This window comes from Coenobita brevimanus, chromosome 112 (genome assembly GCF_032717465.1).
Source record: "Coenobita brevimanus isolate Jiangsu-jjx chromosome 112, ASM3271746v2, whole genome shotgun sequence".
NCBI lineage: Eukaryota > Metazoa > Arthropoda > Malacostraca > Decapoda > Coenobitidae > Coenobita > Coenobita brevimanus.
In genome coordinates this window covers 32,254,164-32,501,663 of record NC_137065.1, presented here as the reverse complement: position 1 = coordinate 32,501,663, position 247,500 = coordinate 32,254,164, and the positions used below count along the sequence as shown (strand labels likewise).

At 43.0% G+C, this 247,500-nt stretch overlaps 3 protein-coding genes, 1 non-coding gene and 1 pseudogene across 4 annotated transcripts; 3 read left to right on the top strand and 2 right to left on the bottom strand.

Annotated features, from left to right (window-relative positions):
* Window positions 1-37,123: 37,123 nt before the first annotated feature.
* Window positions 37,124-39,921, bottom strand: LOC145417986 (uncharacterized). Its single transcript, XM_080286527.1, has one exon. It carries the CDS (start codon window positions 39,919-39,921, stop codon window positions 38,053-38,055), a length of 1,869 nt encoding a protein of 622 aa, XP_080142653.1. The 3' UTR covers window positions 37,124-38,052.
* Window positions 39,922-41,507: 1,586 nt separating this feature from the next.
* On the bottom strand, window positions 41,508-64,318 carry LOC145418021 (uncharacterized). The gene is made up of 6 exons (XM_080286555.1): window positions 63,918-64,318; window positions 57,416-57,493; window positions 50,322-50,476; window positions 48,511-48,690; window positions 46,940-47,169; window positions 41,508-41,555 (listed from the first exon to the last, which is right to left on the bottom strand). Exons 1-5 carry the CDS (start codon window positions 64,119-64,121, stop codon window positions 47,139-47,141), a joined length of 648 nt encoding a protein of 215 aa, XP_080142681.1. The 5' UTR covers window positions 64,122-64,318; the 3' UTR covers window positions 41,508-41,555; window positions 46,940-47,138.
* A 21,218-nt stretch (window positions 64,319-85,536) lies between these two features.
* Window positions 85,537-209,224, top strand: LOC145418152 (glycerol kinase 5). Its single transcript, XM_080286674.1, has 13 exons — window positions 85,537-85,587; window positions 135,520-135,785; window positions 150,821-150,914; window positions 156,934-157,103; window positions 164,407-164,496; window positions 172,260-172,382; window positions 183,848-184,039; window positions 186,281-186,407; window positions 189,384-189,488; window positions 189,823-189,917; window positions 191,467-191,630; window positions 205,496-205,629; window positions 208,794-209,224. The coding sequence occupies exons 2-13, from the start codon at window positions 135,573-135,575 to the stop codon at window positions 209,222-209,224; spliced, it is 1,938 nt and encodes a 645-aa protein (XP_080142800.1). The 5' UTR covers window positions 85,537-85,587; window positions 135,520-135,572.
* On the top strand, window positions 142,964-143,082 carry LOC145418178 (5S ribosomal RNA). Its single transcript, XR_013900642.1, has one exon. It is a non-coding gene; the product is annotated as a 5S ribosomal RNA (ribosomal RNA).
* An 18,689-nt stretch (window positions 209,225-227,913) lies between the features above and the next one.
* Window positions 227,914-228,066, top strand: LOC145418192 (5.8S ribosomal RNA; annotated as a pseudogene).
* The last annotated feature ends 19,434 nt before the right edge of the window (window positions 228,067-247,500 follow it).

The window sequence follows — 247,500 nt, the reverse complement described above, 5'->3', positions numbered from 1 at the left end:
ATAACCTGTATCGGGGAAGCTAATAATCATGCTATATTCAGGAGTTAATGCGAGTTATCTGTGACCGACTAGGCTGATTGGATGCCCGTGAGAGAGAGAGAGAGGGGGGGGGGAGACATGGGATGGAGGAATAATGTAACTTTTTCTTATGTAAAGCAAAAGAGAGAGAGAGAGATTTGTAGATAGTTCAATAAATACGTAGATATGTACATTTGTAGGAGCTAGGTATGCATAGCTAAGTAGCCTACAAGAAGATACATAGGGAGATAGAAATATTTTACTTAGCTGGATAGTTAAGATATATATATATCTCCTGTTAAATGGATAGAGAGATAGATAAGAGTGATAAATCTGTAGAGGCACAGAAAGATAAATGTGCAAAAATGTGGATAGACAAGCAATGATATAGACAGACTGAGAAGGATGAACTGACAAAAAGATAAAGTAAGATAGGGATAGATAAGCAGATAAAGATACAAATAAATAGACGAAGAGGGATAGACTGGCAGAGAGAGATAGGTAATGAAGAGAGATAGTTAAAGCCAATAGATAAACAGACAGAAGACTAATAGGCTGAACTAATGCCATGATATGAGCAAGGCATCAGCCATCTCCATTAGAACACATTAGCTTAATATTAACCACACCTGCCTGGCACCTCCACCCTGCCTAACCTTGCCTCACATCCTGCCTCACCCTAGATAATCCTCTCTCCTTGCCCTATCTTGCCCTGTGTTCACCTGTTTTATCCCCCCTTTGCTTCTCTCTGCTTCATTCTATCTTTTCTTCTCTCTGTCATTCTCCCGCACCCTGCCTCACTCTGCCTCACATTCCATCCTGTCTCACCTCTCCCCCATGCCGTACCCTACCTTACCTTTCATCGTGCCTCATCCTGCCCTATTTTTCGTCCTGTCTTGCCATTTATCCTGTTCATCGTAGGAAAGTTTTCGAGTTGGATGGATTAGATATAGCATTTTTTCCCCAGTAGCAACAAGAGGTCCCCCTAGTCTGAATAAAATCATCTTCAGGTAACTAGGATGAACTAAGAGTATAACAGCATATACTCAGTCTCTGTACTTGGTTTTCTATCCTATATCAAGGCTTTATGAGCAGCAGTAAAAAAAAATAATAATAAAAATAAAAGCTTCGTCAACGTACTAAAATGATAAAAAAAGATGTTAATGAAAAATTGTAAAAAAAAAAACAAAAAAAAAACACGTCCATTAAAACAAAGAAAAAGTAGTAGAAGTAGTACAAGTAATTCTCTCTCTCTCTCTCTCTCTCTCTCTCTTTTCCTAACTACCTGCCGACCTTCTTCCTTATCTCCCAGCCCCCTCATTCCGTCCCCTTTTCCCTGCCCCTTACTAATGCGACAACCTTAGTGTCCATTAGGCTGGCTATCTCACTATATCAGCCGGCCAGTTTGTCACATATATCAAGAGTGGGACCATAAACGCTTCAAGAATTTATGTAGAAATGTTGGGAATCTCGCTCGACGGCTGATAACAATTACCCCCTATGTTTATATTCCAGGCCTAGTCGGGATGTAAGGCGCTTCCTGATTGGTTCTTTGGTTTCCAGCCTTTTCTGTTTATATTTTTACCACCCAGGCGAGAAGTACGGTGCGTTGTGATTGGTTTTCAACTTTCTACCTTCCCCTCTGTTTACATCCGAGACCCAGACTAGATGTAATAAGCTGTGTGTTTGTTTCTCTGCTTTCTGCCTCCCGTTTATATGTATCCACGACCTAAATGGGATGTAAGACACGCTTTAATTGATACTTTGCTTCCCGCGTTCTCCCAGGGCCCAGGCGGGATGTAAGGCGCTCGTCTGACAGATATTTTAATTCCCTGTTCCTCTTTAATATATCTGGGGCCTGGACGGTATATGTAAAGGTAGATTTGATTGGTCCTCTTTTACCTACCTGCGTTTGTGGCCCAGGTGGGATGTAAGATGCTCTATAATTGGTCCTTTGTTTCCCGCCATTTAAATACAGTACTCGGGGCCCAGGCAGGATGCAAGACGCGCTGTGATTGGCTTTCTGATTCCAGCCGAGATGTAAATGGCCCACTGACTGGTCCCTCTGTTTTCCGCAATTAGCTTATAGTTGTCTAAGCTTTCCCAGTCCACTTCAAAACTTCATGTTTATATCTGGAAAAAAATCTGTAAAATCACCAACATAAATAATCTTGGCTTTGTGACTATCCACCTTCGAGTCTTCTCCTCTAAGTTCCCATAATCCACTCTATACTCTCATGTTGCTATCCAGAAATGAGTGTATATAATTTGTTTGGTACCGTCTTGAAATTTCTGCCAACATAAGATGTAATGCTGCGTAACTAGCCCATTTGGTATCTAAGCTCCTTGAAAGCACCCCATAATTTCATTTGTATAAACAGAAACGAGTTTGTATGCAAAGTGGCCAACAGTACACGCTGTTCAAATATTTCTCTGCGTCTGTAAGGCTCTGTGGCCCGCATGAATTATACTCCTGAGTCTCATAGTTAGTTTCCTTAATTTTATGTTTATTTCCAGAGACTATCATGTATGTAAAATGTTCCATACCTTCTTGATACTTAACGTTGCGTATATAGCTACTTTCAAGATGAGATAGAAAGTTCTGTTACTAGAGGTCCGAACCACTCCATAATCTTGTGTCCATATCGAAAAACGAGTCTGTAAAGTGTTCCATATCCTCTTTAAATTATTTGTTTGGGAAGGGCTATAAGGCTCTGCGGCTAGCCTGGTTGAATTCTAAACCACCCCATAAGATCAATTTTATATCCACAAACGAGTCTGTAGGCTGTAAAGTGGCCCACATTAACCTTCTTTCACTTTTTGTCTTCGTCTATAAGGGTCTGGGACTAGCCCTCAAAATCAGCTTCATAATCTAACTTTTATATCGAGAAACAAGTCTGTGTAAAGTGAGTTCTGATTGGCCGAGCTGGCTGCCGTCTCGTCCATAAAACCCCCATACGCCATTCCATCCTCAAATCTGATTTCCCCCAAGTATTGTTTCGTGGCCCATAAAGTAAAGACTGTAGGTGTGTAGGTGTGTGTGTGTGTGTGTGTGTGTGTGTGTGTGTGTGTGTGTGTGTGTGTGTGTGTGTGTGTGTGTGTGTGTGTGTGTGTGTGTGTGTGTGTGTGTTTTCTTTAGTTGGCACTTTTATTGAGCTTTAAGATAGACTTTCCGAAATGGAGAGATCAGACACAAATTTCCTTCTTCCCTCAAATGCGGTGACATCTTTGAGTATATTTTGGTCCTGTCAAGGGATATCACACAGGTTCCTTGTGCTACAGTGGCTGGCTAACACCTTCATTTACCTCTTCACTGCTACGGGTCTGAGTGGAATTAATTGGTCAAGATATAGCAGTAACAGAGGGCATAAGAGGTCATCGGGTTGAAGATACTAAAAAGATATGCGGTGAAGAACATACAGGGGCATAATAAGAATGAAATGTTTAAAATAAGTCGCTAAGGAGGAGGTGCTAATAACACTCCCATGCTAACGACAGTATGGCGCAAAAGTATATATAAGGTTCACGATTATATTAACACTCAGCAGAATAAAATCGTCGGGAGGAGGCTTGGGGAAAAAAAGAACGAAAATTTCTCGAACATTAAAGCGTGTAGAGAGTACCATGCAAAATAAATCGCTCAGGAAAAGGTGCTCCGACGTATCCTACGCTAACGACAATGCGGTAAAAAAAAAAAAACATACAGGTGAATGTTTACCTGTAATATGCAAAATAAATCGCAAAGAAGGAGGTGCTAGGTAGTCCGGCATGGCAAGGAAGAATACGGTTCCTTATCTCTAGGCAGGACGTCACTGGGCCATTGTTTGGGTGGTGCACAGGCCGAGATAACAGGCGCAGGGAATTGATTTATACTGATCAGATTACTGGCCCAAGTTTATGTGGGGTGGAGGTCGTAGCAAGGGGGAGAAGAAGGTACCAGAGATGTAGGGGGAGGGGCCTTTCTCCCTTCCTTCCTCCCTCCTTTCCCTACCCTACCTTTCTCGTCTCCACTCACCCACCCACCCTTCCTCCTCTTCCATCTCTTCCTTATTCTTTCGACTTTCTTCTCTCTCTCTCTCTCTCTCTCTCTCTCTCTCTCTCTCTCTCCATTCTTGACTATTCATCTTCTCCTTCCGTTCCACACTTCTTCTTTTCTGTCTCTTCTTCCTCTCATCTCCAACGTCTCTTTCTCCCTCTCTCCGTTCATACTCCCAACCCCTCATTCTCCCTCCTTCACAACCTCACACTCTACCTCTCATTTCCCATCTCCGTCTTCCACCCACCAATCTTTCCTCTTTTCCTCCTTCCCTTGCTCGACCGTCAGCCCTAGTGAATCCCTGTTGTTGTTTTTGTTGTTGTTGTTGTTCCTGCTCTTGTTGTTGTTGTTGTTGTTGTTGTTTCAGGGTCATTGGAACGTGAGCCAGGTAGACTGCAAGCCGAATTTTTCCCTTTTCTTTCAGTCTACGGGCCTTCTTTCAGGGGACAGGGAGGGAGGTGAGGGGCGTTTGTATAACCAGGCAGTGGGGCCGCCTGGCTATATCGATGCAGCCACTTGAAGGCGTCCCTCTCCAAAGCTAGTGAATCAGTACATGTCCAGTCAAGTCCATATAGGCAAATTTAGTCCATTTAGGCATCGTCATTGCCATGCACGTTCATTCAGCTCACTGTACATCTGTCAAATAAAAAGAGGGAAAAAATAGATCGGTGTATTCCTATTTCAGTCAGTTTAGGTCCCCTCGGTGTTGAAGAGGAAGACTTTTATGGGTGGCTTCACTGCCTGCTTATACAAATATCCCTTAACTCCCTCCTTATCCACCAAAAGGAGGATGGTGGACCGCGTGAGGAGGGCATTTTTAGCCTGCAGTCCACTTGGTTCAAGTTTCAAATGAATGTGGGAATTATTACGGCTGCAGCATTCATCTCATATCGGTGGCAGTTACTTAACCCTTTGGCTGTGGATTACTTGCTTTGAATTTTTCCGGGTGGCGTCAGGTGATTTTACAAGGTGAAAGAAAAACACAGGACATCAAAAATGCTAAAACTCTCTCGATCATCGTTATAGCCAAGAATAGGGACTTCGTATTTTTTTCGGATGATGTATTCTAAATTCTGTTTTCTGTATTTCCAGAAGAACTAAGTCAGTTTTGAAAGAGACGTAGAGAAGCCATATATGATTTTCGTTAACCCTTACACAACAAGAGATCCTTCATGAATTAAATAGTCATCTGATGGTAGGCTGATCATAACGAAAATTACGGCCTTGTGTTGAAAGGGTTAAAGCGTCGCTTCTATTGACCGGTTACCAAAGAATTCGAGTGCACGATGGGATTATTAAAAACGTGTGAGTAGGCAGATAAGAGCGGGGGAGATTGGCTGGTTTGGTGGTCATTTGTGAGCCAGAGTGAGGTGAGTATGGGCGCTGTGCAAGGGGCGCAGTCTTGGTGGATGTATGCCACTGTGCAAATTCTCTCTATCTTGGACAAAAAAAAAAAAAAGTGCATACATTGGACTGCTGGTGTTGACCGGGACTGTTGGCGGGGGAGATCGCAGCTTGCCTGAAACCTGGTCCTTGTGAAGGTGTACCACTACGCAAAGTTTCGTTAACCTAGACGCACCTGGAAGCTCCCGGTTACCGGAAAACGCGTCCTGTTAGTCCCTTCCCCTCCTGCACCTCCACACTGGTGAAATACCATGCCTCCCTTACATTGTGGAGTGAGTAGAAGAGGTGAACGAGATGTGGAAAAAAATGCTGGGTTGATGGTGGGTGGTGAGGCAGACTGAGAGTAGTAAACCCTGTGAAGACTGGCAGTATTCTGTGGGTAGGAGAAGAAGAAAACTTACATTAGTACATAGAGAAGGGATGGGCATGATGATTTAACTCAAGGTTACATTTTTCTCCTAACTTCAGCACCATCATCATCACCATCACCACCACCACCACCACCACCACCACCACAACCATCGCCACCTCCACCACCACGACCACCACCATCATCACCACCACCACCACCACCACCACCACCACCAACAACAACAACAACAACAAGCACGCGTCGCTCTTGGACACCTGGCGTTTTACGGCTCGGGGGGAAAAAAAGTGATTGAAGTGAAGGGATGAACAGCTCAGCCTCATCACGGCAAAAACAACTCCATGGCAACTCAATACATTCTTCTACGGCAACTCAATCCCCTGACTCCTTCCATCCTTCCTCTTCCCCTCTCTTCATCTTTCTCTTCCCTCTCTCTTCCCCCCTCCTTCCTCTCATCCTCTCTCCATCTTCCTTCATCCCCCTTACTTCGCCTTTTCCTTGTATCTTTCTTCCTCTCCCTCTCGCCTTTTCCGCATTTCCCCTCGCTTTTCATCTCCTGCTTCCCCTTCCCTTTCCTCTTCATTCCTTATTTCCTCTCCCCCTTTAACTCCCTACCTCTTCTCCTGCTGTCTCCCTTCTCTCTCGTTCCCCTGCCTCTCTCTCTTTCTGCTTTACTTCCCTCCATCTCCCTTCCCTCTTTCCTTCCCCTCCTCTACTCTCTTTCTTTCCTTTTTCCTCTCTCAATCTCTCTTCCCTCCTTCCTTCTTTTCCCCCTCCTCTCTCTCTCTTCTTTCCTTCCATCCAATCCCCGGGCCCCTCTCTCCCCACCACAGCAACTCAATCCCCAGCCTGGTCTGCGGTCCACGTCAAGTTGATGTATAACAGGTCTGGCCTTTTATGGAGCCCCGTACCATTTACATACATGACCACTCCATCAGACCCGTTCACTGATAATTCAAGGCTGGATAAATAATGCAAAACGGGGGGAGACTCGCTGGGCATAACTTATATCTGTGCCGGAGTAATAAACAATATCTATGGAAATGTGTGTGTTTAAATAAGCAACGCATCTTGTTGTATGCCTGGACGAGAATAGTAAGTAGTAGGTATGTAAATGGGTGGAATGAGCAGGTATATTTTTTCGTACTTGTATGTAGGTATGTGTATGTATAAGCAATCACGTGTCTTTTTTGTGTATGTGTAAGAAAATAATCAAGAAAACTATGTGTGTGCATATGTAAAAAAATATATATATATAGAATTAGGAATCTTCTCTACGTGCGTGAAGATATTATGTATATATAGATAAGCCGTGTGTTTTTAGATTTACGTGAATAACACTGTCTAAAGATGTAAATATAAATAAGAAGGTATCTACGTTTATGCAAGTAGTTGAATATATGTTAATAACTAAGCATATTTTTCCTACCTGCAAGTAATCATGTATCTACGGTATATAAGCAGGTATAGTCTTCCTACGTGCAAGTTACTGTTTTTACGAGTATATAATAACCAAGTAACTTTCTCGTACGTGAAAGTAACTGTGTATCTGTAAACAGGTAGGCATCTTTTTCCTACATGCAAATAATAATCTATAAATAAGCATATATCTTTTATCTACGTGAGTGTAGATTTGTATGAATAAGCAGATGCCATTCCCATTTTTTCCTTTCTTATGGAAACTTGTATTTACGATCGTTTAAAAATGAATGTATCTTACTCGTTCCTTAATAAAACTCACCCGTCACCAGCAAGGACAAAGTACAAAACACGCCCTTGTATGGAAAAGTTGACCCGTTCACTGTAATGCGTCTTTTTCAGTTTGCCACTCTTACCACCAGACGATTTTATTCAGATGAGATTGGAATTTTGGAATTGGAGAGGTGAAAAACACTCTTCATTAACCCCTCCACTCCCAGACATCTCACCTGAGCTCATACAAATGGTCCGTAGGCAGCAGGAATTAAAAGCAAAAAAGGACGTCAGCGTATGCAAGAGGTTAAACTCAGTATATCTTTTCGCTCCTCCCTCTCCTCCTCCCCTCCCTTTTTCTCCTCTCTCATTCTCTGCCTGCCTGTTCCAATCCCTTTCCATCTTACTCTTCACACCCTCTTCGTTTTCCTATCCATCTGTTCTCCCTCTCCTCCTTAGAAAGTGGTATAAGAATAATTCCTTGCCCGACAAGAATACGTGGCTCTAGCACTCATAGCTGTGTGTTTACATCTCAGAACGGAAAGTGGAATACAAGCTCCCAAATTTTTACCTTGGTTTCTGAATCACGTGGCAAAAATAGAACATGTCTGACTTCCAATCAGGATCATTTATTCACTTACTATGCTCACTGCCACAAAACCACCCCCACACTAGCCATCTCAGCCGTCCCTGTAACACAAAAGATACGGCCACGCGTGAGTCTAGTGGGGAGCTATTTATGGGCTACCCTTAATAAATATACTGTAGAACATTATGGTATACTCCGCAAAATAAGTCACTATGGAAGAGATGTTACTAGATCTCCAACGCTGCCTAGATACGAATGATCATTGCTCAGATGACTAAGATCGTATGGTTGGAGAAAATACACAATGTTATCGTACTGAAGTGCTTAAGCCCCCATTCTCTCTCTCTCTCTCTCTCTCTCTCTCTCCAAAATCAGGGCTAAAGAGTAAAATGGATGAAAGGCAGATGGGGAGGTCCTAAAAAAGCCTGTTATTGATATCTACGTCATCGTTTCGCCCTCCTCTATAGCCTAGTTAACCCCGCCTCTCCCCCATTGGCCGCACGAACGTAAACACAGGCTGCTATTGGCCGACGAGGACTGTCAATGCCCTCTGATAGGCGGATGGTCGCTCTAGCCCCGCCTATGGACAACGTGTGTGGTCTTTGCGTGTGTGTCTACGGAAAGCATTTATAAAACTCTCCCTGGCCTCTGTTCTCCTTTACTTGGGTTTTCTTAGCACCTTTTCCTTAGCGATTTACTTTGCGTAACGTAACTTACCATACTTTCCTTTACTTTTTTTTTTTTTTAGTGTTTTTTCCTCACCGATTCATATAGTGTCATAATTTACCGTATTTTCGTTTACTTGGTTTTCTTAGCACCTTTTCCTTAGCGACTTATTTTACATATTATAACTTACCGTATATTCATTTGCTTAGATTTTCTTAGCCAGGTTAGAGTAAAACGAGTATAGCTTCGTATTTTCCGTGGTCAAGAAAGCTTCCTAACACCTTTTCCTTTTTTATTTATTTCTGTATCTGGATTAGTAATATATTCTTGTAAGTCATTCACTCAGTCTATGAAAAACAATGCAGGCAAGAAAATTATCAACTGCAATGTATAGCCTAAGGTAAATAGTTCTGAATTACCTGTCAAAAAGTTTTATTAAGCTGACGAACATACTGAGGCCAAGGTTAAGCTGTGTATTTGTTTGTGTGTATATACGTTTGTCTTATACAGGTACCAGTCGCGTTACAATAAATTGAGAGAGTTATTGAGACAAGATACAAGATACAAGATACAAGACACAAAATACAAGATACAAGACACAAAATACAAGATACAAAATACAAGATACAAGATATAAGATACAAGATGCAAAATACAAGATACAAAATACAAGATACAAGAATCAAAATACAAGATACAAAATACAAGATACAAAATACAAGATACAAGATACAAAATACAAGATACAAAATACAAGATACAAGAATCAAAATACAAGATACAAAATTCAAGATACAAAATACAAGATACAAAATACAAGATACAAGATACAAAATACAAAATACAAGATACAAAATACAAGATACAAAATACAAGATACAAAATACAAGATATAAAATACAGAATACAAAATATAAAATACAGAATACAAAACCACCTGTGATAATAGCTAACTGTTATGGATATTTGCTTATGGCGGGAACTGGTTAGGATCCTTTATAAATATGACCCCAGGGGATGTATTCATAAAACATCTTAACTTTAAACCCCTGAGGACGTAATTGATAGGGTTCAGTACAGGGTTCAGCTTTATCGAACTCCCTTTATATACCATGCGATACTTTTTATACCTGACTGTAGAATACCAGCAGGGAGCGTGTATGTAAAGATGGTTTGCGAGGGAAAAGATAATCCAGTTTCATCACACCGATCTACGAAACGATACTTTTTGGTCTGACTGTAGAGGCAAACAGGGACCGTGTGTATAACAGGAACTTAAATATGAAGAAAAGGAAAAAGAAAAAAGATAAATCATACAAAATCAGAACAAGACGCGATACTTTTGGCCCGACTGTAAGAGGAGAAGGGGCCGTGTATATGACAAGGGCTTAAAAAGAAAACAAAAAAAACATCATCGAATCTATATGACAAACGGTACTTTTTTTGACCCGACTGTACTAGCCAGCGGGGACCATCTGTGTAACGATGGCATGGAGGAAAAAAACGAAAAGAGAGAGAGAGAGAGAGAGAGAGAGAGAGAGAGAGAGAGAGAGAGAGAGAGAGCTGCTTAGTTATATATACACCTTTGCATACCTTGTGTTTAGTGTTGTGGATGCAGTGGGCAAAAAATGCATTGAGAGGCTTCCCGCTGTGACTCATCATTTCAAAACACTGACAAGACTGACCTGAGTCCTCGCTGGGTAAGGAGACTCCCTAACACCTTTTCCTCAGCGATTTATTTCTATTATTACACCTTACTATCCTCTTCTGTGTTGCATAGATCCTTCCAATATCGCCATACTCGTCGTAAATAACGTGCAAAGGGATATTAGCCATCCATACCCAAAAATAAATCGCTGAGGAAGAGGTGTTAGGGAGCTTCATATTCTCGTCGGGTAAGGAGGCTCCCTAATACCTCTTCCTTAGCGATTCAATTTCCAAACTACCCATTAATATCCACTTCTTTCATTCTTATACCTTTCTAATGTCGACGTAGATTGCATGAATAGCACAGAAGAATTTCGTAGGAGGACAGAATCAAAGATAAATCGGTCAGGAAGGGGTGTTAGTAAGCTTCCCAACTGCATCGTGTTATACTTATATCGCTTTCATACCGACTTATTTTGGGGGTCCTTCACTTGGCAACATAATCTCACATACAGTATATTCAGTGAAAGAAAGGAAAGAGAGAGAGAGAGAGAGAGAGAGAGAGAGAGGGGGGGGGGCAACTGACATAAACACATCAAGGAGGGAATGTTCCGGTATAGGTAGCGTGAGGCAGGGTAAGAGGGGGTCGCTGTATTAGCATCACAATTATATTCCCCGCGATGGAGCAATTAAGATAGTCCCTGCAAGGCCAGACGGGGAGGAGAGAGGGGGAGAGAGGGAGGGAAGGGGAGAGGAGGGGGAAGGGAAAGGAGAAGGAGAGAAGGGCAGGGACTGAAGGGAGATAAAAGTGGGAGGGTTGGGAGGCAAAAGATCCTTGGAAAAGAAGAGAGGCTGGGGGAAGGGGGTGAGAGTGGAGGGGAGGGAACGGCAAGGAGAGAGACGCAGAAGAGGGAAGGAGGGTTCGCAAAGAGGGAGGAGGGAGGTGGAAATGGCTGGAGGGAGAGAAAAAAGTGAGGGGGGAGGGGGTTAGGAGGAGAGGGTCTTGAAATGGGAGGAGGAAGGGGAGTGGGAGAGGAGGGGAGACCTGGAAGAGAGAAACAGGAGGAGAGAGGAAAGGAGATGGGAAAGAGAAGAGAGACGGACTCGAGGGAGAGAAGGAGGAGGAGAAGGAGAAGAGGGGAAAGAAGGGAGAGTTACAGGGAGAGAAAACATGTGGAGGAACAAAAGGAGGGAATGGAGAAACAGGGAAAGGAAAAGAGGGCGAGAGGGTTTGAAAGGAAGAAAGAGGAGGAGGAGCGAAAAGAGGAAGGAGGGAAAGAAGAGGAGAGAGCTAGTAGATGAAAGAAAGAGGGAAGAGAAGAGAGAGGTACTGAAGGAAGAAAGAGACGGGCAAAATTGAAAGAGAGGCTGGAGGAAGACGAAAAGGGGGAGGAAGGAGGCAGAGAAGGAAAAGGAATTGGAGGAAACAGGAGAGGGGGAGAAAACAGAGAGGCAAAAGGGAGAAGAGGAGAAGGAGAAGGGAGAGAAGAAGGGGAGGCGGGAGGAAGAAGAAAAGGGGGAAGGATTGGAGGAGGAAAAAGGAGGAGAGGAAACAGAGAGGTTAGAAGCGACAAGAGAAGAGAGGAAAAGGAGGGAAGTGGGGAGCGGAGAGAGGAAGGAGGGGAGGAAGGTGGAAGAGGGAGAGAAAAGAAGAGGAAAAATGGGAGGAGGAGAAAGAACAGGAGGGTAAAAGGTGGCAAAGGAAGAGGGATGACGATGAAAAGGGTGAGAGATGGAAAGTGAAAATGGAAGATGTAGAAGGAGGAAGACTAGAAGGGGGGAGACGGGGAGGGACGAGAAGGAAAAAAGTGTGGGACGGAGAGGGTGGAGGAAGAAAACAGTGAGAAAGTGAGGAGGAAGAGAAAGGTGGAAGAGGGAGAGGGAAGAGGAGGAAATTAGTGGACGAGGGACTATAAGGGGGAGAGAGCAGAGGGGAAAAGTGTTAAAAAATGAGGTAGTAACTCTGTCAGCCAGAAGACATTTTTTTTTTCTAATCTTACTTTCGCCAGTAGATTAATTTTTCGAACTGTAGGGGTTACACACAGCCTTCACTGACCTCTTTATCACCAGAGGATTTTCACTGCTGAAGAAAATCGTCTGGTAATAACAGGATCAAACTAGAAAGCTATGTTAGTCTTCCCAAAGTGTTCGAATTGGGAGGGAGAAAGGAGGCGAAGGTTTAAGAGAGAGAGAGAGAGAGAGAGAGAGAGAGAGAGAGAGAGAGAGAGAGAGAGAGAGAGAGAGAGAACTGTGAACAGACTGGATAATCAGGACGGGATACGTAAAAGGAAAACTATGAGGAGGAGGGAAAAGGAAAGGAGATGGAAAGAAGAGAAGTACGGTGAAGAAGAAGAATTACCGTAGACGGAAAAAGAAGAGGAGGAGTAGCATTAAGAGGATGAGGTGAAGAATAATGGGAAGAAGAAGATGACGAAGAAGAAGGGGCAGGTGTGGGAATAAACGATAGATATTGATGAGGAAGAAGATACAGGAGACAGGTATGTAAATGAGAGAGAGAGAGAGAGAGAGAGAGAGAGAGAGAGAGAGAGAGAGAGAGAGAGAGAGAGAGAAGGGAGGGAAAGGGAAAGAGAGAGGGAGATGAATATGAAGGTAAATAATGTTGGTTATGGAGGAAGGAAGAAAGAAACAGTGAAGCACACAGTTGATGTTGATAACAAGAAAAGGAAGAGGAAGAGGGTATTGGAATAATGATGAATGTAGATAGATAGATAGATAGATACATAAATTAATAAATAGATAGAGAGTAAGAATGAGAGATAGATTGACAGTAACAAAATGGGCCCACGTTGTTTACAGAAAAAAATCTATGCACACACATCCTCTAAAGGGTTCAGTTTGAGAGGAGTCTGCGAATGTTTATGTATGATGAGAATATTAGCATATACCTTGAAGAGATGACTGGAGAGAAGGAGAGATGGAGGAAAGGAGGAAAGGAAGGAAAGAAGGAAGGGAGAGGAGGGAAGATGAAGAGGAGAAGGGAGAGAAGGAAGGAGGACGAAAAGAAAACGAGGAGGAGAAGGCGGAAGAGGAAAGGAGAGGAAAAAGGATTGGAATGGGAGGAGGAAAAGTACTGGAATTATGGAAGGTGAAGATAAGATGCATTTAAGAGAGAGAAGGAAGGGAAAGAAAGGGGAAAATTGAAGAGGAGAGAAAGAAGGGAAAGAGAAGAGTGACAAGAAGAGGGGGGGGGGAAGGAAAACAGGAAGAGCAGGAGAGAAGGAAAACTGAGATACAAAAGGGAGAGGTGGAAAGTATAACGCGAGATGTTTGAAGGCGAGGGAGAGAGAAGGAAGAAAGGCAGAAGGAAGGAAAGAAAATTGCTAAGGGAAAGAAACAGAGGGAGGAAATGGAAGTAAAGAGAAGGAGAAGAATGAAAGAGAAGAAAAGATGGAGGAAAGAGACGAAGAAAGACAAAAATGAGGAAGAGGATTATAGATAATGAACAAAAGAGAGAGAGAGAGAGAGAGAGAGAGAGAGAGAGAGAGAGAGAGACTGTGATTATGTCTTACAAATGACTGTTTTGAAAGAAAGTGATGAATATGTATTGTGGGTTGTGATGAGTCCATTGGGCAAGAGGTGAGCGAGAGCAATGAATTTGGATGAGAGAGAGAGAGAGAGAGAGAGAGAGGGAGACTAATTTTTAATGGATGTTGAAGGAAATTGTGTGTGTGTGTGTGTGTGTGTGTGTGTGTGTGTGTGTGTGTGTGTGTGTGTGTGTGTGTGTATATGTGTGTGTGTGAGAGAGAGAGAGAGAGAGAGAGAGGAAGGGGGGACGACACATAAACTCACTTTATATATGAACCAGGACAAGACACCGACCTACCCACCTTTCTCTCTCTCTCTCTCTCTCTCTCTCTCTCTCCCATTTAATTTCTTCTTATTATCATTCCTCTGATCTTAATCTCTCTCTATCCTTTCCTCTCCTCCTACACACACACACATCCTCATCTCCCATTGTCTCTATCATTTCCTCACCTTTCCTTTCCTCTCTTTCTCCTCTTCCCTCCTCTTTACTCTTCCTCCTCCTTTTCCCTTTTTTCACCCTTCCTCTTCGCTTCCACCCATCCATCCTTCTTCCTCTCTTCAATCTCTTTTCCCTCTTCTCAATACTCATTTCCTTTACCTCTCGCTCCTCCTCTCCCATCTTTTCTCTCTTCCTTTCTACCCTTCCTCTCCTCTTTTTTCCTATTCCCTCCTCTTTTACCTTTCTGTTCTCACCTTTCTCTCTCCTTCTTTCTCAGTTTTCTCTTCCCCTTCCCTCCCCTCCTTTCTTTTCCTCCTTTCTCCTGTCTTCCTTTTCACCTTATTCTCCTTCCTTCCCATTCATCCTCTCTCACTTTTCCTTCCCTTCCCCTCCCTTCTCTCTCAGTCCTGCCTCACGCCTAATCTATATATGAAGCCGTTTTTAGATAGGATCCGAACCTCTCCATAATTCATAAACGCCAGAAATACGAGCCTGGAGTGTAAGGGATCAGAATGCCCAACACGCCCGCTTTCATCCCTTATACAGTATCCACGCAGCTTATTGTTGGAAATATGGGACAGAAACCCATTTGTCTCTTCATAGATATGGAAGAATCGTGTTGTTGTAGTGGTGGTGTTGGTGATGGTGGTTGGTGATAGTGGTTTTCGTGGTTAGTGATGATGGTAATGGTTAGTTGTCGGGATGGTGATTGTGGTGGTAGTGGTGATAGGAAATTATAGTTGCGGTGATAGTAATGGTTGTGGTGATATTCGTGGTTAGTGGTGATGGTAATGGTTAGTTGTAGGGATGGTGATAAGGGTGGTAATAGTGATAGGAAGTTATAATTGCGGTGATAGTGATGGTGGTGGTGATATTCTTGGTTAGTGATGATGGTAATGGTTGGTTGTAGGGATGGTGATAGGGGTGGTAGTCATGACAAGAAGAGTTATAATTGTGGTGATGGTAGCAGTGGTGGTGGTCTTGATATTATACTCATTCTGTACTAACTTGACCTAAAATTTCTATCACCATCTTGTACGCTGAGTTGTAAGAGTAGATTGACACTAGAACATACCGTAATGCTAATCACAAAGAAGTGTTGTGGGAACAACATAGAGCTGTAATGGTCTTTTTCCCTTATTGGGCTACGTGGAATATGCTGCAAAAGGAAGAAAATGTAGCCAAGTTAAGGTGAAGGAATTACAGTGTTGGTGGGGGTGGAAATTCAAGTAGTTTTGGTGCCAGCTATTTTGTGCATCGATATTTAACTAGGAATATCTGAAAGTTGATATCGTCATGTCTATTGAAAACATATTTATATTACACTGCTGAGTGTAAGAGAGCATATAACTTAGATTATTTCACATGATGCAAACTCTGGCAGAAGTTCGTAGGCTAGATGTGTTCCATATACCTGTACACACACACACACACACACACACACACACACACACATATATATATATATATATATATATATATATATATATATATGAACTATATCTTAAGACAAAGAGCAGTCAGATAAAGAAGCCTGCAGTGATTTACTATACTCATACTATCGCTCAAAAAAATATCGTTATTCATTTGAACGCAGGACTCCACAATGAGCAGGTTATTCAGACAGAGTTGACATTCCATTTTTCGTCGCCCGTTATGTCAGAATGATTCACATCACTTTAGTAAGGACACTTTTTTGAGCGATAGTACATATCTTCACAGACCTACGCTCAACCCCGTGCACACATGCCTACACATATAATAATGACAGTGTCCACAGATGCTGGGCATATATGGAAATTTTGTCAGCTACAGTATCTGAAATAAGTTATCGTGGATTTTAAAAAGAAAAAAGAAAAAGAAAAAAAATCATTTAATGCTTCAAACTATGCCGTTTGCACTATGCCGGCAAATGTTGCAGTAAGTGTAATAACCATCTCTCTGAGCCTCCACTCTGTACTCCCCTAACTACACACTCTGGTGTATATAATGTGATTAACTGTCTCGCAGGAAAGGTCCATACATTACACTGAGTTGCTTCGGTTGAGCAGTGTGCTGTATATATCCATATATCTTTATATATTGAATGATAGATAGATAGATAGATAGGTTAACTGACTGACTGATTAACTGAGAGATTGATAGATACTGTCATTATCAAAATCAGACAATGAACGACATACAAGAGATTAGTAAGACACAAGAACACAAACCTTGTAGCTAAGAAAGACGTGATAGAAACCTCATAAAACAAGAAGCTTCCTGACACCTCTTCTTTAGCGATTTATTTTGCGTATGACGTCTTATCATGCTTTCGTATGTACTATATATTGCGTTCTTATCGACACAACTTGCCTCAGTAACAAACAAAAGGACATCGAAGTGTAATAAGCAAGATGAATAGCTAATGGGGAGGAGTTAAGAAATTCCCAGAGAGAGAGAGAGAGAGAGAGAGAGAGAGAGAGAGTTGTGTTTGTTTATTGGCTTATATGTGTGGTTGTTTATTGTGTGTTTTGCTGTAACTTATTGTGGGGCGAGCCTGCAAGAGTTAATGTAGTGCCCCATTGCAGAAGACTTGCTGTTGGGGGTTTATGGAGTGGTGCAGAGGATGTGGGCATGTGAGACGGTGTATGCGTGGGTAAGAGAGGGGGGTGATAGGTAGATACATAGATAGATGGATAGACAGATGGATAGACGGATAAGCAGACAGGAATTGTATATGGTGTCGGTGTGTGTTGGGAGGGGAGTGGTGTTGGGTAGCTGGGCGTGAGCGGATGTACAGTATGGCTCTGAGAATATGTGAAATAAATGAGTGCAAGTTGGTGTGTGTGTGTGTGTGTGTGTGTGTGTGTGTGAGAGAGAGAGAGAGAGAGAGAGAGAGAGAGAGAGAGAGAGAGAGTTTATATATTAAATAACATGCAGTACAGTCTGGTATTTCTTATTAATGCATGGACGTAATTAACTCCACTAAAATGAGGTAATTAAGTTTGCTTGTGCAAACTTAAGAGATACTGTTGCAGGTGGAAGGGATAGATGCAGTTTTCATTAATTTCACCACCGAGGTCCTGTCCAAACCTGAGTAGAGTTAGGCGGTAAAAATGAGAGCAAAATTAGTGTGATGTTCCCTGGCTGAAGAAGATATATACGAGTCAGTGGAGTTTAGAGCAACTTTACTCTTTTCACACAAACCTGGCCTAAATTTGCCATCTCTCCGTTTTGAATGATGAGTTGGAACGGTAGGCTGACACTAGATTAGATGCTAGACACGAAGAGGTGCTGTGGATAAGTTGTAGAGCCATAGCATTTTCTTTTCCTACCACTAAGCTACGTGAAAGAAGCTGCAAAAGGACGAAAATCTGGGCCAAGTTAAGGTGAAAAGGGTGTAGACTAACACGTTGCCAGTGACATAACCCCAGAGATGAAACGTTGCAGGAAATAAATCTGGGTCCGGGTTCATAAATAAACTTATGATGAATCCCCTTCCTAAGTAACTTTTTTTTTTTTTAATAGGAAAGACAAAAAAGTTTAGAATTTTCTTATTCCTTCTGTCCTAAATAATGTTAATTTCGAGAGGAAAAGTGTTGTTAGATTTATTTATTTATTGCAGGAAGGACAAAAAAAAAGTGAGAGTGCAGAAACCTCCCCCGCCTTGTTCGTCTTGCTGAAATAAATAGATACGACAGAGATTCGATCGGAAGTATAAGATTTCCATTCCTGTTCTCTTTGTCAAAGCGTCGGAGGAAAGGGATATTACTTGACTGCTTTCACCTCATCACTCCAGTGGCGTGTTTTATTTTTTCCTACTTAGACTTTATTCGGGTTAGGAGATTGGGCCTGTAGTTAGAGAAATAGTGGAGGTAATATCTAACATCCACACCTCCATATAAAAATCCCTCTCCAACTTAATAAAATCACCTCGTCGGTAAATACGTAACTGCAATAAAAATTTAATATCCTCAGTAATTTTGAAAATACAGATTCTTTTTTATTACAATTTGCCTCGGACCTTTGCAAAACACAGGTCACAAAGCTGAACTAGATGTTACAGATTTCTTCACCAAGGATGTTACCGATGAATGGAAGAGATGGCCGACAAAATAATAACAGTGAGTTCCACCATACACATTCTAAAACTAGGTTAGAAGTTACTTTATAGCACACGGGATATCTTAACACTCTAGGTGGTTCTAGGAACTTAGGTAGTTTATTCAGGCCAATGCTTTCTCTCTTTATTCAGCTAACATAAATCCTTGGTGCTTCGAGGATTATAAAGGCTAAAAGCTGACTCGATTAACCATTAAGTGCTTTGATGAGCTTTAGTAAATGTATGCTGGCTAACGTCGGATCGTTTTATTCAGTTAAGGGAAATCACTATCCTTAGAAGTTTTAAATTATCTTCCTTAACTGTCGAAGTGGCGTTTAGAATTTTAGTAATTTTGTTTTGGTAAAATTCATATGATTATATTCATTAGAGTGATATGCAACCCTGTGGTGGGTGGGGAGACCTCGCTGTCTTGCTACCCTGTTCTTTAGCTTCTGCAGTTGGAGTAAATCATTATAATAGAATAAGAGTTGAAACGTCTAGAAGGACCGTAAAGTCAATCTTTGTTTGTTGTTTTTTCCTCTCTACTTCTACCATTTTTCTCGTTTCATGTTTCTACCCTCCACCATTGCTACACCCCCCCCCTTCTTCCAACACTCACCCCTAGTTCATCCTCGCCCTTCCTCCCCTTTACCTCCTGCCCCCCTCCCCCTTCCCTCTCCAGAATACAAGACCGCCCCCCCATAAAGTAAGTGGCTTATCTGTTCATCTGTGCTGGGTTAAGCTACGGTCCAGACCTCCTTGTCCCTGCCTAGCCCCCTACCCCTGCCTAACCCCCTACCCCTGCCTACCCCTGCCATACCCCACCACATTACCTATCCCTGCCTCCCCCCACCACACTACCTACCCCTGCCTCAACCCACCACATTACCTACCCCTGCCTCACCCCACCACATTACCTACCCCTGCCTCACCCCACCACACTACCTACCCCTGCCTCTCCCCACCACAGTACCTATCCCTGCCTCACCTCACCACACTACCTATCCCTGCCTCACCCCACCACACTACCTACTCCTGCCTCACCCCACCACACTACCAATCCTTGCCTCACCCCACCCCACACAACCCATCTCTGCCCTTCCCCTTTTCTTAAATCCTTCACCTTGTCTCCCCTGCCACCTGTCCTTTACGCCATCCCTTTCCTTGATTGCTTCTGCCTTCTTTACCAAACCTTCCCCTGAGTTGAATAAAATCGTCTGCCACAAGGATAGAAGCAAAATTACCATGCTGTACAGAATGGGTAACCCCTGCTAAGGTACCATTCTGTCTGTTGCCCCTTACTTCTGTTTGTGTGTGTGTGTGTGTGTGTGTGTGTGTGTGTGTGTGTGTGTGTGTGTGTGTGGGTGGGTGGGTGTTTCAGTATTTATGGCCGTGTGTAGGCGTGTATGTATGCATGTATGTAATCTAGAAAACCATCTATGTATCTTTGCATCTGTGATTATAATTCTCTTAGACTCTTACAGACCCCTTCTCCTTCTTCCTCCTACCTCCCTTTCCTCTCTTCTTCCCTCCTTCTCCTTCAAACCTCTTCCGCCCCCCCCCACCGCCTCTTCTCTTTCTCTTCCTTCCTCTGTCTCCTAACCCTTCCCTTCCTTCATTCCTCCCTCATCTCCTTCCTTCTTTCCTCTTCCCGTTCCCTCTTCTTCTTTAACCTATCATCTCATTTTCCCACATCCTTCCTTCCTTCTTTCCTTCGTTTCGTTCTGTTTCATTTCTTTCGTAAGTTTTTCATTCTTTTTTAATTCTTTTCTTACATTCTTTCTCTCATCCATTTTCTCTCTTCTCTCCTTCAACCATTTTTTTCTTCCATCTTTACTCTCTTCCTTTCCTAATTTCCTCCCCCCTTCTCCCTTTCAACTCTTGTCTCTCACTTCTTCACCCTAACGTAATCAGTTGGCAGGCAGGATGGCAAGGCAGCAGTTAACGTGGCAGGGAGCGTGACAGTGTAGGGAGCAGGGTAGGTGGAAGGGTGACAATTAGGGTGGAAGGCAGAGAGATAGGGTGGGTGGCAGGCAGAGTGACAGGCAGGACAGAAGGTTGGCAAGCAAAGTAGCAGACAGGCAGGAAGGTTGGCAGCCAGGGTGACAGGGTGTCCGGCACGCAAAGTGACAGACAGGGAGAGTGGCAAGGTGGCAGGAAGAGTGGCATACGTGGAGGATGGCGGGCAGGGAAGGTGACAGCAGGGTAGTTGTCAGACATGGGCAGCAGGGAGCGAAGCAGTGGGGCACAAGCAGGTGACAGAAGGCAGGGAGTGAGGCGGAAGGGTGGCGGTAGGAGAAGAGGCAGTGGGGGCTAGCAGGAGAAGGGAGGGGGGGAAGAGAGAGACAGGGAGAGGCAGGCAGGCAGGTTGGGGGGAGCGGTAGGATATGTGGGTAGGCAGATGTAGACAGAGGATAGACAGGCTGGAAGGGCAAGGCATTGAGGATTTGACAGGGGAAGTGAAAGGTGGGGAGTGGAAGTGGGAGCCGGGGTGGCAGGTAAAGGTGAACGGCGGGGAGCTGGCAGGGTAGGTTGGCATTCAGGTAGGTGGAGTGAGAGGACAAGGAAGTAAGGTAGGAAGGGGCAGAAGGGTGACGCAGTACGGCAGGTAAGGTAAGCAGAGAAGATCAATATGGTGGCAGGAATGTTGGGAGACAGGGTGAAGCAGTAAGGGTGGCAGGGAGGAGGCAGAGTGAGAGCAGCGAAGGGTGGCAGGATCGATTAGTGACAGGGTGATGGGTAGGCAGGGTAAGCAGGGAGCGTAGGGGAACAAGGCAGGAAGAAGAGTATGAGGCTGAATGTCTGACTGGAGAGGTGGGGTGTAAGGCAAGGAAGGGTGGTAGAGGGAATATAGGGAAGGTATGGGCCAGTGAGGGTAGGGAGACATGGTAGGAGTAGGTTTTAGGTTACAGGGTGATAGGCAGGGAGGGTATTCAAAGACAGTAGGGGTCGGCAGGCAGAGTAGAGGAGACAAGGATTGCAGGGCAGAGGGACAGAGGGTGGAGGATAGACAGGGAAGGTATGGGCAGGCAGGACAGGGAAGGCCAGGAGGGCAGGACAGGGGGTTGGGAGTAGGCGGCAGGGAGGGTATGGGCAGGCTGAGTAAATGTCAAGGTAAAGGCAACAGAAGAAGCAGGAGACAGGGCATGACATGGCAAGGTATAAGCAGGCAGGGCATAGGAGATAGGAAGTCAGAAAATAGAGTAACACAAGTGCTCGTGGGCCCTTCGGGCCCTCGCACTTGCTCCTGCGGAGGGCTCTCGCGCTGCTATAATATATTTTAGTTGTACTTGTGGGCAAAAAATTCTCCGGAGATCCTATGCCGAGCTTCGGGAGAGGAGTTTTTTTTTTTTTTTTTTTTTTTTTTGATCAAAATGTGATCGCTCATTAAATATAGCATAAGTTTTTCAATCGTGATGGGACCAAGTTTTTTCACATTAGCTAATTTTTTGCGATTTTTGTGCCAATTTTGGTGCGATTTGAAAGTGTAGTTTCGACTGCCCAAAACTCTCTCACACACACACACACACACACACACACACACACACACACACACACACACGCCTACTGCTATAGTATATTAGATGTAGGGAAAGCAGATAGAAGGTAGGGACAGTAGGCATAGTAGGAAATAGTAAAGGGTGGCAGGGAAGGCATAGGCTGGCGGGAGGGAGAGAACAAGCAGGGATGGTTGGAAGCACGGAAGCCAAATGCAGGGGGTAGAAGGATATATTGGGGGCAGGAATGGGATTGGTGGCTGTGGTGGTGTGGTCATGTCACTGTTTGATTAGCTGTCCCAGCACCGTGGCAGGGTTGGTAGGGGAAACAGGAAGGCCAGGAGACAGGACAGAGCAAGGCAGGGAGGTTAGACAAGGCAGGGTAGGGGGCAGGGAGTAAGGCAGGGGGGGTAGTGGTGGTGGTGGTGGTGGTGGCTGTGGTGGTCATGTCCCTCTTTCATTATCTGTCCTAGCACCGCAGGAGTCACCACAGCCGCCCAAATTACCCTCCACAACCGGGCCGATATTTCACCAGGGCTGCTTCAAGTCGACAAGTTGTGTAGCCGCAGCCAATCCCCTCTCCCCGCCCAGCCCGCCGACCAATCCGCGCACCCCCAGCTGGATCTGCCCGCCATTTACACCCTGGGAAGCGGGTGGCTCTCTGGTGCCGGAGTTATCAAAAATCTTAGTCCATTCCCAGGATAAGCAAGTCAAAAATGCCGTTCCTGTGCTGAATACAAGCCCTTGCAAGTAGCTAACAAAAATCGTGTTGTTGTTTTTTTCAGTGTTTTGGTAATCATTCAAGACTGGTTGTAAAATATCTGGCAGCTGTAGGAGTGGAAGCAGAAGTAAAAACAAGTAGTCTATATACGCAGCATAAGGCCAAGAAAGTTTGTAAATACGGAGGTTGGGATTCATGGGGTTGACTGAGGGTGGTTGGCTGCTTGGTTAGGTTTTCACAAAATTCTTCTCTGTGGGTCTTTTCTTTGTCACGTCGGGCCAGTTCGCTCCGTCTCGCCTCAATGAAACGTTAATGAGTTGGTTTCAATCAGGGGCCCTCATCCCTCCCCCTCCACACACACTCTCCCTCTCTCTCTCTCTCTCCCTCCCCTATTCCTCTCCCTGTTCCCTGTCTTTCCTTACTTTTCTCTCCCGTCCTTCTAACTTCCCTCTTTGCCCTTGTCGCTCCTACCCATCCCTCCCTTGCTCTTCCCCCTCCCTCCATCTCCTTCCTTCCCTCCCCTGCCTTCACTACATTCTCTTCCTTTTCCTTTTCTCTTGTTGTTCCCTCATCGCTCTCCTTCTCTTGCCTCCTTCATCTCTCTCTCTCTCCTCCGCATGACCGTCCCCTCTCTTCTTCACTCTTCCCCCTGTCCCTCCTCATTTCTTTCTCCATCGTATCTTATCCTCTTATCTCCCCACTTCCTTCCTCCCTCCATCTTCTTTTTTATCCCTCCTGTCCCCCCCCTCTCTCTCTCTCTCTCTCTCTCTCCTATTTCTCCCTCCCGTTCCTCCTCTTCCTGCTTTACTTTTCTTCCTGCTTCCTCCCACTTCTCTCTTCTTTATCTCCTTATCCTTCCTCTTTTTCTTCCTTCTTTCTCCCCTTTCCCTTTCCTTCCTCTTTGTCTTTCCTCTTCCTCCCTTCCTCCTCTTTCTCGCTTCGCCTCATGCCTCTCCCAGCCTTTCTTCCCTCATCTTCCCTCAACATTTCTCACTTTCGTCCTCATCCAACCCAATCGCTCCCCTTTTCTCCCTCCCCTTCCTCTGTCCCTCCCTTATGCCTTTCCATTTCTCCATCCCCTTCCTCTTATATCACCCCTCCCTCTCCCTCCCCCTCCCGCTATCCTCATCCTCACTCCCTCCTTCCCACCCGCCTCGCCCCATCTGGAGAAAAAGACAAGTTTGCCCCTCACCCCACCCCTAGCGAGTCGGTTTCTCCTAGTGGGAAGGGAGACTTATTGTTATGTGCCACAAGTCCAACCACACGGAGAGAGAGAGAGAGAGAGAGAGAGAGAGAGAGAGAGAGAGAGAGAGAGAGAAAATCTTCACCCTGTCACACCATCACCCCCTACCCACACCGTCCTTCCACATTCCTCTCGCACCCTCCCCCCCCCCAGAAAAAAGACACCATAACGCCACCCTATTTCTCCCTCTACCCAACACTTTCTCAGTAATAATAGTAATAACAGTAACAACAACAACAACAACAACAATAATAATAATAATAATAATAATAATAATAATAATAATAATAATAACATTCAGCCTCAGCTACCATCATTCCTCCCCCTTCCCTCTACCCATCGACCCATTCTCCCTCCCTATCCACCCCATTATTCTACAGAAAATATATGAATAAAAGAATTAATAACAGAAATCTCGATAGCCAGCACCACCCCTCTCCCCCCAACCCCAACACATTTTATATATTTTAGGAAGAGAGAGAGAGAGAGAGAGAGAGAGAGAGAGAGAGAGAGAGACCCTGCCACCAGAATGTTACAACCAATAACCAACAGATCTCAAGGCAAACATTCTCTCTCTCAGCGTTCTGCTCTCTCTCACTTTATTGGCTTGGCAAGGGCTGCCCTGAAATATTGGCGGCGGCAGTATGTTTCCTGAGAGAGAGAGAGAGAGAGAGAGAGAGAGAGAGAGAGAGAGAGAATGTGTAAGCATTTATTAGTGTGTGTGTGTGTGTGTGTGTGTGTGTGTGTGTGTGTGTGTGTGGCCTGTATGAGGACTTTTGGACCTCAGGGAACTGACTGCAAAGTCTATGTCCAGAGCCCAGAATCGGGCACAAAAACTCTCTCTCTCTCTCTCTCTCTTGTTTACAGTGATGACGGCCAGAAACAAAGGAGGATCGGGAAGCGTAATTGGCCTGTTGGAATCCGACGCCCCTTATTGATTATCACTTGTTTTTGACTCTGTTTACCGAGAGCACTTACCCCTCGAGAGTTAATAATAGGGTGGAGAGAGAGAGAGAGAGAAAGAGAGAGAGAGAGAGAGAGAGAGAGAGAGAGAGAGAGAGAGAGAGAGAGAGAGAGAGAGAGATGGAATGGGGTATGAGGGGTAGTATGCAGGGAGTGAGAGGTGTTTGAGAGGGATGTGTTCATATGGTGGCATCAATATAGCTTTGCCTGCCCAGTTATACAAGCGTCCCTCTACACCCTCCCAATCCCCAAACACTCTCCCATGTCTGCAGCATTACTATACACAGACAGACTGACAGACTGACAGAAGACGGGGTATGATGTGGAACACTGAACTGTATATGAATTGATGAGAGGGGGAAGGATCCCAGTTTCTCCCTTCCCCCGACTCCATGAAATAATCACAGTGGTAGGGGGGAACGAGAGAGAGCGTTCATCATTGACTTCCCAGGGGTGACTTAACAAGACCCGGGGGACTACAGGAAATTGCCAATGAATAGGCCTTAATTTGAGGCCCCCTTTTACCTTCCTCTTCCCCAACCCCACCGTCCCCCCCAAGGCCCCCGTCTTTCTCACTTCCGTCTTCATCTTCTTGTCGTGCTTCTTGCTTGTCTCTAATATTCGCGTCATGGGGCAATAAGTTACCAGCAGCAGCAGGCAGTGCAAAAGAATACATTTAAAACACGGCTAGATAAATACAGATATTTCTAATCTATGGGGCACAAGTGATTGATTTTTTTTTTTTTTTTCATTTTTCGCCTGACCCGAATGCTTATGACAGTGAGACGATTGTTTAATTATAGAAACATTCTCAGTTGTGTGTTCACTTTATTCAGACTTGCAGATTGAAATTGCGCAGTGAATGGTATTTCCACCTGTACGGTTCCTATAAAAGTTTGATTGTTTTTTTTTTCTTTTTCTAATTAGCACGGTGCTTTTCAACCAGTTTCCTGCTTTTCATTCTTACCTGTGGTGTGGTGGGTAGGCGAGAGCCTTCCTCATTCCTGTTTTGATCTCACACACTTTGGTTAGATCTCAGTCAAATTGCGTTTTCCCAATCAGATAAGATCATTATGAGCCAATAGGCCTTTTGTTATCTGTAGATCCTATGTACTCCTATGTATTCTAGATCTGATAACATAAGTATGATAATAATGATTGTAATAAATCCTGTTATTCTGTACATACGAATAATACACAACTTGGCAATGAAATATAGTCTCATATTAAGTTTCATTGTGAACCACCTAAACGTGGAACACTAAAAATGGAGTACAAGAGAGGCACTGGGTTGTTAGAGTGAGGGAGGAGGAGGGGGATGATGAGCGAACTGTGTATGGTGGAAGAGGAGGAGGAGGATGCAGTGGCGTGTAGAGGCAACAAGGCTTAGATATGATTCTACACCTGATACCAAACAAATTACTCACTAATATTACCTTTCCATCAACCTGACATTGAAATATCCTATTATTTGTGATGCAATGACATTACTTCACTATAGCATATCTGTAGGTGGAACACTGAAGTAATAGCAACTTAATAGTCATTCAACAAGACATGGTGCATAACAGAATCATCCCAATCCTTTGTCAGAGGAGTGCTCTTCTATTAAAAAAAAAAAAAGTTTACCTCAGTTATTAGTCATTTTTCTCGACACTTATTCATGGAGAGAGAGAGAGAGAGAGAGAGAGAGAGAGAGAGAGAGAGAGAGAGAGAGAGAGAGAGAGAGAAGTTGTATTGTGAAATTAATAGTACGCATTATAAGGGCAGGTGTTTGTGCGTGTGTGTGTGTGTGTGTGTGTGTGTGTGTGTGTGTGTGTGTGTGTGTGTGTGTGTGTGTGTGTGTGTGTGTGTGTGTGTGTGTGTGTGTGAAAGTAATCGCTATTGGTCTAATCCGACTGTATTGTGTAACGAGTAATAAGGCATGACCGATAGTGAGTGGTTCATATGAAGCCCCCCCCCTCTCTCTCTCTAGCTATGGGAGAGAGAGGGAGGGAGGGGGGATTACAGCTTGTGAAAAGAGGCTAATAAGTGGCTGTGATTTCCTAACGTCGATGAGGGTAGAAACGGAAGGGGGCCCGGGAGAGGAGAGAAAGGATGTTAGTGAGGGAGGGAGAGAGGGTGGGAGAGAAGAAGGAAGAGGGAGAGAGGATAAAAGAGAGGGAGAGGGCAGGAGGGTGGGAGGAGAGAGCGGGATGGGAGAAGAGAGTGATTTCAGACGGCATATCGTAAAGGGAGAGGCGGAAGGGAAGAGAGGAGGAAGAGAGGAGGAGGAAGCTGAGGCAGGGAGATGCAAGAGCAGAGAGAAAAGATGAAAGATCAGAGAGAGAGAGAGAGAGAGAGAGAGAGAGAGAGAGAGAGAGAGAGAGAGAGGGAGAGAGAGAGAGATGAGGAGCGACGAAAGAATGCAGGAGTGAAGAGAAACATGAGTTGTGGGGAGTCACGTCATGTCAGGAAGAATGAGGATAAAGGAGAACAGGGAGGACGTGGGATGTGTGAAGGACGAAGGGAATAAGAGTAGAAGAGGGAGAGGGAAAGATACAGAGATAATTAAAAAGCTCGTTTTAACCTTCTAAACAACCATTATTTCCTCTTCATCTATAATATCTTCTTTCTCTGTCGTCCTTCCCGCTAAACTCACGTACAATAACAAGAGGAAGAGGAGAGAACAGGAAGGACGGAGGCTGGGAGAAGGGAAGAGGGTGGGATGCAGGGAGAGAGAATGGAGGAAATGGGGATAGGGATAGAAGATCATTTGGATGGAGCAAAGACGAAACAAATGGAGGAGGAAAAAGCGATGGAACACTGCAACAGCTTTCGGAATGTAGGGAAGAGTAACGAGAGGGAGACTGAGAGAAGAGAGCAAAAATTAAGGAAGTGATATTGAGGGGCGTATGGGAAGCGAAGGAAGGGGAAGAGGAAAGAAATGAGGAGAAGGAAAAGAAGATAGAAGAGACGGGACCAGAGAGAAGGAGGAAGTGAGGGAGAGAGGAATGCAAAGACAAGAAGGAAGAACAGAGGAAAAAGGAGGGAGAAGAGAGGACAAAAGGAATCAGAGGAAAGAGAGGTAGAGAGGAAAGCATGGTGAGGAAAAAGGAAAAAAGAAGGAGGCAAGAGAGGAGGAAGGAGAGGATAAGCGCAAACCATAAGAAAGGGAAGGAGGGCGAGAGAGAGAGAGAGAGAGAGAGAGAGAGAGAGAGAGAGAGAGAGAGGGAGGGAGGATGAGATTTAGGGAAGCGGGAGAGAAAAAAAGGGAAGGGTCGGGATAAAAAGAAGTGCTGAAAACAGTAGAAGAGAGAAAATGACTGAGGAAAGGAGAACAGGCAAGAGGGATTGAATGGAAAGGGAGAAGGTGAAACTGAGGAAAAGAAGGGAGGGAGGGAGGAAGAGAGGATTGGAAGAAGAGGACGAGAGATAAGGGAAGAGGGGAAAGGAGAACAGAAGAAAGACGGGATCACAGGAAAGAGATGGAGAAAGGGAGGGATGCAAAAGGAAGGGAGAACAAGGAGGAGAGAGGGAGGGATGCAAAAGGAGAAAGGGAGAACAGGGAGGAGAGAGTGACGGGTGCAAAAGGAGGAAGGGAGAACACGGAGGAGAGAGGGAGGAATGCAAAAGGACGAATAGAGAACAGGGAGGAGAGAGGGAGGGATACAAAAGGAGGAAAGGAGAGCAGGGAGAAGAGAGGGAGGGATGCAGTAGGAGGAAGGGAGAACAGGAAGGAGAGAGGGAGGGATGCAAAAGGAGGAAGGGAGAACAGGGAGGAGAGAGGGAAGAAGAAAACAGGGAAAGAAATAAAGAGAAAGGGGGGGATTAAGGAAAGGAACCCAAGGGATAAAAGGAAAGAAATGAGGAGGGAGAGGAGAAGGGAGGGAAAGCAACACGGCAAGGGAAGCGAAAAGGAGAGGGAAGCAATGGGGAGAGGAGAGAAGAGGGGAGAGATGAGATTAGAGGAAAGGGAGGAAGTGAGGGAAGAACGGGGGGGGGGGGGCAGAGGAAGAGGGAGGTGAGGGTCGAACAAACAAGCAAAATTAGGGTATTTATATGTCCGGTGTCAGACGCCCATGGAGGGGGTCGTGAGGGGAAGGGTGGCGGGAGAGAAAGGGGGCAGAAAGAGAGAGATGAAAGCGTAGGGGGGGGGGTAGGAGTGGATGATGGTGGTGGAGTTGGAGGGATAAAGGAAGGAAGGGAAAAGGGGAGTAGAAAGGGAGGAGTAATTTAAAGGGGGAGGTAAGGGGGAGAAAAGAGGAAGGTACAGATGGCAGTGGAGAGGTAGGAGGGAGGGGGAAGGGAAAAATGGGGAATAGCGAGAGGTAGATGAAATGGGGGTGAGGGGTGGGAGAGAAAAGGGGGTGGAGAGGTTGATAATGGTCGTGGAGTAGAGAGGATGGAGTTAGGAAGAGAAAAGAGGGGTAGAGACGGTGAGATGATAGAGGAGGTTAGAGGGAGAGGGGTTGGAAGGAGGAAGGGAGGGAAGAAGTTGAACAGGAGACAGAGAAGGGGAGATGGAATAAGAGGAAGGGAGATCGGAGGAAGGAGAGGGCGAGTGGAAGGAATAGAGAATAAGGAAGTGAAAAGTAATATATTTTGTCTCTTTAAGGCCGAGAACGTCTGCTTTTATTTTATTTTTGCTTCCCAGTAACGATTTTAGTTAAACCCTTGAAGCGTAAGACGTTCTTATGTTTATACACTTACTACTACCTGCAATTAATTTTTTTTTAGGAGAGGGTTTTCGAACTGGAGGCGTTATCTATAAATTTCATTAACCTCGTCATTCTGAAGATCCATCCTAAGCTAAATGAAATCGTCTAGAGTCAGCAGGAATAAACCAGAAAACACAGCACTGGTCTGGAAAAGTTAAATGGGATAATACTAAAGCGATGAATAACTTGCTTCTACCCCACTCAGCCCAAGGAACCATTTATTTTTTTTTAATTGAATGTATTGCTTTTGCGTGTCTCCTTGCTAACTCCAGACGATTTTGATAACACTGGAGGCGCCATTTGTAGTGACGGGCTTAGAAACAGCCTCCACTAACCCCTTCACAAGCCTGACTTCTTTCCCTAAGCTAAACCAAATCGTCTAAAGGCACCAAGAAGAAATTAGAAACCACACCAGTGGATTTGCGGGATATGAGGTTCAGAAAAAAGTATCCAGCCCCATCTTTTCTTATTTTTTTTTTCTCCTGTGCTGGGGAAAAGCAACCAAAGGCTAGACGATTGCAAAGCTGTTCCCTCCAAGAAAATATAAAAAAAATGAAATGGCTGCCCAAGACTAAAAAATTACCTTCTCACTCCCAGGATGTATCTTTGTGTTTTATTTTTATTACCTTACGATGGTTATACTCTGACTGAAATAGAGATAGATAGTTTGATAGAGAGAGAGAGAGAGAGAGAGAGAGAGAGAGAGAGAGAGAGAGAGAGAGAGAGAGAGAGAGAGAGAGAGAGAGAGAGATTGAAGAATGGATAAAGACGATACAGATTAATATGCTTTCAACCTTCTCTCCCTCCCTCTCTCTCTCTCTCTCTCTCTCTCTCTCTCTCTCTCTCTCTCTCTCTCCCTCTCTCTCTCTCTCTCTCTCTCATAACACTTCATAACATCAAGTACCATCCTGTTCGCCCCTCATTTCCCCTCTGGTTCCGCCACCCCTCTCCCCCCCCCCAGGCCCAGCTTCCCTCCTCTTAGGACTTGTTAGGATTAATATTGTCTACGCATTGACCCTCTCCCCTCCCCTTCTTTCTCCCTCGTCTCTCTCCCTCTCCCTTCCTTCCTTTTCCTCCTCTCCCTTTCCCTCATTCCCCCACCCTGTCCTTCTCTCCCTTCTCCTTGCTCACAGTTCTCTCATCTCTTCATTTCCCTTCCTTCCCTTTCTTCTTGTCTCGTATTCTCTTCTTTCTTCCTCTGTCATCCCTTCCTCTCTCCCCATCCCTCTTCCATTCTTTTCCTTTTCTATCTTTCTTCTTTTCTCACTCTTTACCTATTTTCCCTACTTCCCCTTTCTTCTTTTTCCCCTTTCCACCTCCTGCACTATTCCTGTCCTTTCTTTCCATTTCCATTTCGATGGAACCAATGGGTTTGTTGCAGCTGGGCATTCATTGTACTCCTTTGTATTCCCTTGTCTTCGCTTCTTCTTCCTTCCTTTTCCTCTCTCGTTCTTCTCTCTTCCTCTTCTTTCCTTTTCTCTCTCTATGGTTCTTTTCTCTTCCTTTCTCTTCTCCCCCTTTCCTCTTTCTTTCCATCATATTTCTTCCTTTCTCCTCCTGTCCGTTCTCTTTACTCCTGCTTCTCTCTCTCTCTCTCTCTCTCTCTCTCTCTCTCTCTCTTTTTCTTCCCTCTCCTCTCTTCCTCTCCCATGCTTTCTTTTGCCTGTGTCTTTTCTTTTCTCTCTCCTTCATATCTTTCCATTCCCTTCTGTCCTTCCTTCTTCTCTTCTCTCTCCCCCTCCCCTCATTTTCCTCCATTTTCTTCCTTTCTCCCTCCTTCCATCTCCCCCGCCTCCTTCTCCCATTTTCTTCTATTCCTTCATTTTTTTTTTTTGTTTCTGTTCTTGCCAGCTGTACCCTTCATTCTAAGTTTCCCTCCTACTTTCGTCTCCTCTCTTCTCTTTCCCTCTTTTAACTTCCCTTTTCCTTTTCTCTCCTTCTGTATCTCTTCTTACCTTTATCCCCTCTCACTCCCTTTCCCATTCTTCATTTTTCCTTTCCCTTTTATATCCCAATATTCTTCTCTCCCTCTATCTATCTATCTGTGGCATCTATCTATCTATCTGTCTATCTACACTTCGCCATATTTCCTTCATTTCCTTCTCTTTCTTTTCTTTTTTTCTCCCCTCCCCATCATCTCTTTTCCTTCTCTTTCCTTCCCTCCCTTCCTCCCATCTCCCTCCCCCCCCCCACAACACCACCAATGGAGCCAAGATTCGATTATGAGATTTATTGCGTGTGGGGCAGCTGGTGCTCTCTCTCTCTCTCTCTCTCTCTCTCTCCCCCTGTCTACCTATTTTTCAATCTTCTCCTGTCATCTCTAATCATCTACCTGTATTGATAGCTCCTAATTCGCTTTAATCCTCTCTCTGTTAATCCCTCTTCTTCTCCCTCCCTTAATCCTACCTCGCTTATAATTCTTTCTCCTCTCTCTCTCTCTCTCTCTCTCTCTCTCTCTCTCTCTCTCTCTCTTTCCAAGTCTATTACAATATAACTGTCTGAGGGTAGCATAAACAAAATAAAATGCGGATCATAGGTCATCGGGGTGAATGGTTTAGATACGAGTTGATGTTGCAGATGCAGTGCTGGTGCCACCCGCCATTGCACAGCTCCGTTCGCTGTTTATGCCCATCCAGTGATTGACTCAGGCTTATGGCAGGTGGTTTGCATCAACTGATATACAATATAGCCAGACACCGAAAGCTCAGAGTCGCAGTTGTAACATATGTTTCTCCTCTCTCTCTCTCTCTCTCTCTCTCTCCAAGGAAAAAGAACAGGTTAAATAAGTTACAACAACAATGTACAAGCTATTTTAACAATATGAATTAATTTCTCTCAAGTGTCTGCATGAAACTGCAGTGCTCCTCAGGAATGCATATTATACCCAATGTTAAATGCGTAAGCCTCGGCCCACCTTTCACGGACGACTGGTTAGTGCGCCAAACCTATCACCACCACATTGACAGGAGCAACACCGGAACATTTTCAGTTACACAGCGAGTAATAAAGATGAGTTGAGATGGATATTTACATAAGTACTGGCCAGTCTTACTGCTGAATATAGATTAAAACGTCTAACTACTTCTTTGCGGGGGAGGGGGAGTATATTTGCTTTATGCAAGGAAGAAGGAACTAAAAGCTAAAAGTCTGCGGAGTTGGTCTTTCCAACAACAAAACTAAGACTGCCATATTCAATATCCATTCACTTCGAGTGGTCAGGACACAAGGGGTTTTTCCCAGCACAGTTTCTCTTCACATATTGGAGCAGTGATTCAGGGGACATTTATTTATTTATTTATGTATGTATTTATTTGTCTACCTATCTATCTGTCTATCTACCTATCTATATATTCGTTTGTGGTAGGTGGGAGCGGCCACTGTCCACTCAGTGGAAGTAACCTGGTGTTGTCTTTTAGATGATCCTACACTGAATGACAAGTGAAGCACAAGAAACCATTTACTACGTTGGGTGGCAAGCATATCATCACATGACTTCTGGTGGTCTAGTGACGTTTCAACTGATGGCCATCAGCGGACCCTCAAAGGTTTACATCCGAGGAATAGTTGGAATTAACTTGTTCAGGGCGAATGAGTATGGTCACCCTCGTCAAAAATATCGGGACTGGGTGACCTAGCCTGGGATCCGTACGCTGCTAATGAGGCAGAAGAGGACTGGATGATAGGTGGATGAACGGATGGATTTCTGTTAGCTGGTTATTAGCTGTACTGTACTTAGTGGAACGTTTTCGCGGAAGACTGGTGTTAGGTTTTGCTATAGATACTGCTTCAGTGCGCAACGTTTTCTACATTAGTGGGCTAGAGAAAGTGAGCATGTTTGGTGTAACTTTTATAACTTTGTGTATAAAGGTTGACTATAGAGAGTTTGCACATGACGTCATCACACCTAAGTTCCGACATGACAAGAAGTAAACAGTCCGCGATGCTAGATAGCTAACAGTAGTTTCTCCTCTGTGTGAAAAATTGTGTGTGTACTTACAGGCTCCACGGCTGTCAATATAGGAGGGATAGACAAAAACGCTATTGTACTGCAGGTTACCGAACATAGTCCAAAATCAAGAAAACACTTTAAAACTGAGTGAGGAGAGACGCTTATGGCTTGCTTGGTTGAATCAAAATATCACATTTTTTTTTTTTTTTTGGGGGGGGTAATGAATGGAGGAAGGAAGAACAAAAGAAATAAAAAAAATAAGTCCATGTGCCTAAAGGTATCCTCAGTTCATAAAATATTTATAACAACTGCATTTAAATAAAAGTGGATTAAATGTTTGTAGGAAGCAACTCCCAGGAAGTGAATTCCAGAGAGTAGTAGTTCTGGGGATAAGTGAATTTTGATAAGCAGAGGTTCTGCATTGTAGGGGAGAGAGTGTGAGTTCATGGGCGCTCCCAGTAAAAATGTTTTTCTTCTACCCTCTGGTGTTACTCGATCATTTTTGTGACAGACAACATGGTAGCACACTTGAAATAGCAGTAGCTTAGCCAGGTCTTCACAAATCGAGGGCCCAAGGGTAGCCATGGAGGGACCAGAGGAACCCCAGACCCCCCAGTCAGACCCTTGGCTTCCCCACTCCCACCTACCTCTACGAGGGGTGATTAGAAAGAAATGACAGTGAGTCCATAAACTTTTATTAGCATGAAGAACTATCAAACTATGACTCACATTCCTTCAAAGTACTCCCTTCCAACCTCTATGCTGCGTTCCATTCTCTTTCTCCACTTCATGAAGCAAGCGTGGTACTCTGAAGACGGTATACTTCGGAGTTCTGAATTGACGGTCCGTGCCAAGTCTTGGATGCGATGAAATTGCTTCCCAGCGATGGCAGATTTAATTTTTGGAAACAACCAAAAGTCACGGGGAGCCAGGTCAGGGGAGTAGGGTGGGTGGGGGAGCAGAGTTATACCTTGTTGTTCCAGGTACTGCATAGTGAGGCGAGCTTTGTGGGGTGCAGCATTGTCGTGGTGCAGCAAAAGGCGAGACCGACGGCGGGTTGGTGCGGTGTTGGCCTTGTGTTCCAAGACTTGTGGAAGGACCTGGTCTGTGTAGTATTGGGCTGTGATAGTGGACTTTTCAGGCATCACATCCACGCATATTGGTCCTTGAGAATTGAAAAAGATGGTGAAAAGGCGCTTCCGGCTGCGAAATCCTTCCTTCAAAATCTGAGGTCGAGGGTCTTCATCGCCCAACCACACCATGTTTGACTGCTTGTCACGGGTTGTGAAGAATGAAATCCAACACTCATCTCCAGTAGCAACATCTGAGAACCATTTTGGACCATTTGGTTCAAATTCAGCAAGCCAGACACGACAAATCCTCACCCGTTCAGCCTTTTGCTCATCAGTCAACAAATGGGGTATCCATCGACAACACTTCTTCCTCAGGTGTAATTGTTCATGCACGATGTCATATGCACTCCCATAACTGATATCAAGCTCCAAGGCTAAGAACCTAAGAGTTACAGTCGGATCCTCGTCAATGATGGACCGTGCACGGACAGTTGTTGCTTCGGTCACGGATGTCCGGGGGCGTCCAGAGCGTTGTTCATCTTTCAATTCAGTTTTTCCTGCTGTGAAAGCACGAATCCAGCGGGAAACAGTTTCCAGGGAAGGAGTAGTGTCTGGAAAAACTTGTAATAATTCCCCTCGAATCTCTGTTGCTTTCTTTCCCAGTTTCCACCTGGTAAAAATGTAGAACCTGCAGCCTTCTTTCGAGTAATCCATGTTTCTGGCCAGAGAGCAAAAACAAGAGTGAAGCATTCACTCACAACAATAAAACAAGAAAAGACAGGCATACGGCGACAAGTTCAAACTCGTAAGGACAGGCAACTCTGCACTCTCCTTGCTCCCCTACCTCCCATCATTCAAGGTTTTCATGTTATAGCACGAACTGTCATTACTTTCTGATCACCCTTCGTACATACTGACCTTCTGACTAAACTTCAGTACTTTCATATCTTTTCATTTCATCGGCTGTGAATGGGCATGGTGAGAATATAATATAATTAGCAATGTCTGGGCAACATATCCCAGGAAACACACCCCAGCCACTAGATAAGTTGCTCATTAAGTACAGATCTTCACCAGTTACTCTAAGTTTTCGAGGATAATGCTCCTCCTCTTCTTCACAGATATCCATGTACACACTAGGAACTCCGGATAGATTTTTCCATGAGTGGGTAATTCCACACATGATAAAAAATGAAATTCTCTTTGTGTACTTTCACTTCAGTGTTCACGTTGCTCTCCTGTCGTTGTGGTGATGCATTCAAGTTAAAGACGTCAGTACAAACCCTGTATTAATGTAACCAAGAATTACTCTACAGCTGTTTTGTCTCACAGGCTTCACCATAAACAGCGCTTCTAAACAAGGTGGTGTCAAGGGCTTGTCATCTAATTCATTCACCTCCTGTCACTGACACTCTAACTTTTCTCTGCCACAGTTTTGCATCTTTCACCTTTTGCCATTGTGTTTCAGTGGTCACTGTTCTGATATCTGTTTGCATCCCGCCCGCACTGCGACGGATATGCGGCACCACTCTCACTCCTTTTTTATTCAGATCTCTAATGCAAGAGTTAACCAGCAGTCTCAGTTCCTCATGTACACAGCTAGCCAATGCTGGAGCGGTCTTAATCAATCTTTCCCTCTGCCTTTGACTTACAGTTTTTTAAAGGCAATATGTCCTGTATTCTTCAAAATAAACCTGTATTGAATTAAACTTTCTGCTGTTGACTTTTCTTCAGAAGGGACAACTTCTGAAGTTTCTCAGCCTTTGGTCCTTTATCTGTTCATTTATTTATTTAATTTTATTGTGAAGAGAGAAATCTGTACTTTACGCAGGAAAAATATTCCAATATATTATCACTATGCTGGGAATCGAACCCGGGACTCTCAGGTGAGAGCCAGGCAGCATATCACTACACCACGACCAGGTAAAAGTTTTCTCACATTGTCACAATCATGTAACCAACGTCCCTCCGCCCCCACTGTGGGGCTGAAGAGGATGAGATAACCCCCTGGCACTCGGGCAAGTAGATGCTTTTAATCTATCCCAAGCACTTACGGCATCTCAGAATGAAGAGAGAAACCTGTACTTTACACAGTGAAATCCTCCAATATATTACCACTATGGTGGGAATCCAACCCCGGACTCTCAGGTGAGGGCCAGGCAGCATACCACTAGACCACGACCAGGCAAAGGTTATCCCACAGTTTTACTTTTTACCTGGTCGTGGTGTAGTGGTATGCTGCCTGGCTCTCACCTGAGAGTCCCGGGTTCGATTCCCGGCCTACTGGTAATATATTGGGGGATTTTATTGTATAAACATTAAAAAAGAAAGCTAAAACTGCTGAATCGTAGGTTGTATTGCTGATCTCAGGAGAGGGTATCCTTTGTCCAAGAGCGGGATGCTTACACACACACACACACAGAGAGACACACACACACACACACACACACACTGTATTAGGTATAACATTAAAATTACATCCTATGAAACCAGTGCTTACTTTATTCGTCAACATAACCGGAGTACAGAGTGCGTCAAATACACAACACAGTGCAACACATAATAGTACCGTATCTCAGTATGCATTATAAAGTACATGGAACTGTCTTGCTGCAGAGAGAATATCTTAATCCCCGCAGGCCGAGCTCGTATTTATTCCTCTTTCTTCTTGCTTTTCTCTTGTCTTGCCTATTTCATTTAGCCTTCGATAAATTTTTCGAGTCACAGCGGCCATATATATCCTTCACTGAGCCGTACACCATCGATGGTCCCTCTCAGCGTGAATACAATCGCCTGGTGGCAGTGTATATACAATGAAAAATATGTCATCTACCTAAAAAGGTTAAGAATCTTTCACAGTCGTTCTAACCCTATTTCCACCACTGAATGTGTAGTGGGTAGGGTCCCCCCCCCCCACAAACAAGTAGCAAAATTATCCTCAGAGTACCTACCATAATGGACCACATCTCCAGCCACTCGTCACTCATGTTTTATAAATGAAAAAGTATTTGATGACTCTTGATTTAGTCACCTTGGAAACCAAAATGTAGACTGACTGAATTCTACTGAGGGTTCTCTGACCAAGTGACGTCACTATTAAGTTATTCCTTCTGTCTTGACTTTAATGGCTAATAAATATGATCTTGAAGTGGAAATAAATGTGCGGTGTTAGGCGTTAGCTATCGTTGTGGTGGTGTTAGCTATCGTTGTGGTGGTGTTAGCTATCGTTGTGGAGGTGTTAGCCATCGTTGTGGTGGTGTTAGCTATCGTTGTGGTGGTGTTAGCCATCGTTGTACTGTTAGTTATCATTGTGGTTGTATTAAATATAGTTGTGGTCTTCTTTGTGGTGACGTTAACTATCGTTGTGGTAGTGTTAGCTGTCGCTGTGTTGCTGTTAGCAGTCGTATTGGTTGTATCAGCTATCGTCGCGGTGGTGGTGGTGGTGGTGGTGCCTGCTATCGTCCCGAACCATGTAAATAAGCTTTCTCTTTCTCTCTAGCTGAGGAGCTAAACGTATCAAGCAGGGGAAAAGCTCGAGGATTTCTTGGCGAAATTTGCCTATCCTGAAAGCGTAGATGACGGGGAAGAGGACAGGCTGTAAGTACGCCCACCAGAGTAGCCATGGAAAGGCCCGGTACGTGGGGGGTAGTGACGAGACGGATTGGGCGAATAGGGCGAAGGATAGGGGCGTGCGACAAATGAGTAAGACGAGTGAGAGCAGCATTATGGTCGTCACTTTGCGCTTCTTGTACCTGAGGTGGATGCTGAAGGGAAGGCGACAAGGAGAGGAAGTAGTTCGTGTGACTAGTTTAATGTTTGTTTCTGCGTCTGTTCTACCCCCGGTCGGCCCTACGTCAGTCGGTGCTATATTTTCAAAGCGGCAAGGAGAGGATATCGTTCGTATGGCTCTGTTTATGTTTGTTTCCGTTTCTGTATTCCTTGTGGTCGTCTCTTCGTCATTTACTGCCATTCCTTCGTCATATGCCGTCTTATTTTCGAGGCAGCTAGGAGAAGAGGTTGGTTGTATGGCTCTCTTCATATTTATTTCTTTGTTCTTGCTTTTCGTTGCTTCGTCACTTGCCCCCATTTCTGAGTTCCTACCACTCGTCGGTTTGTCACTTGTCATATTTTTGAGGCAGCAGGGAGAAGAAGTTGTTCTAATGGCTCTCTTAATATTTGTTTCAATTCCTGTGTTTCTCATTTTTGTCGTCTCGTCACTTGGTGCCATATTTTCGAGGTGGCAAGCAGAGGATGTATTTCGTGAGGCTCTACTAATATTTATTTCTTGTGTTCCTTCTTTCCTTGCGTTCGATGTAATGTCACATTCTTCCCTCCTTTTTGTTTCTCCATCTCTCCCTTTCTCTTCATTGTCCCTTTCCACATCCGTCTCATCCACAGAACACATAACCACATCCATCGTTCCACCACCTTTTGTCATTCCAGTCACCCTCATCCCTATCGCATGCTCCCCTGTTCTCCCTCTAACATGGACTACATTTACCACCTTTTTCTCCTCGTGAGCATTTTTCATGTCGGTCGCCATTTTTTGACCTCGTGGCTGTCCTCTCACGCCAAAGCAGCCTCCTGTCATCTCGTCCGTGCTTCCATTTACATGCACCTTGGCAGATTTGGTTCGTATCCTCGCAAAACAGAACACCATCACAAGAGCTGGCAGAAAATACGAAATGCCAAACCTTACGCATGCATAAACAGTCTCCCCTGGTGATATAGGCTTCTCGGCACGCCACAGGCAATGAGTGAGCGCGGGAGGAAGCGGGAGGGGTGTGAAAGTCCCCAATTCCAGAAGGGGCAGGAGTGTTAGGGAGACACTGAGTATCCAGGTCCCTGCGATGACCCAACATGCTAAAGGTTGAGTCAGCAGGTCATGACGGTGGATCAGCAGGAGATATCGGTCCACACAGATAATAGTCAGAGCCGCCACGCCCTCCACACGGACCACACTACTCAGGAGGGCGTGGGCAGGACACAGGAGGGCGGGGAGAAGCCACCCACGCCCTAGCAGCGACATGATATCCAAAGGCAGTAGAAGAGACGTGGCCAGACCGTCGCAGAAAGCCCCCGTGGCAAGAAGTAGGTTTATGGAGCTTCGCATGGCAGGAGTTCGACACACCATCACCACCACCATACCGTTGCCAACCCCACCCACCACAACCATCACCACTCCCACACCACCCAGTACCACCTGCTCACCTACGCCCACCACTTCCGTCCACCCAACACCACCCGTGGTGTTCAAGGTGGGCGGGTACGAGAGTGAGGACATGGTGAATGCAAACAAAATTGCACTCTCACAACTTTATCTCTTCGTAGCTCTTTTTTCGATTTCACAAGTAGAATCTTCATGAACACGAGGGACTAAACATCAGGGGCAGACGAACACTAATATTGTCTCACTCCAACAACTCACATAACTTCCACTATTTGTCACACTCTTATTTCTGGTCTGCTGACACTGATTTATGATTCGCCGTATCGTATAAGGCTCCAACATGCTTGCCTGTGTCGCCCTTGAGTTTGGGAACAAAATAAATACTAACACAGCCTCATTCCAATACGTCATATAATTCTCAGGATTTATTACCCTTTTAATTTGACCTCTGAGCCTCATTATTTTTCCGAATAAAATCAAGTTTTTGTCATTGCGATAAGCTTACCTAAGATTAAAGCACGAGAATTATGAAAAATATCCTTGGGTTACAGCAACAACAACAGCAACAGCAGCAATATCCCTGTCGTTTTTCACCTTTCATATTCTCTTGAACAGAGCCAACATTTTATTACTGCGATAAGTTTGTCATACGACGAACACACTGAAACTATAAAAAGTATTCCTTGTTCATATCCTTGGGTCACAACAGCAATATTAGCTTCTGTTTTTACTTTCTCGGGTTTTGTATTTTGCGACAGTGAGCTGAAATTTTGCTACTACGATAATTTTATCTATTATGAAAACACGGTAATCATATATAAAGTGTTTTCAGCCTAAGTTCACGGCAACAGCAGTAACAACATTCTTGCTTCCTCTGGTTCCCGATTTCCCGAATAGAATAATAGCTTTACAGGTGTGCTGATGTTATCTGAGATGAACGCACGGCAGCCGTCGAAAGCGTATTTTAAAGTAAACAATAACGACAGTACCTATTCTTGCATCATCCTTTTTTTTTTCTTTTCTGATTTAGGTCAGGTGTATGCTACTTCTTCAACGTGGGACGTGAATTTAACGGAACGATCAAACGTATTCACTATTTACATCATAGGATCACAACAACAGCATCCATGCTTGGTTCCTCTGCGTCCGTATTTTCCCGAGTGAGATCAACCATTCTTCTTTCTTTTTTTCTGAATGAATATCAGATGTTATTTTCTTCTGCATGAGATCAGTTTTTGCTGTGTTTGAGAATCAGATCGGATATTTACCGTTATTCTGAATGAAGCCAATATATACTTTTTTTCTGAATGGTGAAGTATTAGTTTTTTTTTTTTTTCTGAAAATGAGGACAGGTATTTCCTGTTTTATCCAAGGAAAATCATATATTAAGTATCATTCTGAAATGGCAGATATTTGATTTTTTTCTGAGCGAAGTCAAATATTTACTGTTTTTCTGAAAGAAGCCAAATATTTGATTTTTTTTTTTTCTGAATAAAGTAGAATATCTGATGTTTCTCTGAATGTCAAATGTTTGCTGCTTCGATTATATCACTTTTTGAGGAGCATATGGACATAAACAAAAGGAGTTCATTTTCTACATCAGCAACACACATATTCTTGCTAGCTTTGCTCAAATATTTGTTCTGAACATGGGATCATTATTCTGAAGAGTGATGATTCGTAGTATTTTGTCGTGACGTCAAAACCTTATCTTGCCCAGTTCCCAGCCAGTCGTCTTCTCTGCTCACCTGAAAGATAAGCGAGAGATAGAGAGAACACATGATACCCTCGTGCTGTGCTGACAGTAATCTGATAAGGGTATGTGTACCCCATATGATGAGATTTACGATAATGACAGTGGTCTAGCATTTACTCTTCTGTTTTCCTCCTCCTCCTTCTCCTCCTTCTCTTCCTACTACTAGTACTATTACTACTTCTACTACTACTACTACTTACACTACACTACTACTACTACTACTACTATAGGATTGGATCTGGAGCTTCGATACTGGGTTGATAAGTACTGTAGGTGATCTTATAATCATTTAAGTAAGGCTGATTTTATTAATGATGGAGTGAGAGAGAGAGAGAGAGAGAGGGGGGGGGTCAAGTAATACCTCGCAGACACTAGACAGTAAAAAACAACCCCAAATGCAGGAACACAGGAAAACTAAGAGTGGGTCTTCATATAGATCGAGTCTGTTCAGTGTTTTTTTTTTTTATTGACGTTTTTTATCTTAATGCTGCCATCAGACGATTTGGTTCAGCTCTTGATGATAGGTTGATTTTGTTGATTTTGTGAATTTTGTTTAGCTTTTGAGAATCGGTCTGCCTGTCACAAACTGTCAGGCCTGTCTCATGGTCGCGATAACTCTAGTATTCTGTTCTGTTTATTGCCAGATGTTTTATTCAGGTAAGAGCAAGCCACAGAAGCCTAGAATATAGTGCTAGTCACGATGATGTGCTGTGGGGAGTGGTATAAGGCCGTAGTATTTTTTCTGCACTTGAGCTTCGTGAAATACGTTACGGAAGGACCACTGTCCAGGCCAAGTTAAGGCGAAGGAGCAGAACGGGGGTATAACCTGTCTCATGGTGGGGACGGCTCTTGAAGTCCACCCCAGCTGACGCCAGACGATTTTATTCAGCTAAGAGTCACAGGAGCCTGGGTTTGAATCTGGCGCCAATCACTCTCATGGGTAAGAAGGCTCCCTAGCATCTCATCCTTAGCGATTTGTTTTCCAAACTACCCATTAATATCCTTTTATCGCTTCATATATTTTTTTTTGTATCGACATAGATGGCATGAGTAACACACAAGAATATAGTAACGAAGCAGACTCAGAAACAAACCGGTAAGGAAGAGGTGTTAGTAATTTTCCTAACCGCACCAGAATACCGCCCTTGGTCGATGCAACTCTGGTATTGTTTTCCTGTTGACTCCTGACGCTTTTATCTTTCATGTTTTATTCTTGCCACGGCTACAGATTTATGTTTTATGCTTGCCACGGCTATGGGTTTATGTCTGATGCTTGCTCCGGCTACAGGTTTATGTTTTATGTTTGTTACGGCTACATAAATATATTAATTAAGGCCGTACTCCCGTCTGGTCTACTCCCTAACACCTCTTCTTGAGCGATATATTGCTGGATATGGCTGGCTAATGAACTTTTGTACGCTGTCTATGCAGAGTATGGCGACGTTGGAGGGATTTATGTAACTTATAATAGGACAGTAAGGTGTAATTACAAAATAAATCACTTAGGAAAAGGTATTAGGGAGCTTTCTTAACTGACGAGAATACGAGCCTTGGCGAGACCTCATGCTCCTGTGGCTCGCAGTCTCTGAGGAAGCTCCCCTAACGCCTCTTCCTAAGCGACTTATTTTGCTTAATACGCCTTGCTGTCCTCTTGTGTGTGGTGTAAATCCTTTTAATATCGCCATACTCTGCATAAACAACGTACAAATATATTTTAACTAACCATATCGAAAAATAAATCGCTAAGGAAGAGGTGACAGGGAGCCTCCTCAAGCCACGAGAATACCTGTCTTGGCTCAGAGCTAAAATCGTCTGATGTTGGCTGGAATATAAACGACCATGACAGGCTTAGTAATGGCGATGTGGTGACTCTCAGCAGAATAAAACCACTTGGCTTTAAATGAGGTAGAATTTGAGAGCTGTCCCGACCGTGAGAGAGTTATGATCTTTTGTGTATACGAACACAGGGTCCATGAGGTACAGGGTCATATTCAAGTGCATTTGTAGATTACCTAACACCTTTCCTATAGTGATTTATTCCGCACATGACACCTTAATATCCTGGTGTACCTTATGGAGATTGACAATGCCAGTACTAAAGCGATATAGATAGCATACAAAATAGTCATGGAGTGTTAAGGACAATACGTCGCTCAGGAAGACGAGCTAACAAGTCTCTAACGTCAGTCAGTGCTAAATCTGATAGACTTTCTTCACTTTTATTTGCCCAACATTTTCCTCCTTTTCCAGCATATTTCACGAGGCTCCGGTGCAGAAAAGGGCAATATTACGGCTCTACATCACTTTCCACAACACATCTTCGTGACTAGCACTAAATTCTAATCTCCTGATCCAACACAGCATTGCAGGTGGAGAGATGGACGTTTTAGGCCAAGTTAGAGTAAAAACACCACACTCCCTTTAGGCTACCCCCAGGACGCCTTAGTTTTGCTTAATATTCCTTCTTCAGTACAGTTTTATTCATCTTATGAGAGATGGTCCAATGGGTTGTATTTCAAGTACTTTCCAAATCTCGTAACAAATATACCTTTGCAACTTATTCTGCCAGTGCACATCATTCTCCTTTTGTATGTTGTTGATGCAAGCTATGTCGGTGTTAAATCATTATGAAGATATAAGAATGATATAAATAACACACAGCTCAGCGGGATAGTAAAGTGTAATATGTAAAATTAATCAGTAAGGAAGAGGTGGTGCCTTATGCCATGCCACCTAGCTTTCACTTACAAAATTCTGGTATGGGAGGTGGATGTGAAGAGAGTATCTAGGAGCTGCTGAAGCTGAGGAGGAGGGAGAGAGAGAGTGAGAGAAGGAGAGAGAGGAAAAAAAATAGTTGCCACGGTGACGAGACTAAACTAATTTTATACGCAAGCGTAAGTCTCTCTCTCTCTCTCTCTCTCTCTCTCTCTCTCTCTCTCGTCTTTTTTCCTATTTTCTTTACCAAATTATGTCTTTTTAACTTTCTTATTTATTACAATCAATAAACGCTATAATTCAGGTAAGGACAGACCACTCGATTATCTACGTCCCCAGTGAGTCTCGGATTATACACAATGGTACAACAGACTCATCTCCTTTACCACTGGCATGTCTTTTTTTTTTTCTTTTTTTTAATTCATGATGTCCATTCATGATTTTATTCAGGGCAGGAAGAACTGATGTCCTTCCAGTTTGATGCCTCTCCTGGCATTGAGAGGGCTCTCCCTCCGTGCTAAGGGATGTGTTAGGAGTGTAATCCTGTATGGTAGTGAGACCGGGCCAATAAAGGAAGAGGATATTCGCAGGCTCAAACGTACAGAAATGACAGTGATTAGGTGGATGTGCAGTGCGTCCTTGAATGCAAGGCTCTGGGGAGTTTGGTTTACGATGGACGAGTTAAGAGGTAGGATGGGAGTGGAGTGTATTGGTGCTGTGATGAGGAGAGGTAGACTGAGATGGTTTGTGCATGTGAAGATGACGGGGGATGACATTTGGGAGCAGAAAGTGAGAAGTGTTAACGTTAGGGGTGGGGTTGGGATAGGTAGACAGAAAAAGACCTGGGAAGAGGTCATTGACTGTGACTTCACGGATAAGCGACTGAATGTGGAGGCTGCCAGAGATCGAGCTTTTACCAGAGGATTTTATTCAGCTTTGGGAAACACAGTAGTGCTGAAGATGTAAATGACAGGTACATCTGACCCCTTCACCTCGAAAATTCTCCCGTTTGCTGAATGTAAGTCAAAAAATAAATAAAAAAATAAGAAAATAAATGAGGCAGACTCTGGAAGGGTTATAGATTTAAGAAGTTTCCATTAACCCCTTCACTTCGATGACGTATTAGTTTAGTTTATTGTTGAGATTTCCTGTGTGTGTGTGTGTGTGTGTGTGTGTGTGTGTGTGTGTGTGTGTGTGTGTGTGTGTGTGTGTGTGTGTCTGTGTGTGTGTGTACCTAAGGTCATCTAGTAATATAAGGGGTTAATGAAGACCGTTTCTAACCCTTCTATTTTCAGTCTCTCCCAGTGTAAATAATATCGTGTGTTTATAGCGAGAATAAATTAAAAACTAAGTCACTTGGTTTAAGGAGTTAAGTACATGTCTACTATGGCGATTTCTCTATTCTATTTTCTCTGTGGCCAGACGATTTTACTGAGATCACTAAAAAAACTTTCGTAGTGAAGGAACTGAAAAAGAATTGTTTGGGTGGGAAGAAAGCTTGGCCTACAGCTACAGATTACTGCAAGACGCTAATTTCATGAATCTCTACACTGTATTTCTTACCGTGCCGACCCTACCCATGCAACATGTATTCCTTGTCTCATCTCTAGTGTTCTCAGCCTTTTATTCCGTGTCGTATCAAGACCTCAACAGCATCGGCCATTCTCTTCCTTGGACCACGGTACTATTCACCAATACCTTCGGATTAGACATTTTCTGTCACTGTACCGTACACAAGTATTAAAATTATGGGCAGTGCCAATAAATGTACTCTTACATAAAAGCGCTTTCTAAGTACAGGTATAGAAAAATTTAGAAATGGAATGCATGTACACACACAAAAGGTGGGTGGCTTTAAGGAAATATATCCAAGTGTTATTGAATATCTATCTATCTATCTATCTATCTATCTATCTATCTATCTCTCTATCTATCTATCTATCTATCTATCTATCTATATATATATATATATATATATATATATATATATATATATATATATTTATCTATCTATATATATATCTATATTCTTATTAATATTAATCATAATGAAGAGATTAAGAGTAACAGAGGTAAATCTCTCACAGTGAGCCCCATCGGTAAAAGGCTTAAGCACATTAAGGACAAGGTCATGAGTAGTGTTTTCTGGATTTCCCTGTAATGACATTGTTTATCCACGATACTTTTATGAATCTCGTGGCTTTAGGTTTTAGATCAGAGATTAGATATCGCAGAGTAACTGCTGAGTCAAGGACAAAAGTTCGCCTAATATTTCATCACTTCCTAGTTTTCTGTACTAGCTGATATTTCTAAGATGATAGCCATTTGGTGTGCTTCTCTGGCCAGTGATGCTCTCTGATATGATGAGGCAGCTAAGTGGCGGACATGCCCTAAGTGTGAAGGAGACTCATTGCAACAGTAAGTCAGCTTTTGTTCGCGACTGTATCACAAAATTACGTATTGCCAGGTATTACGGTTCCTGGGTTTCAGGAATCCATTAGGCTTGTCACTCAGTGTAGAGTTGCCTAAGGAAGAAATAGACAGCACTACATCAAATGAGTGGATGATGGTTGGCATCATCTGCCACCAGTACGAGGCTGAGGAAAGGTGGCACAAATTCTCCAAACCCATTTAGAATACACGCCATAGAAGAATACTTACACGGATCAGTGAGGACGCATACAAGGCTATAACAGTATACTCTTGCTACAGTATACTATTGCTGTGGTATTGGTTAAGTGGTGAGATATGTGAGCCCTCAGTGCCTGGTGAATGTGGGGGTTATTAGGTGGATGTGGAAGTATGGAGGTTATCGTCATTCACTAATCTTACTCTAACATCAGCCATCCTTCGCCCGGCTTCACCTTCTCTTCCCGCCCTTTTCTGGTTTCCTGTAAAGTAATAGAATGTCAGTTTTTTAGTAACAGTGGCTACCTTTCTACAGAATATACTTACATTTCCATGGGACAACTAGTTAAATTTTATGAAAAAATAAAATAATTCGTAACATAAACATTAAATTGCTAAAGACAGTTAATTTTTCTACAGAAAGAAAGTTGAAATTTTAAAGACTAGGTTAAAATGTCAAAAAAAAAAAAAAATCAAGATGAAACTTTTTAAAGAGTAAATGTCGACTTTAAAAAATACTTAGGTAGTACTTGACAAAAAATAGGTTCACAGAAACGATTCCATTCGCTCTTGTGTTACTGTGAGTGGTATGGAACTGGCACTGGAGTTGCTATAGCACAGTCTGCATCCACATCTTACAAAAGGATAGCAGGGTGTCATGTGCAATACGGTATAAATTTGTTAGAAAATGTTACGAACTCTTTTAATCCAATTAGAAGACGGCCCAACATTTGGCACCAATTCAGTGCATGGGGGGATATCCAGCGCGACCACACGGATTCGACACAGTATCAGGAAGCATTCGTACTTATGGAGATGGAAGGCTAATATTTTAAAGGACGCGATTCTAGCGCAGGTTTTATCCCTGTACTTCAGGGAATCTTTTTTTTTTTTTTTTAACAGACGATTTCATCATTGTGCTCAGTTTGGGAGAGACCTCTTAGAATGAAGAGATTAATGAACGTGATATCTCCAGTTGAGAAAATCCTAAGCTGGGTGAAAAGTCTGGTGGCAACACGGATGAAACACTGAAGACATCATCCACGTGAAGAGGCTGAAGCAAAATAATGGCGCCACTGGACTGAAAAGCTTAAATGTCAAAAGACGGTGTGGTAGTGAATGCTTTTAATCCCTTCAATATGATGACGTGATAATTATTCAGTTCTTGCCATCTCCAGAGGGTCTATTCAGCGTAGATATTTGTCGAGCTGGAGGGATTAAATACAATTTTCCTTATCTCGGCTCACCAAAATTGAATAAAATAGTCTCGGAGCAACAAAGAATACAAAAAATTACGGTCTCTGTAAAAAAGGTTACCTAACTCAACATAATCGACCTGAATTTAACCTAACGGAACTAAACCAACCTAACCAACCTAACCTAATGTAATCCAACTTCACCAAACCTAACTTAACTTAACCTAGCCAAACCAAATTAACCCAACCTTAACTAACCTAACCCAACCTAACCTACTCCTAGTTATCCAAACCTAACTGAACCAATCCAAACCAACCTTCGCTAACCTAATCTAATTTAACCTAACCTAACCTAACCAAAAACTACGTCCTCTGGATGAAGGAGTTAAGGACATGGGTTATACATACTTGCAGGCTAGTTTCTGCTGAGCCGTATTGTACTGCTGGAAGGACAGCGCCATGGTCCCCGAGAAGAGGAGTTTGGCTGCTCCGCGACAGTTTTGCTGCACCGTCTTGCCCAGCGTCTTGTCGTCACACACCGCGAACAGACACGACTTGAGCTTACCGTCGCAGTCTTTCTTGTTGACCCTGCAGGTAAGGTCGTATTTTCACAAGCGTGGCCACGGGAAAGGATTGGTAGCCTTACAAACGTAGCCACTACTGAGTCGTTTTCCTATAAGCAGCCACAGATAAGGGGTCGTATTCTTACAATCAGCCACAGGTAAGGGGTCGTATGCTCACAAACAGCCACAGGTAAGGGGTCGTATGCTCACAAACAGCCACAGGTAAGGGGTCGTATGCTTACAAACAGCCACAGGTAAGGGGTCTCATTCTCACAGGTAAGGGGTCTCATTCTCACAAACAGCCACAGGTAAGGGACCGTATGCTCACAAACAGCCACAGGTACGAGGTCGAATGTTTACAAACAGCCACGGGGAAGAAAAGAGGTCGTATTCACACAAACAGCCACCCATCTTCGGCTGTGACCTATAACAATCGAATTTACAGTCCGGGAAAGCATTTATCTATCTATCTATACGTATCTGTCTATTGCCAGGCGCCTTAATCCCGTATGGGGTGGCCTTAAGCAGATAACTTCTACGTCACTTTGTCTCTGCCATTTGGCTGCCCTTCCTTCAACTCACACACTCCTCCCTCATAAATCTCTAAACTTCATCTCTTCATTTCATCCTGGGTATTTGTGAAGTATCGAGTCAGTTTGTGCGACATGCATGCCTCCTCATTATTAAACTATTACCGTATCTTAAATAATCTTACTGAATCGTCACAGTCGTTTATTCCAGCTTGGTTGTGAAGTATTTAGTAGTTGTATTAGTGGAAACAGAGCTATAGATAAACAATTCTATACGCAGTCAATGCTTAAGATTGATTGTAAATACGGCCCTAGGTCTCTATTTCAGTTTTAAGTGTGAACATGCTGGGGTAAAGAGACTCTGCCCCAAGATCTTCCCGTTATTTGTTAGTTAATCTGTATTGTGGCTGGACCTGTTGTGTTTATTTCCTTTTAAGAATCATTTTTATAGGAGTCTTTCCAGACTTTAGTAATACCTTATTTTTTTATTTTTTTTTTAGTTCTTTGCGATATTCTGCTTTAGTTTAATATAGTACTTTAATCTAAGATGCTCATTTCCTATAACACTGTGTTTAAGGATTTTTAATATTCGTGCGTTTTTAGTTGATTTCTTGGCGATTTTTCAGGGGATTCTTGCGTACAGGACCTAACACGTTTTGAGAGCAAATGTACCAGTAGCTACCATCCTTGACGGGAAGCGAATATAGCCATGCAGGGTTTCACATCAGACGGAGACTTACTGGTAATTTAAAGTCTTGTTATACTGCACAAGTAACGGTTCTATCGCACATTGTTTTTCGTTCAGTCTAACAAAGGTTCAACTCTGTACTACCTCAGCGCTGGATAACATGCCTATGTTTGATGTGATACCTTGGCCACGACTTTGCTAAGGCTAAAGGCAGCATAGAGGGTGAATGTGTCAAGATGTAAACCACTATCTGGTGGTCATGTGTACAACACTTATATCTGTTAGATATGATCACCCTGCATCCCCCATTACACAATGTAGTCGATAAAGATACAAAAATAACTTATCTGGTTATCATCTCATGTCAGATTTTGAGGGTCTATCCACCTTGCCGTTTCAGCTAATTTGAAATAATACGGTGCCATGGTGATAGTGTACCTGCATGAGGCGCTGTAGCAGGCGTCGTGTGTGGAACAGCAATCTGTCATACGGGTCATCGGTAGCATGTCGTCCCGAATGTGCAGACCCAATGCGCCACACCCGGAGAAGTTGGGAACGGGGGCGTGTGTGGTTGGAGGAGATGTTGCTGGCTCCTGTGGGTAGAACAACGAGTATTAAAAGAACTCATCACCATTATCACCATTATGTGTCTGCTGAAACAAATGCTATACGGAGGTGACTAGGAAGAGGTGGAAAAGGTTTAGGTGCAGACTTTATGTGCCACACCGGGAGAGGTTGCAGAATACTGAGACATGTGCGGTACGAGAAGATGCTGCTGGCTCCTGCAGGTACAACAGTGGGTAGGCCTAGTGAAAGAAATCATCATCATTATCATTAGACTGTGTTTCCTGAAATAAATTCTGAAGATATATATTTTAAAAAGAGTTCATTGATAGCATGTAGTCCTGGGATACTACTGGCTCCTGCTGACAGAGCAATAAACATGCAGACCAGAAAAAGCATTCAGAAAGAGCAACGGCCGGTCCTAACAACTGGTTTATGGGCTTTACTTTGTGACGTAGACCTTCGACTGACTGCTCTGTCTTGCCTAACTCTTAACCCTTCTCCCAGCTTTGATACAATTTAGATAAAAACTGACTAGTTGATGAAAGAAACCTGTACTAACACGAAAAATCAGCTAACAGATTGCCGATACTGTGTCGAGATTTGAACCTGGGACTTTCAATGAGAGCCAGGCAACTTTCAAGTGCACCACGACCAGGTTAAAGTTGTCTCACCATGTCATATATTTATAATCAAGGAACACCCGCCCCAACTGTGTGCTTGAAAAAGGAAAGATTACCCCCTGGCACTCGGGCAAGTAGAAACTCTTAATCATACCCAAAGCACATCCGGCAAGTCAGTATGATGAAAGAAACCTGCACTAACGCAGCTAGGGGCTGTGTCATTCAGGGCTGATGAGATGGTACTATCTGTGGTCGATTTTATTAAAGATCCATTAAGACTGTTTCATCGCAATTCAGGTCCCCAAACTGCTCCTTCTCGCAGTCTAGGATCGATCTTGTGTCCTTTCGAACGGCGGTCCGACACTATCACCAGACCACCACCTTCCCCCTTATATCGGCCAGGGCCCCCTATATATACTCCGCATCACATACGTTGCATAAGCTCCACGATTTATTCTGACCTTCTCTGACAGTAATGGTCTTCTTGGAACAGCTGATGTGACTCTCGGTCGCCATGACAACGCCACCACAACACTGCCTCTGTTTACATTCGTCAGTTGATTATCGTCTCCCTTCCCGTGGGAAATGAATGAGTTGTTCGATGTGTTAGGACTCCATATTATAATTACAAATCATAATAGATAGATAGATAAATAGATAGATAGAGAGACAGATAGAAGCAGGGAGTCAGATGATGAAAAGGTACTGTGTCTGCAAGAATCGAGCAATGCTAAACATGCTTACACACTCTTAACTCAAGGAATGCTTATTAGGCACACGACAGCACCTAGTGACCATACACACACATACACACATACTCACACACAGGCTTCTAGAACTTTCCACTCACAAGGAACACACGTGATACAACCCCTGCTACACCAGAATTTAGGAAAGAGCTCAGAAGGAGAGAGGCCTTAGAAGAGACAGGTCGCAGGGAGAAGGGCTTGGCAACTTGAGAGAGAGACAGAGAGAGCGAGACAGAGAGATAGCTAGTGGGACGGGACTCTATACTTCGCTCTGTGTGAGAGACTTGTTAATATTTCCAAGACAAATAAAGATAGTCCCATACTATTCTTTACCTCTCCTGTCACTACATGACAAATGGGAAAGAAGATTATCTACTACAAGCTACTCCAGTATAATAACCGCTCGTCCACAAGTCTAATATATATATAACTCAACCACAAAGGAACCACAAAGTCTTTTTATGACATTTGGTGGCAGCGAATCTACAGACATCGTCTCCGAATCAAAAGCAAATTTCTACAAAAGCAGGCGAGAGACTACAAGATTACCTTCAGTTCTACAGTGAATTTCTACAAAATACAGCCTACAATGCAAATAGCCTACAAGTCTACAAAACAACTCTATAATCTTCACGTAACTTCAAGCAGCAACAAGAAGAATATAAAACAAAGCAAGTAAAGAAGAGGAAAGACCAAAGCAACAAGCACACAAACCCCCACCACTCTCTCCCGCCTACGAGTATCTCCATCGCTGACGCAGAGGTCAAGACGACGAAGCAAACACCAAGTCCATATTCACAACTCATCTTACTCACTCGTCTTCACTCAAGTTACTCATCGCTACTCATTCACTCACCACAGCTGCCAGTGTGGAAAGTCGAGGTCATCATGCGTGCCTGCTGAAAAGACGCCACGTCAGTCAACTCACCACTTGCACCACCACTCACACCATTCCCACCACGGTAAAAATTAGTGAGTTACATAGTTACTTCATTTATACAATACACAGTGATAGACAATAAGCTTCTGCACAAACATATAAAACGTGCTGTATAGTTACAGCTTAAATACACATACTTACTTCAGTTATCTGCATAACTCAAACACTAAATAATCACCAACAATAAATATTCTACACTGTATATATTCATTCATTTATTATAACATTTATTTACTACCAACGAGTGTTACCATTTATACCTACATAAAATACGTGTTTCATACATACAACTATACATTATTACATCTACAAAGTAATAAAGAAAATATACCATCACAGTTACTCAGTGAGCGATTAAAAGAACTGTATTAAACATTTATTAATTAAAGCTACCTAGTGGAAACATATAAATTAAGTTACAAGGTAAACTAGAGAAAAAAAAATGGCCAACACAAATGACTTTAGCAAGAATGAACATCTTCAACACAATCGTGAAGACAATGATTTCCACACAGTGCTGACACATATTACCCACGATAGGTACAGGTGAACAACAAGTCAGTGTATATAGTTAATACTGTATATAGTGTATATATTTTTTATATAAAATAACAAAATATGGGACTATATAATATCATTTTCAGTAATATCTGTGCAATATAAACTAAACTTTAAAAAAGTATCCCAAGGACATTAGCCAGCAATTATGCAACCATGAACAACATAGAAAAAGCGTACACAAGCGAAGTAAAACAAACTATGGAAAATCAATACATACAAAAAAAAAAAAAGAAAGAAAGAAAGAAAAGTAAGAAAGAAAAAAGAGAAATAGAGTAAGATCACATAACAAACAAATGAAAATAAGTGTAAGTGTTACTACAGATGCCAAAATACCACATAAACTACAAACAAAAAAAGCAAAAGGTTGTCTCCACAAGCAAGTGGCATGACACATCATCACTATCATCGACCGCAGCATATGTTAGGACTGCAATTATTACAATTATGTAACTCCATATTATAATTATGTAACGACAAACGATTGCATTATGTTACACTTATTACAATTGTGTAACTACAAACAATATGTAACAATTATGTAACGACAAACGATTGCATTATGTTACACTTGCTACAATTATGTAACTACAAACGATATGTAACAATTATGTAACGACAAACGATTGCATTATGTTACACTTGCTACAATTATGTAACTACAAACAATATGTACCAATTTATGTGACAGTTGCATTAACAAGATGTAACTTTTATGTAACTTTAACTACAATTATGTAACTACAAACGATATGTAACAATAATGTAACGACAAACGATTGCATTATGTTACACTTTGCCAATTAACAGTTGCATTAACAAAATGTAACTACAACTATAAGGCCAACACAATTATGCATTAACACAATATTTTGTAACAATTCATAAAATGTTACAATTATGTAGTACCACAGTGTTAGTACAATATTATAAGTCATACAATTATAGCACAATTCTGTATTACCAGTATCATCATACAAGTTAGGTGAAATATTAGACATTACTAAAGTGATAACTCTATGTAATGTATAACCTAGCAGTATTACCATTGCACAATTATATGCGTACGTCTGTTGTACATGCACGTCTTACAAAGTGTTATACAACAACCATTGCATTTATTCAAATATGTATACAACTTGTTTAAAATGTAATATTACTGAATAATCACTATTTACTATGAATATTATATGTATACAATATTCATACAATTATGTTACTTTTACAATATTATGTATTTCACTTAATTAGCTTATAGGTTCATTATAATGTGTATATAATATGTATTAATATGTTAGGACTATTAACTGTCAATAATAGTTGCTGTCGGAGGTCCTTCAGCTGCGTGTACCGAGCAATATGTTAGGACTCCATATTGTAATTACAAATCATAATAGATAGATAGATAAATAGATAGATAGAGAGACAGATAGAAGCAGGGAGTCAGATGATGAGAAGGTACTGTGTCTGCAAGAATCGAGCAATGCTAAACATGCTTACACACTCTTAACTCAAGGAATGCTTATTAGGCACACGACAGCGCCTAGTGACCATACACACACATACACACATACTCACACACAGGCTTCTAGAACTTTCCACTCACAAGGAACACACGTGATACAACCCCTGCTACACCAGAATTTAGGAAAGAGAGCTCAGAAGGAGAGAGGCCTTAGAAGAGACAGGTCGCAGGGAGAAGGGCTTGGCAACTTGAGAGAGAGACAGAGAGAGCGAGACAGAGAGATAGCTAGCGGGACGGGACTCTATACTTCGCTCTGTGTGAGAGACTTGTTAATATTTCCAAGACAAATAAAGATAGTCCCATACTATTCTTTACCTCTCCTGTCACTACATGACAAATGGGAAAGAAGATTATCTACTACAAGCTACTCCAGTATAATAACCGCTCGTCCACAAGTCTAATATATATATAACTCAACCACAAAGGAACCACAAAGTCTTTTATGACAGATGTTGTGTGTGATTACTGTGTCTGGTGGATTCCTTGATTTGATTTTACACAATCGTGGTTAATACCTGGTTTAATGCACACTGATTTTAAACCGTGCCAGAAAATTATATCCTTCCAACTTAATAGTATTCTGATTAGTTGAAATTTTGATTCATTACTTCGGACTGCGAGAACTGCAAAGGAATTTCGAGCAGGACCTTTTCAAATAAAATTAAATACGTCAGTTGACTGCGTGCACGTATAATTCTCAGTCTGCATAACCACCACCCAGCACAGCCATCAGTAGGCATAACTGTCAAAATAACCACAATGGATACATCCTTTTACTTTCGTGCATGACGTGATGAGGAACAAGGCACAATAGTCCGTCTAGGTCATTCCAAGTCAATTACGTTCCTTGCATGTCACTTCAGATCGCCTTCTGTCAAGACCATCACACATTTTCAAGTAAAGTCTTATCCTTTTACAGTACATCTGTCCACACCACTTCAGGTCCAGTTAGGTCGCTTTGGACTCATTCAAGCCACTTCAGGTCCAGTTAGGTCACTTTGGACTCATTCAGGCCACTTCAGGTCCAGTTAGGTCAGCTTGGGTTGATTCGTTCAGCATCATTCACAGCCACTGAAAACCATCCAGTCCTTTCAGAAGCCATTCCAATCATGTCCAGGTACAGATAAAAAATTTCATACTAATGTCTGTCACATAAGGTCAGATCAGGTCAGAGGTCCAACAGACTATCAGATCAAGTTGAATGTCATCAAGTTACATCATTTTTACGGCTTTCAACGCAGTCAGATCAACTTTGTTAACTTTACCTATCATCCGGTCCTTTCAGATGAGCTGTGATTAGGTCAGAGCTGCGAATTCACATCTGAGCAATGGTTTATGAGATATAGATTACTGATTTTTGTGTGGGTGGATGGGTGGAAAAGGGACGAGTGGGTGGAGCAGACTGGGGTCGTGGCGGGTGTGAGGGCTGAGGAATAGATGATGTGAAGTTGGATGTTGTAGGTCGCTCGGTAAGGTGTAAGTTACGTCTCGAAAACTCTCAGGGTGTGTGTGTGTGTGTGTGTGTGTGTGTGTGTGTGTGTGTGTGTGTGTGTGTGTGTGTGTGTGTGTGTGTGTGTGTGTGTGTGTGTGTGTGTGTGTGTGTGTGTGTGTGTGTGAGAGAGAGAGAGAGAGAGAGAGAGAGAGACTGTACAGAATGGACTGGGATGTTGATGAGTCTTGGTGATTAGGCTTGCAAGGAGAGGTATGTTCTGGAAAGATGGGAACTGTAAGTGCGTTGATAAGTTGTAAGGTAAGGGCGGGGAAGTAATGACATGCTGCGGATTGTTGGAAAGGATTAGGTATGTTAAGCTGACTGGTGGTGGGTGGTGGGGAAGGGCGGGTCCAGTACAATATATGAAGATGATTACTGAATGAAGGGAGACACTGGAAAGGTGTAAGTCACAGATTCCTCTTAGAAGTGGGAGGGTAGTGGTAGGAAAAAGGTGAAATAAATATAGAAGAGGTTGGAAGAATGGCGCAGATGGTGGTGAGTGACTGGGCAAGGCGAGGGTAATACACCAAGTGCTGATGGATCTGTATGGGCTTGGCGATGGTGTAATCCACTGTCTCTCCAAGAACAAGAAGGATAACATCAAGAATAACAGCAAGGAAGTAAACATGCGATGATGTCTTTCACCTGGCATCTCTCGCTGCAGGTAACACTCCGTGTTAAGTTGTCAGTTTATCAAACGTTCAATTCTTCTTTGTAAGACTATCAGTCGTATTACTAAAAGTGAGAGGGTGAACACGCAAGAAACTGAATATCTGACGGTCATTTAAAAGGGGTAACTGTGAGCATTAGATGTTGGTAGCCTACATGCCGCTTTACATAGCGCATCCACCGGCGAGAGAGAAAAGTCAAATACTCATTATTCATCTTGGGTTAAACAAGTAACTATCATAAATTAGGACATCCCCTTCGTCCTCTCAGTTTTAATAATACAACCATCTGATCGAGGAACAAATCACGCCAACTTATTTTAAACCTCACAGAACCCCGGCCAAATCCTTTCCCACTGCTAATGTATTTTTAAGGGTGAATCAGAGTATTTTGTAAATTTTAATTGTCCTACCTCATCTGCTGGTTTCTTCTCTTCTGTAGCAGCTTCTTTCTCCCCCTCCTTCTCGTCCTTCGCTAACGCTTCGGTCACCTAAGGAAGGCATGGGAAATTCCAGTAAATCTGATAGTTGCAAAATAACAGGACAGTACGGGAGAAGTGGGAGAGATAGAGGGTGGAGGGGTTGTAAAGGAGGGGTAGGGAAGATGGTAAGGAAAGTAGGGGTGGGAGAGATGGTGAGATGGAAGAGGTGGGTGGTGTGCGAGAGTGGAGGTGAAAGGAGTGACAGAGTAATGAATCCTGAAATGCCAAAACTACAGTCATCTAACCTGTGATTTACAAATAACTATAGTGCCCTGTATATAGTACTCCATGGAGTACGCATGCAACAATAAAAATTTCTTTTGCAACTATTGTCCAACGTACAACGGCCATTTTCACCCCACCCACACTTGCACCAGCATATCTCAGGAACTGATAGGACTGATATTTGGTATACACTTTCTTAAGCACAACCTGAAATTATATGTATTAAGCTGAGTTGATCTGCAGGACCTGGAAGGACCTGAGTAGTATTGAGAAATTTGGATCATCATATCTTGAAAACCACTACGACAGAATTTATTCTTGAAGCATGCCTTCATTGATCCGAAGTGACCTGGGTGGACGTTAAATGAGTGTAAGATGCATGAACTGTTCTGCTACCTGAAGTCTATACAAGACTCAAAAGAACTAGAATTAATATAAACTGACAAGAATGAGTGAGACATGACTAGAGAGGAACTGGAATACCGTGAAGGAAACTGATATTGCCTACGCGGACGTACATGGACATAACTGGCATAAATTGCTGTAAGTGAGGTTTAACTGACTTGGATTTGAACTGATCTCTTTGCGTCCAACTGTATGAGGCAACCTTGAATGGACCTCACTGATGCTGAATGGATGTAACTAGAATTGCATGGCCCTGAACTGACATGACTGAGTCTGAATAAATAAGAATGACTTAGACGCAAATACCTTAAATACACCCACTTGAACCTTATCTTAAATTGTGCCAAGTTGGCCTGTTTGAAGGGAAATGGACTGAGGAACCTATGCCTGAATGTATCGGTTTAGCCATGTTGCCTTAAGCTGACCTGAACTGACATAACCTGTTCGAAATGGATATAAATAGTCATGTTGGATATGAAGTGACCTGAAAGGTCATGAATAGACATACAGTACTTGGTCTTAAGAGAAAAAAGTAACTGACCTGATTTGACCTGCAATGCTCTGAATAGACCAGACTGGATCTAAAGGGCGTGAGTGGACCATAGATGTCATGTGAATAATAGCCTAGATCTGACTGAACTTAATTGAACATGAATGGCCCTGAACTGATCTTAATAGACCAAACTGATCGGATATGAAATTACAGAGATGGTTTTGAACTGCATTCACTGTATTTGAACGTAGCTGAAAGTACCTAAAACAATTAATGTAACAATATCTAACGTGAGAGGACTGAACCTGACTGGGTCTGAATGGATATTAACATCCTACATGGACCCAAAATGGCATTAATTTGCCACTGAAATTATTTACTGCAAGACGTCTGTGCTGGGACATAATAAACCATCTCGACTGGTTGACGATAAGGCCACCCCACACCTGTGTGCTGGCATCCACGGGGAAAAACAAAATACGAAATACCAAAAGAGCTGTCGTGCATTCACGTCTTCAGGGAAGAACACTTTTGTTCTCCCCTGAAGATGTGAGTAAAGAAAGCGCTTGGATTATTTCGTGTTTGTTTTTTCCCTATGGATACCAGCATATCTATGATTCAGAAGGTATTAAGTGATTTATTTGCAATATATATCACTTAATACCTTGTGATTCATAGATATGCTGGTATCTATCTATCTATCTATCTATCTATCTATATTTATATCAATCAATCAATCATTTCCTGTGGCACCCTCGGGGATGCATAGGGCCTCGATGAACTCACACCACCACATCCTATCTTGTGCTAACTCCTCAAGATCTCCCCAACACTCATCTCCAGCTTCCCGTCTCATTGTCCTCACCCACGTCTCTTTTGGCCTTCCTCTACCTCTCCTACCAAGTGCCACCCACCCTGGTGTACCTCGTACTATTCCCTGTCTCCTGTACACATGTCCTAGCCACTTCCATCGTGAGAATCTAACATATTCATCGATCGGCTGCACTCCCGTTATTTCTCTAATTCTACTATTTGGTATCCTTTCCCACCACTTAACTCCTAATATTCTTCTAAGTGCTTTATTTTCAAACACCAAGAATTTATTTTCCATAGTCACTGTGCTGTACCAAGACTCGTGTCCATAAATTAAGATACTCCTAACCATTACCTTATAAAGTTTGATTTTTGTATGCACAGAGAAATTGTTATTATTCCAAATATTTTTAAGCATTCCCATTGCCTGATTAGCCTTCTTTAACCTTTCCTCGAATTCAAAGTTCAAAGAACCATCCTTGGCTAAATAAGTACCTAAATATTTAAACCTATCAACTTGCTTTACAACCATACCTCCAATTACACATTCCTGTGCATTTTCCATATTCATATTGATTATTTCAGTTTTTCCACAATTAATAACCAAACCCACCTTGCGACCTTCACTCACCAAACAGTCCAACACTCTCTGCATCTCTTCTGGCCCATCACAAATCAAAACTATATCATCTGCATAATCTAAATTCAAAAGTTTCCTGTTCTCTCCCCAAAGTATACCTGCACCGGTTTCTGTTCCAACGCGTTTCATAATGTAATCAATGACCATTATAAATAGTAAAGGCGATAGAACACCACCTTGAATTACTCCGGACTTGACTTCAAACGAATCACTCAGACAACCATCAACCATCACTTTACAAAATGTGTCCTCATGCATGTTCATAATGACCCTCACAAACTCCTCTGGTATTCCATAATGTCTCATGATCTTCCCCATAGTCTCTCTCGAAACACTATCAAAAGCCTTTTCAAAATCAACAAAACAAAGACTTAACGGTACTCTCATTTCATTAACTTGCTGCATCAAATGCCTAACTATGAAGATCTGATCATTGCAACCACGTCCCTTTCTAAAACCAGCCTGTTCATCCCTCAGAATACCCTCAACCACCGGCTCCAACCTATTTAACAACACTCTACTGAAAACTTTCAAAGCTATCGGTGACAAAGAGATTCCCCTCCAATTACCACATTCACTCAGGTCTCCCTTCTTCGGAACTTTAACAATTACACCATTCTTCCAAACTGATGGTAGTAACCCCGTCACCCATATCTTACTGAATAGCTTGGTCAAGATCATTATTAATCTATCCCCCTCCACTTTAAACATTTCCGGAAATAAACCATCCTCCCCTGGTGCCTTATTATTCTTTAACTGTTTTACTGCTTTCTCCACTTCTGCAAGCCTCAACTCTCCTGTTTCTATATTTAAATCTTCCTGAGCAGACGGTATATCCTCTTCTGGTGGTATTGGTCTATTAAGGACTGTCTCAAAATGCTCTTTCCATCTATTTTTAATATCTCCATCTTTGGTCAATAAATTTCCTTCCCTGTCTCTAACTGGTATTTCCTTGCGTTTACCTGCATTACCACTCAGTTCTCTAATCGATTCATATGCTATTCTTTGACTCTGTCCATCATTTTTGTTTATTAAGATTTCAGTCTCTGCAACCTTTTCATCCACACATCTTCTTTTATCTCTCCTAGCTAACCTTCTTACTTCTGAATTCAAACTCCAGTACGCAGCTCTTGCTAATTCAATCTCTCGTTCATCAACGCATTGCATCTCACTCCTCAATTTAGCCTCACCTCTCTTTTTTATCATATCCCACGTTTCCTCTGATATCCATTTCTTTCTCCTGAATCTAAGTCTCCTTCCAATCGTACATTCAGCAGTCTCATGCAAAACATTGTTCACATCCTCCCACATCTCATCTACACTTCTCTCCCCCTCTTCTAATGTTTCCAACACCAAAAACCTATTTCTGCATTCTAATCTGAATTCCTCCTTTTCTTCTCCTTCCCTTCTAAGCTTAACAATATCGTATCTACCAACACCAGATTTTTCCTTCTTCTGATTTTTAAGTTTAAACCTTATTTTTGCAATGCTGAGTTGATGGTCACTACCAATATCCGCTCCCCGTTTAACATGAACATCCAGCAGAGAACTTCTATGCCTCCTACTGATAGCAATGTGATCAATCTGATTTTTATATTTTCCACATGGCGACACCCAAGTTGTCTTGTGTATATTGCAATGCTGAAAGAGTGTGCCCCCGATGACTAAGTCATTTGCTAGACAGAAGCTTCCAAACCTCACTCCGTTTTCACTCATCCTACTACCAACTCCCATCTTACCCATACATGCCTCAAATCCCTCATTTGAACAGCCCATTTCTGCATTAAAGTCTCCAACGCAGATCAAAACATCATGTCTAGGTACCCTTCCTACTCCTTCTTGCAACTTTTCATAAAATGTGTCTTTCCTTTCATCGAGTGCATCATTAGTAGGTGCATAACACACAAACAGACTGATGTTGCCATGATTTGATTTAAACCGTGCGTATAACAATCGCTCATCTATAGGATCCCACTCACATAAAGCCTTATTTGCCTTACAACCCAGCAACAATCCTACTTCCTGATAATGCATTCCGTCCTGTCGACCAGATATCAATAAACGTATACCATCCTCCAAATCCAACTTATCGACTCCAGTCAATCTAGTTTCTGTCAGAGCACAAATATCAAGTCCATAATTTTGAAAAACCTTCACTAACTCATCGATTTTACCGTCATGATTTAGCGTTCTCACATTCCAGTTACCAGTTATATATAGATAGATAGATAGATAGATAGATAGATATGTATGTAAATACAGTATATATATGACCTTGTTATTGTTGTTGTTATGGCTGCAGGCTTATTTAGATGTAAACCAGCTGAACTTAAACCCCTGAAGGTACCCTCCTGTAAAACAATCATCCTTCTTTTGAGGGGCAGGGAGGGAAATGATGGACGTTTGTCAAGCCACACATCGGTGTCACCGAGTGAAGGTACCCGTCTCCATTACCTGGTGCAGAGTAAGTAGCAGTTCTATAGTGTTAGCTGCGTGTTATCCCGAAGACGAAGTCTAGTGCAATCCTTGCCGTTTGGAGCGAATTATATGTTACGCTGTTCAGGCTTTGCATCTACTCTGTTTGACAGTTATACTTTAAACGGGAGATTTTAAGTTGAAAAATATTCCTTTACTCAGTCATATTACGAAGTTACTCTTCTGGTCGCGTTTTCTTAATTACCTACCTTCCCATCTATCTACCTGCCTACTTCGCTACCTATCTTTGTGGCTTCTCCCCTGCCTACCTTCTTGTCTATCTCCCTGCTTATATACCTACTTACCTGCCTATCCAACCGACTCCTTAGTTGTCACCCGGCCTATCTATAACTACCTCCCTGCCTACCTACATTCCTACCTCCTGCCTACCCACCTCTTTATTAACCTCCCTAGCTATTTCTCTATATGTTTCTCTGCCTTTCTCCGGGCCTTCCCTCCTTCCTCCTTGCCCGCCAGCCTACCCACCTACCTACCTACCTAACTACCTACTTACCTACCTGCATGCCTACCTACCTGTCTTCCTGCGCACCCGACTGCCTACCTGCCTCCCTAACTTCCCACTTTTCTGTCTACCTACTTTTCCCTGCCAGCTTCCTTACCTACCTCCCTGCTTATCTTCCTCCCCTGCCTGCCTACTTCCCTATCTACTTACCTGCTTACTTACCTACCTCCCTTCCTACATAACTACCCACCTTCCCACCCACCCCACTGTCTGCTCTCACCAGCTAGTGCGCTGCGACACAGGCGCCGTCTTTTTCCAGTTTGTCAATGTCTGATGAGCTGCATCAAAGTTGTGGTGAGTGCATCCATTATTGCATTACAGACGCGTGGTTAGGCCTACACTTTTGTAAATAAAAACATTTTTGGCCATTTTAAACTAAGGGTTGCCCTGAGCATGCTGACCACTCCAACGAGGGCATACCATCAGGTGGAGAGGATTCAGCTGACACCTCAATAAGTCAAAATCGGTCAATAATTGCGACCACTCGAGTACAAACTGACAGATGGACGGACGAAAAACTTTCATCCCGGCCTCCCGCGTGCCAAGGACCTTGACTTCGTCTTCGTGAATAGGTTTATCTCTTACTCTTCGTCTGATTTCAAGTGTGATCGTAATTTCCAGTGAGAGAAAAATTGTAAATTCGCGAGCTTCGAATGGCCACATGTGTGTTCATTCTACGTGGACTGGATTGTACTAATAATGGTGTAGAGTGATTAAAAGTATGGTAGAAGTATCTTACTGCCTTAATTAAGTTAATAGTGGAAAACACATATATGTAACTAGACCAGTAGTTTAAGAGATAAGAAAGTACAACATAAAATATAACACCACCACTCCCCCTGGGGACCAAAACACTGACCTGAGTTTGCGCCGAGGAATCCAAGAAGTTGTCAATAGCTCTGATGGCCTTGGAGACCGCACCCACGCCCTCCGCCACGTCATGTAGGATACGACCACCTGATATTACAGCGTCGTAGAGGTTCCAGAATAGCGCCACGTTGTCCACCGCCCCTACATCTCCTAGCAGAGGCAGCAGGACGAGAACACACCATCCCACCCGCATCGTGGCGTCGGCCTGCTGTGATATGAATTTTCGAACTCGCTAGCGGTTGATTCTTCAGAGTGTTGACAGTTACATTGGTTGCTTTTGCTGATTGGATTGGATTGAGTTTCTTTCCCGGCTCTATGTTAGTTCGCTGATTATATTGTAGGGTTGTAACTGTTGATGCGTGCTTGTATTGAGTGGATGGTTCGTTTTGACTGGCCAGATTTTTCACCTTGTTTGCTGGAGAAGCTGGGTTTGTCTTTCCATAAGCTGGATTCTTTTCTTCTTCTTTTTGTGGTCACTTTTGTTGTTTGTGGCAGGCTACTAGTCAGTTGGTTCCTTTTTTCTTTAATTGTATGATCTACACTTTATTCCGTTCTTAGCTTGAGTCCTTAATGAATGGATCATGTCAAGTGTCTTTAACTCGTTGCTTAGACCTGCATTGGTCAGACCACTAATACTGTTGCCCTGTTGGTGTCATCTAGTTTAAATACTTGTTTCTGTAAACGCTTTCACTGTCATGGACGCATTTGTGCATTCTATTGAGGCTAAATCATCCAGGTGAAGAAAAATGCAACTGTCAACCAAAAAAATTTCATCACCTTTGTCAATCATCCCTCATCTTAAAAAAAATCGCCTTTAAAGCCAATGGCATCACATAGTGGAGGCAAGTTTTTTTTTTCTTACCTTTTTTTTAGACTTTTTGTTGGTTGGAGGATTTGTTTATATTGGTTGAATGGTTGTTTTTGTTGACCGATATATTTTTGTTGGCAAAGTAGTTGTTTTGGCTGGATGAAAATTTGTATTTCTTGACTGAATGTCAGTGGTTGTTAAGTGACTGATTGTCTACGTTACCTAGAACGTTTTTATTGTTAGTTTAGTGATTTTATTCTTTGGATGATGGCTGTGGAACTAGATTTTGTTGTCACTTGATTGTGTTGCTTACATAGTTGTTAGTTTTTTTTTTTTTTTTTTTTTGGCTGGCTGCTTAGCTACATCGTGTTTTGAATTGAATGATAGTTTACATTACTTACCTAGTTGTTGTTAGCAACGTCGTTGCCTAAGTAAATGTTGTTGATAGCTGCAGTATTGTTGTCATTACTTGACTTTTCGTTACAATAAGTTGCATTATTATTTATATGGCTTTTTTAAGTGTGTCTGACCCTGGGCATAGGCTTCACAGCCTGCTTCCAAGACCTACCAGTCCTCCTACATACTATACATCTCCACATGTCACCACTTCGGCACTAAAACCCACCGTCCATATTGAATACATGCTAGGGCTGACTCATACAGGACTGGTATATTGGTATTAGCGGTGGTATTTTTACGACATGTCGGCGGGTCTTCTGGTAGATCAATAAAGTCTGTTTTATGAAATTCAAATTCTTAAACTGTTCCCTGCCACAGCAGAGATTTGAACCTGGGTCCATCAGGACTGCAGGCCACCTCTGTACCGATTCAGTTATTAGGTGAATAATTAATATGTTATTTAACTTTTTATTTGATTACGGTAATTAGTTGTATTCTTTTTATGTTGCTTAGGTAGCTGATGTTAGATTAATGCTTGTTTGTCACTAATCCAGCTATTATTTGTACTATTAGTGGTAGGTGGGGGCGCTCACCATCCACTCACTCGATATATTGCTGCTCTCGGGTGTCTGCCCTTTCCTCTCTTCCATCCTTCTTTCCTTCCATCCTCTTCTGTCTTTCTATCCTTCATTCTTTCCTTGTCCTTCTGCCTACGGGTGACTTTACACTTCCTCTTCTGTCTTTCTTTCCTTCATTCTTTCCTTTTCCTTCTGCCTGTGGGTGACTCTACTGTACACTGAGTGACAAGCCAAATGGTTTCCTGTACACCAGGAAATCATTTACTACGCAGGGTGGTAACCATATAACCAAATTTTGGCACCTGGTGGTTTAGTGGGTAATTATTGCGCTCCAGTCGGATTGAGCCAGTGAAGGTTTATATCTAAGGGATGGCTGGGGTTAATTGCTCATGTAATGCCACTCAGGGATGAGTGAGGCTGGTCACTCTCATCTTAAATGTCGAGACCAACTGCCTAGCCCCGGTCTCCTACGCTCCTCTTGGGTCAATGTAGGATTGGATGATGGATGGATGGATGGATTACTCTGTATATAGATGTTAAGTGTATTATTGCGTGTTGCTTCTCTAGCCAGTGTTGCTATCTATCTGGCCTTGTGAAATGTGTTATAGTTTATGTTGTTTATATCACTGGTGGTGTTGATTGTCTTAGTGTTTATGTTGTTTGTCTAGATGTTAATAATTTTGGTGATTGGGCTGTTGTTTCTATTTATATATGTATTTTTAGAATTGGTAACTGTCCTTGTTCTTGCATATATATCTGGCTGCGTGATAGGCTGACTGTTCTGTGGCTGGATAATGTGTCTGCTCTGTGATTCTATGATAGTTTGGATAATTAGGTGTTGTTTTGTTTTTATTTGCATTCGGTGATTAGGTGACTGTCACTGAATGGACACTTTGGCGATTGAGGTATTGTTTGGTGACTCGTTGATTGATTTTCTTTTTTAATTAACTTGATTTGAATTCCTTGTTATGAAAGTGATGTTTATATTGATATTGTTTTTGTTTCACTTTGCCTGTACTTCTTGTTAATCCATTCAAACCGATGACGTATTTATTAGTTTCCACAGGATAGACTTGACTGGAGGGGTTAGATCTTGCTTTCATTCATCCATTTCATTCATCCCTTTCATCTCTTTCATTCATCCATTTCATCCCTTTCATTCAACCATTTCTTCTCTTCCATTCATTCATTTTATCCCTTTCATTCATCACTTTCATCCCTTTCATTTATCCATTTTATTCCATCCATTCATCCATGTCATCCCTCCCATTCATTCATTTTATTCATCCCTTCCATCCTTTTCATTCAGCCCTTCTCTGCTCGCCGTAGTAAAATCATATATGGCCGCAAGAACAATTTACAAGTGATGGACAATGGTTGAAGTTGTTAGAATGATTAGCTCGGTGAGAATTCGGGTTGGATATAATTCGGGTAATACGGAATAACTTATGTTAAAGCTGATGATGATGTAGGCAAGAGCGCGGGTGCCCCCCTCCCCCCTCTCTCTCTCTTTCTCTCTGAATGTTGCACTGTGATAGACGTATCATTATTACACTATATTAACTATTCATTTTCCGTTGATATAATTTCCTCATGTAATTTCTCCTTCACTTCAGTTACACTACATACAATACACTCTCTTTTCCATACACTATATGCACTCTGTTTTCCATGCACTACATAAACTCTTTTTCCATACACTACACACACACACACTCTTTTCCACACACTACATAAACTCTTTTCCATACACTACATACACTCTCATTTCCATACACTACATGCACACTCTTTTCCATACACTACATACACACTCCTTTCCATACACACTCTCTTTTCCACACACTACATGCACACTGTTTTCCATACACTACATACACACTCTTTTCCATACACTACATACACTCTCTTTTCCACACACTACATACTCTTTTCCATACACTACATACACTCTCTTTCTATACACTACATACACTGTCTTTTCCATACACTATAATTATACACTCTCTTTTCCATACACTATATACACACTCTTTTCCATACACTACATACATTCTCTTTTCCCACATATGCAACACTGATGAACCTATGACTCCATTTCAGTTGAATGAAATCATTTTACGTTAAATGGAATAAAATACTAGAGTTTTTTCGACCGTGAGGGGGTCGGTGGTATTCGTCAGTTGATGGCTGGAATTAAAAAAGAAAAGGTTGTCTCGACCATGAAAGAGCTAGGTACTAAATGAATAATAATTTGTACTGTTATCTTCGATTACATCAAACCGTTTATAGAGATCACATGACATCCTCTTTTAGTTTTTCCTTTTTTTTTTTTCCTTGCTCTCTCCGGGGGATTTTATCAGGTTAGGGTAAATTTTTGAACCTAGAAGAATAGGTATATCTTTCGTTAACCCTTCCAGTAGAAAGGGAGTGTCGTAAATTAAATACAATCGTGTGGAGGCAGCAAGGATACACTACCATAGCACGTCGTTACAGTGTACAACGGCTTTTCACTGTATTGTTTTTACTTTGACTTGGCACAGATTTTGTTCTTTTGCAGCTTATTTCAAGTAGGCCAGTGGCAGGAAAAGACAATGTGCTGGTTCTATATCCTTCCCATAGCACTTCTTTATGAGCATCATCATAATCTAGTGTTAATCTATTCCTACAACTCAGCAGTCAAGATGGAGATTTGGCAATTTTTGTTCAGGTTAGAGTAAAAAGAGTATAGTAATAGTTTATTCCACTTTTCCTAATGCTTCTATTATAATTTTCTGGTACAATATTTGCTTAAGTTATACACTAATGAGGAATTTCTTATAATTATCAAGCAAATGGAATGGGACGCCTTCACGTGACCGCACCGATATAACTGAGAAACTCCTCCGTCCCGCCATACAAACGCCCCTCAACTCCCTTCTTATACCCCGAAAGGAGGATGGTGGACTGCAGGAAGAGGATTCGCCTTAACCATCATCATCATCACCATCTTCCATGTTTACGGTGGATCTAAAACATCAAAATAACGCGAAAAGCAATAAGATAACAGTTCAGTAAATCTGAGAGCAGTATTTTTAGTTCCATGCTAGTCACAGCACCTCATCTTTAGCGATGTACTTTGAATAGAGCACTTTAACACTCTCTTGGATCTTGCTGTAGGTATATTGATGTAGGTAGACTTTAATTACTTCAGTCACATACAAGAGGATGCGGAGATGTCAGAATGAATCGCTAAGGGAGGGGTGTTACGAAATAACCAAAGCCACATAGAATACTGCTGTAGGTTACGAGAGAATCGATCGTGAAAATGTTCGAGAATCCCAGCCCTGATGTGACAAATAATTGATAAATATCAGCACGCAGTCTCTCTCTCTCTCTCTCTCTCTCTCAAACACACACACACACACACACACACACACACACACACACACACACACACACACACACACACACACACACACATTCATACATATATAGATAGATAGGTAGATAGATAGATAGATAGATAGATAGATATACACACACACACACACACACACACACACACACACTCAGAATCAGCCCTAGAAATACCTCCTAGCAATACCTCCTGAAGTTAGCACGGCTAGTCCCGGGATGCTGATTTCCATTCTGTGTACCATTTTTGCACTTTTTCTTATCCAGGTAAGTCCAGGTTGTTAGGTTAGTTGGTCAGTCAGTCAAGCTAAACACCTAGTTTAGGTTAGGTTAGGTTAGGATAGGTAAACTAAGGCCAGAGTATATATATAAGCTAATGAAGTGAGTTTAATTAGAATGGGTTAATTAAGGTTAGATTGAATTAGGCTCCAGTTGCGTTGGGGTGGTTAAGTTCAGGTTACGTTAGGCTAGGTAAGTTAGCTTAGGTTAAGTTAGGTTAATTTAATTTAGTTGAACGCTTAACATAACTCAGCATGCAGCTAAATTACCCTAACCTAACCTAACCTAACTAACCTAGCCTAACCCATTCTACACTTACCCTAGATTTTCCCGGCGAAATCTAACCGCAGCCTAAAATAATATATGCCAGCAGGGGTACCCGACTTTGCCGGGCCAAAAAGGCGAACACTCTAATCCTATTTGTTCTAGTTCAGCCTTTCTTTCTATTCAAGAAAGACTATGTACACTTCCTCTTATGCTTTTGAAGAGGGATTATAAAAGGTCCAGGAACTTTCTGTTTCAGCTTTCTCAAACTTTCGCACAGTATTTGTGCGTACTTGTTTATTATTACCAGTGACCTTAAATGACCCCCGACCGGTGACCTCAAGTGACCTCGGATGTCAATTTCATGTAGCCTGTGTCGTAACTGGAGGACATTTGAATCTCCATGCCAAAAATTGGGCTCCTGGGTCCAGTCATTTGAGCGTACAGTTTATTACCGGTGAACTCAAATAACCTCCGATCACTGACCTCAAATGACCTCGAGGTCAACCTCACATAGACTATGTCCGAACTGGAGGTCATGTGAGTTTCCATGCCAAAATTTGGCTGCAGGGGTACCCAGCGTTGCCCGGGCCAAAAAAGGCGAACGCTCTACCAGTGACCTCAAAAAACCCAAATCTGAATTTTGACCTCCTATACAACCATCCTTGGTTCACCCTGATTCAGAATATATATATATATATATATATATATATATATATATATATATATATATATATATATATATATATATATATATATATATATATATATATATATATATATATATATATGTAAGTACCATAATGGTACAGAGAAGGGAAATCTACTCCCGGGACACCCAACTGACATTACTTAGGAGGGTGCAGGCCAGCACAGGAGATAACCTTTAAGTTACCTTGGAGGCAACGGATACTAGCATATATAGGCGGTTTGATGTGAAGATTTGTCTGAAAAATCAGTGACTGAAATGAGAAACCGACATAGGATTGAGCAAAATTATCAGGGACAGCTTATTGTGTAAAAATGGAGTTGCAGAACAGTTATGTGGCAGGAATAGTCAGACGACACAAATAATTTGGAACTGGAAGAAATGAGAGAGAGAGAGAGAGAGAGAGAGAGAGAGAGAGAGAGAGAGAGAGAGAGAGAGAGAGAGACTATATATCCTTTGTTTCTTGAGCTGACTACTAACCAATTAATAAATTCCATTTTATATACTCTCTGGGTTACGTGGATAGTATCGAGTCGCCGTTGGCTTAAAGATGCACTGCACTCACTTAAGTCTCCCATGGCAACACTTACGTCAGCGGAGGCTCCTGCTCCTTCTCCTCCTCCTCCTCCTCCTCATCATCATCATCATCATCATCATCACCACCATTAGGAACATCATCCTAACTCCATTTCCCACCAGAGCGCGCAAAAATTATGCAAGGAAATAAATAGCTGTTCGACCATTAACATTCTCAGGCTCCTATGACTTACTCGGCTGAATAAAATCGTCTGGCGTTACCTGGAGTAGAATATTAGAGTTGCCCCTACCAAGAGAGCGTTGCAGGTTGTTGTAACGGTGACACAAACGGGAATAATTATGTGAAATCAGTAATAACAGACGCTTTACGGTGAGGCCCTTGATCCAACAGGCAACAGGTAAAAGATCAGGTGTAAGAATAACAGTGTAGATGTGATGTAGCCGTTCCTGGTATCCGCTGTTATAATGGGAAACAGTAGTGGTTCTAAATGTACAGTAATTGTTTCGTTCTCTGTCGAGGTAGCAGTAGATGAGCACGTAGTATCATGAGCACCCAGCAGCACCCAGTATCAGACTCCTCAGTAGCAGTTAGTTTCAAAGCATCCACGTATCAAGCCCAGTAGATAACACTGTATCAAAACTGTAGCACCCAATAACAGGTCACTAATTATCAGGCACGGCAACAGGGAATCCAATATCAGGGAACGTGTCAGGAACAGTATCAGAGTATCCTAGTACCACACCCAGTATCAAACACAGTGTGAGACAGTATCAAGGCACCTCGTAACAGTCACAGTATCAGACAGTTTCATCACTCAGTATCGGACACCATATCCAGCACAGTATCAGAGCACCCCAATACCACATTCACTGTTAGACACAGTATCAAAGAAGTAGCAGGCACAATTTCGGAGAACTCAATATATCAAACACAGAGAACGGTCTCAAAGCACTCATTATCAGCCATAGTTTATGAACACCAATATGAGACACAGTATCAGTGCACAAGTATGAGACGCAGTGTGAGTGCAGGTCAGTTAGAGAACCTGTCAGTATGAGGAAGTGTGAATGAGTGTGCTTTGCCTGTGCTGTGGCTGGTAACGTTTGGTGTGAGTGTTAAAAGCGGACCTGCAGGCCTGAGTGTTGGGCTGCCAGGTGCTCTTTAAATAATACCCCCTCTGCTCCCCCGCCCCGCCCCGCCCTTCCCCTACTCTCCTCCACGCTTGCACATTACCCACCTCTTTCTCTTTGTCCTTATGTCTTTCTTTCGTTTATTAGCCTTCAATAATTTCTATTCATCCTTTGCGAGCTCTACTCCAATTATTTTCCGTTAACACGAGAAATACTTGAACATTATTATGAATACTTGTAGCGTTATAGTGGCAGACTCATTCATCTCTTCATGTGTTGATTGTGGCACGAGCCAGGCGTGTAGATTACCAACTTGAAATTTTATTTTCATAAACATACAGACATTATAATGGTAAAATAAATGTGGGGCAGACACCATGAGGCGTTTAGCTGCGGTGCTCATATCCGTAACAGGCCTTTGAGCCTGTAGCGGTTATTCACCCAATATCCTGGGATACAAGATCATTGCATCATCCAGGTTACCACAGTTGCCTCCTCCAGGGGTTACCAAAGGTACTCATTTTACCTACCAACCCACAAAGGGTGGATGAACACCTGAGTGGAGTGACACTAGCTGCCCTCCCCAGGATCTATCCAAATAATATAATGGGTCACCGTAGTCACTGCGTCACATTTTTATATGTAGACCAGCGTCATCACAAATTTTGTTCAGATTTACCAGCATACAGTATGTCATGTACTGACATAACATATATATCGACATTAGCTCTCTCTCTCTCTCTCTCTCTGTCTCTCTCCACCCAACGCTAAATTTCATTTCTCATAATTTGGAGATTTTTTTTTTCCTTTTTCCAGTTCATTTTACTTAGACCAGTGACCGAATATGACAATACAGTGGCTCTGCATCCCTTCTACAGCAGTTCTTAGTGACTCAACTGCTTTTAATCTCACTTAACCTAAAAATCCTATCTCTCCATCTTAAATGATGAGTTACTGGCAGGCTAACGCTACAAAATGGGACTAGTCACGAAGTAGTGCCATGGATAAAATGTTGAGCTGCAGTATTCTTTATTCTGCCACTGAGCTACACCAAATAAGCTGCAAAGGAGCGAAAACCTGGGCCATGTTAAAATGACAAGAATGTAGCACCATAGTTTACTGTTAAACTCTTAGTACTGCACGGAGAGATGACAAATATAGTCCAGGTAAAATGAACAGAGTGTAATTTCAAGTCTTACATCAAGACGTGGCCCCTTAAGTGCGAGGCCAATGCCAGAGTGCCACGTTATGTCAGGGAGTGCCAAGGTAAGGTGCCAAAATACCCTCTGACTCTGCTTCTCGCTCTCTATTTCGGGATCTCTCTCTCTCTCTCTCTCTCTCTCTCTCTCTCTCTCTCTCTCTCTCTCTCTCTCTCTCTCCCTCCACTGCTTTAACTCGCCTAATTTACACTTTTGACAGAAAGCTATTATCATCTGCTACATAAAATCGCTTGACATTATCCATAGTATGATTCTCAAGTTTTCATCACCCACCCATAAGGCACCACTTTTCCTGTTCACTTTTCTAATGCAAGGGTTAGCCGATGCTCTCAGTATTTACAGTAGGCAAGTGGTCACCTCAAACATTCTTCCTCACTCAGTATCTCTGTCTGCTTATGATTCCTTGCTTTCCAAACCCAGTGTGTTCAGGCATCTTGAAATGAACTGATATTCTCAATAAAACAAGGAAAAAGGCTGTTCTACTTACTGTAATCTTGATCTTTCGTGCATCTTATTAGACTGAATTTACTGATGCGACTGACTTGGTGCTGTGAAGGAGAAAGGGATATTGGGTAAGAGATGAGGGTAACAAAAAAATGATGATCAAGAGAGAGAGAGAGGAGGGGGGGACAGACATACAGAGAGACAGACAGTGACAACGAGAGGGACAGACAGAATTAGAGTTACATGAACAGCAGACCCCTAAGGTCGTCCCTTCCAGGTGATCCGAATGAAATATAAAGATTTATTCTCCACTTATGGAAGTTTAAAAGGTTTATTTATCTGTATAAATGGATTTATAGATAGACAGATAGATGGAGAGATAGATAGATAGATAGATAGATAGATAGATATAGATATATGTATGTACAGTATGTATGTGTAAACTGTCTCATAGTCTGAACATCAACTTAGAAACCCTTTCTCTTGGGCACAAAAGCCCTTCTACGTGTTACACACCTTTACATGGCACCATTTCGACATTAATGCCCACAGTATATACTGACTACGTGATAGAGTTGTCTCCTTCAGGACTGCTGCATTACTTAGCGGGTGTGTTTTTATAATATGCTAGGTCTTCCTTTCACCAGCCTAAGATCGAACTCGCGTCATTTCAGGAATGAATACACTAGGAGATGATTCCTGATGTCACTGTAGCACATGAATGTCCAGTGAGCTTATGCTGGATTCACAACCCTTATAGGATACGTGGTATTTGAAACTGAACGGTGATAATGGGAGGAATTGCTCTTTTCCACCCAACTGCCAACCTCTAAATCCTTCATCGCTTTACTTTTACAGCAAAAAACCTAAACAATGATCATTTAAGACACTAGTAAATACCAAATTATATAAAAAGTGGAAATAATAGTAGTTAGCAGCTGGAATCATAATGAACAATTTCTCCCATTTCCACCATCCAATAAACACTGAATGCCATAACCATAGGGAATCCGACATATGATCACTGAACATTTTACCGGTATATCTTAGAATGACCTCAAGAATTTTCTCCTGAAACTGGAATTGATTTTTTTTAAGTAGTACAATAAGTCCTCGCACATATATATATATATATATATATATATATATATATATATATATATATATATATATATATATATATATGGTGTGCGAGGACTTATATATATATATATATATATATATATATATATATATATATATATATATATATATATATATATATATATATATATATATGAACACCAGTATGAGACACTCTATATATAAGAGTAGCACTGACCAGCACACACAGCCTCACAGCCTCCTGACTCACTGGCTCAATACGTGAGGCAGACAGAAAAACAGTTGTTAGGGAACACTTGTGTATTGTACTGTCCTCAAAGCGTTCCTGTCACACCTGTTCTATCACACCTACCCTGCCACACGTGTCCTGCCACACTACACATGTCCCACTATATCACACCTGTTCCACCACACCCATCTCACCACACCACACCAGGCTGTCCTGTCACATCTTCCCTGCTGCACCAAACCTGTCCTGCAACATCATTGTTTTGCTTAAATATGGAGACCCTCGTAAACAAGACTACAGGGTGCTTGATCTCAGTTTTGTTAATCAAATGTAACCACATGTATATAACACATTGCGTGCACGAGTCACTCATGCCACCTGCAATAATTATTATAAAACTGAAAAGGAAACACAAATAACTTATGGAATGGACTGTGTGGGAGCAGAGCAAAACTTCCAACAAAATGCATTTTTTTTTTTCTACTCAATCGGCCAAGTGCTTACAAATAAAGCATGCCACATGCTTGCTGACGAGACATTCAGTTGCTGTTGTTTTTTAATCTTCACCTACATTACAGTAGGATGTAGCTGGAAATTTACAAGTAAAAAACACAAGTCGCTATAGATGCTGATGAGAGTTGACTTCAACATTTGGCTTGGGAACCAAAGGGGCTGATTATGTCAAAAGCCAAACAACGATTAATCATATTAAGCTTGCTTTGTGGCTAACTTTTTCGTCCACTGTACTGTATATGTTGCCTGGCTACAAATGAAATTAGGTCTTCTGGTTACTGACCACTATGTGTGGCTGGGCCGCCTTGACTGTGGCTCTGTGGGTTCCCTGCCTCTTGTGTCTGTTATCACATAGCTGTCGCGCCACAGACAACTGATCGTGTCACACACCCTTCTTCCTTTGTCTCACCTGCCACCTGTTGGTCGGTCACTCGTCACAACGAACTCACGCTGCCCTCTATTCTCACACTTTACACACCTACTCATCACCTACTTCCACTACCTACTCTGGTATACACCACGCCCACTCCTCCCCTCCCAACACACAAGAGGAAGGTCAAGTGGTATAACATTAAGGCAGGCTAATGTTTTATCGCCGACGATGAGGCAGGGAAGAATAAATTTGTGCACAAAACAGACTTCACCACCTCACCACGACGGCTGAAAAGAAGCTGAGGAATTGAGATCCCAGTCACGTATAAAACGTCGTAGATGGACATGACCACATAACGAAACAGCAAGCATACAATTACAACTGCGAATGTCCAAAGAGTGTAGGATGCAGCAAGAGGGCCTACTTACCGTCCACACTGCCGACATCGATGGCCACACCACGAGGAACCTCAAAACCATCATTAACGTGTACATGGAAACAGCTTGGGCCCTGGCAGGGGGTAACAGAACAGCAATGGCCGTCATGTTGCCGGAACTGTTCGCGACAAGTGGCCAGCCTTCCATAAACATCCCTCTAGAGCTTCTAACACTGAGGAAGAGGGAGAAGGCCAAGAAGATGAAGCCTAAGGACCAGCCATGATCCAGTTAAAGACCCTCCTAGGCGAAGACTACAGTTTCAAAAGCCACTGAACTGTGGCAACTGTAACCCCCAAGCCACCCACAACACAGAGGGCGCGAAAATTCAGGATGACAGTGGCTCTAACACTGACGCAGACAGGGTAGACGCCTTTATACTTCCCTGGAATCATCAAAAGGAAACCCCACGAATTTCGGGTAGTCATTTACAACGCCACAGACAGCATCAACCACGTCCTCCGTAATTATCCATTTGATGACGTAACGACCTGCACGGCAAAGAAATGAGCAGCGAGGAACACCTTGGATGTCAACTCCAGTCGGGTGCAGACGTGCTTCTGTGCACAACGGATAACGACGAAGAGTCCCCCACCCCCCACCCCCATGGAGGGTGATTTTCCTTCCACCAGCGTCAATAGTGAATCAGGATCAGTTGAGGATTTCACGAAAACAATTTCACTCACTAGAAAAATAAAAATCAAGAAACAAGAGCTAAAGAGAAGCTAATTTGTAACCCTGGACAGGATCAGCTGTTAAACTTGCAACTGCTCCCATCCACCAGTGCCAGCACTACCAGCCCTGTTCACCAGCTTACCACTTTAGACTAAAACAAATCTCGACATCTTTATTTTCCCGCTTTGAGTAAACTTCGTGATGAACAAAAAATAGTGCTTCTTTTAAATCAATAGTACTCAAACAAAATCTTCGGAGGAAAATGCAGACTCTGCATCAACTCATCCTACAGGAATGATCGATTTTACCTCAGAATAAGTGGTCACAACAATATCAAGAATAGGGAAACCGGTTCACCAAAGGAAAAAACTACCGCACAAAGGATACCATGTGGATTGCCCCTTAGACCTAATTACCTAAGGCACCGGCAAATTACCAGCGTTACCTGACATACTAACAGCGGAGGTGAACTAATAAACAATTTTATCGTCATTTGGGAAGGTCAAGAAGTCTCAGATTATCTCACCATATTGCGAGTGGGGGATCGCCCATTCTCTGTAACTGAATATCTAGAAGCCCCTTTCTGTATGTATTAAATGTAGTAGATGGCACCAAGCAGTGGCGCAGTACAGATGTGAAGTGTGATACAGATTCTGCGCTGTCTCATGATGCTCACAAATGCCCCATTATATCAAGGATGGATTCACCCCACGCTGAGCACTAGTGATCATGTGGCATCCCATTCATTCTACAACTTCAGGCCTCGGGACCTATTCTCTGCCCCGACATCAAGGATCACAGTGCCTTATAACAAGTGCTGCCTCCTCAAATACTTAACCGGGATCCTTAAGCTCTTCCCACTCTATATCTGCGCCTATCATTACAACCCAGCACTCCAATGAAAATTTAATTTCATCCATAACAGCCAAATTTCCAGGATTACCACAACGCTTTTTTGATCGCTTAGGCGTTAAAGAAATCGTGCAGACTTTACAGAAAGCTACTGGTCAACTCAAGAAGAACTGATTCGGTAAGGTGCTTCTACTGATTAAAGTAAAGCGTTTACCTTATTATTGTTATTATTATTATTATTATTATTATTATTATTATTATTATTATTCCATCCATCCATCCATCCATCATCCAATCCTACATTGCCCCATTAGGAGCGTAGGAGCCCGGGGCTTGGCAGTTTGTCCCGACAATTAAGATGAGAGTGACCAGCCTCACTCATCCCTGAGTGGCAATACATGAGCAATCAACCCCAACCATCCCTTGGATATAAACCTTCACCGGCTCAATCCGATTGGAGCTCAATAATTACTCACTAAAACACCAGGCGCCAAATTCGGTTATATGGTTACCACCCAGCGTAGTAAATGGTTTCCTGGTGCACAGGAGACCATTTGGCTTGTCACTCAGTGTAGAGTCACCCACAGGCTGAAGGAAGTGGAAAGAATGAAGGAAAGAAAGACAGAAGAGGGAATGTAAAGTCACCCGTAGGCAGAAGGACAAGGAAAGAATGAAGGAAAGAAAGATAGAAGAGACTTGAAGAAAAGAAGGATGGAGAGGAAAGGGCAGACATCCGAGAGCAGCACTACATCGAGTGAGTGGATGGTGAGCGTCCCCACCTACCACAAATTATTATTATTATTATTATTATTATTATTACTAATATTGTAGGTGGGGGCGCTCACCATCCACTCACTCATTGTAGCGCTGCTCTCGGGTGTCTGCCCTGTCCTCTCCTCCATCCTTCTTTCCTTCCATCCTCTATCTTTCTTTCCTTCATTCTTTCCTCGTCCTTCTGCCTACGGGTGACTTTACACTCCCTCTTCTGTCTTTCATTCCTTCATTCTTTCCTTTTCCTTCTGCCTGTAGGTGACTCTACACTGAGTGACAAGCCAAATGGTATCCTGTACACCAGGAAACTATTTACTACGCTGGGTGGCTTTTCGTCTCATTAACTCTCCTCCTCTTCCTGACTCCCTTCAACCTCTGACTCTTCGCCGCACTGTTGCATCTTTATCTCTTTTCTGTCGCTAGTTTAATGGTCACTGCTCCTCTGAACTGTCTGCTTGCATTCCTCCACCTCTACGACGGGCGCGTAGCACCCGTCTGGCAGCAAACTCTCATCCCTTTTCTGTCCAACTCTCTAATGCAAGAGTTAACCGTTACTCCCAGTCTTTCATTTATGCAACAGGTCAGCTCTGGAACTGTCTCCCTCTGTCTGTATTTCCTGCTGCCTATGATCTCCAGTCTTTCAAACGCAGTGTGTCCAGGCATCTCAAAATGATCGGATCTTGAATTTGGCTCTCTATTGTATTTTGTTCTTCTCTTGGAGGGAACTGTTACTGCGGGCTCATGGCCTTTGGCTCCTTCTTCCTCGCATAAAAAAAAAAAAAAAAAATATAACCAAATTTTGGCGCCTGGTGGTTTAGTGGGTAATTATTGTGCTCCAATAGGATTGAGCAGGTGAAGGTTTATATCCAAGGGATGGTTGGGGTTGATTGCTCATGTAATGCCACTCAGGGATGAGTGAGGTTGGTCATTCTCATCTTAAATGTCAGGACCAACTGCCTAGCCCCGGGCTCCTACGCTTCTCATGGGGCAACATTGGATTGGATGATGGATGAATGGATTATTATTATTATTATTATCATTATTATTATTATTATTATTATTATTATTAGAAGAAGAAGAAGAAGCATGTAGGCCTATTAGTAGAAGCATGTATGGAAGGAGGTAAAGAAAGTAAGGCAGTGTGAAAGGGGAAATAATAGGGGAGTGAAAGATAGGAATAATAGATTGTTGGTGGAGAAGAGAGAGAAATTGAGGAGATGGAAGGAGCACTTTGAGGATTTGTTGAATGTAGAGAGTGAGAGCAGTGTGAGTATAAGTGGTTGGGGAATGGCTGGGAGAAGAAGAGATGAGTGGAGGGAGGAAGAGGTCAGTAGGGCGGAAGTAGTGGAAGCGATGAAGAAGATTAAGCTGGGAAAGGCCCCAGGAATTGATGGAGTGTGTGGTGAAATGCTTAGGTATGGGGGTGAGATTGTTGTGGAGTGGATATGGAAGTTGTGTAGATTGGCTTGGGAAGAGGGAAGGGTTCCAGAGGACTGGAAATCAGGTATAATTGTTCCTCTGTACAAAGGAAAAGGGGAGAGAGAAGTATGTGGTAACCATAGGGGTATTTGCCTTCTTAGTGTGACTGGTAAAATATATGGTAGAATACTCATTGATAGGGTTAGGCATATGACAGAGGAGCTAGTTGGAGAAGAACAAGGGATTTAGGAAGGGAAAAGGGTGTGTAGATCAGATATTTGTTCTAAGATGTTTAGTGGAGAAGTATCTAGAGAAGGGAAGGAAAGTGTATGCTGCCTTCATGGACTTGGAGAAAGCTTATGACAGAATAGATAGGCAAGGTATGTGGAAGGTATTAAGAATATATAGAGTGGAGGGGAAATTGTTGAGTGCTGTGAAGAGTATGTACGAGGGAGCTAGGCCTACGGTGCGAGTGGATGGTGAGCTGAGTGAGTTCTTTGATCTCAATGTGGGACTGAAACAGGGGTGTGTGATGTCTCCATGGCTGTTTAATATATATATGGATGGGGTTGTAAAGGAGGTGCAAGGTAGGGCAGTGGATGTGGGGCTGGCCCTAATGAATTAGGGTGAGATTTGGAAGCTTCCGGTGTTGCTGTTTGCTGATGATACAGTATTGTTGAGTGAAGATGAATGGGAGTTGCAAGGTTTGGTGAATGAATTTGGGACAGTGTGTAGGAGGAGGAAGCTGAAAGTTAATGTAAACAAAAGTAAAGTTATGGTGTTTGAGAGGAATGAAGTCACAGAGTGTGCAGTGAGGTTGGATGGTGAGGATATGGAGAATGTGAGTGCATTCAAGTACTTGGGTAGTGTGATGAGTAAGGATGGAACTTTGGGGGATGAAGTACGTGAAAGGGTACAGCAGGGAAGGAAGGTTGTTGGTACACTGAAAGCAGTGATGAGAAATAGGGAGGTGAGTATGGAAGTTAAGAAGTCACTGCATGATGGTATTGTGATCCCTACCCTGACGTATGGAAGCGAGGTGTGGACCTTGCAAGAGGGGAACAAGTCAAGAGTGAGAGCAGTGGAAATGAGTTACTTGAGAGGAGCATGTCGAGTGACGTGGAGGGACAGGTTGACGAATGAAGAAGTGAAGGAACGTTGTGGGGTGGATGTGGATGTTGTTGAGAAGATTAGGAGAAATACACTGAGGTGGTTTGGACATGTGGAGAGAATGGAGAATGAAAGACTGACTAAGAGGGTGTATGTAGGTGAGGTGGAGGGAGGGAGAGGGAGGGGTAGACCGAGGATGAGGTGGAGGGATGGAGTTGAGAGGTATATGAGGGAGGGGGGGGTGAGTTGGGGGAAGGGTAGTCAAATGGTGGGTGACAGAGTGACTTGGAGGCGTTTTGTCTGCGGCCACCCTTTGCGGGATTAGGGCGTCGGGCTATAGATAGAGATAGATAGATAGATGTATGGAAAAATCTGAGAGGAGCGAGAGAGTGTTTTTCATTGGAGACATGAATGGCAAAGTTGGGAATGTACAGTCAGGGAAAGTTCCACATTACCCACCTTTCGAAGCACAGGTGTGACAGGTGAATGTGAAGCGACAGCCAGACCTCATATGTCTGGTAACTGTGAGTGTTAAGGAGGGGGAGGCGGGGGATTGGGGGCACAGGAGGGTTTGGTGGTAGGTTGGGAATCATGTGTAAGCCTGCAATGTATGAGTTGGATAGTGTGTTTGAGTAATTTATTAAGGATAGATGAATGTACGATGCTAGAATTTTATTAACAAAATTACGTATATGACTGTAGAGTTAGTGTTGTCATGAAAGTTGTGGAAATTTCCTGGGTTTGGGCAGAGGTTTGAAAGCTTTAATTCCCTCTCGACCTTTACGAGAGACGTTTCCCCAGGAGATATTCGTAACGATATAACATACATTTGTATTTTGTGTTGACTCTAAAACAATGCCTCTCTCTCTCTCTCTCTCTCTCTCTCTGTCTGTCTGTCTGTCTGTCTGTCTGTCTGTCTCTCTCTCTCTCTCTCTCTCTCTCTCTCTCTCTCCGTGTGTGTGTGTGTTTGTGTGTGTGTGTTTGTGTGTGTGTGTGTGTGTGTGTGTGTGTGTGTGTGTGTGTGTGTGTGTGTGTGTGAATTCTTATAAATTTGTTTAATTATTTATCCTCTGTCATCCCACTATTAACATCCACCTTCAAACATTTCCAGTGTTATTCTAGTAATCATTCATCTTGAACTTAGAGTCTAGTGTAATGTGTAATAATTGGTATTAAAAAAGAACAGCATAAATGAGCGATTAACAGACTCTTCGCTTTCCTTTAGACAGAATGACGTGAGGAGTCCTAATTATAAGGTCAGTCTCTGTAACAATCATTGTTAACGAACATTACACAACGAAGGCAAAGAAGCGTACTTTTGACAGTAAACATGCATTATATAATGCAGTAATCTGGCTGCTGCTTCGTGACTATTCGTCGATCACCAATGCTCCGAACAGCGGGTAATGTGGAACTTTCCCTGACTGTACGAGTGGATGCCGCTGAAGTAGATGGGAATGGTAGTGCTTTGGACATCTGTGCTGGTAAGGGGTTGGCAATAGCCAACACCTACTTTCGGCATAAGGTGATCCACAGGTATACATGAAGAATTATGAGGAGGATGGATGGTGAACTTGTTGAACGAAAGGCAATGATAGACTACGTGTGTCTGGATGAGCGAATGAGAAGGCAAGTGTTGGATGCAAGAGTGTGGAGAGGGTGAGGGAATGGAATCTCGGACCATCACTTAGTGATGGCCAAGGTAAGGCTGCAAAGAAAATGGTTGAAGAAACGGAGGGGAAAACAGGAGGAAAGAGCTCTTGTGAGAAGGGTGGAAAAGTTGCAAGATAGTGAGAAAATGGCAGAGTATAAGAGCATTGTAGAAGAAAGATTGAGAAGGTATAAGCTAGAGCAGATGGAAGGGATGGACGAAGTATGTAAGATATTCACGGAGGAGTGTGAGGTGGTTTGTGGAGTGACGAGGAGATGCAGGGGTGTGCAAGGGACAGCATGGTGGAATGATGAGCTGAAACGAGCTGTGGAAAAAAAGAAGAAGGCATATAGTGAATGGCTAGCTGGTAGAGGTAGGGGAGAAGATGAGAAAGAGAAGAAAGAGGTATATGTGAGCAGGAGAAGGGAGGTGAAGAGATTGGTGAAGGAGAGTAAGAAGAAAGTGGATGAATAGTTTGGGAGGAATCTGAGTGTGCAACGGAGGGAGAATAAGAAATTGTTTTGGAAGGAGGTAAAGAAAGTAAGGCAGTATGAAAGGGGAAATAGTTGGGGAGTGGAACATGGGAATAACAGATTGTTGGTGGAGAAGAGAGAGAAATTGAGGAGATGGAAGAAGCACTTTGAGGATTTGTTGAATGTTCAGTACAGAGTGAGAGCAGTGCGATTATAAGTGATTGGGGAATGGCTGGGAGAAGAGATGAGAAGAGGGAGGAAGAGATCATTAGGGCGGAAGTAGTGGAAGCAATGAAGAAGATCAAGATGGGATAGGCCCCAGGAATTGATGGAGTGCGCGGTGAAATGCTGAGGTATGGGAGTGAGATTGTAGTGGAGTGGATATGGAGGTTATGTAGATTGGCTTGGGAAGAGGGAAGGGTTCCGGAGGACTGGAAATCAGGTATAATTGTTCCTTTATACAAAGGAAAAGGGTAGAGAGAAGTATGTGGTAACCATAGGGGTATTTGCCTTCTTAGTGTGATCAGCTAGTCAGGTCAGGTGCGGGTAAGGGGATGGGTCTGTTATGATGTGGCAGGGGTAAACCAGTTCTGCTGTCGGGCCCTGCTGCGGATGTCACTGATTGCATTGCCCAGTTGACCCTTGTGCGGTGTGGTGCGGTGAGGATCTGTCCGTTCTCCCCTTTGGGGCTAAGATGCGAATGAATGTGTTTGAATGGATGAGTAAATGGAGAGTGAGTCGTCCTGTCTCGGCTACCTCCCTTTCCTTGGGGGAAGCAGCCTAGGTATATAGATAGATAGATAGTGTGACTGGAAAAATATATGGTAGAATACTCATTGATAGGGTTAGGTATAAAACAGAGGAGCTAGTTGGAGAAGAACAAGGGGGATTTAGGAAGGGAAAAAAGTGTGTAGATCAGATGTTTTTGTTCTAAGATGTTTAGTGGAGAAGTATCTAGAGAAGGGAAAGAAAGTGTATGCTGCCTTCATGGAGTTGGAGAAAGCTTATGACAGAATAGATAGGCAAGGTATGTGGAAGGTATTAAGAATATAATTATGGAGTGAAAGGGAAATTGTTGAGTGCTGTGAAGAGTGTGTACGAAGGAGCTAGGGCTACGGTGCTAGTGGATAGTGAGATGAGTTCTTTGATCTCAATGAGGGACTGAAATAGGGTTGTGTGATGTCTCCATGGCTGTTTAATACATATATGGATGGGGTTGTAATGGAGGTGCAAGGTAGGGCAGTGGATGTGGGGGTGGCTCTAATGAATGAGGGTGAGATTTGGAAGATTCCGGTGTTGCCGTTTGCTGATGATACAGTATTGTTGAGCGAAAATGAATGGGAGTTGCAAGGTTTGGTGAATGAATTTGGGACAGTGTGTAGGAAGAGGAATCTGAAAATTAATGGAAACAAGAGTAAAGTTATGGTGTTTGAGAGGATTGAAGTCGCAGAATGCACAGTGGGGTTGGATGGTGAGGATATGGAGAATGTGAGTGCATTTCAAGTACTTGGGTAGTGTGATGAGTAAGGATGGAACTTGTGGAGATGAAGTGCTTGAAAGGGTACAGCAGGGAAAGAAGGTTGTTGGTTCACTGAAAGCAGTGATGAGAAAGAAGGAGGTGAGTATGGAAGTTAGGAAATCATTGCATGATAGTATTGTGATCCCAACCCTGACGTATGGAATCGAGGCATGGACCTTGCAAGAGGGGAACAAGTCAAGAGTGAGAACAGTGGAAATGAGTTACTTGAGAGGAGCATGTGGAGTGACATGGAGGGACAGGTTGACGAATGAAGAAGTGAAGGAACGTTGTGGGGTGGATGTGGATGTGGTTGAGAAGATAAAGAGAAATACACTGAGGTGGTTTGGACATGTGGAGAGAATGGAGAATGAAAGACTGACTAAAAGGGTGTATATAGGTGAGGTGGAGGGAGGAGAAGACCGAGGATGAGGTGAAGGGATGGAGTTGAGAGGTATATGAGGGAGGGGGGAGTGAGCTGGGGGGAGGGTAGTCAAATAGAGTGACGGAGCGACTTGGAGGCGTTTTGTCTGCGGCCAACCTTGGTGGGATTAGGGCGTCGGGCTATAGATAGATAGATGGATTATTATTATTATTATTATTATTATTATTATTATTGTTATTATGTACCTTCACAACAATAAATCTTATCAATCAATCATTATGGTATGGCGAGTTCTGCCAGCAGCCGATTTCACCAACTGGCTTCAAAACAAACCTGAAGGACTGCGGTAAAGTTTCTACTTTCTCTGATGGTTCCCTTCTCTGTTCATGGTAAGAGGCCATCACAGATTTTGATTGATCAAAATATTCATTGCTGTAATAGGTATATAGAGTACTTGTACAGCAAAAGAAGGTGGTGGCTCTTGTCACACACCTTATTCAGCAAATGCAATTATACAGCTAGTGATTATACATTCGTGGGTGTAGCCACACCTTGGTTATACATTCGTGGGTGTAGTCATACCTCGGTTATACATTCGTGGGTGTAGCCACACACCCTTTTATAAATATTAGCAATAGTACATGTTATAAACTATAATCTTTTAGGTCATTTAAAACATTTGCTTGTAACTCACATCTTCAGGCCATTCATTTACAGCAGTACCGGTATATAAAAATTCGATGTATTGTACATTTAAAAAAAGGGATTATTTGCAGTGGTAAGTTGGGTGTTGTGTGTTGCCTGATCAGAGAACTCTAGGCAGGTTTTGGCAGATTTTGTCCAAATTAAATTGGACCAATTTTAATTCACTGAATATGAAAAGTGTCACCGAAACTGGAAATTAGCAAATTGTATGGTCACATGTTTCACTTCATTAGGCTATGTGGTATGCAAGCACAGCCATCCACATGACATACATTAAGTTCATATCCACTGAACTGTTTACTTCACCACAGGAGTCTATTCTTCAACTGGGAAGCCAACTTCTGTGTGTATCTATCATGGAGAAGTCAATATATCATTAGTATCAGTACCGTCCAGTGTTGCCAGGTCAGTAGGTGCTGTTGGCGCCCAATCCATCCCGAAAACGCGCCCAAAAAGCGCAGACAGCAAAATGACACACACACACACACACACACACACACACACACACACACACACACACACACACTTCTCCATCAGTCTTGGAAGTGGTGAGAGCCAATTATAGTAATTCTTCTCTATTCTTAACCTGTAGAGGTGTGTGTGTGTGTGTGGTAGTAATAGTAGTAGTAGTAGTAGGTGGCGGTCAGAAAGTCAGACCAAGGAAGAGTGGGGTCAGGTGAGAGAGGGTCAGACGACCTCACCTGTGTAACATTTACAAGGAGGTGGCAATTGCTCTTTGGGGAAGGGTAGGGGGATAATGGGATGAGTGGAGATGATTTAATCTGGATGAGAGAGAGAGAGAGAGAGAAGGATGGTACAGAAAGCATGGAGTGGTAGATGGGGTAGAGGGAGAGAGCTTTGCGTTGTCAGTAATTATGGGATCAGGGTTGGGTTGGGCAGGCTTGGTAAAGGGTGTAGGGGAGGAACAGGGTGGTCATTATGACTCTGGTACTAACTGTACTGCACATCAGTGATGAACATTAGCACTGTAGTAGCAGCATACAGGAATGGATATAAATTCGTTCGAAAATGCTGACAAGAATGACAAAAATGAGACATGATATTCGGAACCTTCCATATGAAGACAGACTAACAAGACCAACTTTGCACTCACTAGAAAGGTGTAGCCTTGTGCCTTGAGGACTTAGGATTAAAACAAAAGGCACACACACACACACACACACACACACACACACACACACACACACACACACACACACACACACACACACACACACACTTGGGGTCATGGAAACGCAGGTCAGGTAGAGATGCTAATTATAGTAGCTGGGGCTTCACAATGCGTTTGGGGAGTGGCAGGGAAATGATTACTGAGTCATACGAGTATTAGTACATCATGCATACGCCATGTCTTCTTACTTCTTTTTTTTTAACATTGCATCCATATAACAAAATCGCCTAATATGCTCCTAGTCATTTCAAAAATCGCCCAAAAAAGCGCAACGCGCAGCCGTTCAAATTTAAGCGCAAATCATCTTCCAAAGTCGCCCAATCTGACGCAAAGGCGCGCACCTGGCAACCCTGGTACTGTCCTCCACTCACTTGATGTAGTGCTGCCTGCTTCATTCACCTTTATCATTCCTTTTCTGTGTCTGCCCTTCCCTCTTCTTGTTTTTCCCGTCTTTCTTGTCACTTTTTATTACTCTTCTTTCCTCTTCAGGTGGCTTTACATTGAGTGACAAGCCTAATGGTCTCTGTAAGCCAGGAAACCATCTACAGTGCTGTGTGGTAACCATATAACCAACCCATACTGCTCTCTGTGTGTCAACTAGCGGGTTGGCGGAGGATAAGTGTCTCTCCTCATAAAATAGCTACTGGTACCCCAGAAGACAAGTACCCATCCTTCATGGGATTATGGCATCTAGCAATAGGTACCGGTAGCTAGATAGACAGTAATGGTCAGAATACCTTGGGAGCAACATTAACTGATACTGACCAAGATTCATTTTCATATTGACTTTTGGTAGTTGCAAAAGTGGGTGCCAGCATGATAATCAATATGTAATACCAAGATTAGTCAAAATGGTGTGATTTAGCTAATTTAACTTGATTTTATATTCTATCTATCTATCTATTGCCAGACGCCTCAGTCACGTTCGGGGTGGCCACAAACAAATCGCCTCCACATCGCCCTGTCCCCCGCCATTTCACTGCCCTGCTCCCAACTCACACCCCCCTCTCTCATATACCTTTCCACCCCATCCCTCCATCTCATCCTCGGCCTCCCCCTCCCTCTCTCCCCCTCCACCTCACTCACATACACTCTCTTCGTCAGTCTTTCACCCTCCATCCTCCCCGCATGGCCAAACCACCTCAGTGTATTCCTCCTAACGCTTCCTATCACATCCACATCCACACCACAACGCTCCTTTATATCCTCATTTGTCAGCCTGTCTCTCCATGTGACTCCACAGGCTCCTCTTAAATAATTCATTTCCACTGCTCTCACTCTTGACTTGTGTCCTTCCAACAACGTCCAAGCTTCACTTCCATACGTTAGAGTTGGTATCACAATACTGTCATGTAGTAACTTTTTCACTTCCATGCTCACTTCCCTGTTTCTTATCACTGCTTTCAAGGAATCAGCAACCTTTCTTCCTAGTTGTACTCTTTCAAGCACTTCACCCTCCAAATCTCCATCCTTACTCATCACACTACCCAAGTACTTAAACATACTCACATTTTCCAATTCCCCACCATCCAGTCTCTCTGTACATTCACTGACATCACCTCTTTCAAAGACCATCACTTTACTCTTCCCAACATTCACCTTTAGATTCCGTTTCTTACACACTCTCCCAAACTCATCCACCAAGCCTTAGATTCCGTTTCTTACACACACTCCCAAACTCATCCACCAAGCCTTGCAGCTCCCCTTCATCTTCACTCAACAACGCGGTATCATCTGCAAACAACAGTACAGGGAGTTTCCAAACACTACCCTCTCTCACCAGGGCCACTCCAACATCCACTACCCTACCTTGTACCTCTTTTATTACCCCATCCATGTACAGATTGAACAACCATGGAGACATGACACATCCCTATTTCAACCCAACTTTCAAAGAGAAAAAATCACTTAGTTCACCATCCACATGTACTGCAGCCTTAGCACCATCATACATACTCTTCACAGCATTCAACAACTTCCCATCTACTCCATATATTCTTAATACTTTCCATAATCCTTGTCTATGCTCCCTGTCATATGCTTTCTCCAAATCCATGAAAGCCACATACAACTTCTTTCCCTTCTCTAGAAACTTTTCCACTAAAGATCTAAGAATGAATATCTGATCTACACAACCTCTTCCCTTCCTAAAGCTTCCCTGTTCTTCACCAACTAATTCCTCTGTTTTTTCTCTAACTCTGTCAATAAGTATCCTACCATACACTTTTCCCATTATACTAAGAAGACAAATGCCCCTATGATTACCACACACTTCTTTTTCCCCTTTTCATTTGTACAAGGGAATAATTATACCTGACTTCTAATCCTTCAGGACTCTACCTTCCTCCCAGGCCAATCAGCACATCTTCCACATCCATTCTACTACTATCTCTTCTCCATGCTTCAGCATTTCACCACACACTCCATCAATTCCTGGGGCTTTTCCCAAGTTAACTTTCGTCATTGCTTCCACAACTTCTATCCTACTGATTTCTTCCTGTCTTCTCACCTGCCTCCTTTTCCCAGCCATTCCCCAGCCACTTATACTCGCATTACTTCCATCCTCTATGTTCAACAATTCCTTAAAGTGTTCTCTCCGTCTGCTCACTTTTTTTCTCTTCTCCACTAGTAATCTACCATTTTTATTTTTCACTCCCCTGCTAACTTCACTTCCACCCTGTCTTACTCTCTTCACCTCTTTCCAAAACATTTTCTTACAGTCCCTCCACTTTACACTCAGATTCCTTCCAAATTCCTCATCCACTCTCTTCTTACTCTCTCTTACTATTCTTTTCACCTCTCTCTCTTTCTATCTACTTATAACTCTCTCTTCCGTCTCTCAACTTCGTCCACGCCTCTATTTCTCATCCATTCATTGTATGCTTTCTTCTTTTGTGCCACAGCCTGTCTCACCTCTTCATTCCACCACGCTGTTCCTGGCACCCCCCCCTTCGTCTTCTCTTCATCCCACACACCACATCACATGATGCACATATTTCTTCAGTGAATATCCTGCACACACCTTCCACGTCCCCCATCTGCTCCAATTTATATTTGCCCAATCGTTCCTCCACTTCTCTCTTATATTCTGCCTTTTTCTCATCCTCCTGTAACCTTTCCACTCTCCTTGCAAATACCAGTACTCCTTCTTCCCATCCTTCCCTTCTTCTATTTCTCCATCTTATTTGGATCTTGATTCTGGCCACCACAAAGTAGTGGTCAGAAAGTCCACTCCTCCAACCTCTATAAGCTCTTGCATCCATTACACGTCTTTGCATCCCTTCATCCATGCACACATAATCAATCATTGCTTTCCTTTCATTCAGTTCACCACCCACCCTTCTCATCACTCGCCATGTATACCTGTGGATCATTTTATGCCTGAAGAGGGTATTGGCTATCACCAACCCCCTCCCGGCACAAATGTCCACTAACGCACTGCCATTCTCATCTATCTCAGCAGGCACACCCCACTCACCAACTATTCCATCCACCTTCACATTCCCTACTTTACCATTCATATCACCGATCAAAAACACTCTCTCGTTGCTTCCAAACTTTTCCATGCACACTTCCACATTTGTCCAGAACTCTTCTCTCACTCTGCTTGCACAATCTTGCATTGGCGCATACACGCTCACAATCGCCCACATTTGTATTCCAACTTTCAGTCTTACCCACACAATCCTTGACCCAACTGATCCATACTCTCTCATGTTCTTCTTCCATCTTGTACTCACAACTATACACACTCCTTTTGCCCTCTCATTCTCACCTACTGCTGCACATATACCCCATCCATACTCCCATTCTCTCACACTCTCACCTCTCCATTTAGTTTCAGTTACTCCACATACATCAACTTTCGCACCCTCAAGCACCTGGACAATCTCTCTCTCTTTCACCTCATCATTCACACCTCTTACATTCCATGTTGCGAATACCATGTCCTTTGTCCGGTCCTTGGTCGTCATCTTTTGATTAGTCCTTGTCCGAGGCTTCTAGTTTGTCTTTTTAGTTAGTTGTTTTCTGGGGAGGGGCACTAACCCTCCGCCAACCCTTTTAGTCGCCTTGTATGACAAGCAGGGGTACTGGGGGAGTATTCTTGAAAACCCCCCCTACCCCCTGGGGGTTTTATATTCACAAAATAAAATTCTGGGATACACTCAATCCTCGTAAACTGTGGCAATTTGGATCTGGACCACTGCCACGGATTACAAATTCCGCGGTTTATAAATAATAACTCTTATGTGAAAAATTAATTAGGGTCTGGACTTTGGCCAACCACCCCCCAAAGCACCCTACCTACACCTATTTAGGCACAAACATACAAATTTAGGAATATTCAGTGCATGTATTTAATAGAAATAAGCAAGGTTAAGGGATCTCACCTTAATCCTGTGACGATATTGCTTAAGTTAATGAAGTGGGGTGGTGTTGGGAAGAACTTAGAACCTCTCAGCATGAGATGGGGGTGCTCCCTCATGCTGTTCTCCCTTCTCCAGCTCCTCAGCCTCCCTCAGGAAGCCCTCAAAGTCTGCCTGGTTTTGTTTTGGTTTCTTCCTGGTTTTGTAGATCGTCCTTATGGTTGACTCGTTCCTCCCATATTCTTTCGCCAGGCTTACAAACTTCTCTCCCTTCTCAACACGACAAATGAGCTCCAAGCGATGACTGTACGACAACGGCGGCTGCTTCTTGATGCCACAGGACTTAGAGCGCTTCTTTGGGGGTTCGGGAGGGTCCATGGAAGGTAGGAGGTGGGGGGAAAGTGCAGAAAAAAAAGGCAGGTAGCTCTCGTACCGCATGGTGATGCTCTGTACTGTGCGGGTTGGCGGGCAGAACAACAACAACATGGCGGCATTAGTATGCACACTTGCCACCAGGGACGGGTGGTGATTGGTTGTTGGGTCGCGGTTATCAAATTGAATGCCGCGGTTTACGATTCCCCTCGGAAAAGGCCCACTTCGGTGCCTAGATCCGTGATTTTCGTGACTTAACAGTGGTTTAAGGGTGCTGGCAGTCTGACAGCCACTTTGCCGTGGATTACGAATCCATGGTTTATAAACACGCGGTTTACGAGGATTGAGTGTATTACTTAACTAGAAGCTGCTTGAAGGTTATTAAGAAATATAGTTTTCCATATAGATGCATAGGCCTGTGGAATATCCTGGACAAAGAGATCGTCCAGTCTAAAAACTTAAATGAGTTCAAAGCAAAATACAGTATGACTTATTGAGAAACAGAGACGGGACCCCACAAGCATAGCTCATTTCCTATATATCACAACTAGGTAAATACACACACACACACACACACACACACACACACACGGGACAGTAAGACACAAGACAGTACGAGCTTGACTCATTCCTGTAAAGATACAATTAGGTAAGAACAATTAGGTAAGAACACACTCCACAATGATGCTGGGCTCCAGATATAACTTTGCTACATCATTTCATCCTCAGTTGCTCATATACTTGATGCATCAGCAGTGTTTATACAAAATTATTTTGCAATGTCTGGAAGTGAGCAGGTAGCATTACACCAGAAATATTGCAACAAATTTTCTGTGGGCATCTCCTCATGTGCCAGCAGTAGAAATATCATTTCTTTTGTGAATTTCAGATTCGTGAATGCCACAGAGTTGAGTCAGTTAGTAGGCTAGGTCAGGTGATGCCATGCTTTCTTGCCCTTTAAAGAATCCCCATATTTGTACTGTGTGGTAGCTAAATGACATCCCAAAACTAGGGTATTACTTTCCAGCAGTTGGTGGAAACTGTTGGGTAAAAAGAAATGTCAGATGAGTAATAAGATTTATAACAGAGAGTGAGTTTCAGTATAGATTTTTTATTTTCTTAACTTGTCACTGAGTGTTTCTTTCCTGTGCCTGAGAATGATAGTTATTTGCCTAGTTTCCAAGCTTGTAGCCACATTTCACTCCCATGCCAATATGATTCCCTGAGGGTCGATGATAGTCACTCATCTGAGATTTTCAGAATAGGCCTATATTCCTAGAACTTAGCAAAAGTTTATTTACTTAAAAAACTGAATGTTCTCATTCTAAGTGTTTGTTTCTGTTTTGCTTACTCTTCCAGTTTCGTTTCGTTCATTTCGTTTTTGAAGGCTCCAACATGCTTTCATGTGTCGGCCTTGGTCACCTAATGGCGGCTCTTCATGCTGCACGATCTGGTGCAGCCTCCCTGTTCAGTCCCTTAACCCCGAGGTCACACTTAATGACCTCATCCCTCGTCTATCCCTGTCCACCTCTCACAACCCCACCCCCAATATAAACACTTCTGACCTTCTACACCCAATTATCATCCCCCATCCTCTCCACATGCCCAAACCATCTCACTCTACGTCTCCTCATCACAACACCAATACACTCCAGTCCCATCCTACCTCTCAACTTTTCCATTGTAAACCCAGCTCCCCCAGGCCTTGCACACAGAGACACACTGCACATCCACCTAATCATTGTCATTTCTTACGTCTGAGCCTGCGAATATCCTCCTTCTTTACTGCCCAGGTTTCACTACCATACAGCATTACACATGCTGCATACAAAGACCCCTAGGCACGTAGGGAGAGTCCTCTCAATGTCAGGAAAGGCATCAGCTCCCTGAACTTCTTCCAACCACTTCTCACCCTAGGAACAGAGCTAGCTGCAGCACCACCTCCAGCACACGACATGTCTCCCAAATAACAAAACTCTTCCACACACTCAATAAACTCACCAGCAAGTTCAATCCTTTCACACTTGACAATCTCCACCTGCTCTTCCCAACACGCCGCACACATAAAATCAGCATTATCTCGCAGTCTACCTCTGATATCACTACATCTCTTGTGCACCCATTTATCATGAACACTACACAAGATGGAATAACAGTACTTCCCACGCCCTTGTGGCAAACTGCACATGGCCACTCTCCCTCGTTTTTGACAGTACTGCCACCAGCCCTAGATATCATCACTTTTGTTTTATCTGCATTTACCCTTAAGCCCTTATGCCCTATATCATCTCTCCACTTCCTAAATCTTTCCTGCACCTCCCTTTTGTTCTCTGCAATCAACACCAAATCATCAGCATACAACATCTCCCACAGGAGTCTGTTTCTGAAAATCCCGTGAGAGGGCTTCAAGTACCATGATAAACAACAAGGGGCTCAAAACTGACCCCTGATGCACACCAACATTCACGGAAAACTCATCACTCAAATCTCCATTCACTCTTACCTGGGTGCGAGCACCCACATACGTGGCCATAACCACCCTAACCAGTCACTCCTTGAAGCCAAGCTTTCTCATTGCCCACTTCACCACCTCTCTAGGGACTCTGTCAAAGGCCTTTCTCAAATCAGCAAAAACAAAATAGAGATCCCTTTTCTTCTCAATATATTTTTCCTGAAGCTGTTGAACAATGAATATGGCATCAGTGGTCCCCCTACCTGGCATAAACCCAAACTGCATCTCATCAATATTCACTCTTTCTCTAATCATACCTTCTAGAACTCTCCCCATTACCTTCATTATCTGGTCTAAGAACTTTATGCCTCTATAATTCCCTCTTTCCAGGGCATCACCCTTCCCTTTATACACATTTACAAATACACTCTTCAACCAATCATCTGGGACAACACACTCATATGTAATCATATGTATCATGTCATTGACTAACCTCACCCCTATATCTCCTGAGGCCTTCAACATTTCGGCAGTCAACCCCGATACACCTGCTGCCTTCCCCACCTGCATCCTGCCTATTGCCTCACTCTCAGTAGCAGCATCAATCAGTGGCCAAGGACCAAATACTGGATCCGTCAAACTCCTCATTCAACAACCGGCTATAATGCTTTCTCCATGCATCTTTAATATCCCCACTGTTCACCACTACCCTTCCTTCATCATTGTTCACACACTGCTCACCTATAATATCCCAATTATCCCTCTTCATCTGATTTGCCACCTTAAATATCATATTTTTCCTCTCCCCATTATTTAGGTTATCAAGTAAAAGTCTGTGTGACTCAGTCTTCGCCCTCTATACCTCTCTTCTAGCCCTACACTTGGCAGCCAAGTGTTCCTCCCTTTTAGTACCCTTCTTCCATTCCCGGAAAAGCCTTCTTTTCTCCTTAACTACAGCTTCTACACTCTTATCCCACCACCAAGTTACTTTATGTCTTGGTGGGCCTCTAGTCCTACTGCATATTACATCAGTAACTCTCAAGAGGTTGTTCTTGAGGGTTCTGTTCTGTTCATTAATGTCTCTGTCTACGGCTCCCTGTTCAGCCACCACTCTCCTCATCTCACTATAGAAGGCATCAAGGCATCCCATACTACTTGGTTTTCCAGCTTCCATATTTTCCTCCTAGGTAGATAAGTCCTCTTTTTCATCACTCGTTCCTCATATTTTATTATTTATACTGCCGTAAATTGTATTTATCTTAATGAGATCTTTCTGGATGAAAAACTTAAGATTTGTCAGACTTCATGTCTGGACACTTGTTAATTTAGTAGCTGTTTCAAGCTAAGGTCACTGCACAGTGTATGTATTTGAATGTATTTGATGATTTAACATCAAAATGCTAACCTTTAGATCATGATGTTTCCTTCAGGCAAATAACATTAATAAACAATAGTAAATAAAAATTTGTAGTAGGTGGTGGCGACTATCATCCACTCACTTGATGTGGTGCTGCCCACTTCTTCCTTAGCCTTTATCATTCTTTTTCTGTGCCTACCCTCCTCTCTTCCTATTTCTCCCATCTTTTCTGTCACTTCTTATTGCTTTTCTTTCCTTTACAGGTGGCTTTACATTGAGTGACAAGCCAAATGGTTTCCTGTAAGCCAAGAAACCATTTACAATGCTGGGTGGTAACCATATAACCAAACCATACGTGCTCCCTACGTGTCAGCAAGTGGGTTGGTGGAGGGTTAGTGCCTCTCCCCGTAAAACAAATAACTCAAAGTCAAATGGCCACCCCTTTTCGGGATTATGGCGTCTGGCAATAGATAGATAGAAATAAAAATTAAAAGTCTTATCCATACTCTGGGGAGATCAAATGGCAGTAGCAAAAACTTATACCTTAATCTGTCCTCAGGGGGTTAGGGCACCATATGATAAGAATGTCACTGTGTTTATCAGATTCAGTATTTATCTCATCATGTAAATGTCCCATGCTACCATGTACATTGTACAGTAGTGTGTTATTATGTGGAAAGGTAATTTAGTTCATTCATGGCCGATTATAGCTTTCATGATGTATAGAATTCATATGAATTAGGATTATTTAGTAATGAATATTGATGTCAGCATATTTTCTTTCAGTACCATATCTTGTAGCTACAGATTTATATCTGATTCTGTCTGATAAAAGTGATCATCCCAGTCTCAAGGCCCACACTGTCAACCCTTATCTCTCATCATCACAATCAGCTGGTGTCAGTAGCTGGAGGGGAAGATTACAAAATATTCCTGTACAAGGGATCAGTTTAGTACTTGCCACTGTGTAGATCAGCTGTCTGTCACCAAGATGTATTGTAAGGTACTTTAACCAGATTAGATTTAATGGATTTGCATTTTGGTTAGCTACCGTACTCTGCCATATTGTTTCATAGGAAGGCATCTTAAAATATCACTGGAATAGGAGTGTTTCTGCCAAATGGAAATAGACCATTCTCATAGCTGAATACTTGAATAGTGGGTAAATGAAATTTGAAGAACCTTTATTGTGAGGTATCCTTGGTTACTAAAACAAATTACCCATGTTTGGAATACTTATTGCATGGAATAGGCTCAGTTAACTTTAACACACACACACACACACACACACACACACACACACACACACACACACACACACACACACACACACACACACACACACACACACACACACACACACACACACACACACACACACACACACACACACACACACACACACACAGAGTAGATTCTCAAATTACCCATAATTATGTTTGGACAATTTGAATTTTGACAGTAGGTTACATTAGCTGTCTACCAGGTTGCAATTTTCTTCTACAAACTCGCTATATTTCTATGAGTCAAGGCCGGAGTTTGGGATTCGAAGCATGTCTAGGACCACTTGGCTGCTGTCCACAAATACAGTCTGGCCACTTAGATGCAAAAAATTAAAACCTCCAGTTGAAACATAAACACAGGTCATAGTAAAAGATCATCTGATGAAAAGATTGTGACACTATTTGTGCTGAACTGGTTATATGGTCATGCGCCTCGTAGTGTCCTGCCACATGACGTAATTTCACTTTAACGTCCAGGGACCCATTTAAAAGGAAAATGTCTGAAGAATGGGATGTAGTGAGTATATGCGAGTGCAAAGCAGTGTTCCTGCCTGACGGCCAGCCAGCATCCCAAAACAAATCGTTTATGCTGCTGGCTGTACGATACTCATGTATAACCCATACAAATACACTGTAATACTGTACTGTACTGTTCATGTCTTAATATTTTTCTTTTTTTTCCCTGTTTACATAAAAGCAGTAAAAGATATCCCAAAATCAGTAAAAAGTTTACTAACAAGCAGTAAAAACTTTACTGTATAACTGTCACCAACACCAGCCACAGGCAGGTGTCTCTAGTTGCATTTTTACTGTCATTTTCAAATGTTCTTGTGTATCTTTGCATCAGGTTTACATAATTTTAATGCTGCAATATTGTCATAATCTGGGCTTTTTATACTGTACTCGTTTTCGTTTTCGTTTTTAAAGGCTCCAGCATGCTTACATGTGTCGGCCTTGGTTTTCTAATGGCGGCTTTCCACGCTGCACGATCCATTGCAGCCTCTCTGTTCAGTCCCTTAACCCTGAGGTCACACGTAATGACCTCGTCCCATGTCTTTCTTAGTCTACCCCTCATAACCCCACCCCCAATATTAACACTTCTCACCTTCCTCACCCAATTATCATCCCCCATCCTCTCCACATGTCCAAACCATCTCAATCTACCTCTCCTCATCACAACACCAATACACTCCAGTCCCATCCTACCTCTCAACTCCTCCATCGCAAACCCAGCCCCGCCAGGTCTTGGACGCATGGACGCACTGCACGTCCACCTAATCATTGTCATTTCTGTACGTCTGAGCCGGCGAATATCTTCCTCCTTCACTGCCCAGGTCTCACTACCATACAGCATTACACTCCTAACACATGCTGCATACAAAGACCCCTTAGCACTTAGGGAGTGTCCTCTCAATGTCAGGAGAGGCAAGAGCTCTCTGAACTTCTTCCAACCACTTCTCACCCTAACCACAGAGCTAGCTCCAGCCCCACCTCCAGCACTCAACATGTCTCCTAAATAACAAAACTCTTCCACACACTCAAGAGATTCACCAGCAAGTTCAATCCTTTCACGTCTGACAATCTCCACCTGCTCACCCCGACACGCCATTCACATAAAATCAGCATTATCTCGCAGTCTACCTCTGATACCACTACATCTCTTATGCACCCATTTATCACACACACCGCACAAGATGGAATTACTTCCCATGCCCTTGTGGCAAACTGCACATGGCCACTTTCCCTCGTTTTTGACAGTACCGCCACCAACCCTAGAGATCATCACTTTTGTTTTATCTGCATTTACCCTTAAACCCTTGTGCCCCATACCATCTCTCCACTTCCTAAACCTTTCCTGTGCCTCCCTTTTGTTCTCTGCAATCAAAACCAAATCATCAGCATACAACAACTCCCACGGGAGTCCGTTTAGTCACGTGAGAGGGCTTCAAGTACCATGATAAACAACATGGGACTCAAGACTGACCCCTGATGCACACCAACATTCACGGAAAACTCATCACTCAAATCTCCATTCACTCTTACCTGGGTGTGAGCACCCACATACATGGCCATAACCACCCTAACCAGCCACTCCTCCAAGCCAAGCTTTCTCATTGCCCACTTCGCCACCTCTCTTGGGACTGTCAAAGGCCTTTTCCAAATCAACAAAAACAAAATAAAGATCTCTTCTCCTACCAATATATTTTTCCTGAAGCTGTCGAACAATGAATATAGCATCAGTGGTCCCCCTACCTGGCATAAACCCAAACTGCATCTTATCAATATTCACTCTTTCTTTAATCATACCTTCTAAAACTCTCTCCATTACCTTCATTATCTGATCTAAAAGCTTTATACCTCTATAATTTCCTCCTTCCAGGGCATCACCCCTCCCTTTATACACATTTACAATTACACTTTTCAGCCAATCATCTGGGACAACACACTCATAAATAATCCTATTTATCAGGTCAGTGACTAAACTCACCCCTATATCGCCTGAGGCCTTCAACATTTCGGCAGTCAACCCAGACACACCTGCTGCCTTCCCCTCCCTCATCCTGCCTATTGCCTCACTCACAGTAGCAGTATCAATCAAAGGCCAAGGGCCAGACACTGGATCTGCTGGCTCCAAACCTTCCCTGTCCCAGTCAAACTCCTCATTCAACAACGGTTATAGTGCTCTCTCCATGCATCTATAATATCCTCACTGTTCACCACTACCGTTCCTTCATCATTGTTCACACACTGCTCACCTATAATATCCCGATTATCCCCCTTCACTTGACCTGCCACCCTAAATATCATATTTTTCCTTTCCCCATGATTTAGGTTATCAAGTAATAGTCTCTGTGACTCAGACTTTGCCCTGTATACCTCTCTTCTAGCCCTACGCTTGGCAGCCAAATATTCGTCTTTGCTACCACCCTTCTTCCATTTCAGGAAAAGCCTTCTTTTCTCCTTAACTGCAGCTTCTACACCCTCATCCCACCACCAAGTTACTTTATGTCTTGGTGGTCCTCTTGTCCAACCGCATGTTACATCAGTTACTCTCAAGAAATTGTTCTTGAGGGCTCTGTACTGTTCATTAACGCCTCTGTCTACAGCTCCCTGTTAAGCCACCACTCTCCTCAACTCGCTATAGAAGGCATCCCTTACTACTTGGTTTTTCAGCTTCCATATTTTCCTCCTAGGTACATAAGTCCTCTTTTTCATCACTTGTTCTTTAAGCACCATATTACAAATCAATAGTTTGTGCTGCTGCACACACTCCTCACTTCCTATACCTTTAACATCCCTCACTAACCTCCTATCGGGCCTCTTAACCAGAAAATAATCTATCTGACTGCTATTTCCCCCAGACTCGTGCGTAATTAACCTACTGTCTCTTTTCCTAAAATATGTGTTGCTCACAATCATGTCCGTTGCCTCCCCAAACTCGAGTATCCTTTCCCCTTCTGCATTCCTTAGACCATAAGCACATCCCCCATGCACTACTTCATAACCTTGTGCTGCTTCACCTACATGACCATTTAAGTCCCCTCCCAAAATCACTATCTCATCATCCTCCATACCACCCACTACACGTATTAAATCATCCCAAAATCTATCTTTCTCGGCTTCATCCAATCCTGCCTGTGGAGCATATGCCGATATAATTGCAGCTATCTTTCTACCCAACAGAATTTTCACTACCAATATCCTGTCGCCTACCGGTACTCTCAAAACATTCAAAACATATTCCACCCATTTCTCCGCAACCATCACACCAACACCTCCATATCCGTCTGTCCCCCCCTGCCAAAACAACTTATAGCAACAGTCCTTCCCAACAATCTTTCTGGCTGATCCACCCCTGTACCGGATTTCCTGCAAACACACCACATCCACCCACCTCCTACTGAATGCCTCAACGACCTTCCCTGCTCTTCCCCTCAAACTTCCCACATTCCATGAACCCACCCTCATCCCCATGGGTGATTTACTGTCCTCAGGCTTGCTTTGAAACTTATTTTGTTTTGTCATCTTCAGTATTAATAAAGGGGGACAGACATAGCACAGGTCACACTCACTGCACAGTCCCAGGTCCAGGCAATGGATCTGGGACCCTAACCCACCAACTTACCAGTGGCTGTAGTAGTGGCCTCGGGGCACCCTGCCAGGACAGCTGCAGGGACACCCTGCAAGCGCGCCTTGGCACTGCAACTATCCCGCCATTATACACCCACTGATAGGGCAGCCTCCTGGGGCGCTACTCCCAGGTTCGGTCCCCTCTCTATTGGGCGGAAGCGGCAGCCTGGGAACCGCAATGTCCTGTACCCTCTAGCACAAGCCCGAGCCCCATCTTGCCCTGGACCCACGATCTGTGCCGGCGGAACCCCCGCCACGCCTACCCCCAGAAGTTCGCCACCATGTACTCGTAGCGGGGGCAAAGTTTTCTGGCCACATGCCCTTGCTGGCGCCGGCGCCAACCCCTGTAACATAGTGGGATACGTTGTGTGAAATGTAAAGTGCATATGATGTAGTGCATAGATAGTTAGAGGAAATGTTTAGTAGAGTATGCTGGTCTACTCTCCATGTTACTGTCACACTGAAAAGGTCAGCAAAGGGGGATGGTTAGATAGCTAGCGAAACAGGAGCTCCAGCTCTCCCTGTCACCAGCATTCCCATTCCCCTCGGGAGTATTACCCTGTTCGGCCCATGCTACGGCCTCCTCCTACTGTACTTTAAAAGTAATATATGGTACAGTATATACCATGTACCTGTTTACATAGGCCATTTTTATTCAGCTGGTGGGTTAGGTCCATTTACCAGCACGAGCCACGAGAGGCTGGCCAGGCGACTTTAACCATTCAGTAGGGAGGCGGACAGCCATTTTTAATCAACCGGTGGGTTAGGTCCTTTTACCAGCGCAAACCTTGAGAGGCAGGTGGGACAACTTTGACCATTTGGTAGGGAGATAGACAGCCATATTTGCTCAGCTGGTGGGGTAGGTTCTTTTACCTGTGCAAGCCTCAAGATGCAGGCCGGTCGACCTTGACTATCTGGTAGGGAGGCAGATGGCCATTTTTGCTCAGCTGGTGGGTTAGGATCTATTACCAGGCGGGGCCAGAGAGGCTGGCTGGTCACCCAACAGTATACAGTGCATAAGTTACAATGGTTGCATAACGTCCAGATCACTTAAACGTCCTATTTTTCGGAACATATCGTGGACGCTAAGCGGAGCATGGCTGTATATAGGACTCAGAATAGACCCAAGATGTGTGACAGCTCTTTTGATGTCAGTTCAGATTTACATGATAAAAGTTAGGATTCAGGTTACACTCTCATGGTAAATGTATTTATGTTGAAATTTTGCCTTTCAAAATTAAGTAAGTAAAGATAAGAATATAACATTAGCTGCATCATTACTGGCATGTATTGCATCAATTGTTAACATGGTCAAGGAAGCAGTCTCGTGTGGGTCAAGGATGCAGGCGGTGATGCTCTAGCCTCGCAAAAACAACACGTGAATAGTAATGCTGTAGATTGCTCAGTACACAGTAACATTAGAAATGAGTGAAATACAGACAGTGAGTGACTGGTTGTGCAGGTACCAGCTGTGTCCATTATGTATATCCTTTCAGTTAGAAATTAAGGCACCTCTGTCCCAATTTATTCCATGCTAAAACAACACTTGAATAGTAGCATCATATATAGCACATTGCATTATTTACAGGCAATATAATATTGAAAGTGAGTAAAATAAAGACATCAAGTAAATAGATGTCTAGGTACCTGTTTTGTACATTCTGTGCATTATTCTTTTACAAAAAAATGTATTTATGTACCATCAAACACGAACCAGGACAAATGATCCTAACCTAGTGGATAATGACTGCTTTCAAGAGGACATGAAAAAAAAAAAAAAAAAAAAAAAAGAATTACCTAGCCCATGTTTTGCTGAAAATAACCATGCTATTGACAAGAGCCATAATACAAGAAGCTACCGTAATGCACAATACAGTATCTAAAAATTATGAGAGGCAAAGATATGACCATGCGAAGTAGTGATTGCACACGACGAAAGCTGCAGCTGGGAGGTGCCTGTGTGCTTCAGCTGGTGGACTCATTTCAGCTTTAATATTTTACATTTGTATAACATTGCTACAACATGACTTCTTGAATGTGTTGTTAAGAATGCAACAGCAGATAATTATTAATTTGATAATACCAGTAGCTCTGATGAAAGAGAGTGGAAATGGTAAGTCATAATTTTGTTTGGATTGTTTTCATGTTCAGAGGAAGGAGTAAGAAAACAAAATTAAACAGAAAAAAATAAACTTATTTGTCTATGTTGTCACTCATCACCCTTAGCACCAGCCTTTTTTTTTTTTTTTTTCTCTATAAGAAGTTTGTTTAAATTTGGATGACTTAAATTTCGCAAGGTTTTTACACTACCAAGTAGTGTCTAAATTTGAGAATCTAGTGTTAGTGTGTGTGTATATATATTTACATATATTCATATATATATATATATATATATATATATATATATATATATATATATATATATACAGTGGACTTGCACATTGTGCGTCACCGCAGTGCGCGATTCGCCTTGTGCACGAGTGACCAAAAATCATAACCAAAAACCCTTTAATGCGCGAGTTTACCGCACAGAACGCGAGGCAAAGGCAAGGAGTGGCTCAAAAATGCCATTTTCTACTAGTGCACGACCACCCCTCACACAGCGCGTCACGTGTCGTCATGTTGATGCGCAGAAATTCCTGAGCATTCTACTGTGCAGCTTGGGGTACAAGGGAGCGGGCGCGCCATGACAGTCTTGGCTCGTGCACTGTGCGGATCCGCTCTCTACAGCTAACCTGTCGTGTACAATGTGTGGTATTTTTTGTGCTGCCTGTACTTTGCTGCACCATGGCTCCAACCCCAAGAGTTAAGAAACTTCTGATGCACGCCACCAAGTTAAAGATTATTAAGATGAAGGAGGAGGGTCAAGGAAACACAGCTATTGGGAGAACCCTGGGACTGGCTGAATCTACAGTGAGAACTGTGTGGAAGAACCGTGAAGCCATAAAGGCTGTAGTGAAGATGTACAGTGCCTCTGACCTAGACGGCCGTTCGCGGGTGGGAAATCGTGCTATGATACTAATGGAGCGCTATCTTGCCACCTTCATAATGCGGAAAGAAAAGGAAGGTGTTCCACTCAGTGGAAGATTTATTTGGAACCAAGCCCAGCTCTTTTACAAGGCTGCATCTCGAAGGTTAAAAAGTGGAAAAACCGTTCAGGGCATCAGTTGGATGGCTGGACCGTTTTCTCAAGCGCAAGGAACTCCGTTACGTGAAATTGTCTGGTGAACGTGCCTCTGCCGATGAGCTGGCCGTGAGAGACTATCCTGCAATATTTAAAGCGATTATTGAAGAGGGACAGTACACCAAGGACCAGATCTACAACATCGATGAAACTTCCTTATATTACAAGTCAGTGCCAAAATCAACTTACATTGCTAAAAGACAGAAACAAGCCCCTGGTCGCAAGCTCCAGAAGTGTAAGATGACGGTAATGTTCACTGTAAACCTGTGTGGGAGCCACAAGATGAGGCCAGTTGCTGTACACACAGCTTCACATCCAAGGTGCTACAAAAACCTCACGAACATGGATGCAAGTGGCGTGTATTGGTACAAGTCCATAAATGGTTGGATGACCGGGAACATTATGGCTGACTGGTTAACGAGGCGGTGTGTCCCTGATGCGAGAGCCAAGTGTCGGGAACTGGGCATTCCATCTAAGATGCTCCTTGTGCTTGATAAAGCACCAAGTCATCCTCCATACCTGGAAGATCTTCACAAGGATTGTCGTGTTGTGTTTCTGCCGCCCCGCACGTCACTAGTGCAGCCACTGTATCAAGAACTAATCGCCACAGTGAAGCATTTCTACCATAAGCAAGTGTACGACTTCCTACGCAGGAAGACTGACACACAAGAGGAGCTTCATGCCCTACAAGAAGATCATGACGAAGACCTTGATGAGGCATCTGCTCCCGTTCCATCTCCACCAGCACCTGTATCTCGACCTACCACAGATGCCATGACTGTTGAGGCATTTTGGTGTAACTTTATGGTGAAGGACGCAGTTGAATTTCTCCTTCAAGCCTGGCACCAGATTACACCTGTAACGGTGAACCATGCGTGGCGAATGCTCGTGCCTCACCTATGCATCACCCAGGAGACGGCCATTCAACCACTGGCCGATGCTGAGGCAGCAACATTGACAGCAGCACAAGCTGTACCAGGTTTCGAGGATGTTACATTGGTGGACATATAAGAAGCGCACACTGCTACTGAGGAACAGCCTCCCGAGGAAGTGTTGCAACGGATGGACGAGGCTGACGCAGAGCCCGACGCCAGACAGAGTCAAGTTGAGCAGCCTAGCGTGATGGAAGGCAGGACTGAGCTGTGTATGTCAAACATTAGCAACATCCTTGCTGCCGTGGATAAGCTCAAGGAAGAGGTGAAGGAACAGGAAGTGAGCAACCTAAGAACGGAGGAACTTCTGGTTGGTATCGACAAACTTTTCTGTTTCTACACTGACAGGCACAGGGAAGAAATAAACAGGAGAAGACAGACGCTCATGACAAGCTACACACAGCGGGCTCAAGTTGGTGAAATTGCGGAACCATCGAGATCGTCTGCTCCTGTTCCTGTTGAGGATGAAGAGGATTCAATGTCAGACGTGTCAGTATTGGACTTTGAAGGGTTTATGGCCGAAGTGAGTGACTTTGATGCTCCTGGGGAAGGTGATCAAGAGGAGTCTGCGGAGGGAAGTGTTGGTGCGGTGGGAGGTGCGGTGGGGAGTGTGGCGCTGTAAGTGTTGCCGCGCCTCAGAACCCCTGTTATTTAAGGTCATCAGGCCTGTTGTCTACTGTTGTTAAGGTGACTACCTATATTTTTGTTATTGTAGCTATAGCTTTAGTACAATGTCTGAAACATATGACCTTTATTATGTCTCTAAGGGCCAAAAAATGTCCATGTAAGACGGGGTACTGCCCATATGTAATTATTCCCATAAGATTATGTATTCCTGGTACGCGAATTCCCAGTTCGTGAGCTTGTGCACCGTCCAGTCTCTCGCGCACTGTGCGAGCCCACTGTATATATACTGTATATATACAGTATATATATATATGTATATATATATATATATATATACTGTATATAGATGTATGTATCTATCTATCTATTGCCAGACGCCTCAATCCCGTTTGGGGTGGCCACAAACAAATCGCCTCCAAGTCGCCCTGTCCCCCGCCATTTCACTGCCCTGCTCCCAACTCACACCCCTCTCTCTCATACACCTCTCCACCCCATCCCTCCATCTCATCCTCGGCCTCCCCCTCCCTCTTCCCCCCTCCACCTCACTCACATACACTCTCTTCGTCAGTCTTTCACCCTCCATCCTCTCCACATGGCCAAACCACCTCAGTGTGTTCCTCATAACGCTTCCTATCACATCCACATCCACACCACAACGCTCCTTTATATCCTCATTCGTCAACCTGTCTCTCCATGTGACTCCACAGGCTCCTCTTAAATAACTCATTTCCAATGCTCTCACTCTTGACTTGTGTCCTTCCAACAACGTCCAAGCTTCACTTCCGTACGTTAGAGTTGGTATCACAATACTGTCATGTAGTAACTTTTTCACTTCCATGCTCGCTTCCTTGTTTCTTATCACTGCTTTCAAAGAACCAGCAAACTTTCTTCCCTGCTGTACCATTTCAAGCACTTCACCCTCCGAACCTCCATCCTTACAATCATCGCACTACCCAAGTACTTAAACGTACTCACATTTTCCAATTCCTCACCATCCAACCTCGCTGTACATTCACTGACTTCACCTTTCTCGAAGACCATCACTTTACTCTTCCCTGTATTCACCTTTAGATTCCGTTTTTTACACATTCTCCCAAACTCATCCACCAAGCCTTGCAGCTCCCCTTCGTCTTCACTCAACAACACAGTATCATCTGCAAACAACAGTACAGGGAGTTTCCAAACACTATCCTCTCTCACCAGGGCCACTCCAACATCCACTACCCTACCTTGTACCTCTTTTATTACCTCATCCATGTACAGATTGAACAACCATGGAGACATGACACATCCCTGTTTCAACCCAACTTTCAAAGAGAAAAATTCACTTAGTTCACCATCCACACGCACTGCAGCCTTTGCACCATCGTACATACTCTTCACAGCATTCAACAACTTCCCATCTACTCCATATATTCTTAACACTTTCCACAATCCTTGTCTATCCACCCTGTCATATGCTTTCTCCAAATCCATGAAAGCTGCATACAACTTCTTTCCCTTCTCTAGAAACTTTTCCATTAAAGATCTAAGAATGAATATCTGATCTACACAACCTCTTCCCTTCCTAAAGCCTCCCTGTTCTTCTCCAACTAATTTCTCTGTTCTTTCTCTAACTCTGTCAATAAGTATCCTACCATACACTTTTCCTATTATTCTAAGAAGACAAATGCCCCTATGATTACCACACACTTCTTTTCCCCCTTTTCCTTTGTACAAGGGAATAATATCAATCAATCAATCAATCAATCAATCAATCAATCATTTCCTGTGGCACACCACGGGATGCATAGGGCCTCAATGAACTCTCTCCACCAATATTTGTCTCTTGCCATCTCTTCAGGTCCCACCAACACTCCTCTCCTGCTTCTCTTTATATATATATATATATATATATATATATATATATATATATATACGCAGTATATATACGCAGTAATCCCCATACTATCTGGACGCCTACTTTCCGGACATCCCCACTTACCGAACATTTTGGTCCCAGGATCCAATATTCCTAAAATGGGCCGAAAACCGCAAAAAATTTGAAAAAAATCCGACCTTTTCCCGCCCGTAATTTGAACTTAACGCGCGCAGCACGGGCCAGCTGTGTTTTGGTGTGTCGTTCTGCCGCCATCCGCTAGAGCGCCCCTGCATCCTCCCCACTTACCGCCCATCTCTCATTGTGTGTGCACGCTTGTCGTCATGGCTGCCCATGTGCTCACTTTTGTGGTGGTGCCTTACCTGCTGCAGGCTCTCCTGCTGCTCTCGTGCCTCTTATTAGTGTGTGTGATGATGGCACCGCCACCTGAGAAGAGGAAGAGAGTCGTTTTGACTCTGGAGAAGAAGAGGGAGATATTGGACAAGGTGGATGCGGGATGGTCTTCCTCACGCATCCTTCGTGAATTCAGCCTGGCCTGATCTACTTTGTTTGATATCAAGAAATCCCGAGGCAAACTCATGCAGTACATGGCTGACTTCTCGTCGAAAAGCAGACGCAACATGGAGAGGAAGGTGATGTTTACTCCCAAGTTTGCTGGTCGACCGCTCCATGTTGATTTGGTATCGACAGCAACGTGTTGCTGGTGTGCTGGTGCGTGGCACGGAGCTAAAGGCTGCTGCTGAGAAGTTTGCAAGGCTTCATGACACCCTAGACGTCAAGGCATCCGAGGGTTGGCTCTTCGCGTTCAAGTTATGACATGGCTTTACCAACCATAAGTCTCATGGCGAAACTTTGGACGCCAACGAGGATGGAGTAGAGAAGTTTCGGCACAAGGTGAAGCGCTTGATCGACAGGGAGGGCCTCACTCTTGGTCAAGTCTACAACGCTGACGAAACCGGTTTATTCTATCGCTCTTTGCCTACGAACACTCTAGCGGAGGAGACGGAGAAACGTGTACCTGGCCGCAAGCTCTGCAAGCAACGGATATCTGTTTTGTGTTGTGCCAATGCTAACGGCATGCACCGGCTTAAGCCCGTTATTGTTGCCCGTGCGAAGCGGCCTCGGTATCTTTGTGGGGTGATAGATGTCCTTCCTGTCGTCTGGTACAATTTTTTGCAGGCATGGTTCACTGCCCACATCTTTAAAGACTGGTTCCACCGTCATTTCATCGAGGAGGTCATCCATTACCAGACGGAGAAACTGGGAATCCCACGCGACTATGTAATGGCCATCCTCCTCCTCGACAATGCACCTGCTCACCCGTGCGACAAGGACTTGGTGGCTGAGAATGGCCGCATTAGGTGCATGTTTCTGCCACCTAATACTACTGCTCTCATCCAACCAATGGACCAATGAGTGATTGTGGCAATGAAGAGGCTGTACCGAAGGAAGTTCCTGAACTAGGTGATGGTTGTTCTCGAGGACGAGGACGAGCGCAGGGAGGGACGGGACACGCGAGGCCAGCGGACTTTGGAAAACCTTCGCCGCTACAACATCAAGTCCGCCATCTACAATTGGGCCAGTGCATGGAAGAAAGTCCCTGTCAAGACTCTAGAAAATGGTTGGTCTCGTCTGCTTCTTGGAACGGATTTGGAGCACGATTTCCTAGGTTTTGACGTGGATGACTTCCATGTGAGGAGTAGACTGTAGCACCAGTCAAGCAGGGCAGTACTCCCGAGGTGGATGGAAAGCTGATGACAGGGAGTGCTGGAGCTCCTGTTTCATCAGCCCTCAGGACTAGTTCCTGACCATCCCCCTTTGCTGAACTTTTTCAGTGTCTCAGTTACACAGAGAGTAGGCCAGCATGCTCTCCAGTACAAATTTCTCTAACTATCTTCACCAAACTACATGCACAGTACACACTACACTTCCTATTCAAAATTCAACAAAAATGGCGTCGATTAATCAAGCCTCGGAGTCCCCAGGGGGGGGGACCATAAATGCCCCCGCCATCTGCCCCTCTCCCGGTGGCCTTTCATCTAACTTTCGCTCTGCTGAGCACCACCTCTCCTCCTCTAAACCTCACCTTCTTTTTCTGACGGAGACTCAGCTGTCTGAGGCAACCGACAGCAAACCCTTTTCTGTATCCTCCTACTTTCTCTATACTCATTTCAAAGCCAAAGGTGGCTGTTGTGTATACATACGCAACGACTTATCTTGCTCTCGTGTTCCTGAACTTGATTCTTCTGAATTCTCCACACTCTGGCTTTGGCTTTCCTGTCATTCTCTGACTAAATATATCTGTGCTGTTTACTTATCCCCTAATTCTACTGACTATCAAAAATTCTTCGACTATCTTACTTCTACGATGGAACACATTCTGTCCATTTCTCCTTTCTCTGAAATCTCCATTCTTGGAGATTTCAATGTTCACCACCACCTTTGGCTCTCCTCTCCTTTCACGGATCCACCTGGTGAACAAGCCTACATCTTTTCTATCCTTAATGACCTAGAGCAGCTTGTACAGCACCCTACCCTTATCCCTGACCGCCTTGGAGAGAGCTCCAACATACTTGACCTCTTCCTCACAACTAATCCTTCTGCTTACTCTGTTAATCTTTTCTCTCCTTTGGGCTCCTCCGATCACAACCTTATTACCTTAACCTGTCCTATCACTCCGGTACGGCCTGTGGACCCTCCAGGGAAACGTCGTCTGTGGCATTTTGGAGCTGCGAACTGGGAGCCCCTCAGGCAGTACTTCTTTGATTTTCCCTGGAATGATTATTGCTTCCATGGCCGTGAGCCATCTGAGTGTGCCTTGAGCATTACGGAGGTTATTCTCTCGGGCATGGAAGCATACATTCCTTTCTCATATCCTTTGACTAACGCAAGAAAGCCTTGGTTTAATCACGCTTGTTCTAATGCTGTCCGCAACAAGGAGAAGGCCTACAAAAGGTACCGGAGCCAACCCACCCCTTAATCACATCATCTTTACGTTTCTGCCCGGAATCGTGCTAAGTCTGTTCTTCGCTCTACTAAAAATAATTTCATCCATACTAAATGCTCTCAACTCTCCAACTCGAATTCTTCCCGCTCCTTTTGGCACCTTGCCAAAATCTTTCTAACAACTTTACCTCATCATCCTTCCCTCCTCTTTTCTACTCTGATGGTTCTGTAGCTATTTCTTTTACTGATAAAGCAGATCTCTTCGCACAGACTTTCTCCTCCAATTCCACCTTAGACGATTCCGGTGCTGTTCCTCCATCTCTTCCCCCCTCTGACTTCCTCATGGCTGACATTAAAATTTCTTCAGTTGATGTATTTTCTGCCATCACTGGCCTCAGTACTAACAAGGCATATGGGCCTGATGGGGTCCCTCCTGTTGTTCTCAAGAACTGTGCTTCTGTGCTTACACCCTGCCTAGGCAAACTCTTTCGCCTTTGTCTGTGAACTTGTACCTTTCCTTCTTGCTGGAAGTTTGCTCTCATTCAGCCAGTCCCAAAGAAGGGTGACCACTCCCAACCCTCCAACTATCGTCCAATTGCTTTAATGTCCTGTATTTCAAAAGTTTTCGAGTCAGTTCTTAATAGAAAAATTTTAAGGCATCTTTCCTATCACAACCTTCTTTCCGATCGTCAGTATGGGTTCCGTCAGGGACGCTCCACTGGCGATCTTCTCACCTACCTTTCAGACTCCTGGTCATCCTCCTTTCGGGACTTTGGCGAAAGCTTTGCCATTGCACTTGACATCTCAAAGGCTTTCGATCGAGTCTGGCATAAATCTTTAATTTCCAAACTTCCCTCCTACGGTTTCTATCCTTCTGTCTGTGCCTTCATCGCTAGCTTCCTTTCTGGTCGTTCTATAGCCGCTGTTGTAGACGGCCATCGTTCTTCTCCTAGATCTATCAACAGTGGTGTTCCTCAGGGCTCTGTCCTATCACCAACTCTCTTCCTTTTATTCATCAATGATCTTCTATGCTGTACATCTAACCCTATCCACTCATACGCTGATGACTCCACCCTTCACCTTTCCATTCGGTTCCCACAACGCCCATCTCAACAATTACTTCAAGAAACAAGGGATGAGGCTATGGCACACCTAATGTCTGACTTGGCTCGTATCTGTGACTGGGGTAAAAATAATATGGTTGTCTTTAATGCATCTAAGACTCAGTTCTTACACCTATCAACCCGACAAAATCTTCCACAGGTATACCCATTAATGTTTAATAATATTCAGCTTAATCCAGCATCATCCTTGAACATGCTTAGGGTTTCATTTACTCGGGACTTATCTTCGAAAGATCATATTACATCTCTTGTAAAATCTGCTTCCAAGAGATTGGGTGTGCTAAGCCGACTCCGCTCTTTCTTTACCCCTGCACAATTGTTGACTCTATACAGGGGTTTTATCCGCCCCTGTGTGGAGTACAACTCTCATGTGTGGGGAGGCTCCCCACATACAGCTCTTCTCAATAGGGTGGAGTCAAAGGCTTTTCGTCTCATTAACTCTCCTCCTCTTACTGACTCCCTTCAACCTCTGTCTCTTCGCCGCACTGTTGCATCTTTATCTCTTTTCTATCGCTACTTTAATGGTCACTGCTCCTCTGAACTGTCTGCTTGCATTCCTCCACCTTTACGACGGGCGCATAGCACCCGTCTGGCAGCAAACTCTCATCCCTTTTCTGTCCAACTCTCTAATGCAAGAGTTAACCGTTACTCCCAGTCTTTCATTTATGCAACAGGTCAGCTCTGGAACTGTCTCCTTCTATCTGTATTTCCTGCTGCCTATGATCTCCAGTCTTTCAAACGCAGTGTGTCCAGGCATCTCAAAATGATCGGATCTTGAATTTGGCTCTCTGTTGTATTTTGTTTTTCTCTTGGAGGGAACTGTTACTGCGGGCTCATGGCCTTTGGTTCCTTCTTCCTCGCATTAAAAAAAAAAAAAAAAAAAATGCACGTCTACGTGTGCATGGGGACGATGTTGATGTGGATGAAGTGCGTGAGTGGTTGGATGACGACGAGGGCGATCATGGGTATCAGACCATGTCTGATATCGAGATCGCATCTTCAGTTGCAGGTGTCAGTACCCAGCTTGAAGATTCCAACGAGGACAGCGACGATGATGCTGACCCCTCTGAACGTGACACTACTCTAGCCATCCCCAAGCTGAGCGCACTCTGGGAAGACGTAGAGTTCATTCTGGACTATCTGGAACACTCGGACTGCGAAAGGGAGATGGGGCCCTTGGGACTTGTGGAGGAAGTGCGCACTTTCAGGTAGCGCATCATTAATCGTCAAAATCGTCGTTCCTTGCGTCAATCAACCATTGACTGCTTTTTCAGACCCGTGACCCCCGCTGTGCCCAGCCCTGGCTCCACTCCATTGCCTCCCCAATACAGGTCCTCAACCTCCGAGCCACAGCCCAGCACATCAGGCACGGTGGAATCACCATTCGACGTGAGTTTGCGCCTCTCTTCAGAGTCGTTTGCAGTGGATACACCATCACCATGACCCAGCGACGCACCCCTAGGTCACCTGCAACAGCTACTGTCAGACTCTGACAGTGATTAAATGCCTAGAACTTCTCCACTAGACCACATGGGAATTTACAGTGTTGTGCAGTGAAAAAAAACAGTGCATATTGTTAAGAAATTAGAATTCTGAGTGAAATGACAAAGATTTAATAGACTTTCAATGTAACATAAATTAAGTAGATTCTGATATATTTAGAAAATGGATTTATGAGTGCAAAGACTTTAAGTGCAGAGTGCAACACTTATTTCATTGAGGTGCAATGGAGCGTAAGTAAGACTAGAGTGCGCAGTGTTAAGAGAATGGAATTCTGAGTGCAAATGACTAAGTTCAGTGCAAGACTTCATGAACAGTGTACTGCAAGTGCATCAAGAACTCCTTCTTACTGTCAGAGTTTGAGAGGAGGCGGGTTATTCATCGAGATGGCCAGGGACTTGCTGTAAGTACCCAGAATGTTTCATATTGTACTGTACTGTATTTTCCATACTGTACCTACCTCTAACACCTTATTTCACTCTTTTATGTCCCTTATTGTTGTGAATAGGGTCTTTGGTGCTATGCATGTGCAGTAGGGAGGTGTTTTTCTGAGTTAGGCTAGATTAGGGTCCATAAGTACATGTAGAGGTGTATGGTATGTAGGACTGCTGGGCCTTGATAGCAGGATGTGAAGCCTATGCCCAGAGTCGGACACATAAAAAAAAAAAAAAAAAAAAAAAAAGTACCAGTCCAGGAGCCAGGGACTTGTTGTAAGTACCCAGAATGTTTATTATTGTATAAACTCGCCTCTAAAACCTCATTTTATGGTTCTTTTGCATTTATTTCAGTCTCTTATGTCCCTTATTGGTGTGATTTGGGTTTTAAATAGGTGCTATGCATGTCCAGAGGGAGTTGTATAGGTGTTTTTCTAAGTTAGGGTCTATAAGTACAAGTCCAGCCTCCTGGACTAGTACTTATGGACCCTAACTCAGAAAAACTCCTATACAACTCCCTCTGGACATTCATAACACCTATTTAATACCGAAATCACACCAATAAGGGACATAAAAGACTGAAATAAATGCAAAAGAACCAAAAAATGAGGTTTTAGAGGTGAGTTTATACAATATTAAACATTCTGGGTACTTATAACAAGTCCCTGGCTCCTGGACTGGTTTGAACCGCCAGTTTGCAGTCCACAGTTAATCCTTTGCACTCTAAATTTTAATTTCTTAACACTGCACAACACTGTAAATTCCCATGTATTCTAGTGGCGAGGTATTGCAGCTTATTCACTGTTTATTCACAAAAAACGAGCACCTGTGGCTTGCATTGCTATAAGCATCTGCTCTCGATCTGAGTTAGGCTGTGACTGTTGATGATGGCAGGGTAACAGAGTTGCCAGATCGCAACGGCCACAGTACCAAACTCCTCAATTTTCATTGCCATTTTTAACTTTCATTTCCAAATTGGTAAAGCTAGCATCTATTCTTCACTAATTATATACACAAGTGGGAATACATGTAATTTTTCATTCATTCATTCATTGCCAGACGCCATGTATCCCAGACGGGGTGGCCAATGGCTTAGAGTTAATTGTTTTACAGGGAGGGGCACTAATCCTCCACCAACCCCACTTGACATGTAGGGATGCCAACAGCATCTGGTGTTCATGTAATCACTCTTCTTATAATTAACAGCATGTTGATTATTATCATGCTATATATGCTCCCAAATTAGTCAGAGAGAGCAAACAATCCACCATCTCCATCCTGTGTATCCTCATACATGTGAAAAATCCGTTTGGTATTGTATTATTCTAATTCATCACCAAACGAATTTTTCATAACCAAATTGGCCCACATTTGATAATGAAAAATACCAAATGGCAACCCTGACGGGGGAGGGGGGAGGGGGGAGGAAGGAAGGGGTGAAGGGACCATGGTGTAACAGCTGTTCGGCGCCATGCGGCAATTTCAAATTACAGGTGGGAAAAAAGTCAGATTTTTTTTAATTTTTTGCGGTGTTTGGCCCATTTTGGGAATATTGGATTCCGGGACGAAAATATCCGGTAATTGGGGATATCCAGAAATTGGGCGTCCGGATATTACAGGGATTACTATATATATATATATATATATATATATATATATATAGATATATATATATACATACATACAGTATATATATATATATATATATATATATATATATATATATATATATATATATATATATATATATATATATATATATATACATACATACATACATACATACATATATATGTACACACATACATACATACATACATACACATATACATATACATATAAGTAATCCCTTTATTATCCGGATGCCCACTACCCGGACATTTTGGGCCTGGGCTTTTGGAACCCCAAAATGGCCAAAAAACGTAAAAAAAAAAAAAAAAAAAAAATCAGACATTTTTTTCAACCGTACTTTGAAGTTGGCACACAGCACCGAACAGCTATGTTAATGCTCGCCCCTTGCTTCCCCCTCCCCAGTTACCATCTAACTACCATCCTGAGTAGACGCTCATCACAATGGCTGCTGCACGTGCTTGTTTATGAATTAACAGTGAATAAACTGCAATATATCACCACTAGACCACATGGGAATTAACAGTGTTTTGCAGAGTTATGACATTAGAATTCAGAGTGCAAAGATTAAGCACAGAGTGCTAAATGGCGGTTTAAACTGGTGTTGTGCAATTAAGAACAGAATGTGATGTGTTAAACAATTATAACTCGTAGTCCAAAGGATTAAGTGCAGCACAACACTTGATTACTGTACGTGCTTCAAGAGCATTTTCACCACTGCCAGAGCCATAGAGGAGGCAGGTTAACTTTTGTAATGAACGGCCGCTGACATGTTGTAAGTACCCTAAAGTACTGCTGAATATTTTCCATACTCACTTGTAATTCCTCATTCTGTGGTTCCTTTTCATTTACTTCATGCTTTCTGTCCCTTATTTGTGTGAATAGGGTCTTAAATAGGTGCTATGCATGTCCAGTAGAGAGTTACGTGGGTGGTTTTCTGAGTTAGGCTGGGTTAGGGTCCATAAGTACCAGTCCAGGAGGCAGGGGTCCACTATCTGGACGGACCCACTTTCTGGACATGCTTTTGGCTCTATTCCCGAGGTGGATGGAAAGCTGATGACAGGGAGTGCTGGAGCTCCCGTTTCATCAGCCCTCAGGACTAGTTCCTGACCATCCCCCTTGCTGAACTTTTTCAGTGTCTCAGTTACACAGAGAGTAGACCAGCATGCTCTCCAGTACAAATTTCTCTATCTATCTTCACCAAACTACATGCACAGTACACACTACACTTCCTACTCAAAATTTACCAAAATGGCGTCAATTCACCTAGCCTCGGAGTCCCCAGGGGGGGGGACCATAAATGCCCCCGCCATCTGCCCCTCTCCCGGTGACGACTCGAGGTGCCTGGAACCACTGTCTGACTCTCTTCTTCTTCATTTCTGCAACATTCGCGGCCTTTCATCTAACTTTCGCTCTGTTGAGCACCACCTCTCCTCCTCTAAACCTCACCTTCTTTTTCTAACGGAGACTCAGCTGTCTGAGGCAACTGACAGCAAACCCTTTTCTGTATCCTCCTACTTTCTCTATACTCATTTCAAAGCCAAAGGTGGCTGTTGTGTATACATACGCAACGACTTATCTTGCTCTCGTGTTCCTGAACTTGATTCTTCTGAATTCTCCACTCTCTGGCTTCGGCTTTCCTGTCATTCTCTGACTAAATATATCTGTGCTGTTTACTTATCCCCTAATTCTACTGACTATCAAAAATTCTTCGACTATCTTACTTCTACGATGGAACACATTCTGTCCATTTCTCCTTTCTCTGAAATCTCCATTCTTGGAGATTTCAATGTTCACCACCACCTTTGGCTCTCCTCTCCTTTCACGGATCCACCTGGTGAACAAGCCTACATCTTTTCTATCCTTAATGACCTAGAGCAGCTTGTACAGCACCCTACCCTTATCCCTGACCGCCTTGGAGAGAGCTCCAACATACTTGACCTCTTCCTCACAACTAATCCTTCAGCTTACTCTGTTAATCTTTTCTCTCCGTTGGGCTCCTCCGATCACAACCTTATTACCTTAACCTGTCCTATCGCTCCAGTACGGCCTGCGGACCCTCCAGGGAAACGTCGTCTGTGGCATTTTGGAGCTGCGGACTGGGAGGCCCTCAGGCAGTACTTCTTTGATTTTCCCTGGAATGATTATTGCTTCCATGGCCGTGAGCCATCTGAGTGTGCCTTGCGCATTACGGAGGTTATTCTCTCGGGCATGGAAGCATACATTCCTTTCTCATATCCTTTGACTAACGCAAGAAAGCCTTGGTTTAATCACGCTTGTTCTAATGCTGTCACCCAACAAGGAGAAGGCCTACAAAAGGTACCGGAGCCAACCCACCCCTGAATCACATAATCTTTACGTTTCTGCCCGGAATCGTGCTAAGTCTGTTCTTCGCTCTACTAAAAATAATTTCATCCATACTAAATGCTCTCAACTCTCCAACTCGAATTCTTCCCGCTCCTTCTGGCACCTTGCCAAAAATCTTTCAAACAACTTTACCTCATCATCCTTCCCTCCTCTTTTCTACTCTGATGGTTCTGTAGCTATTTCTTCTACTGATAAAGCAGATCTCTTCGCACAGACTTTCTCCTCCAATTCCACCTTAGACGATTCCGGTGCTGTTCCTCCATCACTTCCCCCTCTGACTTCCTCATGGCTGACATTAAAATTTCTTCAGTTGATGTATTTTCTGCCATTACTGGCCTCAGTACTAACAAGGCATATGGGCCTGATGGGGTCCCTCCTGTTGTTCTCAAAAACTGTGCTTCTGTGCTTACACCCTGCCTAGGCAAACTATTTCGCCTTTGTCTGTCAACTTGTACCTTTCCTTCTTGCTGGAAGTTTGCTCTCATTCAGCCAGTCCCAAAGAAGGGTGACCACCACCCAACCCTCCAACTATCGTCCAATTGCTTTAACGTCCTGTATTTCAAAAGTTTTCGAGTCAATTCTTAATAAAAAAATTTTAAGGCATCTTTCCTATCACAACCTTCTTTCCGATCGTCAGTATGGGTTCCGTCAGGGACGCTCCACTGGCGATCTTCTCACCTACCTTTCAGACTCCTGGTCATCCTCCTTTCGGGACTTTGGCGAAAGCTTTGCCATTGCACTTGACATCTCAAAGGCTTTCGATCGAGTCTGGCATAAATCTTTAATTTCCAAACTGCCCTCCTACGGTTTCTATCCTTCTATCTGTACCTTCATCGCTAGCTTCCTTTCTGGTCGTTCTATAGCTGCTGTCGTAGGCGGCCATCGTTCTTCTCCTAGATCTATCAACAGTGGTGTTCCTCAGGGCTCTGTCCTATCACCAACTCTCTTCCTTTTATTCATCAATGATCTTCTAAGCTGTACATCTAACTCTATCCACTCATACGCTGATGACTCCACCCTTCACCTTTCCATTCGGTTCCCGCAACGCCCATCTCAACAGTTACTTCAAGAAACAAGGGATGAGGCTATGGCACACCTAATGTCTGACTTGGCTCATATCTCTGACTGGGGTAAAAATAATATGGTTGTCTTTAATGCTTCTAAGACTCAGTTCTTACACCTATCAACCCGGCAAAATCTTCCACAGGTATACCCACTAATGTTTAATAATATTCAGATTAATCCTGCATCATCCTTGAACATGCTTGGGGTTTCATTTACTCGGGACTTATCTTGGAAAGATCATATTGCATCTCTTGTAAAATCTGCTTCCAAGAGATTGGGTGTGCTAAGCCGACTCCGCTCTTTCTTTACCCCTGCACAATTGTTGACTCTATACAGGGGTTTTATCCGCCCCTGTGTGGAGTACAACTCTCATGTGTGGGGAGGCTCCCCACATACAGCTCTTCTCAATAGGGTGGAGTCAAAGGCTTTTCGTCTCATTAACTCTCCTCCTCTTACTGACTCCCTACAACCTCTGTCTCTTCGCCGCACTGTTGCATCTTTATCTCTTTTCTATCGCTACTTTAATGGTTACTGCTCCTCTGAACTGTCTGCTTGCATTCCTCCACCCCTACGACGGGCGCGTAGCACCCGTCTGGCAGCAAACTCTCATCCCTTTTCTGTCCAACTCTCTAATGCAAGAGTTAACCGTTACTCCCAGTCTTTCATTCATGCAACAGGTCAGCTCTGGAACTGTCTCCCTCTGTCTGTATTTCCTCCTGCCTATGATCTCCAGTCTTTCAAACGCAGTGTGTCCAGGCATCTCAAAATGATCGGATCTTGAATTTGGCTCTCTATTGTATTTTGTTTTTCTCTTGGAGGGAACTGTTACTGCGGGCTCATGGCCTTTGGTTCCTTCTTCCTCGCATTAAAAAAAAAAAAAAAAATATATATATATATATATATAAATATATATATATATATATATATTTACTGTATATATATATATATATATATATATATACATATATATATACAGTAAAAGTCCCATTATTTGGCATCTATGGGACCAGGATGATGCCGAGATATTGGAATTACCGAATAATCAAAACCCTACCCACTCAGTACCTTAATTATATTGGTGAACACTGTCATCACCACTGATGGTATTACAACTGTTTGGAGAGAGTACTGTATACTGTACAATACTGCAATCAATACAGTGCTATACCTGAATCTGAAATATATATATATAAATTAGTGAACATATACAAGTGTAATGACACAGTAGGCATACAAGTCAGATAACACTTCCTGGATGGCCGAAATGATACTTAATATTACCTGCCAGCTCAGTACATCACTTGTATTGGTGAACTCATCACTACTTATATTATTACAAATATGTTTGGAGTGAGTGCTGTATACAGTACTTTTTCCGAACACAAAATAAAATAGTCGGAAAATTGCTTAAAATAAAGTGGAGGAATATGAATTGGTAAGGTCTTTCTGATGAAAGTTAAACGTACATTTACTCGTAGCACTCATTCTTTTGTTCGTTTTTTTTTTTTTTTTGCTGTTGTTTACATGTTAAAGGGAGAGTATTGATGTAAACAGTAATGTATTCCATTAACCCCTTAATAACCTCCGGCATTAAACAACCCATTACAGTAGAAAACTGTGAACAATTATTGGAAGGGAACGAAGGTCACTGGTATGTTTACATGACTCTATGAAACGATTCCAAGCAGTCAGAGGGTCGGTAAATCTCAGATGTTTTCGGCCATTTGGTAAATGCACCGTAACTTTGTAACTTCTCCCGCGAATCATAGCATGGGTTTAGGAAGCTAAATAACACATTGTTAGGTGGGCCAGATGATTATCTTCACATCTTTAAGAAAATGGAAGAAATTTAATTCCTCTCTGAGTACGTAGAGTAAGTTTCTTCCATTCTTCTGAAATCAATTTGTTTTTCTTAAAGATGTGAAGATAATTGTCTGGCTCACCTAGCAATATGTTATTTAGCTTCCTAAACCCATGCTATGATTCGCTATGAGTCACGGAAAAATTTATAAAGTTACGGGGCATTTACAAAATGGGCGAATACATCTGAGATTAACCGACAGCCTGACTGCTTGGAATCGTAGCGTAGAGTCGTGTAAACATACCAGTGACCTTCGTTCCCTCCCCATAATTGTTCAATTTTCTTTATAGCTCACACAAACTTGATATCACTGACATCGATACTGTAAAGGGTTGTTCAGTGCCGGAGGTTATGAAGGGGTTAATGGGGTATATTACTGTTTGCATCAATACTCTCTCTTTCACATTAAACACAAAAACAAACAAAAGAATGAGAGCTAAATGTACGTTTAACTTTCATCAGAGAGACCTTAGCAATTCATATTCCTACAGTTTATTTTTAAGTATTTTTCTGACTTTAGGTTAGGTTAGGTATGGTTAAACTATTAGGTACAGTTAAACTCGGTTAGATTAGGTTTGGTTAAACAGGACAGTCCCTTCCACCATTATGCTGAGGAATAAAAATACTAGAGCTGTCATAGCCGTACAGCTAAAAACAACGGGGAAACTGATTTAACAAGCACCATTTATTTATGGGTAATGCATTACAGTATCAGTGGTTCATGGGCTACGCAATTACCAGTAAATGTCACTTTCAGGAAGGCGTCAAGAATGGACGAATTTCAAGAATTAGCGAGGGGGCTTGGAACGTAACCCTCACTAATTTGGAGGGGGTGGTTACTGTACTGTATGATACTATCCAATATTGTAATCAGTACAATACTATACCTGAGTCTGAAAAAATATAGAAATTAGTGAACATACAGAAGTGTAATGAAACATGAGGCCTACAAGTCACAGATAACACTTCCTGGACTGCCGAGATTTTCCGGACATCTGCCGAACAATCAAAGATTGTTGTAAATGGGACTATTTCTCAAAACTGCCGAAATGTCGGATCTACCGAATAATCAGCTGCCAAATAATAGGACTTTTACTGTATATATATATATATATATATATATATATATATATATATATACTCTGGTTTAACGATCTAATTGGTTAGGTAAAACCCCATCGTTAGGAGGGATTTCATATATCGAGGTACTTTTAACATGTACAGTAATCCCTCCACTGTCCGATGTAATAGAGCCAAAGGCATGTCCGGAAAGTGGTCCCGTCTGGATATTGGGCCCCAGCCTCCTGGACTAGTACTTATGGACCCTAACTCAGAAAAACACCTATACAACTCCCTCTGGACATGCATAGCACCTATTTAAGACCCAAATCACACCAATAAGGGACATAAAAGATTGAAATAAATGCAAAAGAACCAGAGAATGAGGTTTTAGAGGTGAGTTTATACAATATTAAACATTCTGGGTACTTACAACAAGTCCCTGGCTCCTGGACTGGTACTTATGGACCCTAATCTAGCCTAACTCAGAAAAACCCCTCCCTACTTCACATGCATAGTACCTAAGACACTATTCACACCAATAAGGGACATAAAAGAGTGAAATGAGGTGTTAGAGGTAAATATGGAAATTACAGTACAGTACAATATGAAACATTCTGGGTACTTATAGCATGTCGCTGGCCATCTCGATGAATAACCCGCCTCCTCTCAAACTCTGACAGTAAAAAGGAGTACCTGAAGCACCTGCAGTACACTGTACATGAAGTCTTGTGCTGAACTTAGTCATTTGCACTCAGAATTCCATTCTCTTAACACTGCACACTCTAGTCTTACTTGTGCTCCATTGCACCTTAATGAAATAAGTGTTGCACTGTGCACTTTAGTCTTTGCACTCATAAATCCATTTTCTTAGCATTATACACTCTAGTCTAACTTGCACTCCATTGAACATCAATAAAATCAGTGTTGCACTCTGCACTTTAGTCTTTGCACTCACAGTTCTAATTTCTTAACACTATGCACTGTTCTCTTCGCTGCACAACACTGTAAATTCCCGTGTGGTCTAGTGGAGAGTTCTTGCCGTTTAATCACTGTCAGAGTCTGAGAGTAGCTGATGCAGGTGGCGTCGCTGGGTCGTGGTGATGGACTACTCATTGCAGACGACTCTGAAGAGAAGCGCAAACTCACGTCCAGTGGTGACTCCACCGTGCCTGATGTGCTGGGCTGTGGCTCGGAGGATGAAGGCCTGTCTTGGGGAGGCAATGGAGTGGAGCCAGGGCTGCGCACAGCGAGGGTCACGGGTCTGAAAAAACTGTCAATGGTTGATTGACGCAAGGAACGACGATTTTGACGATTAATGATGCGCTGCCTGAAAGTGCGCGCTTCCTCCACAAGTCCCAAGGGCCCCATCTCCCTGTCGCAATCTGGGTGCTCCAGGTAGTCCAGAATGAACTCTAGGTGTTCCTGGAGTGCGCTCAGCTTGGGGATGGCTGGAGTAGTGTCACGCTCAGAGGAGTCTGCATCATCGTCGCCATCCTCGTCGGAATCTTCAAGCTGGGTACTGACACATGCAACTGAAGATGCGATCTCGATATCAGACATGGTCTGTTACCCAGGATCGCCCTCGTCGACATCCAACCACTCACACACTTTGTCTTCATCAACATTGTCGCCATGTGCACGTACACATGTATGGAAGTCATCCACGTCAAAACCTAGGAAATCATGCTCCACATCCGTTCTGAGAAGCAGATGAGACCAACCATTTTCTATTCTTGACAGGGACTTCCTTCCATGCACTGGCCTAGTTATAGATTGCAGACTTGATGTTGTAGCAGTGAAGGTTTTCCAAAGTTCGCTGGCCTCGCGTGTCCCGTCCCTCCCTGCGCTCGTCCTCGTCCTCGAGAACAACCATCACCTTGTCCAGGAACTTTCATCAGTACAGTCTCTTCATTGCCACGATCACTCATTGGTCCATTGGTTGGATGAGAGCAGTAGTATTAGGTGGCAGAAACATGCACCTAATGCGGCCATTCTCAGCCACCAAGTCCTTGTCGCACGGGTGAGCAGGTGCATTGTTGAGAAGGAGGGCCTTTACCTGGTTGCATGGGATTCCCAGTTTCTCTGTCTGGTAATGGATGACCTCCTTGACGAAATGACGGTGGAACCAGTCTTTGAAGATGTGGGTAGTAGTAGTAGCAGTTGTTCCCTAGGCAGTCTGGCCGAACAGCCCCGAGCCCCTTAGGGAGGCCATGGCCGAGACCGGGCTTTCCCACAGAGCTCTCGAAGAGTGTATGTGTGTGTTGTTGGTGTAGTGATTGTGTGCAATGCAGTCTTCCATAATGTGCTTAATAGTATGGGGTGCTGTGTTGCATCCTGGACAGGCATCAGCAACGGAGTCATCCAGCCTCTTCTGGTTGCTTAAGAGGGCTGGATGGTGCCCACATCTCAGCCTGGCCAGGTGGGCCCTGTCCTCACGAGGAAGATAGGATTCAGAAGGGTGGATGTCAGGAGGCCGTGCATGCAGCTGTGTGTTGTCTTTAAGTGACTGAATGGAGCGGCGAGTGATCTGAGTGTGGATATGCTTCTGGAAGCTGGTCTGAGGTAGGCGAGGGGGGAGAGATGACAGTATTTGTGTATGGTATCGTGTGCTGGGTGTTGTTTTGATGTTCCTTGGTGTGAGTGGATGTGCTGCCATGTAATGTAGTGGATGTTGTGGGTTTGTGGAGGCTGCAGCAAAAAACTGGGTGCCTCTCATGTCTAGGTGATCCTTGACTCTGAGGACTTTGGTTTCTTGATGTAGGTGGTCTGTGGGTGTAGTAGCTGTGTAGCCTGTGATTATTTTTAGGGCCTTGTTCTGTATGGTCTGTAGAGTGTTGTAGTGTGTTTTGGTGAGGTTAGAAGCCCAGGCAGGGCTTGCATAATTCATCACTGAACATATGTATTGTTTGTATACTGTGGTGGTGGTTTCTTTGTTGTGTCCGAATGTTGTATGGGCAAGTGACCTCAAAGCATTGAGTCTTGGTGATATTTTATTTTTAATGTTTGTGATGTGTTGTTTAAATGACATTGATGTATTGTATGTTACACCAAGGATTTTGTGTGTGTGTGTGTATGTGTGGTAGGGGAGTGTTGTTTATGGTGAGGTGTGGGATGTGACTATGTTCTGCTGTCCAGTTTGTGAGAAGAGTCACTGTAGATTTGGCTGGTGATATTTTGAGCCTGTTTGTGGTGAACCATTTGTGTAGTGTGTTGAGGTAAGGTTGAATGATGTGTGCAGCTGTGTTTGCATTTTGGTGCATACAGGTAAGTGTTATATCATCTGCATAGGAAGCTATGTGTATCTGTGGTGTGTGGGTACTTCGTGCATGTATAGGTTAAAGAGTGTAAGGGACAAAACAGATCCTTGGGAGATGCCGTTTGTGAAGTTTCTGATGTTAGAAGACTGACCGGCAAATGTTACGTGTGCACATCAGCCTGCTAAGTAGTTTGCCAGCCATCTTTTTGTGTTATTGTGCATGTTTGTGTTGAGTATTTTGTTTGTGAGGTTGTGGCGGGGGATGGCATCAAAAGCTTTGCTAATGTCTAGTGTGACTAGGAGTGTTCTGTGTGGTGGCCTAGCTGAATTCATGCCATCGAAAACTCTCTGTGTAAGGTCTGTAAGAAGGGTGTTTGTGGAGTATAGTGGCCTAAAGCCATGTTGTGACGGCTAGGGGAATGTGAGGTGTGACTAGTTGTAGTACCGGTCGTTCAGTGACTTTAGAGGGGGTGCAGAGGAGTGTGATGGGGCGATGTGAGGAGGGTAACGTGGGGTCCTTGTTGGGTTTAGGGATAGTGATGATATTGCCATGCTTCCAGATGTTGGGTATTATGTTGTGTGAGTAGCTGTAGTTTGATATGTTGGTGAGTGCTTGTATGCCTTGTGGTCCTAGGTGTTTAAGGTGAATGTTGCTTATGTTGTCTGGTCCACAGGCAGATGAGTGCTTGAGGTTGTTAATGATGTGCTTCGTCTGGTTGTAAGTGAAAGGTGCGTAGTCTGGGTCTGTGGGGAACTGTCTCTTACTTCGGATGATACGTCGGTCTTCGGGGTGGGGGTTTAGATGGCTGACTTGTGAAAAGTGATTGATGAGAGTGTTTGCTTGTTGTTTGTTTGAGGGTATGGTGTCTGTTGTTGTGATGGCAGTGTGTGATTGTGTGGTGTTGCTGTTGGAAAGTGTGATGCTGTTTAGTGTTTTGTAGAGTTTGCTGATGTTTGTTTTGTGGTCAAGTGTTTGGAGGTAATTTTTCCAGTTTAGTGTTTGCCGTTCTGATATTTTATTGTTTATTTGAGTGTTGAGTTCTTGTATTTGTTGTATGGTGTCTTGTGTATGGGGTGTTGGGGAGTGTCGCAGTGTGTCCCGTTGTCTGATGAGGCCTTGAATTTCTGGTGTGAAGTTGGGCTTGTGTCTCTTTCTGTTGCCTCTAGAGATGTGTCTTTTGTCTGCATTTTGTATGATTGTATTGAAAGTGTGCACAGCGGTGTTGATGTTTGTGATGGGTGTACTGTTTAGTGTTTCGAAATGTTGTTCTGTTTCAGTTACAAAGGCCTCCCAATTGGCTCTCTTATAATTAGTGTATGTGTGTTTGTGGCCAGCTGGGGTGATTCTGGTTTTGGTAGTGATGATGATTGGGAGGTGATCAGAACCTAGGGTTTTGACCACTCTCCATGATGTAGTGGGGACGAGGTTTGGGGAGCAGAAAGTGATGTCTGGAGATGATGGGAGGAAGAGGGCTTGGTGTGGGATATGGGTATGTTGGTCTAGACTGTTTAGTATAAAGAGATGATCTGTCTGGGATTGTAGTACCAGCCCTCTGTCTGTGTCAGGGTTGTTGACATGCCAGGCCGACGACTTGGCGTTGAAAGCACCACCCAGGATGTTGTTGGGTATGTTAGTGATGTGGTGTATCTGTGGAGAGTAATTGTGTGGTACTGTGGGGGACGATTGGGGGAGAATGTACGTGTTAGCGATTGTCATGTGTGATTTGTTACCAGTGTGTATTTTAATTAATTTTATTTCAGTTTGGCCACGTGGAGAGGATGGAGGGTGAGAGACTGACGAAGAAAGTGTATGTGAGTGAGGTGGAGGGGGGAAGAGGGAGGGGGAGGCCGAGGATGAGATGGAGGGATGGGGTGGAGAGGCATATGAGAGAGGGGGGTGTGAGTTGGGAGCAGGGCAGTGAAATGGCGGGGGACAGGGCGACTTGGAGGCGATTTGTTTGTGGCCACCCCAAACGGGATTGAGGCGTCTGGCAATAGATAGATAGATAGATAGTATTTCAGTTGTGGTGTCATGTGGGGGGAGAAGTGACTTTGTGTGTGCACTGGTATCCTCAGAGTTGATGGATTTGTGTACCAGGGTGATGAGTCCACCGCCACTGCCGTTGGCCCAGTCTTGTCGAATGGTGGTGAAGTTATGAAATGTCGGTGTTTTCTGTGCTGTGTGTAGTTTTGTTTCTTGTAAGATGGCAATGTGTATGTTCTGTTGTTTGATGAATTGTGTGAGTTCATGTATTTTGGTGTTTATGCCAGCTATGTTTAACTGAAGAATGTTTATGTTGTGTGTGCGATGTGTGTTGGCTGCTGCAGCAGGGGGGGGAGGTGGTGTGGGTGGAGGGGAAGGGGTAGGAGGAGGTTGTGATGGAGGTAAGGGTTGAGGGGGATTAGGATGGGTTGGAATGGGAGGAGTTGGAGGACTGGATGGTGTGGCAAGGGTCGGTGGGTTTGGCTGTGGAGGTGTGAAGGAAGTAGGAGTAGGATTGGAAGGGGGGTTGATGGGTGGGGGGAAGGAGCATAGGGAGCATGTCCAGGTGTTTGTGTAATGTTTTCTGGATGCAAGTGTTGTGCAGGTGTAAAGGGTCCAGTTCTTGCAGGAATTGCACTGAACCGAACCCTTTGTCTGTCGGCTCAACATGATAGGTTTTGAGCATGTTGGACATATGTACTGTATTTGTTGGTAGGTCCTGGATTGCTCTCAATGTCCCCGGCTAGAAGAAGTCGTCGAGAAACGACAGCTGGGGAGTCATTTCTTGGTATAGAAAAAACAGTGTTGTTGTGTGTGAGTTGTGTTGGGAGATGTGGTACTTGCCCGGGCGACCGAAGCCACTCCCAGGTACTCGAGCCCTGTGAGGGGCCGGGGGGGGTTTGCGGTGGTTTGGCCCCCATGCTGTCCTCCTCTTCTCTTCGACAGCCTCTGGGGGATAGATCCAAGACGAAGACGCCACCGCTCCAGGTCCTGAAGATGTGGGTAGTGAACCATGCCTTCAAGGAATAGTACCAGACGACAGGAAGGACATCCATCACCCCACAAAGACACCAAGGCTGCTTTGCATGGCCAACAATAACGGGCTTAAGTCGGTGCATGCCGTTAGCATTGGCACAACACAAAGCAGATATCCGTTGCTTGCAGAGCTTGCGGCCAGGTACACGCTTTTCCATCTCCTCGGCTAGAGTGTTCGTTTGCATAGAGCGATAGAATAAACCAGTTCCGTCAGCGTTGTAGACTTGACCAAGAGTAAGGCCCTCCCTGTCGATAAAGCACTTCACCTTGTGCCGAAACTCCTCTACTCCATCCTCATTGGCGTCCAAAGCTTTGCCATGGGCCTTATTGTTGGTAAGGCCGTGTCGTATCTTGAACGCGAAGAGCCAACCCTCGGATGTCTTGAAGTCTGGGCGTCGTGAAGCCTTGCAAACTTCTCAGCAGCAGCCTTCAGCTCCGTGCCATGCACCAGCACACGAGCAGCACGTTGCTGTTGATACCAAATCAACGTGGAGCGGTCGACTTCTGCATAGCGAGGAGTAAACATCATCTTCTCCAAGTTGTGTTTGCTCTTCGACGAGAAGTCAGCCATGTACTGCATGAGTTTGTCGCGGGATCTCTTGATATCAAACAAAGTAGATCGGGCCAGGTTGAATTCACAAAGGATGCGTGAGGTTGACCATCCCGCATCCACCTTGTCCAATATCTCCTCTTCTTCTCCAGAGTCAAAACCACTCTCTTCCTCTTCTCAGGCAGTGGGGCCATCATCACACACACGAAGGAGAGGCACGAGAGCAGATGGAGAGCCTGCAGCAGGTAGGGCACCACCACAAAAGCGAGTACGTGGGCGGCCATGATCACGAGCGTGCACTCACAACAAGAGACAGGCGGTAAGTGGGGAGGATGCAGGGACGCCCTAGCAGACGGCGACTTAACAACGCACCAAAACACAGCTGGTCCTCGCTGCCCGTGCCGAGATAAAATTACGGTGGGAAAAAAAGTCGGATTAAAAAAATTTTTTTTTGCGATTTTTGGCCCATTTTGAGAATATTGGATCCCGGGACCCAAATATCTGATAAGTGGGGATGTCCGGAAATTAGGCGTCCGGATAGTATGGGGATTACTGTATTTCAATGTGGACCATTTACCAGCCTTTGGTTTCCCCCCAAACCAAGTCCAAAACCCACCCAGGTGAGCCCAAAAACAGGTTTAACCCCTTAAACGCGGCTGTGTACAGTCGTTCTCCCCCGAGTGGCGGGGTTGTATCGCGGTCTGAGTACCTGTAGGAAAATATTTGCCAAAAATCAGAGATTAACCCTAGAACATTATACTTGGTATGGCAGATAGTACTTACATTCAGCTTTCTCCAGAGACAGGTGTTGAGCCTTCGTGGACTACCCAAGGACTTGTGGAGACTTGCAAAGTTGGGTAACCAAATCTTCACTTTCACACCTCCAGCAACCCGGTTTCCCCTCTACCACAGCCTCATTCTGTCACAGTAAACTTTATACTACAACGTAAAGGTAGTTAGGAATCCGTATTTGTACAATAAGCACTGAAAATAAGGCTAAAATCAACGGAGCGTACGGCCGACATGCACTGTGGCGGCGGTCTTCCCGTCACTCAACAAACATTTCCATTTTCACAGCTAAAAACATGTATACTACAGTATTTTCAATCATATTACTTCCCAAAAGATCACCACGGCGCGCTTTTTATTCTGCCTTACGTCCGCCACTTTATTCTCGTTCCTGTCGGCCGCTTGCACTGACTGGGAAGAGCTAGAACTCGCCATAATGTCACTTTGAAAGCCTGCAGTAAACTGACGCTAAACAGGGGCAAACCGTGAGAAAAAAAACTAGTGTTACAACTGGGGAAACAAGCGTTTCCTAGTAGCATAAACTGCTTGTGAGAGGAGAGCGCAGATTTACAGTTCTGAGCGCTCAGAGCGCTGCCATGTATCACAGCCAGGCTGGCCGGGCCGTGGTGGGGGGGGGACGGGGGGAAAACGCGATATTTGGCAACAACTGAGGTCAGTAATACAAAGGTAAAGTACCGGTATGCTAGTTGTAGCTAGAGGGTGGTGGTACTGATAGACAATACCAGCTGGAGCCTGCTTGCCCGCGGTTATTCAAAATTTACTAGAATCGCAAACGCGACGACCCGCCGTCATGTCCTTTTGGCCGAGCGTCGCAAACACGACGATCCGCGTTTAAGGGGTTAAAGGCAATCTAAATGGCCTAACAGCTGTAAGGGAAGCTAACCTAAGCCTAATACCTGTAAATAACTCACTAAAATCAACAAATCAAATCTTAATATCGTCAAATATAAGTCTGGAAAAAATCAAGCTTAGCAAACTGTACCCCAAAATGACAATGTTCACCCCACCTATGGCTAAAACACATTAATCAAAGTCTAAAAACAGTTTATAAATCAACCTAAACACACAATTTTAGTCTAAAATATCCTCACAATCAGTAAGAAAAAATCAAAGCCCATCACTACTCTGGGGTTTGGCCATCATTAGGAGGGGTATGGTGCAATTTCTACCCCCATCGTTAAGTGGGGGTATTGTATCTAGGGGTATCGTATATCAAGGTATTACTATATATACTGTATATATATATATATATATATATATATATACTGTATATCTATATCTATATCTATGTCTATATATCTATATCTATAGCTATATCTATCTATCTATCTATCTCTATCTATCTATCTATTTATCTATCTATCTATCTATCTATCTATATATATATGATGCCTATGATCTTCAGTCTTTCAAACGCAGTGTGTCCAGGCATCTCGAAATGAATGGATCTTGAATTTGGCTCTCTATTGTATTTTGTTTGTTTTTTGGAGGGAACTGTTATTGCGGGCTCATGGCCTTTGGTTCCTTCTTCCTCGCATAAAAAGAAAAAAAAAGTATATATAAACACTGTGTATATATATATATATACACAGTAATCCCTCCAATATCCGATGTAATAGTGCCAAAGGCATGTCCGGATAATGGTCCTGTCCGGATATTGGGCCCCAGCCTCCTGGACTTGTACTTATGGACCCTAACTCAGAAAAACACCTATACAACTCCCTGTGGACATGCATTACACGTATTTAAGACCCAAATCACACCAATAAGGGACATAAAAGACTGAAGTAAATGCAAAAGAACCATAAAATGAGGTTTTAGAGTTGAGTTTATACAATATTAAACAATCTGGGTACTTACAACAAGTCCTTGGCTCCTGGACTGGTAGTTATGGACCCTAACCTAGCCTAACTCAGAAAAACACCTCTCTACTGCACATGCATAGCACCTAAGACACAATTCACACCAATAAGGGACATAAAAGAGTGAAATGAGGTGTTAGAGGTAAGTATGGAAATTACAGTACAGTACAATATGAAACATTCTGGGTACATATAGCATGTCCCTGGCCATCTCAATGAATAACCTGCCTCCTCTCAGACACTGACAGTAATAAGGAGTTCCTGAAGCACTTGCAGTACACTGTTCATGAAGTCTTGCACTGAACTTAGTCATTTGCACTCAGAATTCCAATCTCTTAACACTGCGCACTCTTGTCTTACTTGCGCTCCATTGTACCTAAATGAAATAAGTGTTGCACTCTGCACTTTAAGTCTTTCCACTCATAAAACCATTTTCTAAACATAACACACTCTAGTTAATTTACGTTACATTGAAAGTCAATTAAATCTTTGTCTTTTCACTTAGAACTCAAATTCTTAACACTATGCAATGTTTTTTTTTCACTGCACAACACTGTAAATTCCCGTGTGGCCTAGTGGAGAAGTTCTAGGCATCTAATCACTGTCAGAGTCTGAGAGTAGCACATGCAGGTGACCTAGGGGTGTGTTGCTGGGTCATGGTGATGGTGTATCCACTGCAGACGACTCTGAAGAGAGGCGCAAACTCACGTCGAATGGTGACTCCACCGTGCCTGATGTGCTGGGCTGTGGCTCGGAGGATGAGGACCTGTCTTGGGGAGGCAATGGAGTGGAGCCAGGGCTGCGCACAGCGGGGGTCACGGGCCTGAAAAAGCTGTAAATGGTTGATTGACGCAAGGAACGACGATTTTAACGATTTACGATGTGCTGCCTGAAAGCGCGCACTTCCTCCACAAGTCCCAAGGGCCCCATCTCCCTTTTGCAATCTGGGTGCTCCAGGTAGTCCAGAATGAACTCTAGGTGTTCCTGGAGTGCGCTCAGCTTGGGGATGGCTGGAGTAGTGACACACTGAGAGGAGTCCGCATCATCATCGCCGTCCTTGTCGGAATCTTCAAGCTGGATACTGACACCTGCAACTGAAGATGCGATCTCGATATCAGACAATGTCTGATACCCAGGATCACCCTCATCGTCATCCAACCACTCTCGCACATCGTCCACATCAACATCGTCCCCATGCACACCTAGACGTGCATGGAAGTCATCCACGTCAAAACCTATGAAATCGTGCTCCACATCCGTTCCAAGAAGCAGACGAGACCACTCATTTTCTAGAGTCTTGACAGGGATTTCCTTCCATGCACTGGCCCAATTGTAGATGGCAGACTTGATGTTGTAGTGGCGAAGGTTTTCCAAAGTCCACTGGCCTCGCGTGTCCTGTCCCTCCCTGCGCTCGTCCTCGTCCTTGAGAACAACCATCACCTTGTCTAGGAACTTCGATAGGTACAGCCTCTTCGTTACCACGATCACCTGTTGGTTCATAGGTTGGATGAGAGCAGTAGTATTAGGTGGCAGAAACATGCACCTAATACGGCCATTCTCAGCCACCAAGTCCTTGTCGCACGGGTGGGCAGGTGCATTGTCGAGGAGAAGGAGGGCCTTTACCTGGTTGCGTGGGATTCCCAGTTTCTCCGTCTGGTAATGGATGACCTCCTTGATGAAATGATGGTGGAACCAGTCTTTGAAGATCTGGGCTGTGAACAATTCCTTCAAGGAATGGTACCAGACGACAGGAGGGACATCCATCACCCCACGAAGACACCGAGGCTGCTTTGCACGGGCAACAATAACTGGCTTAAGCCGGTGCATGCCGTTAGTATTGGCACAACACAAAGCAGATATCCATTGCTTGCAGAGCTTGCGGCCAGGTACACGCTTCTCCGTCTCCTCGGCTAGAATGTTCATAGGCAAAGAGCAATAGAATAAACCAGTTTCGTCAGTGTTATAGACTTGACTGAGAGTGAGGCCCTCCCTGTCGATCAAGCGCTTCACCTTGTGCCGAAACTCCTCTACTCCATCCTCGTTGGCGTCCAAAGCTTCACCATGAGACTTACGGTTGGTAAGGCCATGTCGTAACTTGAACACAAAGAGCCAACCTTCGGATGCCTTGAAGTCTAGGGCGTCATGAAGCCTTACAAACTTTTCAGCAGCAGCCTTCAGCTCCATGCCACGCACCATCACACCAGCAGCACGTTGCTGTTGATACCAAATCAACGTGGAGCGGTCGACTTCTGCATACTTGTGAGTACATCACCTTCCTCTCCACGTTGCGTTTGCTTTTCGATGAGAAGTCAGCTGTGTACTGCATGAGTTTGTTGCAGGATCTCTTGATATCAAACAAAGTAGATCGGGCCAGGCTGAATTCACGAAGGATGCGTGAGGTAGACCATCCCGCATCCACCTTGTCCAGTATCTCCCTCTTCTTCTCCAGAGTCAAAACCACTCTCTTCCTCTGCTCAGGTGGCGGGGCCATCATCACACACACGGAGAGGCACGAGAGCAACAGGTAAGGCACCACCACAAAAGCGAGCTCATGGGCGGCCATGACAACGAGCGTGCACACACAACAAGAGAAAGGCGGTAACTGGGGAGGATGCAGGGGCGCCGTAGCGGACGTCGGCGGAACAACGCACCAGAACACAGCTGGCCCGCGCCGCGTGTGCCAACTTCAAATTACGGGCGGGAAAAAGTTGGATTTTTTTCGAATTTTTTGCAGTTTTTGGCCCATTTTGGGAATATTGGATCCCGGGACGAAAATGTCCGGTTATTGGGGATGTTGGGAAAATGGATGTCTGGATATTACAGGGATTACTATATATATATATATATATATATAAACAGTATATATATATATATATATATATATATATATATATATATATATATATATATATATATATATATATATATATATATATATATATATATATATATATATATATATATATATATATATATATATATACAGTATATATATATACAGTATATATATATATATATATATATATATATATACAGTATATATATATATACACACACACACACACACACACACACACACACACACACACACACACACACACACACACACACACACTGGCACTAGATTCTCAAATGTTTATCCAGTGGAGTGCTGCAGGGTTCAGTATTTGGTCCTATTCTTTTTTTAATACAGTGGGGCACCAATTTTCACGCCTAATTGGGTCCAAAAATAATGCGCGAAAGTGGAATTAGCGAAAGTTGGGGCATTGTCTTTATGGCAAAAAGGCTAATTGGTTCCCGGTTATCCTAAAGTAACATCAGATTTTCATTTTCACTTGCATTACAGTACATCAAATCACTATTGTACATTGCATTGTGAGATACAAACAATAAAAACTGTACAGTACACATTATATGAGGAGAAACATACCACAGAGACCAGGTTGAGGTGTTTAATGGATGTTGGGGGTAAGTATCCGAGGCGCATGGCGGGCTTATTTAGCCACGCCAGACGTATTGGCGCCACCTCTTGCTGCCTCGCTACCACTCTCTCTCTCTGCCTCCTCAGATGCAACTTGATGCAACACTTCCACTCTGTGCTGAATTTCCCTTTGTGCTAGGTTCTCTTGAACAAATCCATCGAAATCTTCATCCAGGTTAAGCTCCTCTATGGCACTGTCAGTAGGGATAGCACCATGGTCGGCTGCCCCCTCGGCTTCCAATGGTACTTCCACCTCCGTTATTTCCTTAGTCTGCTGCAGGTAGCGTGTGATAAGAGCCTGCTGCCCTTCATGGATGTGTTTATTGAACACTTCACCAATCAGACTTGAACCATTGAACCGTGAGAATCCAACACAATGGAGCTAGCACGCTCGTACACAATGGCGGGAATGGGTGGACAGAGTGTTGACATGACGTCATTCAAGATGGCGGTGGGTTGCGGGCGGGCAGTGCAGGAAATTCAAAGTTCAAAATATTGTCCCAAACCCAAAATTTGTGCGCGAAAATCGATTTTTTTTCAAGCGAAAGTGGAAGTTAGGGAATATTTGGTGCATGCCGCGAAAGTGGATTCCGCGAATCCTGCTGTAGCGAAAGTTGGTGCCCCACTGTATACCTAAATGATATTGATTATGGATTGTGTTGTAAGAATGACAGCAGTTAGGTTGAGAGGGAAGAGTGCAAGGTGACTGGGGAAAAGTGGGGTCAGGGACTCAGAACAGTAGAATAATATTGTAAGTAGGAGTGAAATTTCAGAGATAAGTGATTGGTTATTCTTGATGACACTTATCAGTCAGTATGAGAGAGGAAAAGCAAATATTATGCTGTACAGTACCTAAGACTCATAGTAATTTCAGGTTGGTGAAATCAACTAGTGTGGAGGATTGATGTGACAATTGGTGATGACAGGATGGGAGCGTCGGAGGAGGATAACCACAGCCCAGTTCCAGTACCAGGTCACAACCCACTGCCAGAGATTGACCCCACACTGGGACTGCATGACCTGCCACAGAATCATGGTGCTGCATCAGAGTACGTGGCCAGCCTTGACCTGGGCACCACCACTTTACGCTGCCTGTTGTATGATAAACAGGCACGGGTGGTGGGAAAGGCACAGGAGAAGGTGAGGCAGTAGTATGGATTGGAGTAAACTATGTTTTAATAAGAACTCTCCTAGGAAAACTGCAGAGGAAAATTATAAAAGTGTACAAGTGATAAAAAAAGTGCATTGTTCTGAAGGAGAGAAGGCCATCATTAGATCATGGAGTTGGAAGAAAATGTGGCTATTGGTGTATTCACAAACCCTGCAGACTACAGTAATCTGACTGCTTCATGCAGTTGGTGTTTCACTGTGTGCCTGTGTTGCCCAGTATGAATGGATATTATGATGCTAAGAGCAGTGTTATATTGATAACTGAGTGACTTTTGTATGAACTGCTGTTACTAGTTTAGTACTATAAAATTCAGTGAACAATCTTTTTTTCTTCTTCGTCTTCTGATAAGACTGGAAACTAGTTCTCTTTGTACTCTCTTAAAGATGTAGGGATTTCACTGCCCAGCAGGGGACAGTTTAAGGATTTGAATTTCATAAAAAGCAGAGTTTCCTGATCTACCAGATGACCCGCCGACATGTCATAAAAATACCCCCGCTAATACCAATACACCAGTCCTGTATGAGACAGCCCTAGCATGTATTCAATATGGACGGTGGGTGTTAGCGCCGAAGTGGTGACATGTGGAGGTGTAGGAGGACTACTGGGCCTTAGGATAGGCTACTGCCCCCAAGATATAGGCCCTGAAGCCTTTGCCCAGAGTCGGACACATAAAAAAGAAAAAAAGAAAAAAAAAAAGAAAAAGAAAAGCATTTGACTTTTAATGGCCATTATATTATTCAGTGCCAAATAGAAGAAGGAAAAGTTTGGGGTCTCGTCTCTGTTTTGATTCTTTTCCTATGTTCAAGGGAAATATGAATGTGAGAAATTAGGTTTTGGTGATGGTGAAACAGAGTGCGGACTCATGAATGATAATAAACCATATGTATTGCCAGTACAGGCCTACCTCGGTTTAACAATGTAATTGGTTAGGTAAAGCCCATCATTAGGTGGGGTATCATATCGGGGTACTTTTAATGTGTAAAGTAATGTGGAGTTTTTACTAGCCTTGAGTTTTCCCCCCTAACCAAGCCCAAAACCCATCCAGATGAGCCCCCAAACAAGCTTAAAGTCAATCTAAATGGCCTAACAGCTGTCAAAGAAGCTAACCTAAGCCTAACACCTGTAAATAACTCACTAAAACCATCAAATAAAATCTGAAAATCATCAATATAAGTCTGGAAAAATCAGGCTCAGTAAACTGTACCCCAGAATGACAATGTTCACCCTACCTATTGCTAAAACACATTAATCCAAGTCTAAAAACAGTTTATAAATCAACCTAAACACACAGTTTTAGTCCAAAATATCATCAGAATCGGTAAAAAAGTCAAAACCCATTTTTAAACTGGGGTTTGGCCATCGTTAGGCGGGGTATGGTGGTATTTCTACCCCCATCGTTAAGCCAGGGTATTGCATCTAAGGGTATCATAAATCAAGGTATTACTGTACTTGTATTGATTAGTTCTAGCTGTTCAGTGTTGTACAGTAGTCTCTGCCTCTTCATGGGGCCCCTGCTCTTGTTGGGTTGTTATTCTTGGAGAGCTGATGGTTATTCTTCAAAAACATCTGAGAAATGCAGGGAAACACTGTTGGGGTTCCACATGACGCATTGTTCCTGCTCTCACAACCCTTTTTGCATTTTCTTACATGGCCAGCACTCCACCTCCTCTTGTTTGTCCTGCTTAGGCCACTCCAGTGTTGCCGGCTTGGTGGAGAAGTCACTGAGTCTAGTGACTTTACATATTATTGAGTTGCAGCTTTAGCTGATTCATTCAAAAGTATGCACCATATATATATGCCATAATAAATAAAATTATATCATACCTTTATTCATAATATCATTGTCATTTTCATTTCCCCAAATTAGTTCACAAATTAAATGGGTGCAGAAACAAGCATTGTTGTGAAAAAAGTATGTAACATAATAATCCAACCCCCAAAATGTAATGTGTGCAATTGTTATGAGATAATTGTGGTGATGGAAACATGATAGTGACTGACATAAAGCATGATAAACATTCAGAAGTTCTATAAGTTACCAACTGAAACATGTTAATAACAGTCCTTCATTGTGTTCTCATGTGGTAGGTGGGGGCTCTCACCATCCTCAAACTCGATGTAGTGCTGCTCTTGGGTGTCTGCCCTTTCCTCTCCTCCATCCTTCTTTCCCTCCATCCTCTTCTGTCTTTCTTTCCTTCATTCTTTCCTCGTGCTTCTGCCTACGGGTGACTTTACACTCCCTCTTCTGTCTTTCTTTCCTTCATTCTTTCCTCTTCTTGCTGCCTATGCGTGACCCTACACTGAGTGAGAAGCCAAATGGTTTCCTGTACACCAGAAAACCATTTACTTCACTGGGTGGTAGCCATATAACCAGATTTCAGTTCTTGGTGGTTTGGTGAGTAATTATGGCGCTCCAATCGGATTGAATCGGTGAAGGTTTATATCCAAGGGGTGGTTGGGGTTTATTGCTCACGTAATGCCACTCAGGGATGAGTGAGGCTGGTCACTTTCATCTTAAATGTCAGGACCAACTTGCCTAGCCCCGGGCTTCCTTCTCATGGGGCAGTGTAGGCTTGGATGATGAATGAATGAAAAATGAATTAAATGATTGTGTTCTCAAAGGCACTCATGTTGTTGGAAACTTGACAGTATACAACTTTACAAAGCAGTGTGATAATATTCTGAAGTTCTGTGGCGAATGAAAAAGTAAATATCCCCTGACTATGCAGCAGCACTTGTCAGATATCATTAACTGATGATATTTGCTCATATTTTAATAAAGCAGAGTTCATTTTCTGTGTCTGCCTTCCTCTTTTTATATTTCTCCCATCTTTCCCATCACTTTTTATTACTCTTCTTTCTTTTTCAGGTAGTTTTACGTTAAGTGACAACCCAAATGGTTTCCTGTAAGCCAAGAAATCGTTTAGTGCTGGGTGGTAACCATATAACCAACTCATACGTGTTCTCTATGTTCAGCAAGTGGTTTGGCGGAGGGTTAGTGCCCCTCCCCATAAAACTACCAACTCATAGTCAGACGGCCACCCCTTATGGGATTATGGCACCTGGCAATAGATAGATAGATACGGTGGAGTTGTTGGTAGGCAGCAATCTACTGAAATAATTCTTTTACATGATATATGCTGCTATTACAGCACTACGGTAATCATTTTAGTAACTTATGATGTTACCACAGTAAATATTAACCACCAACACCGTTTTCCAATTGTTTCACACACACACACACACACACACACACAATATAATTTTGGTGTGTGTCGGGGAGAGCAGGTGGAGATTGTGAGGCGTGAAAGGATTGAACTTGCTGGTGAATCTCTTGAGTGTGTGGAAGAGTTTTGTTATTTGGGAGACATGTTGTGTGCTGGAGGTGGGGCTGGCGGTGGTGCTGGAGCTAGCTCTGTGGCTAGGGTGAGAAGTGGTTGGAAGAAGTTCAGGGAGCTCTCGCCTCTTCTGACATTGAGAGGGCTATCCCTACGTGCTAAGGGGTCTTTGTATGCAGCATGTGTTAGGAGTGTAATGCTGTATGGTAGTGAGACCTGGACAGTAAAGGAGGAGGATATTCGCCGGCTCAGACGTACAGAAATGACAATGATTAGGTGGATGTGTAATGCGTCCCTGCATGCAAGGTCCTGGGGGGCTGGGTTTACAATGGAAAAGTTGAGAGGTAGGATGTGACTGGAGTGTATTGGTGTTGTGATGAGGAGAGGTAGATTGAGATGGTTTGGACACGTGGAGAGGATGGGGGATGATAATTGGGTGAGGAGGGTGAGAAGTGTTAAAATTGGGGGTGGGGTTATGAGGGGTAGACCGAGAAAGACATGGGACGAGGTCATTAAGTGTGACCTCAGGGTTAAGGGACTGAACAGGGAGGCTGCAATGGATCGTGCAGCGTGGAAAGCCGCCATTAGGTGACCAAGGCCGACGCATGCAAGCATGTTGGAGCCTTCAAAAACGAAAACGAAACTTTAACTGTAAAGAGGTGAACTGGGAGGAATGGGACTCAGGAGGCAGTGAAGATTAGTGGGACACTATGATATTAAATATTTTTTTTGTCATTCATTGCCAGACGCCATGTATCCCAGACGGGGTGGCCAATGGCTTAGAGTTAATTGTTTTACAGGGAGGGACACTAATCCTCCACCAACCCCACTTGACACGTAGGGATGCCAACAGCTTCTGGTGGCCCCAGGCGGTCACCCATCCAATATTAAATATAATAATGAATAATGTGATGACGCAATGGGTCAAAAAAGAGACACGGTTCCGAGGTGAGGACACACCAGCAAGGTTAGACTTACTGTTTACCAAAGAGCCCGATGTAATAGAATCATTGAAACATTTCTGCCCTATAGGAAAAAGTGATCATGTGGTCATTGAGTTCCAGATGATAATAGGGAACGTCTAGCCAAGAGACGAGCTGTATAGGCAGGGAAGATATAACTTTGGGAAAGCAAATTTTACGGGATTGAGAAAAATTTTTGAAAATGCGGATTGGAGAAAATTCAGAGAAACAAGAGAGATACAGAGGAAGTGGGATATCTTTCTAAACCTCTGTAATTTGGGAGTGGAAAAATTTGTGCCAAGAGTAAGGGGGAAAGACAACAGGAAAAAGGAGTGGTTTAATAGAAGGTGAATGATAGCAAGAAAAGAGAGAGATAAGGCGTGGAACAACTGGAGAAAGAGACATAACAACAGAACAAAGGAAGACTATAAAAGAACTAGAAAAGAATACACAAGAATATGTAGAGAAGAAGAAAGGAATTTTGAAAAAGGTATAATAGACAAATGTAAGGATGAACCCAAACTGTTTTATAGTTTTGTTAATGACAAACTGAAACAAACGGAAGGAATCACCAAACTGAAAGTAAAAGGAGAGGTCTATAGAGATGCAGCAGTGCAAGCTGAAATAATGAACAAATGTTTCCAATCGGTTTTCACTAATGAAACGGAGTTTATGGAAGGGGAGAGAGTGATTAGAAATGTACTGGTGATAAAATGTACTGGTGATAAAAGATATAAAAATGGAATTTCTAATTGGGTACTGAAGGAATGCAGAGAACAACTGGCGGATAAAATTCACAGTTTAATTGTGTGTTCTCTGGAAGAGGGGAAAGTGCCACAAGAATGGAAGAGGGCAAATGTGGTACCAATTTATAAGAGAGGAAACAGGGAAGAATCCCAGAATTATAGACCAGTGTCTCTAACCAGCATGGTCGCAAAATTGTATGAGAGAATCCTGAAAGACAGGTGGTTAAAATATCTAGAAGAGATGAATATTTTGGCTGAATGTCAGTTTGGATTCAGAAGTGGAAGGTCATGTGTTTCCACCTTGTTGAGCTTTTACTCAAGAGCAATTGATGTGGTACAGGAGAGAGATGATTGGGTGGATTGTGTGTACTTAGACTTAGAGAAGGCCTTCAACAAGGTACCTCATAAGAGACTTTTTTTTTTTTTTTTTTTTTTTTTTTTTTTTAATGCGAGGAAGAAGGAACCAAAGGCCATGAGCCCGCAGTAACAGTTCCCTCCAAGAGGAAAACAAAATACAATATAGAGCCAAATTCAAGGTCCGATCATTTTGAGATGCCTGGACACACTGCGTTTGAAAGACTGGAGATCATAGGTAGCAGGAAATACAGACAGAGGGAGACAGTTCCAGAGCTGACCTGTTGCATAAATGAAAGACTGGGAGTAACGGTTAACTCTTGCATTAGAGAGTTGGACAGAAAAAGGATGAGAGTTTGCTGCCAGACGGGTGCTACGTGCCCGTCGTAGAGGTGGAGGAATGCAAGCAGACAGTTCAGAGGAGCAGTGACCATTAAAGTAGCGATAGAAAAGAGATAAAGATGCAACAGTGTGGCGAAGAGACAGAGGTTGAAGGGAGTCAGTAAGAGGAGGAGAGTTAATGAGACGAAAAGCCTTTGACTCCACCCTATTGAGAAGAGCTGTATGAGGGGAGTCTCCCCACACATGAGAGTTGTACTCCACACAGGGGCGGATAAAACCCCTGTATAGAGTCAACAATTGCGCAGGGGTAAAGAAAGAGCGGAGTCGGCTTAGCACACCCAATCTCTTGGAAGCAGATTTTACAAGAGATGTAATATGATCTTTCCAAGATAAGTCCCGAGTAAATGAAACCCCAAGCATGTTTAAGGATGATGCAGGATTAAGCTGAATATTATTAAACATTAGTGGGTATACCTGTGGAAGATTTTGTTGGGTTGAAGGGTGTAAGAACTGAGTCTTAGATGCATTAAAGACAACCATATTATTTTTACCCCAGTCAGAGATACGAGCCAAGTCAGACATTAGGTGTGCCATAGCCTCATCCCTTGTTTGTTGAAGTAACTGTTGAGATGGGCGTTGCGGGAACCGAATGGAAAGGTGAAGGGTGGAGTCATCAGCGTATGAGTGGATAGGGTTAGATGTACAGCTTAGAAGATCATTGATGAATAAAAGGAAGAGAGTTGGTGATAGGACAGAGCCCTGAGGAACACCACTGTTGATAGATCTAGGAGAAGAATGATGGCCGTCTATAACAGCGGCTATAGAACGACCAGAAAGGAAGCTAGCGATGAAGGCACAGATAGAAGGATAGAAACCGTAGGAGGGCAGTTTGGAAATTAAAGATTTATGCCAGACTCGATTGAAAGCCTTTGAGATGTCAAGTGCAATGGCAAAGCTTTCGCCAAAGTCCCGAAAGGAGGATGACCAGGAGTCTGAAAGGTAGGTGAGAAGATCGTCAGTGGAGCGTCCCTGACGGAACCCATACTAATGTGGAAACTAGAGTATATAGGAGGACTGAAGGGGAAACTCCTGGAATGGATGAGAGACTTTCTGAGAGACAGACAAATGAGGACAGTAATAAAGGATAGGATGTCTGGATGGAGGGAAGTAACAAATGGAGTCCCTCAAGGCTCGGTGTTTCTTCAGTAATGTTCCTGATTTACGTAAATGATATGGTAGATGGAGTGAACAGTTATGCAAGTCTGTTTGTTGATGATGTAAAGATCTTGAGGAAGGTAGAAGTTGAGGAGGATTGTAAAATGCTGCAGGAGGATCTGGATAGGATACATGATTGGAGCTGGATGTGGGAAATGAAATTTAAAGAAATGTAAAATATTGGAAATGGGCCAACGGCCATGCCACGTTGAGTACACCGCTTCCCATCCGATCAGCGAAGTTAAGCAACGTTGGGTCTGGTTAGTACTTGGATGGGTGACCGCCTGGGAACACCAGATGCTGTTGGCATCCCTACGTCAAGTGGGGTTGGTGGAGGATTAGTGCCCCTCCCTGTAAAAACAATTAACTCTAAGCCCTTGGCCACCCCATTTGGGATACATGGCGTCTGGCAATGGATGGATGGATGGATGGGTAAAAGTACCAGGAGGCCATCACTGAATTATTTGTTGCGTAATGAGATAATCACAAAAACAGAGAGACGTATAAACTCTTAACTAACATATGAGTAGCATTTCATTATATAGATGAGGAGATGATGAAAAAATTGATAGTGGCCATGATCCACCCCAGGTTAGTATGTGCCGCGGTAGTGTGGTCCCCACACAAAATGAAAGATATAAACAAGATTGAGGGAATACAAAGAACAGTAACCAAGATGGTCCCCAGTCTGGCAGATCTGTCATACAGAGAGAGGCTGGAAAAGCTGGATTTGCCTTCCTTAGAGGAAAGGAAAAAGAGGGGAGACATGATTGCAGTGTTCAGGACCATGATAGGAGTAGATAAAATTGACCGAGAAGATCTGTTTGTATGGGATAAGAGAGCAACAAGAGGACACGGAATGAAATTGAAGAAGTCAAGCTGCTTGAAGGATATCAAGAAATATAGTTTTCCTTATAGAAATATAGACCAGTGGAATAGCCTGGACAAAGAGATCATCCAGTTTAAAAACTTGAACAAGTTTAAAGCTAAATTTGACATACTGAGAAACAGCGACGGTAACCCACGAGCATAGCACATCTCGTGTATATCACAATTAGGTATATTAGTAAATACAGTACATAAATATTTGGAACGACTTGGACGAAGAGGTGGTGGAGGCGAAAAACATTCATGTGTGTAAAATTAGGCTAGATAAGTGTGGATATGGAGACAGGACAACTCGAGCATTGCTCAATTCCTGTATACTACAAATAGTTAAATGCAAATAGGTAAACACACACACACACACACACACACACACACACACACACACACACACACACACACACACACACACACACACACACGTATTGCATCACTTAAGATTTTGACATTCCTACGAGAGTGCAGACTAAGATGAGTGTGCAATATCACTGCCTTGAAGGCAGTGGTAAGAAACAGGGGGTAGGGGGGGTTTCAAGAATACTCCCCCAGTATCCCTGCTTGTCGTACGAGGCGACTAAAAGGGTTGGTGGTGGGTTAGTGCCCCACCCCGTAAAAAGAACTAACTAAAAAAGCAAATAAAGCGCCTCGGACCCGGACGGACCATACGTTGACGACTAAGGAACGGACAAAGGACATTCTGAGGTTAGGAACGTGGAATGTGAGAGGAATGAATGATGAAGTGAAAGAGAGAGAGATTGTCCAGGTGCTTGAGGATGCAAAAGTGGATATATGTGGATTGACTGAAACTAAATGGAAAGGTGAAAGGATGAGAGAATGGGAATACGGTGTAGGTATATGTGCGGGAGTCAGTGAGAATGAGAGGGCAAGAGAGGGAGTATGTCTGATGATAAGCAAGAAGTGGAAGGAGAATATAAGAGAGTATGGAACAGTGGGTGCAAGGATTGTATGGGTGAGGATGAAAGTAGGTATACAAGCATGGGTGATTGTATGTGTGTATGCTCCAACAGAGGATCGAGTGGCAAGAGTGAAAGATGAGTTTTGGGCGAGAGTAGAAGCATGTATGGACAAGTTTGAGAGGAGCTAGAGAGTGCTGTTGATTGGAGACATGAATGGCAAAGTTGGGAATGTACGAGTGGATGGAGTGGTTGGTCAGTGGGGTGTGCCAGCTGAAGTAGATGGGAATGGTAGTGCTTTGGTGGACATCTGTGCTGGTAAGGGGTTGGCAATAGCCAACACCTACTTTCGTCATAAGATGATCCACCGGTATACATGGAGAGTAATGAGGAGGATGGATGGTGAACTTGTTGAACGAAAGGCAATGATAGACTACGTGTGTGTGGATGAGCGAATGAGAAGACAAGTGTTGGATGCAAGAGTGTGGAGAGGGTGGGGGAATGGAGTCTCGGACCATCACTTAGTGATGGCCAAGGTAGAGCTGCAAAGAAAGTGGTTGAGGAGGCGAAGGGGAAGACAGGAGGAAGCAGCTGCTGTGAGAAGAGTGGAGAAATTGCAAGATAGTGAGAAAAGGACAGAGTATAAGAGCATAGTGGAAGAAAGATTGGGAAGGTATGAGCTAGAGCAGATGGAAGGGGTGGAAGACGTATGTAAGATATTCACGGAAGAGATAAGCGCAGCGTGTGAGGCGGTTTGTGGAGTGAGGAGGAGATGCAAGGGTGTGCAAGGGACAGCATGGTGGAATGATGAGGTGAAACGAGCTGTGGAACAAAAGAAGAAGGCATATGGTGAATGGTTGGCGAGTAGAGGTAGGGGAGAAGATGAGAGAGAGAAGAGAGAGGTATATGTGAGCAGGAGAAGGGAGGTTAAGAGACTGGTGAAGGAGAGTAAGAAGAAAGTGGATGAAGAGTTTGGGAGGAATCTGAGTGTGAAATGGAGGGAGAGTAAGAAATTGTTTTGGAAGGAGATAAAGAAAGTAAGGCAGTGTGAAAGGGGAAATAGTAGGGGAGTGAAGGATAGGAATAATAGATTGTTGGTGGAGAAGAGAGAGAAAGTGAGGAGATGGAAGGAGCACTTTGAGGATTTGTTGAATGTAGAGAGTGAGAGCAGTGTGAGTATAAGTGGTTGGGGAATGGCTGGGAGAAGAAGAGATGAGAGGAGGGAGGAAGAGATCAGTAGGTCGGAAGTAGTGGAAGCGATGAAGAAGATTGCTGGGAAAGGCCCCAGGAATTGATGGAGTGTGTGGTGAAATGCTTAGGTATGGGGGTGAGATTGTTGTGGAGTGGATATGGAAGTTGTGTAGATTGGCTTGGGAAGAGGGAAGGGTTCCAGAGGACTGGAAATCAGGTATAATTGTTCCTCTGTACAAAGGAAAAGGGGAGAGAAGTATGTGGTAACCATAGGGGTATTTGCCTTCTTAGTGTGACTGGTAAAATATATGGTAGAATACTCATTGATAGGGTTAGGCATATGACAGAGGAGCTAGTTGGAGAAGAACAAGGGGGATTTAGGAAGGGAAAAGGGTGTGTAGACCAGATATTTGTTCTAAGATGTTTAGTGGAGAAGTATCTAGAGAAGGGAAGGAAAGTGTATGCTGCCTTCATGGACTTGGAGAAAGCTTATGACAGAATAGATAGGCAAGGTATGTGGAAGGTATTAAGAATATATGGAGTGGAGGGGAAATTGTTGAGTGCTGTGAAGAGTATGTATGAGGGAGCTAGGGCTACGGTGCGAGTGGATGGTGAGCTGAGTGAGTTCTTTGATCTCAGTGTGGGACTGAAACAGGGGTGTGTAATGTCTCCATGGCTGCTTAATATATATATGGATGGGGTTGTAAAGGAGGTTCAAGGTAGGGCAGTGGATGTGGGGGTGGCCCTAATGAATGAGGGTGAGATTTGGAAGCTTCCGGTGTTGCTGTTTGCTGATGATACAGTATTGTTGAGTGAAGATGAATGGGAGTTGCAAGGTTTGGTGAATGAATTTGGGACAGTGTGTAGGAGGAGGAAGCTGAAAGTTAATGTAAACAAAAGTAAAGTTATGGTGTTTGAGAGGAATGAAGTCACTGAGTGTGCAGTGAGGTTGGATGGTGAGGATATGGAGAATGTGAGTGCATTCAAGTACTTGGGTAGTGTGATGAGTAAGGATGGAACTTTGGGGGATGAAGTAAATGAAAGGGTACAGCAGGGAAGGAAGGTTGTTGGTACACTGCAAGCAGTGATGAGAAATAGGGAGGTGAGTATGGAAGTTAAGAAGTCACTGCATGATGGTATTGTGATCCCTACCCTGACGTATGGAAGCGAGGCGTGGACCTTGCAAGAAGGGAACAAGTCAAGAGTGAGAGCAGTGGAAATGAGCCACTTGAGAGGAGCATGTGGAGTGACATGGAGGGACAGGTTGACGAATGAAGAAGTGAAGGAACGTTGTGGGGTAGATGTGGATGTGGTTGAAAAGATTAGGAGAAATACACTGAGGTGGTTTGGACATGTGGAGAGGATGGAGAATGAAAGACTGACTAAGAGGGTGTATGTAGGTGAGGTGGAGGGAGGGAGAGGGAGGGGTAGACCGAGGATGAGGTGGAGGGATGGAGTTGAGAGGTATATGAGGGAGGGGGGGGTGAGCTGGGGGGAGGGGAGTCAAATGGTGGGTGACAGAGTGACTTGGAGGCGTTTTGTCTGCGGCCACCCTTTGCGGGATTAGGGCTTCGGGCTATAGATAGATAGATAGATTATGATACCAACTTTAACGTATGGAAGTGAAGCTTGGACCATGTTGGAGGGACACAAGTCAAGAGTGAGAGCAGTGGAAATGAGTTATTTGAGAGGAGCCTGTGGAGTCACATGGAGAGACAGACTGACAAATGAGGAAGTGAAGGAACGTTGTGGTGTGGATGTGGATGTGATAGGAAGCGTTAAGAGAAACACATTGAGGTGGTTTGGGCATGTGGAGAGGATGGACAGTGAGAGACTGATGAGGAGAGTCTATGTGAGTGAGGTGGAGGGGGAGAGAGGGAGGGGAAGGCCAAGGATGAGATGGAGGGATGGAGTGGAGAGGTATATGACAGAGGGGGTTGTGAATTGGGAGCAGGGCAGTGAAATGATGGGGGACAGGGTGACGTGGAGGTGATTTGTTTGTGGCCACCCCATACGGGATTAAGGTGTCTGGCAATAGATAGATAGATAGATCATAAATAGATAATAAAATAAGGATTCTTTGGGATAGATAGCATTGAATTACTGCACCACACCAAACACATTGGAGTTATAAAACAACAGTCAACTGATCTGTAAGTGAAAGCAAGCCACTGGTGAAAGATATGTAGATATTTGTAGATATGTTTTTCCACTGTTAAATAAATACAGGTAATTGAATGTAAAATTGTTTTCCCAAAGAACTTAGTGGTAGATGATGAATATGAATACTGCTGCTCAAGTGCTTAAAAACAGAAGAGGGCATACAGAGCATGAGGAAAGAGTTAAGTATTTTGTTGTTAATAGTGGTATTATGCTGTCAGTTACAGTCATTTATTTTTATTTTTTTTTCATTTTATTTTTTTTTTCATTTTTTTATTTTTTATTTTTTAAGGCTTCACCATGCTTGCATGCGTCGGCCTTGGTCACCTAATGGCGGCTCTCCATGCTGCTCGATCTATGGCAGCCTCCCTGGTCAGCCTCTTAACCTTGAGGTCACACTGAATGACCTCGTCCCATATCTTTTTCAGTCTACCCCTCACAACCCCACCCCCAATATTAACGCTTCTCACTTTCTACACCCAGTTATCATCCCCCATCCTCACCACATGCCCAGACCACCTCAATCTACCTCTCCTCATCACAACACCAATTCAGTACACTCCAATCCCATCCTACCTCTCAACTTTTCCATTGCAAACCCAGCCTCCCCTAGGCCTTCCATGCAAGGACGCAGTGCACATCCACCTAATCGTTGTCATTTCTGTAAGTTTGAGCCTGCAAATATCCTCAACTTTTACTGCCCAGGCCTCAGTACCATGCAGTATTACACTCCTAACACATGCTGCATAGAAAGATCCCTTAACATGTAGGGAGAGTCCTCTCAATGTTATGAGAGGCAACAGCTCCCTGAACTTCTTCCAACCACTTCTCAACCTAGCCACAGAGCTAGCTCCAGCCCCACCTCCAACACATAACATGTCATCCAAATAACTAAACTCCTCCACACACTCAAGAGACTCACCAGCATGTTCAATCCTTTCCAGCCTGATAATCTCCACCCGCACTCCCCAACACCACACACATTGGTTTCTTCATTTTTATGTAGAAAAACAGGATGAGAAAAGAAAAACAAAATCCTTTTCTTACATAAAGTTGTTGTAATTCCCACACCATTGTGGCAAACCATACATGGCCACGCTCCCTGTGCTTTGACAGTACAGTACTGCCACTGTCCCTAGATATCATCACTTTTGTTTAATCCACATTAACTCTCAGACCATAGTGCTTCATTGTGTCTCTCCACATTCTAAATCTTTCCTCCACCTCCCTTTCATTCTTTGCAGTCAACACCAGAACATCAGCATACATCTTCCATGTGAGTCCATCTCTGAAGTCTCATGAAAGAGCTGCAGACACCATGACAGACAGTAAGGGACTCAAGACTGACCCCTGATGCAAGCCACTGTTCATAGAAAACTCATCATTCAGATCTCCATTCACTCTCAGCTGGGTGTGAGCACCCACATACATAGCCATAACCAGTCTAACCAGCCACTTCGCAATTCCATGATTTCTCGTTGCCCACTTCACCACCACCCTGTGAACTCTGTCAAAGGACGTCTGCAAATCAACGCAAAACAAAGTACACATCTCTTTCCTTTCCTAATAATTTTTCCTGAAGCTGTCAAATAATGAATATGGCATCAGTGGTCCCTTTGCCTGGCATAAACCCAAACTCCATCTCATCAACATTCATTCTACCTAATCATATTCGTGGACTGTCTGTTACCTTCATTTTCTGGTCCAAAAGTTTTATGTCTCTGTAATTTCCTGTCTGCAGAGCTTCATTCTTCCCCTTATACACATTTACAGTCACACTCTTCAGCCAGTCATCTGGGTCAGTCCACTCATATCTAATCATATTTATGAAATTGGTAACTAACCCTGCTCTGTATCTTCTGAGACTTTCAGCATTTCAGTAGTCAGCCTAGACACACCTGCTGCTTTCATTAACTATATCCTGTCTGTTACCGTGCTCACAGCAGCAGCAGCAGTTATAAAACTGTATACAGCACAGTAAATGGTCTAATGTCTGATGATGTTTGGGAGCAATGCAGAGGGTGATTAGGCAACCGCACGGGTTTATTACTACTTCTGGGCCCCTTTGGGGGACATGACCAGTGGGCGCTGAAATTCAGTATTCATAGGAATCTGTATCACTTAATTGCTATACAGTAAATCCCGAATTTAACAAACTTCTGACTCAGTGTGGAAGACACTGTCTGGTATCACTGCCGAATTGAGCTACCAAAGCATGGGAAAAATCCATTAAATTGCCTTAGACTGTGTTTGTTAATCTATTTGGTTCTGTCATTTAGTAGATGCAAGAGCTTTGAGACCCTATCAGGCTGGTCAGCACTTGCTCAAATGAGAGCCATTTCTTGCATTTGGCTTCGCTCAAAACCAATGATTTATGTATCAGTGTCAGAGCAAGTGCTCTGTGGCCTTGTCAGGCTGTACAGCTGTAAAACCAGTGGGTACAGTTAGGGGTCAAAACACTACTTTAAATTATTTAATTTGATCAGTATTTGAAATGGGCCCTTCTGTGACCCAGTTTCAACCATCCAGATAAGTTTCATCAAAATCTTTTTTTGTAGTTTCGGCTGCACAACACATACGCATGCATTGGATTATAATACGGTATATCAGATTGTTACATTATGTAAATATACATGCATTAATGAGATTCTGTAGTTTAAAAGAGGCCATTCCATTATCTGTTGTTATTTATATGTGATTTAGCAACAAAAGTGCATAAAATAGGGACTGGAGTGGCTAAAATAGGGATCCTTGATTTTGTGTACAGGGTAGTGTCTGAACTAGTGTGTTAATCAAGGATATTCTGCGCAGTGTAACGTTGTAGTATAAATTCAGCTAGTCAGTACTGAATGAGAGCACGGTTACTGGTATGTAGAAAGTTCTAACTGTACCCACAGATAACCCTTCTCTACCCTTCTCCTGAACGAGTTGAAATGGACCCAGAGGAATTGTGGGAAAAATTCATCAAGGTTATAAATGCTGCAATATCAAGTAAGTTAAGTAGTGGAATAGCTTCTGTTGATTTTTTGTTTTTAATAAATTACACAAAATATATATCTGATTTTCCTCCACTAGTGGTCATCTGATCTTTCAGTTTTCTTCATCATCATTAAATCCCTGTTTTTCACATTCATAAGTCAGTTCACCTATAGCATGCATCTCCGTAGCATCTTTCATAATACAGTAGACTCTGTAATGGACTAATTGAGGGGAAGCCAGGTTCATTAAAACTGAAACTTCATTAAATTTAAGGGTCACCCCCTCTTGTGGGAATTCAAGCACATGTTGAAAATAAATGAGTACAGTATCATATTCCAGTACTAAAAATAAAAGCTATAGAAATTTAATACTAACTTGGCCCATAGTTTTACCCTTTTACAGCTTATTTCACATCCATGTTATAACACTTTTTCATGATTAGCTCAGTATTACTAAAATCTCTTATAATAACTCAGCAGTCACAATGGGGAGAGGGCAGTTTCAGGCCAGGTTGGATTAAGAAGGGTAGGAAACACATGTATTGCACACCATATAATTACCATTGCTCGTTATAGCTGACGAAAGCTCGTTTGGCTCTGAGGCATATGTTAAATCCTAAATCCATTGCTGTATATTTTTATAGCTAGGGTCTACTATACAACTCTTGGTCGGGTTATGTGCATAGAATGCAAGTCATATGTGGTGTGGACCCAGAAATGTCCCAATATATCATTACGGTCATTCCATGCTGATACATCCCATGGTGCACAGTACGTGACTGTTCAGAGGTCCACTGCACACCTTCTTTTCCCCTCTCACTCTCTTCCTCCCTCACAAAAGCCTATCTATCATAATGCAAGATCAAAAGCACAATAAATATGTTTATACATGTGTTGCTAGGGTTGCTAATGATTGTTAGGTACAGTACTATACTTTTAAAGCCAGTTTGGGGAAGGTTGGTGCAGGCTTAGGGGGGGCCATTAGGAGTGACACTAAGGAAGGTGTTAACCAAAGTCCTTTTTTCTGTTGGTTCCATAGTGCATTTTTCCATTACATGCACTGTGGTGCTGATAATATTCATGCATTGTAGATGAGCTCATTGTAGTAGGGAGAGTAGGTCAAGTGCTTGTCAGTGGGTTTGCTACATCCCTGTGCTGTTACAAATGGCTGAGGGTTTCATACTTCACACTGCCCCCCCCTCCCCCCCTTTTTTTTTTCTTTTTGTCTGACTCTGGACAGAGGCTTTAATAGTCTTCCTACACACCTCCACATGCTACAGTTCGGTTCTAACACCCACTATTCATATTGAATACACACATACATGTTAGGGCTGTGTCATACAAGACTGGTGTACCCGGTATTAGTGGGGATATTTTTACGACATGTCTGCGAGTCTTCTGTTAGATCAGTAAAGTGTGCGTTTATGAAACTCAATCCTTAAACTGTTCCCTTCCACAGCCAGGCTTCGATCCTGGGTCCATTAGGACTGAAGGCCACCTCTCTACCGATTCAGCCACTTCCTCCCCCCCCCCCTCACATCTTACAGTGTGCTAGGACTATGTGGACAGTACATTTTCTCCCCTGTTTCTAAAATCAGAATTGATCTATCTTTTCTATATTTCAGATACTCTAAGATGGAGATTATCAAACATTTCACGATAGTGTATTATTGGAGAAATCATGTACCATCGCAAATTGCAGTTCGCAGTCCTTAGTTTCTTTACCCCCTGGCCTGAGGGAAGTCAAAGCCAGGGCTGAAGAAAAGCCAGGCGAGCAGACACAGTTTTTCTAACAGTCTGGTAATTATGGTTCACGATGATGGACTGTCTCACACATTAAGTCCAACATTGTTACCAGTGCCTACCACATAACTGTGGTCATGGAATATGACTGAAAAATTTGTCGTGAAATGCAACTGGAAAAGGAGGAAGGTATTCACATTACATAATGCATTCCTTGAATGCATCTCAGTTTCCCATGCACTATGTGAACACGATTTCTGTGTAACTATTCTTTTTAGAGTGTGCCTTCTCTGCCAGTTCATACTGGCACTATGTTCAGACTACCACTTGAGAAGTATCATGTTCTTTCATCCTCTCCATGGCTTAACACTAACCTTTATTTTATTATTTAGGCCTATTTATTTATTTTTTAATAACAGAACAGAGGAAGGAAAAACAAATGAATAAAAAAAAAAAAAAAAAAAAATCCATACACCAGATTACTGGTGTCCTCTGTTCATAAAATATCTGTAACAGTTAGACTTGAACAGCTGTGGGTTGAAGTTTGGAGGGAAACAACTCTGGGGAAGCGAGTTCCAGAGAGATGTAGTTTGGGGAATGAAAGAATTGTGATAGGCAGAAGTTCTGCAATATGGCTGGGCAACATTCCGGTCATGAGCGCTACCAGATGCCCTTGTAGCACAAGGGAAGGCATGGAGAGGTGGCACCATGGACGCAACTTCATCTGAGCATTTGTCATAAAAATATCTGTAAAATAATGTAAGGGAGGCAACATTCTTTCTTACTTGTAGGGGAGGTAGTGTATTTGTAATGGCAGGGTTGTTAATATTTCTAACAGTTTTTTTGTCCAGTTGAATTTTGTCTAGTTGTTTCAATGCAATCTCTCCACATCCATTCCACAAGGGTGAGCAATATTCAAGCTGAGGGCGTACATGACTCTTATGAATTATAGCTAACTGCTCCTCAGCGAAGAAGTTATGGACTCTGTACAATAATCCAATATTCTTTGAGGCGGTTTTAGCAAGTGATCTAACATGAGAGGTCCAGCTGAGGGCATTGTTAAGTGAGATGCCGAGAATTGCAATACTTTTGGAGATGGGAATACAGTATTAGTAGCACTGAAAATAATATACGAATCTGGCAATATCTGTCTATTAGTAAATTGTAAATATTTAGTTTTACTAGCATTAAATGAGACAAGGTTATTTTGTCCCCATTCACTGATTGTCGATAGGTCTTGATTTATGGAGATGGCTGCACTGAGTTGAGAAGTAGAGATATCAGACTTTGTAAATGGGTGTCTGAGTGTGAATGAACTATGTAGTGTTGAGTCATCTGCATATGAGTGGATGGGATTGTGGGTGACAGATAAGGGATCATTAATATGAACCAGGAACAGAGTTGGTGCCAGAACCGATCCCTGTAGCATGTCGGCGTTAATTGGGTGGAAATTGGAATATAGGCCTACATCATCTACTTTTACTCTTTATTTTCCTGTCACTGAGATGTGAGGAAATCAAAAGAACAAAAGACATTAGTCCATAGCAAGGGAGTTTGGACAGCAGGGAACAGTGGCATACTCTGTTGAGAGCTTTAGAAATATCAAGGGCTACTGCATGAGTTTCTCCATGTAGGTCAATTGATTGATGGATTGTATGAGTTTGGAGATTGAGTATGTCAATGGTGGATCTTTCGTGGCAAAAACCATATTGTCTATCACTAATTAAGTTGTTGGATTCAAGATGTTTAACAATGTGCTTATTAATTAGTTTCAAATACCTTACCAAGAGAAGATGTGACAGCTGTTGGTCTGTAATCCGAGGAGTCAGAGGAACTTCCTTTCTTCGGAACTGGGTGGATATTGGCTTCTATGAATTTGGGAATGAAGAAGTACGTATGCATAGTCGGAGTAATTTAGCTAGAACAGAGGCAAGTTCAGGAGAACACTTTTTCAAAACAATTGGCGGAATTCCATCTGGGCCTGGAGCTTTGTTGGTAGGTAAATTGTCTAGGATGGATTTTCTGTATCTTGTCTGTATTTTAAGTGAAACAATTTCAGGAGAGTCAAGTTCTAGTACTGAGACATTCTGGCTGGCATCCTCTATGGTAGAATTTCTGGCAAATGTACTGGAAAAATATCTGCCTTCCCATGCGGGTCATTTGTAATGTTGCCATCTGAAGATTTTAGTGGGGGAATGGATAATGACTTGTTAAAGTTATTATTGAAAGAATTAAGAGTTGACCAGAATATTCTGTTGTCATTAGGGTTGTTAAGTAGTTTTGATGCTTGCTTTTGAAGAAAGTTTGATTTAGCTAGATTTATTACAGCTTTTGCATGATTTCTAGCAATTTTAAATTGAGAGATTGATGGCGTAGGACAGGGCGACGTGGAGGCGATATGTTTGTGGCCACCCCGAATGGGATTGAGGTGTATGGCAATAGATAGATAGATTCAGGTGTTTTTTATTTTAAGTAAGAGTTATATGCTAATGAGTTTTGGGCTGTTGCTCTGGCACAGTTGCCATCAAACCATTTTGGAGAGTTTGATCTTTTAGTGAACTGTTGACTTGGTATGAATTAATCCATACCAGCTAGTATTAAGTTGCAGATGTGGGACTGGGTAGAATTGGGATCAAAGACTGCCATGGAATGTCAGCAAGATAATTTCTAGATCCATTCCAGTTTGCCCTATCAAAGTGCCATTGGGTCACCCTGACAGGTTCAGAACGGGGAGTTGTTGGGGGAAGTTAACTAATGAGGCTTTGATGAGATTGTGGTCAGTGGATCCAAGTGGTGACAGTACCTCTATCCTGTATTGATCTGGATTATTTGTCAAGAATAAATCCAAGAGATGGGCATTATGGTCAGGATTATCAGGTATTCTGGTTGGTTACTTTACCAGCTGGGTGAGATTAAACGATTCTGCAAACAGCTCGCACTCTAGACCAGCATCATCAGTCCTGGCAGAATGCAATGATCACTCAACATTATGTATGTTAAAATCACCCAAAGTGGTAATTTTGGTGCTAAGGGCAAGGTTAAGGTTACTTAACTGTGTGGATATGGAATCAAATACACTGGGTTCTGAAGAAGCACTTTGGGGAGCAATAGACTACACGGATGTATTTGGTAATATTTTGACAATTTAGTTTATACAATGAGTAATCAAAACTGGATGAAGTGAAGTTTAAAATAGTGTCAACTGCATATTGGGATTTGACAAAACAACAGGTGCTGCCCTTGTTACGGAAGTTTGTGAGGAGATGGTAACTGGGAAAACAAAATGGGGATATATCAGTAGAGGGTGAGATTTGGGGTTTTGTGAGGAAAAGGGCCAAAGGGGATATGGACTGAAGGAAAAAATGAACTGAGTTTAAATTTGTGCTAAGGCCACGGATGTTGGTGAAGCTTACAGTCGCACATTCACTTCTTCGCTGACGGGCATTACTGGAAATTGCAACAGTCGCTGCCGGCACAGTCGCTTGATGGCGACCAGGAGGACCCTGTGCCGCCAGCCTTACCCTGCCGGTGGTGGCAATCCGAGGTACCACCTCGTTTGATAGTAACATTGCAGCGGCCACTGCGAAAGAGAGTGAATAGGTGTGATATGTTATGCACATGTAGTGTGATGTAGACAGTTGAAGGTAGAATATTAGTTCACTAGAGGCAGCTAAATCAGTAGTCATGGTGGTTTTAGGGACAGGCTGGTCACACAGGAAGATGTCTCAAAGCATGAGTTCACTAGAGGCAGCTATATCAGTAGTCAGGGTGGATTTGGGGACAGGCTGGGTCACACGGGCAGAGGTTTCAGTTTCTTCAGATCCTACTACTGACCAGTAATTATGCTCCTGAGAGAGTTTCAGCATTATTTTATAAGCAGTGTGGAGTTAGAGCACTTCCATCGTAAACTTTTGGTGGTAATGAAATGACTCACTTACCCTCCCTGCACTTGTTTGCAAAATTAGGTTAGTTATGAAGATTTTGACCCACGTTCTAAAGAACAGTCGGCAGCAGAAGTCCTGTCATCTCTCCTGCTTCTGTCAACGTGTACTTAAAAAATTGGTGTGGTAAAACTTCAGCATCTGATGCTGATGGAACCAGAGTAGATAAAATCATCAGTGTTTGTTGTTGCAGATTCACCATGCTGAACTTCAATGATCATGAAGAGAGAAGCAGGAGAGGTGACAAGACTTTTGATGCTAACTGTACTTTCATGGCCTCTTCTGTTGAAGGGAAAAATGATACTGCAGCTATCCACAAACCTATTATTTATCTGAATTTTCTTTTAGATTCTCGTTTGAGGCCACACAATATTCGATGCCTTGGTTTGAGTACACAGAGAGCCACCTTCACCACATGGGACCGCCGAACAGGGCGTACTTTGCACAATTTCATCACATGGAAGGATGTGCGAGCAGATGACCTGGTGAAACAGTGGAATTCTTCTGTCACCATGAAGGTTAGATCATGTTGATTTAATTAAATGTTAATAGTGTATATATTTGTATAGTGTTTCTGCTGCAAACCCTTTCGGTTAGTTAATGTATTGTTTATTTGTACAGTATTCTTTCTAAACGAGGTCTGTTCAGAAAGTATCTGACCTTAGACTCTAAAAAAATAAATAGCTAACCTGTAGAGCTAGGACACTGATCGCCCTCAAAGTAGGTCCATTCTGACTGAACACACGTAGCCCAGCAGTCTTTCCACTGCCTGAAACATATTTCAAAGTCGGGTTTCGGTATCTCCTGCAGGTGCTTCGTCATATTCGTCATGATCTCTCAAATCGGGAGCTCTTCAGCAGAGTTTTGAGCTTGGGGAATAACCAAAAGTCACACAGAGCCATGTCTGGTGAGTAGGGAGCCTGCCAGACCTCTGAGATGTTTTGCTGGGCCAAAAATTCATGAATCAGTTGAGGAGAATGGGCAGGGGTGTTGTCGTAGTGTAGCTTCCAACTTGCTGCTTTCCTAAGGTCTGGTCAGTTTCACCAAATTGCATCGGGAAGATGACAGATAATGTTGAGGTAGTAATGTTTGTTGACAGTCTGACCTTGTGGTGTATATTTGTGATGTGCAAAACCACAGTATTCAAAAAAAAAAATAAAATAAAAAATAAATGGTCAACATGCATTTCACCTTGCTGCGGACCTATCGTGCATTTTTTGGCTGAAGCAACCCTGTATGCATCCAGTGGGACGACTGCGCTTTGGTTTCAGGGTCAGGTCGTGCCCGTACACCTAAGTCTCTTCTCCAGGGTTAACAGTCTTCAGAAAGTCTAGATCACGATTTGCTCCCTCCAGCATGTCTTGAGAGACGTTCATCCACAGAGCTTGTTGTTCATGTGAAAGGAGCTTGGAACGAGCCTGGCGGTTCATCTGCAGAGCTGCTTGTTCATGTGGAAGGAGCTTTGGAATAAACTTGGCAACATCTTTTCGCATGCCTAGATCATCTGTTAAAATTTTATGTGCTGATCCATCTCTGATTCCAGTTTCATTAGTAATTTTTCAGTCAACCGACAGTTTCCCATGACCAAGTCTTCACATTTTCACTTCTTCAGCACTCCTGCTTGTTGATGGCCCCCAGGACATGGATTGCCCTCAACTGACATTCAGTCATTTTTTAAGCGATTGTACCACTCCTTTATTTGCGTCTCCCCCCCCCGGACTTGCTGGATCTTCTTGATACAGCAGTTTCAACTTGGATATCACCTAGTTTCTGGCAAAATTTGATGCAGTAAGGTTGCTCATTTTTTTGGGCCATCATAACAAGCTTGGGAATTTTACGATCATAAGGTGCACAACCATGAACACAGGCTGACTGACAACCACTGAGCCACTTGTGAGGGTTGGCATTGATTGTATATGTGCATGAAGGTCCTGCACTGCACCACACAAAACCCCACCCCTATCCTCCAAATGGTCGATGAATAAAAAGATGAGGTCGGATTCTGAACAGACCCCGTATACTTATCATTATTATCAGCTCGGGTGGGTGCTTTTCAAACTGAAAGAAAGTTATGTACCATAGCCTCCTTTAATTGCTTTTCTACAAAAGGCCTCTTCTAATGTGAAGAAAATAGTTTGGTGGTGGCAAGAAGAAATACCGTACTGTGGCAACAGGGCTAATTATATTCAGACAGTACAATAAGTCCTTAATTCATGCGAGGGTTACGTTCCCAGACTTTGTGTATGTGGTAAATTCGCGTATACATTCTGCCCTTGTGTGCACATAATTACGCATGTCTACTAAGTATATTACATCTGAATAATACTATTTATGCACTACATACACCTTATAAACTAGCATAAAGTATGAAAAACAACAAAAATGTAAGAAATTTAACACTGAAACCTGACAAGCACAGGCGTAGGTGGAGACACTTCAGCGATCTGGTGCACAAGCCCTCACTGCCTCCCATATGCTACATTCTGCCTTCTTTATTGTCCAAACAGTTGACTCATTCACCCCAAACATACAGTTCCGAGCCAGTTCACAGGCGTAGGTGGAGACACTTTAGCACAGTCTGGTGCACTAGCCCTCACTGCCTCCCATATGCTATGTTCTGCCTTCTTTATTGTAAGAACAGTTGACTCACCCCAAACACACGGTTCCAAGACAATTCACCATGAAGTCAATTCATCATCAAAACATGGACGATTCCCTGTCATTCAATAAATATACTTATTATTGATTAATTAATACTTTAATAACTAATTTTCAGGGGGATTTTATAACTCATATAAGTAAAAAACTAGTGTACTGTACTTGCTAAATAAACTGGTATGTAAATAAATGACGGGGAATCGTCCTGACGGAGAATTGTCGCCGACATTCCTCCCTTAAGTTTGTCCAACACTTTAACTTTCTCTGTCAGCGACATCACTTTACGAGTCCTTTTTGGTGTATTACCACATGCATCACTAGCACTATGCTTAGGCCCCATGTTGGCAGACAAGATAAGCAATCACTGGAAGGCAGAAAAATAAGCCACAAATAACGATTCGCGAGTCTCGCATGGTTCGACCATCGAATTCAAACTGGCTGTGTGGTGGGTGGTAGACCGACCTCCTACACACACACACACATATACACATACACACACACATACTCATATGTATGCACACAGGCAGCAGGTAGGCATTTTTATAATTTATTTATTTCTCTTGTTTTTTAAAATTATTTATTTGAATACTATAATTTTATGTTTTAATTATTGTACGAAAACTTTGTGGATAACCGAAATTGCGTGAAAAAAGTTCGCGTGAATTAAGGGATTACCTGTATTCTTGTTTCAGCATTGTATTTGTTGATTTAGTCCATAATGCATGTCATAGCCATTGTAAATAACAGGTATCTGGCATTGTGCATTAACAACATCTGCACCACTTGCACAGTCAGTTTAAAAGGTACTGCACCTTTTGTTGTGAAAGAAGGGTGTGTTAGTGTATAGTGTGTAAACAAGGTTATATTAATATAGATTTTATTTTGTTAACCCCTACACCGCGGGCTTGTTTACCAATGACTTGCGTGTGCCGCGGGGTTATTTGGGCTCCAACAGACTCTCAAAAAATATTTGCCAAAAATCAGTTATTAGTCCTAGAATAATAAAATTATATATGCTTATGGCACATACCTTCAGCTTTCTCCTGGAATGATTGTTGAGCCTTCCTCGGTTACCGTAGGACTTGTGGAGACCTCTGAAGTAGGGTAACGAAGTCTCCACTTTACACTTCCCGACAACCCGTAATATGATTACCACAGCCAGATACAAACACTATAAACACTATTCTACAATTTTCAAGTAGTTTGGGATCCATACTAAAAAAAAAAACACTGTGAAAGCAATGGAAATTACGAGCGCGTCTGATCGTCGCACTGGCACTAGTTCGCTCTTGGTAGTCTGTCATTTATTATTCATAAAACCCCTCACACTTTATATTTCTATTACTATATAACACTTATATATATCTACAGTCTTTATCCATAAGTTTCCTTCAGTAGTATTAGTTTATTGTCACTGTAGGGATTCAATTTCTTTCAGTAAAATACGTAGCATTCACTTTCTCGTCCTGTATACTGGCATTGAGAGTGAATGTCACTTTCATCTTCACTCTCATAACTCATAGCATTCAGACATGCTAGAGTGAAACTTTCACTTTCATTACTCCTAGGGTATATACTCGTATTCTTATAATACTACTCATTTACATTTCTATTTACGTTCTCTATTTTATTTACGTTATTTACATTTCTATTTTATTTACACTGTGTTGTGCACTGTCACTTGAAATAACTTATAAAACTATTTTCCATTGTTCACGTATATTTACATTCATTACTTTCACTTGCTGTTTACACATTATTTACACATTATTTACAATTCCACTTGCACTGTTTTACTCAATAGAAAGATCGTAGTCACTCTTTTATCAATTGTCAGCCCTTTACCTCTTTCCACACGAGGTTTAGTAGGGGGTAAAGGTCACAGAGCCATTTGCATGGGGGTGAAAAAAGGCCTTGAAGTCAGCAAGAAGAAACATACGTCCTCTCACTTCGTAAGATGAGAGTAAACTGATAACGCAGGGCCAGCCAGCCTGGAGGCCTGTTTAGGGGTTATTCAGAGTTACCAATATTACTTCTTGAAACAGCTAAGTCTAGCACTGATATGATTGGCAGGAAATCTAGACAATACATTATAAATTTGGTAGTTCCAGGTGAATGTAAATATCACTTAGGCTTCTCCCTTCCCTCCTTACATGTATATTTATTACGAAAATAGATTAGAGGCCTACTTAGGAGATATATAATCAGAGCTACCAATGTTAAATCTTGAAACAGCTTTGTGTAGCACTGATATGATTGGCAGGAAATCTAGACAATACATTATAAATTAGGTAGTTCCAGGTGAATGTAAATATCACTTAGGCTTCGCCCTTCCCTCCTTACATGTATATTTATTACGAAAATAGATTATACGGCATATTTCAAGGGGAAAAAAACAGCGAAAATTAGCGAACGAGTGCACGTGAGGTGTTGTCAGGTGATAATTAGCCAATTCCAGGTGTATGGCACTCTCACTTACCTGATTTCTTTCTTGTATATATTATTTGGTATAAGAATACGACATAGGGCTTATTTCAATGGATGAAATCAGTGAAAAATTCCAGGGAAGATTTACTTAGCGTAGCATGGCCGGGCAAGCGAGAGGATAGGGTAATGGAGGGGGGGTAGGGAGGGGAGTCAAGAACGGGGAGAAATGGCTAAATTGTCAACAATGGATGGGAGTACAGATGAGATTAGGAGTGCTGACTAGTGTTGGACATTGTCAGTACTGATAGATGATACAAGCCCCCACTTGGAAGCCCGGGTGAATTCAAAATAACACAGAATCACAAAAGCGACGCCCCGCGGTATGATCCCTTGCTCCCAAGCGTCACGAAAGTGACGCCCCGCGGTTAAGGGGTTAATCAGGGTATGTGCTCATTACAACAGTTACTACTTGCACATTGCACTCTGTAGGCAGTTGATAAAGTTTGGCTGATATTAAAATTTGACTTCCAGAAGTTATGCACTTTTTTTGTTACAGTAAACTTATAATAAAAATTGATTAACAGTGTTTGGAAACTCCCTGTACTGTTGTTTGCAGATGATACTGTTTTATTAAGTGAAGATGAAGGGGAACTGCAAGGCTCGGTGAATGAGTTTGGGAGTGTGTATAAGAAATGGAATCAAAAGGTGAATGTAGGGAAGAGTAAAGTTATGGTCTCTGAGAGAAATGAAGTCACTAAATGTACAGTGAGGCTGGATGAGGAGGAAGTGGAAGATGTGAGTATGTGAGTGCATTTAAGTACTTGGGTAGTGTGATGAGTAAAGATGGAAGTTTAGAGGATGAAGTACTTGACAGGGTACTGCAGGGAAGAAAGGTTGCTGGTTCTTTGAAGGCAGTGATAAGGAACAGGGAAGTGAACATGGAAGTAAAAAGTCAGTGCATGACAGTATTGTGATACCAACTCTAACTTATGGAAGTGAAGCTTGGACCTTGTTGGAAGGACACAAGTCAAGAGTGAGAGCAGTGGAAAGGAGTTATTTGAGAGAAGCATGTGGAGTTACCTGGAGGGACATACTGACAAATGAAGTGAAGGAGCATTGTGGTGTGAATGTGGATGTGAGAGAAAGCATTAGGAGAAATACATTGGGGTGGTTTGGCCATGTGGAGAGGATTGAGAGCAAGATACTAACGAGGAGAGTGTATACGAGTGAGGTTGAGGAGGGGAGAGGGAGGGGGAGGCTGAGGATGAAATGGAGGGATGGAGTAAAGAGGTATATGAGACAGGGGGGTGTGAACTGGGAGCAAGGCAGTGAAGTGGCATTGGACTGGGCGACATGGAGGCGATTTGTTTGTGGCCACCCCTTACAGGATTTAGGCATCTGGCAGTAGATAAATAGATTAACTGAATTACAGTTTTACCAAGTTCTTTGGGCCAGCCAGACAGTCTCCAATATCTGAAAAAGGTTTGGTTTACTGTATATGACAGATTGACTAACCATTTGACAGCTAGGTTTGAATTGTACCGAGCCTTGTTGAGTCCACAAAAAAATAAAACGGCTGTTTAACATTTGGAGTACTGCAATGCAATATATCTAATAAACTAGGTTTGGTATATACAGTAACAAAACTGGGTTCGTGAATTAAGATGACCATCAAAGTTGGAATTACTGACTTTTCATGGTTAATGACCCATGTTTTCCCCCAATTAGTTTGCAATATTTAGGGTTACTATATTTTGGTATTGTTATTGACATCCTTTTGCCCTGACTAGTTTAATACCATTACCCCGAAGCAGTGATCTCTTGTATTTTTTTTGTTATTGATTTTGTTTGTTTGTTTGTTTGTTTGTTTGTTTATTATCTGATGTGCTCAGTTTCTACAGCTGTTTGAGAAAATAGACTCTGCCCCACAGATATTCCACACAACTTTGAAAATTTTAGTATGGGTGGAGGAATGGATAGATTATCTTTTCAAAACCAAATGTGCTGAATGATAAAATATATATCAGTTGAATTTTCAGATCCATCCATCCATCCATCCATCATCCAATACTGTGTTGCCCCATGAGGGTCATAGGAGCCCTTGGCTAGGCAAGTTGGTCCTGACATTTAAGATGAGAGTGACCAGCCTAACTCATCCATGAGTGACATTACATGAGTAGTAAACCCCAACCACCCCTTGGATATAAACATACACTGGCTCATTCCAATTGGAGTGTCTTGATTGCCCACTAAATCACCAACTGCCATAATTTGGTTATATGGTTACCACCCAGCATAGTAAATGGTTTCCTGGTGTACAGGAAACCATTTGGCATGCCACTCAGTGTTGTCATCCACAGGCAGAAGGAAGAGGAAAGAACAAAGGAAAGAAAGACAGAAGAGGACGGAAGGAAGAGAGGAATGGGCAGACACCCAAAGCAGCACTACATTGAGTGAGTGGATGGTGAGCGCCCTCACCTACCACATTATATTTTATTTTAACCAGCTAAAGAAAGAAAAATGCTATGGTATTGCACTGTATTATAAAGCAATCTAACTGTCTCCCCTATGGAAACTAGTCTTTTATAGCTAATTGGAATATGAATGCAGTGGTTATTCAAGTGATGTTAAGGTAGCAGTCTAACTGGTTCTTCTGTGAAAACTAGTCTTGTATAACTGATTTGAATATGAATACAGTAGTCATTCAGGTGAAGTAAGATATGTCATTCTTCCCAGACAATCAGATTTGTGAGCTCTCTCCTCTACAAGGCCCTACGCAGCAAACGTTTCCTAGCGGGCAGTGTTCTCAAGCTTATGAATATCCAGGTTGGTCTCATTTTTGTGTTTTGTAAAATCAGTCAGTACTTCTCCATCAACACAGCATATGAACAGTTCATTTTGCCATCTTTGAACAAGTGCAGTAATCCCTCATTTATCTGACGTGCAGTATCCATACCTGTTCATTATCCGGATACTGGGCCTTGGCTCTATTAAACCATTATCCAAGTTTGCTTGCTATTATCCAGATGTAAAAGTCCACAAGAACTTCGGCCATCCAGCTGACTTGTTCAGACATTTGGTATCACGTCTGCTGGGCTCAAACTGTAAGCAGGAAGTAGGCCGGAACCCACAACCAGAGCTAAAATGTCCATCCATCCCTGTACAGAATGGTCAAAGTTGCTCACTGGTCTGATCACTCCCATCAAACTTCCAGCACCCAAGTAATATGACTGTAATCCACAAGCAGTGTCAAAATGTCCGTATGCATCCTCACCAAATGTCGAAAGTTGCATAGACTCAGGAATAAGGCTTTCCTAGCTGTCACTGAGCATGTAACACAGACCACAAGTCACGAGTACACGTTCGGTGACAGCGGCTGTCCGCCTCTGTACCGAATGTCTGAAGTTGCCCGGTCACAGGAAGTTGTGTTTTCACATGGCCACCGGGTGTACTGACCACAAACCATGAGTAAATGTATGTTAAAAGTGCCCTTCTACCTTGTGACAGAAGAGTGAAAGTCCTTCCCACAGCCCCACTTCTCCCCCTCCCATTCCTCCTCCATACCTTCCCGGCTTCCCCCCTCCCTCCCCTCATTGGCGCTGATTGCACTGACTTGTGAGTTTTTTAAATTTTTTTGTGAGTTTTTCAAATACAGTAATCCCTGTACTATCCGGACGCCCACTTGCCAAACACCCCACTTACCGGACATTGTGGGCCTGGACCTTTGGAACCCAAAAATGGCCCAAAAAAAGAAAGAAAAAAAAAAATCCTAATTTTTTCCCACCTGTAATTTGAAATTGCCGTACGGCGCCAAACAGCTGCTTACACTATGGCCCCTTCACTCTTTCCTTCCTCCCCCCTCCCCTGTCAGGGTTGCCATTTGGTATTTTTCATTACCAAATGTGGGCCAATTTGGTAATGAAAAATTCGTTTGGTAATGAATCAGAATAATGCATTACCAAACGGATTTTTCACATGTATGAGGATACACTAGATGGAGATGGTGGATTGTTTGCTTTCTCTGATTAATCTGCTAGCCTACATAGCATGAAAATAATTAATATGCTGTTAATTATAAGGAGAGTGATTACATGTATTTCCACTTTTATATATAATTAGTGAAGAAGAAATGCTAGCTTTACAAATTTGGTAATGAAGAGTTAAATTTGGTTATGAAAATTGAGGAGTTTGGTAATGTGGCCATTGCGATTTGGCAGCTCTGTTTCCCCGTCACCAACACTTCCAACAGTTACTGCCAAACTTCAATTGCGAGTAGATGCTTATCGTAGTGGATGCCACACGTGCTCGTTTTTTGTGAATAAACTGCAGTACCTCGCCACTAGACCACATGGGAATTTACAGTGTTGTGCAGTGCTGAGAAATTAGAATTTAGAGTGCAAAGTAGTAACTGTGGAGTGCAAATTGGCAGTTGAAACTGGCGTGGTGCAGTTAAGAACAATGTACAGTGTTAAACAGTTGTAACTCACAGTGCAGAGAATTAAGTGTAGCAAGCACAACACTGGATTACTGTACGTGCTTCAAGGGCATTTTCACCACTGCCAAAGCCTTAGAGAAGGCAGCCACAGATGTGCTGTAAGTACCCTGGCTGAGGTACAATCACTTCTAATTCCTCTTTCTTTGGTTCCTTTTCATTAATTTCACACTTTATTTCCATTATTGGTGTGAAAAGGGTCTTAAATAGGTTTAAGTACATGCTATGCATGTCCAGTAGGGAGTTGTGTAGGTGTTTTTCTGAGTCAGGCTAGGTTAGGGTCCATAAGTACAAATCCAGGAGGCTGGAGCCCACTTTCCGGACGGGACCACTTTCCGGAAATGCCTTGGGCTCTATTACATCGGATAGTGGAGGGATTACAGTATTATTGGTCATATCCAAATTCCGAAGTGACTATGAGAAAGCTCATGAAATTCATCTTGACATGTGCTTAACCTGTTAACTGCTCTATACAGTCTGGGCTGTACCGAGTGCAACAGCTCAATACAGCCCTGGCTGCGCAGGTGAATTTCAAATATAGTGCCATGCTGACCAAGGCCGACCCATGCAAGCATGTTTGGGGCTTCAAAACTGAAAAAGAAAACGAAAACCATACTTTCCAATAGGGAATCAGACACTTCCACGTTCATCCATGGCTTTACCAAGGTAAATATTGAGCTAATATTTTGTTACTATATACTTTGGCATGTGTTTTGTCAATTCCTAAGACAAAATTTGGCCTTTGGGAAATTTCATTTTTACCCCTATGTCTGCGCACTACGGACACCTCCAAAAAACCACCATGAGCAGTTAACGGGTTAACTCTTCGAAGGTGCTGGCAAAATTTTGCACTAGGATGGTGGAAAGTTATATGAAGGTAAATTTTACTTTTGAACACTATTTATTCTCACTGCATTTCTGTACTGTTACTTATCAGTTTTCTGTGTTTTTATTAGCCTATCTTAGAGTATAAATACCAGGAAAGGTGATGTTATACCATTTATACCAATTTAACCAATTTTTGGTGACATTTAGGTGTGGAATTTTTGTTGTGGCCTGAGTGCAGATATCACTGGTGTCAGATAACTGATTTTCCAACCATCCTGAGGTTTTTGTGGATGTTTTCTGTTTATGCATTGTTTCCTTGGTGTTTAACATTAATATTGATAATCCTGTGTGTTTTTTGATGTCTGAATATGGCAGATTGACCTGAAAACAGTGCCAGAATAGGGAGGGGTACTGTACATACAGTAGTGTATAGGTAGGGTGTTTTTTTATTTTCATTTTTTTTTTTCATGGTTTGCTTGGTGTTTAGCATTACTTTGGATATTCCTATGTGTATTTTGATGTCTAAATATAGCAGATTGACCTGAAAACAGTGCCAAAATTAGGAGGGGTACTGTACATACAGTGGTGTATAGGGAGTGTGTGTTTTGTTTAATTTTTTTTGTTTTTTCATGATTTCCTTGGAGTTTTTCATTAATAAGGATAATCCTATGTGTGTTTTTATGTCTAAATATGGCAGATTGACCTGAAACCAGTGCCAAAATTAGGAGGGGTACTGTACATGCGGTGGTGTATAGGTAGGGTGTTTTTTGGTTTTCAGTGTTGTATTTGCATGGTTTGCTTGGTGTTTAGCATTGCGTGGGATATTCCTATTTGCATTTTGATCTCTAGATATGCCATAATGACCAGAAAAGACTGCCAGAGTAAGCAGAGGTACTGTACAAATAGGTTAGGTACAGGTTGGAGGTCGGGTATAGGTAGAGTCTGGGTATAGTAGGGGGGATATAGTTCATTATCAGGACATTGCCACTACCTGGACATGCCTTTGGCTCTGTTATGTCGGATAATTGAGGGGCTACTGTATTGTAGCCCCCCACACTACAACACACTCACCTTATGCACCTCACCATCACAACACATACATTCCTTTAACAACCTCAACAAAAGATTGGGTGCCCAGCTGAAGTGGTTGATTTTTTGCAGTACAGTGGGTACCTGTCCTGAAGAACCTGTGACCACAACAACAGCAGCCCAAATACATCTTCATAGTACTTTATAGCTAGGATGAAGTCATCTTGGAGTGTACTAGTAGTGGAAAAATATTTGTGTAAAAATCTGAAAAATGATCGAAATGAAAAACATCAGTCAATGAGACTTTTGGTATTAGCCTTTCTTTAGAATTACAGTCAAAGTTAAAGCAATATTTGCAACACACTGAAAAACACAGAAACCAAAAAGGGTGCATTGTGTATGGACCATCACTCAGTGGTGATAGTTCTTACAGACCCAGAGGCACTACCAAGATAATAATAAACAAGCATATAGGCACATTAATCAGTGAAAAGTTTCCATCTTATTTATGCCAATTCTTTTGGAAGACAGGAAGAAAAAATTTAGAATGGAAAATTACGTGTGTAAATCATATTCCTGATCACTATGAATATTGCATTGAGAAAGAGAGAGGGGAAATTTAATTAAACTAGCAAGTCTTTTATTTGCTCATCTGGTAGGTTTTAGGAAAACTCCTTTCTCTTTGCTGCTTGTAATTACTCCATACTCTGCAGTAGATGGGACATCTATAATATGGTACCGTTTCTAACTAACTTATTACTAAACCTGAGATACATCTTCATTTATGACAGTAGTCTTTTTTGGTCATGTTGTTATCAGCTTTTTAAATTCTTTCTTTCTTTCTTTCTTTGTCCCTCCCTCATTTCACTCAGATTTAATGTATGCCAAAGCACATTATTTAACTCAATGTTCTTCCCCTCCTCTGTAGATTTTACTTGGGTACTTTAGTGCAGTACATTACCTATATATGTATCACAGTTTATTAAATACATAATCATGGATTGTTTTACTGCTAAACAGAGGAATTCATAAACACAAGTAGTTGTGGGTGCAACATACCACGTGGGTGCAGTGTACCGAACGCGCTTAAATCATCACATATGGATCATGTCTTATCAGTAGCATAAGCAGTAAATTTTGTTGCAACATCATAACCATTGCCACAACTACTATACCCACTTTTTTTGTGTCTTGTCACTGATATTACCATCCTTACCCTTATCACCATGATCTAGGGTAGTTTAATGACACAGAGCATTTATACAGTATGTAATGAAGAAAAATTACATCAGGTGGGACGGGGAGCAAAAACTATACCACCTGCTGGGACAAGTGGGAGGTAGACACATGGCACATGGTGAGGTGATTGGTGCTTCCACAGCATTGCCAAGGATGTGGCTTCATTTGCCTGTCCGCGTATGTGACTGTTTTAGCAGATTTGTTTGTTACGTTACTTCTTAGGACGACTCCAACCTGCTGGTAATGGCAGATGTTGTATAGCCTAGGTGAGATGTCTCTGGGATGAATTTGTTAGAAACAATCTCATTAACCTCTTGAGCCCAGTTATGTCATGGCTAATGCAAGATTAGTTTAGATTTAGATTATTTAATGTTTATTACAAGCTCCTGTACCTGAAGGAGCAGTGTTACGCGAGACCAAGTAGGAATGAGTCAGATATAACAAGTGAATATAAATTGGCAAGTACAGGCATGACTTGGGTGGCAAATACTGGGCGAAAAATTATCTTTTAGAAAGCCTAAGAATTATTTATAGCAGCATAACATAAATGGATTAAATTCATCACATGTGAGTATCCCCAGACTGTAGCCATTCAGTTTGGGAGTTCCATCCAGTCACATCTTACCATAGTTTTATTAATTTTTATCCAGTTTATTATTGAGACCACCTTGCATAAAGGAAAAACAGTACAGTACAGCACTGTATTTTGCTACATAACATTATAGAAGTTCCACAGGGCTTGGTCCTGTCACCCACACTTTTTGCATTTTATATTCACATTCTGAGTGCCCCCACATTGCACCTAATATGCAGATGACACTACCATAACATCCAAGCATCATATCACAGACACAGCCTGTATGCTGCAGCATGGCTACCTTAACATGTTCAGACTTAGGTCAAATCCACCACCACCACAATCTTCAACAGCAAGCATGAGCACAGGTACATCTTTAACATCACACGTAGCAGTGTATGTGTTCCGCTTACCCTTTCCACCTTGGAGTGACATATGACACTGGAGTCACCTTCAAGGACCATGTACAAGACATCAAAAAGCAGTGCATCCTCAGACTTAGTGCACTCGTGCAACTAAAGGGACAGACTTTGGACAGCAAAAACATTCTTTGGATTCAACAAATAACACATCAGATTAGTAATATCATATGCCTCCCTGACATGAATCTCCATCCTATCTAACACCCACTACACCACCTTGCTGACAGTACAGAACAACACTCTGCACATCATCACAGGCTGCACCAAATCACTCGCACATCTCACTTACACCTTAAAACCAAAGTTGTCCTTGTTAAAGGACATTGACATGGGACACATATAATTCTACATGGAACCTAATGCTAACGCACAACACCCCGGCCATTTTATGACACAGACTCACAGCACAACTAGGCACATACAACAGTTTCCACACAAACATTATCAAACCCAAGTCACTAATTTCCCACCTCCAGACATTCCAACACCTTCAATAAAGCTGTGTCTATTTTGGCTACTCATTTCATGTGTAGGGAGGTACATACCTCAATCTTAGGACTACATTGCAAGTCCTTCCCTTGTCTGACATCCATCCAGCAGAAGTATCCTTAGTACTGATTGGGTTCACTTTCTCTTAGCTATGTTTGGATCAGGACATTACCCAGCCCTACTCTGTTACTGTACTTGCTGAGATTTGGGTTGGGTGGAATCACAGATGTCATGCCTCGATTGTAGAATCGGCCCACAAAGTATAATGCCCATAATGGTGCACTGCATGTACACTAAGATGGAGAGACAATATAAATGGTGTAGGAATCCCATGAGACAATGTTATAAGGGCAGTTGCTCGCATGCAGTTGATGAGTATGCTCAGCCAAATAGACTGAGGTTAACCACCAGCATCAAAAGTATATTCTGGCTAATGCCGGATGATTTTATTCAGCATAAGAAAGGTTTTCCCAAGCTGTAGGTCTTGGATATAATAGTAGAAACCGCTCCTACCTAAGGATATATTTTTTTTATTCTAGTTAGTGACAGACATTTTCAGTCAAGTAGGTAAGGCACCTCAGGGTTGCAGGGATTAATCAGCACTCAGAAATTTGTATTTTTATATATTTTGTCCATGTTGCCACCAGACATTTGATGCAACAGAGGAGTTTCCTAGTAGTGAAAGGGTTAATGAAGGCTGCATCTAACTCTCCGAGTTTGAAGTCTCTACTTATCCGAACATCTATCTATCTATCTATTGCCAGACGCCTCAATCCCGTTTGGGGTGGCCACAAACAAATCACCTCCATGTCGCCCTGTCCCCCACCATTTCACTGCCCTGCTCCCAACTCACACCCACCTCTCTCATATACCTCTCCACCCCATCCCTCCATCTCATCCTCGGCCTCCCCCTCCCTCTCCCCCCCTCCACCTCACTCACATACACTCTCTTCGTCAGTCTTTCACCCTCCATCCTCTCCACATGGCCAAACCAACTCAGTGCATTCCTCCTAACGCTTCCTATCACATCCACATCCACACCACAATGCTCCTTTATATCCTCATTTGTCAGCCTGTCTCTCCATGTGACTGCACAGGCTCCTCTTAAATAACTCATTTCCACTGCTATCACTCTTGACTTGTGCCCTTCCAACAGCGTCCAAGCTTCACTTCCATACGTTAGAGTTGGTATCACAATACTGTCATGTAGTAACTTTTTCACTTCCATACTCACTTCCCTGTTTCTTATCACTGCTTTCAAGGAACTAGCAACCTTTCTTTCCTGCTGTACCCTTTCAAGCACTTCACTGATCTGAACATAATTGTCTTTAATTAGCAGGAATATGGTATTAAAAATAATGTGTTACTGAATTCAAAGGGTTAAACATTTTTTTTTTTATATATACTATATTACTTAACCTCATATTTAAGTTTTCAGCATTGCATCCCAGTGACAAAGAGAGTGCCACTTGTACAGTATTATTCCTTTTTTTGTATAATCTCTACTTCTTAGGTCAACATGCGACTCAAGTGGGTGCTGGAGAATGTGGAGGAGGTTAAGAAGCTGGCTAGGGAGAAACATCTTCTCTTTGGCACCCTTGACACATGGTTAATATATCGTCTCACCCAGGGCAAGGTCAGTATAAGAATGGGCAGGGCAGAGCCAGGTAATATTAGTTAATGTCACAATGAAAAGTTTACTGACACTTCCCTGCCATTTATGGTAAAGGAAGTTTTACATGAAGTATTTTTATGTGGTGACAGTACATAAAAGTCACCAAGAAGAGTTCCTGTGTGAAGGAAGGATAATCTCTGATTTAAAAAGAATAAAAAACTATGGAAGGCAGGTCATATCCTGATAGGAAATTATGGGTACATTTTGCTCATGATAGTACAGAACAGATCAAACCAGAGAAGTGATCAAGGACATAGGTGGTTTAGAGAGGCAAAGCTGAGCAATTGTGATTACACTTGGACACAGAGAAGAGAAGGCAGATGCAGGAGTAGGAATAAACAGTAATAAACCTTTGAATGATGTGGAATGGGATCATTGTAAAATATGGATAAAATGTTTGGGTGAGAAACACAGGAAAGAATTCAAGCTCTTTTTTTTTTTTTTATTAATTCAGGCCCATCATCATTCTGTTCCTGGTTCCAAAAACATACAGAAATAAGTAGTCTAATGCAAGTTCTATACTGTGTCTCCTTCATATCGATTTCGTCCATCCATCTCTCCTTTATCTGATCTAGTAATACCCTATCAGGAGTGTAGGGGCCCAGGCTAGTCTGCTTAGTCCAGACATTTAAGACACGTGACCAGTTGCTTTTCCCTGAGTGACATTACAGTGGGAAAAAAAATAAATAAAATTAAAAAAACTCAGCATTAGATCCATGTGTGCCATATCTATAGTCATAGAAAGTGAACTCAGGGGTAAGGAACTGAATAGGGAGGCTGCCAGAGACCAAGCAGTTTGGCGAGCTGCTATCAGGTGACCAAGGCCGACAGATGCAAGCATGTTGGAGCCTTTATAATTGAAGCAAATATGAAATGAGACTAAAGTCCTGTGATGCTGTGTTTTTATTCCCTTCTGTATTATTAATTTCTCAGGTTTTGTTTCAGCCAGTACAACTGTAGTTGTGCATGTATGAAAAAAGTCCAATTAACCCCTAAAACGCGGGTGTTTACAGTCGATCCCCCCCGAGTGGCGGGGTTGTATCGCGGTCTGAGTACCTGTAGGAAAATATTCGCCAAAAATCAGAGATTAACCCTAGAACATTATACTTGGTATGGCAGATAGTACTTACATTCAGCTTTCTCCAGAGACAGGTGTTGAGCCTTCATGGACTACCCAAGGACTTGTGGAGACTTGCAAAGTTGGGTAACCAAATTTTCACTTTCACACCTCCAGCAACCCGGTTTCCCCTCTACCACAGCCTCATTCTGTCACAGTAAACTTTATACTACAACGTAAAGGTAGTTAGGAATCCGTATTTGTACAATAAGCACTGAAAATAAGGCTAAAATCAACGGAGCGTACGGCCGACATGCACTGTGGCGGCGGTCTTCCCATCACTCAACAAACATTTCCATTTTCACAGCTAAAAACATGTATACTACATTATTTTCAATCATATTACTTCCCAAAAGATCACCACGGCGCGCTTTTTATTCTGCCTTACGTCCGCCACTTTATTCTCGTTCCTGTCGGCCGCTTGCACTGACTGGGAAGAGCTAGAACTCGCCATAATCTCACTTTGAAAGCCTGCAGTAAACTGACACTAAACAGAGGCAAAAGCTAGTGTTACAACTGGGGAAACAAGCGTTTCCTAGTAGCATAAACTGCTTGTGAGAGGAGATCGCAGATTTACAGTTCTGAGCGCTCAGAGCGCTGCCATGTATCACAGCCAGGCTGGCCGGGCCGTGGTAGGGGGGGTACGGGGGGAAAACGCGATATTTGGCAACAACTGAGGTCAGTAGTACAAAGGTAAAGTATGCTAGTTGTAGCTAGAGGATGGTGGTACTGATAGACAATACCAGCTGGAGCCTGCTTGCCCGCGGTTATTCAAAATTTACTAAAATCGCAAACGCGGCGACCCGCCGTCCTGCCCTTATGGCCGAGCGTCGCAAACGCGACGATCCGCGTTTTAGGGGTTAATCTGTGTGGGTCTGAAACACAGCACAGTAAAGTGCATTATGCATACTAAATATGAGGCTGGAGTCAGTAATAAAGGACCTGGTATCTTCTACAGAAATTCCATTGTCTACTTGCGTGGATTATTGTACCATATTACACTGTTATAGCTTGTTAGCAGCCTGGCTGATTCTTAGAGACTTACGTACCATACTCTGTTCGGAAGAATTGTATGTTTGTCATTTGTACTTGTTCACAGTTACTGAAAGTGTTAAAGAACAGAAGATTCAGTAAAAATTACCAGGTGGATATAACCAGGTATATATTTTGTTGGTAACTTATTTTCTGTGCTTTTATTTTTCATTTTTTTCCAATTTTTCATGAAATTATCCTAACATTCAGCTGTAATTATGCCAAAATTATCCTTTTCAGTACCACTCTTAAAAAAAAAGAAAAAAAAAGTGTACTAACATTCTTTAGAGGAAAAGTTGAAATCATCATCATCATCATCATCATCATCATCCGGACCTCCTTTCCCACCCTAGGGCAGGGTGAGGAGTAGCAACATTCAGACAGTGTTAAGCCTGCCCAGTTCAATGGGCCACACTTTCATGCACTCATCATGCAAGCCCACAGAATCCTGGCTCCATCAGTTAGGCCAAAAAAAATTTCACCACATTCTGTAGCTTCACATATTTGATAGAGTCAATCCGAATGCTGTCATGTTAAAAAAGGGTGCCTAATCCCTGGTTATACCCTTCTCCACACGAAAGTCATCCAGCCAACTCAGTCCTTTGTCATTTCACTAGCCTCACCAACATCCATACCTCTCTTCCTCACACACTTATCCACCATATCCCTCCACCTTCTTCATGGCTTAACTCGCCTTCTCCCTCCTTCAGATTCGCTCAGATATACCTTTTTCACCACTGTTGTCATCCATTCTCTGCACATGAATAAACCATCTCAATACACTCTCTTCGATTCTGGTGTCCGCAGACTTTCTTGCTCCGCATCTTTCACGAATCACATTATTCTGTATCCTATCCACTTTCTGTATGCCACATACATTCCTTAGCAGTCCCATCTCTACAGCTCTTACTCATAACTTTTCATTTTCATGCCACACCTTAGTCTCACATCTGTATGTTAAAGTTGGCACTAACACTCCTTTGTGTAAGCCTCGCACAGCTGCCACATTTAAGCCTCTGTTTTTTATCAAGGCCTTCTTAGCACCAGCTGCTATCCTTCCTTGTGCCACTCTACTTTCCACTTCTTTTCTATCAGAGTGGCCAGGTATTTGGACTCTCTCACCAGTTCAGGTCTCTCTCCATTCACTGTAACATCACACTGGGAATCATCATCTCTCTCAGTATCCGTCACTTTACTCTTTTCTACATTTACTCTCAAGGCATGATGCTCACAGACATCAGCAAAACTCTGCGCTAGTCTACCAAGCTCTTCTCCGGTGTTTGCAAGTAGTACTGCAGCATCAGCATACAGCAGATTTGAGATATTCCATCCATCACCATTCATTACCAACTTCATCCCTCTCTCCATTACTCGTATTTTTACTTCTCTCATCACCCCACCCATATATATATTGAACAACAGTGGGGACATCACACAACCTTATCGCATGCCCACATTGATCATAAACCAACCACATAGATGCCCATTTACCTTTACACAAGCCTCACTACTGTCATAAAAACTCTTGACAGTACCTAGCAGCTGGCCGTCTACACCGTACGTGCACAAAACCTTCCACAATCCTTCTCTGTCTACTTTGTCATATGGTTTTTCCAGATTCATAAATGCCATGAACACCTTATAGTCTTTTTCACATGCCTTCGCTATCTGTCTTACTGCAAATATTTGATCAACACATCCTCTGCCACTCCTAAAGCTACCCTGTTCATCACTCAGTAGGACTTCTGATATCTCTCTTACTTTCTGTATAATAGATTTTCCATATACCTTCTATATCATACTCAGTAGACTTGTATTCTTGCACTCACTTTGCTCATCATTATTTTTGTACAGGGGTACAATCACTGCCTTTTTCCACTTTGCTGACACAGTTTCACTCATCCATGCCATCTTACATGTCTCCAACAAGCACTTCTTTCCACTCTGTCCATTACACATAATAATCCCTGCATACACCTCATCAACCCCAGCTGCTTTCCCATTTTTCAGCTGCCTCACAGCATTCTTCACGTGTGTGAGTGTCACATTTCTTGGCATTGCATTCCTTCTCTGTACACCCTCAAAACCAGTCATGTTAACAGTTGCTTTGCTGTCTCTATTCTCATGCATCAGACTTTCAAAATATTCTTTCCATCTGGTCCTTTCTTCATCCCCATGAGTTAATAATCTACCACTCACATCCTTCACTTTTTCACATTTCTTTCTACTGTCACTTCTACATTTCTGCACCTCTTTCCAAAATAACTTTCCATTTTCAGAGTAATTTGCATTCATTTTTCTTCAAAGAGCATCATTTATCTCCTTTTTCCTCATCACTAGTCTCTTTATCTGCTAATTGATCTCAATATATTCATTTCTAATTTCAGCTGAACCCCTGTGCTGTATCCACTCTAGCCACGTCTTCCTTTTTTCCTCCACTGCTTTCTTAACCTCTTCATCCCACCATGCCTTACCTTTCTTCTTTGTTGTTACTCTTGGCACACAACATACCACTTTAGGATTCCTTAAGAAGCAATCCCTGTATACATTCCGCAAGCTGTCCAGAGCAGTTTCATTCCAGTCCACTGATTCTAACTCCTCCCCTGCTTTGGTCCTGTATTCATCTGCCATTTCTTTGATCCTCAGCTTCTCAACTTTCAGTCATTCTCCCAGACAGCTTCTCTCCCTCTTGGTCCACCTCACTCCTCTCAGCATGATCTTGCATACCACAATATTATGATCTGACAAAGCTCCACATCTTCTGCTTGCTGCTTTCATGTCAGCAACACTACCCAGCATTGATTCCTCTATGAGCATGTAATCAATTAGGCTCCTTTGAACTTGATCTCCATTCCCTCTGTACCATATATATATATATATATATATATATATATATATATTTTGTAATGCAAGGAAGAAGGAACCAAAGCCAGGATCCCACATCTTTGTGTTTAAAATAAGAATTACAAATGCACAACCTCCTTTCCTGACACACATCCTTCACTCGCTTCCCATTGTCTTTCTCTCCTGGTGCTCCGTTAAAATCCATTACATCATTGTTAGGACCAGTGCCTACACTACCATTCATATTGCCCATTACAACTGCTTTAAAACTCTTGGGCACTTCTCCTACTACTGTACTTCATTCAGTTCCCAAAACCTGTCTTTTTCTGTCTCACTCCTGTCTTCACAGAGTGCATATGCTACAATCACTGCAACTTTCACCTTCTCAAACTTGACCTCGACATACATACATCTCTAGCTGACACATTTGTAATCTCTCATTCCACTCTGCCACACTTCATTCATCAACAAAGCAACTCCTTCCTTGCATCTTCTTCACCCAATCATTCCCGACTTTACACACTTTACACCCTCCCACTCCTCCACTTCACACCCTTTCATATTTATTTCGCACAATGCCATCACGGCATACCTCACACTCTTGAACACATTCACCACTTCCACCCACTTACTCTCCTCATTCACACCTCTCACATTCCACATGGCTGTACAAATCTGCCCATTTGGTTGGGGCCCTGGGCAGGAATTGGGCCCTCCGAGGCTCTCCAAAATGTTTACCATAATTAGTGATTATAGATAGGGGTATCTGGGGGACACTTAATCTGGCCAGACATCCTGGTTAAATGGTTACCACCTAGCGTAGTAAATGGTTTCCTGGGTACAGGAAACCATTTGGCTACTCAATCATTGTAGAGACCATAAGGCAACACTACAATGAGTGAGTGGATGATGGGCATCCCCACCTCCCACCTACGTATGTTTTTAGGTATACACCTACAGAATACAGTATTGGTACAGCACTGTGTTTGAAAAGGAAAATATCATTGCTTTGCAAATTGGGAATAATATCATGCCATTGTACAGGTAAAATTGTACTGAGATGGTAAATATCTATTTATCTATCTATCAATAGCCCGATGCCCTAATCCTGCAATGGGTGGCTGCAGACAAAACGCCTCCAAGTAGCTGTGTCACCCACCATTTGACTACCCCCTCCCCAACTCACTCCCCCCTCCCTCATATACCTCTCAACTCCATCCCTTCGCCTCATCCTTGGTCTTCCCCTCCCTCCACCTCACCTACATACACCCTGTTAGTCAGTCCTTCATTCTCCATTCTCTCCACATGTCCAAACCACCAATGGTGGACAGCGCAAACAAGAAGGACCTTGTGCAAGCGCAATGCGCAATCCACAGTCCACTACCTTGCGCAAGCGCAAGTGCGCAATCTGACAAATATTTAGCTTGCGCAATGTCGCAAAGCGCAAGCGCAAACCATTTGCATATATTTGTGGGAATTACTGTAAAATATTGAGATATTTACATAAAATAGCATACTTACTTTTATTTTTTATTATTTTCTATTGTTTGTAATTTGCACAAGTGTGCAATCTAATATTTAGCTTGCGCAATGTTGCTAAGCGCTATAGTGCAAAGCATTTGCATATATTTGTGGGAATTACTGTAAAATATTGCGGTATTTAAATAAATCAGCATACTTTTATTTACACAGTAATTATTCTGTCTATCTATCTATTGCCAGATGCCTTAATCCCATAAAGGGTGGCCACTGGCTACAAACAAGCAACAGATTGCCTCCATGTCACTCTGTTCCCCGCCATTTCACTGCCCTGCTCCTAGCTCACACCCCCCTCTCTCATATGCTTCTCCACTCCATCCCTCCATCTCATCCTTGGCCTCCCCCTCCCTCTCCCCCCTCCACCTCACTCACATACACTCTTCTCGTTAGTCTCTCACTCTCCGTCCTTTCCACATGGCCAAACCACCTCAGTGTGTTTCTCCTAACTCTTCCTATCACATCCACCTGCACACCACAACGATCCTTTACTTCCTCATTTGTCAGTCTGTCTCTCCATAGAACTCCACATGCTCCTCCCACTCATTTTCACTGCTCTCACTCTTGACTTGTGTCCCTCCAACAAGGTCCAAGCTTCACTTCCATACATTAGAGTTGGTATCACAATACTGTCATGTGTAGTAACTTTTTCACTCGTGGAAGTTCAAACAGAGGAGTGAGCGGTTTGCGAAGTGGAGGGACAGGGAAACAAAGGCTGTGATGTTACCAGTTTTACTTTTATCTGCATTTTTGCAAGACATTTTATGTAATAATTCAATATAGATATATAATAGCATGTGTAATTCCTTACAAAAATCATTAAAACATATTTTTTAAATCAAATATCCACAGCCTAATAAATTAATAGTCTATCTGTCTATCTATCTATAGCCCGACGCCCTAATCCTGCAAAGGGTGGCCGCAGACAAAATGCCTCCAAGTCGTTCTGTCACCCACCATTTGACTACCCTCCCCCCAACTCACCCCCCCCTCCCTCATATACCTCTCAACTCTATCCCTCCACCTCATCCTCGGTCTACCTCTCCCTCTCCCTCCCTCCACCTCACCTACATACACCCTCTTGGTCAGTCTTTCATTCTCCATTCTCTTCACATGTCCAAACCACCTCAGTGTATATCTCCTAATCTTCTCAACCACATCCACATCCACCCCACAGCGTTCCTTCACTTCTTCATTCGTCAAGCTGTCCCTCCACGTCACTCCACATGCTCCTCTCAAGTAACTCATTTCCACTGCTCTCACTCTTGACTTGTTCCCCTCTTGCAAGGTCCATGCCTCACTTCCATACGTCAGGGTAGGGATCACAATACTATCATGCAGTGACTTCTTAACTTCCATACTCACCTCCCTATTTCTCATCACTGCTTTCAGTGTACCAACAACCTTCCTTCCCTGCTGTACCCTTTCATGCACTTCATCCCCCAAAGTTCCATCCTTACTCATCACACTACCCAAGTACTTGAATGCACTCACATTCTCCATATCCTTACCATCCAACCTCACTGCACACTTTGTGACTTCATTCCTCTCAAACACCATAACTTTACTTTTGTTTACATTAACTTTCAGATTCCTCCTCCTACACACTGTCCCAAATTCATTCACCAAACCTTGCAACTCCCATTCATCTTCACTCAACAGTACTGTATCATCAGCAAACAACAACACCGGAAGCTTCCAAATCTCACCCTCATTCATTAGAGCCACCCCTACATCCACTGCCCTACCCTGCACCTCCTTTACAACCCCATCCATATATATATTAAACAGCCATGGAGACATCACACAACCCTGTTTCAGTCCCACATTGAGATCAAAGAACTCACTCAGCTCACCATCCACTCGCACCATAGCCCTAGCTCCCTCGTACATACTCTTCACAGCACTCAACAATTTTCCCTCCACTCCATATATTCTTAAAACCTTCCACATACCTTGCCTATCTATTCTGTCATAAGCTTTCTCCAAGTCCATGAAGGCAGCATACACTTTCCTTCCCTTCTCTAGATACTTCTCCACTAAACATCTTAGAACAAATATCTGGTCTACACACCCTTTTCCCTTCCTAAATCCCCCTTGTTCTTCTCCAACTAGCTCCTCTGTCATATGCCTAACCCTATCAATGAGTATTCTACCATATATTTTACCAGTCACACTAAGAAGGCAAATACCCCTATGGTTACCACATACTTCTCTCTCCCCTTTTCCTTTGTATAAAGGAACAATTATACCTGATTTCCAGTCCTCTGGAACCCTTCCCTCTTCCCAAGCCAATCTACACAACTTCCATATCCACTCCACAACAATCTCACCCCCATACCTAAGCATTTCACCACACACTCCATCAATTCCTGGGGCCTTTCCTAACTTAATCTTCTTCATCACTTCCACTACTTCCGGCCTGCTGATCTCTTCCTCCCTCCTCTCATCTCTTCTTCCAGCCATTCCCCAACCACTTATACTCGCACTGCTCTCACTCTCTACATTCAACAAATCCTCAAAGTGCTCATTCCATCTCCTCAAATTCTCTCTCTTCTCCACCAACAATCTGTTATTCCTATCTTTCACTCCCCTACTATTTCCCCTTTCACACTGCCTTACTTTCTTTACCTCCTTCCAAAACAATTTCTTACTCTCCCTTCATTTCACACTCAGATTCCTCCCAAACTCTTCATCCACTTTCCTCTTACTCTGCGTCACCAGTCTCTTAACGTCCCTTCTCCTGCTCACATATACCTCTCTCTTCTCTCTCTCATCTTCTCCCCTACCTCTACTCGCTAACCATTCACTATATGCCTTCTTCTTTTGCTCCACAGCTCGTTTCACCTCATCATTCCACCATGCTGTCCCTTGCACACCCTTGCATCTCCTCCTTACTCCACAAACCGCTTCACACGCTGCGCCTATCTCTTCCGTGAATATCTTACATACGCCTTCCACCCCTTCCATCTGCTCTAGCTCATACCATCCCATTCTTTCTTCCAATATGCTCTTATACTCTATCATTTTCTCACTATCTTGCAATTTCTCCACTCTTCTCACAGGAGCTGCTTCCTCCTGTCTTCCCCTTCGTCTCCTGTGGATATTTGATTTAAATAATGTTTTAATGATTTTTGTAAGGAATTGCATATGCTACTGTTAATAAATAATGTATTTTTAATTTATTATTATTTACTAATACAGTAATAATAATTTAAAAAATATTAAAATACATTTTCTCTGTTGAAGCATTTTAAGAAATGCTACTACCCTCCGTCCCTCCCGCCTCCCCCCAGCAGAACCCTCGTGACCCACCCGAGCCTCCCCCATCCCTTGTCCAGACATACGGGAAGCTCCCAAGACTATGTGTCCCTTGGATTGCAAAGTGCGCAATCCACAGGACAGGTGCGCAAGGCAGGTGCACAAGCGCAATATTGCGCATGGTCTCGTGCAGTGTGCAATGCGCAAACGATATTCACCGGAGTGCAACGGTGCGTAATTGTGCTTTGCGCAAGTGTTTGCGCACCTGCCCAGCACTGCAAACCACCTCAGAGTATTTCTCCTAATCTTCTCAGCCACATCCACATCCACCCCACAACGTTCTTTCACTTCTTCATTCGTCAACCTGTCCCTCCATGTCACTCCACATGCTCCTCTCAAGTAGCTCATTTCCACTGCTCTCACTCTTGACTTGTTCCCCTCGTGCAAGGTCCATGCTTCGCTTCCGTACGACAGGGTAGGGATCACAATACTATCATGCAATGACTTCTTAACTTCCATACTCACCTCCCTGTTTCTCATCACTGCTTTCAGTGAACCAACAACCTTCCTTTCCTGCTGTACCCTTTCACGCACTTCATCCCCCAAGGTTCTGTCCTTACTCATCACGCTACCCAAGTACTTGAATGCACTCACATTCTCCATATCCTCGCCATCCAACCTTACCATGCATTCTGTGACTTCATTCCTTTCAAACACCATAACTTTACTCTTGTTTCCATTAACTTTCAGCTTCCTCTTCCTACACACTGTCCCAAATTCATTCGCCAAACCTTGCAACTCCCATTCGTCTTCACTCAACAGTACTGTATCATCAGCAAACAACAACACCGGAATCTTCCAAATCTCACCCTCATTCATTAGAGCCAGCCCCACATCCACTGCCCTACCTTGCACCTCCTTTACAACCCCATCCATGTATATATTAACCAGCCATGGAGACATCACACAACCCTGTTTCAGTAAATATGCAGGTGCATATTAGGGTACCCATATAACACTCCAGAGAGGACAAATTTGCTCTTGATTCATCATGCTGTATTTAGTGATGCCAATGAAATTGATATTAGTGGCAGATTGAGCCTTGTGAATTCTTTGTCATCGATCAAAATCCTCATCAATCATTTGGTTAAACTCCCAGGACAAGGAATAGAGCTGTTTTGATTTGTTTCTCCTAGACTTGATATAAGAGAAGAAAGCTCAGTAGATTTAAAGTGTCCATAATAGCATACTATAGTCTGATATACTTAGGTATTACTTTACAGGTAATGTTCTTTTTTTCTTCTTCTATACTGTTTGTCATTTCTGTGCTCAAAAATTATCCACCCATTTTTGATGTGAGATATTGTAATATGAAATAATGTGATAGGATAATGTGAATGCTTTTCAAATGTAGTAGTAGTGATAGCATGCTGCTTTTTAAATGGATAACAGAAATGGTACTGCTGTTTGGTTCGTGTAGCAGTGGTGCTGTTATTTTTTAAAAGTAGGATGATACAGTTGCATCCACCCTACTTGTAACACATTGACCCATAAGTAATCCTATCTCATATTTCCTCTCTGCTGCCATCATTCTCTCCAGCCCCCTTTATCCAGTTCTCTCACCCTAACTCCCCAGGTACATGCAACAGACTACTCCAATGCTAGTGGGACAGCACTTTATGATCCATTTATAGAAGACTGGAATTCCTTCTTCTTGCGCATATTTGGCATCCCTCGCTCCATTTTCCCCGAGCTTCGTCCCTCTGTTGGAGATTGGGGCGTGTGTCCAGCCAAGCTCTTTGGTGCACCTATACCCATTACTGCTGTAGTGAGTCCATTCTTGGAGTGTTGTACTGTATATGTGGCCCCGAGAAGCAGAACTCGCCAAGCGCCAAAAAAAAAAAAAAAAAAAAAAAAAAATCGCGGTCAAAGTTTTCCGACTTTTAAAAGGCTAAATCTCCTGACTCAATTAAGGTATCAAGTTGAATTTAGTCTCAAAATGATCAGTAAAGTATAACCTAACTACATAAGGACTAAAATCAATTAAAATCTGTCGATATTTCCAGCGGCAGGAGCGTGACTGCAATTTATTGGTGTTATGAATAAAATGTTCATTACACCTCATTGCGTTCATACTCCTGGCACTCAAAATGCTGAACGTTTATAATTTCGCTTATTACTTATGTGAATAGGGTATAAAATGCTGATCATTTTGAGACTACATTCAACTTCATAGCATTATAGGGTCACGAGGTATAGCATTTTGAAATTCGGATCCCTGTGACCTCGATTTTCTCCGTGTTTATTTTCATTTCATTTTTATGCATAAGGAAAGAGGCAATGTAAGAATAGAGCAAAAAAAAGAACATGTACAATGAAAATAACATAATAATAGTATAATAACATAATAATACAATACAATAATAATACATGGAAGTAATGGGCATGATAATAAACAAAAATTATTGAGAAGAGAAAAACGACATTAATGAAAAAATGCAATGCACGAAACGTAGAATGAAGAAAAATAAGAAAGCAATCAATAAAATTAATGGAAAACATTATTATTATCTTACTCAAGAAAGTAATATCGTATAATAATAATAATATTGTTTTATTTTGCCACCTTCCTTCGGCTTTGGAATGGTCTAAGGTAGGTATTGTTATTAATTTTTACTGTTACTTTTTTCCTTACAGAAAATTCACGGTAATGTCATTATGCATTGTGAGACAATAATCGTAAGCTGAATAAAAATTGCAAAAAATAATAATAATATTTTTATTTTATGACCTTACTTTCATGATTGAATTTTTATTTTACCTACCATCAGCATGACCACGTCGTAGTCAGACACTCTCACTGCGTAGTTAAAAAGCTTCTGATGCTCCCAGCTGTGTTTTGGCGCGAGGGTGACGAGCAACACGCATGGTGATTGGCCGAGCGGGGCTAAAGGTGGGACACTACGGCGAGCGTGATTGGCCTGGCTCAGCTGTCAGGGCGGCGTGGGCGCTTGGTTCTGCAGCCAAGCTTGGGCCTCAGACCATGTGACGCAGCAATAAGGTCGAAAGTGTGGTGCACTAACATGCGAATACGAGCTTGAGGATATTTGAAAAACTCCCGCCTCTGTCTTTCTCCAGATAGGGGAAGGGTGGGGGAAGACAATGCTATAATAACCTGGTTTTCGGCCGAGGTGGCGCTTGGCGAGTTCTGCTTCTCATGGCCTCATATACAGTACATTTATGTTGTCGTGCTGTAGAACTCGGCATCTTGTAAGATTATAATTACACGCCCGCATTTCCTTTTACACAGATTTTGGAACCAGGAAAAACTACATTAACAGAATTAGCAGAAGATGGATTGAGATTCCTTTAGGGAAAAATAATTTGGGACCAGACCCTCATACTCTCCCCAAACCCAGCTGTCACCCAGCTTTTCCTGATAAGTTATATCAGTGGATGCATATTTTTAACTTATTGTGAGCATTCTGAAAACAGTATTAAGCACAAGGTAAAGAGAGTAATAGCAAAGAAAGTAAGCAAGTAATGAATGACCCTGAAAGAAAATCTTAGGATTGACATACAATACATTTGGACATGGACAATTTTGATAAAAAATATACCTCTACATCTTGCACTGTGCAGTATGGGGTGTGAAAAGATGTATGATTAATACGTATATGAAACCACTGAAGTCATAATATAAAGAGGGATTTTTGAAGTTGTACATTGTGCTGTTTTCCTAATATTTCCAGATATAAATCATTTATGGCCAAATCATCTCTGTGTGAAAGGAAAAGAATTAGCAGTTAGGTAATTTGGTATGGCCATGACATGCATCAGAGGAGGGTTGGGTGTATAGTATTAAAAGCCCACATATGTAGTTTGTGCTGTGACAGACCAATTAATTTTTGTACTAAATTGGATCTTTGCTTATGTTTTCCTTCAGGTCTTAGATACAGTATGAATTCTTTCATTCTCATATATCTCCCTAATATTCTCTCTCATACATCTTGTTCTTGGCCGTTCATGTCCCCCTGTCCTTCACAGCTGTAGTTCCTTGTCTCATCAGGTGTCAGATCAGGGAGCATCGCTGTTTGGGTTGTGTGGTTTTCAGCGTGGGGATGTGAAAATCACCTTAGGCACCGGAGCCTTCTTGGATGTCAACACTGGACAAACGCCTCATGCATCAGTTAAAGGTGAGTGGTGGTGACTGTAGCACTTGTGTTCTAACTTTTAAAAGATCCACAACCTCTGTCAGCTCAGTTGATGTCCAAGTGTAGTCAGATTGAAGGACTTGCTTCATTTATAAAGCCTCCAACATGCTTGCATGCATTGGCCTTGGTCTCCTAATGGTGGCTTTAAGGCCCATAGCCAGACTTTACGAAGAGGGTGGTTTTCTGCCGAAACTGGACTTGCCTAGCAGCCGGCTGGTCAAACGTCTGCTGCATGTTTGCTATGGGGGTCTGGGTATAAGCATAAACAACACTGATAAGCAGGACAAAACTTCTGAGCAGTGGAGAGTGGCTTTTTTTTTTGCACTGATATCAAAACACTGACCCTGTGAGGTGAACCTTTAGGCAGGAGGGGAGGTAGTATGACTCTCTCGACTCCCCCCCCCCCCAAGATATGGGTCTGGCTCTCCACGTTGCTCAGTCTCAAGCAGTCACATTTTAAGTCTGTTGTCTCTGAGGTCACACTCTATGACCTTGTCTCAGGTCTTTTTTTGGATGCCACGGTTGTATGCACAACATTCACACCTCCCATTCTTTCAGTCTATCTATCTGTCTATTGCCAGGTGCCTTAATCTCGTAAGGGGTGGCCACAAACAAATCTCCTCCATGTTGCTCTGTCCCCCGCCATTTCACTGCCCTACTCTCAGCTCACACCTCCCTCTCACATATACCTCTCCACTCCATCCCTCTATCTCATCCTTGGCCTCCCCCTCCCTCTCCCCCGTCCACCTCACTCACATACACTCTTCTTGTCAGTCTCACTCTCCATCCTCTCCACAGAGCCAAGCCATCTTAATGTGTTTCTCCTAACGCTCCCTATTACATCCACATCCACACCACAACATTCCTTCACTTCCTCATTTGTCAGCCTGTCTCTCCATGTGACTCCACATGCTCCTCTTAAATAACTCATTTCCACTGCTCCCACTCTTGACTTCTTTCCCTCCAACGAGGTCCAAGCTTCACTTCCATACGTCAGGGTTGGTATCACAATACTGTCATGCAGTAGCTTTTTCACTTCCATGCTCACTTCCCTGCTTCTTATCACTGCTTTCAAAGAACCAGCAGCCTTTCTCCCCTGCTGCACCCTTTCAAGCACTTCACCCTCCAAACTTCCATTCTTGCTCATCACACCACCCAAGCACTTAAACACACTCATAATCTTCATTGCCTCCTCATCCAGTCTCACTGTACATTCACTGACTTCACTTCTCTCGAACACCATCACTTTACTCTTCCCTACATTCACCTTTTGATTCCGTTTCTTACACACTATCCCAAACTTATCAAACTGTGTTATTAAGTGGAGATGAAGGGGAGCTGCAAAGCTTGGTGGATGAGTTTGGTAGAGTGTATAAGAAACCCATTCTTCTGCCACCAGTTATTATTGCCCACCGTTTCCACATCCCCAGACCATGACCTTACACATCCCATGACCACTACATCACTATGTAGGTACTTTGAATGTTGAAGGTGATGATTGGGGGTTCATAGTTGCAGTCTTCCCATGTAAAGCATGAAATGACCTGCTTAGATGGCAGAAGGGTAGAGATTGAGGGGGTGCTGTGTAAAGTTTGGTTAGCATAAACCAAGCCCACATAAGCAAGGGCACATTGTGTATCTAGTTTCGGCTATACTCCTCGATGGGTGACTGCATTTTGAGAATGCTGCACATGAATATCTTTTGTACATAAGTGCAGTTGATTCCTTGAGGTAGGCTGGACATGTACACCATGCTGGCCTAGGAGAAGAAAAACTCAGAAATTCAAAGTGAAGGCCCTGCAATTAGCAACATTAAGGGCATATGTCCATTTAAAATCTTGTACAAGCTACTTGGTGGCACATTGATGGAGTTGGAACTATGGTACCATGTAGCTCCAGCTTTGTTACTAAGGATCTCAGGGGCAGTGTCCAACTGTTTTTTTTAAATAACGTCTCAACAAAGCGTCGGACAAGGATTTAACTTTGGCAGTGCATGTTTGAGACCCCGACCTAATTTGTAAAATTATGCTTTTGTACCAAATGTGTATGATTAAGGCATTTATAAGAGTAAATGTAGGGTAAACAGCTAAAATCGTCAGAGGCATGTAGCGAGGCTAGCTTCGGTCACAATACAAGCCCCGCCCACAATTCGGAACGTGACGTCGGTGTGACATAGTAGTAATCACCGACGCAAGTGGCATTTCTATCTTTCTAACCCCCCCCCCACATACTGTACTTTCTCTCTCTCTCTCACACACACACACACACACACACACACGGAAGTAATATTTCACCCCTACTACAGATTCAGTATGGTCCTTATATGAGAAGAACGTTTGAGAAAAAAAAGGTGCCGGCTCAGGCAGTGATTACTACTCTTCAGAAGTGAATAAGTCATATTGACGTCACAATATGTGTAAGAGGGCGATGCATATACTCTGTACTAATAGGGAGTCTGGAGGGATGCACAGTCACTCTAAAAATCAGCCGCAGCTCAGAAATATGAGTAACCCTGAGGCATTGAATCTGAAGCAGCTTACATAAAGACAGAACAGCCACTTGCGTCGGTGATTACTACTACGTCACACCGATGTCACGTTCCGAATTGTGGGCGGGGCTTGTATCGTGACCGAAGCTAGCCTCGCTACATGCCTCTGACGATTTTAGCTAAGTTTACCCTACATTTACTCCTATAAATGCCTTAATCATACACATTTGGTACAAAAGCATAATTTTACAAATTAGGTCGGGGTCTCAAACATGCACTGCCAAAGTTAAATACTTGTCCGACGCTTTGTTGAGACGTTATTTAAAAAAAACAGTTGGACACTGCCCCTGAAATCCTTAGTAGTTTCCATCAGTGGGTGAAAATACTTGTACATGTATGCATGATCAATTACTTTTTAATATCTGAAATGTGAAAGTTGCTTATACCTAACCTTGTATAATCTTTTTCAGGAATCTATCCAGTACATGGCTGGAAAGATGGAGAGGGTCTGGTGCACATGGCTGAGGCATCATCCAATGACAATGGCACTGTCATTGAGTGGGGCCATTTAATAGGTGAGTAATCAGACTAGTTAGTGTTGTCTGTGAAAAATAGTACAAAACACGTAAGTACTGTAGTTGTTATAGAGGCATCAAGGTTCATATTACAATGGATGTTGAGAATTTTTCTAGAATGATATGTAGATAAGTTAAAAATATGATTTGTAAGGAATTTGTGAGCACAGTAGTCACATAGCATACTTCTTGTTTTAACTGGCACATAGATGGAGCTGAAGCTACAGTGCCCTGTAGCTCCAATTGCGTTCGTTGCCATCACTGGATGACATTCACAGTGTATGCGTTTGTTACACTTTAATGAATTATGCACTATGTAAAATTTTGTTCACAGGATTGTATGATGCACCATCTGAGACTTCTGACTTAGCCGAGTCTGCCGAGGGGCCCAGTTCAGTATTTTTCATCCCAGCTTTTCAAGGAATTCAGGTAAGACAGAGCCATCATTAAATTGACATCTCCTTTATTTTATTTTTGCTGCTTCCAGGTGATTTCAGGGTTAGAAACGTTCTTCATTAACCTCTTCAGTACCTTTTTTTTTTATATATATTTATGTGGTAACCGTATAGCCAGATTTTGGTGCCTGGTGGTTTAGTGAGTAATTATGGCTCTTCAATCAGCTCCAAGGGGTGGTTGCAGTTTATTGCTCATGTAATGCCACTCAGGAATGAGTGAGGCTGGTCACTCTCATCTTAAATGTCTGGACCAACTTGCCTAGCCCCGGGCTTCTACGCTTCTCATGGGACAGAGTAGGACTGGATGATGAATGAAGGAAAATGAATTATTATTTGTTTAAATCATAAGAGAAGCCTCTCATAATGAAGAGGTTAACACATGAATGCAGTGTTTCAGTATGCATTACTCCTTTTTGCATATGCAGTTTGCAGCAGTCATTCATAAGTATAGTTTTCCATGGGTAATGGAAAAAAAAAAAAAAAAAAAAAAAGGAGTACCATCACTTACCAGAATATCATATTCTGCCGGTTAACCAAGAGAGGTTCCTGGATCCTATCATATAAGATGTTTCATAAGTTGTACAGTACAATCATTCCTCAGTATGCAATGGATAAGTATATGATCATTCGGTAGAATGATCGATGAAATGTATACCCAGTTTCGGGTCAGTGACAGTAAAAATCACTTGTATGAATCTGAGATGGCAGAGAATAGTGATTCCATGCAGAAACATGTCACCTGCACCTTGTGGTGGCACCAGTTGCATCATTGTACCATGCATCACATTCCACCATGCTATTCCTTGCACTCCTTTTTGTCTTCTTTTCACCCCACACACCACCACATGTGCTGCAGAAATTTCTTCTGTTAATATCCTGCACACACTTTCCACCTCCCCATCTGCACCAAAATCATATTTACTCAATCACTCCTCCACTTCTCTTTTATATTCCCTTTGTTTTTCATCCTCTTGCAACCTTTCTATCCCTTTTGTATGGACTACTTCCTCTTGCCTTCCTCTCCTTCCATTTATCCAACGCATTTTTACCTTGACTTTCACCACAATATATTTAATGGATAAATGCAGTCACAGCACCCTGTCTGTGGTTCGTATATGCATATGCATAACCAAAGCTTTTTAAAGCATGAAAGTGAGTAAAGTACGTGTAAGGAGTTCCCATTTATCAGATTAATTTAGACAGAAATATCCAGTCCATTCTGCAGTTTTGTAAGGTCACTGGGGCTACACTTTATTTTCTCTTTCAGCTCAGAAAAGCTAGGTCTCTCTTTATGCATCTTTTGCTTCTGGTCTTTTTTGTGTGGTTAGACATTTATTCTTTGTTCAAATTTGCCTTCTTTTGTGGCTGACCAGTTGATGGTCTGTATGATGTGCTTGTTTTCTTCTGCTGTTTCAGGTTAAGCACAGTTTTTTACCTGTCTTTAAGTACTTTATATATCCCCTGTAATACTGTTCTTTAATTAATAGTACTGGTATGCACTTCTTCCATACATTGATTCACAGGCACCATTGAATGATGCAAGAGCTACAGCTGGGTTCATAGGCCTAACTGCAGACACAGGACGGCCACAGCTGGTGAGGGCAATGCTGGAAGCTCTGGCATTCCGCATACACCAAATGTACACAGCCATGCACACAGAGGCAGATTATGACCTTCTCAATATTAGGTAAGGTAGATATACCAAAAATTTGATAGTAAACTTTTTTTTAGTCTATTAATCATCATGAACATACAGTAGTAGGAATAATGTGTGTGTCAGATAGCCATAATTAAATAATGGAAGGTAAACTTAAACTGTTTGCATTTTGCTGTTATTCAGTGTGCAAAATATGTAATTAAATTGATGTACTGTGGTTTGCTTTAGAGTGTGTGAGCTGGTCATAATACATTTTACGAAGCTCATAGTTTGACAGTTTACCCAACTAATCATGTGCATACCAATGGACCTCCATCATGTTGCAGCACCTTGATAGATGCCATACCATTGCAGTACATGGTATGCTACATAGAATTGTTTGTTTTGTTTATTTTTTTGTTATTGATTGATTTATATATATATATATATATATATATATATATATATATTTATTTATTTGTTCGTTGCTTTTGCTGTACTCGTTTTGGGGACTAGAATAATGTGAGGGTGATTGTGTTGCCCATTACACTTGGCATACTGCTGTTAATTCTCCCACTTTCATACGAGGTGCTGTCAAAAGTTCTTGAACTGTACTTCCCGATATGAATCATTTGATCGTGGCCGATACATAGAGTATGATGCACAGTACAGTTGTTTGTCTACTGCTAGCCAGCATTTCAGTTGCATCACTGCTGTCAGACACATTTTGCAGCTCAGTATAAATGTTCGTGTTTAGTGTCAAATGAACTTTTCATGTGCTTCGAAAATGACTTTGTTAAAGGAATAAAGAGTTTGCATCAAATTTTGTCTCAGGCTCAGTAAAACGGCCTCTGAAACACATCATTTACTTAAGTAAGCTTTTGGCAACAAAACCATGGGATGAACTCAGTGCTTTGACTGGTTTCCCGGGATTCAAGGCTGGCAGAACGTCTGTCAATTACCCACTTTCAGGATGTCCAACAAAGTCAGTGATGGACCAAACTGTGGTGAAAAGTGCATGAACTCATTTGAGCCAATCATTGTCAAAGCATTCAAGACATCACAGGTGTTGTCAGCATCTCATTCTGAGGCATTTGATGAAAGATATGAGGTGTATATGGCCAGAACTTTGAGTGTCAGGAGACTGATTGCTGCATCATGACAGTATGCCCTCACATGCAACCCTGTGCATTAATCCATCTCTCACCACCAACAACATGGCAGAGCTCCCCCATCCCCCATATTCCCCAGATCTGGACCACCGTGACTTTTGTTTTAAAAAATGAAAATAACCATGAAAGACCTGCATTTTGAGAACATTCAAGCAAAATTGCAAATGGTACTGGACACCATCAGGAAAGGAGAGTTTGAAAAGCAGTTCCAGAAGTTGTAGCAGCACTGGAATAGGTGCATAACTATCTATCTGTCTATGTATCTGTTGCCAGATGCCATAATCCCGTAAGGGGTGGCCATTTGACTTTGAGTTATTTGTTTTACAGGGAGGGGCAATAACCCTCCACCAACCCGGCTCTGGACACGTTAGGAGCACGTATGGTTTGGTTATACAGTTGCCACCCAGCATTGTAATTGGTTTCTTGGCTTACAGGCGACCATTTGGCTTGTCATTCAATGTAAAGCCACCAGTAAAGGAAAGAAAAGCAATAAGAAATGACAGGAAAGATGGGAGAAATAGGAAGAGAGGAGGGCAGGCACAGTAAAAGAATTATAAAGGCTAAGGAAGAAGTAGGCAGCACTACATCAAGGTGCATAACTGCAGGAGGGAATTACTTCAAAGGTGACAACATGGACTATTTTGTATGGTAAGTCCTTTATTTTTTATTTATTTATTTATTTATTTATTTTTAGTTCTAGCCAAGAAACTTTTTGATAGCACCTCAAACTTTTTCTTCTTTTCTGTTTTTGGACTCTACCTTATCTCATCTTTAGATAGGTTGGAGGGTCATGATGATAATGATGCCATTTCTTATAATACATCATGATCATCATCATCATCCGGACATCCTTTCCCACCCTAGGGTGGGGTGAGGAGTAGCAATGTCCAGATAGCCCAAATTTGTCCACTCCAATGGGCCACGCTTCTGTTCACTCATCATTCAAGCCCCTGGAATCCAGGCTTTATCCGATACGCCAAAACACTCATCACGATCTGTAGCTTTGCATAAATGTATCCGATAGAGTCAGTCCGGACACTGTCACGTTAAAAGGGGTGCCAAATCCCTGATCATGCGCTTCTTGTCACAATATTCATCCAGCCCACTCGATCTCGTCAGTCCCCTATCCTCACCGACTTCCAAACCTCCCTTCCTCACACACAACCACCATATCCCTCCACCTTCTTCTTGGCCTACCTCACCTCCTCCCTCCTTCAAATTTGCTCAGATATACCGTTGTCACCACTCTGTTGTTATCCATTGTCTCCACATGACCATACCATCTCGGCACTCACTCTTCGATTCTGGTGTCCACAGACTTTCTCACTCCACATCTTTCATGAATCACACTGTTTCATGTCCACTCTGTACTCTACATACATTCCTCAGCAGTCCCATCTCCACTACTCTCACTGCTGACTTTTCATTTTCATGCCACACCATAGTCTCACATCCATATGTTAAGGCTGGCACTAACACTTCTTCATGTAAGCCTCATGCAGCTGCAACACTCAACCCTCTGTTTCTTATCAAGGCCTTCATTGCACCAGCAACTTTTCTTCTTTGTTGTCACTCTACTTTCCCCTTCTTTTGCACATTTTCCTCTTGTTTTCTATCAATGTACCCAGGTATTTGAACTCTCTCACCAATTTCAGTCTCTCTCCATTCACTGTAACATCGCACTGGGAGTCACCTTCTCTCTTAGTAACCATCATTTTACTCTTTTCTACATTTACTCTTATGGCTCAATGCTCACAGACATCAGCAAAACTCTACACTAGTCTACCAAGTTCTGGTGTGGTATTTGCAAGTTGTACTGCATCACCAGCATACAACAAATTTGAGATATTCCATCCATCACCATTCATTACCAACGCCATCCCCCTGTCCATTACTCGTGTTTTTACTTCTCTCATCATCCCATCCATATATATATTGAACAACCATGGGGACATCACACAACCTTGTCGCATGACCACACCGATCATGAACCATTCACTTAGATGCCCATTAATCCATACACATGCTTCACTACCATCATAAAATCGCTTGACAGCACCTAGCAGCTTACCATCTACACCGCTCGCTGGTGCAGTGGTAACGCTCTCGCTTGCCAACTGGTGGACGGGAGTTCGCACCTCGCTCAGGTTGCGAAAAGTTTCACTGACGAAGTGGGTGGTTACTGTCCCCCTTGAGCAAGGGGACGGGTGTGTGCGTGTGTGAAGGTCACAGCCTTGCCCTTAGATCGGACTATATGAGCTCTCAGCTCCCTTCCGGGAGGGTAAAAGCTGACGATCACTACCATCAAGTGATCCTGACCGACCCGGTGAATTACCATATATGCTCAAAACCTTCCATAATCCTTTTGTGTCTACTTTGTTGTATGCTTTTTCCAGATCCATGAATGCCATAAACACCTTATAGCCCTTCTCACAAGCCTTCTCCACTATGTTTCACTACAAATATTTGATTCACACATCCTCTGCCACTCCTTCTTATAATACTTCTGTAAAAATTAAGTGATATCAAGAGGTGAAATGTCTATCTATTGCCAGACGCCTTAAACCCGTAAGGCGTGGCCGCTAACGAATCACCATGTTGCCCTGTCCCCCGCCATTTCACTGCCCTGCTCCCAGCTCACACCCCCCTCCCTCATAAATCTCTCCACTCCATCCCTCCAACCCATCCTTGGCTCCCCCTCCCTCTCCCCCGCGTCACTTCACTCACATACACTTTCCTCATCAGTCTCTCACTCTCCACCCTCTCCACATGGCCAAACCACCTCAATGTGTTTCTCCTAATGCTTCCTATCACATCCACATCCACACCACAATGCTTCTTCACTTCCTCATTTGTCAGTCAGTCTCTCCATTTGACTCCATATGCATCTCTAAGATAACTCATATCCACTGCTCTCACTCTAGACTTTTGTCCCTCAAACAGCATCCAAGCTTCACTTCCATATGTTAGAGTTGGTATCACAATACTGTCATGCAGTAGTTTCTCACTTCCATGCTCACTTCCTTGTTTCTTATCACTGCCGTCAAAGAACCAGCAACCTTTCTTCCTTGATGTACCCTTTCAAGCACTTCACCCTGTAAACTTCCATCCGTACTCAACACGCTACTCAAGTACTTAAACACACTCACATTTTCTATTTCCTCCTCATTCAACCTCACTGTACATTCACTGACTTCATTCCTCTCGAGGACCATAACTTTACACTTCCCTACATTCACTGATGAAATGTAAAGGACGAAAAAGCAGTAATTCTGAGTCCCAGATGTTAGGGATGAAATTCAGCTTAAGCAAATGCTAGAACATACCTTCTTGAAGAATATGCTAACTCCTAAAGATCAAATGCCTTAAATTTGCTTTACAAGGAAAGTGAGAAGTTGTGGTGACTTTTTTTTTTTTTTTTTTTTTTTTTTTTTTTTTACAAAAAGAAAGTTCATAGCGGAAACTGTAACATTAGTCTTTTCAGAACAAAATTAGTAATTATGGAATTGAATTCAAGATTCATTCTTTTGAGATAACTGGGTGCATTATTTTGAAGATCTTAAGCTGTGGGGAAAAGAGAATGAAGAAAACTTGTCCATACTTGACCTGTTGTATATATGAAAGTCTGAGATCACCAGTTTACTCCCACATTAGAGATAAACAGCATAGAGATGAAAGTGTGTAACTTGGTGGGTGCTATATGCCCACTGCAGTGGAACAAAGAATTCAGAACAATACCAAGAGAAAGAGAGAGAAAGGTTGAAGAGTCAGAGAGAATTGATGAGATGATAAACTGTCAAAGTACACTTGAGCTTGACTCTCAAGGACATTAGTGGTGTAGCTTCCTGTGTGTGTACAAGTGGTATGCAGTCCAGTGGTGTAGGGACACCCATCCTATTCTCACATGTGCACAATACAGTAAACTCCCAATTATCCAGCACTGCATTATCTGGCATATGACTTTATCCAGCATAGCCAGTGGCTGAATTAAAATGGTATCTGGCAGTAAGCATAAAGTCTGTGACATTATCTGGCATGAAGGGCCATTTCTTCTGGCTAAAGATCATTATTATCCGGCATGAGACAGTTGTTTTCATCAAACATCCAGCCAGAATCACTTAAAAAAAAAAGAAAATGAAAAAAAAGAATGAAAGAAAGAAAGAAATACACAATTCTAATAGGGTTATATTGTACTGTAATATGAAAGTGGTGGAGTGTTGAAGGAGGGAAGGTTGACAGTTGGTGGGCCTTGTAGTGCACAGGGTGTTGGTGGTGGGTAGGGAGGGGAGATGCAGTGGTAGGGAGTAGCAAAGTTTTAACTGGCTAAGGCAGGGGAGGGGGAATTCTGATGCATATTTTTTATTGGCTGGCAGCAGGTAGGTGGATGTTCTCTCACATTCCACTGTATTCCTCCGCCACTATGGTGCAGATATACAAGTAAGCCTACATTGCACTCTAAGTCTCTTCCAAAACATCAACATCATCGCCAACATGAAATTGTTTCTGTCGATAAAATTACAGTGTACTTAACAGTACATTACAGTACAGCATTTTATTATTGCGAATATCAGTCAGCTGTTTTTTGATGTTTTAAAGTGTTTTGTAGGGGTTAGGCAGTGGATAAGTGTTATAGGGTTAGTGGGTTAAGGGCCCCTAGGGGGGACTTTTGCCTCATCCGACATTCTGACAGTATCCGTCAGGCCTTTGGCTCCATTATGCCAGGTAATCGGGAGTTTATTGTAACATGTTATTGTGCACATGTAAGCCTTGCTTCTTCCAAACTATAGGCCCATATTCTTATTGGTTAAGGAAGCACCCTAAAGCCTCATCCTAAGTGATTTATTTTGCTTGTTACACCTTGTTGTCCTCTCCTGTGTTACATCCCTTTTCTGTCCAACTCTCTAATGCAAGAGTTAATCGTTACTCCCAGTCCTTCATTTATGCAACAGGTCAGCTCTAGAACTGTCTCCCTCTGTCTGTATTTCCTGCTGCCTATGATCTCCAGTCTTTCAAATGCAGTGTGTCCGGGCATCTCGAAATGATCGGATCTTGAATTTGGCTCTCTATTGTATTTTGTTTTTCTCCTGTAGGGAACTGTTATTGCAGGGTCATGGCCTTTGGTTCCTTCTTCCTCGCATAAAAAAACAAAAAAATTACATAAGTCATTAAGATTGCACCATACTTTGCATAAATAATGTACAAGAGAATATTAGCTAGCCATATCCAGAAATATATCAGTAAGGGAGAGGTGTTAGGGAACTTTCTTAACTTCTGAGAATAGTAACCAGTGTCTGTGACTTGTTAGTTGTGTATATACAAGGTAAATGTTAAGGTATGGTTATTTCCATGCATACATGCATGCATGTGCGTGTGTGTGTGTGTGTGTGTGTGTGTGTGTGTGTGTGTGTGTGTGTGTGTGTGTGTGTGTGTGTGTGTATTTACCTATTTGTAGTATACAGGAATTGAGCAATGCTCGTGTTGTCCTGTCTCCAAATCCACATTTATCAAGTCTACATTTACACACACGAATGTTTTTCTCATGCACCACCTCCTCGTCTAAGTCATTCCAAATATTTATGTATTTACCTAATATACCTAATTGTGATATACACAGAATGTGCTATGCCCGTGGGTTTCCGTCGCTGTTTCTCAATAAGTCAAATTTAGCTCTAAACTCGTTCAAGTTTCTAGACTGGACGATCTCTTTGTCCAGGCTATTCCATAAGTCTATACTTCTGTAAGGAAAGCTATATTTCTTGATATCCTTCAAGCAGCTTGACTTTTTCAATTTCATTCTGTGTCCTCTTGTTGCTCTCTTATCCCATACAAACAGATCTTCTTTGTCAATTTTATCTACTCCCACCATGGTCCTGAACACTGCAATCATGTCTCTCCTCTTTCTCCTTTCCTCTAAGGAAGGCAAATCCAGCTTTTCCAGCCTCTCTCTGTATGACAGGTCTGTCAGACTGGGGACCATCTTGGTTGCTGTTCTTTGTATTCTCTTAATCTTGTTAATATCTTTCTTTTTGTGTGGGGACCACACTACTGCTGCATATTCTAACCTGGGGCGGATCATGGCCACTATCAATTTTTTCATCATCTCCTCATCCATATAATGAAATGCTACTCTTAAATTAGTTAAGAGTTTATAAGTCTCTCCAACTATCTTGTTAATGTGCTTTTCTGGTGACAAACTATCTTGGACCAGCACTCCCAAATCTTTCTCTTCTCTCATTTTTGTGATTAATTCATTTCCCAACAAATAATTCAGTGATGGCCTCCTGGTACTTTTACCCATTTCCAATATTTTACATTTCTTTACATTAAATTTCATTTCCCACGTCCGGCTCCAATCGTGTATCCTATCCAAATCCTCCTGCAGCATTTTACAATCCTCCTCAACCTCTACCTTCCTCAAGATCTTTACATCATCAGCAAACAGACTTGCATAACTGTTCATTCCATCTACCATATCATTTACATAAATCAGGAACATTACTGGCGCCAACACCGAGCCTTGAGGGACTCCACTTGTTACTTCCCTCCATCCAGATATCCTTTATTACTGTCCTCATTTGTCTGTCTCTCAAAAAGTCTCCCATCCATTCCAGAAGTTTCCCTTTCAGTCCTCCTAAATATTCAAGTTTCCACATTAGTCTCTTATGAGGTACCTTGTCAACAGCCTTCTCTAAGTCTAAGTACACACAATCCACCCAACCATCTCTCTCCTGTACCATGTCAGTCGCTCTAGAGTAAAAGCTCAACAAGTTAGAAACACATGACCTTCCACTCCTGAATCCAAACTGACATGCATGTATGCATGCTTGTTTGTTTGTTTTACCCTAGTTTCCTGGGTTATGTGGGCGAATCAAGGCTACAGTTCGTGCATTTGCGTGTTGTGTTTAATTTTTTCCAAAAAAACAGCTATTTTGTTGGTGTCCAAACATCAGTTCTTTGTTCTGTGCATTAAAGAAAATGTACATAACATATTCCTTCCTTGTTGTAAATAACAGTTTAAACTCTTCAACTTGATGCTGTCTTCAGGCCATTTTATTCAGTTCAGCATAGGCATTGAAACTGGAAGGGTTTGGAAGGATTAAATATAGTGTATGTTAACCCCTTTAGTTATGAGATCCTTCATATGTTGAATAAAATACTGTAGTCTGGAAGTAGCTAGAACAAGCTAAGCATATGACATGACAGTGACAGAGTTAAAAAGGTGGTATTGGAGGGCTTGAAATCTCTTTGTTTTGTTCTGGCATTGGTCATATGGTGAATACCTTGCCCAGTACTGTACTTTGTTGCAAAAAGCCTTTTGCATCATATGGCACAGGAGGTAGATTGTATCTAAAGCTTACTGTAAGTACTCATGTTTTGTTGAATTTGATTTTGGATCAGCACAGTATCGTACAGCTTGACAGTATATATATGTGCTTACTTTATGCTGTATTGTTAATCAGCAGAAATTTACAGTCGGTAATAAACTACAGTACACTACAATAAGAGTAAAACAACAGTATGCTATTAACATGGTAAGTGATGGAGTCATGTTCAGGTGATTGCATGATGCTGGACCAGTGAGCTTTATAATATGGAGGGCCTGTCTCTACAGCAAGCATGTGACTTACGGCTGCCATATTGAAACACCTGCACTTGTTCCCTCCATCATGGTAATGCAGTTGGAACACTATTCTTAGCTTGCTGTCTCTGTTTCCTTGCTGCTTGTATGTATACTGTACACACACTTAAAAAAATATTGTTACAGGGGATCTGATGAGTTTCATACTGAACAATCCATCTGTTGCAGTAGTAGTAGTTGCTCCCTAGGCAGTCTGGCCGAACAGCCCCGAGTCCCTTAGGAGGGCCATGGCTGAGACCGGACTTTCCCACAGAGCTCTCAAAGAGTGTATGTTGTGTTGTTGGCGTAGGTGATTGTGTGCAATGCAGTCTTCCATAATGTACTTAATAGTATGGGGTGCTGTGTTGCATCCTGGACAGGCATCAGTGACGGAGTCATGCAGCCTCTTCTGGTAGCTTAAGAGGGCTGGATGGTGCCCACATCTCAGCCTGGCCAGGTGGATCCTGTCCTCACAAGGAAGATAGGATTCAGAAGGGTGGATGTCAGGAGGCTGTGCATGCAGCTGTGTGTTGTCTTTAAGTGACTGAATGGAGCGGCGAGTGATCTGAGTGTGGATATGCTTCTGGAAGCTGGTCTGAGGTGGGCGAGGGGGGAGAGATGACAGTATTTGTGTATGGTATCGTGTGCTGGGTGTTGTTTTGATGTTCCTTGGTGTGGGTGGATGTGCTGCCATGTAAAATAGTGGATGTTGTGGGTTTGTTGAGGCTGCAGCAAGAAACTGGGTGCCCCTCATGTCTAGGTGATCCTTGACTTTGAGGACTTTGGTTTCTTGATGTAGGTGGTCTGTGGGTGTAGTAGCTGTGCAGCCTGTGATTATTTTTAGGGCCTTGTTCTGTATGGTCTGTAGAGTGTTGTAGTGTGTTTTGGTGAGGTTAGAAGCCCAGGCAGGGCTTGCATAATTCATCACTGAACGTATGTATTGTTTGTATACTGTGGTGTTGGTTTCTTTGTTGTGTCCGAATGTTGTATGGGCAAGTAACCTCAGAGCATTGATTCTTGGTGTTATTTTATTATTAATGTTTGTGATGTGTTGTTTAAATGACATTGATGTATTGTATGTTACACCAAGGATTTTGGGTGTGTGTGTGTGTGGTAGGGGAGTGTTGTTTATGGTGAGGTGTGGGATGTGACTGTGTTCTGCTGTCCAGTTTGTGAGAAGAGTCACTGTCGATTTGGCTGGGGCTATTTTGAGCCTGTTTGTGATGAACCATTCGTGTAGTGTGTTGAGGTAAGGTTTAATGATGTGTGCAGCTGTGTTTGTGTTTTGGTGCATACATGTAAGTGTTATATCATCTGCATAGGAAGCTATGTGTATCTCTGGTGTGTGGGGTGTGGGTACATCGTGCATGTATCGGTTAAAGAGTGTTGGGGACAAGACAGATCCTTGGGGGATGCTGTTTGTGAAGTTTCTGATGTTAGAAGACTGACCAGCCCCTCACGGGGCTCGAGTACCTGTCGCAGTAGTGTTGGAGGAAGGCTGTTATCAAACGTTTCATTCGTGGTGTCAGTTTGTATTGTGCAGAAGGTGTAATGATACTTTTTTGAGTGTGTGTGTACATATACAGTATATCTTGATACAGAAATATCTATATATTATGATTTTTTTCTGCCAAGCTCTATGAATTATATGTTACATTTAGCCAAGAGTATGACCCCCTCTCCTTTTTTTTTTTTTACCACCTTAACCTAATGTCTGTTTAATTACAATAGTAGAGATAAATTTGAAGTTGATGGAAAGAGCATATATATGATAATTATGTATTTCACCACCATAAAATACTGTATATAAACACATTATATGCTGTAAAAAATTGTCATTATCTATTAGCTATTAACAGTACTACAGTACTTACATCCATCCATCCATCCATCCGTCATCCAATCCTACGTTGCCCCATGAGGAGTGTAGGAGCCCGGGGCAAGGCAAGTTGGTCCTGACATTTAAGATGAGAGTGACCAGCCTCACTCATCCCTGAGTGGCATTTCGTGAGCAGTAAACCCCAACTACCCCTTGGATATAAACCTTCACTGGCTCAATCTGATTGGAGTGCCCTAATTACCCATTAAACCACCAAGTGCCACAATTTGGTTATATGGTTGCCACCCAGCTTAGTAAATGGTTTCCTGGTGTACAGGAAACCATTTGGCATGTTATTCAGTGTAGAGTCACCCACAGACAGAATGAAGGGGAAAGAATGAAGGAAAGAAAGACATAAGAGGATGGAAGGAAAGAAGGATGGAGGAGAGGAAAGAGCAGACACCTGAGAACAGCCCTACATCAAGTGAGTGGGTGGTGAGCACCCCCACCTACTACTTAGACATTTTCATATACATAAACATACATCCATGATAATTTCTTGCTGATTTTTAAATACAGTCAACCTAGCCTGCTGCTTTCTATTTTAGTACCAATAGCTTCCTCGAATCCTCTGTGATAAATTTCTTAATGTGATGTACCCTAATAATTCTTTAACATTGTGATACCGGGTTTACTGATTTGTGAACATGCTTGTCCTCAATGAAGATGTCAGACATATGGGTGTTTAGACAGTCATATATTCTCTCAATAGTAATACTCTGCAAGATGTTGTGTAACATAGCTGTGGAAACAACTAGTGGCATAGGCTTATGTTTTAGGATTTTTTTCCTTTGCAAAATTTGAAAGCATTTCCGTGTCATAACAGATTTTAAGTACGTGCCCACTTGCTTAGAGGAGGCATTCCCTGTCCATCTGGTCAATAAAAGTGCTCAAATAACTATAACCTTTACATGCTGATACCAGCTATTTAACACATCCAGTAATCTTGTTGAATGAACAACAAGATATATTTTTTACCTGTGAAATGTAATGCCATCTCTCATCGATGAATTCCTGTGCCCATTTTTGCATCTGCAACCAGTGCAGTGGACCATGCCACTATATTTTCCGGACTCATCGGCTGATTTCAAAAGGGGCAGGCATCAGGTGAGGTGCATAAACATGGCTGCCACTACACCAGCGCCTCTTTGGCGGCAGACACACAATACATGACGCTACTCATGAGAAAGCTACTCCATATTATAGAGCTCAGTGTGCTGGAAGAGCCAGACAGAGGCTGTCAGTTCATTAGTCAGCCATATCCCCTAAATACCTGTATACATACTCTCTCTCAGTGTATGAGGTGTTTAGGTGACTCAAAGGATTTGCTAAAGCTGAAATTCAGTACTATATACTGAGGCAGAAGAGGATTTGTATTGTTATTGTTGCAGTAATGTTTTGAAGAGGTAAAATGCAGTATCAGGCACAGTAATTTCTGGTCATAAGTGTTAACTGTAGTTTCTTTCCACCTCGACCTTGTGCTGGCTGGTGCCGTGATTGATGTCCGGGATACATAACACTGTGTCTTGCCCAAACGACTCTCCCTCGTGGTTTCGGGATGTTGATGTGGTGGTATCTTGTTTTTGGTTTGGTTGTGGGTTTTGCATGGTACTTAAAATATGTTGTGCATATTTGTTTATATTGTATGCGTGCTTAATTTGATCTGTGTATTTACCTGTTGTTATTGTTGTTTTCAATGTTGGATCTGTTTACTGTTAAAATTTTTTTTATAATGATATACCTTTTTTTTTTTTTTTGTTTGATACCATTTGCAAATTCATATTTCTTTGGATGTGTACACCTGTTATACTCATCTTCTAAATACCCTTCCCTTACATATCATTGTATATCATCAATTAACACATCACTTTGCAATGCTATTAAATATATTTTGCTCTTAATTTCATTAACTTTTAAAATTTACTCCATATCATCCCTATACTGCACCTTTCCCCACTCTCCTTCTTGTGACTTTCTCTTTACTTGTATGGTTTGCTTATTGTCACATCTTTATTATCCTGTCATTTTTTTTTTTTAACCACTTATTTACTGACATACTTCCACCTCCATATGTTTTTCCATTTATTATTCACTCACATTTCCATATTCATTTTATTTACCTTTTCTTATTCATCATTGTTCTTGCATATCAATTTTTTACCACATACTTGCATATTAATTTTTTACCACCGACTGTTACTTTCACACACTTTTTTTTACTAATTATTCTTCACTCATACTTGCATTCATTTTTTTGCCACTTATTATTCACTCATTCTTATGCACTTTTTTTTTTTTTTTTCTTTCACTTGTGCTTCTTGGTCATTCTTCATCTAAATTCTCTATATATTATCTGAGAACCTTACTGCATGAAAATGGTTTCTTTCAAATCCCAATCATACATCAACTTTGTCATATACCTTGCAAATGAATATTCTTTTTGTACCTTCCTGTCCGTCTGCTTTTGTATTCTCCTACTCTCTGTCTCTCATTCTTTTTCAATTCAATAATTTGTTGTCACTTTATCCTTTCTTCATGATCCATGTTACATTTAACACACATACTGTCATTATCTACATTTTTCCTTTAACTGTTTTCTTACTTCTTTCCTTTTCATGTTATGTCTCACAATTTTCGCTCATTCCTTATTTCTCATTTTTTTTTCTCACTTTCCCTGACTTTTCTCACACCTGCTTTTCTTGCTTTTTTTTTTTTATGTTATTTCTTTCTGCTTCCCCAATAATCTTTTCTTCTTAATGCTACGCTTCCTCTTGTTCCTTTTCTTTTCTCACTTTACACTGCCTTTTTCACATACTCATTTCTTTCCATGTAATTTCTTTTTGGTTCTGTACTGATCTCATTATCCTTCCCTTTTTGCATTTTTTTTTTTTTCCCCATTGCACTCATCTCACACGCTTTCATTTCTACTCCTCTATATATATAATTCATGTACAACCTTACTAATCTTTTCTTCTCTCTCCTTCTACCACTTCTTGTTCCTCTTCTTTTCTGTTTTCATTTCGCCTTTCTCACATACTGTACTCTCTTGCTTCTCCATGTAAAATCTTTCTGCCTCCATAATGATCTTTCACATCCTTCCCCATCTACTTGATTCTCTTTCACTACCTCTTCCCCTTTTTCTCTCTTGTACATGCACCTTTCTTCTTTTCCCTTCCCCTTTCCATTTTGCCCCTTACCTTTTCTCCCTTCCCCCACTTCAATGTCTCAGTGCCGATACTCCCATTAGAGTTGATGGTGGTGTGGCCCAAAACAACTTCCTGATACAGACTGTGGCAACGCTAATCGGTCGACCTGTTCAGCGGCCAAAATCCACTGATGTATCTGCCCTTGGGACTGCTTTCCTGGCTGGCATAGGCGCAGGTGAGTGATTAGCAAGTAGAAGAAAAGAAGAACAGATTGTCAGGGAGGAGACATGTCATATCGCATCAGCTGAGGCCTTCTATGAGTAACACCTGTTCCTTATGAAATAATTATGTATATTACAGCTCATTATTCTCTTGTTAATTATATCTGCTTAATGTTGACATAGATTGCATAAATGTCATAGGAAGGCAGATTTATGTACTTTACCATATTCAAATGCAGACTGGAATTGCATATTTCCTGAGAGAAACTATAAATTCGGGGTCATGGATGAAAAGTCCTTCGTTTGTCTAAATTCACATTCACTGAAATGTTGAAGCTTTCCTAAGTCTTTTATCAATTATTCAAAAACCATTAGTAGCAGTAACGGTCATTCCTATATTACTTCCATCAGGACATTCAGGCTCAAGGACCCATTTAGAGTCCAGAACACTAAAAAGTAGGAGATGGACCAATGTCTCTGGGAGCATTAACATGATACAGTGTAAATCAAGGATTCCGAACTCATCCTTGGACGGCCTGTAAATATGTACATTCAATATTTTCATAGGAGAAAGCTGTATCCTTCCTAAATAACAAGTTAGTGAAGTCATAAATTGTACAAGTATAGAAAAAATAGATTGAATTCACAAAACCTGGTTGTGTATTGGTTAGGTCATCACAGTCAGTGACAGCCTTGCCTGGTTGTGTATTGTTTAGGTCATCCCAGTCATAGTGACAGCCTTGCCATTCACGTAAAGTTCAGTCCCTAAGGGGTACCTAGAGCTTTTCGCTCATGTAATGCCATCAAGTAGGCTGAGCATCTGTCCATATATATGTGCTGGATTACAGTGGACTGGCCTTGAACCCTTACACCTCAAAAGGGCTAATGCATGAGACTGGCTCTGTAAAAATCCAATTCTTTCATTTTAATTTTTATATGATTTCTTGGAAAATCAGCCTTGTCTGAAGGTGATGATCTGATTGTCTGTATACATTAGACCCTCACTATAATAGGCTAATTGGGAGGAAAGTCTGATCTGATAAAGCCACTAGGCCATTATATCTGATGGTCCTCCATTGAGGTGGGATTTCAAACATATGTTTGAAAAGAAATCTGTAAAATAGCTTATTCTAGTACTGTAAAGGTACATTATACCCATTTTGCACTAATTTGGCCCATAATTTTGCCTTTTTGCAGCCTTTTTCACATCATTGTCATTGCACTTCTTCATGACTATTACAATAATACTATAATCTGTTATTGCAACTTGGCAGTCACAATGGTAAAAGTTCATTTTCAGGCTAAGTTGGAATTAGAAAGGGTAGGAAGCACATGCACTGCTGCCCATTTAATGGACATTGTTTGTTATAGCCAGTGGAAGTTTGGCAGCCTTCGTAGTGTCCGTTAAATATGATAAGTTGCCCATCGAGGTCCGTTAAAGTGAGGGTCTACTGTATGTAAAAGAAAAAGTTTATTTGGCTGCCTGGCTGTATGTGTCTTTTATCTATGGAACTTGAGGGGGATGCGTATAGGACTCTCCAAAGAGCTCTAGCAGGTGTAATGTTGTATGATGAATTTAGATGTGTACACTACAGTTGCTAAAGTGGTGCCCCCGATTAACCATAATTAGAACCAATTAGAAAAAATCAAGTCAGCATGGTAGAAACATGGTAGCTAATAACTGTAGAGTTTCTTTGCGTCTACAACTATATTATTATTATCCACAACAGGTCAGATGAGAGGAAAGGACAGATCGGTGGGGTGGACAACAGGTTGATGCATGGGTGCACTGGATTGTGGCACAGAAAACAGCCATGTTTCACTCGTGACTTGCCATGACCACTCACATGTTTAGGCTGTTTTCTTTGAATCTCTTCACTCTCCTAATCACTGAGTCACTGGAAATATACCCAAACCCTTTTTTTTGCCCATGGATGCCATCTAATCCTCTCAGAATCAACTCCAGAGCAGGTTCAAGGCCAAGGACCACCTGACACAGACAGATGTCTGTCACCTATTGTGGCTAGGCAAACACTGAACATACACACCAAGGCAGTATGCAGTTAGCTGGCTGGCATCATATATCTCTGTAGGAGCATGAGGGTGATCACATCCCTACTCAGTAGTATTAAATGAGTGTGGGTCTGTATAGAGTTAAGTCTCAGTCAGAACAGCGTTCTTTTCAGGTACAGGCAACATATTATAGGGTCACTCTCATCCTAAATGTCAGGACCAATTTGCCTAGCCCTGGGCTCCTACGCTTATCATAGGGCAACACAGGTTGAGATGATGGATGGATGGAAAAAGATATACAGTATGGTAATGCTAAGTAAAAGTTCTTTCATTACAGGTATAACACCATTTCCCAGTTATGGGTTAAAAATAATTGTGGTTGGTGTCTTGCAAGATTAACTGCTTTCTTTGAATATAGGCCCTTAGTGTTGTAGCTACTGCACTTTATTAATAATGTTGTTGTACTGTAAATATATGTCAGTGAATATTACAATGTGCACTTCAGTCTTTCACCCCAAGGATGTAAAATATATTCTATTTTCGATGTCCATTCAGTTTTTTTTTTTTGGGGGGAAGGAGTTTTCAAACTTGAACAATTAATTATAGCCATCTTTAACCTGCTGAATGTGCAATGACCTTTTTTTTATCCCACCCCATGATGCGCAAAAAATGAAAACAAAAATAGTTTTTGTTTTATTATAAACTTGAAGATAAACATCCAGGACATCATCCGGTGAAAAAAAATCTCTCTACGTCGTTGCATAGTGCCATATGTAAGTTTGCATAGGGGTGGAGTAGTGAAAACTGGAAAAAAAAAAATAGTTTTTGTTTAAATAGTTTTTGTTTTAAATAGTTTTAGTTTTGTTAAACATCCAGGGCATCATCTGTTGAAAAAAAAAATCTCTGTCTTTGCATTGCGCCATAAGGAAGTTTCCTTAGGGGTGGAGTAGTGAGCAATGATGCACAGCCACTGGAAGGTTAGCAAAGCCTGAGCTGTGGCTTGCAACATGGTGCTTCCCAGCCTGAGCTGTGGTTTGCAATCTATGGGTTAACCCCTACACTGTGGCAAGGGCCTCCCAAATTGATAAAAGTCTGATGTTATTAGAATGACAACTAGAGTATGTCCAGGGCTAAAGGATTAAATTCAAGACTTCATTTCTTATAGGTATATGGAAGTCCCGGGATGAGCTGTTACCCCTGCTTGAGTTTGACAGAGTATTCCATCCTGAACCTGAACGTCAGCCTCAGCTTTTGCAGCAGATGAAGGAGTGGGAGCGAGCTCTTTCCCGCTTCACACACTGGTACACCGATGATCGAGGCTCCAGGGGTCAGTCACCTTCTTTGTGGAGTCCCACAGGGAAGACTGATGTTCTATGCAGCTCGTCTTTATGTAATTGCAGTAATTTGGATGAAAGTGTCATGAAGGGAGAGAGTCAGGGACAGACAACAGAGATGAAGAATGAACATGAGTCCATTGAGAGTGAACTCCCATTGCCCAGTACCACTGGCATTGGCATTCTGTCAAGTGTGAATACAGTGTTTCTTATGGCCACTGCATTAATGGTGCTCTTTATTAGTTATACCCTATATCCCTAAATAATATTGTTTTTACTCATTTTGAGTTCCTTTCACTACTGTTATTATTATTTTTATTATTTTTTTCATTAATGTACACCAGTGGATGATTTTATTCAACTTGATTAGGACTTCATGCAATTAAGGGTTTAAATGAAGATTGTTTAACTCCCTGCATCTCGGTGATGTGCTTTTATAGCTCATTCATGTTGCCACCAAATACGTTTGTTCACAGGAAAAGCATCTCATGCTGAAGAGGTTTATTGAGGCCATATTTGTCAGTCTGCAGTTAAATAAAATCATGAGAAGATGAGAATAAAAGGAAAAAGATGTCCCCAAACTATCAGTCTATCAATAGCCAGACACCATAATCCTGTAATGGGTGGCTGTTTGTCTTTGAGTTAGTGGTTTTACGGGGAGGGGCACTAACCTTCCGCAAACCCACTTTTTGACACGTAGGGAACACGTGTGGGTTTGGTTATATGGTTACTGCCCAGCTTTGTAAATGGTTTCCTGGCCTACGGGACACATTAGGCTTGTTACTTATTGTAAAGCCACATGAAAAGGAAAGAAGAGTAATAAAGTGACAGGAAAGACGGGAGAGATTTGAAGAGGAGGGCAGATACAGAAAAAGAATTATAAAGATGAAGGAAGATGTAGGCACCACTACATCAAGTGAGTGGATGATGGTTGCCACCACTTACCCAAACTCAAAGAGTTAAAACCCCTCCAGTTTAAGAAGTTCTTAATAGCATAATAAAGTCATCTGATGCTAGCTAGATTGAATACGAAAAAATATTTGGCATAGTAACCTCTGTAGAGATATATTTTTATATGGGATTAGGGATGACATTTTATATTTCATAGTGAGATGTAAAATACTGTACAGTGTGATAAGTGAGTATTATATTGCTTGCCATATACAGTATATTGGAATATAATTATAGGTCTGATATGACCACTTTGTTGAGTCAGCAGAAATAAATTATTTAATGGAGTGAGGCTGGTCACTCTCATCTTAAATGTCAGGACCAAATTGCCTAGCCCCAGGCTTCTACGCTTCTCATGGGGCAACGTAGAATTGGATGATGGATGGATGGATGGAAAATATATTATGTTTCAGTTTGGAACTAAAACAAGGAATTTATTTTCATTTTTGTAGGCATAAAATTTGCATTGAGTGTTCAGTATCTCAGTTGTATTATAATTTTTTAAAGAATGTGCCATGTGCAATAACTCAGTACTTTTTAGTTCTGAGCATTAAAAGGAAAATGTAGCACGAGCCAGAATTCACCAAAATGAATCCATCCAGCTGAAATATCAAGGCACTTCCTTGGTTAGAGTGTGTGGTAATTTATTGGCTGTTGTCTTATGCTGCATCTGCTGAAAGGTCACTTCACCAATAATACCCTGAACCTCTGGAGTCTGATGGTGTATATTTTATTTTATTATTTCCAGGTGATTTTCTTCACCTTAGGATAGATTAACTGTAATGGTTGGATATAAACTAATGAACTCTTTCATTAAAATCTTTCCTAAGTTGAATAAAATTACTTGGTAGCAGCAAGAATGAATTAAAAAGGACATCACTGAGCTTCAAATCACTGGATATACCTGTTCTAACTTAAAAATGACCCTTCTTCCATGACATAACATCATCCCTTTGACTCTTTCACCTTCAGTCACTCAATCAAAATAATAAAAGAGCCCATCCACCTGTCCCCCACCTGTCCCTTTCAAGGTGGAGGGGTCCAGTGTTAGGGTATCCATTACTTTTAAGGGTAGATGACAAGCCTGCTAGAGCTGCAATGCTTGGTGGTAGCAAACTTGTTTCATGGTGCATGTGCCCTGGGTCCAGGTAAAGCCTGTGTTATGGTGGACATTTAAAGTAGGTGCTGGTCAGCCGTTTTACCTGCTTGCATATGTTGGTATTCCGTCAGTTCTGCTGATGAAATATAGAGACTGTGACATGCATAAACCTATCTAATACAATACTCCTCTTGCCCATGCATCACTCTTCGTTCAGAAACCCCTTCCCTTTATATACTTTGCCAACATGAGGAATGATTAAGTATGACTATCACTTTCCCTGAGGAGAAGATCTGGCACTGTAGTGAGCCTAATATGAACTAATTCAGTTCCAGATCCAGACCTGTTTACAGTACTTCCCTTGGTGACTTACATTACTGAAAAATCTCCAGCTACATCCTTGAGATTGAATTGATTAAATTTATATGAGACCATCATTCTGACTTGGGTGCTCTGATCTTATTTGCAATAGTAGTGTGAGCTAAATTAGCTGCAGGTACTGAACTGGCAGATACAAGAGGTATCTTCTCAACATCAGTGACTTAGCAATGACCAGACAACTTTTATTCAATCAAGGTTGGTCTTTTAGTAATGAAGTGGTTAATTAAAGCTATATCCAATCCCTCCTGTTCAGAAAGTCTCCTCAAGCTGAATATAATCATTTGCAGGGAACATTGTCTGAGTAATGGGGTAAATAAACAGTAACAGTCAATCCTCTACACCATCCTCATCACATTTGAAGTTCAGGGATCCATGGCTAGGTTACCATAGTCCAGTACACATAGGAGCATATGACCAGCCTCTTCCCTTTGGTGTCATTGTATGACTGAAATGACTCCAGTAACCTGATGCTGTTCAAACTCATGAGCAATCCAAGGCCATCATTCTGCATGGGATATTGTAACCACTATGCCATGAGACAGCTTAATGGCACTGACAAAGAGTCTACACATGGTGGTGCTGTACACCCTGAGTGGAGCTAAGGAGCTGCATTGTTCACCTGAGAGCCACACCTCCTCATATTTCCCTGTACCTTGCCATAGGGAAGAACCCTGGTCCAACCCTTGTGAAACACTGTCTACCACAAGGGGATGCTGCAAGGTGTACGTAGTGTACAGTTGATGGGTATGTGACCAGAGCTTGTATCCAGCTCAGGGAAGATGGGTCCCCCTGCCCTGCATAGTCCTGGGTCACCCTTAGCCAAGGTGTAGCACCCAGTAGTCCACCTAAATAGTAGGAGGTGCATGGTTATCATTGTCTCTGGAGATACTGCCATGAGAGTGACGTAGAATCAAGGCCTGGTAGCTGGCCTTACACAACACTACATACATCATACACACATCATCTAATCCTGTGTTTCCCCATGAGGAGCGTAGGAGCCCGGAGATAAGCAAGATGGTCCTGACATTTAAGATGAGAGCGACCCGCCCCATCCGTCCCTGGGTGGCATTACGTGAGCAGTAAACCCAACCATCCCATGGATATAAACCTGCACCAGCTTAATCCGATTGGAGTGCCTTAATTACCCACTAAACCACCAGGTACCATAATTTGGTTATATGGTTACCACCCAGTGTGGTAAATGGTTTCCTGGTGTACAGGAAACCATTTAGCTTGTCACTCAGTGTAGAGTCACCTGTAGACTGAAGGAATGAAGGAAAGAAAGACAGAAGAGGAAAGAAGGAAAAAGGAGAGGAAAGGGCAGTCACCCGAGAGCAGCACTACATCAAGTGAGTGGGTTGTTAGCACCACCACCTACCACTCAGCTACGTTTATCAAGTATCAAGCTCCAGTCTAAGACTGCTACTCATATGCATGTACATACAACTCATCCTCTAGGCGTCTATGGCCCCTCCATTTTCCGTGCATCTTGCCATGTGGAAGGACCCTGTTCCAACCTTGGCAAGGCATTGTCTGCTACAGGAATGTGGCTGGTTGCATGTGGTGGTCAGTGGTTCTGGTGGGCCACACAGGCTGAGGTAAAGCAACAACAGCAACTCAGTTGAAATAACACTACGATATCACACATGTTGTTGGAGGCTGGATGTTTGTAATACTAGAGTTGCTTCTCATAGTTGAACCTTATTATTATAAAAAGGATGGTAATACAACAATTCTGGATCATGTTGTAATCATTTGTCATCATAAGCTGATGAACAGAAAAGCCTTTGACTCCACCCACTAAAAATATATATATATATATATATATATATATATATATATATATATATATATATATATATATATATATATATACAGTAATCCCTCCAATATCCGGATCAATAGAGCCGTCGGTAGGTTCGGTTATTGGTTTCGTCCGGATATTGGGCCCCAGCTTATGGACTTGTACTTATGGACCCTAACTCAGAGAAACACCTATACAACTCCCTCTGGACATGCATAGCACCTATTTAACACCCAAATCACACCAATAAGGCACATAAATGACTGAAATAAATGCAAAAGAAACATAAAATGAGGGTTTAGAAGTATGTTCATACATTAATAAACATTCTGGTACTTATGGACCCTAACCTAGCCTAACTCAGAAAAACACATTCCTACTGCACATGCATGAGGTAAGTATAGTATGGAAAAAAGTACAGTATGAAACATTCTGGTAAGTATAGCATGGAAAAAAGTACAATATGAAACATTCTGGCTACTTACAGCAAGTCCCTGGCCACCTCGATGAATAACTGCCTCCTCTCGGACTCTGACAGTAAGAGCGATTTCCTGAAGCACTTGCAGTACACTCTTCCTGAAGTCTTGCACTGAACTTAGTCAATAACACACAGAAGTCCGTTCTCTTCACAGTGTTCACTTTAGTCCAAATAATGTTCCAGTAAAATTTAGTGTTGCACATTAACTTTTCCCAATCTTTTCAAAATTTCCAAAGCCAAAACAAAGAAGGTTAGTTACGTTGAATTTTGTTTCCACTGAGTCTTTTCTCTCATTTCGAAAACCTTAACACAACACACCGTTTTTTTCACTGCACAACACTCAAAATTCCCGTGTGGTCTAGTGGAGAAGTTCTTGCTGTTTATTCACTGTCAGAGTCCGAGAGTATCACTGGCAGGCGACCAAGGGGTGCATCGCTGGGTCGTGGTGATGGCGTACCGACTACAGGAGACTCTGAGGAAAGCCGCAAACTCACATCGAGCGGTGACTCCACTGTAGCTGATGTGCTGGGCTGCGGCTCGGAGCATGAGGGCCTGTCTTGGGGAGGCAACGGAGTGGAGCCAGGGCTTGGCACAGCGGGGGTCACGGGCCTGAAAAAACTGTCAATTGTTGACTGACGCAAGGACCGACGATTCTGGCGATTGATGATGCGCTGCCGGAAAGCATGCACTTCCTCCACGAGTCCCAAGGGCCCCATCTCCCTGTCGCAGTCCGGGTGTTCCAGGTAGTCTAGGACGAACTCTAGATGTTCCCGGAGTGCGCTCAGCTTGGGGATGGCTGGAGTAGTGTCCTGCTGAGAGGAGTCCGCATCATCGTCGCCTTCGTCGTCGGAATCTTCAAGTTCGGGACTGACACCAGCAACCGAAGACGCGATCTCGATATCAGACAACGTCTGATACCCAGGATCGCCCTCGTCGTCATCCAACCACTCACGAACATCGTCCACATCAACATCGTCGCCGTGCGTACGTAGCCGTGCATGGAAGTCATCCACGTCAAACCCTAGAAAATCGTACTCCACATCTGTTCTGAGAAGCAGACGAGACCAACCATTTTCAAGAGTTTTCACAGGGACTTCCTTCCATGCACTAGCCCAGTTGTACAGCGCAGACTTGATGTTGTAGCGGCGAAGGTTTTCCAAAGTCCGCTTGCCTCGAGTGTCACGTCCTTCCCTGCGCTCGTCCTCGTCCTCGAGAACAACCATCACCTCGTCCAGGAACTTCCGACGGTACAGGCGCTTTGTTGCCACGATCACTCCTTGGTCCATGGGTTGAATGAGAGCAGTCGTGTTAGGTGGCAGAAACATGCACCTAATACGGCCATTCTCAGCAACCAAGTCCTTGTCGCACGGGTGGGCAGGTGCATTGTCGAGCAGAAGGAGAGCCTTTACCTGGTCGCGAGGGATTCCCAGTGTCTTCGTCTGGTACTGGATGACCTCCTTGACGAAGTGACGGTGAAACCAGTCTTTGAAAATCACAGCTGTGAACCATGCTTTCAAAGAATGGTACCATACGACAGGAAGGACATCCATCACCCCACGAAGGCACCGAGGCTGCTTTGCACGGCCAACAACAACGGGCTTAAGCCGGTGCACGCCGTTAGCACTGGCACAATACAAAGCAGATATCCGTTCCTTAGAAAGCTTGCGGCCAGGTACACGCTTCTCCGTCTCATCGGCTAGAGTGTTCCTTGGCACCGAGCGATAGAATAGGCCAGTTTCGTCTGCGTTATAGACTTGACCGAGAGTGAGGCCCTCCCTGTCGATCAAGCCTTTCACCTTGTGCCGAAACTCGTCAACTCCATCCTCGTTAGCGTCCAATGCTTCGCCATGTGCTTTACGGTTAGTAAGGCCATGTCGCAACTTGAACGCGAAGAGCCAACCCTCGGATGCCTTGAAGTCTAGGGCGTCGCGAAGCTTTGCAAACTTCTCAGCAGCAGCCTTCAGCTCCGTTCCACGTACCATCACACCAGCTGCACGTTGCTGTCGGTACCAAATCAACGTGGATCGGTCGATTTCTGCAAACTTGGGGGTAAACATAACCTTCCTTTCCACATTGCATTTGCTTCTCGACGAGAAGTCAGCCGTGTACTGCATGAGTTTGTCTCGGGAACGTTTGATATCGAACAAAGTCGACCGGGCCAGGTTAAACTCGCGGAGAATGCGTGAAGAAGACCAACCCGCATCAACTTTCTCCAATATCTCCCTCTTCTTTTCCAGAGTCAACACCACTCTCTTCCTTTTCTCAGGTGGCGGGGCCATCATCACACACACTAAGAGGAGGGCAGAGAGCAGCAGGAGGCCTTGCAGCAAGTACGGCACCACCACAAAAGCGAGCACGTGGGCAGCCATTGCGAAGAGCGTAGGTCCAGTCGCGGTGAGAGACAGGCGGGAAGTGGGGAGGATGCAGCGGCGCTCTATCGGACGTCGGAGGAATGACAAACCAAAACAATGCTCTCCCACGGCGCGCGCGGCAAGTTCAAATTACGGACGGCAAAAAATCGATTTATTTTTTTATTTTTTTGGGTTTTCGCACCATTTTGGGAATGTTGGATCCCAGGACGATAAGGTCCGGGTAGTGGGGATGTTCGGTTATTGGGCGTCCGGATATTAGAGTGATTACTGTATATATATACTCTCACTCACATGATGGCTGTTCCCCATACAATAGAATATAGATATGCCACAGTATAGAGTCAGCCACTAAGTAGGGTTAAGAAAAGCATGGAATTAATTAAGTATACCCAGCTTCCAAGATCATGAAGGACTGAGTTATGGATGATTATGCTAAATGGAAAGATACAGGAACTGAGTTTGCTGTGAAGTTAAAACACCAAGATTCTTTTTCCTTCATTTAGAAATAACAGGTATCAGAGGTTAAGTATGCAGTTACTTGCACTTCATCTTGTGTGTGTTGCAATGCTACTGTGAGAAATGAGTGGAATCATCAGCTTACAAGTACAGTACATGACTTGTGGTACAGTCAGAAGATTATTAATAAATTATAGCAAGAGAGAGAATTAGTGAAATGACAGTTTCTTCAGGAGCTTTGTTGTTGATAACTTTAGGAGAAGAGCAGGTAATGAGCAAATAGGAAACTGAGGTAAAGGCACAGACACAATGGTAGAATTGTGATGTTGGCAGTTTGGATATTTGATGGACTTTGTTGAAGGCCATAAAGATATTTAGCATAATGGCAATTGTTTCGCCAGTATCCCAAAAGTAGAATGGAGGAACTTGAAAGCCTGTAAGGTCACCAGCAGAGCACCCCTCACAGAACCCTGAAAGAAGGGTATGGAAAGAAAGATGCTTCAGTACTTCATATTCATTTTAAACTACAGTAAAAGAATTTTGAAATACAAGGGATTGATGCCGTAGGACAACAAATAGTCTCTTGTTAAAGCTGAAAATATGTCAGATTATCTAGAGCAGTACTTGATCATCAAATCTTTAGTTTGTTTGAAACTTCATGCTGTTCTTCCTAAATGATTGTTTCCCCTTCATTGTATCCCATTAGTCTGGGTTACCATTCTGCCATATACTTTTCCAATTACACTCTCCAAACAGGTACTGTTATTATATTCCCATTTGGTTTCCACATTCTCATTTCTCATACATTCTTTTATATACTCATACTTTTACCTATTCTTGTTTCCTTTGGTAATCTACATAGCTTCCAGATCCACAACTACCACCACCACCACTGCCAATGCATTTTTTTTTTTTTTCTTTTTTTTTTCCAGAAGTGTGAGCAATAAAGAACAAATTTTGGAGAAATGTCATTACAGTGGCCAGTAAAATGGACTGCTGATACCTTCATTTGCCTCATGGTCAACCCCAGTTTTACATCTACAGTATCTATTTACTTGCCAGGCACCTTAATCCCTTAAGAGGTGGCCACAAACAAAGCGCTTCCATGCCGCTCTGATCCCTGCCATTTTGCTGCCCTCCCCCCCAGCTCACACACACCCTCTCTCAAAAACCTCTCCACTCCACCTCATCCTTAGCCTCGCCCTCCCTCTCCCCTCCTCCACCTCACTCACATACACTTTCCTTATTAGTCTCTCACTCTCCATCCTCTCCACATGGCCAAACCACCTCAATGTATTTCTTCTAATGCTTTTCTATCACATCCATATCCACACCACAATGCCTCATCACATCCTCGTTTGTCAGTCTGTCTCTCCATGTAACATCACATACATAAATAAAAATTACTTCATGTTTCCACTAAAGGAATTCCCGTATAGGAGTTGGCTATAGTACTGGGGATGTTTCTGTGGCATGGAGGCCATACCAAGTATTCAAATCAGTTAATTCTTTCCCAACAATTGCTGGAAGCTGTTGGGGAGGAGAGTAATATAAGATGTGTGATAAAATTTGTAAAACAGTGAGGGTCTGAACTTGGACTTTGTTTACTCATGGCTGAAAATTTCCTGCCTAAACAAAATGGTTTTGCGTGACTAATTATCGAACTTGTTGCTACCTTTTGCTCTCATGATAGTACCTCCTTGGGTTGATAGTAGCATATGGGCAAGACCAGTTAACTGACTGGCAGCTAAAAAAAGTTGCTATTTTTGTGTTGTGCATCTCTACATACTTCATTCATTGATTGTTTTCATTCACCACTTCTTTTGCATTTTGATCTTCTAAAGCTCACTTTTGCACACATTCACTTACCATGTCCAGCCACCTTCACCTTGGCCATCTATGCCTCCTTCAGCCTTTCAACTCCCTCATCTTTGTGCATTTAATTCTCGTTAAAAAGCACATAATCCTTTTCGTATTTCATTCAGATATGTATTTCATTGACAGTCCTAGAGCTGAAAAAAAAAAAAAATGTATTAATCTGTTCACAAAAGCAGTAATATTTGATCACCTTCAGTGGGATTAAGATATCTGGCTACTTATATGTACACTGATGATAAAATCTTAATAATTTACAGCAGTGTTGTTCTTGCTGCTGATTGCAGTATCAACATAATTTTTATTTACTGCAGGACCTCAGAAGAGTGGAAGATGAGAGACAAGAAGAAAGAAAGCAGAGAAGTTGCGTCTCCCTATTTCTCATGACTGGAGAGAGAGAGAGAGAGAGAGAGAGAGAGAGAGAGAATTATGTATTAAAGAGACATACATGTAAAAAGTTTTCTGCATATTCATGGTTAATTACAGTCCAGAATGATGCATGTTAGAGAGGTGACCAGTATGACTTTGCTAGTTATTTGTGATGATGAAGTAGAACAATTTCTTTGCACTGTTGACAATGAGAGTGAATGAAGTAACAAATGGAAGTTCTGTACTGTATGTAACAATTCTAGTACTTAAGTACTCCATTACTGAATGTAGGAATGTTACAGAATCCATCATTTCACTTAAATGGTTGATTAACAACTTTTATTCTTCATATATTTTTATAGTGCATTTGAGCATAAGAAAGTAGTAAAAGATAAGGAGAAAAATGAACTTGAATTTTACATCACAGTTTAAACACAGTAAATCCTGGTGTAATCTGCACATCCAGCCTGATTTTTGTATCACTGTAAAGTACTTTGCCAGTTCATGAACATTTTCACATAGCATACTGTCCCTTGAGTATTGTGTGATAAAGATGTACAGTGAAAGGTCATGAATGAAACAACACATTGGTGTTTAGATCCCTTTTGTGAGAAAGTGCTTGTGCACTTCTTTTAAAGTATAATAGCTCTCACATCACTTCACATCCATCCCTCCATCTATCATCCAATCAACTAATAAGAAAATCATACTTCATGCTACTTTGTCTTCACTTACATTAACTCTCCATCACCATGGCACTTCTAAAAACATATCTACAATAGAAAGTAAGTAATTTCTGTACTCTGTAACACTACATAATGTATACCAATATATAATAATGTACCTTATCAGCCATTTGGATAATTAGATTGGTTTTCAAGAGAAATGAAGTCAGTGAATGTACAGTGAGGTTGGATCAGGAAGAAATGGAAAATGTGAGTGTGTTGAAGTACTTGGGTAGTGTGATGAGAAAGGATGGAAGTTCAGACGGTGAAGTGCTTGAAAGGGTACAACAAGGAAGAAAGGTTGCTGGTTCCTTGAAAGCAGTGATAAAAAACAAGGAAGTGAGCATGGAAGTGAAAAAGTTACTGCAGGACAGTATTGCAATACCAACTCTAATGTTGGAAGTGAAGCATGGATGTTGTTTGAGGGACAGAAGTCTACAGTGTGAGCAGTGGAAATGAGTTATTTGAGAGGAGCATGTGGAGTCACATGGAGAGACAGACTGACAAATGAAGAAGTGAAGGAGCATTGTGGTGTGGATGTGGATGTGATAGGAAGCATTAGGAGAAACACTGAGGTGGTTTGGTCCTGTGGAGAGGATGGAGAGTGAGAGACTGATGAGGAGAGTGTATGTGAGTGAGGTGAAGGGGGGGAGAGAAAGGGGAAGGCCAAGGATGAGATGGAGGGATGGGGTGGAAAGATATATGAGAGAAGGGGGTGTGAGCTGCAAGCAGGGCAGTGAAATTGCAGGGCACAACGCGACATGGAGGCGATTTGTTTGTGGCCACCCCATAAGGGATTAAGGTGTCTGGCAATAGATAGACAGATTGGAGTAGTGCACTATTATATAAATGAACACGGTGCTTTTTGTAATTTTATAAAGTATGTTAGGTGGGGGTGCTCACCATCCACTCACCTGATGTAGTGCTGCTTTGGGTGTCTGCCCTTTCCTCTCTTCCTTCCTGCCTCTTCTGTCTTTCTTTTCTTCATTCTTTCCTCCTCTTCCTTCTGCTTACGGGTGACTTTTCATTCCCGCTTCTGACTTTCTTTCATTCTTTCCTCTCACTTCAGCCTATGGGTGACTCTACACTGAGTGACAAGCCTAATGGTTTCCCGTACACCAGGAAACCATTTATTATGCTGGGTGGTAACCATTTAACCAGATTATGGCACCTGGTGGTTTAATGGGTAATTAAGGTGCTCCAGTCAGATTGAGCCTGTGTAGGTGTATATCCAAGAGATGGTTGGGGTTTATTGCTTACGTAATGCTACTCAAGATTGAGCGAGGCTGGACACTCTCATCTTAACTGTCAGGACCAACTTGCCTAGCCCCGGGCTCCTACGCTCCTAATAGGGTGGCATAGGATTGGATGATGGATTGATGTGTTTACATTATTCAGAGTATTTTATAGTACTATAGTTGGATAATAACATTAAGTGCAGTGTTTGGCAGTGAACTGTCTGTGAAATGGTGGTTTCAAATAAGTACTAGTTCATGGTCCTCTTACTTTTCCTATAAGCTGCTGTATATTTTGATATTGTTAGTTCTTTTATACTGTTAATATTGGAGTTGTTTTATACTGTTAATATTGTTAGTTGTGTATGAGTATATTTTTGTAAGTGATGGCTCTAGGGGATATGGGTTTACATACGGCCGTGACTGTGTCTCATAAGGCAGCTAGAATAAATTGTATTCTCTTGCTGATGTTTGTTTATTTATTTATTTATTTTTTTAATGTGTCCAACTCTGGGCATTGGCTTCACAGCCTGCCCCCAAGGCCCAGTAGTCCTCCAACATACCATACACCTCTACATGTCACCAAAGCAAAACACATACCCTTCTCTATTAAAGCACTAAGAGTGCTGTTGTACTTGCAGTCAGGAGTTTCTCTTATGCACTATTGCAAGCACCAATTTCTGTGTGTATCTGTTGATTACCTGAATTTAAGATTGATTATTATTCAGTTGAATTGCATATTTTTTATTGGTGTCTCATCTGATAATATTTAGCTTTGGAGAGATTTTTTTGAACTGGAGGAATTAAATATTGCCTGCACTGACTCCATCACTACTTGAGGTCCATCCTAAATTGAATAAGTTTGTCTGGGGCATCAGTAAAATAAATCACCTGTCATTGGACTGAAGAGGTTTATGTTTCTAGCTATTTTTTTTTTTTTTTTTAATACAAGGAAGAGGGAACCAAAGGTCAGAATCATGCAGGACTGTTCCCTCCAAGAAAAGATAAAAACAAGATAACACAGAGCCAAATTCAAGATCCATTCATTTTGAAATGTCTGGTCACATTGCATTTGAATAACTGGAGGTCATAGGAAGTAGGAATTGCAGACAAAGGAAGACAGTTCCAGAGCTGACCTGTTGCATACATGAAGGACTGGAAGTAACTGTTAACTCTCTTGCATTAGAGAGTTGGACAGAAAGGGGGTGAGTTGTTGTTCGATGGGTGTTACGCTTCTACTGTAGTGGTGAAGAGATGCAAGCAGGCACTTCAGAGGAGCAATGACTATTGAAGCAGCGATAGAAAAGAGATAAAGATGCAACAGTGCAGTGAAAAGACAGAGGTTGAAGGGAGCCAGTAAGAGGAGGAGAGCGAATGAGATGAAAAGCCTTTGACTCCATTGTGTTGAGAAGAGCTGTATGTTGGGAGCCTTCCCACACATGAGAGTTGCACTCTGCACAGGTGCAAATAAAACCCAGGTATAAAATCAACAACTGTGCAGGGGTAAAGAAGGCACAGAATCATCTTATCACACCTAATCTCTTGGAAGCAGATTTTATAAGACAGGTAATATGATATTTCCAAGCTAAATTATGAGAGAATGAAACCCCAACTATGTTGAAAGATGATGCAGGATTGAGTTGGGTATTGTTAAAAATTTGAAGATACCCCTGCAGAAGATTTTCCCTGTCCCCAAAAGGTTGATCATTCCCATCCCTCTAACTATCGCCCAATTGCTTTAATGTCCTGTGTTTCAGAAGTTTTCAAGTCTGTTCTTAAAAGAAAAATTTTAAAGCACCTTTCCTATCACAGCTTTCTTTCTAATCATTAGTATGGGTTCTGTCAGGGATGCTACACTTGCAATCTTCTCACCAACCTTTCAGACTCCTGGTCATCCTCCTTTCAGGACATTGGCAAAAGCTTTGCCTTTGCTTTTGACATCTTAGAGGCTTTTGATTGAGTCGGGCATAAATCTTTAATTTCTAAACTGCCCTCTTATGGTTTCTGTCTTTGTGTGTGTACCTTCATCCATAGCTTCCTTTCTGGTCATTCTATAGCTGCTGTTGTAGACGGCCATCTTTCTTCTCCTAGATCTATCAAGAGTGGTGTTCCTCAGGGCTCTGTCCTATCACTGACCTTCTAAGCTGTACATCTAACCCTGTCCATTCATATGCTGGTGACTTCACCCTCCACCTTTCCATTCACTTCCCACAGTGTCCATCTCAGCAGGTACATCAACAAACAGGGACACACCTAATGTTTGACTCGGCTCATATCTCTGCGGTAAAAGTAATCTTGTTGTTTTAAATGCATCAAAAACTCAGTTCTTACATCTATCAGCCTGACAGAATCTTTTACAGGAGTATCCTCAGATTTTTAACAATACCCAACTAAATCCTGCATAATCTTTGAACATAGTTGGGATTTCATTCTCTCAGAATTTACCTTGGAAATATCATATTACCTCTTGTAAAATCTGCTTCCAAGAGATTAGGTGTGCTGAGATGATTCTGTGCCTTCTTTACCTCTGCACAGTTGTTGATTTATACTCATGTTTTATTTGCACTTATGTAGAGTACAAACCTTATGTGTGGGGAGACTCCCCACATACAGCTCTTCTCTGCTTGAGACTCCCCACATACAGCTCTTCTCTGCTTGAGACTCCCCACATACAGCTCTTCTCTGTTTGATGGAGTCAAAGGCTTTTTGTCTCATTCACTCTCCTCCTCTTACTGGCTCCCTTCAACTTCTATCTCCTTGCCTCATCATTGCATTTTGATCTCTCTGAGGTAACTGAGAAAGTGTCATAGAAACTGCAGCTAGTCAGTAGCAAGGCCTAGTACAGTGATGTCACCACCAGTAGACAGTGGTTAAGTGATTAAGGAGGTGTTTGCTGTCTTAATGGTTGTGAGTTGGATTCCAGACAATGGGATGAACCATGTTAATGATTTGAGACTTGTAGTGTTAAACCATTTTTTAATAACCTTCCAGAAGACTCAACTTCTCATATAAAAAAAAAAAGAAAAAAAGCTAAGCTAATACCATTACTCTAATTCTAAATGATAAACAAAAGCAGGTATTCTCAAGATGGATAATATGAGTGATGTAGCAACAAGGGGTCCTGGGTGGGGGAATGAGGACCTTTGCTCCCTCATTTGATGTGTTTGCAAACTGCAACAGTGTGGACCCCTAGAACTGTTATACTGAGAAATTCTGACTCCCTGGAAATCCTGACTCCTTGCATTCATTATTCATGCATCATCGGCAGCCAGAGGTATGACTCATTCGCAACAAAAGTGCTGCAGAGAGGGGAACTAGTGGGATGTTTGGTTATTTCGTATTTCAGTGGACTCGAGTATTATTCCAATGATAAAGTGGACAGGTAGAGGCAGGTGGAGAAGTTGGCCACGAAAGTAGTCTGTTTTGGGTTATAGAATATACCCGGCCGACCTTTGCCGTGCTCTCTCCCTTCTGTGCTCGTCCCTTTGACTTGAGTGATGGGTGATAAGAAAGATAACCAAGGGCCTCCGGGACCCACTGCAATCCGCCCTACCCCCCCTTCCCTGCGCCTCCTCACCGCAAAAGCAGCAGCAGCCGCCAGCGTGCCAATGACCACCGTAGTCGGCGGCAGGCAGGGGCTGCTGCTGGCGGTGGGGGAGAGCCTCGGGTCCGCTCGGGTCTGAATTGAACCGTGCCGGTCCCCGAGGAACGGCGTGTGTGGCGCGCCGCCGGGGGCTGGGGGTGGTGTACAGGAAGGCTAGAGGCAAGAGAAGTGGAAAGGGTGGTAACAATGCTACTGCAGCAGCAGCAGGCTGCTGTTGTTGGTGTTGTTGTTGTGCATGTCAGACAGCTGCCTGATGCATCCCTCACTCCTTGCTTCTGTCGGTCCACAGAGAATCGACACCTACCAGTACTTGGCATTTGCAAGGGTCTGGTTGTCGCGTTGGCCAAGTCAGTGAGCAGACTGCCAAGCACCGGCTCCTCCCCTCTCGCCCCTCGTCGTGGGGGGAGAGAAGAAGAAGAAGAAGGAGGAGGAGGAGGAGGAGAATTCGTTTCTCCTTGTCCTGTACTGCTCATTGGCTGTCGCCAACAAGCCTTTTGAAGTGGCCCTCGTTGCCAACTGCAGCCCGGAGAGGAGGAGGCTTCTTGTTCTTCTCCTTTCTCTAGAGGAAATGCAGGAAGAGGACTCAACGAGGGCCCGGTGGAGGTGCCAGATGTTCTCCGTTGTCGTGACAGCCTGGAGTAGCCCGCATGCAGAGGCCTGAGCTCCTTGAGGGTCCCGAGTAGTGTGGGTGAAACTTGAAGTCTGGCTGACGTGAGGAGTCGTGCAAGCCCGATGATGGGGATCGGGCATGGCGCTGTTATGCTGAGTGTTTTTAGGTCGACTCCTCGCCCTAAAAACACTAGCGACTGAGCGAGGTCCTCTTTCCGGACCGGAAGTAAAGCACCAACAAAGGAACAGGACATAAAAACTAGGCAGTATACCTTAACACATCTGTTACCTTAATTCTAAAACCGTTACAATATGATGCAGAGTGATATTTAGGATATAGGATACAGAGACACAGAGTTATGTTAGGATGACACGGGATACCATTGAACTCAACACACAATATGATCACATATAACAATGGCTTGTGGTTCTATAAGTGGGGGTAATTGTCTTTCATTAAAGCCCAAAATATCTATACTCACAGTAGTAAAAGGAATACACAAGATTAAGAGTCTAGGGGAGGAGTATTACTATAAGAAAGGCAGGGTGCGGATCATGACACTCGACTCAGTTAACTAGGCGCGGCGACACTCTCCTTGGGGTTTCAGGTTTCCCGCGCACCCGACTGCCATTCACACTGACGGGGAAACTCCTCTATTCTGGGAGGGGGACAACACTTTACTTACTATTGTTGAATTACTTTCTTTTGAGGGGCATGTGAGTTTATTGGGATTAATAACACTTATCTGTTGACTTCCTCTGGATCGCACTATGTCACTCTGTCACTGTTCCTGTTCCTCTTTCTCGGGTATATTTAGGTCGAAGGGGGCGTCACTGATCTACCCGTTTTTCCTGGGTTAATTCACTCTGTCACTCTGTTCGAGGGGGAGGACCACAGGGGACTCTACCCGTGGCGGGCGATGCACTACCCGCAGGGGAGTCACTACCCGGGTCCGGTCCGTCGGTGAGTTGCAGGGAGGCCCTCCTATCTGGGGCCTCGACCTGGGGTAGACCCTCAGCTCAGGGTCTCGTCAGTGTGGTGCAGGGAGGCCCGCCTGTCTGGGGCCTCAACCTGGGATGGTGGCCCTCGGGGCTGGGGCCAAACAGTTGGAGGAGGCGGGTCTGGCATCGGAGGCTCCGTGGTGTGAGGGGGCCAGCGTTACTCACGCTGGTAGGCTGCTGGGCTTGCCTGGGGGTCCTGGGGCTGCGGAGGTCTGCCAGGGGACGCGCCGTCAGGGTCGGGCTGTGGCCTCGTCTCCTGCTGGTGCCTGGAGCAGACAAGAATTTCCCAGGAGTAGGAGGCAGGTCCGGACTGGGACTTTGCCTCCGCACCGGTGACACCTTCGGGGCAACTCTCCTGAGTGGTGTCCAGCTATTCCCACAGGGGAACGCTGAAGGTAGAGTGCACACGGAGACCATGTTCTCTCTTATATACAGGGAGGGCAGCACGGAGGCGACTCTCTCTCCTGTCTCTGTCACAGCCGTGGCTCAAGGTTGCTTTACCCTGGGACCCACTTTTTGCTTTCTACTAGGGACTCTTACCCTTGGGGTGGCAGAGGGTACTGGCCCCTCATAGCTCACTATTGGGCCTCCTGCCCTGTTTGTGGCAGAGGGTATTTCTCCCTCGTGGCTCACTGTGGCAGAGGGTACTGGCCCCTCATGGCTCACTATTGGGTGTGTGGCAGAGGGTGTTGTTCCCTCTTGGCTCACTGTGGCAGAGGGTACTGGCCCCTCGTGGCTCACTATTGGGCCTCCTGCCCTGTTTGTGGCAGAGGGTATTTCTCCCTCGTGGCTCACTGTGGCAGAGGGTACTGGCCCCTCGAGGCTCACCGTGGCAGAGGGTATTTCTCCCTCGTGGCTCACTGTGGCAGAGGGTACTACCCCCTCGTGGCTCACTATTGGTGTGGCAGAGGGTATTGCTCCCTCGTGGTTCACTGTGGCAGAGGTGGGGACACCTCGTGGCTCATCAAAGGGCCTCCTGCCCTTGAAGGGTGTAACTATGGCCGTCGCCAAAAAGCTACTAGGGACTGACTTTTTATCAGTCCCACCCCACTGCTGTCGATGGTTAGCCCGCCTGTGAGGTTGTCTCCGATCCTGGTTCACCTGGTGTCGGGGCAGTTGCGGGGAAAAGGGGCACAGGTCAGTGGTGGTTGGGTGACCCTCTTGCCCTGGGTCATTAGCCCCCCCGTTGTCCCTTCCTGGGGTGGTGGGATGGTGGTGGCCCGGTGGTGGGGTGGGGGGTGGCGGGGTGGATGGTCCGGCGGCGGGGAAAGCCCTGACAACACGAACGAGCTTTTGGAAGTTGGTTGCTGCTGCTGTTGCCAGTAGAAGTGGTGGTGGTGTGTCAGTAAGTGTCAGGTGAGAAAAGCAGTTGATTTGCTGCTGGTGCCGGTGCTGGTGCTGCAGATGCCTTCTTCACACAGGCGGCAGCAGCAGTAGCAGCAGTGAGGCCCAAGAGAGAAGCAGCAGCAGCAGCTGCCCACCTTACCGAGAAGAACTTTGGAACAAGCAGTGCCATAGTAGTACTGATACCACCAGAGAGCCACAAAGCAACAGCAGGAGGAGGAGGAGGAGAAGAAGAAGTGTAGTGGAGGGTGTTACCTTGCCAGTATCAAACAATAATCACTCCTGGTCACGACCTCGTCCCAGGAGAGATCACCCGCCAAATTTAAGCATATTAATAGTCGGAGGAAAAGAAACCAACAGGGATTCCCTCAGTAAGGGCGACTGAACCGGGAAGAGCCCAGCGCATAACCTCGAACCCTCACTGAGGCGTCCTCGAGGGGTGTTGCGTTTCAGAGGGTCCAGCACGCCGACCATTCTCGCCTAAGTCTCGTTTGAAAGCGGCTCATTACCCAAGGAGGGTGATAGGCCCGTATGGCGACTCACCCGTGAGCGATACCTTGGTCGGCGGAAAGGGCTTTTCTGTAGAGTCAGGTTGCTTTAACTATATTAACAACAGGCTTCGCCATGCTAGTCTTAAAGCCCCGGTGAACTCTTAACCGGGGATCACGTGGATCGTGGGTCGATGAAGACCGCAGTGAACTGCGAGTCGGTATGTGATACGCATTTTCAGACGCATCGACAAGTCGAACGCACATTGAGTTAAACAGACACTGCTGGGTGATACCATTGTCCAAATCATACGTGCTCCCTACGTTCCAAATGGGTTGGTGGAGGATTTGTACCCCTCCCTGTAAAATCAGGTAACTCAGAGTTCATGGAAGAGGGATAGGTGGACTTTATTACTCAACCGCCGGTGACAACAGGACTCTCCTGCCCGTCCTTCCTCTAAGCCATGTAACCATGTACAATGCTGGGTGGTTTACATCTATCGAAACCATGCATGCTCCCTACGTATTAAATGGGGTTGGTGGAGGATTAGTGCCCCTCCCTGTAAAACAACTCTAAGCCTTGGCCACCCCGCTTCTGGGATACATGGCGTCTGGCAATGAATGAAAAAAAAAAAAAAATATTCCGTGCTGATTTCACAATTCAATCCCGTAATTGTCACCAGTTTAGTTTTACTTGCCATTATAAGGTCTCTTTTTTTTTTTTTCCTTTGAACCGTGTACAATGGACTTAATTCGGTGGGCCAAAAATTACTTAAGGATGAATCCTCAGTAAGCAACAGTTGCGTGTTGAGAAAAACAGTTTACTTCCTGTTAGTTCATTTTGATTGTAGTTGCTGCCCTATTAAAGCTATTACAAGAGATTTACATGACTTCCTTATAGTTTCTCTGAAATTATGTCAATGTAATCAGTGGTTTGGAAATGGTTAAGCAATTACAAATGATAATGAAATTCCATAAGCTGTTGATCATAGTGAATCATATGAAGAAATGTCAATATATATGAAAAAAACAGAAATAGAGGTTACATAATGTAATTTAAATGGAATTCCAAGAGATTTTGTTGAGAAACCATCTGACAGTCGATTCAGTGACTGTAGTTGTGCAAAACATGCAGAAAGAGATATTGCACTTTTAATAAAACAAAATAACCACTGAGTTTTCATGTCATTGGCTGCCATCCCTCCTACTTACACACCTCATCTCATATATTTCTGTCCACTCCAGCCCTCCATCTGATCCTTGGTCTTCCCCTTAAACTCCAAGTCAGACTCTCCACTTCTAGCCTCTTATCTTGGCCAGAGCATCTCATTATTTGTAGTATCATTTTGATTTACATATTTTATGTTGCTGGTAAAATAGCAACAGTTATACATTTTGAAGATCTATTTATTCAAATTGAATATAATAGGTAAAAACCGTTCTGATTTACCAGAAGTGGGTTTGCTAAAAGGATGTGGAATTTAAGTTGAAAAATTAAATGGTTAAACACTTACACTAGTTATAATTTTTTGTTGTGGTTGCATTATATAACTGAATTGATATCCAGTCTTTGTTTAACCTAAAACAGTACTCGACTGGTATCACTGCTGAACTTCAACCTTTCGGCATTGACTATTCACTTCTGGCTAACATTTTCACAAAATCAAATAAATGTTGGAGGTCTGATGTGGTAAGGCACACGACTGCTTACTTTTAGCTTAAATGAAGGTCCAAAGAGTCCAATGAAAGAAGACAGGAGCTGCAAGAGACAGGAAAGAACAAACAAGAGAAAAAAAAAAAATGGAAGGAAAAAGATAAGTTTAGAAGTTTATGGAAGCTTTGTTTGATAATGTAATTATTTGCAGATGATACATTTCTTTCCTTGGTGTTGGTCCCTGAATAGTGCTTGATGTCAGGTTTAGAAGCTGTATGTGAGAATCAAATTTGACAGTGTAAGAGAGCATCATTATTATTTTAGTGAAATGAAATTACTGACTGTGCAGTGATTCTGAATGACCATTCAGAGGAACACATTATGAACTACAGTAAATATTTTCTAAGGTAGTGTGATGAAGAAAATAAAAGCACTGATATTATTTTGTAGATGTACAACAAGGAATGGGGCTTGCAGTTTTATTGTCGCTAGGTAGCAGTAAGGAAAGACCAGTAAAAATGGAAGTAAAGCAGCCATTGCATGACAGTACACTAAAACAATTCCATCATTTATACAAGGAAAGGATGGATATTAATGAGTTGTAAGTAACAACTGGGGATCATGGAAATGAGTCATATGATTGAGCCTGTGGGTTAACATGAAGATGCCTGGGCAGACTAATGAAATTTACAGTGTTATGTTGGTGTGGAAGCTTCAGAAAGATCCACAAGGGATGTTTTGACTTGGTTCAGCATTACAGAGTAAATGGAGGGCGAGTTAAACTAGGAGAGCGTATGAGTGAAGTGGAAGGATTGAGTGGAACAGAAAGACTGAAGGTGAGGTGGAGGGATGGAATGGAGAGGTATGTGAGAGTGATCTAGGACACCTAGATCACTTTGGCATCTGTTGATTGGAAACAGGTTGGCATGGAGACAATTTAGCAGAGACATGCTCATCAGAGACTGGGGCATGTGTCTGTAGATACAGCTGATAAAAGTTCCCATTATTCCATGAATAAGAACTTACAAAGGGAGGTCTGTTTATTTTGGTGAAAGCTTGTACTGTATGAAGATGCTCTTTTGTTGGGTGTAATATAAGTGGTAGCTAATTTCTACACAAGAAGTGAGAATGCCACAGTTGTTGGTAAAGCCTTCACTGTGAACTAAAAAAAAATTTGCAGGACATTTCAAAGCACCACTGGCAATGCAAGGCTCCTTGGGATACAAGGATGAGGGGTGTACCATATCTTTTGACGTTCATTAAATATTATTTTGCTGTAGTAAACACTACTGGAAGTTTGGCCAGTGCCATATCATTATACATCCATTAAATGTATTAATATATTATTTTGCTTTAGTACACACTATTGTAAGTTGTATCATGTATTAATATATTATTTTGCTTTAGTACACACTATTGTAAGTTGTACCAGTCGCATATCTTTATACTTTCATTAAATACATTAATACATTTCTTTGCATACGTGAACACTAGTGGAAATTGTACCTGTGCCATATCTTTATGCTTTTATTAAAAATATTAATATATTTTGCTCTTGTAACCACTAGTGGAAGGTGACCAATTCATATAACCTTTGGTTAGGTTGTTATGGTAGGTTGCTTTACACTGGAGTGTGTAGCCTATGACTGGGTGTCTCCAGTCTCGCCTATCCCGTTTGCCTTGTAAATGGATTTTCTTTAATTAGGCTTGTTATCTCAATTTCAGCCATCTTCATTTTATTTTTCGGTTCTATTATCGTTCCAACCCCTAATGAAATTCAGTATTTTTCTGTTCGCCAATGGATAGTTCTCGCAGTGACAAGAACTTTGAGTACTAACACTTATCACTGCAACTCAATAATAATGGCAATACAGATTTTTTTTTTTTTCTGAAAATTTGGTCGGAAGATGGTCTCGCGGCAAATCTGTGAGTTATGAGTGCGTGCGTACGTTAGTAACTTGGTTTCCACCGTGCTTTATCAGTACCTTTAGCTGGATGTGGGTCTTCCAGTCAGCCTACACATTTTTTCTTTAAATTGTGTGTGTGTGTGTGTGTGTGTGTGTGTGAGAGAGAGAGAGAGAGAGAGAGAGAGAGAGAGAGAGAGAGAGTGCTAACTAAAATGCAGCATGGTGCTTCCTGGAACACCCAGCCACCCCCACAAGGAATGCAGCATAGTGCCCCCATGAACTCCCGGACACCCCCACAAGGACCCCATGGAGGAGCAGCAGCAGTGCGCTGGGACTCGGTGCGACAACGGCCTAAGTCAGCCCGGGCCGCGCGCCCCTATGGCCCGGAGCCCGCCCGTCGTCGCCATAGCAGGAATACCGCACTACCTTCCGGGCGAACTTTCACCAACCAGCTAAGGGGTGGAGCTGCCTATCCAGCTTCTGCCAGCACCCCAAAGGAGACGGCCAGTAGCCTCTCTGAAGGTGTCTTCCTCCTTAAGATGGCCAGTAGCCGCTCGCCCCTCGCTAAGGAAACGGGCAGTAGCCGTCCTGAGGGTAATCAGGAGACGGCCGGTAGCCGCTCCTGCCTTCGCCAAGAGACGACCTGTGGTCGCTCTAAAGGTGTCCTTCTGGAGATGCCTGGTAACCGCTCCAAACCCCTTCTGAAGGAGTCGGCCTGTAGCTGCTCCCACCTTCGTCAGACGGCCTGTAGCCGCTCTGAAGGTGTTCCCCCAGAGACGGCCGGAAGCCACTCACCCCTCGATAAGGAGGCGGCCGGTAGCCGCTCTGAGGGTAAGGAGGAGACGGCCGGTAGCCGCTCCCACCTTCATCAGATGGCCTGTAGCTGCTCCGAAGGTGTTCCCCCTGGGACGGCCGGTACCTGCTCACCTCTCCTGAAGGAGACGGCCGGTAGCCGTTCTGAGGGTAACGAGGAGACGGCTGGTAGCCGGTCCCACCTTTGTCAGATGGCCAGCAGCCTCTCCGAAGGTTTTCCCTCCTGAGTCGGCCTGTAGCCGGTCCTTGGTGGCTTGTAGCCGTGCCCCCAGGAAGCCACGGCCAGTAGCCAGGCCCTACGGCAGGAAGTGCCCGAGAGCCACCCCGCCACCTAAGCTTGATGCCTGTTCCCCAACCCCCAGCGCAGAGGGTGTAGAGGAGTATTGGAGAGGCCCTAGTCTCCCCCGGCCTCTGCTTCCTATGACTGGCTCTGGAGGAGACCCACCTGACGGACCCTGATGCAGGTCGGTGTCGCAGCCCCCTCCTGTCGGCGCCGCCCAGCCCTGGGGACCACAGTCCTCGGGAACCCCAGACCCTCCCCAGAATACCCAGGCAGGAACTCCCTACACCACGATGGCAGAGGACCTCCCCCTCTGTAAGGAGCCTGAACGACCGGTTCAGGCAATTGTTCGGCCCCAGTCCTGAGGGCCGCACTCCTCTCTCCAGCCCTGACAGTACGGGCCCCTTAGCCACCAGCAGCCCCGGACGAGAGCAGACGCCCCTGCGCGTGATTCCGTGCCCCCCGAGCACGGAGACTCCTGGTGGTGCCCAGCCCCGTCAGTAGCGGAGCTGTGTTGCCCCTCAGGTGCACCCTTGGCGCCAGATGAACCATAGTGACTGTGTGCAATAATAGCGATCGAGCAGTGACGAAGCGGAATAGTGAATTGACAGTGATAGACCCAAATGTTAGAAAGAAGAATAGACACAGTGAACTACCATACAGTAATAAGATAAACACCAAAGCAGTGGAGGAGTGACAGTAATTAAGCAAAAGTAATCTACGAGTAGAAAATAAAGTGAACACGCTACCATTGAACTCTACCTCATACTACTATTAGACCCCTGTGCCTTACACCCCCCCCCCTTTAGTGAGAAATAGTTTTAGCTTCTCCACTCGCTTAGAGACCCGGGACTACACTAATTTAGAAAATTCCGCCTCAAGTATTATTTTCACTATATTCCCAAACAGTATCCTTCGAGATACTATTAACCCTATCTAGTTATAAGAGTTTATGATCACCCAGAATATCGTGTCTGTAACATCTGCTGATTCCCCTGTCTGACTGAGTAATACACGTGTAAAGTTATTGCCTGGAGTTTTTGTGTCCTGCCTCTCTCTTATGTGTCTAAGCCCCGGTCTCGAAAGAGAGCCCCGCTACACGTCAGGGTGCGTTCACAGAGAAAACGGGTTTACCCGTGCGGGTTACCGGCGCCGACCTGCGCCAAGAATTAAACCATACAAACAAGTGGGGGTGTTCATAGAAGAAGCGGGGTCGAGCGTGTCGGAGCAGGCAGCCTGCTTCAACCCGCTTTACGGAATCCTTGGGCCATTCTTGCCTGCTCAACCAGCGCGGGTAGAGGTGTACAGACTGGCGACGGCGCAAAATTGTGGGGATCGCGACACGCCAGTAATATGCAGAAATATATATATTTTTCTCGTCTTTTATATCAGAATCGGTCATTGTGGACTCAGGATCTGTATGGAAAGAAAGATAATGAAATTTAAACATTTTGTGATGGAAAGGCTATTAGTTATTCCCGCAATTTTTTGCGGGAATAACTAATATAACTCCTTTTTAAGATCACAAAAAAAGATGGTGATATTCTCCAAGGTGTTCTCTCTTGCAGTTTATTTCATGTGTTGTTATTTATTTATTTTTTTTGATCTTTGGGTGAACACTGTCAAGCAACATGAACTCATCAGAAGACGAGCTTTACATCTTCACTGTATGCCTGGTAGATCACAACTGACTGCAACCTTGTCCCTTTAACGTCCCTTAAACATCGCGCGGGTCGGAGCTGGTTACCTGCTTCCTTTGTGAACACCTATCCGCGCAGGTAACCGGTGCGGGTCGGCGCCGGAAACCAGCTCGCAGGCAACCTGCTTTCTCTGTGTACGCAACCTTAGGTGCTTAAGGAACGGGAAGCCGAACCTAAAACACCTATGGTCAGACTCAAATATGAAGTCGGTTTGGGTGGGGCCCGCGCGGGGATTTCCCTCTCTACAGCTCTGCCAAACCTCCTCTCTCTCTCTCTCTCTCTCTCTCTCTCTCTCTCTCTCTCTCTCTCTCAGTTGATTGAGAAAGTTTTTATATATTTATAAGTTTTGTTTTCTTCTATATTGTTTCGACCTTTTTTCCACACCACCACTGAGGTAAAAGTCTTGGCGCGTTTTTTTTTATAGAGGTTTCCCCAGTAGGCATAAGTCCTCTCTGATCTTTAATCAGACAATTCATCCTCTGAGCTTTCTGATATGTTGATTAAGAATGAATCCACGAAATGGTCGACTGCTACGTCTTGCTGTGAATCTTCTTCTTGCTGTTGTTCAGCATGCTGCACTGCTTTCATCCAGTTATTCGGTGTTACATGATTCAAAGCTTCTTTGGCAAGACGTTTAAGATCAACCATTTTGAAGGTGTTTGCCTTGGCTATATAGGTCTTCACCTGAGCCCAAATGAGCTCATTAGGGTTGTACTGACAATGGTACGGTGGTAATCTTATGACCCGATGCCCTGCTTCTTCAGCAATTGTGTCAATTACATACTTTGTGCCAGTATCAAACTTCTTTGCAAGTTCATACAGCTCGTGTTTTAAGAGATCGTCGCTGGGCCGTACTCCCTTCTTTATAAGCCAGTCCCTTATATCCGATTTTCTCCAGGACGAGGTTGGTTTTTTTTCAAGTTGGACTGAATGATAGGAAGCGTTATCCATAACAATTACAGAGTTTGGTGAAATGTTTGGTATTAGTTGATTCCTGAACCAGTCTTCAAAAAGTGTTGAATTCATCTGATTATGGTAGTCCCCATCGTTTTTTGCTTGAAATATCAACTCAGCATTGTTAACAAAGCCATTTCTCGTTCCAGCATGCACAATAATTAAACGACGTCCTTTTCCAGTCGGTGCTGTATTCCAGTGGCTTGTGGGGATGCAGTGTCAGTCCAGCATTACACTAACCAATGTATCACCGACCACCCTCCCCCATCCCTCCTTTCTCATGAACTCTTTCCTTCATCTTCCATCCTCTTATTCTGTTTTATCCCCAAGAAGGGTTCTGTGTAGCCTTAAACGTTAAAGAAAATAAAGAATTCTAGCTCCAACCTGTGTCTCCCTCCCACCCAACCTCTCCATTTCTTATATCAGTGCCACCACGTGGAGGCCTCCCTCTCCACCACCAATCACAATACTAGAGTAGTTAAACGGGCGCTGCACCTCCACACCACCTTTTACACATCAGCCATGATTTTTATCCCTCTCAGCTTACCTTTCTCCTCCGGCCATATTTCTCTGCCTTAGGGGCACACCGAAGGGAAAGTTTGAGGGGAAGGTCTGAGAGCAAGGTTTGAGGGGGGGGGTTTAAGGGGAAGGTTTGAGGGGGAGGTTTGAGGGGAAGGTTTGAGTGGCTGTATATCACAAACGCACACGATTACCACCACAAATGTTGAGAAGAAGTGGGGACACTGAGAGAAGTCGTGGTTTTGATTTTGAAGTGACCCCCCCACTCTCTCTCTCTCCCTCCCTCCCTCTCTTCTCTTTCATCTCTCCACCTTCCTTCCATCTTCTCTTCACCTCTAACCATCCCTCCTCCTCTTCCTTCCTCATTCCTACCTCCCTCCTTCACCTCTCCAATTTTCCTCCATCTCTCCTCAGCCAACCACACCAACTACTATTCCCTCCCTCTCCGTTCCTCCCCTCCCTTTCGTCTCTCCATCTTTCCACAATTTTTCTTCCTCTTCTTCCCTTACCGCCAACTTGCCTCCTTCCTTCCTCCTCCTTCATCCCTCAGGGGGTTTTATAATTCACTTCTTTCATCATTGTGTACCTTTTTACTATGAATTTTGAAACAGACGAAGATATCCCCCTCCTCTCTCCCCTACCACTACCCCCCACCTCCCCCTCCTCTCCCCCCACCACAGCTCCCACGTCCCCCTCCTCCTCCCTCTTCTTCTACAGGCTGCGTGAACAAGAGCTGTTGCTTAGTGTAATTAAGTACTGTGCTGTAGTAACGCTTAACAAATTTATCGTGTTATAGTTACTTATAACTAAAAATTATACATAACTCAGCTGTGAAAAGTGGCTCGTAGATTGTAACTAGTCGTGCTATAAATCGGATCGGTAGCAACTTCAAGTGAGGTGGTGCGTCTTGCATGTGTGGAGCACAGATGCACTCAGAGATGGCGAGGTGATATTATTTTATTTTCTAAGACTACTGTAGTTGTCTTGGCATGCGAACCTCTTAGACGCCCGAGATGCTGACTGATTAGCTAGTATCCTGTGTGGTTGTTTGATGCTTATGGATTACGTAGCATGTGGTGTGTGGCAGATGGAGTAAGTGGCTCGTCGACACAGGACGGTTGGCACACCTGCCATGCCCATCACATGCCACCTACCCGGCTCACACACTTGTCCACCGTCTATCTCCCCACGAAGCATCGCAGAAATGTCTTTTTTCTTCTGTGTGTGATTTGCGTCTTTATGGGGTCTTCGAGGACACGAGTGCAGTGGATGCTGATGGCCTCACACTGGCATGGATCTCAAGGTGTGGAAAGATGGGGCCATGTGGAGGTCCAACAAGAAGCTAGGTGGACTGCGCTGCCACCCCGACGCCACCGGCAAGGTCAGCCATTTTAATCTTCATCCTCCAGTTTGAGCACCGGTTCTTTGATAATTCCCTCTTACTGTAACTTACTTATCGGTTTAAACCCATTGCTTTAGCAATGTGGTACTTATCTGGATGTTATTTGGAGTAGGGAAGGTGTTATTTTCTTTGTATAGTTGATTAAAGCTTCATTGAGGATAGCTAACGCATACCTACCTTCCGGCTTGTGTCGTACATGTCATTTTCTACACATGATGACTTCATGTAGGGATAATTAGCTGGATGTATGTCATGTGGTCAGTGTGTGGTTAGGTTGGTGGTGATGTGGTGCCAGGCGAGGGACGCGGCTCACACATCTCATTAGGCCACGTGTACGCATATCAATATCAATAATATAGTTCTCGTATATTAAGGGTCAAAGCATTTTTCGTTGGTATTTAACAGCTCTGACACACTATGGGTTAGTGTAAGATATGTTTATTAAGATATAAAGGAACGAGTACTGATTGACGGATAGACATGCTGGGCAGTTTATGATTACAAGCAGTTAACCTTCCTCTTTATTCCTTGGTTATTCCTCTTGTCCTTCCTCTTCATCATCATCTCCTCCTCTTCCACATCCTCTTCTTTTCTCTTTCTTCCTCTTCCTTCTCCACCCGCTCCTCTTCCTTTCAGTTTCCTCCCTCTTATCCTCCTCCTCCTCCCTCGTCTTCTCCCCCTTTCCCTCCACCACTTCCTCCTTCCCTCATCCTTCTCCTCTCCTTTTCCTCCTCTTCCTCTTCTTTTTTTCGTTTTCTCCTCTTCTTCCTTCTCTTCCTTTTACCTTTCTTCCTCTTCTTCTTCTTTTTCTTTCTCCTTCCTTATATTCTTCCTCATCACCTTCATCTTGCTCTTCCTCTACTATTTCTTCCTCTCCCTCCTCTTCCTTTTCTTCCCCTTCCTCTTCTCCCTCTTCCTTTTCCTCTTCCTCTTTTCTTCATCCTCTTCCTCTTCCTTTTCTTTTCCTCTTTCTCTTCCTTTCCCTCCTCCTTTTCTTTTCCTCTTTCTCTTCCTTTTCCTCTTCCCCCTTCATCATCATTTTTCTCTTCCTTCCTCTTCCTCTTCTTTGTTCCTCTTATTCCTATTCATCTTTCTCTTCCTCATCTTCTTTTTCCTCTTCACCTTCCTCTTCTTCCTCTTCCTGGTCATGTTCTTCTTCCATTTCCTCTTCCTTTTTCCTCTTCTTCCTCTCTCTTTTCCTCTTCCTTTTCCTCTTCCCCTTCCTATTCTTCTTCTTCTTTTCCATTTTTTCCTCTTCTTCCTCTCCCTTTTCGTTCTCTTTCTCTTCCTCTTCTTCCTTTTCCTGTTCTTCCTCTTCTTTCTTTTCCTGTTCCTCTTTCCTTTCCTCTTCCTCTTCTTTCTTTTCCTGTTCCTCTTTCCTTTCCTCTTCCTCTTCTTTCTTTTCCTGTTCCTCTTTCCTTTCCTCTTCCTCTTCTTTCTTTTCCTGTTCCTCTTTCCTTTCCTCTTCCTCATCCTCTTCTTTCCCTTCCTCTTCCTCTTCTTCTTTTCTTCCTTATCCCCTTTCTTCCTCTTCCTCCTCCTCTTTCTGTATCTCCCTTTCCTCTTCGCTCTTTCTTCATCTTGTTCTTTCTCTTCCTCTTGTCTTTTCTCTTCCTCTTCTTGTTCCTCTTCCCCCTCCTCCTCTTCTTCCTCTTCCTTCTCATCTTCTTCTTCCTCTTCCTCTTCCTCCCTTTTCTGTTCATCCTTTTCCTTTTCCTCTTTTCCTCCCCCTCTTCCTCATCTCTTGTTCTTCCTCTTCCTTCTTTTCCTCTTTTCCCTCTTCTTCCACTTTCTCTTCTTCCTCTTCCTTCTTCTTCCTCTTCCCCTTCTTTCTCTTCCTCTTCCTCTACTTCCTCTTCCTCTTCTTCCTCTTCCCCTTCTTCCTCTTCCTCTTCCCTTTCTTCCTCTTCCCCTTCTTTCTCTTCCCCTTCTTCCTCTTCTTCGTCTGCCCTTTCTTCCTCTTTCCGTCCTTCGTCTTCCTCTTCCCCTTCTTCCTATTCCTCTTCCTCTTCTTCCGCCCCATTCCTCCTCTTCTTCCTCCTCTTGTTCTAATTCCTCCTCCTCGTCCTCCTCCACCTGCCTCCATCTTCCTCCTCCTCCTCCTCTTTCTCCTCTTCCTCTTCTTTCTTTCTTTCTTTATTCTATTTTCGTCTTTCTCCTTTCTTCTATTTTCTCCTTCATTTCTCCTTTCTTCTTTCTTTCTTTCTTTCTCCTTTCCACTTTCTTTCTCTTTCTTATACTTTCTTTCTCCTCTCTTCTATCTTTCTTTCTCTTTTTTTTTCTTCCATTTCTTTCTCGTTTCTTCTTTCTTTCTCATTGTTCCTTTCTCCTTTCCTCTTTCTTTCTCCTTTCTTCTTTCTTTGTTTTTTCTTTCCCCTTTCTTCATTCTCTCCCTTTTCTTCTTTCTTTCTCCCTTCTTTTCTTCCATTTCTTTTTCGTTTCCTCATTCTTATTTCTTTCTTTATTTTCTTCTTTTTCTGCGTCTTTCACTCTTCTTTTTTTCTTTCTTTTTTCTTTCTTCTTTCTTTTTTTCTTTCTTCTTTCTTTTTCCTTTCTTCTTTTTTCTCTTTTCATCTTTCTCTTTCTTCCATCCCTCCATCTCACACCCCCTCTCTCATATACCTCTCCACTCCATCCTTCCGTCTCATCCTCGGCCTTCTCCTCCCCCTCTCTCTAACAAAGCCCCAACTACTACTTCTGTCCTTGTTATTTGATAGTTTACTCCTTCAGTTCGATGACGTATCTTTTACCCTCGCTACCAACTGACGATTTTAAGTTTAGGTGATTTTTAGGTGATTTTCAGGTGGTTTTGGTGATTTCGAAGTTGATTTTTAGATGATTATTAGGTGATTTTTGAGGTGTTCTTAGGTGATTTTTAGATGAATTTAGGTGATTTGAGGGGGTTCATGTGATTTTTAGGTGATTTTTAGTGATTTATTAGCTGATTCTTGAACTTTAGGCGATTTTTTTTTTTGCAACTGGATGTGTCAGAACCAGCCTCACTAACCCCTTCACTACAAAACGTCTTCCTTGATCTGAATATAATCGTGTGGAGGCAGCCGTAATGAAACCAAACGAGACGGTATCCTAGTATGGGAGTTGGTTTTCTTCATTCTCTGTACTACCTCACTCTGTTTATAGTTCCTTTATTCTCTCCTTAGGCATTATTTCACTCTACCATCAACACTCTTAGGCTGCTAGGACTCACTCTTAACTGAATTAAATCGTGTAAGGTTAGCCAGAGTTAAATACCATAACTACACCGACCTTGAGATGGCTTACAGGTAGTAGTAGTAATAGTAGCAGCAGCAGCAGCAGCAGTGGCAATAGTAGTAGAAGCAGCAGTAGCAGTAGCAAGTTTAGTAAAATCGCATGAATGAAGGTGCATACCCATTTTATGAATGATGTTGCCAAAGGTATAAATGAAGTACAAACTTTAGTATGAATGAATTTAAAGGTCTGCAACGTAAACAATACCATAACGGACAAATTTAAAAGCAAAACTATGAATGAACTTAACGTAAACAGAGGGTGAGAAAATATTGAATGAGCGACAACAATCTCTATTTCATAGCCTAAATCACTTCAAACTCACATCTAACTCATCTCAGAAGCATTTATATATGTCCTACCACATTATTACACACTGTTAGAAGCACTGATTTACAGTAATCAAGAGGAAATATGTTAAAATAATGAACTTTAAGAACGTATGTTTTGAATGGAGCGCCCTCCAACTCGAATTGCCATATTGTCATATTGCTTTGCATGCATTTTGATTCACGAAAAGCTAGTATATTTGAACTTTTAGAAAAAAAAAAAAAGCATACTAGCGTGGTTGACCATTATGTTATAGAAAAACTATTATGAACTCCTCTCTCGACAGTACACTTGAATAGCACCGAAATCATTCCAAAATAATAATAGTACTAGAAATGTCTGGTAACTTCTCGGGCTCGATAACATCGTTAGTTTAAGACGAGTTGATTTTTTAAGACATAATGGTTTGATATTGCACAGAGTCCTTGACCCATTGCGGACACTAGTTGTTGGCTATATTTTATATGCCATAAGAGATACAAAACTGCCTTTCTCGTTTAAGAAATAATAGTACAGATTTATTTGCTTGTCGAACTCTTGCATGTTACTGGCGCAGCGTGCGACAAAATGTCTTTAGCCTAATTTATCTTTAAAGTATTTTTTACCTATATACATGATTGATAATGCATAAAATCTTAGTACTGAGAGGACGGTGACTGGTTGTAGAATAAATTTTTGGAAGGAGGTTTGTGTATTTGCTGTGTTAATATATAAATAATTGGCCAAATTTCTTCACGTTGCAGTATTTAGCATGTTTTATGTTGATGGTTCTCGCATGAACCTCAGAGTTCAGACATTCAGTCGCCTCCCCTCCATAACTGCAGAGGGGTGGTAATGCACCGATGTGGGAGGTAAATTAGTTGAGCAAGGGAATGCAACTAATAGCCTTGTACTAAGTAGTAGAGGCTTTGCAACACCTCATCCATAACGATTTAGTCTCTACATTAATTCTGAATAGCATCTTGTGTACTGATACAAAATAGAAGCTATAGGCCTAAACATTTGCATTTTGTAGGGTATGGGTCTGTTTACTGCTGCCCTCCCGCGGCGATGACATTCAAGCAATGTGACGGAGGTGTCCATGGAGTGCTGCTGTGCCCTCGAGTGGTGATGACGATTGGTGTCGACGACGAGTCGGGGAATATTAAAAAGGGAAAGGGATTTGGGAAAGGAGCACACACACACACACACACACACACACACACACACACACACACACACACACTAGTTTGTCGGCACTTTTTTTTTTTTTTTTTAACGAAACAGAGGGAGGAAAACAAATGACTAAAAAATCAATAATAATCCATACACCAGATAACTGGCTTCCTCTATTCAGAGAAAATCTGTGACAGTTGGACTTCAACAGCCGTAGATGGAAGTTTGGGGCAACTCAACTCTGGGAAAGCGAGTTCCAAAGAGACGCAGTTCGGGGAATAAAAGAATTCTGATAGCTGAATTTCTGCAATATAGCAGTGTGACAGTTCAGTCATGAGCGCTGCCAGATGCCCGTGTAGAGTGGGGGAAGGCATGGACAGGTGGAACAATGGATACAACTTCGAGCATTTGCCGTGCCAGTTTCTGTAAAATAATGCAAGGGAGGCAACATTCGTTCTTACCTGAAGGGGAGGTAGTTCATTTGTAATAGTAGGGTTATTAATAATTCTAACAGCTTTGTTCTGAATATTGTCCAGCCGCTTTAGTGCAATCTCTCTACATCCATTGCACAAGAGTGAGCAATATTCCAGCTGAAAGCGCACATGACATGTAAATTATAGCTATCTGCTCGTCAGTGAAGAAGTTACGTCTGTACAATTCTCCGTTGCGATATTTTGTGTTTATTGCTCCTAAATATTGTGTTGTCCGCAATTGTATTATTGTGATGTCAATACAGGCTGCGTGAATAACATACCAGATTTCATTAAAAGCAGATATTGAAATAAATTGGTAAGTTACAGGTATTAGGGAGCTAGCTTATATGGTAAGCACTAAGCAGAATAATGACTGAGGGGAGGATTGACAAAATGAGACAGACAGACAGACAGACAGACAGACAGACAGAAATGGATAGGCACCGACTGTACTGAGAACGTGCATAGTTGAGGCTCCTGGATTCAGTGCGGTTCGTCTAAGTTAACTCGGTTTCCACTGAAAAAAAGCTTTTGTGGCTGACTTTTGTGGAGAATGATTAGATGGAGATTATATGTAGGGATGGAGAGCAGAGGTAGATGGGAGAGGGAAATGTGCGCTGAGGAGAGGGCAGTGAAATGGCGGGGGACAGGGTGACATAGAGGCGATTTGTTTGTGGCCACCCCTTACGGGATTGAGGCTCTAGATAGCTAGATAGATTAGGGTAGATGATGTGATTACTGTAAGGAGAGGGATTGGTATTGGCTGTTTGATGTGTCTGCTTGATCAGCTCACAGTATAAGGTGTGTGTGTATGGAGAAGGGGTGTGTGTAGTGAGTGATGCAGTGGGAGTAAAAAATGCTGTAATGGTTATGTTTAGGTGTGTGTGTATGGAGGAGGGGCGTGTGTAGTGAGAGTGGTGCATGTGAAAGTAAAAATGCTCTCATGGTATGTATAGGTGTGTGTATGGAGAAGGGGTGTGTGTAGTGAGAGTGATGCATGTGAGTGTAGACATTTGTAATGGTCATGTGTAGGTGTGTGTGTATGTCATCGGTATCAACACCAAGGGGCAAATATAGGAAAGAATATACCATCAGAATTCGCTTAAAATGTCCGTCACGACTTGCGTTTTGAACAAAGTCTCGAGAAGAAATTGCACTGTAAGACCAAAAAGTTACCGTAATATATATATATATATATATATATATATATATATATATATATATATATATATATATATATATATATATATATATATATATATATATTCTCAGTTAAATCAAATGGTCAGACATTAGCAGGAGTAATATAGTGAACTCCAACGCGGTAGTGAAGGGGCTAGGAGTGTGGGGCTAGTGTGAGGATTGAAGTGTTTGTCAGTCAGCTTGCGTTGGTTAGTAGTTCAGATGACGCGTGGTTAATGAGATACAACTTCACATCGAGAGTTGTGGCTTTGTAGGAGTGTCGCTTTAGTTTTTATTTATTTATTTGTTTGTTTGTTTTTATGTGTCTGAGTCTGGGCAAAGGCTTCAGGGCCTATTCTAAGGCCCATTCATTCTACACACCTCCACATGTGTAGGTGTAGCCTATGTACGCCTTACACACACACACACAAACACACACACACACACACACACACACACACACACACAATCTTATTCACTTTATAAAGACTTCTGATATTGAAGAGACAGATGTAGGCTGTAAGCAATTTCTACAGTGCAAAAAGTCTTCCAAACCGAGTGCAATTTTTCGCATGTCAGGCGATTTGTGTTTTTATTGTGCGAGTGAATTTCTTGCAGTCTGTCTGTCTATATCTATCTATTTATAACCAGGCGCCTCAATCCCGTAAGGGTGGCCACTAATAAATCGCCTCCATGTCGCAATGTCCCCCGCCATTTCACGGCCCTACTCCCAGCTCCCTCCCCCCCTCTCTCATATACCTCTCCACTCCATCCCTCCATCTCATCCTCGGCCTCCCCCTCCCTCTCCCCCCCTCCAAGAACATCTTTGTCTTAAACCTTTGGGCGATACTCAGCCTGAAATACATTCTCGGGCTGAAGGGGTAAATTGAGTTGGCCTCTTCTGTAGGTGCTGTAGTTGTTGATGGAACCTCGGAACCTTGCCTGTGCAGACTGGAGGGGTCAGGGTGGTAGGGGTCTGTGAGGCAGGGGGGTGTGAGGCAGAGAAGGGTTAAGGAGAGGCAGGGGTGTTGGTGGTAGCAGGTAGGCAGGGCAGGCTTGGGGAAAGGTAGGGTGGCATGAGTGGAGGAGACAGAGGTGCAGGCGGCAAGGGTGGCAGTACTCAGTGTCTTGGAGGTAAACAAGAGGGAGGGCTGGGTTAGATGTCAGGTGGGGTTAGATAAGGCAGGACTGGATCAGGCAGGGGGAGTGTGACAGGACGAGTTGCGAAATGGAGGTAGGAAACAGAAAATGAGTGAGGTAGCTGTGGAGAAGGCATGGGTGAGTGAGGGTGAATTAAGAGCACTGGTCTTGCTGGAAACTTTTTTTTTTTTTTCATTTCAGACCTGAATTACGGAAGAACACATTAGTATCTTCCCCAAGTTTGACGAATACACAGCGGAAAAACAAAACATCCGAAACACGCCCTAGTGGAGAGAGGGGTTTTCATTGTATATCGACATGTATAAATTTTCGTTGGCTTCGTAACACTTCATCCTTAGCGACCTACTCGTACACATTACACCTCAATTTCCTTATGTGTTCCTAATGCAAACTACGTGGTTATCAAGACGTGGTTGTCAAGGTGTAATACACAAAACAAACCACCAAGCAAGAGGTGATACCAAGCCTCTAAAAACAGCATGGAATCCGACCCACACCCCTAACTTCTGATGAGAAAGTAGGTTTGTTTGTTCAGTAATGGGAAAATGCTTTGGCTGGTACATTCTCTATCTATCTATCTATCTATCTATTGCCAGACGCCTCAATCCCGCGAGGGGTGGCCACAAACATATAGCCTCCATGTTGCCCTGTCTCCCGCCATTTCATCCCCCTCTCTCGAGTCATATACTGTACCTCTCCACTCCATCCCTCCATCTCATCCTTGGCCTCCCCCTCCCTCTCCCCCCTCCACCTCACTCAGATGCATGGCAGTATGAAGAAATATTAGAAAAACTATGCATGGATATAGTATTATCTTTGTCTGCCATAAACCACTTCATTCAGGTGACGTATTTTCCAATTTATTCTTGATACTGTTTGACGACATTCTTCAGCTTAACGTTTTTCTAACTTGCCTTTTAGCTACGGCCTTAATCAACGCTGGCCTAATAAGAGAACTTTTCTTAGCTGAATAAAATTGTCCGGAAGTAGCAAGCATAAAGTGGCAAAGTGCGTCTTCGGAATGAAGGGTTAAGTAATAAGTTGCCGACAATGCAATTCAGGTGATATCGTTTGCTGTGAACATTCAAGCGTCAGGGATCTTGATAAAACTGTACACAGATGGCTCACGCGTCACCAAACGTCTGCTTAATACCTAGCACCCATGCAACAGATGGCTCACGCGTCACCACTAAAGTCTGCTTAATACCTATCAGCCGTGCACAGATGGCTCACGCGTCACCACTAACGTCTGCTTAATACCTATCAGCCGTGCACAGATGGCTCACGCGTCACCACTAACGTCTGCTTAGAAATTGTGTTCTCCTTCGAGTTGGGAATATGCTGTTGTTAGATACGTTATATCCTAATTCAACAAGTACGTCACTTACTGCACCAAAATATCCATCAACGCGTTATAATGATAGTCGTAAATAAATCGTACTTACATTGCATGCTAAATTCCACTGACATCGTTTGGCGTGCAAATAAATGGTACAACATTAAATAACATGAATTCCAGCCACTTTACGTAGGACTTAGGCTATCAACAGATATTTCATCGCTAATAACACTGCCTTTATAAAATAGTATATCTTCAAATAAGGCCGACATCTCAACATTTTCCCACACTGGACGGGAAAACGATAGTGACCTTATTTTCTGCTGAATGCGTCACAAACATTGTATATTAATGCAGTATTAATGTACAGTTAGATGTTTACCACTAATTCGTTAAGACTTATCCATGAGGCACGAGTGAAAGATTTGATATAGTACCTACATTTGCGGTGATTGGCTACGGGGCCTGACGCCGGAAAGAGATGACATCTGATTGGCTATGTGACGTCACTACACTACCCACAATGCAACAGCAGACCAGGAGGGCAGGTGCAGAGAAGGGTGTTATCGGTGTTGTTTTTTGTTGGTGTATTTTTGGCAATTTACCAACTTGTGGTGCACGTACACAAGACTATGGGCCACATCAGCGGTGTGAGACAACAGCGAGCTGCCAGAACGAGGCAGCGTGTGTCTAGCAGCACAAATGAACGGGTAAGGCGTGTGAAAATAGGAAGCCTGTGCTGGTGTCAGTATGGCAGGTGAGACAGTGTGAGGCGTGAGGTGTGGCTGCGTGAACCTGACGCTGTGCTATTGGTTTTGTCAGTACCATCAATGTAGTTCAGGCACCTTTCACAGCCGGGAAATGTTGTCATGTTGCAGCTGATTTCTTACAGATTAAATAGACTCAGAGACACTGGAATTGCATGATTACATCACTTGTGTAGCACTTTATGATTAGCATTGTGTTACCGTAACATGTGCCAGTCACCTTCCTGCTGGAGCCCGGCCACCCACCACCATTACCATAGAATGACCTAACCACCACCACCACCACCACATAGGCACCTCTCATCCACCACCACCACCCAACCACCACCACACCACCCAACCACCACCACCGCCGCCGCTGCAACCATCACCATCACCACCACCACCACCACTTGGATCTTGAGCTTTTCTTCAAATTAATTCATGGCAGTTATTCATGTGTGTGTGTGTGTGTGTGTGTGTGTGTGTGCCTAGTCTAAGTGGCATGGTACGTATATAGATGTATTGTGCGTATCACACGTTAATTTTTTCTCTTTAACATACTGTATATATATGTTTATGGCACTGACAGTGTAAGACAAGAAACAGACAAAATAAATCGCTGAGGAAAAGGCGTCACGGTCTCCTAACGGACCAGAAATCCATCTATTTATCACCAGACGCCTTAATCCCGTAAGGGGTGGCCACAAACAAATCGCCTCCATGTCGCCCTGTCCCCCGCCATTTCACTGCCCTGCTCCCAGCTCACACACCCCTCTCTCATATACCTCTCCATTCCATCCCTTCATCTCATCCCAGCCTCCCCTCCCCTTCCCCCCTCCACCTCACTCACATACACTT

Excerpts from the sequence above, each read along its gene's own strand:
- LOC145417986 (XM_080286527.1), bottom strand. The coding sequence starts at position 39,921 with ATGTCCTCACTCTCGTACCCGCCCACCTTGAACACCACGGGTGGTGTT.
- LOC145418021 (XM_080286555.1), bottom strand. The coding sequence starts at position 64,121 with ATGCGGGTGGGATGGTGTGTTCTCGTCCTGCTGCCTCTGCTAGGAGAT. Across the intron at positions 48,691-50,321 it reads TGCTACAGCGCCTCATGCAG|GGTCAACAAGAAAGACTGCG; the intron begins GTACACTATCAC and ends CCTTACCTGCAG. Across the intron at positions 47,170-48,510 it reads CAGCAGAAACTAGCCTGCAA|GAAACCAGAAAAGGGCGGGA; the intron begins GTATGTATAACC and ends ATTACTTTACAG.
- LOC145418152 (XM_080286674.1), top strand. The coding sequence starts at position 135,573 with ATGGGAGCGTCGGAGGAGGATAACCACAGCCCAGTTCCAGTACCAGGT. Across the intron at positions 189,489-189,822 it reads TGAGTGGGGCCATTTAATAG|GATTGTATGATGCACCATCT; the intron begins GTGAGTAATCAG and ends TTTTGTTCACAG. Across the intron at positions 205,630-208,793 it reads CCTGGCTGGCATAGGCGCAG|GTATATGGAAGTCCCGGGAT; the intron begins GTGAGTGATTAG and ends CATTTCTTATAG.